Source organism: Furipterus horrens, unplaced genomic scaffold (genome assembly GCF_987537825.1).
Source record: "Furipterus horrens unplaced genomic scaffold, mFurHor1.1.pri manual_scaffold_10, whole genome shotgun sequence".
NCBI lineage: Eukaryota > Metazoa > Chordata > Mammalia > Chiroptera > Furipteridae > Furipterus > Furipterus horrens.
In genome coordinates this window covers 60,135,312-60,423,669 of record NW_028327180.1, presented here as the reverse complement: position 1 = coordinate 60,423,669, position 288,358 = coordinate 60,135,312, and the positions used below count along the sequence as shown (strand labels likewise).

Sequence of the window (288,358 nt, the reverse complement as noted above, 5' to 3'; positions counted from 1 at the left end):
AGAAAACACATGTTAATTTATGTAACATAACCAACAAAAAAGTCTCTAAATCTGTAAGACTGTCTTATTGGGAAGACATACAGTTGCAAGGCACTTGACATTCTACTTGCCTGCAACTTGAATCTCTTTGGTGATATCACAGATATGGTTTAATTTTCAAGTGAAACCATTTTTTAAATGAGAAGAAACTTTTAAGACGGTTAGCTGCCCTACTTTACAGTCTGCCACTGATCATTGTGATTTTCCTTGAATACTGATTTTTCTCCCTAAGATTACTCTCCTTGTCTTTAAAGGGACTACATTAAGTCCATTTTTAATTTATCCTGTTCATTTGCATAAGCATAACAAGAGCAGCAAATGATCACTTATGATCTTTAGTTCTGTTTTGCTGGAACTTACCCAAGGAACATTTAGGGTGGCCCTCAGTCTGCTCTTCAGTGCACAGAAGCTGGGCCACATACCTGGCATTCATCCTTGCCTGTACACACCTGTCCTTTCCAAGTCTTTCTGGTTTTCCATTGTGCCTTAAGGTCCCTTCTAGCCATCTTTCAGGAAAACAACCTTCGTTCCTTCCCTGGAGAGATTGCTGTGGACCGCACAACCAACCATGGCAGCAGGCCTTTTATTTCGCGGGCTTTTATTACCTTTGAAAGTCATTCCCAGTTCCTTAGGGCTTTTTGGTAACAACATGAGCCCAAGCATGTCTCCTTTAGGCTTGACATTCCAGTCAAAGGCTTGTTCAGAAAAAGGAACCTCTATTAACAACTGGTCTTATTAGGTCTATGCAAAGAAACTTAAGTCATTACTTACTTGTTTAGAATGCCAAACTCTGGAGAGATCAAATAGGGAGAAAAATATACAACGTGAAGGAAAATCTTTGTCCTAATATTCACTGAACTGGCATTTCCATTCTTCATATTTTCATTTTCCCCCACTAAAAAAAATTTTTTTGTTTGTTTTTCCATTACAGTTGTCTCTCTTTTTTTTCCCCTCTTGCTTCCCTGTATCCTGCCCCTCCCTTCCCCCACATTCAGTCCCCACTCAGTTGCCCATGTCTGTGGGTCATTTATACATGTTCTTTGATTTTACACTTCCCCTTCTTACCCTCTTTTCTCCCTCCCCCCTCCCCCCTTGTTACTGTTAGTCTACTCCTTGTTTACATACCTCTGGTTCAATTTTGCTCATTTGTTTGTGTTGTTCATTAGTTTCCTGTAATAGGTGACAGCATAACGTATTTTTCTTTCGTTGCCTGGCTTATTTCGCTAAGCATAATTCTCTCTAGTTCCATCCATGTTGTTGCAAATGGTAGAAGTTCCTTCTTTCTTTCTTTTAATTGGAGCGTTTAATCCATTTACATTTAAGGTTATTACCGATAAGTACTTATTCATTGTCATTTTTCCCCTTTGTACTCGTGTTCCTCTCTGTCTCTCTCTGTTTCTTTATCTTCTTAGAGCAGACCTTTTAGCATCTCTTGCATTGCTAGTTTGGTGGAGATGTATCCTTTTAGCTTTCTTTTGTCTTGGAAGCTCCTTATTTCACCCTCCATTTTGAATGAGAGCTTTGCTGGGTATAGTATTCTAGGTTGTAGGCCTTTGTTTTTCATTGCTTGGAATACTTTTTGCCATTCCCTTCTGGCTTGTAGTGTTTCTGCTGAGAAATCTGATGATAGCCTTATTGGAGTACCCTTGTATGTTATTAGTTGTTTTTCTCTTGCTGCTTTTAGGATCCTCTCTTTGTCTTTGAATGTTGCCATTTTAATTATGATGTGTCTTGAGGTGGGCCTGTTGGGGTTCATCTTCATTGGGACCCTCTGTGCTTCCTGGACTTGCGTGACTCTTTCTCTCGTCATGTTAGGAAAGTTTTCTGTCATTAGTTTTTCAAAGAGGTTTTCTATCCCTTGCTCTTCTTCTTCTCCTTCTGGAATTCCTATGATACGGATATTATTACGTTTCATGTTGTCCTGCAGCTGTCTTAGAGCCTCTTCAGTCTTGTTCAATCTTTTTTCATTTTGTTGCATTGTCTGGGAGTTTTTGTGTAGGTTGTCCTCCAGCTCGCTGATCCGATCTTCTGCTTCCTCTAGCCTGCTTTTAATTCCTTCTACTGTGTTCTTCAATTCAGAGATCGTATTTTTCATTTCCTCCTGGCTCTTATTGATAGCTTCTATGTCCTTTTTCATGCTCACGTAATTTTCTGTGAGTTCCTTGTAGTTTTTCTGGAGTTCTTTGAAGTTTCCGCTGAGCTCATTCAGCTTCTCCATAATCCATGTTTTGAATTCCATATCTGATAGTTCGCTCCCCTCTATTTCATTTAGCACTCTTTCTGGGGATTCTACCTTTCCTTTTGATGGGAGGTTGTTTCTCTGTCTCCCCATTTTTTTGACTCCTATTGTTTGTTGGTGCTTCTTGGAATGATCTGCACTTCCTGGATCTGCCTCTGGTGGCGTCAGATCATGTACCAGTCTGGCCCTAGGCAGCCTGTTGGAGACTTCCAGGGATCTACTGCTGTTGTCTGTCTTCTTTGATTGTTAATCTATTCAATCTGTGATTAGCTGTCAGGTTTAAGAACTGTGGGTGTGGCAGCTTAATTCCTGTAGGCAGGGCTTTTGCTTCCCCTCAGGCTGACGCCACTTGGAGGGGAATGGTCTACCCGCAGTACTGGGGATGAGTCAGCACTGGGACCCAGTCAGCTGCTCCTCCAGTTCTCCCCTCAAAGCCACCGTGCCAAATTCTCCCCAAGTGTCTCCAGTCCTCTCTGCCTTCCCTCTGCTTGAGCCCAGGGTAAGTGGTGGCCAAAATATTTTCGTATGTGATCCACTTAAGAGCTCTTTTTCTCCTGCTGTTTCTCTCCGGCTAGCAAGAAAGCCTGTGGCTTTTCGCTTTTCACAGCTGATACTATTTTACTTTCCACTCTGTCGCTGTAGGCTGGGAAGCCCAGCTGGGGGTTTAGACCCTGCCCTTCTCAGGGGGAATCCCCGGCTGCTGAGCTGTTTCTCAGTCCCTTCAGCAGCCACCCGTGTGAGCCCAGCCAGCCCTTCCGCGTCTCCGCACTCCCTACCGGTCACGTTGTGATGTAGCGGCCTTTTCTGTCTCTCCGTGGTTATAAGACTTCTTTCCAGCTAGTGTTCCGTTGGTTATTCCAGATGATTTCTCCAAAATTAAGTTGTAAATCCAGACTGGTCCTGGGAGGAGGTTAGTGTAGCTTCCACTTACTCCTCCGCCATCTTGGACCTCCCCAAGATATTTATTTTTTTAGGGAGAAGGGAGGGGAGGGAGAAAGAGAAGGAGAGAAACACTAGTGTGAGAGAGAAATATCAATCGGTTGCCTCTCATATGCACCCCAACCTGGAACTGAACCCGCAACCCTGACATGTACCCTGGCCAGGAATCAAACCAGCGACCCCTCTCTTTGCAGGACCACACCCAAGCAGCTGAGCCTCACTGGTCAGTGCTAGTTTGGGGCTATTATGAATAAAGCTGCTACAACATGCTTGTACAAGCCTGTGATAAAAACCCAAGAGTGTAATTGCTGGTTCATATGGTAACTTTACTTTAGTTTGAAAAGGAACTGCCAAACTTTTCCAGAGTGACTGTATGTTTTAACCACACATACCTTGGGTGAGGTCCAGAGAGAAAAACTAGAAAGAGTTCTGTAGATTTGTTACTCGACGTTCTGCAGGAAGAACACAGCACTCCCCACAGAAAGCACCAGGGCCAGTTGGGAGGCAGAGGGAGGGGGAGCTGTGGGCTGGCCTCTATTGAAGTTCCCTCAGGACACAGGACTGGACAGGCAAGGCAGGGGAAGCAGTTTAGGATTGGCTGATCTGAATCATTTCAGTGGACTCTGGGGTAGGGGCTGTGTTTGGTCATCTGGTCCTTGGTCTTGGGGTGATTAGGGCAGGTGAATAGTGGGCAGCAGTATGAGAGCCCGGTAAGAACAGTACTTGGAGTAGGGGCTTAATTGGCTGCTGAAGGAGAACTGGCCAGCCTCTAGCCAGGGCTTCAAAACTGGGTCAAGACAGCACTTAAAACTATTATACTATACTATATTAATTTTCATTCCCGCCAGCAATGTGTGAGTGATCAGTTTCTCCACATCCTTGTTAGCAGGTGTGTTATCTCTAGTTTTCATCTCGCCATTCTGATAGGTATGCAGTGATGTCTCACTGTGGCTTTAATGGGCATTTTTTTAAGGGCTAATGATATTCATCATCTTTGCATTTGCTTATCTGTGTATCTTCTTTGATGAAATGTCTATTCATGTATTTCACCTATTTTCTAATTGCATTGTTTTTCTTTTTATTGTTGAGTTTCCAGAGTTCTTTATATATTCCAGGTACAAGTCCTTTGTTAGATATGTGATTAACAAGTATTTCCTGCCCATCTGTAATTTGTGCTTTTATACTTTTAACAGTCTATTGTTTAGTAAAAGTTTTTAAATTTGATGAAGTCCAATTGATTTTTTTTCTTTTATGCATCATGCTTTTTGTTTTCTTTTAATTTAAGTTAATTTTTTAAAATATTTTATTTATTTATTTTTAGAGAGAGAAGAAGGGAGGGAGACAGAGAGGGAGAGAAACATCATTGTGTGAGAGAAACATCGATTGGTTGCCTCTTCCATGTGCCACCCCCCCTCCCCCAAATGGAGACCTGGCCCACAACCCAGGCAAGTGCCCTGACTGGGAATTGAACCAGCAATCTCTTGGTTCACAGGCCAGTGTTCAATCCACTGAGTCACACCAGCCAGGGCACACTTTTGCTTTTTTCTAAAAAGAACTCTCCACATAACCTTAGGTCCTGAAGAGTCTCTCCTATTTTTTTTTTCTAGAAGTTTCATAGCTTTACATTTTACAATTAAGTTCATCATCCATTTTGAGTTAAAATTTGTATAAAATGAGAGGATTAGTTCACAGATTTTTGGTTTTTATTTTGCTATGGGTATCTGCTCCAGAACCATTTAATGAAAAGGCTACCCCTCCCTCATCGAATTGCTCTGTTCCTTCATTAAAAATAAATTAAGCATATTTGCATAGCTCTATTTCTTGGTTCTTTGCCTGTCCACTGATCTGTGCAACTCTCTGCCTATCATAGCACACCCTTCTGATTCCTGTAGCTAATAGTAGACTTAACATCTGGGAGAGTGTTTCCTTTTGCTCCATTTTTCTTTTTAAAGATTGTTTTGGCTATTGCAGGGCCTTTCCTTTTCCATATAAAGTTTTGAATAAGCTTCTCTATATCTATGAAATTTTTATAGGAATTGTTGTAAACCTGTAGATCAATTTGGGGAGAATTAACATGTTTTCTTTCAAGTCTTGAACATGGTATGTCTCTCCAATTATTTAGTTCTTCACTGATTTCTGTCATCACTATTTTATAAAGTTCATCATATAAATCTTGTGCATGTTTTGTTAAATTTATATGTAAGTATTTAATTTCTTTGGAGCAATTTCAAATTTTTTTCTTTTTTTTAAATTTGGGTAGTGAGATATGAGATGTAGAATTTCAGATGTGTGAAGTGTGAGATGTGAAATGTGAGAAGAGTGATATGAGATGCGGGATGTGAAATATGGGATATAAGGTACTATAATTCAGAATGGGATATGTGACTTGAGATGTGATTTGTGGGATGCGAGATGTGGGGTTTGAGATGTGGAATGTGAAGTGTGGGATATGGGTGGGGTGTGAAATGTGAGGGGACAAGTTCATCTTCCCTGTGAGCTTGTCACTAAATTCTATGTTGGTCACTAAGGCCTTTTGCGTAATTGGATCAGCTGACTTTTGGGTTATCTGGTTTTATTGGATATCTCCTTTCCTTTAGACATGTGAGATGGCCATGCATTTTGTTTACCCAAGACCATCCAGTTTTAGCCGTTTCTCTGCGCTGGCTGTTAAAAGGCCCTAGTTTAGATGAAAAAATATATGGTCAGTTTACCAATATGCCATGTAGCTCCCTTGATGCCTCATCTCTTGGTGAGGATCTCCCACCTTATTCACCACTAACTCTTATTTGGGAAAGTTAATATGCCCAGTTCCCATGTCATCATATCAGTCAGTATTTTTTTTATAAACTAAAGTTGCCTTTATTTACAGATAGTATAATCATCTATAAATAAATACCTACAGAATCTGAAAAAAAAGTTACTAGAATTAATCAGTAAATTTGGCAAGATTCACAATATATAAAAGCCAACTAAATTTCTCTGTATTACAAACATCTTGAAATTAAAATTTTAAAACAATATGATTTCTAATAGCATCAAAAATATGCTATGAAATACTTAAGAAGATATCTGACAAGGTGTGCAAGTCTTTTATACTAACAATTATAAATGTTGCTGAAAAAATATTTTTTATTACTTTTTTGAAAGCATATTTTATTGACTATATTGTTACAATAGTTCCAATTTTTTCCCCTTTGCTCCCATCTGCCCAGCACCACCCCTCCCCCAGCAATCCCACCCCCCACCCCCCAGTTCATGCTCATGGGTCGTACATACAAGTTCTCTGGCTTCATCCTTTCCTATGTTATTCTTTAAGTAGTAATGATAATAATAATAATTAATTATTTTAACAATAAAAAATAACAATCCCTCCCTCTCAGACTTAACACGCTTTATAATCTTATAAAGGACAATGGGCAAAGGTCTCAAGCTCCTCTAGCTACTTCAAGCTGGACATGGTCGTCGTCCTACCTACCCTTGGGTCCAGAAATCCCTAATAAGAATGGGGGTGTGAAGGGGAGGGTGGCCTTCCCACATGGTGAAGGATCTTGCAGACTCCAGGTCACTTGGTTGTACCCGGACATCGGCATGCTTGGTTTAACAGGCTGGCATTCTTGTTGTAGTCTCTGGTTCAATTTTGCTCATTTGTTTGTGCTGTTCATTAGTCTCCTGTAATAGATGATAGCATAAGGTATTTTTCTTTTGTTGCCTGGCTTATTTCGCTCAGCACAAGTCTCTCTAGTTCCATCCATGTTGTTGCAAATGGTAGAAGTTCCTTCTTTCTTTCTGCTACATAGTACTCCATTGTATAAATGTACCACAGTTTTTTGATGTACAGATGGGCACTTATGTTGTTTCCAGCACTTGGCTATTGCTATGAACATAGGAGTGCATAGGTTCTTTTGAACTGGTGTTTCAGGATTTTTCAGATATAATCCTAGCAATGGAATTGCTGGTTCAAAAGGCAGTTCCATTTTTAGTTTTTTGAGGAAATTCCAAACTGTTTTCCATAGTGGCTGCACCAATCTGCATTCCCACCAGCAGTGCCCCAGGGTTCCCTTTTCTCTGCATCTGCGCCAGCACAAGCTGTTTGTTGATTTGTTGATGATGGCCATTCTGACTGGTGTGAGGTGGTATCTCATTGTGGTTTTTCTTTACGTCTTTCTGATGGCTAGTGATGTTGAGCATACTTTCATATGTCTAGGTACCCTCTGTATGTCCTCTTTGGAAAGTGTTTGTTCAGGTCCTTTGCCCATTTTTTAATTGGGTTGTCGGTCTTCTTTATATTTTGGAGATCAATCCCTTGTCTGAGGTATCATTGGCAAATATAGTTTCCCATATGGTTGATTCCCTTTTCATCTTGCTGATGTTTTCTTTTGCTTAGCAGAAACTCTTCAGTTTGATGTAGTCCCATTTGTTTATTCTTTCCTCTATTTCCCTTGACTTAGGAGATATATCAGTGAAAATGTTACTACGTGGGATATATGAAATTTTCCTGCCTATGTTTTCCTCTAGGACTTTTATGGTGCCACGGCTTACATTTAAGTCTTTGATCCATCTTGAGTTTATTCTGGTGTACAGTGTAAGTTGGTGGTCTAGTTTCATTTTTTTGCATGTCCTTGTCCAGTTCTCCCAACACCATTTGTTGAAGAGGTTCTCTTCACTCCATTTGATGTTCTTTCCCCCTTTGTCAAATATTAGTTGACCATATAGACCTGGGTTTATTTCTGGGCTCTCTATTCTGTTCCATTGATCTATATGTCTGTTTTTATGCCAGTACCAGGCTGTTTTGATTACTGTGACCTTGTAATATAGTTTGATATCAGGTATTGTGATTCCTCCTACTGTGTTCTTCTTCCTCAAGATTGCTGTGGCTATTCGGGTTCTTTTTTTGGTTCCATATAAATTTTTGAAGTATTTGTTCTAGGTCTGTGAAATATGTCATTGGTATTTTAATAGGGATTGCATTGAATCTATAAATTGCTTTGGGTAGTATGGACATTTTAATGATGTTGAATCTTCCCATCCATGAACATGGTATATGCTTCCATTTATTTGTATGTTCCTTAATTTCTTTCTTCAGTGCTACGTAGTTTTCTGAGTACAGGTCTTTTACCTCCTTGGTTAAGTTTATTCCTAGGTACTTTATTTTTCTTGTTGCTATGGTAAATGGAATTTTTCTTTTAGTTTCTCTCTGATATTTTATTACTGGTGTACAGAAATGCCTTCGATTTCTGAATATTGACTTTGTATCCTGCTATTTTGCTGAATTCACTTATTAGGTCAAGTAGTTTTTTAGTGGAGTCTATAGGGTTTTCTATGTACACTATCATGTCATCTGCAAATAATGACAGTTTTACTTCCTCTTTCCCAATTTGGTTGCCTCTTGTTTCTCTTCCTTGTCTGATTGCTGTGGCTAGAACTTCCATGACTATGTTGAATAGGAGTGGAGAGAGTGGACATCCTTGTCTTGTTCCTGACCTCAGGGGGAATGCTCTCAGTTTTTGCCCATTGAGTATGATGTTGGCTCAGGTTTCTCATATATGGCCTTTATTATGTTGAGGTATGCTCCCTCTACTCCCATTTTGCTGAGAGTTTTCATCATAAATGGGTGTTGTACTTTATCAAATGCTTTTTCTGCATCTATTGATATGATCATGTGGTTTTTGTCTTTCATTTTCTTTATGTGGTGTATTATGTTTATTGATTTGCGAATATTAAACCATCCTTGCATCCCTGGGATGAATCCCACTTGATCATGGTGTATAATCTTTCTAATGTGTTGCTGGATCCAGTTTGCCAATATTTTTTTGAGGATTTTAGCATCTATGTTCATCAGCGATATTGGCCTGTAGTTTTCTTTCTTTGTTGTGTCTTGACCTGGTTTTGGAATTAGGGTAATACTGGCTTCATAGAACGAGTTTGGGAGTCTTCCCTCTTCTTGGATTCTTTTGAATAGTCTGAGGAGAATAGGAGTTAGTTCTTTCCTAAATGTTTTGTAAAATTCACCTGTGAAGCCATCCAGTCTAGGGCTTTTGTGTGCCGGGAGTTTTTTGATTACTGCTTCAACTTCACTTGTTGTTATTGGCCTGTTCAGGCTTTATGCTTCTTCTTGATTCAGTTTTGGAAGATTATATGTTTCCAGAAATTTGTCCATTTCATCTAGGTTGTCAAATTTCTTGCCATACAGCTGTTCATAATAATTTCTTACAATCCTTTGTATTTCTGTGGTATCGGTTGTGATTTCTCCTCTTTCACTTCTGATTTTATTTATTTGGGTCCTCTCTCTTTTTTTCTTGATGAGCCTGGTTAAAAGTTTGTCAAATTTTGTTTATCTTTTCAAAGAACCAGCTCCTACTTTTGTTGATCTTTTGAATTGTTTGTTTAGTCTCTATGTCATTTAATTCTGCTCTGATCTTGATGATTTCCTTCCTTCTACTCGCTTTGGGCTCTGTTTGTTGTTCTTCCTCTAGTTCTCAAAGCTGTAGGGTTAAATTTTTTTTAATTAGAGATTCTTCTATCCTTTTTAGGTAGGCCTGTATTGCTATGAAGTTTCCTCTCAGGGATGCTTTCGCTGTATCCCATAGGTTTGGGGTTGTTGTGTGTTCATTATCATTCTTTTCCAGAAACTTTTTGATTTCTTCCTTGATGTCATTCTTAACCCATTCATTATTTAAGAGCACGTTATTCAGTCTCCATGAATTTGAATGTTTTTGAGTTTTTTCCTTGAGATTGATTTCCAATTTTAAGCCATTGTGATCTGAAAAGATGCTTGACATAATTTCAATTTTCTTGAATTTGTTGAGGCTTGTTTTGTGTCCTATCATGCAGTCTGTCTTTGAAAATGTTCCATGGCACTTGAAAAAAAATGTATATTTTGCTTCTTTGGGGTGAAAAGTTCTATATATATCGACTAAGTCCATTTGCTCTAGAGTGTTGTTCAATGCCTCAATATCTTTGGTGTTTCTTTGCTTCGAAGATCTAACCATTGTTGACAATGGAGTGTTAAAGTCCCCTACTATGGGTGTGTTGCTGTCTATATCTTTCCTGAAGTCTTTCAAAATCTTCCTTACATATTTGGGTGCTTCTAAATTGGGTGCATATATGTTTACAAGAGTTATACCTTCTTGAGGGATTTTTCCCTTAAGTATTCTGAATGACCTTCTTTGTCTCTTTTTATGGCCTTTGCTGTGAAATTTGTTTTGTCTGATATAAGTATTGCTACTCCAGTTTTTTTTTATGTCCATTTGCTTGAAATACTTTTTTCTATCCCTTCACTTTCAGTCTGTGTAGATTTTTTGTTCTAAGGTGTGTCTCTTGTAGACAGCATATATGTGGGTCATGCTTTCTAATCCATCAATTGGTATTTTTGATTGATTTTTATTTCCACTCATTCATTGTCAGTATATAGAAATACAATTGATTTTTGCATGGTAAGTTTATATCCTGCCACATTACTGAATTCACTTATTGGCTCTAGATAATTTTTTTTGGTACATTTCTTAGAATTTTCTATGTAGACAATTATGTTGTCTGCAAGTAGAGGCATTTTATTTTCTTCCTTTCCAATCTACATGACTTTTTTGTTTGTTTGTTTGTTTTTTGCTTTTTCTTGTCTTTTCACAGTGGTAAGAACTTCCATTTCTCAGTCTTAGAGGAAAAGCAGTCTTCACCATTAACTGTGCTGTTTGCTGTAGGCTTTGTATATGCTCTTTATGAGGTTAAGGAAATCCCTCTTTATTCCAGGAGCACTGATAATTGTTATCAGGAGTGGCTTGGTTGCTGAAATTAGTCAAATTCTTTTCCTGCATAAATGAGATAATCATATCATCTTCCTTCTTGATTTTCAAGTATTGAAACAACTTTACATACCTAGAATAAACCCTACTTCGTCATGGTTATTATTCATTCTATATAGTCTTGGATTTTTTTGGTTAACATTTTCTTAAGGATTTTTGCATCTAAATTCATGAGGGATATTGGTATGTAGTTTTCTTTATTGTGCTATCTTTGTCTGGTTTTGCTTCAAACTTAAAATATGATAAAGGAAACTCAAGAGGTGAAGGATAATCTGTTGTGTTTAATTCTGTTTATCCATTCATTGTTCTCCTTCATTTCTGAGGGCCTCAGCCTCCTTCTTGTTATCGTTTTGTTTCTGGAGAGCTTCCTTTAGCCATTATTGAGGAAGGGGTCTGCTAGCAACAACTTCTCCTAGTTGTCCCTCATTTGTAAATATCTTTATTTCTCCTTCATCAGAGTTAGGCTTCAGAGTTGATGGTTTTTCTTTTAGCAGCTGAAAAATGTGCCACTTCCCCCTGGCCTCCATGCTTTCAAATGAAAAATCCACTGTCATTTGAATTGCTGTTCCTTTGTAGAGGTTTTTAAAATTTTTTCCCCTTTGCCTTTAGTTTTCAGAAATTTAATTATATTATGTCTTGTTGTGGATTTAGGTTTTTCTCCAATTCTTGAATATGTTGTCGTTGTTGTCGGCAGCTGTCCATCTCGAGAGACGATGGTGTAGTTTCTTAAGAGTCTATCTGCACCGCCGAGAATGGCTGTGCAGTCCGACTTGGGAGTGACACGGTATCTGTCTCCTCCCGTGTTGAATCGACATCTTGCGATGACGCTGGAGTGTCCTCTCCAGTGAAGCTGAAGCTACAGAGTCTGGGCGGGGTGATATGGAGGGTCTGCTGTTGCCCATGCAGCAGACCCCCCCCCCTCTTCGCAGCTGAAGGGTCCAAGGGAAAGACGGAGTCAATACAGCTTGGCTTCAGGTGCGCCGCAGGAGTTGCCCGTGTTGACTACAACGTCAAACCGCCTTAGGGACTCCGGCTCCGGATTTTCTGTCGGGGTTTACTCCCCTAGCCTTTCCCCTGAAGAGGTATGCCGCAAGGCAGCGGAGGTTTTTTGGAGTCAGAGTTTTCCTTCTCTGATGTACCCTGACTGGAAGATCGAACCAGCGACATTTAGCTCGCAGGCCGACGCTCAATCCACTGAGCCAAACCAGCCAGGGACTTGAATATGTAGGTTTATTTTTCACCAAGTTGGGGAAATGTTCAGCCATTATTTCTTGGACTACCTTTCTGTCTCAGATGCTTTCTCCTCTCCTTCTGGGACTTCAGGGATATGAGTTCTTTATTATAGATCCCTATGTCCCTGAGTCTCTGGTCACTGTTTTTTTCAGTCTATTTTTTAATCTAATGTTCAGATTTAGTAAAGTCTATCAATCTGCCTTCAAATTCACTCATGCTATATCATCTGGCATTTACACTCTACTGTTGAGTCTATCCAGTGGATTCTTCAGTTCTATAATTTTCATTTGGTTCTTTTGTTTATAACTTCTTTGCTGAGATTTCTATTTTTTTCCTTGTTTCAAGAAAATTTGTAATTGATTGTTCAAGCATTTTTTATGCACTGCATTAAAATCCTTGTCAGATAATTCCACCAATCGCAACATCTTATTCATGTCACTTGATGGCCTTCTCTCATTTAGATTGTGGTTTGCTTGGTTCTTGGTACTACAAGTAACTACTATTGCACCCTTCCATTCTGGTTGTTATGTGAAAGGACTCTTAATGCCACCTAAATCATCTATGTCACCAGGCTGTCACCCGGTTCAGCTTGCAGGTTCTGTCTGCTTTTGTGAACTTCAATTTTTTTATATTATATTTTATTGATTATATAATTACAGTTGTCCCAATTTTTCCCCTTTGCCCCCTCCACCCAGTACTCCCCACACCCTTAGGCAATGCCCTCACCATTGTTCATGTCCATGGGTCATGTGTATGAGTTATTTGGCTACTCCATTTCTTATACTGTACTTTACATTCCCATGGCTATTCCATAACTATCTATTTGTTCTTTTTAATCCCCTCACCTCTTCACCCATTCCCCCACACCCCCCTCCCATCTGGCAGCCATCAAAATGCTCTCTGTATTTAAGCTTCTGTTTCTGTTCTGCTTGTTTGCCTAGCATGCTTTTTAGATTCAATTGTTGATAGATATGTATTTTCTTTGCCATTTTATTGTTCATGTGTTTTGATATTTTTCTTTTTCTTATATAAGCCACTTTCACATTTCATATAATAATGGTTTGTTGATGATGAGCTCCTTTAGCTTTACTTGTCTGGGAAGCTCTTTATCTGTCCTTCCATTCTAAATGATAGCTTTGCTGGGTAATCTTGGTTGTAGGTCCTTGCTTTTTATCACTTTGAATACTTCTTGCCAGTCCCTTATGGCCTGCAAAGTTTCTTTTGAGAAATCAGCTGACAATCTTATGGGAACTCCCTTGTAGGTAACTAACTGCTTTTCTGTTGATGCTTTTAAGATTCTCTCTTTATCTTTAACTTTGGCGTTTTAATTATGATGTGCCTTGGAGTGGGCCTCTTTGCAACCATCTTGTTTGGGACTCTCCATGCTTCCTGGACTTGCATGTCTTTTTCCTTCACCAAATTAGGGAAGTTTTGTTTCATTATTTTTTCAACTAGATTTCCAATATCTTGCTCTTTCTCTTCTCCTTCTGGCACCCCCATGATATTAATGTTGGAATGCTTGAAGTTGTCCCAGAGGCTCCTTACATTATCCTTGTTTTTCTCTTTTGGATTCTTTTTTCTTCTTGTTCTGATTGGTTGATTTTTGCTTCCTTATGTTCCAAATCATTGATTTGATTCTTGGCTTCATCCACTCCACTGTTGTTTTCCTGTAAATTGTTCTTTATTTCAATGAGTGTATCCTTTGTTTCTGACTGGATCGTTTTTATACTGTTGAGGTCCTAAGTTCCTTGAGCATCCTTATAACCAGTGTTTTGCACTCTGCATCTGATAGATTGCTAATCTCCATTTCATTTAGCTCTTTTTCTGGAGTTTTGTTCTTTTCTTTCATTTGGGCCATGTTTCTTTGTCTTCTCATTTTGGCAGCCTCCTTGTCTTCATTTTTATGTAGGAAGAGCTGCTATGACTCTCTGTCTTGGTAGCATGGCCTAATGTAATAGGTGGCCTGTAGGATCCAGTGGCACAGCCTCCCCTATCACTCACAGTGCACCCTCCATGTGGGCTGAGTACATCCTGCTCTAGTAGTTGAGCTTTTATTGCTGTTGGCAGGTCAATGGGAGTGATTTACTCAGGTAAGTCAACTGCAATAACTGGTTGTGACCATTGACCACCAACCTCTGTCCTCTGTGGAGGAGCAGCTATGCCGGAGCCCACTTCACAGAGCAGGACTCACTTCAGCAGAGTTCTAGTGCTCACTGAATCTGCCTTTGAGTGTGTCGCTTGTGGAGGTGGTCAAGTGGTGGTGCTCCAACGTGGTCTATAGCTGTTCACTGGGTGCATAGGCTCTGGGGTTTCCTGTGAAGTGTAGGCCAAGGTCAGCCACTGCCTGTGTCACTTGGCATCAGCTATAAAGCGCTCTGCAAATGGCTGCTACTTGTGCTGGGCTTGGAGGCACCCAAGCTTGGCCAAGCTGTGAAACAAGGCCAGCTATTGCTAGTGCCAGGTCTGGGGCTACTTAGCCAGAGATATGGGACACACTGAGGCCAGCTGCTGATTGTTTGAGAGAATTTAGAAAGATCTGAAGCATGAGCCAAGACAAGCCATTCCTGTGAAGAAGTCACTATTAACAACTTGGGTTGGCCTTAAGATGGGTGGGGCAGAGTCTCAAGGAATCATCAGGGAGGGGCAAACAGTGCAAGGCAGACTGGAGTCTCAAGGGGGGTGGGGGTACTCAGAAAAAAAGTAATGGTCTCTGCCAGCAGTTTTGTCTGGGAGAAAGTTGTCCTACAGCTCTTGCCCTGATGCCAGACACTTCAGTTTCTCCCCGTATACCACTGGTGCCTTTCAAGCTGTTTCCACGGTGCTGGATCTCAGGGGGAGTGAGTCTGAGTAAGTCTGTATGCAGGCCCTTTAAGAGGAACTGCTTGAGAATCCAGCAGTTTCTTTCACCGACTCAATCCCCACTGATTTCGACAGCCAGAAGCTATGGGGACTTATCTTCCTGGCACTGGAACCCTGGGCTGGGGACTCTGGTGTGGGGTTGGGACCCCTTGTTCCTGAGCTATCCTTCCTTATTTTTACTTGACACACATGGCTGTGGGACCATCCCATTCTGTGTCTGTACATCTCCACCCCTCCAACCAGTCTAGATGGATGTGGTTTCTTTAATTTTTTGGTTGTAGGACTTCCATTCAGCTTGATTTCTCATGGTTCTGAGTGATAGCTGTTCTACAGTTTAGTTGTAATTTGGATGTGGTTGCATGAGGAGGCAATGAGAGTTTACCTATGCTGCCATCTTGGAGAACTAGGTGTGTGGACTTTAGTTCTGACCACGGTTTAGTTTTCTGAGCCCTTGCTCTGCTATTCTGGTCAGTCTGTTCTTCTGGTGTCCGTGGTGCCATCTGTGGTGGCAGGAGGTTCTCTCAAGGCTTTCCTTCTCTTTCTGGGTGAACTGTTAGCAGGGGATGAGGATGAGCAGCAGTCACTGGGCCTGGGTATCCTCGTGCCACTGGGCCAAGGGCACAGAAACATTGCTGCTTTGCTGGTGGGGCCATTGTCTGGTTGTAGAGCAGGATCTAGGGTCCAAGACACCCCAGGACTTGACTGTGCTGCTGCTATAGGCAGATGGCATCACAGGCAGATGGCATCATCACAGGTGTCCTGGTTTTAGAGTGGGAGTGGAGTGGCCAGACTTCAGGGATCTGCTGCTGCTGCTGCTGCTGAAGCATGTGGCCCATGTTGTGGTGCAGGGGGTAGATTTTGAAGCCTTAATATGCTTTCTCAGCTAACCCTACTCCTGACTTAGTTTCTATTGTCTGGAGTCTAAGTCAGTTATGACTCAAATATCTGCTTTCCAGCTTCCAAATTTTATTGCTTTTCCCCCATTCTGTTCTCCCCATTTGTGTTTCTTGAGCTCATTTACCTCTCCTCATCCCTTTATTGTGGTTTCCATGGCACTTCATGGGAGTGAAATCAGACAGTTCAAGTCTATCTTAAACAGAATTTTTACAACTTTAATCTCTTGTATATATCTATGATCATATCTTTTCCTCATTCCTAATATTGCTTATTTCTGTTTCTAGCTTTTTCCTCTTAAAGATATCCTTGTCTGAGTTCTGTCCATTTTATTGGCATTTTAAAAAATAGTTATATTGCAGTTACTTCTTTTCTTATTTAGTTGACCTAATTTTTTTATTTTTATTAATTTCCTCCTCCTACTCTCTTGGCATTTATTTTATTATGTTCTTTCTAGAAGTAAATACATAGCTCATTTTTTAAAAATTTCTTTAGTTTCTAAACTTTCACAAGAATATGGTTCTTTTTAGTTTTCCTTTGCCTATTTTCAATAGCTTTTAATATGTAACATTATCACTGATATTACTTTATAAATAATATTTCACTTTATGTGTCTTTTAAAAAATAAAATAATTAGTTGTGCCCTGACCAGTGTAGCTCATTTGGTTGGGGCATCATCCTGTGACTGAAAGGTTGCAGGTTTGATTCCAGGTCAGGGCCATGCCTGGGTTGCGAGTTCAATCTACATTCTGGGTACATATGATCCCAGGTCTGGGCACATACTGGAGGTAACCAATCAGTTTCTCTCTCTCCCTTCCTCTTTCTCTAAAAACAATGAGAAAGTGTCCTTGTGTGAAAAAAAGTTTTTAAGTGACTTGTGAAATTTAAAAATTCTGGGTGGCTCTGAAATTCTGGTACGTGTGGGAAGGTATGGGTAGGGCAAGAAGAAGTTCTCCTTTGGTAATTTCCTAATTATTGCTTCACAGTAAGAATACTCTCTGTACAACTTCTACATTTGTAATTCACTGAGGTGGTCTTTATGAGTGAGTAAAACAACTTTGGTGAATGCTACATGAGTATTTGAAGGCAGTGATAGTTTCCTTAAGAGTCTCATGGCTATATATAAAAGATAAGAATTTTTATTGCAGCTCTTTCAAAATAACTAACATTTACTGCATTATTATTTTGGACCATGCTCTGTTCTCTACTCTGGCACCCCTGACATTTTGGGCTGGGTAATTCTTGTGAGTAGGGCTGTCCCGAGCATGGCAAGATATTTAGCAGCATCCCTGGCCCCTACCCACCAGATGCCAATAACAGCTGCCACCTCCTCCCCTACGTTGTGACAACCCAAAATGTCTCCAGACATTGCCAGATGTCCTCTGGATACAAAATTGCCCTTGATTAAGACCCACTGCTGCTGTACACTCAGTAATTCATTTAATCCTCATCACAGCCCTGTGTGCTAGGGTCTCCTGTTACCCCATTTTACAGATAAGTATCTGTAAACCGAGTAAGTGTCTGTAAACAAGCCCAGAGAAGTTCAAAGTAACTTTCCAAAGTCACAGGGCATTATTTGTAATTGCAAAAACAAAAAAAAGCAGAACAGAATCAACCTCAATTTAATTCAATAATTGTGGAACATGGACACAAAGGAATTTTGAAAAAATCAACTAACTACTTGATTTATTTATGACAAATAAGTCTCAATAGCAACACTGAAAGACAAGAGGAAGTTGCAGACAACTTTTAAGTGGGGATAAAATATGCAATATTGTCTGTAACTACTTTGAGGACTCTAATTAGAGTTTTTCTTTGGGGTTTCTTTCCCATTCCTAGCATTGTCCTGTGTCTACAGGAGTCCTGGTTCGGGTTCCTCATGAAGCTGGCTTTCCTGGACGGCGACGCTTGTCTTCCATTCATGTGCAGGGAAAAAACAACTGGGATATTGGGGACAGGGCCTGCTGGCTGGCAGCTATCCTCACAGGCCTGGCTTTGTCCCAGCCTGGCAACGTGAGCCCCACCGTGCAGCTGGGAAGGCCACCAGAACACCCCTGGGTTGGGTGGCCTTGAACACTCCAGGAGGCACTGCCAGTCACAGACCGATTCACCCCCTCCCCATTCCTCTGTGGAAGCCTTTAACTATCAACACCCCCTTTCTACAAAAGAATTGAGATATAATTGCTCTGGTCGGTGTGGCTCAGTTGGTTGGCATGGCGTCCTGTAGACCCAAAGGTCATGAGTTTGGTTCCTGGTCAGGGCACCTGCCTAGGTTGTGGGTGGCAGTGATTGATGTTTCTTTCCCTCTCACGCCTTCTATTCCCCTCTCTCTAAAATCAATAAGCATGTTTTCGGGTGAGGATTAAAAAAGTAAAAATAAAATAAAATAGTGGCATAATTGACATATAACGTATTAGTTTCAGGTGCACAACATATAATTTGCTATTTGTATATATTGCAAAATGTTCACCACAATATAGCTAGCTAATGTCTGTCACTGCACATGGTCAGAACATGTTTTTCTTTTGATGAGAACTTTTGAGATCTACTCTTTTAGCAACTTTCAATATACACTATAGTATTATTAACTATAGTTACTATGCTACACATTACACCCCCAGGACTTATATATTTTATAACTAGAAGTTTGTACTTTTGGGCCACCTTCACCCATTTTGCTCACCCCCTCCTGTCCTCTGGCAACCGTTCTGTGAGTTCGGGTGTTTTGTTTATTTGTTTGTTTATTTTATTTATAAGATTCCGCATATAAGTGAGATAATATAGCATTTGTCTTTCTCTGTCTGACTTACTTCACTTACCATAATGTCCTCAAGGTCTATCCATGTTGTCACATATGGCAAGATTTCCTTCTTTTTACAGCTGAATAATATTCCTTTGTATATATACCTCATTTTTTAAATCCATTCATCCATTGATGAACACCCCCTTTTCTTTGTGTTAAGGTCTCATAGGGCTTTTACTCTCATGTTAATATCATCTTGGGAAAACACCCACTCAATGCACACTGCTGGGTCAGTTGCCACTCAAGTAACTACTTTCCAGCTTCCAAAATTGTGTTGCTGTTGGTTTCCTCTTTTGTTATCCCCATGCTTTAGGTTTGTCTTTAAATATATGGTACGTCTGTGTCTGTGTGTGTATAGATATATACACATATATTTAAATATATATGTCAGTTTAAACCCATCCATGCTAGTTGTGAAAACGTTGAAATATTTCCTCTCTGGTTGATAAAAAGATGTTCCTCTGAGTTCTCAGGTGTCCCTCATAACTCCCTCCCTGAGACTCCCAGGTTCCTCCAATTCAGCAACTCATGGGGTAAGGTCAGCCTTAGCAGGGAGGGGCCCCCAGAGTCCCCCAGTTCCAGGCCAGCCTCTGCCCTGGGTGATCACAGTCTTCCTGTCATTGACTATATGGAGTGTCACCCTTGTTTGGGAGGGCGAAGAGCTACATGCATGAGGCTGCAGGATCAGCCTCATTATAGTGCAAGCTATTAGCACGGCAGCAGGGCTAGGGTTCAGAGAGACTCGGAGCCTAACCCTGATTCCTCCACTTTCCACGTGTGATTCTGGAGATACAGTTCCACTTTCTGAGTCTCAGTGTACCCATCAGTAAAATGGGGATGAGGATCTCTCATGCAGGGGGTGCTGGGAAAATTAGAAAGGATGCTGTGTGTAGGGAGCTTATCCCATGTCCAGGAAGGTGATACACTAGTAACCTCCCTTTAGGAATACATGTGATGCACCCAAAGGCCGCCAGGTGGGGCCATTGGCATGGTGATTAAGCGCGACGCACTCAGACTTGGGTGGCCACCTGCATCTCCGGAGGAGGTTTTTGTTTGTTTGTTTTAAGTATATTTTATTGATTATGTTGTTACAATAGTTCCAATTTTTTTCCCTGTTGCTCCCCTCTGCCCAGTACCCCTCTTCCCCCAGCAATCCCACCCCCCCCCCTTAGTTCATGTCCATGGGTCATGCATACTAAGTTCTTTGGCTTCACCCTTTCCTATATTATTCTTTTCTAAAAAAATTAATTTTTTATAACAATAAAAAATAACAATTCCCCCCTCTCAGACTTAAGACGCTTTATTATCTTATAAAGGACAATGGGCGAAGGTCTCGTGCTCCTCTAGCTGCTTCGAGCTGGACATGGTCATCATGCTACCTACCCTTGGGTCCAGAAATCCCTAATAAGAGTGGGGGTGTGGAGGGGAGGGTGGCTTTCCCACATGGTGAAGAATCTTGCAGACTCCAGGTCAGTTGGCTGTCCCCGGACAATGGTGTGCTTGGTTTAACAGGCTGGCATCCTTGTTATAGTCCGGGGGCAACAGATTTGGCAACAGGGTTAAAAGGCATCATTCAATCCATAACCACTAGATGACAAAAGGCAGGGATTAATTTTTTAATGTCCCACATTAGGGAAAAAAAAGGCTTATTTGGAAGAAGGTGTATAAGTCACATCATACCTGTCCAAAATCCTTTTGCCCACTATACTTAGTTTGGGCTGAGGGAAATAGTTTAGGTTTTCCCCCTCTCAGACCTCTGGGCCCTTTCTGTCCAAGCCATTAGGATAGAAAAGAGAAACCAGTTTTAGAGTGAAGCCCACAGACCACCGCATGCTTCACCAACCCAGCCACTTATTTCAGCCAAATCATTGAGTCTCAGAAAGCAGCAATGCAGACAGGATTAACTGAGGCCTATATGTACAGATAATCACTCAGGTAGTGAGATCACAGGCTTATGCCCTATGAAAACAGAACACACATGTTAATTTATGCAATATAACCCACAAACCAGTTTCTAAATCTGCAAGACTGTCTTATTGGAAAGACATCCAGTTGCAAGGCATTTGACATTCTTCTTGCCTGTAAATTAAGTATCTTTGATGATGTCACAGACCTAGTTTAACTTTCAAATAAAAACAAACTTTAAATGAAAATAAACTTTAAAGACAGTTAGCTGCACTACTTTATAGTCTACCACTGAGCATTGTGATTTTCCTTGAATCCTGATTTTTCTCCTTAAGATTACCTTCTTTGTGATTAAAGGGACTGCATTAAGTCCAGTTTTAATTTATCCTGTTCATTTGCATAAACACAACAAGAGCAGCAAAAGATCACATATGATTTTTATGTCTGCTTTGCTGGAACTTACACAAGGAACCTTTAGGGTAACTTTCAGTCTGCCCTTCAGGGCACAGAAGCTGAGCCACACACCTGCCATCTGGCCTTGCCTTTAAAACCCATACTTTTTCCAAATCTTTCAGGTTTTCTTTTGTGCCTTAAGGTTCTTTCTAGTCATCTTTCATGAAAGCAATCTTCATTCCTTCCCTGGAAAAGAACCACACAACCAACCAAGGTACCAGGCCTTTTTTTCTCGTGGGCTTTTATTACCTTTTTTTTTTTAAAAAAACAAACAAACAAAAGCGATGCTCCCCAGGGAGACAGCATCAGAGTCTCTGAAGCTGGGGCTAGAGCGTCTGTATTTTAACAAGTGATTTTAGTCCACACTGTGACAATCTGAGACCCACTGATTTAGAGCTCTGGGTGTGGGGTCCAGCCCTTCTCTTGGAATTGGGCCTCACCCTTGGCTCTCCATTGCATTGATCCAGGACCTTTAAGCCACTATGGAATGAGCCTCCATCGTTGACTAGATGACCTCATTAGAGCTCACTGCCTGGCTTTGATCTTGGCATTCCCTCCAGGACGCTGCTGTGTGCCTGTCCACCAGCCCCATGGACAGGGTCTGTGCTGAGTCTTGGACTCATCAACCTGCCTGATGCCTGGACACTCCCCTCCCCCTGCTGGAAGCTGACTGCATAAGTAAAACCTACCACAGAACATGCGACCTCTCCCAGAAATACCACTGAACAACACAAACCAAGGAGTGATGGGTCAAGAGGTGGCTGCAATGATCCAGGTTAGGGACGATAGGACCTGGCAGAGGAGGGCAACAGGGCAATTCAGGAAACATTTGGCATGTGGAGAGAAGGCGAGAGAGGGAAGGCTGGAAACAGCCACAAGCTTCCAGCTGTACTCCACTAACCATCAGCAGCTGCGGCACCTGGGGGCTTGTCTGAAATGCAGGATCACAGGTCTCCCAGACCTGCTGGATCAGAACCTGCATTTTAACAAGACCTCAGGTGGTTTATGTGTACCTTCAAGTCTGAACGACCTGGTCTACACCTGTGCTTCTGCCTGTTGTGACATCACTCCCATTAGAGGACACAGGAGGAGGAGCAGGGGCGGCAGAGGGTGCGGAAGACTATGCAAGTTCATTTGGGCTGACAGGATTTGTGGGTGCTTGAAGACACCAGGTGCAGTGTCTGAGAGGAGCTGGGCATGTGCTGGGGATGAGCGGGGTTTGGCAGGAGGTGCAGGTTTGGGAGCTGGGAGCACAGCTGTGGTGGCTAAAGTCCCCAGTGGAGACCAAATCCCTCTCTGTGGGTGGTGGCAGTGAATGTGTCCCAGTGGCCCAGCTGATGAGGAGTGTAGTAGACAGGCACTTAGCTCTTCTGAATCTGTGGTGAAAGCCAGGATGTGCCTGTGCTTCAGACAAATGTCCTCTGAAGTTCGTGTCATCTTCCCAGAACCCCTTCTTAGAGTTGCAGATCCTTGTGACAATTACGCACCTGCCACCTCCACCTATTCCTTGCCAGTCATACCACACCTGTGGTCCCCACAGAGCTGACAGCCTGTTCAGCACAGACCCGGGCCTACTGTTGTCTGAGTTTCCCTCTGTGGACACAGCAGAACCTGGCGTTCCTCTCCCTTACCCCAGGTATTGTTGATTCTTCCCCACAGGTCCACCCTCACTTCTCATCCCCACCCCATCACCTGGTCCAAGAACACCACCTTAACTGGATGACTGCCAAGGAGTGAGAGTGGTATCCTGGAACCAGTCCTGGCCTCTCCCACACACTCTGCCCACAGCAGCCAGAGGGAGCTCCTCAAACACAAATTGTCGCTACTCACTTCCACGTAGGCAGTAATGGTGGCTTCTCAGATCCCCTTACTGCTTAGAACAAAACCCAAGCCTGCTACTGGGTCCTCAGTGCAGGAGCACCAACCACCCATCTGGGCGCCAGTCTCCCCTCCCCTCGGCATCCTGGGCCTGCTCCTGAGTGGAGCCGCACCTGAGCATTCCCTTTCTCATGGCACCTAGGGGGCCATGGTGTGTTTGTTCCTGCCCCTGGTGGTCTCCCTGTGACTGTCATCTCCGAGAGGCAAGGACTGTGGGTGCCCACCACTCCCTTGTATTTCTGCTGGTGTTGAGTGACTGGCTGGCTTGTTCCAGGAACCAGATAAACTCCTGGTCCCTGCGGCTGGCTTTCCTGAGGCTGAGCTGAATGGAAGGGTAAAAGCTCAGGGTTTCGTAAGCTGTGGTTTGCCAGTATAGACTCTTTCAGGTGGGCCAGCTGTGAAATGAGACTGAAATGTGCTTAGAGAGGGACAAGACTGGCCGTAAAGGGAGGGCAATGGCAAGGGGATCGGAATTGTGAACATACAGGGACTCAAATACCAGGCAACCGGCCAGGCCCCTGTGGGGGTTCAGGAAGCACTCCTTGGTCACCCCGCTCTGGCCCTGATGCCTGGCCTCCAGCTGACCTTGCCCTCTAAGCTGGTCCATAGCCTACTCTGCCTGTCCAGCCTGTGCTCCGCCTGCACCTGGCCTCACGTTGGCTTCTCTGCCCAGACTCCTGCTTGGCCTTCCTGACTCTCATGTCTCCCATGCTCCAGGTCACAATCAACACCTGCACCCAGGTTAGCCCTTTCCCACCATAGGCCCATGGGTCCATCCTCTGCCCAGCCGCAGTCAGCAGTTGGGCAACCCTGGACCACACCCACGCAGCCCTGTGGGTACTCTGTCCTCTCTCTGGGCCCCAGTTTTCTTATCTGCAAACTGGGGTGAGGACATCTCCTCTCGGGCAATGAGTGTGAAATGCCTCCTCCACCTTTCCTACTTCAGATCTTCTAGGCCAGTGGGTTGGGGACCTATCCCCAATGGCCCTGAAATCTGACCGAAGATCTGCCTATCATGCCATACAACAGGTGGAGGAAGAGAGTGGGGGCTTCATCACCTCTCATGTCAGCTTTCCCTATTCTTATCTCGTCTGCAGGGCTGATCCTTGCCACGGAGCCCAGGTACCTCCCTTCCCTCCCTTTAGTCCTCCCAGCCTACCCCCGATCTCTGCTAAAAGCATAGTATGCCAGCTGCCCATGGGCACCGCCTCAGGCTTCCCAGCCACGTCCAGTGTAGGAAGAACGAGACAGGAGGGACAACCCACTCCACCCTGGCTCTCTGGCTTCTGGGAAGCCCTGAGCTGCCACACCCTGCCCCAACACCATCACAGCCTCCCCCACAGCATGTCTGCTGCTCCCCAGCCCCTCAGCCCCAGGCCCAGCTTCCTCCTGGGGGGCGGGTGGACCCCCGGCCACCAGGCTCTCTCCTCCTATAAGGACTGGGCTCCAGGTGTCTGTGTCCCTGAGACGGCACTTAGAAGGGATAACATTGAACCTTTCAAAGAATTTCATTTACCAATTCAGGGCTTTGTGGGGTGTAGGGTCTCATTTTGGTGCCTGGCCAAGTGTGTGGGAGCTCATGTAATCCCCTCTCCAGCCCCTGCACTGGGACAAGGCCTTTTACTCTGAATTGCCCCCAGGCCCTCCTGCTGACAGAATGGGATCAGGGACTCACAGGAGCAGTCATGTTGCCTTGGGCACAGCTGAGGGAGCAGACTGGTAACTCTTGTCCCTCCAGTCCTGTTCTCCTTCGAGGGTATCAGGCCTGAAATTTAGAACATTGAAAGTTGAGTGGGTGCTGATCAGCTGGGGAGCCCAAAGCAAGCAGTGCTGTCACAGCTCTGCCAGGCACGAGAGGCAAGGCTCCAGCGACCCCTCTGATAGCAACCTTCAGTGGACCGGCATGTGTCTTGCTGAAAGTGAACAGGTGAGCTCCTGTTTCTCATGGAGCTGCTGATCTGGGGCCACACCCTGGTCCCAGGCACATTCTCTGAGCTCAGTGCCAGTTTAGGGGAACTTCCCAGGAGGCCCGCTGACCAGCTCACACTGGACAGTGACTTTAACCTATAAAACCTCCTCCTACAGCTCTCCTTGCTGTGCTCAGGCAGGTACACAGGAATTATTACCCCCTACTTTGAAATCTGAGAATTTGCACCTGAGTTCTCCAGGGTGTTAAGTGGCAGACATATATCCCTATCTTGCTGCCCCTCACTGCCTCTTCCAGCTGGGGCAGGTGAGGAGGGTGCTGTGGTTTCTGTGAAGGGCTGAGGCTGTTGAGCAGAGGCCGGGGCAGGTACTGGCAAGTGCAATAAGGCCCTACAGCCCACGTGGCCTGCCCAGTGGCCCAGTGCAGCCCCTTCGCCGGGTCTGGGCAGCCTGTTCACAGTGGGGACATGGAGAGTGCTAGGGATGCCACAGGGGCATGCGGCAGAGGCGGCATCTTTTGGAGAAGCATCTGCCCTTTCTGCCTACCCAGCACCCTCTTTGTCTGAGTGGGTTTCCTTTGAGGATTGTCCCTGGCCACTTTCAGCAGAAGAGGCTCCTCCCCTTTCGTAGCATCCCTGCTTCGGGCACTGGACTGAGTGAGACCTACAGGCTGACTCAGAGAATTCCACCGCCTGCCAAAGTTAGTGCTCCTGAGTGAGCAGGAGCTCAGCCTAGGATGAGAAGACACCATTCAGGGACTTTTGTAGGGACTGTTGCCTATGGGTTTGTAAAGCTTGGCACATGAAGTCTGAAGTGCCACCAGCACAGAGCCAGCAGAGGGCACAGTGACAGGGAGATGCGCAGGCCTGGGCTGGAGGCCAGCCCTTGACCACTGACCCCTGCAGTCTGCCCACGGGGTTTCAGCTAACTCAGGCCACACATGTCCATGGATCCCATCTGCATTGGGTTTCTACCCCTGCCCAGAGGAGCCCAGTGAGGCTCTGAGCCCAGTGGGCTGAGGCCACAGCTTGGACGTCGTCATGGGAACGTGGAGCAGGGCTGTGGGAGCACACAGGACAGAGTTCCAAGTGAGGTTGAGGGGCGGGTGGAGAAGGGTGGCCTCTGAGTGTGTGTGTGGGGGGGGGGGGCATAGGGAGAGACAGGGCCCCAGACAAGAAATAAAGAGAGCTGCTGATGGGACAAGAAACCTTTGAGAGTGTGAGAAACAAGAAAAATAGTGACTCCCAAACCAGTAGAAAATCATTAGCAACAAAGGGCAAATGTAATTAGAGGGTCTCTGAGCCAAAGTTAATAGTATTAGCATATTTACAAATCAGAAAAGGGGCATCCTGAGATCAAAAGGGGAGAGATAGTCATCACCAGACTCAGAGAAAATGGGAAAATGTAGCCAGACAGCCGAGCAAAGAAGTGAGGGAAATTTCAAAGAGCCTGGAGACAGACCAAAACCAGATCACCCTGAGTTAATTTTCACCTTCAGTTAATTTAGATAATCGCATTAGATTTTAACTCTGGAGTATCCAGCATGGAGAAATGGGGAAGGAGAAGGAGAGGGAGAGGGGAAGGGGGGCTGCTTTTCTCCCGTTAGGATAAAAACAGCCAGCTCCATCTTTTCAGCGCGCACCTTGATTTGGCTTTTAGGCTGCGCCCAGAGCTGATCTGTGAATAAACAACTGCCTCAGTTACTGCTCAAGTCTTGTGTCCTGGTTTTTATTGTGAGCGTTTCTCACAAGAGGGTGCTGGGGAGGTCCAGGGAGTCCACCCAGAGTCAGGGTGCCAGGGTCCCTACACTTCCACTTCCAGGAATCAACCCTGTGGAAGTAATCCTTAAATTAAAATTAAAAAAAAATTTCTGCCTGGAAGGGCTCATCACAGAGTTAGCTGTTTTAAATTTACTATTATTGGTCATCAAAGTTAAACACGCATGCAGTGTAAAGACATCAGAAATAGGTGAGAATGATACCAAGAACAGCAGTCCCTCCACTTCCTGTTCAATGTGTCCAGGTGCTTCTTTAAGTTTTAACTTCCATATCTCTAAATGGCATGTCTATATTGCTGCTTCTTGATTGTTTCATTTTACTCCCCCCTTATTGTGCTTCCACAATGCAAGATGAAAACTTAGCTCTTCCCTTCCCTCTCTGAACCCAACCCCAACACCCACTTTTAATCCCTCATCACCCCACTCTGTGCAATTTATTGTCACTTTTGTTAGATTGCTATCCAGGACACATCATTATATCTGTGTTATTCACAGCTGAACCATGTAGTGCTGAAATTACTTTACCTTTTCTAGAATAGCTTTTTGTTTGCACTAGAGGTAATGACTGTCATCTCTTTCTCTATGTACCTATCACTAATGTCATCCCAAACTTTCCTCCAGTTCGGTGAATCTCTTTTTGATTGCGTAAAAATATATCAGGTGTCTTTGCAGCTTAGAAATCTTATGGAACTCCCTCCCAGAGCCTTGTGGCCCTCCCCGCCAGCCCAGGCAGATGGCTCTGAGCCTGGCACACAGCTCGCACCCAGGGACCTCTCTAACCCATCATCTGGGGCTCTCTCCTTCACCTCATTCCAGGGTCGGAGTCTCTCTTTTACGAATCCTATGTTTTCCTCTTTTCTGATTTTCTTCCTTGTAGTATAAGCACATTCTATAACAGCATCTAGAAATCGGAAACATGGGAGGTAATTACTTTGAGACCTTGCATGCCTGCAAATGTCTTTGATCTACTCTGCACATGACTGGGGGCTTCATTGATACAGATAACTAGTTTGAAGGTGTATCCCTCCACCCCCTCCTTTTCTGAAGGTATCTGCTTCCTTACAGAGCTGCTTTCAAGACATCTAAAACATTCTAATTATCATCTTCATTTTTAAATTTAAAAAAGTTTTTAAAATATTTTTTAAATTTATTTTTAGAGAGGGGAAGGGAGGCAGAAAGAAAGGGAGAGAAACATTGAACAGTTAGTTGCCTGGTGACCTTTTGGTTATCAGGCCAGCACTCAATCCACTGAGCCATGCCAGCCCAGGCTCATCTTTTTTTCTTTTAATGGAATCATTTTTTTTGTTTGTTTGTCTGGGAGCTTATAAAATATGTGTTTTTTATTGTGTGCTAAAATATCATTGTGATGTACTTTGGTGTTGGTATGTTTTCATCAATTGTGTAGAGCATTTGTTGAGGGGAATGTTCTTTCTTTGGACACTTGTGTTCCTGGGAAATTTCTTTCTTTTCTTAATTTCTTTCTTCTTTTCTTTTCTTTTTTTAAATTCTCACTTAAGGATATGTTTCTTGATTTTTAGAGAGCGATGAAGGCAAAGGGAGAGAAAGAGAGAAAAATCAATCAGTTGCCTCTCACACACATCCCAAGTGGGAATAGAACCTGTAACCTAGGTATGTGCCCTGACCAGGGAGTAATCCATCAACCTTTTGGTGTACAAGACAATGCTCCAACCAACTGAGTCACCCGTGTAGGGCTCTGAAAACTTCTCAAATTACTTCTTTGGTTTCTCTATCTCCTCTGTTTCTTCTTTCTGAAATTCTTGTTATTCAGATATTAGACTTCTTGAGCTGGATTATAAATTAAATTTTTTTCCTTGTTTTTCTTTGCGGAATTTTATATTTCTAAAAATATTTTTATTTTCTAAAAGTAGTTTTGTTCTCTGAATGGTTTCCCACCCTCTTAAAATATGAAATTTTGTTCTTGGATTTAGGATTTTTCTTAAAAATTGGTTTCTTTATTTTACTTTTCAGTTATAGTTGACATACATATTTAAATTAGTTTCAAGTGTATACCCCAGTGATTAGACATTACATACCTTATTAAGTGATCATCCAAACAATTCTTGCAACCATGTGACACCATACATTAGGATATTATTGACTAATTCCCTGTGCTGTACTTTACATGCCCCTGGCTATTCTGTAACAATCAATTTGTACTGCTTAATCCCTTTACCTTTTTCACCCAATCCCACTCCCATTTGACGATTGTCAAAATGTTCTCTGTATCTATGATTCTGTTTCTGTTCTGCTTGTTTATTTTATTTTGGGGGTTCAATTGTTGATAGATATGTATTTATTGCCATGTTATTGTTCATATTTTTTTATCTTTTTCTTCTCCTTCTTCTTAAAGAAGACTCCTTAACATTCCATATACTACTTGTTTGGTGGTGATAAACTCCTTTACCTTTTTCTTGCCTGGGGAGCTCTTTATCTATCCTTTAATTTTAGTTTTTTAAAGATTTTATTTATTATTATTTTTAGAGAGAGAGGAAGGGAGGAGAAAGAGAGGGAGAGAAACATCAATTAGTGCCTCTTGCACATGCCCCTACCGAGGATGAGGCCTGCAATCCAGACATGTGCTCTGACTGGGAATTGAACTAGTGAACTTTCATTTGCTTTGACTGCTGTTGGTATGTCAATGGGAGGGATTTAACCCCAGGCTGATGAACCACAAGGATTTTCTGCAACCACTGACCACCAACCTCTGACCACCATGGAGGATCAGCTGTGCAGGGACCCACCCAACAGAGCAGGACTTACTCCAGTGGGGCTCTGGTGTTTGCTGAATCCTCCCCTAGAGTGTGTTGTTTGTAGAGGTGGTTGGAAGGTGATGCTTCAACGTGGTCTGAAACTGTCCACTGGGTGTGCTGGCTCTGGAGCCTGCCGGAAGATGCAAGTCAAGGTCAGCTGACACCTGTGTTCTGCCTGAGGCTACGTGGCCTAAGCTACAAAGCAATCTGCAGATGGTTGTTACTTGTGCAGGACTTGGAGGTGCCAAGCTGTGAAACAAGGCCAGCTGCTGCCAGTGCCAGGCCTGGGGTCATTTAGTAAGAGGTACAGGGCACTCTGAGGTCAGATTTTAGGAAAGTATGAAGAATGAGCCAAGACAGGCCATTCATATGGAAAGCCACTGGAAACAACTTGGAAGGGCCCAAAAGTTGGATGGAGAGGTGTCTTGAGAGTCACTAGGGTGGAACAAATGGTGTGAGCCAGACTGATGGAGTCTCGGATATGGCACCTGTCTGCCTGCTTGGTGGGTAGAGGGCTCAGGAAAGGAATAATGGCCTCTGCCAACACTTCTGTCTGGGAGAAAGCTGGCCCCCAGCTCTCACCCTGATGCAGGACAGTTCAGTTCCTCCTGTATGTCCCTAATGCCTTTTGAACTGCTGCCCCAGTGTTGGAGCTCAGAGTGAGTGAATCCAAGTAAGACACTGCATGGGCCCAGTAAGAGGAATACCTGAGAATCCAGCAGCCCTCAGTCTTACTCAGCCTCAATCCCTGCTGGTTTTTACAGGTAGAAGCAATGGGAACCTCCTTTCTGGCACTGAAACCCTGGGCTGGGGGGCTGGTTTATGGCTTGGATTCCTTGCTCTTCAGGGATGATCTCCACAGCCAAAATATCCCTCCTGATTTTTATCTGCCATGCAAGGGTCTGGGATCAGCCCGTTCCATGTCTTTGCCCCTCCTACCAGTCTCAATGTGGTTTCTTCTTTATATCCTTAATTGTAGAACTTCCATTCAGCTCAATTTCAGGTCGTTCTGAATGATGGTTGTTCTGTAGTATAGTTGTAATTTTGATGTGGTTTGGGAGGAGGCAAGTACCACGTTGATCTACACCACCATCTTGACCAGAAGTCTTATAGGTTTATTTTTTTATTTCTTCCTTCCAAGCATGTTTTCTGCCTCTTTCAATTTGTTTGTTTGTTTGCTTATTAGTTTTGGTCTTTTGACTTGCTATAAGAAGCTTTCCTCTTATGTATGGCAATCCTTGACTATCCATTCATATGTAAAGTGGGGAAAGCAGAATGGAGAATTTTCCATTTCAGCCATCACAGAGAAAAAGGTGTTAGATTTACCTTTTTTCCTTAAACAGTCATTAAACTGTGAAAATATATGAAGCACACTCCAGGGACTTTTGGGGAAAGGAAAGCACATGTAGCAAGTTTTACCCCAGCTCTCTGTCTGGGACACTTTCCAAACCACAAGGTGTCATTGAAGTTGGGGTTAGTGGTTTCATTAGGTGGAGGAAATGGGGGTTGGATCTAAAGCAGCAGCAGCAGCTGTGATCTGTGGGGCTGAATAACAGAGAGGACAGAGCTGTGTGGAGAAGGAAACTTGGAGAACTGCACAGTGGTTCCCCTGAGCCATTGGCCAAATACAGGGGTGGGCAGAAGTGGGCTTATAATTGTGAGTAGGCAAAATAGAGTTTATTCTCCTATTATTATTTTTATTAATTATATTATTATTATTATTAACCTACTTTTTCCCACCCCTGTACTAAGCTGGAATGCTCAGAGTGTGACTCTGGCAGGCCAATCAGAGAATGACTGGGAAACTAAGTTGAACAGAGATTTCTAACCAAATGGAAAGATATGCTTTTTCATGGGTAGGAAGATTCTATACTGTTAAGATGTTCATTTTCCCCAAGTTCATCTATTCAATCAATCATTACACCAGAGAAAATATATAGATGTCAAATAAGCACATGAGCCAAAATTCACCATCATTAGTTACCCGGGAAATGCAAATCACAATCGTCTGTAATGAGGATGTTGAGATGCCGCCCCTCACCTGTTAGAATGGTGCATTGCAAGACCTGTAGTCCCACCTGCTGCCTTGACATCTTTGAGACTCTCAAGACCCCAAAGGCCTAACAATGCTCTTGCCAGATATGCCCCAACCCAGCATGCTGCCCTATCAACTGGACCAGCTGCTCTGCACTCCATCCATCATCCATGGGGTCTCATCTCCTTGCTAGCCCATGGAATTATTCAGACAAGCTAATCACAGCATCCCACAGGAGCCACATGGCCTTCCTCCCACAGCCCCTGCTGGTCACTCTGCTCTTTAGCACAGCCCCACACAGCCCTGCCTGACATGTGTGTCCTCTTCCATAGATTGGAAGTAAGGGTGACTGATACATTGCTGTCTCCCCTGTCCAGTGTCAGGTGTCATGTGTTTGGCCATCTCATATTATTGAGGATGGGGAACCCTCCTTGCCAACAGGATGAACAGGAGGCTATATGAACAAATGGCTAAAATTTAAAAGATTGACCATACCAAGTGTTGACAAAGATAGGGAGACACTGGGACTCTTAGTGCTGTTGGTAGGAATGTAAATGATACAATGACTTTGGAAAACAGTTTGGTGGTTTTTGTAAAAAGTAAGATATGGGTGGTATCACTTAAAATGATGGAGTAGGGAACTCTGGGGCCCATCCATGCCCTGAAACACTGAAAACAATTTAGCAGAAATTAGTGTTGGCTGGAGCTGAGGAGTTGGGGGAAATGGGAGAGACTGCTCACGGGTGTGGGGTTTTCATTAAGATGATGAAAAAGTTCAGGACTACATAGTGGTGATGGGTGAACAACACTGTAAGTATACTTACTGTCATGAATTGTATGCTTTAAAGCTGTTTAAATAGTAAATTTTATGTGTATTTTATTTACCACACATAAACATAAAATGCATATTCACCAGTGGTGCAGGCATTCCACGCTCAGAAGTCTGGCCTCAAATCCGGGCAGGACACCAGCTCCTTCCCTTCTCTGAGTCTCATCTCTGAGACCCCCAGAGGGGCCTGGAGGAATTGGCAGGCTCCATTAGCCTGAAGGCCACACTTGAGTGAGACAGGAGGGCATGCAACACCCTGAGGGCAGCCTTGGAGTCCGATGGGGAGACAGGGTGTGGCCTCCTGGACCTCCTGTCTGAGAAGTCACTCGGGCACCACAGAAAGAGAAGCAGACACACTGGTCAGTGCTGGTTCTTCATCGCTGGTTATCATCAGTTCCTGCTCCTGAGAGCCTGACCCCAGAGACGCAGATTCAGGTCAGTATCTCAGCTTTATGCCTGAAGCCACTAACCCTGCTGAAGTGACCAGTCCCAGGGAGCCTCAGATTGCTCATCTATGCATTTGGGGTAAACTAGCCAGAAGGCCTGTGGTGAGGCAACAGTGAAGGGAGACATACTGTGCTTCACCTAACCAGGTCTTGAGGCAGTGAGACCGGTCATTCTCCTTCGCTTGCTCTGTCCCTGTTCCTGCCACAGGCCTTCCCTCCTCTGCCTTCAGGATGTCACCCCTTCTCCATCTGGGATTTTGGGAAAGGGTCTGATAATCCTGCTGTGAGGGAGAAGCTGGTCTGCATGGGAACAGGGTCCCAAGGCTGGCAGACAGGTGCTCCTGGGCATTGATGAAGGAGGTCCAAATGCATAGACCATTTTCACACGTGCTTATTCAAGCCAATCTGAGGACATTCTTGAAAGCAAACTCTCAACAGACTAAGGAAATGCTCCAGAAAATGGCAGTTTTGCAGTTCTTTTTAAGCATTTAGAATCAAAGGACAGAATGTAAGGAAGGTTATGTGAAATCCATTGGTGGTAGAGTAAGGGGGCAGAAGAAAGCAAAGGGGGGAACTCTCAGGAACTGGGTCAAAAGTAAAATGGAGAACACCTACTGCTTTCACACTGGCGGGTGCAGGATAGTATATAATTAACATGTGCAGCCCAGGGAGATGGTGTGCAGGGAGCAGGTGACCAGGAGGCTCTGTGGTCTTTGCTCTGGTGCAAGCGGCTGTGCGTCCGAAGGGTCTGGGGAAGCAAATCACTCTGGTGTTTCAAAGGTGTGTCATCCTAGATGCATAAGAATGATGGGTGGGGCTCATTCACCGTAAGGAGAAACCTTCACTAAGGAAGCCACAGGCCTGGGACATGACTAACCTCTAGGACCTGCTCTGTTAAGAATCTGTGATCATATACCAGACCAAGACTTCCAGTCAAGATGGAGGCCTTGACAACCACATTGCATCTCCCTCGACAACTAAGAAGGAAAACAACTACCTCAAAACTAGAGACAACCAGAAGTTCAAAAAAACCGAGCTGCATGGAAGATATAAAAAAGAAATACTCATCCAGAAAGGAAGGAGAGGTGGAAAGGACGCGGTGTGGTGGTGGCAGCAGCAGTGGCAGGCCGGCAGAAAGCACAGTAAAATATTTTAGAAAGTTGAGAGGGATTGTTCCCAGCACCATACCAGACTACACAGCTCACGGTTCCAGCACCAGGGATAATAAAACCTCATTGCTTCTGACTGTGCAAACCAGTGGGGGTTGGGGTAGCAGCAGAAACTGCCAGTCTCTCAGCAGTGTCTGCTTGTTTAAGGAGCCCCCACGGTCCTAGAACAGCTGCAGACCCACCTACTCTGGGAACAATGGCCAGGGCAACAGGTAGAGAGGTGACAGGCCCATATGAAAGTGTGAGAAGTGCCTGAAAAGGGGAAAATGCTGAGCAAGCGGCATTGTTTCCTCTGAGACCATTCTCCCCCACACAGTGCCACAACGTGGTAAAATGGGTCACCTGTACTGACGAATACCTAAGGCTCCGCCCCTTACAATGTCACAGGTGCAATAGCTCTACCTAAGACACAGAGGCAAACAAACACAGGAGCCTGTCAAGATGCAGAGACAGAGAAGTATGGCCCCAAAAAGGGAAGGAATCAACTTTCCAGTGGGAGGACTAAGCGATGAGGAGATAGCTAACCTAACAAACAAGGAGATAGCCTAACAGATGCAGAGTTAAAAACACTGGTGATAATGTTACAGAAACAGGAGAGTCCAAAAATCCCCGGAGTTTGTGGCTGGGGGATGGGGAGAAGGAAGCAGCTTTCAGAATGCCTCCACATGCCTGAGGCTTATGGCCGGTGTCTTTCATTATGTAAATTGCTTTAATGCATCCAAAGCCTCAGGTGGATGGGAGGAGTCTTGAACCAGGTGATGGTATGGAAAGCACACAGAGTCTACGTGGGGTTCTGCCAATGGTCAAAACTATTGGCAACACCCACTGCGTCAGAGGACACAGTCAGGGATATATAGGCAACTGCGAACACTTTAGGGGGGGGCACGCTCTGGGGCTGTCTCCCTCGATGGTGAGTGTTCGCAGAGGTGCTCTGGAGAAGGAGAGGAGATCCATGTGGTTTACAGAAAGAAGACAGTTCGCAAGGAGGCTGAGAATCCAGGTGGTCCTGCACTGAGAGCTGGAGGGCACCACAGCACAGAAAGGACCTCCCCAATCAGGATTGAATGATTGGCAGCTGCTGGTAAAGCTGAACTGTGCCTAGGAAGTAGGGAAATGGTGTTTCTGACCCCCCTAAAACTGGTTAGGTTTGGTAGAGGGGAGGCAAGGATATGTGTAACTGTTAAATAAACAATTTTTCTTTTCACTCAAATATAATGTTCAGAGTTGTAATTTTGGCAGCGGGCAATCAGACCCCTAACTAAAGAGCCCGTGGGTTTGTTTTCAATTGGAGCAGCCCAGGGGCTCTGTAACAATAAGGATGCTCACAGACATGACAGATATGCTTAAGTATGGCAAACACATAAAGGGAAGAAGTGAAGGCTATGCTAAATGAAATTAAGGAAAATCCGCAGAAAACCAATGGCGAAGGGAAGGAAACTGGGGTTCAAATCAATGATTTGAAATATGAGGAAGAAAAAACAGTCAAACAGTACAAAATGAGGAAACAAGAATTTTAAAAACTGAGGAGAGGCTTAGGAACCTCTGAGACCATTTTAAACGTGCCAACATCCAAATCATAAGGGTGCCAGAGAAGAGGAAGAGCAAGAAATCAAAAGCTTATGCGAAAAAATAATGAAGGAAAACTTCCGAAATTTGGTGAAGGAAATAGACACTCAAGTCCAGGAAGCACAGAGAGTTCTGGACGATCTGGACCCAAAAAGGACCACACTATCCAGCAAAGCTATAATTTAGAATGAAAGGCCAGATGAAGTGCTTCCCAGACATGGTAAAGATAAAGGAGTTAGTCATCACCAAGCCGTTATTATATGAAATGTTAAAGGGACTTATTTAAGAAAAAGAAGATCAACACTGAACATTAAAATGACAACAAACTCACAACTATCAACAATTGCATCTAAAACATAAAAACAAAAACAAACTAAGCAAACAACTAGAACATTTGCAGGGTTATCAGCTGGGAGGGGGAAGGGGGAGAACAGGGGAAATGGTCCAGGGACTAAGACACGTATTTGGTTGGTACAAAATAGACAGGAGGAAGTTAAGAATAATATAGGAAAGGGTGAAGTCAAAGAACTTATATGCATGACCCATGGCTATGAACTAAGGGGGGTGGGATTGCTGGAGGGAAGGGGGGTACTGGGAAGAGGGGAGCTAAGGGAAAAGAAATTGGGACTACTGTAACAACATAATAAAATATACTTAAAAAAAAAAAAAAAGAATCTGGGAATCCGACCATCCTGGGTGGTTGGTTTTGGTCACTGAGCTAGTCAGGCTTGCCATGTGGCCCCTTGTTCATTCACATGGGAGGAAGGAGGTGAGGTCAGGGTCTTCTCAGGACTTGCCCCCAGCTCCTGCAAACGCCCAGCCACTGCGGACTCACAGCCCATTTCCAAGGAAGTTGTAATTGTGTAACAGAACCCCTGGGCTGCTCCAATTGAAACAGAACCCACGGGCTGTTTAGTTAGGGATCCGATTGCCCGCTGCCAGAATTATAACTCTCAATACCAGAGTTTAGTGAAAAGATAAAGAATTGTTTATTTGCACACAGTTCTTCCTCCCCACCCCAGACCTGGCCAGTCTTAGGAAAGTCAGAAACACCATTTCCCTACTTCCTAGGCACAGTTCAGCTTTACCAGTAGCTGCCAACCACTCAATTCTGATTGGGGAGGTCCTTTCTGTGCTGTGGTGCCTTCCAGATCTTAATGCAAAACTGCCTGGATTCTCAGCCTCCTTGTAAACTGCCTTCTTCTTGCAAACCACGTGGTGAGAGCCTCTTCTTAAAGCAGCCTGGAGATCCACTCCTCCAAGCCACATGGAGGGAGCCCGCCTGCTAAAATGTCCGCAGCTGCTTATATATCCCTCTGACGCAGTGGGTGTTTAAAACAATTCTGATCATTCACAGAACCCTACGCAGGCTCTGTAGGCTCCTTCCGTACCATCCCATAGTCCAAGACCGCTCCCATCTTCCTGAGCCTTGGAAGTGGACCTTCCTTAAATATATGGATCCTCTAGGGCCAAGAGATGGTTTTTCTCTTGCTGTTGTAAAGCAGTGCTTCTGGATCCAAGCAGGAGGGCTCAGTGGGAGGTGGAGTGAAGGCCGCAGTGCCCATTCCCAGGTGCCACAGGAGGCTGCCTGACGCCTGTAGGACTCTGCCCGGGCTTATTCTGTGCGCGTCAAGGAGTCTGCGTAGACGGGCACTCCCAGATGTGCGTGGGTGGTGGGGCACATTGGCTGATCTTTGTCCTAGAAAACGTTGCTGCGGTGAGAGCCTCATCCCCTGCAAGCATGTCCGTGGACATCTAGAAACACGTCTCCTCTGTGGAGAAATTAAAGAAGACCTAAGTAAAGTGGAGAGCTATACTTCGTTCATCGTTTGGAAGACTCTATATTGTTACTATGGCGGTTCTGATGTTGGTCTAAAGATTCAGTGCAATTTCAGTTGTATTTCTAAGAGACTTTTTGTGGACATTAACAAGCAGATTGTAAAATTTATATGGAAATGTAAAAGACCTAGGATAGTCAGAACAACTTTGGGAAAGAATAAAGTTGAAGGGCTAAATTCTTATTTCAGAATTTATTCTAAAGCTATAGTGATCAAAACAGTATGGTGTTGGCCCAAAGACACTATCTTTTGGATTATTTGAAAAATTTTTTACTGTCCCATTTCAATTTATTTACTTTATATATGCCTTTGTATAGATTTTTTTTTTGGCGATTACTGTAGGAATTATGATGTGCATACTTAGCTTTCAGTTTACTCAGAATCAGTATTTTAACTTCAAGTAAAAAATAGAAACCTTTACCACACCCTTTTTACATTGTTGTTCTCTTATGTATTACATCTTCATATGTCAGAAACCCGATAGACAATGCTACAGTTTTTGCTTTAACATCAAACATATTTTAAACAACCCAGGAGGAGACTAGCCTTTTATATTTACCCAGATATTTATGATTTCTGTTGCTCTTTTTTTATTCCTGATATTCCAACTTTTCTTTTCATATCATTTCCTACTATCTGAAAAAGTTCCTCTAGCAGTTACTTTCGTGCTGCCAACAAATTATCTTAGTTTTTCTTCTAAAAAATATTTTTGCTGGATCTGAAATTTGGTGTTGATAGTTCTTTCAACAGTTTAAAAATATTCCTCCATGATCTTCTAGGTTTCATGGTTTCTAATGTAAAATTTGAAGTCATTTGAATTGCTATTTTCCTGCATTTAATGAGTAATTTTTTTTCTGGCTGCTTTTAAGATATATTTCTTTATCTAGTTTTCACCATTTGATTATGATATGCCAGCATGGATTTCTTGAGTTTATTGCATTGGGAATTCCTTTAGCTTCTTGAATCTGTACATTTGTGAGAGGGTTTTTCTTTTTTTGTTTTTGTTTTTGCCAAATTGAGGAGTTTTCAGCCATCATTTCTCAAATATTTTTTTTTCTACATTATTTCTCCCCTCCTTTTGGAACTCCAATAACATGAATGTTAGATCTTTTTGTATTGCCCCATGTGATCCAGAGGCTCTGTCCATTTTTTAGTACAATTTTTCTCTCTGTTGTTCATTTTGGATAAATTCTGTTGATCAATATTCAGGTTCAGAGATTCCTTTTCCAGTCAGAAGTTTTCTTTATTTTGGTACTGTATTTTCCAAACCTAAAATTTCCACTTAGTTATTTTTTTTTTTAATCCTCACCTGAGGATGTATTTTATTGACTTATTGATGAGAGAGAGAGAGAGAGAGAGAGAGAGGAAGAGATCAATGCTAGAGAAACATTGATGTGAAAGAAACATTAATCGGTTGCCTCCTGTACTCACCCAGCCAGGGACTGAACCTGCAACCAAGGTACATGCCCTGACCAGAAATCAAACTTGCAACCTTTTGGTGTATGGGACGATGCTCCAACCAACTGAGCTACACCAGCCAGGGATCCACTTAGCGTTTTTTAGTAGCTTCTCTTTATCCACTGAGACTTTCTATCTTTTCATTAATTTCAAAAGTTCTTTGCCTCTATTTCCTGGAGGATGAATGTAATAGTTCCTTTGAAGTCTCAGAGTAGTATCTGTGTCACCTGTGGGTTGGCATCTGGGGATTGTCTTTCCCCTTGTGAGTTGATGTCAAATTTTTCCTAGCATTTCTTATGTCAGGCAATTTTGTTTTGTCCCCTGGACATTGTGATATTACATTATGGGACTCCAAGTCTTGTTTAAATTCTATAGAGAAGGTTGATTTTTTTGCCCATAAGTTTTATTAGGTAACCTGCTTTCTGAGTATTGTGGTTCCAATTGCTGTTCAGCTTTATCTGCCCTGTGTATGCACCTCTCAGTGGTTCATCTGGTACCTGAGTAGTGGTCTACTCTGTAGTTCAGACCTCAAAGCCATAGATGTGATGCTCAGTGTCAGATCCATGCATACACATGCACAGCTCAGAGGTGAATCCAGGGGTTCATACACAATTGTATGGAGTCAGATGGATTTTTTTTGAGCTCCTATTTCTAAATAATCTCCCCAACGCTTTCCTGCTTCCAGTCCCTCCCTCACCCGTCCCCCCCCCCCCCCATTCCCCTACATACTGCCTGGGTTTCTAACTAGAATACTGGAACTTACATTTTCCTGCTCTGTCACATGCAGGATGCAACTGTGTCTGCCTCTGGGATCAAACAGTGAGAGGACAGAGAGAACAAAAGCCAGGGGTATTCCCCCTACACTCTTGGGACCACAGTTCCTTTGGTCAGAAAGGGTTTTCTTATCTCAGAGTTTTAGGTATTTTCCCAGCTGCCATTGCTGCTCTGCCTCTGTGGGAATTGCCTTGGGGGCTGGGTGAGAGAAACAGAAGAATAGATTTCCTCCACTTTTTATCCCAAGTAGGAATCCTCTTCCCACTCTTTGAAACAAGGGTTTCTCTTAGAGCTCTTTCTATTTACACCCAGTGCATACAGCTGGGTTTCAGGCTGAGTTTGAGTCTAAGCTAGGTAATATCAAAGGAAAAAAGAATGGGAAACTCATGGTGATTCAGTGGTATTTAGAGATTTGTTTTTCTTCCCAATCTATGTGCTATTATCAGAGAAGGAAAACTCTGACTCCAAAAAACCTCCGCTGCCTTGCGGCATACCTCTTCAGGGGAAAGGCTAGAGGAGTAAACCCCGACAGAAAATCCGGAGCCGGAGTCCCTAAGGCGGTTTGACATTGTAGTCAACACCGGCAACTCCTGCGGCGCACCTGAAGCCAAGCTGTATTGACTCCGTCTTTCCCTTGGATCCTTCAGCTGCGAAGAGAGGGGGAGTCTGCTGCATGGGCAACAGCAGACCCTCCATATCACCCTGCCCAGGCTCTGTAGCTTCAGCTTCACTGGAGAGGACACTCCAACGTCATCGTAAGATGTCGATTCAACACGGGAGGAGACAGATACCGTGTCACTCCCGAGTCGGACTGCACAACCATTCTCGGCGGTGCAGACTCTTAAGAAGCTATACCATCGTCTCTCGAGACGGACGGCTGCCGCCGATATGCTATTACATTTTTTAAAAATGGACTTTCTTTTTTAGAACAATTTTGGGATCACAGCAAAATTGAGGGGACAGTACAGATAGTTTCCATACTACCCCCCCCCACAACTGCATGGCCTCCTCTCTATTAACAGCTTACACCAGAGGGTGCATGTGTTACAATCAATGAACCTACATTCACATGTCATTATCATGCAAAGTCCATAGTTTACATTGAGGTTTGCTTTTGGTGTTGTACATTCTATGGGTTTAGACAAATCTGTAATGACATGTATTCATCATTATAGTATCATTCAGAATTTCTTTTTAAATAATTTTTAAAAATATATTTTTAGAGAGAGAGGAAAGGAGGGAGAAAGAGAGGGAGAGAAAAATTGATGTTCAAGAGCTACATAAATCGGTTGCCTCCTACATGCCCCCAGCTGGGGATCTGGCCCAAAACCCAGGCAGGTGTCCTGACTGGGAATCAAATCAGCGACCCCTCAGTTTGCAGTCTGGCACTAAATCCACTGAGCCATACTAGCTAGGGCCAGAATAACTTCACAGCCCTAAAAATCTGCTGTGATCTGCCTGTTTATCCCTCCTCATCTCCACCCACCAAACTCCAGCAACCATAGATCTTACTACTGTCTCAATAGTTTTTTTTTGTTTTTTTCAGAATGTCACATTGTTGGAATCATATGGTATTTAGTCTTTTCAGACTGGTATTTTTCATTAATGAAATGCATTTAAGGTTTTTCCATGTCTTTTCATGGTTTGATAGCTCATTTCTTTTTAGCACTGAATATTTCATTGTCTGGATTACCAGTTTATTATCCATTCACTTACTGAAAGACATCTTGGTTGCTTCCAGATTTTTAAATTATAAATAAAGCTGCTATAAACATCCATGTCAGATTTTTGTGTTAACATAAGTTTTCAACTCCTTTGGATAAATACCAAGGAGCATGATTACTGGATTGTATGGTAAGACTGTTTAGTTTTATAAGAAATTGCCAGACTGACAGCAACCAAAGGGAAGAAGGGAGGGGGATAATGGTGGAAAAAAGGGGAAGGGACTAGATAAAGAAAATGTGTGAATGACCCATGGACATGGACAACAGGGTGGGAATTGACTGTGGGAGGGGGGTTGGGATGGGTGGAGGAGGGCAAAGGAGAAAAAATTGGGACAACTGTAATAGAATAACAATAAAAATGATTTAAAAAAAGAAACTGTCAAACTCTCCTACAAAGTAGCTATATCATTTCTCATGCCCACAAGCAACGAGTGAGCTTCTGTTGCTCCTCATCCCGGGCAGCACTTGGTGTTGTCAGTGTTTTGGATTTTGGCCATTCTAACAGGTGTGTAGTGAGTGGTATCTCAATGTTGTTTTAATTTGCCTTTCCCTGATGACATGTGATGTGGAGCATCTTTTCATATGCTTATTTGCCGTCTCTGTATCTTCTTTAGTGAGGCATCTGTTAAGATCCTTTGACCACTTTGTATTTATTCATTTTATCTTTTAAGATTTTTAGAGAGAGGGGAAGGGAGGGGGAAAGAGAGGGAGAGAAACACAAATTGGTTGCCTCTCGTATGCATCCCGACCAGTTACCAAACCTGCAACCCAGGCATGTGCTCTGACTGGGAATTGAACCTGCGACCTTTCACTTTGCAGAATGACGTCCAGCTAACTGAGCCACATAGGTCAGGGCTTGACCACTTTTTAAATTGGGTTGTTCATTTTCTTACTCTTGAGTTTTAAAGGGTTTAATTTTTTTTTCTTGTGCTATATATTGGATAATAGTTCTTTATCAGATATATCTTTTGCAAATATTTTCTCCCGGTCTGTCTTGTTTCCTCACTCTCTTGACAGTGTCTTTCACATAGCAAAAGTTTTTTTATTTTGATAAAGTCCAGTTTATTAATTCTTTCATGTATTAGTCTCTGGTGTTATATTTAAAAAGTTATCACTATACCCAAAGTCATCTATATGTTCTCATATGTTATCTTTCAAGAGTGTTTTGGGAAGTTTTATGCTTTGCATTAGGTCTGTGATTTATTTTGAGGTAATTGTTGTGAAGGGTGTAAGAATTTTTTTTTTTTTTTTTTTTTTTTTTTTGCATGTGGATGTCCATTTGTTGAAAGACTATGTTGCTTTGGCCAGGTGGCTCAGTTGGTTGGAGCACTGTCCTGCACACCAAAAAGTTTTCGGTTCAATCCTCAATCAGGGCACATGCCAAGGTTGCAGGTTTGATCCCCAGTCAGGGCACGAATAGGGGGCAACCAACCGATATTTCTCTCTCTCTTTTTCCCTCCCACCCTCCCTCTAAAAAATCAATAAATATATCCTTGGGTGAGGATTTTTTTTTTTTAAATAAAGACTGCTTTCTCCATTGTAGTGCCTTTTCTCATTTGTCAAGGATCAGTTGACTATATTTGCATTGGTTTATTTCAGTGCTCTCTCCTGTTCCAGTAATCTATTTGTCTTCTATTTGTCTATTCACTCATCAATACCAGATTGTATTGATTGATGTAGCTTTACGTAAGTCTTGAAATTGTATACTGTCTGGGTCTTTTTGCTTCTTCATATGAATTATAGAAACAGTTTGTTGATATCCATAAAATAAGTTTCTGAGATTTTGATTGGGATTTTATTAAATTTATAGTTCAAGTTGGGAAGAATCATTCTTATAAAAATATTGTTTTTATATCCACGAACATAGACTATCTCTCCATTTATTGTTATTTTATTTCTTTCACCAGAGTTTTGTAGTTTTCCTCATATATATCTTGCACATATTTTGTTAAATTATACCAAATTGGGGAGGTGTTAGTGTAAATGGTATTAACACCATTTTGTGGTTGTTTTAAATTAAAACAATTTCAAATTTTATTTGTTTATTTCTGGTTTTTAATTTCAAATTCTACTTACTTATTCATTGGTGGTATATAGAAAAGTGATTGAACTCTGTGTATTAAAATTTTATCCTGCAACCTTGCTATAATTGCTTATTAGTTCCAGGAGTGTTTTTGGTTAATTCTTTTTGACTTTTTACATAGAAATCATGTCACTTATAAACACAATTTTATTTCTTCTTTCCCAATCTCTGTACATTTTCATTTCCATTTCTTATCATATTGCATTAACTAGGACTTCCAGCATGATGTTGAAAAGCAGTGGTGAAATAGCACATCCTTGCCTTACTCCTAATCTTAATGGGAAAGCTTTGAGTTTATTATTATTATTATTATTATTATTATTATTATTATTATCATCCTCACCTGAGGATATGTCTATTGTTTCTTTTTCTTTTCTTTTCTTTTTCTTTTTTTTTTTTTTTTGAGAGAAAGAGACATCGATGTGAGAGAAAAACATTGGTTGGCTGCCTCCCATATATCTACCAACTGGGGGTCAAACCCACAACCTAGGTATGTACCCTGACCAGGGACCGAACCCAGGGATTGAGCCCATAACCTTTGTTGTAGGGGATGATGCTCTAACCAACTGAGCCACGAACCAGGACTTGAGTTTCTCCTTATTAAGTATGATGTTAACTGTAGGGTTTTTGTATATGTTCTTTAGCAAGTTGAGAAAGTTCCCCCCAGTCCTAATTTTTTGAGAGGTTTTATCATGAATAGGTGTTTGATTTTGCCATGTCTTCTTTCTGCATTGATATGATCATGTGATTTTTCTCCTTTACCCTATTGATCTGATGAATTACACTAATTGGTTTGTTGAACTAGTTTTTCATACCTAAGATAAATTCCACTTGATCATGGTATAATTCTTTTCACACATTGTTGGATTCTATTTGCTAATACTTTTGAAGGTTTTTGCATCTATTTTATGAGAGATACTGGTGTATAGTTTTTATTTGATGTAATGTCTTTGGTTTTGTTGTTAGCATAATGCTGCCTTCAGAAAAAGTTTGAAACTATTCCTTCTGCTTCTATCTTCTGGAAAAGGTTGAAGAGAATTGGTATGATTTCTTCCTTAAAAGTTTGGTAGAATTCATCAGTGAACTTATCTGGGCCTGGTCCTTTCTGTTTTGGAAGGTTATTAATTATTAATTAAATTTCTTCAATAAATATAGCCCTATTTTGATTGCTTATTTCTTTCTGTGTGATTTTTGGCAGATTGTGTCTTCCCATATATTGGTCCCCTTCATCTAGGTTATCAAATTTGTGGGCATAGAGTTGTGCATTATGTTCTTTTATTATCCTTTTCATGGTCTGTGACCTGTAATGATGTGATGACCCCTCTTTTGTTTCTGATATTAGTAATTGGTTTATTCCCTTTCTTTTATTTTTTCTTAGCCTGTCTGGGGGCTTATCAATTATACTAATCTTTACAAAGAACCACCTTTTGATTTTGTTGATTTTCTTTAATGGTATCTCCTTTTCAATTTCAGTATTTTTTTTTTTTGCTCTAATTTTTATTATTTCTCTTCTTCTGCTTACTTTGGATGTGTTTGCTATTCGTTTTCTAGTTTTCTAAGATTGAAACTTACATTACTAATTTTATATCTTTCTTGTTTCCTAATGTATGCATTCAATGCTATAAATTTCCCTCTAAGCACAACTTTTGCTTCATCCCACAAAGTTTGATAAGTTTTCGTTTTCATTTAGTTCAATATAGATTTAAATTTTCTTCAGATTTCTTTTTTGATCAGTGTGTTATTGCCAATATTTTGGGATTTTTCCTACAAATATTTTGGGATTATCCACCTATCTTTCTGATATTAATTTCCAGTTTAATTCTATTGTGATCTGAGAGCAAACATTGTACAACTGTTATTCTTTTAAATTTGTTAAGGTGTGTTTTATGGCCCCAAATATGGTCTTTCTTGGTAAATGTTCCATGTAAACTTGAGAAGAATGTTTATTCTGCTGTTGTTTAATTAAGTAGTCTGTAGATGTCAATTATATCCAGTCATTTGATCGTTCTACTCAGTTGAAAGAAGTCCTTAATGACTTTCTGTCTGCTGGATATGTTCCCTTCTTAGGTGGCAATGAAGTCTCCAAATATAAAAGTGGACTCATCTATTTCTCCTTGCAGTCGGTCAATTTTCCCCCCTCTCATATTTTGATGTGCTGCTGTTAGGCACATACATATTGAGGACTGCTCTATCTTCTTGGAGAATGGGCTCCTTTATCATTATGTAATGCCTCTTCTTAGCCATGATAATTTTCCTTGCTCTGCATCCTTCTCTGTCTGAAATTAATAAGCTACTCTGGCTTTCTTTTGATTAGATTAGCATGATATACATTTCTCCACCCCTTTACATTTAAAGTGGGTTTCTTATAAACAACATATTTTTATACACTCTGACTATCTTGGACCTTTATTTGGTGTATTTATACCACTGACACTTTAAGCGATTATGTAGTTGGATTAACATTTTTCATATTTATTAGTGTTTTCTATTCATTATCCTTGTTTTTTGTGTTTTCTAGTTTGGTACTCCATTCTTTTCTTGCCATTTGTGATTTTAATGGTGTGTTTTATATAATTCCATTTTTCTCCATTCTTAGCATTATCAATTATACTTCTTTTTAAAACATTTTAGTGGTTGTCCTAGAGTTTGCATTATACATTTACAACTAATCCAGTTTCCTTTCAAATAACACTGTACTTCTTCATGAGTACACAGTACAATATAAAAATAAAACATTCTAATTCCACCCTCTCATCCTTTGTATCTTTGCTGTCATTCATTTCACTTATACATAAGCTATAATCATCAAATATATTGTTGTTATTATTATTAATAATAATGTTAGATCAATTAAGAGTAAGGAAAATAAAAGCTTTGATTTTACTTTCATTTATTTCTCCTCTAATGCTCTTCTTTTCTTTATGTTGATCATAACTTCTGGCCTATATCATTTTTCTTCTCTTTGAAGAACTTCACTTAATATTTTTTACAAGGCAGTTATACTGGCAACAAATTCTCTCAATTTTTGTTTGTTTGAGAAAGTTGTTATATCTCCTACACTTTTTAAGGAAAATTTTGCAGAATATAGAATTCTAGGTTGGTGGGGGTTTTTCCCTCTCAATATTGTATATATTTTACTCCAATCTTCTTGCTTTCATCTCTTTTGAGATGTCAGATATAATTCTTATCTTTGCCCTTGTATAGGTGAGGTGTTTTTCTCCTCTGGTTTCTTTAAAAATTTTTCTTTACTTGTAATTTTCTTTTTCTTTTTAAATATATTTTATTGATTATGTCGTTACAGTTGTTCCAATTTCATATCCCTTTGCTCCCCTCTTCCCAGTACCTCCCTTCCCTCCAGCAATCCCACCCCCCTTAGTTCATGTCCATGGGTCATGCATATACATTCTTTGGCTTCACACTTTCCTATATTATTATTCTTTTTTAAAGTATATTTTATTGATTATATTGTTACAATAGTTCCAATTTTTCCCCTTTGCTCCCCTCCACCCAGCCCCCCTTCCCCCAACAATCCCCCTCCCAAGTCCATGCCCATGGGTCATACATACAAGCTCTCCTGCCTCACCCTTTCATATATTCTTCTTCTTCTTTTAAAATAAATAATTATTAATAATTAATTGTTTTAATTATCAATAATTAATTATTCTAACAATAAAAAATAACAATCCCTCCCTCTCAGACTTAAGATCCTTTATAATCTTATAAAGGACAATGGGCGAAGGTCTCGAGCTCCTCTAGCTGCTTCAAGCTGGACATGGTCGTCCTACCTACCCTTGGGTCCAGAAATCCCTAATAAGAGTGGGGGTGTGGAGGGGAGAGTGGCCTTCCCACATGGGGAAAGATATTGCAGACTCCAGGTTGGCTGGCTGTCCCCGGACAACGGCATGCTTGGTTTAACAGGCTGGCATCCTTGTTGTATTCTGGAGGCAACAGATTTGGCAACAGGGTTAAAGGACATCATTCAATCCATAACCACTAGATGACAAAAGACAGGTATTAATTTTTCAATGTCCCACATTAGGGAAAAGAAGGGCTTCTTTAGAGGAAGGTGTGCCAGGTACATCTCACCTGTCCAAAACCCTTTTGCCCATTATATTTAGTTTGGGCTGAGGGAAATATTTTAGGTTTCCCCTCTCTCAGGACTCTGGGCTCTTTCTGTCCAAGCCTTTAGGACAGAAAAGAGAAACCAGTTTTAAAGTGAAACCCACAGACCACCCCATTCTTCACCAACCCAGCCACTTAGTTCAGCCAAACCATTGAGTCTCAGGAGGCAGCAATGCAGACAGGATTAAGTGAGGCCTATACGTACAGACAATCACCCGGGCAATGAGACTGTAGGCTTATGCCCTTTGAAAACAGAAAACACATGTTAATTTATGTAACATAACCCACATGCAAGTCTCTAAATCTGTAGGACTGTCTTATCGGAAAGACATCCAGTTGAAAGGCACTTGAAATTCTTCTTGCCTGTAAGTTAAACATCCTTGATAATGCCACAGACATAGTTTAACTTTCAAATGAAAACAAATTTTAAATGAAAAGAAACCTTAAAGACGGATAGCTGCACTACTGTACAGTCTTCCACTGAGCATTGTGATTTCCCTTGAATCGCGATTTTTCTCCCTAAGATTACCCTCCTTGTCATTAAAGGGACTGCATTAAGTCCATTTTTAAGTTATCCTGTTCATTTGCATAAACACAACAAGAGCAGAAAATGATCACTTATGATCTTTAGTTCTGCTTTGCTGGAACTTACCCAAGGAACATTTAGGGTGAGCAGAACCACATACCTGGCATTCAGCCTTGCCTGAAACACCTGTCTTTTCCAAGTCCTTCTGGTTTTCCATTGTGCCTTAAGGTCCCATCTAGCCATCTTTCAGAAAAACAACCTTCATTCCTTCCCTGCAAAGATTGCCATGGACCGTGCATCCATCCAAGGTACCAGGCCTTTTATCTCGTGGACTTTTATTACCTTTGAAAGTCAATCCCAGTTCCTCAGGGCTTTTTGGTAACAACCAAAGCCCAAGCATGTCTCCTTCAGGCATGACATTCCAGCCAAAGTCTTAGTTAAAAAAAAACAAACCTCTATTAACAACTGGTCTTATTAGTTTTATGCAAAGAAACCTATGTCATTACTTACTTCTCTAGAATGCCAAACTCTGGAGGGATCAGATAGGGAGAAAAATATACAGTGTGAAGGAAAATCCTTGTCCTTCTAATATTCACTGAACTTGCATTTCCATTCTTTATATTTTCATTTTTTCCCCCACTAAAAATTTTTTTGTTTGTTTTTCCATTACAGTTGTCCCACTTTTTTTCCCTTCTTGCTTCCCTGCACCCTGTCCCCTCCTTCTCCAACATTTAGTCCCCACTCAGTTGTCCATGTCCTTGGGTCATTTATACATGTTCTTTGACTAGACCCTTCCCCTTCTTACCCCCCTCTCTCCCCCCCATCTCCCCCTTTGTTACTGTTAGTTTATTCCTTGTTTACATACCTCTGGTTCAGTTTTGCTCACTTGTTTGTGTTGTTCACTGGTTTCCTGTAATAGGTGATAGCATAAGGTATTTTTCTTTCGCTGCCTGGCTTATTTTGCTAAGCATAAGTCTCTCTAGTTCCAATCATGTTGTTGCAAATGGTAGAAGTTTCTTCTTTCTTTCAGTACTTATTCATGGTCATTTTCCCCCTTTGTACTCGTGTTCCTCCCTGTCTCTCTCTGTTTCTTCATCTTCTTAAAGCAGACCCTTTAGCATCTCTTGCAATGCTGGTTTGGTGGAGATGTATTCTTTTAGCCTTCTTTTGTCTTGGAAACTCCTTATTTCACCTTCCATTTTGATTGAGAGCCTTGCTGGGTAGAGTATTCTTGGTTGTAGGCCTTTGTTTTTCATTGCTTGGAATATTTTTTGTCATTCCCTTCTGGCTTGTAGTGTTTCTGTTGAGAAATATGATGATAGCCTTATTGGAGCTCCCTTGTATGTTATTAGTTGTTTCTCTCTTGCTGCTTTTAGGATTCTCTTTGTCTTTGAATGTTGCCATTTTAATTATGATGTGTCTTGAAGTGGGCCTGTTGGGGTTCATCTTCATTGGGACCCTCTGTGCTTCCTGGACTTGCGTGACTCTTTCTCTCCTCATGTTAGGGAAGTTTTCTGTCATTAGTTTTTCAAAGAGGTTTTCTATTCCTTGCTCTTCTTCTCCTTCTGGAATTCCTATGATATGGATATTATTACATTTCATGTTATCCTGCAGCTGTCTTAGAATCTCTTCAGTCTTGTTCAGTCTCTTTTTATTTTGTTGCACTGTCTGGGAGTTTTTGTCTAAGTTGTCCTCCAGCTCGCTGATCCGATCTTCTGCTTCCTCTAGCCTGCTTTTAATTCCTTCTACTGTGTTCTTCAATTCAGAGATCGTATTCTTCATTTCCTCCTGACTCTTATTGATAGCTTCCATGTCCTTTTTCATGCTGGTGTAATTCTCAGTAAGTTGCTTGTAGTTTTTCTGGAGTTCTTTGTAGTTTCCGCTGAGCTCATTCAGCTTCTCCATAATCCATGTTTTGAATTCCATATCTGATAGTTGGCTCCCCTCTATTTCATTTAGCACTCTTTCTGGGGAGTCTACCTTTCCTTTTGATGGGGTGTTGTTTCTCTTTCTCCCCATTTTTTTGACTCCTATTGTTTGTTGGTGCTTCTTAGAATGATCTGCACTTCCTGGATCTGCCCCTGGTGGCGCCAGATCATGTACCAGTCTGGGCCTAGGCAGCCTGTTGGAGACTTCCAGGGATCTACTGCCTTTGTCTGTCTTCTTTAGGTGTTAATCTATTCAATCTGTGATTAGCCATCAGGCTTAAGGACCATGGGTGTGGCAGCTTAATTCCTGTAGGCAGGTCTTTTGCTTCCCCTCAGGCTGACGCCACTTGGAGGAGAATGGTCTGCCTGCAGTATGGGGATGAGTCAGCACTGGGGCCTGGTTGGCTGCTCCCCTAGTTCTCCCTTCAAAGCCACCGCACCAAACCCTCCCCAAGCATCTCTAGTCCTCTCTGCCTTCCCTCTGCTTGAGCCCAGGGTAAGTGGGGGCCAAAATATTTTCGTATGTGGTCCACTTAAGAGCTCTTTTTCTCCAGCTGTTTCTCTCCGGCTAGCAAGAAACCCTGTGACTTTTCGCTTTTCTCAGCTGGATACTATTTTACTTTCCACTCTGTTGCTGTAGGCTGGGAAGCTAAGTTGGGGGTTTAGACCCTGCCCTTCTCAGGGGGAACCCCCAGTTGCTGAGCTGTTTCTCAGTCCCTTCAGCTGCCACCCGTGTGAGCCCAGCCAGCCCTTCCGCATCTCCGCATACCCTACCGGTCACGTTGTGATGTAGCGGCCTTTTCTGTCTCTCTGTGGTTATAAGTCTTCTCTCCAGCTAATGTTTGGTTGGTTATTCCAGATAATTTCTCCAAAATTAAGTTGTAAATTTAGACTAGTTCTGGGAGGAGGTTAGTGTAGATTCCACTTACTCCTTCGCCATCTTGTTTCTCCCTTCCTACATTATTCTTAACTTCCCCCTGTCTATTTTGTAGCAACCACTTATGCTTGTTAATCCCTGCACCATTTCCCCATTTCTTCCCCTCCCACCTGATAACCCTAAAAATGATCCCCACACCTATGATTCTCTTCCTATTCTAGTTGTTTGCTTAGTTTGTTTTTGTTTTTATTTTTTAGATTCACCTGTTGATAGTTGTGAGTTTTTTTTTCATTCTAATGTTCATAGTGTTAATCTTTTTCTTAAGTAAGTCCATTTAACATTTCATATAATAATGGCTTGGTGATGATGAACTCCTTTAGCTTTATGATGTCTGGGAAGCACTTTATTTGCCCTTCTATTCTAAGTGATAGCTTTGCTGGCTAGAGTAATCTTGATTGTAGGTCCTTGCTTTTCATCACATTGAATACTTCTTGCCAGTCCTTCTTGACTGCAAAGTTTCTTTTGAGAAATCAGCTGAGAGTCTTAAAGGCACCCCTTAATAGGTAACTCCTTTCTTTTCTCTTGCTGCTTTTAAGATTCTCTCTTTATCTTTAATCTTTGGCATTTTAACCATGATGTATCTTGGTGCGGTCTTTTTTGGGTCTGGCTTGTTTCGGACTCTCTATACTTCCTGGACTTGTATGTCTATTTCCTTCACCAAATTTCGGAAGTTTTTCTTCATTATTTTTTCACATAAGCTTTTAATTTCTTGCTCTTCTTCTCCTCTGGCTCCCCTTTGATTCAGATGTCGGCACGTTTAAAATTGCCTCAGAGAGTCCTAAGCCTCTCCTCATTTTTTAAAATTCTTGTTTCCTCCTCCTGCACTGGTTGACTGTTTATTTCTTCCTTATATTCCAAATCATTGATTTGAACCACGGTTTCCTTCCCTTCACCATTGGGTTTGTGTGGATTTTCCTTTGTTTCATTTAGCATAGTCTTCACTTCTTCCCTTTATGTGTCTGCCATACTCAAGCATATCTGTCAAGCCTGTGAACATCTTTATCACCAATGTTTTGAACTCTGCATCTGTTAGGTTGGCTATCTCCTCATCACTTAGTTCTCCCACTGGAACCTTAATCCGTTTCCCTTTTTGGGCCATACTTCTCTGTCTCTTCATCTTGACAGACTCCTGTGTTTGTTTGCCTCTGTGCCTTAGGTAAAGCTTTCACACCGATTACGTTTAAGGGGCAGAGCCTTAGGTATTCGTCAATACAGGTCGACCTGTTTCACCACGTTGTGACACTGTGGGGGAAAGGTCTGAAAGGGAACAATACTGCTTGCTCAGCACTCATCCCTTTTCCAGGCACTTCTCCCACTTCCGTATGTGACTGGTGCCTCTCTAGCTGTTGCCCTGGCCATTGTTCCCAGAGTGGGTGGACCTGTGAACTTTTTAGGACCGTGGGGGCCCTTTAAACAAGTTAACTCTGCTGAGAGACTGGCATTTTCTGCCTCCGCCCCAACTCCCACTGGTTTTTCCAGTCAGAAGCAATGAGGCTTTATTGTCCCCAGTGCTGAAACCGTGAGCTGTGCAGTCGGGTCTGGTGCTGGGAGTGCTCCCCAAGTGTCCCTCTCGACTTTTTAAAATATTTGACTGCGCTTTCTGCCGGCCTGCTGCTGTTGCCACTGCCACTGCTGCTGCCACCACCATACTACATCCTTTCCACCCTGGCTCTGCCCCTCCTACCTGTCGGATGGATATTTCTTCTTTATATCTTTGTTTGTTGGACTTTCATGCAGCTCCATTTTCTGGAATTTCTGATTGTCTCTAGTTTTGAGGTAGTTGTATTCCTTCTTAGTTGTGGAAGGAGACGCAGCATGTCTGTTTAGGCCTCCATCTTGGCCAGAAGTCCCTCTAATTTTTTGCAGTGTGAATAGCATATGCCTAGGTGTAGTTTTTTGTTTGGCATTTTTCCTGCTTGGTGTATCTGAACTTCTTGGGTCTGTGGTTGGTTCTGACATTAATTTGGGGAAATTCTCAGTCATTATTGCTTCAAATATTTGTTCTGTTCTTCTCTTGTCTTCCTGTTATTCTCATTACATGTATGCTTCAACTTTTATAGTTGTCTTGGGTTTTCTGTTGCTTTGTTTTGGTCTTTTTTTTTTTTTTCTCATAGTTTCTCTGTTTTGGAAGCCTGCTCCTGCCATAATGCATCAGCACTAAACGCCAGCATACAAAGTGATTCCAGCATCCCTGCCATATCTGAAACTGGGTTTCATGCCTGCTCTGCCTCTTTACTGTGGTAGGCTCTTTCTGCCTTTTAGTATGCCGTGTAAGTTTTTGTTGAAAGCTGATGTGGGGTGTTGTGGAAAAGAACTCCAGTAAATAGGTCTTTATTGATATGGTGGTGAGGTATGGGGGAGGGGCAACTTTCTATAATACGATTATGTCCCCTCTGTTAGTGAGCCTGTGTCCTTCAACTGTGAATTTCACAAGTGCTTCTCATTTTTCACCTCCTTAGGTGGGATAGGATGAATAGAGGGAAATGTGCTTGGGTGTTTCCCTTCCCCCATGTACAAGGATAGTGCAGGGTGGCAATAGGTATTTTCCTTCTCCCAGGTCAGTCAAACTCAGCTAAATGCCACTAAGTTAGGCTCTGGAAAAAGTTTCTCTTAGGAACAGGACTTTTTAAAGAAGAACAGGGAGCTCTGGCATATTTCCAAATGGTTAGTTTTCCCTGTTCCTGCAGGAAGTGTTACCGAACAAGAAAACAGAGGTTCGTCTGCCTGCTGCCTCAAAAGCCACACTCGTGAGGCAGATGCTGGTGAAAAGGAAAGATCTTATTCAGGTGGTGCATAACCTAGAAGAATGGCAGGCTCCTGTCTCAGAGCTCATCTTCTCAGCAAGACCAAGACAAGAGCCAGAGTTCCTGCTGCATTTTAAAGTACAGTCTTTTGGAGTCGCTGGCAGCTGTTAAGCAGCAATTAGTCCCCATCCAGGTAGCTAAGGTTGTTCCTGGATGCATGTGGGCCATACAGCCATGGGACCTGTGGCTGCTAGGGCCGCAAGGTTGCATATTCCCAGATGAGAGAGAGAATGACTGACTGCACAGGCCAGTGCATCACCAGGGGAGTAAGGGAGAGAAAGAGACTTCCTCCGGAAGGCCGTGGGCCACATGGTTTCTACAGCTATGTGGCCCATGGAGAAAACAGGTGAATGTACCAAGCCAGAGAGAGCCAGAGACCTTTCTTTGTTCCCCTGTGATTATATTTTTTGGTGGGGTGGATCAGGTGCTTTCTCAACTTCCCAAATTTTTGTGTGCTTTTGGTGGGCCCACCTCCCAACCAATCCCTTCTTTCCCCAGGCTATACTGACAGACATCTCAGGTCCGGCACCTCCCCCTGCACTATTCTGACTTCCGTGGTGCATGTGCCTGCCTTGCATGGTCCCACCCCAAATCTTGTATTGAAAGAGAGTGGGGCTCTTTCTTCTATCCAATTATTTTACTAGCCTTTTGGGTGCTGAGTGTAAGAACCTCCCCCCGCCTCCATTCCTGCTGATGGAGCAGACCCCTGGTTCTGACCAACCATCCACCAGTAGCAGACACATAAGGGGATTTCTCCCAGATAGCTGCTGGGACAACATGGTAGAGCTGCAGAGGTAAAACTTACAAAAGTGTTTGCACCCTCCTAAGACTGGGTCCTTCTGGAGTTTTTAAGTCTTGGACTTGTCCACACTGAGCTTCCATTTCATCAACCACAGTTCAGGTGTTTCTGTCCCAGCACTGGTTCCTGTGGAGGAGTCTGCTCCTGGGGTTCTGCTGTGATAAGTTGTGATTCTCTGGATCCAGCTGTCTGTCCAATTTTGGATACAGGAGATTGCCCTAAGACCTCAATTCTCTGACAGATCTAAGAAGAATTGTTGATTTTTCTGTCTGTTTAGAATTTAACTGATGGAGTGATGATTTCAAGCTCCTCACAGGCCAGATTGAAAACTGTGTGTCTCGTCTATTTTTTAGTCTTCACGCTATTTTTTAGTCTTCACACAGCTGCTCTACACATTCTGTCCAAGAGGTTTAATTGCACACGGTGGGAGAGATAGGGTAGGGTGTTCATTCCATTTTCAGCAGAGCCTCTGTCCCCAGTTGGTTTTCTGGAACAAAATGAAATTAATATGTATATGGCTGGAGGAAATACTGAGAAGGTATTTAAGAAAATCTTACTAGTTATTTCTGGGTGGTAGGATTTGGGGAAGTTTCTTATTCACTTTTCAGTCATTTCCAACTTTTCTCTAATGAGCATTATTATGTCTATAATGAGAAAAAATCAGTAAGCACTCTTAAAATAACTCAGTCATGGTGAACTCACTATCAGTGGTAAGAACCATTCCTAAGGCACAGTTGTGGACTATTTGGACAGATGGAAAGTTCATACAAAGCATCCAGTTGGTGTGCGCATTCTCAATTCTCATTCCAACCCAGAACACTACGTCTGCTTGGGTGGGAGGAAGCGCCCCAAAGCAGAAGGCAGCCCTAGCAACAGGACTCTGGAGCTTTGTTTCTTTTACTTTTTGTTGTCTATTTTATTTTGCCTAAAACTTCCATTAATATAAAAATGTAAAAACCAAACAAAAGAGTCATTGTCATATGTGCTCACAAGGGATCTCATCCTCTCACCCAACTCCTTGGGCTTGAGGACACACATAGCGCCTGATTGGTGCACCTAGGAAGGTATGTCTATGCCCTAATCCCCAGAACTCATGAATGTGAACTTATTTGGAAGAGGGGGTTTTGTAGACATAATTAAGTTAAGGATCATGAGATAAAGAGATCTTTATGGATATCTGGGTAAGCCCTAAGTCCAATGACAAGTGACCTAAGAGACACACAGAAAAGGACAGACACAAAAGAGAAGGTGACGTGAACATGGAGGCAGATATTGAAGTGACAACACCAGAAGCCAAGGAAGATGGCAACTACCTCAAGTTAGAAGAGGAAAGAATGGATTCTTCTCTAGAACTCAAGAGGGAGTGTGGCCTTGTTGATACTTTGATTTTGGACTTCTGGCCTCCAGAACTATGAGAGAATATATTTCTTCTGTTTTAAACTGCCCAGTTTGTGGCAATTTGTTACAGAAGGAAACTAATAGAGCTTCAGACAAGCCACACTATTGGCAGGCCATTCAGCCCAAGAGAGCTCAGTCCAGCAGTCAGACCCCAGGCAGACTGATGAAAAGTCAGTTGCCATCTGAAGAGGGAAGAGCAGGAGTGTGCAGGTAGGGCCTCGCCGGAGACAAGACTTACAACCAGGGAGGAGCCCAGTGTGCTCTGAGAAGTGTTTCTTGGGAGACATGTGAAACTACCCTATGGAAGTATCTCAGGGTGAATATTACTCAACTTTGGCAAAAGTGTGCATCAGTCAGGATAGGGCAGGATAGGCTGCAGTAACAAAGAACCCGAAACTCATAGTGAATTATAACAACAAAGGTTTGTTTCTTCCCATGTATGTGTGTGTAAAGGGTTATGTCTGGGTTCGATCCATATTTTCTGTCTCCATGACCCAGGCTGAAGCAGCTGTCAGCGTATGAAACATTAATAGTCACAATGGCGGAGGGAAAGAGAACGTGGGCAGACCCCACATAAGCAATTAAATGCTCCAACTCCTTGGTCTGACTCATTAGTCATTCAAATCCACCCAAACAAGGAGGCCAAAAAATGTGATTCTATTGTGCCCCAAAGATGGAGAGCTAAGAATGTCAAGTAAACAGCATTAACAACTAGCACACTTGCTGTGACTCCAGAGGCCCTATACCTCATTGATTTTTCAGTGATCACTACCCAGCACAGGGCCTGGTTCAGATTGTGTTGTTACTGTTGCATAGAAGGAAGGAAGGAAGGAAGGAAGGAAGGAAGGAAGGAAGGAAGGAAGGAAGGAAGGAAAGAAGGAAGGGAGGGAGGGAGGGTCACTAGAGGGGGACTGGGACCGAAACAGGTCTGCCTTGGAACGGTCTGGAATGTGTGGGTTCTTGACTTCATGCAGGAAAGATTTCATGACATGAGTCCATGTGATTTTGAGAGTATGTTTCTTAAAGCTGGGACAGTGAAACAAAGGAAGGGCTTAAGATAGAAGAGGCAAGATCCCATTAATAGGAGTGAGTCTAGGCATGGCTGCCTAGACACAGGAAAGGAAGTCCCAGGAACATAAGTGAGCCGTGCTTCTGCGTGGACTCAGGAACAAGTTACAGAGGCAAAAGGAGGGCATTAGGACAGGTTCTGGGGATTAGCCCAGGACAAGCTGCAGCTGCCTGCTGCTTCCCTGGTGGCAAGTCTCTTGGGAGAAAGAACGCAAAAGTAACCATCTGAGGAAAGAGTGGCACAGGTGTGCTCTGGGGAGAGTGCATACTGGCATCCTTTGTCCTAAGGATTTTTTATCTGTTTTCTTAAGGTGGGGAGTTTAGGGGAGGTCTCAGGGGAAGGTCTCAACAGACTATTCATCAGCTTTCCAGATGTGCCCTCGAATATGCTGATGCATCAAAATGAGTGCAGAGAGGAGTTTGGGATCATTCTCAGGTCAGCTTCTCTGCTTTGCTTTTATCTGCATCTGTCTGGCTCTGATTGGGTTTCTTGTTACTTATTTTTCTGACCTCATCCTTTCTGGGGTTTGGCAAGCACGAATGGCACTACCAGGTCACTGTTATCTATCTCCTTGACCTTTGACTAGGGAGGAGAGGTGTAAACCATCTGCTCCCAGGTGGGCTTGGTTAGGGAAAATCTTGTGATTTATTAGCAGGTCTTTTAATTGCTTGGCCTTGTTTACTTATTTTGTCTTAGTTTCCCTCATTCCATTCACTAAGGAATTCTCTAGCTTCTTGCTATCCTGCCTCAGAAGGAAGGATGGATCAAATTCCTGGCATGTAGAAAGTGTTCAAGACAGGTTTTCCAACCAGCACTGAAAATGGGACACGGTAGGAGCACTAGAAGCATGTACTTAGTTCAACTGAATTGGCTTTCATTTTTGTCTTCTAGTTTTGACTTGGAGCCTTTCGCCAAATCCAAGCCCACAGCCAGGCATAGCCCAGGACGCAGCCTGCAAGCCTGAGGTCAGGAGTCAGTTTGGTGCTGGAGGAGCTTGCTGGAGCAGTCAGAATGCAGCAGGCTGGGTGTTGGAGCATACCTCAGGGCTGGGTTCAGCGCCCAGTGCTGGTGGTCCCTCCCCTGTCTTTGGGGATGTGTTCAAATGATTGAGGGCATACCCAGTCCTGCATACCGTATGCTTTGGGCCTATTTGCTCCTCTCTGGTAAGCTCTAGCTGGGCCAGTGTCTGCACCCTGCCTCTAACAAGCCCACCTAGATGACAACACAGACCTGTGACCTTATTTTATCTCAGTCTGACCTTTGAATTAATTATGACTTCTATTGTTCAAGTGTCAGAAACCACTTGAAATGATCTACAAAAAATAGTGCAACAGTTTCAGGTATGGTTGGATCCATCAGTCTAAGCCAATGCTCTGCTTCTCAGCTTGACTTTCCTCTATATTAGCCTCATTCTCAGACTTTCCCATGGTGCAGCCCTGGCCCATGAGCCTAAGCCAGTGTCAAGAGTATAGCAGAGGTACAATCAATAATTGTGGAGTTAATAAATAAGTGATTGCCTTAGCATTTGAGGCTTACATTCTATCAACTTAGCAATTCCAGGGGAAAAAAACTGTAATGCTTTCCAAACCAAAGCCCTTAGGGCTGGGTCTAATTAGTTTGGCCTGGGTCTGGGTCATATATTTGTCAGAGCAGGCTAGACTTTGCCCTGGTAACATATAAATCTTAAAATCTCTTACTACTTACTCACATGTGCTTCAGGGACGAGGGCTTTGCCCCGCGTAGTCATTAAGGTGTGCAGGCTCCCCACATTTGAGTCCCTACCATCTTTGGTGCAAGGCCTCAAAACTATCACAGGAAGACAAGAGAGAATAGCCCGAGTGGGGAATGTGCTGAGCGGCAGGCCTGAAAGGGGCATCCTTCACTTCACTGGCCAGAGCTGCCACAGAGGAGAGGAAGGTCATTTGTAAACCTGCAGTATTTTAGATTACTGGGGAAGTCTGACTCCCTGAGCCAGCCCTGGGGGGCCAGGAGGTCTCATTGCTCTGATGGCCAGGCCTGGGTTACACGGTCACCCCTGTTGTCAGGACACTGGGTCCACCCATCAGCCCCCTGGACCAGCCGAGGAGGAGGGCCGCTCTCCTGTGAGTAACCAGGGTGCCGCTGCCAGAATCAGGGGCAGGTGCTGGGCCAGAGCATTAATGCTGGCACCCTGTCCCTGCTGTTTCTTCTTGACAGCGCTCAGCCCCACCCAGCCCCACCCAGCCCCACCCAGCCCCACCAGGGCCAGATGACTCTGACTGTACTTAGATTATATTCAATATAACTTTCAGACCCCTGAAAACCTAATTCAGTGAGAATATTCAAGGCTTATTTTTATAACACAGACTGGACAGATAAAAAGATTTGGAGCAACACATTAAATATTTATAGAGCAATATGTATTTTAATAACCTTTAGACACTAATTATAAAACTCTTGCATATTACTTATAGGAAACTTAGAAAATAAAGTGTTAGCTTTCCCTGAGCTGTGTTATGGTAACGGATGACCTCCCACATCTCTGTGGCTTACAGCAGCAAAGGCTCACTCCTCCCTGGTGTTTATGTTGGCAGTGGTCAGCCAGGCCCATTGACACATGTCTCCGCTCCGGGACACAGGCGGAAGGATTGGTTGCGCTGGCATAAATTGTTCTCATAGTGAGCAAAACAAACAACCCGCGGAGCCACCCAACATCTTTCCCAGCTTTTGCTCTAACATGGCACATGTCACCTCTGCCCACGTTCCTTTGGCTGAGCAAATCAATGTTCAGGTCTGAAGTCAGCAGGTGGGGTAGCATGCTCCTCCCAGAGGGCTCATGACAGTGTCACAGCAGTGAGTGAGGAGCTCTCACAGGGTAGGGGAAAGCAAAGTATAAAAAATATATATAATCATCATAATGCCACCACCCTGAGATAACCATCATTACCCTCTTGGTGGATCTCATTCAGTGTGTTTCCAGGCCTGTGCAAATTAACACTCTTGTCTAATCACAAAGGCAATTAAATCCAGGTAATCAAATCAGTTGAAATATTAAATGCCACTCAGATGACCCAATCAGCGTCCCCAAGACAAACCCAGTTGCTCAGACCCATTGTCTGATTTGGCTGGTGAAACATTAACTGGCCCAACACTGGTGGAGTGCCTACTGGTATTTGCTGACTTAATTGTGTTGGTTTGATTATGTAAATCGAGTCCAACATTTGACTTCATATGTAAATATATATTTTTTCTAAATATCTAATTTTTATTTTAAACTTATTTTATAAGGATTTTTCAGTGTTGCTAAAAACTTGCAAGCAGCCCAGCTGGTGTGGCTCAGTAGATTGAGTGCTGGCCTGTGAATTGAAGGGTCGTTGGTTCGATTCCCAGTCAGGGCACATGCCTGGGTTGTGGGCCAGGTCCCTAGTGGGGGGTGTGAGAGAGGCAATGGATTAATGTTTCTCTCCCTCTCTACCTTCCTTTCCCTCTCTCTAAAAATAAATAACTAAAATATTTTAAAAATATAAAAACTTGCAAGCATAATTTTAATGACTACATAAGGGTTTATTGTATGGTTCTATTGTAATTACTTAACCCAAATCTTGAGCATTTTAAATGCTTCTACTTTCTGTTTTTTAAATAATATCTGTTACAATCTACATATATATTTGTAAAATAATTTCTTAATACAAAGTAACTCCTTTTTATCATAGAATACGCAGTTGAGGATAAATAAAATTTGTCTAATTCTGCCTTCTAGAGACAACTGTCTGGATATATTAATACTTAAAAATACACTATTTATAAACAAAAATGAAATGATTTAAAATGTATATTGTGTGATTTTTTTTCTGCTGTGTTCTCATGCTTACAACTCATAGAATGAGAATTAACAGGACAAAGGGTAGGCCCATGTTTGAGTCTCTTGATACATTTTGTCGTCTCAAAATGTTAGTTTAATATGTACTTCTTCCAACAGTGTGCAAGTGTGCTTCCACCCCAGTATAGTCATTGTGATATGATTGCCACTTGATTCTGTCTTGTCAGAAGAGACCATGGCTTGAGCCCCAGGGACACCCCAAGCAGACCAGCCCCTGGGAGGTGGGGTGCTTTGGAACTGTGTCAGCTTCTATCCCACCCAGCCAGTCTCCCTTCTCTGGACATGAAGTGCCTTCTGGTTGCTGCCACCTTTGATTCTTGTCTCTGTCTGGTGAGTCTGGGTGTGAGCACAGTGCTGCAGCTCACCTCATGGGAGGGCTGGACATAGTGACTGGCTCCTAAAAAACAAAACCCAGCTTAAGTGATGGAGGTCACTTCTGGGACTGGGCTGTAGAAGATAGTGACTCCCTCTTGCTCACACACTGTCCCTGGCTGGCACATCTCGATTGTTCCCTTTGATGAAGACCTGTAGTGAGCTGCCCTGTGGAGAGGCCAATGTAATACAAATTCGCGGGTGGCCTCTGGCACCAGCCAGTGAGGAATTGAGGCCCTTAGTCCAACAGTCCACAGATCCTGCTAACAATTATTCTCATAAGCTTGGAAGGGGATCCTTCCCCAGTCAAACCTCCAGATACCCTGACTGGAGCTTTGTAAGTGACCCTGAGCCAGCAACACTCAGCTAAGCCGCACCTGATTCCTGAGCCACAATAAGCGAGATGATAATGCATATGATTTTAAGCCACTGGGCTTGGGCTCATTTGTTACACAGCAACTGGTAACTAAGAAGAGCTCCTACTACTCAGGGAGTCTGCAATACTTGATTTTTTAGAAAATGAAAATACTTTCTAATAGTTAAGTGTCACAAAGCGTTGCTCTAGAGGAGAGGTTACAAAGAGATAAACCACAAGTCAAAATCAGGCTGCAGAAGGATTAGCCTTTTGTTTTTCCTTTGGAGCAGGGTATTCTCAGTCTTTACAAAACATTTTGAGTCAGCATTTAAAACTTGGGAGATTTCACAGGCACATGGATCACTCACCTCTCTAAACTGATTGGAAGCCAGGCAGCAACAGCCTTCAATTCCCACCTGGCAACTGACAACGGAGCCACGCAGCACTGTGCTGGTCGGGGGTGGGATGGGGCTTGTGTTCTCCTGTGTGTCCTCTAATAGGCTGCTCCTTACTGTCCCCGTTTATGAAGCCAAGTGCTGGCTGCACTTTATCACTGCATTTTCACCTTTTCTTACGGTAGAGTAAGAGAAAGTTAAGAGAATGGTAAAACGCAGCAGAATATTGTTCTCACTTTTTCACCGAAGGAAAGCAAAGGCCAAGAGGGTCAGGAGTTCAGAGAGCACAGCCGATGGCTCGTGTCTGCTCCAAGTGACATCTGCTGAGGCTGGGCGTCCAGGGTGGAGTCTTCGTTCATCTGTTGGTGCTTTAGTTAGGACAGCTCCAACTGCCAGGTCAGGTGGGTCTGGTGTGCTTCCCATCCTTGTTGCTTCAGGGCCTCTCTCTTTTCTCATGGTCTTTCCAGGTAGTCTTTGCAGCAGGAAAGTTGGACTTCTCACACAACAGCTCTCAAGTGCAATGTGAAAACTTCCAGGCCTTCCTAAGGCTCAGGATGGTGGCTGGTGCAGGGGTGCTGCTGACTCATCCTGTTGCTTAAAACAAGTCACGGGCTCAGCTCAGATTCGGAGGAAGGGACCTCCCAGGGCATGTGTGCTGGGAGGTCTGGTTCACTGGGATCCACCAGCACTCCAAGTTGTGTCCCTACTTCCCCAGAATTCCCAGAAACATGGCAGTAGGGCCATCCTGGCTTATTTTACTGAGCAATTAAAGGAGACAGGGAAAGGTGGCCCCAGAGATCTGGAAAACAAGGAAGCACTTGGATTACACATCAAGAGCATGAAAGATGGCTTGGTAGCTGGAAGCTGCCACAGAGGCTGGAATGTGTCCAGATGAATGTCAGTAACTTTGGCTGAGTACAATACCATAATCACCAGGCAAGGCCACCCTTTTGAACAGGTGGAACCAAACAGAGGGAAGCCCACAACCACGCCAATACCAAACAGCCCCTTTCCTGCCCGTCCCTGGGTGACTACAGTTCCTTCACCAATGACCACTCTCACCCTCTGTTTCTCCTGTCTCCTAGGCAAATACTCTAAGAATCACCAAATTGCCCATGCTTCTCAACAGCACCCAATCCAGAACGGACCTGGGCTCCCCCAAATGCTCCTGGGAATCAACCAGCACAGGCACTGTTTTAGAAGCCCCTCAACTCCCAGTTCTGGAATGTGTGCCTGCACTTGCTGCTGCCCACTCTGATTATATGCTGATGGGCTTACACACCATTCATTAATTAATTCATTCATTCCACGATACTTACTGTCTTCCCTTCTTCCCAAGGTTTCAGACCTGCCTCACCCTCTGAGAGCTGCTCCCTTCCCTGCACTCTGACCCCAGAGGACTGGCCTAGTTACCACAACCCCTGCTGGGACAGGGAAGCGCCATCTTGGCATTGGCCAGAGAAGACCACGAGAAGACGTGGCCTTAGCATGTCCAAAGGGAGGAGGTTAATTCAAACCTGGCAGCCTTTGGGCCCTTTCCTGCCCTTGCAGGTCTGCTCTCCTGCCTGAGAAACACACATAATCACCTCTCATGGGCAGGCTGGACTGTGAAATTGACCACCCTCACCCCATCAGATCAAGTGTCCTCAAAAGTTTCTTCTTCCCAGAAGCTTTCTCTGACCCTCTGGCAGAAAAAATCTCTTATCCTGCTGGGTGTCCCCAGGGCCTTGAACATTGCCAGGTTATCCCACCTGGCAGCCATGGGACAGTTACACAGTTGTTTTCCCCACCAGACCCTGAGAGCTGGGGGCAAGGACCACCCTCTGTGTCCCTAGCCAAGGCCTGGTACAGAGAAGTGCCTGGTACTTCCACGATTCGTGGGACAGGACCACTTGTCTTCTCCAAGTGGCCACATGCCTGCTGTCCTTGCATAAGCCTCAGGCCCACCCCCAGAATCACATGGCCTCATGACATCAGGGCCTGTGTGTAGCAGGCCCAGGGGATGGGAGGGGTCTCCATGACCTCAGAGGGGTGGGGGGGGGGACAGTGTGAAGTCACACTGTTTATGAGGCTCTGACACAGTGCCCGTCATTTCCTCCCTGCCTGGCCACACAGCACTTTCCCTACTCAGCCAGCCTCTGACTTATCCTCTGGCATCACACACTGTCTCTCTGGATGCCTGTTTCAGCAGGGGTGATGGGGTCAGAGCTGTTTGTCTGCACTTTGGATCATGAACTCAGGGAAGCACTTTGGCCTGAGAAGAGAAACCCTCCCAGCAGCTGTCCACTCAGGCCTGGCATGGCATAGGCTGGGAGAAGTCCCTCAGCTACTCAACCTCTCTGCAAGGAGAACAGGGCAGGCTGAGCCACCAGCTGGGCATCTCTGACCACAGGGATGAAGAGGGGGGCAACCATGCCCATCCTTTCTTCTTGCTCATGGGCCTCTCAGAGAAGGGCCATGTGAGGACAACAGAGTCTTGTCAGGCTCCCTCACCCCAGATGCCCAGGCATGGGCTGCTTAAAGATAATAATTAGATTCTCATGCTCAGCACACTCTCAGTTGCGTAAGCATTATGTCGTATTTTGGCTAGTAGCCAGCATTGCCTATGCATAATATGTAAGCGTGGCGAGCGGAAGGGTTGTGCAGTGAGGGAGCAGCAAGCAGTGGGAACACGGTTGGCGGCTGGCTGGTGGCTTGGCGCACGCCCTTGACAGGGTGCAAGTATGAATGCTATAGTAATATCTACAATAAAGGCATGTCAGAGAAACCAACTCTACTTCGCATATTCTTCCAATTGCCAGACAAGAAGAATCTGCATTGGTTGTCCTGACAGGCTGGCAGGGCCCAGAGACAAGTTCCCAGGTAAGGGGTACTAGGGAGGGGAGAGAGAGGATGTGAGCCCACATGCTCAGGTAGGGGTGAGGGGCTGGCAGGGGTCATCTCCAGGGAACAAGCAGACCCTGGAGGTTCCCTGTTGAGAATAGGAGGGAGCCCCAATTCCACCCCCACCCCCTGCAGTGCTGACCCCTAAGGTAAAATGCCTTCAGAGACCAGATAATGGAGAGAGAGACAAGCTTCACAGACTCAATAGAGCACACCTGCTCTGTGTAAGGGCACTGACACTCATAAGGGTTATAAAACTTCATTAACTGCCCTGACTGGGTGGGCCAGTTGGTTGGAGCATCATCCTGTACACCAAAAAGGTTGCATTTTTGATCCCCAGTTGGGGCACAGCTGGGGCACATACCTAGGTCGTGGGTTTGATTCCCAGGTGGGGTGTGTATGTGAGGCAACTGATCAATGTTTCTCTCCCAAACATCGATGTTTCTCTCTCTTTCTCCCCACCCCTCATCACTTAAGTACATGGATGGTGAGGTTTAAGCTCTGCCCCACCCATGTGACCTCCCCCAGATCAAAATAAAGAACATTTCCGTCCCTCCAGAAAGTCCCCTCAAACCCAGGCCCAGTCAATCCATATCCATCCCATACCCCAGAAGCAACCACAGTTCATCATACATTTGTTTCTGCTCTTTTTGGACTTCATGTAAATTGAGTCATGCTGTGTAAACATTCTCTTACAAATCTGCATGAACTTAGGGTTTTGTTTCTCTCAGGGACATGGCTAGAGTGAGATTTCTGGGTTGTAGAGAAGCAGCAGGTTTAAGCATATCAGAAACTGCCAAGCACTTTTCCAAAGCAGTTGGACCACTGTCCACTCTCACCAGCAATGTATGCAAGGTCCACTGTTCCCTGTCTTCTCACCCCCAGGGATGCAGGAGCATGTTTCATTAAGATTTTAATTTGTATTTTCCTGATGACTAAGGAAGCTAAGCACCTGTTTCATATGCTTATTGGTCATTTGGGTAGCCTCTTCTGTGAAATAACTATTCAAACATTTCTTTTCATTTTTATTGGGTTTTATTTATTTATTTATTTTTGATGAGTAGGAGCTTTATTTATATTCAAGATATTCTAATATAGTCATGTCTTTTGTCAGCTATATTTAGTATAGCTATTTCCTCCCAGTCTGTGGTTTGCCTTTTCACTTTCTTAATGGTTTTTGTGAGTAACCAAAAGTTTTCCATTTTATTTAAATCAAATCTGTTATTTTTCTTCTGTGATTAGTACTTTTTACATCCAGTTTAAGAAATCTTTGTCTACTCTGAGATCTTGAAGATATTTTCTTTTTTTCTTCTAGAAACTTTATTGTTTTATCTTTCACATTTAGGTCTAATACTCATTTCAAAATAATTTTTCTTATGGTGTAAGATAAGATCAAGGTCCATTATTTTATATGGATTTCCAGTGGACCCAGCTCCATTTATTGAAAAGATCTTCCTTTCCCTGCTGAGTTGCACTAAGGCCTTTGTTGAAAATGATGTGACTCTATACAGTCATTCCTTGGTATCCACGGGCGATTAGTTCCAGGACCCCCCCCCCCCACAAAGGATATCAAAATCCACAGATGCTCAAGTTCCTTATATAAAATGGCATAGTATTAGCATATAACTTATGCACATCCTCTCATATATTTTAAATCATCTCTAGATTACTTGTAACACTTAATACAATATAAGTGCTATGTAAATTGTTATACTGTTTTGTTTAGGGAATAATGACAAGCAAAAATATATGTGTATGTTCAGTACAGATGCAACCATGTAGACCTAACTACCTGGTAAATGTCAGTAACAATGAAAAATCTGCAGTTGGTCGAATTCATGGATGTGGAAGCCATGGATATGAAGTAGCAACTGTATGTACAAATCTGTGTCTGGGCTCTGTATTTTTCCCATTGGTCTGCTTGTCTGCCCTTACACCATAACCACAGTGTCTCGATTACTGCAGCTTTAGGATAATCTTGATATCACATAGTCTTGGCTTGCTATGTTTCCATAAATATTTTAGAATATTTTATTGATTTCTACAAAATAAGCTTGCTGAAATCTTCATATAAATAGCATTGAACCTATAAATCAATTCAAGGACAATTGCCATCTTAACGATATTGAGTCTTACAACCCATGAACACGGTATACCTCTCCATTATTCAGATCTTTATTAATTTCCTTTCGCAAAGTTTCGCAGTTTTTTTTAAAAGATTTTATTTAGTTTTAGAGAGAGGGGGAGGGAGGGAGAAAGAGAGGGAGAGAAACATCGATATGTGGTTGCCTCTCATTCACCCCCGACTAGGAACCTGGCCTGCAACCCAGTCATGTGCCCTGAATGGGAATCAAACCAGCAACCTTTTGATTCACAGACCAGCACTCAATCCACTGAGCCACACCAGCCAGGGCAAATTTTGTAGTTTTTAGTGTAAATATCTTGTACTTCTCTTATTACATTTTTTGTTGCTATTATACATAGTATTTTTATTTCATTTTGATCTATCTCTAATGGCAACTCTCATTTATTCTTCTCTCCCTCCCCTCCCCCATTGTGTACATATTCTCAACTCAAATTTTAAAAGGAATCAGTCCATTGGCCTATTCAACACCACAGTCTTCCTAAGCAGAAGGCTGCCCTTGAGTCTAGGGCCAACTCGGTCCCATTACTAAGCTCAACACACTCCTATTCTGAGCAGGAGGCTTCAGGCACAATACTTTTTTCACAGGAAGGAGGACTTGTGTGTGGCAGCCAATGTGACTGACATGCTTGCTACAGTTCTATAGCAGGTTAAATGGTTCCCCCCCAAAATATATGTTCACCTGGAACCTTAGATTATGACCTTAATTGACATAAAAACTTTTGCATATGTAATTAAGGTAAAAGTTCTTGAGATGAGATCATCCTGAATTTGGGTGGGCCCTAAATACAATAATAGGTGTCTTTACTAAGACAGAGAGGAGAATAACACACAGAGAGACACAGAGGGTAGAAGGCCATGTGAAGACAGAGGCAGGACTGGAGTGATCTACAAGCCAAGGAACACCAAGGATTGCCACAGCCACCAGAAACTGGAAGAGGCACAGGTGAATTCGTCCTCACACTCGCCAGAAGGAATAAGCCCTGCCGACATCTTGACTCTAAATTTTGGCCTCCAGAGTTGTGAGAGAACAAATTCTGCTGTTTCCAGGCATTCAGATTGTGGTAATTTGTTAGGGAAACCCTAGGAAAAAACTGCATAGGCTAATAACTGACACGTAATGACACCCTGAACTGATGGGGATCAAAACCAGTGCACCTGACTGAGTGCAGAGCTGTGCTGCAGAGTATGGGCACAGGCTCCTCTGTCTTTCACACCACACCCTCCTCTCCATGGTGTAGGCTGTTCCTGAACTTCAGCGGGGCTGGTCTCATGCTGGGAGACCTGGCTAGTTCCCTCACTATTGTGTGCACCATGTTCTTCCCATTCCTCCAGGCTAGTAGGGGTGGCAGGATAGGCCCTGTTCTTATGAACATTTGGCATTGGTGCCCTCTGGCTGTGGCAAGTGTCTAAATACTATCTTTCCCTGGCTGAGTGCTTCTGGGGTTCTCTCAGGACTCCCAACAGGGAACACGTGGCTGCAGGGAGACACCTCCCTGGCTAGCTGTGGAAGACCCTCCTTGGCCAGGATCTGCAGTTATCTGTGCAGACACTCTCTTGGGTATCAGCAGCTCAAGGCTAGCCACCCTCCAGAGATCTACTGGCCATGGGAGGCTCACTCATCCAGCTGTGCCGCACTGTAAATACAGGCTGTTCCCAGCATGCTGTTTTAATAACAATGATTTTAAAATGAGATTTAACATCTGGTAGGTCAATTCCCCCAACCATTTTATATTAATAATTTTTTCTTTGTTACAAACTTTTATATCATTTTGACCAGCTCTTTATCTCCCTTCCCATCTCTTGTCCTTCAGCCCCCAAAAGCCAAACACATTAAATTAATATTCTAATATGGGAGAAATATCATTTTTATGATATTGTGTTTTCCCACCCAAAATTCTAAATTCTCTCCATTTCCTAAACTTTTATTTTGGCTCTTTCTAGTAAATTTTATGGTTTTTCTCATATGTTTTGTATCTTTCTTTTAAAAATTACCCCTAAGATTTTATATTATTGTGAATGTACTTTTTTTCTGTTTTCATTTTTAGCTATTTTATTTATTTTAATTTTTGTTTGTTTTTTAAAAATAACTTTTAAAGTATACTTTATTGATTATGCTGTTACAGTTGTCCCAATTTATGTTCCGTTTGCTCCCCTCCATCCAGTACCCCCCTTTCCTCTGGCAATCCCACCCCCATTAGTTCACGTCCATGGGTCATGCATATAAGTGTTTTGGCTTCACCCTTTCCTATATTATTCTTAACTTCCCCCTGTCAATTTTGTACCTACCAATTATCCTTCTTAATCCCTGCACCATTTCCCCTGTTCTCCCCCTTCCCCCTCCCAGCTGATAACCCTCCAAATAATCTCCATGCCAATTATTCTGTTCCTATTCTGGTTGTTTGCTTAGTTTTTTTTTTTTTAAGGGTTCTGTTGTTGAGAGTTGGGAGTTTGTTGTCATTTTAATGTTCATAGTTTTAATCCTCTTTTTCTTAAATAAGTTGCTTTAACATTTCATATAATAAGGGCTTCGTGATGATGAACTCCTTTAGCTTTACCTTGTCTGGGAAGCACTTTATCTGCCCTTCCATTCTAAATGAAAGCTTTGCTGGATAGAATAATCTTGGTTGTAGGTCCTTGCTTTTCATTACTTTGAATACCTCTTGCCAGTCCCTTCTTGCCTGTAAAGTTTTAAGAAATCAGCTGATAGTCTTATAGAAACCCCTTTGTAGGCAACTCTCTGTGTTTCTCTTGCTGCTTTTAAGATTCTCTTTTTATATTTACCCTTTGGCATTTTAATTATGATGTGTTACTGTGGTCCTCTTTGGCTCTAGCTTGTTTGGGACTCTGTGCTTTTTGGACTTGTATGTCTATTTCTTTCACCAAGTTTGGAAAGTTTTCCTTCATTACTTTTTCACATAAGTTTTTAATTTTTGCTCTTCCTCTTCTTCTTCTGGCACCTCTATGATTCATATTTTGGCATGTTTAAAGTTGTCCCAGAGGTTCCTAAGCCTCTCCTCATTTTTTTCAATTCTTGTTTCCTCATTCTGTACTGGTTGACTGTTTTTATCTTCCTTATATTCCAAATCATTTATTTGAACCCCAGTTCCCTTCCCTTCACCACTGGTTTCATGTGGCTTTTCCTTCGTTTCACTTAGCATAGCCTTCACTTCTTCCCTTCTGTGTTTGCCATACTCAAGCATATCTGTCAAGTCTGTGAGCATTTTTATCACCAGTGTATTGAACTCGGCGTTTGTTAGGTTGGCTACCTCCTCATCTGTTACGCTGGCTATCTCCTCATCACTTAGTTCTCCCACTGGAACCTTGACCTGTTCCCTATTTTGGGCCATATTTCTCTGTCTCCTCAACTTGACAGGCTCCTGTGTTTGCCTTCCTGTCTTAGGTAGAGCTGTCACACCTGTTACATTGTAAGGGGTGGGGCCTTAGGTATTGGTCAGAACAGGTCAACCTGTTTCACCATGTTGTGGCACTGTATGTGGGGGAAGGGTCTGAGAGGGAACAATGCCACTTGCTCAGCACTTGGCCCTTTTCCAGGCACTTCTCCCATTTCCCATATGGGACTGACAACTCTCTAGCTGTTGCCCTGGCTGTGGTTCCCAGAGTGGGTGGGTCTTTGGATATTCTAGGACCGTGAGGGCCCTCTAAACAAACAGACTCTGCTGAAAGACCAGCAGTTTCTTCCTCTACCCCAACCCCCACTTGTTTTCACAGTCAGAAGCAATGAGGCTTTATTTTCCCCAGTTCTGGAATCAAGAGTTGCACAGTCTGGTGTGGTCCTAGGAGTGCTCCCCCAGTGTTCCTCTCTACTTTTTTTTAATGTGTGACTGTGCTTTCTGCCGGCCAGCCATAGCTGCTGTCGCTGCCACCTTCCCCTCCACCTCCACACCGCATCCTCTTTGCCCCTCCTATCTGGATGAATATTTCTTCTTTACAGCTTTGTTTGTTTGACTTCCGTGCAGCTCGGTTTTCTGGAATTTCTGGTTTTCTCCAATTTTGAGGTAGTTGTATTCCTTCTTAGTTGTGGAGAAAGATTCAGTGTGTCTATCTACACCTCCATCTTGGCCAGAAGTCTTTTTAAAATTTTCTATTTTTAGCTATTTTAGAGTAAAACATTGATTTTTAAAAAACATATATTTTCTGCCACCTTAAGTTCTCATATTAATCCTAGACGTCTGTTTTCAAAAATATCTTGGCTTTCTGGGTGTACAATAATTCCTTTTGCAAATAAGATAATTTTGACTTTTTTCAAAATATTAAAAATATATAAAATTTATAAAATAAAATTATCTTGAATTTAATGGTAACAGGAGACACCCAATTTTTTTCTCTTTTTTTATTAATGATTATGCTGTTACAGTTGTCCCAATTTCTTTCCCCCTGCTCCCGTCTCCCGTTGTCCCCCCCCCTTAGTCTATGCCCATTGGTTGTGCATATAGTTCTTCTCAACATCTTCCTGTCTACTCCACTCCCTCCTTCTAAGCTTCTTAATTCCTGCATCATCTCCCTCCCTTTTCCCCCTTCCCCCTCCCCACTGACCTCCCCCCAATATGTTCCCCGTACCTATAATTCTTTTTCTCCTCTCGTTGCCTACTTAGTTTGTCTTTGTTTCAATTCCCTAGCTTCTGTTGTTGGTTGTTGTGATACAGTTTTCATTTTAATGTTCATAGTTTTGATCCTCCTTCTTCTAAACAAGTCCCTTTAACATCTCATATAACAGTGGTTTGGATCTAACAAAATCCTTCAGTTTTACTTTGTCCTGGAAACACTTTCTGTGCCCTTCTATCCTGAATGACAGCTTCGCTGGATAGAGTAATTGTGGTTGTAGGTTTTTGATTTTCATTACTTTGAGTATTTATTGCCAGTCCCTTCTTGCCCATAAAGTCTCCTTTGAGAAATCCGCTGATAGTCTAATTGGGACCCCTTTGTACATAATTCTCTTCTTCTCCTTTCTGGTTTTAAGATTCTCTCTTTATATTTAATTTTTGACATTTTGATGATAATGTGTCTTGGTGTAATCCTTCCTGGGTCCAGCCTATCCGAAACTCTCTGTGCTTCCTGGACCTGTAAGTTCATTTCCTTCCCCAAGTTAGGGAAGTTCTGCTTCATTATTTTTTCACATAATTTTTCCATTTCTAGCTCTTCTTCTTCACCGTCTGGCAATCCTATAATTCGAATGTTCATTCGCATATAGCTGTCCCAGAGGTTTGTGAGACTCTCCTCATATTTCTCACTTTTCATTTCCTCTTTCTGCACTGGTTGACTGTTTGTTCCCTTCCTATGTTCCGATTTCTTGATTTGATCCATGGATTTCCCTTCCTCACCACTTGTCTTGTATGTATTTTTGTTCATTTCAGCAGGACTAGCCTTTATTCCTTCCCTGTCTTGATTTAGCCCCGCTGTTAAGTCTATAAGCCACCTTATGACTATAGCTCTGAACTGAGCCTCAGAAAGATTCGCTATTTGTTCATCGATCAAGGCTTTTATTTGTTTTTTTGTTAGCTGTGTGATTGGTATTTCAATCATTAATTTTGCCATTCTGTTTTGTTTATCTTTCTTTCTTGGGCAGGACGCTGTCACACCTCCTACACTATATTGGGTGGAGCCCCATGTGCTTGTCACAACTTGGCGACTTTACTCACCACACTTTGCATGGGGGCAGGGGTCCAAGATGGATTCCTGCTGTTACTCTCCGCCGAGGAACAAGGAGCCGCCTTCCAATGGGGTCTGCCTTCCCCAGCGTTGGAATCGTGAGCCGACGGATCTGGTCTGCAGCTGGGGCCGGCTCCCAGGCGCTTCTCTCCTCCCTCCAAATACGGGTGTCTGCTTACCGGGTCCTGCTGTTCGCTGCTGCAGCTGCCGCCTCCAGCACAGTTCGATCTTTCTCAGCCGCAGATTCACACTTCCTACCCATCCGGAAGAGCACCACTTGTTTATGACTTCATACCTTGGACTTCCATGTAGCTTTATTTTCTGGAACTTCTTATTATTTTTGGTTTTGCTGTTGTTGTAATCCTTCTTAGTTGTAGAGGGAGACAGAGCGTGTCAGTCTATGCCTCCATCTTGACTGAAAGTCCCATCCAATTTTTTTATGTTATTGTACATAGTATTTTTTATATTATCTCTGTCTCTTTCTAATGGCAACTCTCATCTGTTGTGCCCCTCCTCTCTCTCTCTCTCCCATCATATACATATTCCCAACCCAAATTTTAATTAGTATGATATTTGCTGTTGGATTTGATAAATGTTTATTTTAGTTACCATTGTTTTCTTTTATTCTTATTTAATTTGGAATATTTATTAGGAATTATTGCTGAATTATATTAAAAGCCTTGGCGCATGTTTTGATATAGCCAAATGATTTTTTCTCCTTTGTGTAAATGTTCTCTAATCTTGAATAACTTCATTTTTTGCTCCTATTTGGTCTCTCGCTCTGTCTCTGTCATATTTTACATAAAATATATAATAAATACAAAATAAAATATAACATATAACATAAATAAACCACTTGCAAGATGCATTAGCACAGTGCTATTTTAGTGCCTGGGTGTGACATACATTCTGTAATGAATGTAGTCAAGTGCTTAAAACATTTCTGACACAGATGATTCTAATAAGCTACTATGTGATGCATTCAGCACAATGTTATTTCAGTAAACAGAAGTGATACATATTCTGTAATGCATGCGGTGAAGTGTTTAAGAACACTTTTTATGAAGATACGTCTAACAATAATAAAATAAAATAATAAATAAATATTTAAAAATTTAAAATTAAGTAAGGAATAAAATAAAAATAAGACTACAGACTTCTGGCTAAGATGGAGGCGTAGACAGAAACACTGCATCTCCCTCCACAGCTAGGAAGGAATACAACTACCTCAAAACTAGAAACAATCAGAAGTTCCAGAAAATCAAACTGCATGGAAGTCCAGCAAACAAAGATATAAAGAAGAAATACTCATCCAGACAGGTAGGAGGGGCGGAGCCAGGGAGGACAGGACTCGCGGTGTGGTGGTGGCAGTGGCAGCAGCAGCAGCAGCGGCGGCAGGCTGGAGGAAAGCTCAGTCACATGTTTTAAAAAGTTGGGAGGGACACCTGGGGAGCATTCCCAGCTCCTCACCGGGCCTCGTGGCTCACGGTCCCAGCATTGGGGAAGATCGGGCCTCATTGTTTCTGACTGTGCAGACCAGTGGGGGTTGGGGTGGAGGCAGAGACTGCCGGTCTCTCAGCACAGTCCGCTTGTTTGGAGGACCCCCACGGTCCTGGAGCATCTGCAGGCCCACCCACTCTGGGAGCCACTGTCAGGGCAGTGGCTGGAGGGGTGCCAGTTTGGTGTGGAGGTGGGAGAGGTGCCTGGAGGTGGGTCGAGTGCTGGGTGGGCGGAATTGTTCCCTCTCGGACACCTCCCCCCCTCCCCCACACAGTGCCACAACGTGGTGAAACAGGGTCCCCTGTACTGATGAATACCTAAGGCTCCGCCCCTTACAACATAACAGGAGTGACAGCTCTACCTGGGACGCAGAGTAAAACAAACACAGGAGTCTGTCAGAATGAGAAGACAGAGAAGTATGGCCCAAAAGTGGGAACAGATCAAGGTTCCAGTGGGAGAACTAAGCTATGAGGAGATAGGCAACCTAACAGACTCAGAATTCAAAACACTGGTGGTAAAGATGATCACAGGCTTGACAGATATGATTGAGTATGGCAAACACATAAGAGAAGAAGTGAAGACTAGTCTAAGTGAAATGAGGGAAAATCCACACAAAACCAATGGTGAAGGGAAGAAAACAGGGGTTCGAGTCAATGATTTGGAACATAAGGAAGAAAAAAACAGTCAACCAGTGCAGAACAAGGAAGCAAAAATTGAAAAAAATGAGGGAAATCTTCCCAAATTTTGTGAAGGAGATGGACATACAGGTTTAGAAGCACGGAGGGTCCTGGGTGAGCTGGACCCCAAGGGGACCACACCAGGATGCATCATGATTGAGTTGCCAAAGGTGAAAGATAAAGAGAGTCCTGGGGGCAGGAAGAGAGAAGTGGAAAGTTGCCTACAGGGGAGTGCCTATAGGACTATCAGCTGATTTCTCAGAGGACACTTTGCAGGCAGGAAGGGACTGGCAAGCAGTATTCATTGTGATGAAAGGCAACCTGCAACCAGGATTACTCTATCCAGCAAAGCTATCATGTGGAATGGGAGGGCAGATGAAGTGCTTCCCAGACAAGGTAAAGCTAAAGGAGTTCATCATCACCAGGCATTTATTATATGAAATGTCAAAGGGACTTACTTAAGAAAAAGAAGATCAAAACTATGAACACTAAAATGACAACAAACTCACAACTATCAACAACTGAATCTAAAAAATAAAAACAAAATCTAACTAAGCAAACCAGAATAGGAACAGAATCATAGGTATGGGGATCCTTTGGAGGGTTATCAGCTGGGATGGGAGAGTGGAAGAAATGGGGATATGCTGCAGGGATTAAGAAGCATAATCAGTTGGTACAAAAGAGACGGGGGAAGTTAAGAATAATACAGAAAAGAATTAAGCCAAAGAAATGAAATGCACAACACATGGACATGAACTAAGAGGGGTGGGATTGCTGGAGGGAAGAGGAGTACTGGGCAGAGGGGAGCAAAGGGGAAAGAAATTGGGACTACTGTAACAATATAATCAATAAAATATACTTAAAAAAAATAAGACTACATGCACACAAAGTGATCAAATAAGGGTCAAAATATAACATAATATGATATAAAGGTTGGTTTTAATTTTTATCAACTTTCTATAAACCAAATGTAATTATAAAAATAAAGTAAAAACAAAATTCTAATTATACACCATTGCTTTTGGAAGGCTGTACAGTGTAGTACAGTAATTAGAGAACAGACTCAGGAGCCAGGCTTGCTGAGTTTAAATAGCAGCTCTACCAGGTGAGAAGCTACATTTCCCAGCCTCACTTGGAGGTGGCCAATGAGGTGTAGTGGAAGTCTGTGTGGGCCTTTTGATAAACCCTGGCCTTTCATATTTCTCTTCCTTACCATCCTCTCACTTCTTTCTATCTAGATGCTGGGCATGATGGCTGGAGGCCAAGCAGCCATCTTGAGACCTTGAGTATGAGTGCTACATGCTGAGAATGGTGGAGCAGGAAGATGGGAGAAACCTGGCCCTTAGAGACACCATGGAGCCACCACCTCGAACATAGCCTACCTAGGTACAGACTGCATTTTTGTGAGACAGACATGCACATATGTCTTGTTTAAACCACTGTCATTTCCTGAATGTGATTTCCAGCTGAGAGAAGTAACAAAGAATCCAGCTTGCTTTACTCCAAGGATAGAAGTAGTTGTGGAGACTGGCACTCAACTGGCTCCTGAACACAGCCACTACAGCCTGCTGTAGGGCCACCCTGAGGAGAGGGGAAGAGGGGATGCAGGGGAGTCCCAGACCTGTGCTCTCCAGTCATGCAGCCCATGTGAAAATGCATCAGGCATTAGCCACATTGTCCTGGGAGCCCCCAAGCTACCCAAGACACCTGGTCATCTTCAGAGGGTTGCCTCAGACATCCAAAACCTAGCCTTCTTGGGACATAAATGTCATGAATCTCTTCAAATTTATTAAGACCCAGCTCCCTTGTGGCCAGCCCCCAGCCAAATCTATGCCTCCAGTGCTGAACTGGGCACCTGAGGACGTCCTCTCCCAAAGCTTGACCTCATTTCAAAGAGCCTGGTATGTCTACCAGGGGAACAGTAACCTGTGGTCGCAGGTCCTGACCTGAGTTCCAGGGACAACGTGTTAGCCATCTGCAGCCAGCGCTGCTGGCCCAGAAGGTCAGCACATGTCAGAACAAGGGCTACCTTATATGAGCCCTTCAAGCTTCCTTTGTCTTATGCTCAGTGTTCAAAAGCTCCAGGCAGCCCTTTTCCCCAAAGCCTGAGAGTGCAGGGGCTTCTATATTCTTTTCTAATCCCAGATACTCCACAGATACTGTTCGCTGGAGGTCCCAGTGTGCATTGTCACAGGGATGCTACCTGCTTCTTGTGGGAACATTGACCCTCCCCAGGAAGGTGTCTTCTCCCACGCCGGTGTTCCCTAGCAGTGCCAGCCCTGCCCTCCACAGCTCAGTAAGCTTCTGCTTCACCCAGCTCCCTGCACACCCCACTTCCCACCATGGCTCCTGTTTGTCTCCTTGTTTGGGAGGGCAAGATTCCCTGTTAGGAATCTTTGGGATAGGAACACATGGCAAAAAAAAAAAAAAAAAAAAAAAAAAGCATATCAAAGTGGCTTAAATAGCAAAGAAAATGTGTTGATCATGTAGTGAAAAGCCCAGTGGTGGACTTCAGGTGAGGTTTGCTCCAGCTAATCTGGCTGCCTCACTGACAAGACAACTCTTTGCTCTCTGCTCATGTTTCCATAGTGACAGAATCCTCCTGGTGATCTGTTCCTCCAGGCTCTTCTCTCATGTTAACAAAAGAGCTGCAACAGTTCTACACTCATGGCCTTTCCCCACAGAGCTCTCTTCTAGGGTCCCCACATCAAGAGAGAGAGGGTCACATACCAAGAAACTGCAGCAAACAGTTCCCATTGCATTGGCCCTGGAGACTCAACAAATAGCCTTAAAAACACTTTTCTTGGGGTGAAAGTCATCCTGGCTTTCCTCTAGGAAGCAACCCTCCTTCTTGTGGTTCAAAGAGGCCTGACCACACAGACAGAGATGGGCAAGCGATCAGGTGCATCAGGGTGCTCTGCCACTGCCCCTTTCTCACTCTAACCCCAAGTACTCACTCTGCTGCCTGGGGTCAGGAGTCTGAAGGAAGCTGGGATGGGAAGGCCTTGAGGATGCAGAGGCCCCCTGCACAGATGGGGAGATCTGATACTGGAGGAGTGAAAGGTCCCACTCACAAGTCCCCCTGAAGTCCACAGCCTGGGGCCAAAGTAGCCCACAGGTGCCCCGGGCCAGAGGAGGAGGCCCCAGAAGGCACGGTGAGGGCAGAGTCTGCGGGCCCAATGGCCTCAGACACAGAGGGCTTCCAGGGTAGGCCTTGAAGGATGGGTGAAGGAGAGTGCCCCTGTGAGGGCACTGTCTGAACAGCAGGGTAGCAGGGGTAAGCAATGGAGGCCCGACTGCTGGGCAGGGCAGAGCAGGGCCCATGAGAGGGTCCCTGGGACACTGGGCAGTGTCGGCAGGGAGAGGGCATGAGGGAGGGGCCCCGGGGCACAGCCCCAGCTCCAGTAGACACATGTGTCCTGACCATGTGGCCCTTTCTGTGGCACCTCCTCCCTTGAGAGTGACCTACTCTACCTGCCCCTCCCTCACCAGTCTGGCTGCTCAGCTGTACACCAGGCGGTGCCCGCAGTCATCAGTGGACAGAAGGGCTCACCTGCTGTCTGTGCCCAGCTGCAAAGGCAAGCAGAGCTGCAGGTGGGGGGCATGAAAGTGTCCCCAGTCCTGGGCTAGGAAGGAGTGGAAGGATATGCAGATTTGGGGGATGTGGGATGAACATCTTTGCAAAGGAGAAAAGGGTTTAATCCATCCAGCAAGGGTGGGCGGTGAGCCCAGCAATGGCGAGGGTGCCCACAAGCCAAGTGGCCACAGCTCTGTGAAGTAGACACAAGCACCCATCCCTCACTGAAGAGGACACAGGGTTCAGAAAGGTCAAGGGGCGTTTCCAGGGGCACCTGGCAGGAAGGAACAAAGCTTGCAGCTGCAGCCTTCCTGAGACCCCCTCTGGGCCCTTGGATACTGAGGCATTGCAGGAGGTGGTCCACCCAGAGATGGAGTGGAAAGGTGGCTGCAAGGGTGGGATCCAGGGAGCCAGGCTGAGAGGGCCTTAGGGAGGAATGCAGGGGTCTGGCCCATGAGGCTGCAGGCACAGGGCTCTGGGCAGGCCCTATGATGGCCTAGAGAAAAAGCACCGCCTGGGCATCCCCATTGTATGAGAAACCCAAAGGTTCTGGTGGCCAAACTGAGCTCGTGTGTAAGGAAGAAAGGGGGATAGAGTGCCAGCCTGGGGCAGCCACTGCTGTGCACACTGCGGAGCTGTCAGCTCGTTTCATAGATCGGAAGCTATGTCTCCGGACCGAGGTCGCGTATGGAAGTCACAAGCCAGGGACTCAGAGCCAGGGCTCTCTGCGCAGACTCGCCAGTTCTGGGAAGCGGGGGCAGGGGTCCAGGTGTGCTCCTGCAGAGGCTCCTCTGAGAACACTGGGGGGCAGGGGGCAACGTGACTTCATGGAGGTAGGCAGCCCCAGGCCCTCCGGCCTCTCTGCCCCCATGTGCTGGTCCATTGTTCCAGCACCACCTTGGCAGCATCCTTTCCTGTCCCCCAGAGGCAGGCCTTCCCCAGGGCCTTCCTGTTCAAGTTCATAGGCACTGGAAGCAGAAACACAGTGGAAAGACCCAAATGGCCCCGAACCTGGCTGAATGGAGTTTCTTTTCTTCCCCCTCAAGGAGAGCGAAGGCCAGATGTAGGTTCCCCACCAGTGAGGGGAGGGGTTTGGCCCACCGAGACACCTCCAGACAAAGGGGCACAGCACAGGGTGCTTTCTGCAGGAACTCACAGCCCCAGGTTTCAGACTGGCCTCTGTGTTCATCTTTGGATTTTTGGCAAGGGCTGGCATTGGTTTCTGGGACAAGGGCCTTGCACGTGACCCCAAGATGGCTTTAGGGTTCTCTGAGATGCTTCTCAGGCTCAGTGATGGCCTGAGGACAGAAACCCAGGAAGCAGAACCACTCACTGGCCTTCCCTCTGAAAAAGGCCTTTAAAAGTACTTGGTGAGTTTTCTTATTGATTGTTTCTGTATGGCTTTGATTGATTGCAGTGAATCATGATTTCACAAAAAATAAATGCATAACAAAGAGTTATTTTCAAAGGTAAGCCGCTGATTGTTTCTCGTGTGTGTGTGTGTGTGTGTGTGTGTGTGTGTGTGTGTGTGTGGTTTACCTAAAATGGAGCACAGGAAACCCTTAGGAAGTGTCTTAATGTATAAACAGATGGAATTTCTCCCTCTCTTCCATTCTAAGAAAAATAAAAGAAGCAAGACTTGAGTCCCAAGCAACAGGTGGATGAAGAGCCTGCTATAGAGCAACATGGGACAAGGACAGTTAGATGTAGTGGCCAGCCAGATGCTGCAGGTCCTGGGTTTGAGTCTCCACCCCTATTCTTCAGGCTGGGGTGGCCCCAGGGTCCCCCGACCTCACTCTACCTTTCATCCCTACAGCCCCCCGACCAGCAGTTCAGTGACATGTTTATAAAGTAACCTCTACAGGTCAGGCACTGTTCTAGAATCTGAGGCCGTGGACAAACAGACAAATGTTCCTCCCCTCATGGAGCTGGCAGGTCACGAGGGAGACAGAGTCTGCCTACTGACAAGTGGTCTGAAGAGACCGAGAGCTGGGAGGAAGGGGAGGATGGTGCATGTTGGGCAAGCCACTGTTTGAACATTGTGGCAGCTGGGCTGCCCGCCCCAACGTTTGATGTATGCAAATGAACCATATGCAAATTAACCTGGTCCCAGCCTCTCCCATAGGAAATAAAAATGGACTTTGCTCATTCCCAGAACAAATGTTGATGGACCTAGCTCAATATATTGACTGGCCTGGTAGGGGAAAAAGCAGGGAGATGTAAATACTGTAACTTGCTGAATGTGTTGATGAGTAAACTCACCCTAACCAAAGTGTATGTTCGGAAAGGTGTGGAGACAGCACCTGCAGGTACACAGGCAGGTGATTCCTATAGACCTGTGTCAGTCACGGGGAGTCTTCACTTCCCCCTTTCTTCCTCCTTTCTCCTCTTCTTATCCTTCTTTTTCTTTTTCTTTCCCTTTCTCCTTTCTCTTCCTCTTATAGGCCTTTGAGGTGGACTGGGAGTTTCATCTTTCCTCCTACCCCCTTCTCCATCTTCCTTCAATAAAACTGGTGTAAAATTGTAGACAGTTCTCCAGGTGATTTCCCAAAGCGAGACTACCTGACAGCCACTGTCATGTAATGCATGATATCAAGAAAGACCTGAAACAGGATCCCACAGATTGTGAGGGAGGGCTGTGCAGGTTGCAGGCAGAGGGAACAGTGTGAGCAGAAACAAGCCCATCATGTTCCAGAAACATCCAGGGACCAGCCACTCTGTGGCTGCAGCGAAGTGATTGAGAAAGGGGCAGGAAGGGCAGGGAAGGGGCTGAGCAGAGGAGGGACAGGACCCACTACAGTGGACTACCCCCAGAAAGATATGTCCATGTGTCAGAACCTGTGAATGTGACTTTATTTGGAAAAAGAGCCTTTGCAGATGTAATGAAGGCTCTCAGGGTGACATCACCCTGGCTTACCCAGGTGGGCCCTAAACCCAGTGACCAGTGTCCTGGTAAGAGCCACACAGAGGAGAGACACAGGGAGAGAAGAAGGCCACATGAAGACAGAGGCAGAGGTGAAAGGGACGTGGCCACCAGCTAAGGAAGGCCGGAGCCCAGGAGCGGGAAGAGGCAGGAAGGATCCACCCCTTGGGAGAGGGTGCGGCCCTGCTGCCAGTAAGTGGACGTCAGAACTGTGGCCTCCAGGCTGTGCAGGAATGAGTGTGTGTTGTTTTAAGTCACTTATTTTGTAGTGGTTTGTTAAGGCAGCCACGGAAAGCAAATACAACCCTGCACAAGGCTGGGGTGGAGCAGGGAGACCAACATGGGGGTCACTCCAAGACACAGCCTCCCGAGTGATTCCCCGGTCCATCAGGCCTGCCATATTCGGCTTGGCTGTGTTTTCTCACCTCCTGTTTTTTTTTTTAAAAAGAATGTCTCTCCTTGTTTTCATTTAAAGAAACATTTTAAAATGCAATATTAGGTCATTAAGTTAAATATAAAACTAGATTCATTTTTCCATAAATAGAAGGTAACCATGAAAATAAATTCAAGGAAACCATTCTTACATTCTGATGACGTGCCCTGCCACCTGTTGAGCTCTGAGCTGTGGCTCCTCTCCATGTACAATAGAGTGGGTGTCACAGAGAGCTCCTGCAGCGCTGCTCCTGTCTCCCTCTTGAGGTCAGCACAGGCCACACAGGGACAAGCAGGGCCCTCACCACTCGTGTCTGCGGACCCTGGTGGCCCAGCCACTGGGACGGTGTTGCTCTCCGCTTCAGATGTGGTGGATGGGGGAAGGGTTTCAGTGATGGGACAGTGGAAGGGCTTGCTGCCCTAGGAAGGTTGCCAGAGGAGGCATCTCAGAGGGGGACATGCGGAGGCCACCGGGCACCCCTGGGAATGAACAGTTTAAGTTGGTGTGAGCTTCTCCCTTGGACAGTACACAGTTCCGGGATGACCCTGGTATTACTAGTGCTTTTAAATGTTGTGGTATGGAGTGAAATGCACAGATATGTAGTTACAGATGGGGTGTGCTGGGCATGGTTTTAAACCATGTGTACACATGACTCTGACTTGAGTTTTTCAAGACATGAGGAACATGCAAAGGAATAACATCACAAGCACAATTTACAAACTTGCCAGGTTCAGGAAAAGTCATAGGAACCCCAAATCTCTAGCCAGAAACACAGGAGAGCGAGAAATGAGAGCTGGTGACTTGGGCTTGCCCAGGTGCTCCACGTCCAGGGTAACGCACACACCAACAGGCCTTCCCCCTTGGAGAGCAGACAGGGGTATTTCTTCCTGACCCTGGCTGGCAGTCTTCTGGGCTGGCTCTGTGCCTTCATCACAGGTCTGGCTCTGGCTGCCCTGCTCCGCTTAGCCCCTCCTCCCAGGATTCAGATCAGAACACAGCCCACGGCCCTGCGGGCAGAGGGCAGCAGCACCTCGCTGTCCCCACACCGTGACAGAGTCCTTTTATTAAACCATCCTCAACTTACCTTAGTTGAATATGCCTCATAAAACACGCCCTGAAAATGGCCACTGGGATTTGGTTGTTCACATATTTCAGGAGCACACAGATCACCTCTCCTTGTTGGGAAAGGGTGGCTGGCTGTGGCACAAGATGGGAGCAGGAGGAGGGCAAGACACTGGAGTATCAGGTGGCTATGACACTCGGTTGCTATAGCAACATGACCCAAGAATAGTAAGGACCCTACAGCAACACTTGTCAGAATATGGTGCTCTGATTTCAGACTCCCGCCATCCACTGCTTGCTGCTGGTCAGAGAGGACACGAGTTCAGAAACCGAGCGTGTCTGGGCACCTTTGTAGTGTTTTGGTCGAGCATAACCCGTGCTCTTACTGCACAGGGCAGAGACATGTTCAGGCACTGTCAGTGTCACATGGTGAGCCCTGCATGGTGCAGCTGTGTCCTTGATGTGCACACAGAACGGCACCTGTGGGGTGTTCAGGTTAACCTCTACTGCAACCACATGTATTATTTAAAATATGGAATCATTTCTTTCTTTGAAAGATAATTTAACTATAACTCAGAGAAAAAAGTATTGAGATGGCTACTAATGAAGGACTGGAGGTGGATTTTTAAAACAGGACATCTCTTGCTTTATTTGAGACAAAAGTTTAAAATTAATACCTTGAGCTTGCTGAAGTCACTTTAAAATCCCTATGTTCGTTTCTGTCAATATGCCTCTGTGTTGGACTGGTTTCTCTGGTGTTACAGCAGATACACAGGTACAGAGAACAGACTGATGGCTGGCAGAGGGGAGAGGGGTCAGGGACTGGGTAAAAGAGGTGAAGGGATTAAGAAGCACAGATTGGTAGCTACAGGACAGTCACAGTGATGCAAAGTGCAGCACAGGGAACATAGTCAATAATATTGTAGTAACTATGTATGGTGCCAGATGGGTACAGGACATACTAGGGGCAACACGTAGTGAAATGTATGATTGTATGACCACTGTGGCCTTATTAAGCCCTGGCTGGTTTGGCTCAGTGGATTGAGCGTCGGCCTGCGAGCTAAGTGTCGCTGGTTCGATCTTCCAGTCAGGGCACATCAGAGAAGGAAAACTCTGACTCCAAAAAACCTCCGCTGCCTTGCGGCATACCTCTTCAGGGGAAAGGCTAAGGGAGTAAACCCCGACAGAAAATCCGGAGCCGGAGTCCCTAAGGCGGTTTGACGTTGCAGTCAACACCGGCAACTCCTGCGGCGCACCTGAAGCCAAGCTGTATTGACTCTGTCTTTCCCTTGGACCCTTCAGCTGCGAAGAGAGGGGGGGTCTGCTGCATGGGCAACAGCAGACCCTCCATATCACCCTGCGCAGGCTCTGTAGCTTCAGCTTCACTGGAGAGGACACTCCAGCGTCATCGCAAGATGTCGATTCAACACGGGAGGAGACAGATACCGTGTCACTCCCGAGTCGGACTGCACAGCCATTCTCGGCGGTGCAGATAGACTCTTAAGAAACTACACCATCGTCTCTCGAGACGGACGGCTGCCGACGATGACCACTGTGCTGTACACCGGCAACCAATACTAAATAATATTGAGTGTAAACTGTAATTTTAAAAATTAAAAAGCTACAAAAAAAAAAAAAAAGAAAGAAAGAGAAAGAAAGAAAGAAAAAAAGACTGAGGGTTAAACCAGAAACTCAGAAAAATTATCACCTATAGAGGTTAGGACAGGTTAGAGGGAATAGAGAAAAAGAAAGATCTCCCTAATGCTTGTTTATGTAGTTTTGATTTCTGTACCCGACAGAAAATCCGGAGCCGGAGTCCCTAAGGCGGTTTGACGTTGTAGTCAACACCGGCAACTCCTGCGGCGCACCTGAAGCCAAGTTGTATTGACTCCGTCTTTCCCTTGGATCCTTCAGCTGCGAAGAGAGGGGGGGTCTGCTGCATGGGCAACAGCAGACCCTCCATATCACCCTGCGCAGGCTCTGTAGCTTCAGCTTCACTGGAGAGGACACTCCAGCGTCATCACAAGATGTCGATTCAACACGGGAGGAGACAGATACCGTGTCACTCCCGAGTCGGACTGCACAGCCATTCTCAGCGGTGCAGATAGACTCTTAAGAAGCTACACCATCGTCTCTCGAGACGGACGGCTGCCGACGACGACGACCCTATGTTTCACATACTCAGGAAATAAAGTTAAATAAATAAGGAAAAAGTTACTAAAGCAAAGGCTAGAAAACACTTAGTTGTATATCACTCTCTGCAAGGAGTGTTGTGCAGTTAAAACACAGCAAGCCAGAAGCAAATCCACTAAAACCTTCAAAGATGGAAAGATCATTAGACTCATTTTTGTTGCAGAATGTCAAAAGGTTATTGATTAATTACATTCCGTTATATAAATCACCTATATGTAAATGTTGGTGAAATGTACAGTTTTTGTGATTTTAATAATTTTTCCTATACTATGCTCATTCTAATTATATTTATTGAAAAGTAGTTTGATGTACGTCAAATCTCATGTTTTGTAGGTCTTGTTTTACAATGTTTCAAGTAAATCATTTTCATTGTGTTTTATATAACTGTCAGTGTGCAATGGATTGGAAATTTTTTTAAGGACCCTTCCCCACAGTTTGAGGAGCACCACGCCCAGAGGGTGCACAGAGACAGGAGTTTAGAGCCAAGATGTCCATCTGAGAAAGCAGGCGAAGGGCCAGGAGGCTCATGCAGCTGTGGCAGAAGACTGCGTAAGTGCTCTTACTGTGACAATTACACTCTCAGCTCTGCTGGACTCTGTTATACATGGTAAGGGTATGGGGGGCGGGGGGGACCCTGAGGCATGACACAGGCAGCTGGACAGACACAGATGAGACTAAATTGGGGATTCCTGGATGCCCCCAGCCTCCCCTGACAACAGAAGCACCCTCCCACTTAGGAGGGACCCTGTCCTGTGTGAGGCCTCTCAGAGACTGCCTGGGCATGCCTGTACCCTCAGGACTGCTGGCCACAGTGAGTCTAGGTCTGCACAGCCAGCCAGAGAGACCCAGGGCCTGACCTCCAAGCAGGGAGCCTGAACCTTCTAGAGTTACTTGACCTTGTTGACCAACTCACATGGCCAGGAGCCCAGGGCATACGGTGGGAGGGTGCCTGGGCCAGGGGGTGGGGGACAGGCTCTAACGCATTGAAGCAAGGGGATGAGTGCAAGACTCAGCCGGCCCTGATTCATTTGTGGCTGCATCTTATAGTCCTGCAGGATGGAGTGTGATGTTGTTGCTTGGCCAGTGGAAGCTTGAAAGACTGGAAGCTCCAGGCACACAGCCCCCGTTGTCTGGAGGCCTAGGGAGGTAGGCACCTGCAGTCACGTACTAGGTCCCACCTGCTTCACCGTCCCCAGTCACCACACCACCAAAGGCCTGCAGTTTTGCTTTCACTAAGGCACTAAAAGAGATTTTGGTGAGGGGCCACCCACGTCTTTGAAAAACTTGGTGGCTGTCTCTGGGGGACATTCAGTGGAGGATGCCACAGTGAAACTGGATTTCCAATCTCAGTGGAAGTAACAAGGCCCTGGAGAAGCAGAGGCCAGACAGCAGCACAGAATCTGCACTGACAACACCCAGGTGGCACAGTGACCCCAGGCACAGAGTGGCCGCCGAGTGGCCTGACCGTGGGACCTGCAGGTCTAAATAACTACAGCGCCCTTGAAGTGAAGTTCAACTCAAGATGGCCCAGCAGAGACTCATGGCTTCTTCCAACTTCCTGGTATAAGAGCACTTGTCAGAAGGGAGGCCATGCTCTTTGAGGAAGAACTTGAAATGCCAGCACTATACCACAACTCTCCCCCTCCGCTCTCCCCAGTGGAATGTGCCGCCATTTGCCAGAGTCACCATGCAGCACAGGGAAATACCTAGACCTCCCAGGAATTAGATACCAGCTCTGAAGTGATACTAATCCTTGGAGACCTGGCATGGTCCACGCCAGGGTGGCTCATGGAGCTGAAGGAAAAATGGTGTCTCGGCGAGGTCCAATCATCATTTCCCCGCTTCCGGCTCACATGATGAGAGGGGCATGCTGACAGCGCAGCGGCATCTCCACGAGGGTTACTGGCTCACGGCTTTCATGGCAGCAGTCCGGGGCCATAGCACACTGCTGCCAGGACAGCAAGCGCAGAGCCCGCTATGTCCCTGGGGGCATGCCTGGAGTGGCCTCCCGCAGAGCAATACAGGGTGCTGACTGCCACTAAGCCACACTTACCTCACTCGTGGGTTCTGTCTGTGCGAACGTTGAGAGGCAGAGAGTGACAAAAGTTATCCCGAATGCGACCAGGTGAGGATGCTGGTAAATCTGCAGTGTGCCATGTGGCATATTTACCAGGACAAATAAGTTCAGTTCCTGGCACCTATTATCCAGCTAGTGGCCATGATTGTGTTTGTCCTATTCCCATTGGTAAAGGAAGTTCCAAGCAGCTTGTCCTCACAGACTTTGGGGCCGGGTGACTTTCATTTTGAAATCCCACAAAACACACTGCTGGGCCATTGCACCGACCACATTGTATTTGGAAGGTATGAAGGGCAAGGAGCAGCAAACGTCCTAATGACAGATTCCTGCCAGAGGGTGGCAGGTAACCACAGGTCGCTTCAGCAGTCTCTGCATCTGGCAAAGTTTCAAAGGAGCCAGTGACCTTGGACTGCCTCTCTCAGGTGACAGATAATTGCTATACTTCACTCTACCTACCAGGAAGAAGAAAGGCAAAAATCTTTGGATTTTGGAGCAACGTACAAGATTTTGAATACCTGTTTCAACCCATTTCCTGGGTAACCTGTGGTTGTGAGTGAGGTCTAGAGTAGGGAAGAGACCCTACTCATGGGTGCCAAGGCCCTGGAGTAAATGCCTTCTTCTACCAACATGATTCTGCACTTTGAGACAAGTTTCTCAGCCCTGGGTGAGCATGCTTCCCTTACCTTGGGATAGCAAGTGTTCCAGATGACCCATCATGCCCACCAGGAGCCTGGTGTTATCTGAGCCAATGAATCACAAAATAGTATGCAGAACAGCCTTCCATTTTAAAACAGAAACAGTACGTGCAAGCAGGTCTGGAAGGCATAGTGGGCCATAGGAGCTGGAGGCTGGGGTCCCAGCTACACCTGTCCCACCTATGCCCGCCACTGCACCAACCCACCACGGGTGCTTCTTGGAGCTGCCCCCTGACTGTAACCAGGGCCTGGCTCGGGCACACATTCCTTAGCAAACCAGCAGCAGGGTGAAGTGATTGCCACTCCTGCAGTGCCCTGCTCTCAGCTGCCCCTGAAAGAACATGGCGAAGGGAAGCCTCCTCTCAGAGGCTATGCCCGGTGTGGCTGTGGGGAGGGGGGGGGCTGGGCATTGGCTCCATGGCACAAACTTTGTTGCACAAATGTGGATCTGGCTATGGCCGCTGCTGAAGGCCACCTGCCCACCTGCTCGGTGCCCAGCCCATACATGGCACCATTGCACCTGCCATTTCCTGTCATGTGGGAGTCTTCCTTGCCTTTCCAGAGTGATGCACATTCCAAATGCACATCCTGCCTCCCCTGCATTAGGACCTCTGTACAGACCACGGTTCACAGACCCAGAGGCCACCTTACCAACCTCCAGCATCCCACACCACATTGCTTCCAACCAAGGACCACATTTTATGACAAAGGAGTGGGCAGTGGGCTGTCACATCGCACCATGTGAAACTGACTTGTGGGGACAGTGGGAGGACACCATCTGAGGGATGACAGTTTTTATGGCTTGCCTGCTGGCCTGCAGCGTTTTGTGTGCCTCAGATGGTGACCAAAGACAGTGCCTGCAAACCAGCAGTGGAAGTAGGAGTGGCCCCTCTCACTAGGCCACTGACAGCCACTTAATGAAGTTTTGCTTTCTCCCCCAGTCCCTTTAGACTCTGTGGGCACCTATGGATCCTGGGCCCAGGGGAGAAATATTTCCCAGTTATCTGTCCTACAGCCGGAAGCCAGGAGTGTCCCTTTGCCACTTGGGCTCTCCGATTACTGCACCAAAGGGTAGATGGAAGGAGCCACTGCACTGGGCAGGGGACTGACCCTGTTGCCAGGAAGCTACACGATGGAAGGAAAGAGGACTCCAAGTGAACCCAAGGGTTCCCAGGTGTGTCCCTGGCTCGATTGTGCTGGTTAATGGGAGGGTACCCCCCCTCCCAGTGAAGACTGGCCTGATCTTGCTGGTTAATAGAAAGGCAGCCCCCCCCCCCCCACCACCACCACCCTGTGAAGACTGGCCTGTGGAGAAAGGTCATGGCCACAGTAGGAACAAAGATTCAGAAAAGACTCACCAGCTGCAGAAACTGCCCTGGTCCAGTCCAGCAGAGGGTAAGGGGAACACAGAATGGGCAGCATCAGAGGAAGCTCTGATTATTACTCAGGCCTCCTGGGAAGCTACAAAGCAAGCACTTTGGGCAGCTAGGCTTTAACTGGTGTTTCTCCACTGGCTTACCACCCATATTTCCTGCCATCACACCAGAAAACCACTGAGGGTGGTGAGCATTTTAGGTTTCCAGTAGGATCAAACAGAAGACCCAACCCACCTCACAATAACACTATAGCTGAGAGGCTGACCTACTATAGCCTATGACCCAAATCTGCTTTGTCACCTGTAAATTATTTCTGTAAATAATTTTTATTGGGACACAGCCACACACTTGTTTATGAATCACCTATCACTACTGCAGCAGAGTTGGAGGTGCAACAAAGATGGTATGGCTCACAGATCTGAAACATTTACTCTCTGGCCCACTGGCAGGGATGTGGAGAAAAGGACCCTGTGCACTGCTGGTATGAAGGGGCTTTAGGTCATTAAACAGAGAACTCCCATATGACCCAGCAACCCCACTTCTGGGTATTTATCCAAAGAAAATGAAAACACTAGTTTGAAAAGATAGGTGTACCGCCATGTTTATTGCAGCATTATTTACAATAGCCACGACAGGGAAGCAACCTAATTGTTCATCACTGGATGAATGGACAAAGAAAATGTGGTATATTTATATCCATATATGTTTATATACATTTATATACATATATACATAACGTAATGTTCTTCAGTCATAAGAAAGGAAGTAAATCTTGCCATATGTAACAACATGGATGGACCTGGAGGCATTATGTTGAGTGAAATAAGCCAGACAGAGAAAGACAAATACCCTATGATCTTATTTATATGTGGTATCTACACAAACAAACAAAACTGAATTTATAGGCACAAAAGAACAGATTGGTGATTGCCAGAAGCAGGGTTAGGAGGTAGGTAAAATGGGTGAAGGGGGTCAATAGGTACAAACTTCCCCTTATAAAACAAATAAGTCCTGGGGATATAACATACAGCATGGTGACTATAAGTAATAACACTATAGTGCATATTTCAAAATTGCTAAGAGAGTAGATCTTAAAAGTTCTCATCACAAGAAATATTGTAACTCTGTGTTCTGGTAATGGGTGTAACACTTACTGTGGTGATCATTTTGTAATTACACAAATATTGAATAATGTTGTACACCTGAAACTAATATAATGTTATATGTCAGTTATATCTCAATTTTTAAAAAAGAAGAAAAAGTTGGTCAATTCCTGCTATCACTACTGGGAATTATTGGGCCCCCTGTGGTGACACAAACTTTTTTCTAAGTGAACGAATGCTGAGGGATAGAGGGGAGGGCTGTTTGGGGGCCTTGAAGAGGAAGAAAGTGACTTCTTGTGCTGTCCATTCTTTGTCACTGGAGAATTGAGCTCACACTTCTGGACACAGCTCTTGAGGTCTTCCACACCATCTGCTGGCCTCCAACTTGTTCTTTGTTCACACACACACACACGTACACGCACATATGTACACAGAGACACACACATGTGCACATGACTGCCCAGAACATGCTGGACCCATCTGATCACATGCTGAGCCAATGTGGGCCATTGATAGGTTTGGAGGGTACTGCAACATGGGCCAAACCCAGGAGCATGTCCCACCTGAAGGGACCGCATCAGCACAAGGCCCCAGCCAGCCAGATGAGTGCATGAGGTACCCAGCAGCTCTGGCCCTTGCGCCCTCTGCCCCATGGGCAGATGGGCTGCCTAGGAGGCTCCAGAGTCCCCACTGCCCACGTAGTCTGACTTACTCGCACTCTACAAATAAGCAACACACAGCTCATTTTCTTGTCAGTTGGTGACAAGACGATCTCCAAAATCCACACTGAGTTGGAAGGGGTGACAGAAATGCCATCTGGACAACACCCATCTCTATGGACAGTGATCATTTACTTCCCATCTGTGTTTCCATAAGAAAATAATTAAGGCTCCAATGTTGCCAACAGGGTAGCCCTGTGACTGTCCTTATGAGTAACCCTGCAGCAGAGCCCTGTGCCCTGGCTGGGTCCCCACCCATTGGTCCTTGCTGGGGCCATTATAGGTCAGCTCAGGGGGCACCAGCAGCAGCTGTCCCCTCTCCATGGATGGCTCACCCCTCCTGGGCCTCAGCCCTGCCAGCCTGCTTCCCCACTGTCCTCTGAGCACCCACACTGTGCTTCCAGGCTGCAGAGCCCACCCCTGTCTCTCCTCAGAACAGCCTGGGAGCTAGGTTTTCTCAGCCCTATTTTACAGATGAGGAAATGGAGGTCACAGGCCAGCAAGAAGGGGGCCAGAACTCTGAGCATCATGTCCTCTCCCCCAAACCCTCCACAAATCCAGGTCCCAACTCCAAATCATGTCTCCAGCAGTCTTCCCTCTAAACTCCACAAACATACCCAACAGCCTTCAGACTTTCTATTGGGGGCAGGTGTCCTCAGGCACCCCAAGTACAACAAGGCACAAACAGTTGCCCCCACCCTCTTAGTCTGCTACCATCTTGTATTCCAAAGACCAGCAAATGACTCTCCTGTCACCCCCAGAGATGGATTAGGGGGCCAGACCTTGGCTCTCTCCCCACCACCAGCTACTGATAGCCATGCTACCTCCCAGAGATCCCCTGCTGCCTCCCTTTCCACCTCAGGCCTGCACCAGAGCCCATTCACTCTCCTCCCACTGCCCCAGAGACCTTTCTATAGTTTGAAGCCCACAGGTCACTTCTGCTAAGGACTGCCACTGAGCCTCCGACCACAGAAGGGTCAGGGAGACCCTGCCCCGGGCCCCTCTGCTCCACCCGCTTACCCAGCCTGAAGTCTGATCTTGGCTGGGCAGTCCCACTGCAGGCCTCCCTCTGCCTGACCCAACCTATCCCACCCATTTGTGACAGACTATGTCTTTACAACCATTAGCCATGTCCTTAACCTGGTAACAGCACCTCAGATTTTACTTGGGGATGCCCACCCCCACCTCACCCCCACAGCAGGTCTATGATGGCAGGTTCAGAGATTACATGACAGCCAAGACTTCTGTTGGCCTTCTTGGGGAAGGATGCTGCAGCCCACTAGGAACAGGCAGTCACCACGGCCTGTGTGTCTGGGGTGGGTGAGAGCTCAGAGTTTGGGTGTCCCTTCCTGGAAAGGCTTCTGTGGTCGCGGGGACCAGCAGCTCTACCCCAGTCCTGCCTGAGCTCATGGGCGAGCCCAGCTGGAGGCTCAGAGTCTGCCTGCAGGCCTCCGGTCAGTCACTCTGCTCCCCAGCATCTGCAGACCCATGGGAAGATCCAGTGAATTTCACCCACAGACTGAGATTGGCCAGCTTTGTAACCTGGGACAATCTGCAGTCCTCAGTCTAACTGCCCTGGCTTCTCTGTGCCAAGAGGCCCACGACCTCAGCTCAGCAGGTGGGGGTAGGTAGATGAGGCCCTAGGGGCCACAGAAGGAGCTGGCAGGGGAAGGGGAAGAGTGCCTCCGTGGGCACTCTCCCTCCAAAGGGCTTGTGAGTGTCCCAGAACTCAGGGACATGGTCACCAGGGGCTTGCACGTGCTCCATAGCCCAGGCTCTGAGTCACCGGCCTGTACCAGCCACTTCTCAGGCAGGATCGGAGGCCTACACAGCTCCTCCAGGAAGAGGGACTGGTGCTTTGCTTCGCAGGCCCCAGGCACTTTGGACTAGAAGCCTTTCCCATGAGGCTTGGAGGCTTTCGCTTTCCTTTTTGCAGGAGCTTATGAAAATGCTCTCCAATTGGTTGTGTTGATTCAACTCTAAATGTACAAAAACCATTAGACTGTAGGCTTTGAATGGATGAATTGTATAATCTGTGTATTACAACTCAGTAAAGCTATTACACATAAAACAACACAATAAGAATTACACACTCACAGCATCTGTGTAGCCTCTTTTCTTACTAAACAACACAGCTGTACACGCCTGTGCCACCATTTGATTCTCGGGGCTACACAGCATCTCAAGCAGGGTGTGCCCCACCCTTTTGTCCCCTAGAGAGCCAGATTTCTTTCCAGAAAGCTGTTCCCATGGACACTTCCTCGGGTAGTGTATGGGTGCCTGCTCTCTCCGCACCAAGAGGCCTCAGAGGGCCAGGGCTCAGGCCCAACCTGTCCACCTCCCAGGCCAGTGTACTCCCTGACCCCTTCCACGGCCTCTGCCTCGTGCTGGTATCTCCACCCCTCTCCGCTCCACACACTCCTGTTAGGCCCCTGGGGCTGCTGTTCTTCCAGTAGCACATGGTCCCTGAACAGCCTCAGCTTACCCTGAGCCAGGCAGGAGATAGCAGCAGTCTGAGGCAGCCTAGCTCTATAGGGCCATGCAGGGCAGGAAAACAGTTGCTAATATCAGACCATTCCGAGCGGGGAGGGCAATGGCAAGAGGGAGGTTGTGTCCATTTTATGGATTATAAATTTGAAAGTCTCAGAGATGGGCAAAAGCAATGGGTATCCCGATTTGAAACAACAAGCTATAAAAAGAGATTTTTGAGACAAATGAGCAATATTGAATATATTCTAATATATATTAATTTGTATTGACATGGAAGGAGTGTTAGATAATATTAAGGTATTGCTATTAGTTTTGTTTGGTGCGATAACTGTTATTGCAGTCCTAGAGCCTGTGTTTGTAAATACACATACTGAATTATTAATGAATCAAATTATATCAGGACTTGTTGCAGCAAAACCAAACCAAACAAAGGCTGAACAGGTAGGTGAGGCAAGGTGGATTAAATGTCAATTACTGTTGATGCTTGGCGATGAGAATTAGACCATTTCTGAAAATTTTCCTAAGAAAAAATTGTGTGCATGTGTGTGAGACATATCTGCTAAGATCAAAAAGGTTTTCTAACAATAACGCTGTTAAGGAAAAGAAGTTAAAACTGCACACTTTGTTTCCATTTACAAGAACAGGAAGGTGGAGCATGTGGTCTGGTTAAGGTTGGAACATGTGCAAGATGCCGTCGTGCCTGTAGAATGGGGCAGCACTCTTGTCCTGTCAGCTGGTCAGTTTCTGTCCCTAGCTGCAGAGAGAGCTCACTGGTGCCTGGGCAGTAAATAGACATGCAGAGAGCTCGCCTGCATCCTTGGTAGATCTGCCACTGCCCACACTCCACAGGCAGTTGATCTGAGTTACAACAGCAGCGGGCTCACAGGGGACAGGGACATGTGGTGGTGCCATCGCACCCTGTGAGAGACTCAGGTCTTTCATGAGGGTTGGCACTCAGAGGACCCACCACCACATGCCACTGCACAGGAAGGCGAGGCAGCCTGCTCAGCAACTGGGCAGGCTGCCTGGAGGCCCCCACAGATGGCCAAGTGTGAACAACAGGGCCAGGCAGCACCCTACAGCCCAACGGAGCCAGGGAAGCCAGGCCCCCCACCTGAGCAGGGCAAGGTGCCTGAGAAACCAGCATGCCTGCCTTCAGGCAGGGTGGGACCCTGGGGCACAGATCTGCTCTCCTGTTTTATCTGCACTCCTAGATCCTCCCCACCGTGGTCAAGCTGGCCACAGTGACACTCCAGTCTCACATCCTAACACTTTTGTGACTTCACTGCAGAAGAGCTCCTCTTTCCTGATGGGTAGCGCTCAGCTTCCTATGGGGCTGGGCAGGAAACCCACTCTGGTAGGATGGCCAGTATCAGCCCAGAGGCAGACAGAAGAATATGCAGCAAGCCCCTCTAAGGACACAGCTACACTAAGCTCTAAGCAGCTGCTTCCCCTCGGGTCGGGGCCAGCCCTTCTAATCAGTTCTGAGAACCTGGAAGTCCAGGACAGAGCCTGGAACCTTCCTAATCTAGGCTTAGTAGACACGAAGGCAGGAAACGAGAAGGTAGGATCAGAGCCTCCACAGGAATCCATCCCAGTTTCCCCAGCACTAAGAGGTTCATGGGAACTTCGGTGTCGAAATCAGGACAGGCCAGGACCAACTCAGCTGGTCACCCTGGGCTGTGCCCTTGGGCAGGGTGGCTGAGAGCATTTTCTGAAGGGAGTGTGCAGGGTTAAGAGAGACCAGTGGGTTGGCTCAGACTTGGGGTGTCCAGGCAGAGCATGACCACCCCAAGACCTGAAGGTGTGGGACCCAGACAGGCCAGCTGTTGGGGAGGCTCCAGAAAGGACCTAAGGCCCCAGGAAGACAACAGCCCTGCCCTCTCAGACCCCTGCTTGGTGTCTCCCACTGGGAGTTAGGGACCCTCATGAAGGCCAGCTTCCTGGGCCACAGAGGAGGGGATGAAAAGTGTGTTAATGGGTGAAACCTGGTTCTTCTTGCCGACGCCACAGAGAAGTACAGATCAGCAAGTCTATTAGCATGCAAGCAGGATATATCGATGACTTGTTCTCATGGACCTTGCTGAGGTGGGGAGCAGGGGCATAGGTTCAGGGCAAAGCAGGGTACCTGCATCCAAAGGCCAAGGGTGGCCAGCGTCTGAGCCATGGTGGTCTGAGGCCCGGCGGCCAGAGAGAGTCTTTGTTCTGAGGACTTACATAGTTGGTGGGATGGGGTGAAGTAGTTATGTATTGATTGACAGATAAAGGTGGTGCCAGCTTTCCCAGGGGGACATGACTACCCAAACTTAGGTATGTGTGGGGGTCTGTTAGCCGAATCCTTATCTTGCTCCAGACTCCGTTTGTTCATCTTGTTGTAAAACAGATGTGTTACAGGAGGCAGTTAATTAAAGTCGGGGCAGTTACCCAGAGTCATTTATGAGCTCTTTCTGTAAGCTCTGGAGACTTTCTCGTAAAACTGATAGTGACCAGAGTTAGGCAGGTAACCAAAGTTGTTTTATGGGCTCCTTCCTTTGGGCAATGTGGGACACTCTCCCTCCTTTCAGGCCTTGGGATGAAAGCACAGTTTCGAAGGCTTTCTTCCCCAGAGAGTGGAAATGTTACAGAGTGGGGGTCTCCAAAATTCCCCGAGCCTTGGGGTTGGAGAATGGGGAAAAGGGAACAGCTTACAAAATGCCTTTGCATGACTATGGCTAGTAGCTTAGTGACTAAGTTATGCAAATAACTTTGGTTCTTCCAAGGCCCCAAGAAGATGGGAGGGGTTTTGACCATGGAACGGTGCAGAAAGAGCATACAGAGCCTGCACAAGGTTCTGTAAATGGTCAGAACTGGGCACCACACCCACTGCATCAGAGGACACAGGCAGGGGTTTAAAAATAGACGGCAGACTATTTAGCTAGGTTCTCCATGTGATTTTGAGAAGAGGAGATCTCCATGCAGCTTTGTGAGGAAGAGAGGAGATCCATGAAGTTTGCAAGGAGGGCAGAGGAGAACTCCATGCTGCTTTGAAAGGGAGAACCATGCATGATCCAGTGCAACACGGCACATGTTTTCCTGGACTGTCATACAGAGGCTGATGAAATCGTACCCCAGATCCTGAAGGAGACAGCTGACAGATAAGGGATGGGGAAATTCTGGGCATGTTTTTGGCTTCTAGCCTTTTGGGGAGCAAGGGAAGTGCTGGGTCCGGTGGGAGAACAGGGCTCTGAGCAGAAGTGCTCACTGCCCCCGCCCCCAGGTTCGAATATTGTAGATAAAGACCTGTTTCCTCAACACTAGTTGGGTTTTACACCAAGGCGCCCAGTGAAAGAATCCCCTTTTACTCTGTAACAGAAAGGAAACATAGAATTTCAAGGACTGCCCTCCTCCTGTGTTAGCAGGGTATTTCCTGTGATGTTAGAACACCTGGCAATATTATTGGACCAGGCCCAGGACTGCTGAGTTAGTGGGCGAGACATGTCTCCCTCCTCCTCCGTGCTTTGGTTCACTATCCATCCTACCCAAGTGCCAAGAGGCATTCCCTGGCAACCAGGAGACATTAGGCACTGGCCAGCAACAGTGACTCAGTCTCAGAGTTCTTCCTACACCCTCTCCTGCCTCAGGAGAGGCAGGACAAAGGTTAAATACCTGGCCAGAGGCAAAGTCATGAAAGAGGACAAGGCTGGACACAGGCCCCTCAGAAGAATGCAAACTTGCCCAGGCAGGGCTCATCCTGACCCCTAACCTCTACCTCTCCCACTCACATGGTGGCTCAAGTGAGTGGCCCAGGCAATCCCATGCTCCCCTCGGCTGAGCACAGTGCTCCTCCCTGAGGATGTGCTCTGGGAAGCCTTGGGCTCCCCATACTTAGGGCTCCTTCTCCAGGGGCCCCTGGACAGAGCTGCTTTGACTCCCCTCCCAAATCACCTGCAGAATGGGCCCGGCAGCACATGTGCACCTTTCTCAGGAAAGCGCCCGCACCTGGTCCTCTGCGGACCACGGCAGCCCTTGCACAGCACAGGAGCCCCCTGGCATGCTCGGAGGATGGACATCCTGGCCCTGTGGCCCCCACTGGTGTCTGAGTCTGCCTCTCTGCACCTCCCATGGAGTGTGTGAGCTCCTCTCCGCCCCCGCTCCCCGCCCCCAACAGAAGTGCAGCTGAGAAGGGCAGGGCTGGGCAGTCACCCTTTGCCAAACACTGTCATCAGAGCCACAGGTAGCGCCCGTTACCAGCAAGCTTAGAGAGGCTTTCCTATTTATAAAGGGCTGTAGTGAGGAAAACAAAAAGAATATGCAACAAAGAGAGATCTTCTGTGGCCCATGAGCCTTAAATGATGAATTCTCTGCTGTGTCACTGCGCAATGGAAGCCAGGCCAGCCAGACCAGCCAAAGCGTTGCCTCTGGAAGTCCATAGGAAATGCCCCCAGCAAAGGAGAGGCTGGATGGGAGCGTGGGCCCACATCAAGCCCACCTTCCCACTCTCCAGTGTCAAACTACATGGCTCTCCTGTGGCTCCTCGCTCGCACTGGGCCCCACCACCCTGCTCAGGAGCACCTTGCTTTGGCCTTCCAGGGAACACCTGTCTATGAATAAAACTCGAAACACCTACCTTGAATTATTTTTTTAGAAGAGCATCTTATAAGCTTTGGGTTCTCCTGATGGGGGACTCAAATGCTGGAAAATTTTAGTTTCAGGTAACAGCTAATAAACTTAGTAATCAATGTATGTAAAAAGCTATTGTTTCAGGAACTGGAGGTATGAACCACCTTGACTCCAGGAAACCATAAGCAGGTCCCACTTTTGTGCCCCAGGAGGACTGCAGGCAATCAAGATGGTATCTGAGCCATTGTACTCCAGGGTGAGGTGACCACCACTCAGGATACAAAGACCACTGCCAAGGGCACAAAGACCACTGCCAAGGGCACAAGAACCACCTCCCCGGACACAGATGAAGAAATGCTGCAGCTTTTATCTGATTAACATTTTCCTGAATTCCAAACCCCTTACCTACACTTTTCTTCTCCTTATAAAAAGGGTTCGTTTGAAATGGAATTTAAGACAGTCTGTTAGGGTACAAACCCACTGTCTTCTCAGACCACCGACCATCTGAATAAAGCGCCCATAAAGATTAAATCCCTGTCTCTGGTTATTGGGTCTGGTAGATGACAAGCAGCATGAACACAGTCTTTTCTGGTTTCATATTTTGGCCACTTCTCTGGGACAGACTTTGGGACTCTCAAGTAAGTCCAGGTATTTGGCAGGGAGTCCCATTGGCTGCCTGGATTGGGGGGCCCCGGGGTGCAGATTTGGAGATTCCCTAGCAGCTGCCAAGTGATTTCACTTGAGGACTTTCTTCCTCTGACTTGTCTTCATCTTTGATTGACTTTGATTGAATCACTGCACTTTCTGGTTTAGGTTACAATCCTGGGTCACAACTAAGATCGTTAGCAAAAAGACGTCTTCTGGTTTTGTGATATTACAGAACTCTGTCTGGTAGAATGAGGCAGAAAGCCTCTGTTCCAGGCAGCAGCCCTTTGGGGCAAATTTTGGCTGATTGGTCAACCTATGCTTATAAACCTACGGCTAAGAAGAAAATGGTTTTTTATTATAACACTGTTTGGCTTACTATAATCTAGAGTCAGGAGAGTGCTGGCTGCTGAATTGGTCTTTAAACTACTGTGCTATACTGCAATTAGAGTTGTTCTGTCAAAGATCAGGGAAGTTGGATGAAATGCCTTACATAGAAGCTTTTATGAGTTTACATAATAAAGATACAGGATTAAAGGGAAATAAGTTAATAGTCCAGAGAAAAGGGAATTTGCCTGTGACAGATAGCTAACACTCAGAAGAAAGGGACCAGGAAGATTTAGATATTGTGGCTGCTGCGAGCGTGGTCAGAGTTCCCACTGCCCCTCCAGCCCTGGGGGGTCTTCCTCCTTACTCCACTGAGGGAATTGGGGAAAGTGAGCTTGAATTGGTCATGCTGTCTTGAACCCATTAGGGGACCAAATTTGGTGGAGGACAAGCCCCTGCCAGGGCAGGGCAATACCCTTTGAGAAAACTTCCACTGGGAGTAGGGCCAGAGGGCAGCCCACTGGATATTACTGGGCACATACTCCGTTTCTACATCAGATTTGTTAAAATAGAAAAGCTCAAACCTTTCTTATAGGGATGATCCTACTAAAATAACTGATTTGGTCATGTCAATTTCTGCCACCCACCATCCCAATTGGGCAGACATACAAGTCTCATTAAATGTTTTGCTTATGGGGGATGAGTAGAGGCTGGTGTTGGATACGGCAAATGAAGAAGCTCAGAGACTGCACCGAAAAAATCCAGATCGGGCTCTAGACCCTACTAAGGCAATACAGTTAGCAGAGCCAACTGGGACCTTAATGGGAATGACCGTCCTTTCTTAGAGCATTATAAGAGATGCATCCTTGAGGGAATCAGGAAAGGAATCCCTAAGCGGAGAAGTCTGAATATGCTATAAGTGGTACAACAAAAGCCCACAGAGGACCCCTCTGAGTTTCTTGAAAGAATTTACCAGACATATAGAAAATATACTGATTTGAATCCACAAGTCCCTGATAATATTAGAATGGATGAAGGAGTGCATCCAGGCTTTGGAGTCCCTAGAGAGCCACCTGGCTTCTGCACCAGCCTTGAGGCTTCCAAACCCACTAAAGCCCTCTCAGTTATACCTTCATGAAAGGCAGGGCACTGCCTTAGGAGTCCTCACCCAAATGCTTACTGACATTCCACAACCGGTTGCTTATTTGTCAAGGAATCTAGATCACACTGTCCAGGGGCAGCCAGCCTGCTTGAGAGCTGTGGCAGCCACCTGCAAGCTCTTACAGGAAGCTGAAAATCTTCCTTGGGACAGCCTATTATCATTTATGCACCCCACCAAGTGTTGAGCCTGCTGGAGCAGAAGGGAAATTTGTGGCTCCCTGCTGGAAGGATGGGCAGGTACCAAGCCATTCTTCTTGAACATCACAATATCTCCCTGAAAACAGTAAGTTAAATCCTGCTTCCCTTCTCCCAAAACCTGACATAGCTGCACTAATACATGACTGTGCTGAGATAATTGATGAAGCCTGTTCTAGCAGAATTGGTTTATAGGACCATCCTCTAAAAGTGACAGGGTGAACTCTATATGCAGACGGAAGCAGTTATATGGATGAAGGAAACTAAAAGGCTGGTTACGCAGTGGTGACTCTTGAAGGAGTAGTGGAGGCCAAGGCCTTGCCGCCGGGAGTCTCTGCCCAGAAAGCTGAATTGATTGCATTGATGATGGCACTGGGATTGTCACATGAAAGGAGAGTGAATGTGTATACCGACTCGAGGTACAGCTTCCTAATTTTGCATGCTTGTGGTTCCATCTGGAAGGAAAGAGGACTATTAACCTCCAACAAAAAGGAGATTAAGCATGTAGCAGAAATTTTAGAATTGTTAGAAGTTGTTTGGGTACCTTTACATGTGGCAGTTATCCACTGCCCTGGGCATCAGAAAGAAGACTCAGAAGTGGCTAGGGGCAACAATCTGGCTGATCAAGCAGTGAAAGAGGCTGCTAAAGGGACGTTTATAATGCCTTTGGTACCTGTTTTAGACTTGTCACAACTTGATCCTGAATATTCGACTGCAAACTTAGAAAAGGCTAAGAGTTGGAATTTTGATGGAGAAGGTGCTGAGTGGATGGAGAAAGAATAAGAAAGGAGTTATACTGCTTCCAGTCATGAAGCATTTGTGTGAAGCCACTCACTATTGAAGAGACTCATTATATCAAGCCATGGCTCACAGGACCTGGAATTTCTAAAGCCATATGAAAAATAATTGCTAGACGTATTGTGTGCCAGAAGAACACCAAGACAGACCCCCATCAAAACAAAGAAGGGAAATAATACCAAGAGCAGTGTCCACTTGAGGACTGGCAAATAGACTTTACCCAGATGCCAAGGGTCCAAGAACAGAAATATTTGTTAGCCTTTGTCGACACCTTTTCAGGATGGATAGAAGACTATCCTGCTAGAACTGAGAAATCTTCACAGGTAGTGAAAGCCTTACTGAAGGAAATAATCCATCACTTTGGCCTCTCTGGCAGCATACAGAGCAATAATGAACCTGCTTTTGTTTCAGAAATTAAATGGAAGGTTAGTAAATTTTTAGGAATCAGGTGGAGACTCCACATGTTACAGAGTGTGAGTCTCCAAAAGTCCCCAGAGCTTGCGGTTGGGGGATGGGGAAAAGGAAGCAGCTTTTAGGATGCCTTTACATGCCTGGGGCTAGTGGCTGGGAAATTTGTTGCGCAAATGGCTTTGAAACTTACAAGGCCCAGGAAGATGCGAGGGGTCTTGGACCATGGGATGGTACTGAAAGAGTGGACAGAGCCTGCGTAGGGTTCTGTGAATGGTCAGAACTGGTCGCCACACCTACTGTGTCAGAGGACGCAGTCAGGGATTTAAAAAGCTGCTGCAGATATTTTAGGGGGGCTCTCACCATGCAGTTTTGAGAAGGAGAGGAGATCCACGCAGTTTGCAGAAAGAATGCACTCTCTCTCCCCATGTGGATTAAAGAAGCAGAGTTCTCCATGTGGTTTTGAGAAGGTTCTCCATGAAGTTTTGAGAGGGAAACACCATGCAGCTTTGAGAAGGCAGTTTACAAGGAGACTGAGAATCCATGTGGTTCTGCATTGAAAGCTGGCGGACACCACAATGCAGAAAGACCTCCCCAATCAGAATTGAATGATTGGCAGCTACCAGTAAAGCTAAACTGTGTCTAGGAAGTAGGGAAGTGGTATTTCTAACTTTTCTAAAACTAGACTGGTTTGGTAGAGGGAGGCAGAACTGTGTGTTTGTGGGTGTTAAAGAACATAAGACTTAATGGCAGAAATCTGCAAATAATCTAAATCTATATAACTGTTAAATAAATAGTTTTTTTCTTTTCACTAAACTCTGGTATTGAGAGTTATAATTCTGATGGCAGGCAATTGGGCCACTAACTAAACAGCCCGTGGGTTCTGTTTCAATTGGAGCAGCCCAGGGGTTCTGTTACACACATGGCATGGAGACCTCAGGCTTCTGGGAAGGTAGAGAAGATGAACCACACCTTGAAAAAACATAGCCAAGCTGTGTCAAGAAGCTCATCTCCATTGCGATCAAGCTTTACCTATTGCCCTGCTCATGATAAGGGTGGCTCTTCAAAGTGGGATTCACTTGCGTCTTTATGAAATTGTGTATAGGTGACCATTTCAGGCTATGATTGCAGTGGGAGATATGTATGTAGATTAAGAAGTGAAGGTAATGAAAATGTACAACATTTAAGTCAGACCTTGGCTGTAACAAAAGACCTTGCTTGTATTAGAGGCCTCTCCCCTACTGGTTCACTACAGTTCTTTGAGCCTGGAGACAAGGCGCTACTCAAGACCTAGAAGACAGGTTCTCCAGAGAGCCAAGTAGAAGAAAAGTGGACTGAACTGTGGGACATATTCCTCATCATCCCCACTGTGGCGAAATTGTGTAAGGAACAAGGGAACTAGTGACTCCCAAACCAGTAGAAAAGAATTAGCACCAAAGGACAAATGTAATCAAAGGGTCTCTGAGCCAGAGTTAACAGTATCAGCACACTTCCAAGTCAGGAAGGGGGCATTCCACAGCTCAGCACAAATGCCTGCCTCTGAAATCAAAGGGCCGGTGGGTGGGGTGGGTGTTCATCACCAAACACAGGAAAATGGGAAAATGTAGCTAGACAGCCCAGCAAACAAGTTAGGAAAATTTCAGAGGCGATCTGGAGACAGACCTATAACCAGATCACCCTTAGTTAATTATCACCCTCAGTTAATGTAACTAATCGCTTTAGATTGTAACTCTGGAGTATCCAGCATGGAAAAACGGAGAAGGAGAAGGAGGGGGAGGGGGGAAAGGGTTTTTTTTACTCATATTAGGATAAAAACAGCCAGCTCCATCTTTTCGGCGCACACCTTTGATTTGACTTTTAGGCTTCCGCCAGAGCTGCAGATCTGTGAATAAACAACTGCCTCGGTTACTGCTAAAGTCCTGTGTCCTGGCATTTCTCACAATTGGCAGGAATAAAACCTTGGATTCATCACACCTGAGTAAAGAAAGCACCTGTGAAACAATGGACCACTGAGCCTCAAAAAGACCTGAAAGTCATCTTTTGAAAACAATGACTTATGTTCTTTTCATTACTTTTTGGGTATATTTAGCAAAAAATGTTCTAAACATTTCTGACTTGTCTTGCAGGAGGAACTTACGTTGAACAAGCTTTCATTTCATGTCTTGTGGGTGTTTGTGCTCCCTTGGAAAGCTTTCAAAATTATACTATGTTTGTCTATACCAATAAGAAAATGACATACTCTGATATTTATAATTGGGAATCTGGTAACGCTAAAGGACAGGGAAATGTTTTCCTTAAAGGTCGCTAATGTAGCCCCAGCTAGAGAGTGTACAACTTTTGTCAACTGCATCAAAAACTGTTTTGTGCTTTCAGCAGATGTGAAGATAAATTGCACCACCACTCTTAATGTACCTTATGCTTTTGCTCACTTTAAATTGCCAGCAGGAATGGTTCCATTATGTGGAAGGACTGCTTACTCCTATGTTCCAGTAAAAGTTCCGGGGACCATGCTCTAGGAAGACTGATGGTGTTCATGTATCAGAAGTCCCACCCTACCTGGGCCCAACGGGAACTCTTCCTTGCACCTGATTGTAACAGTGATTTACACCTTTTAAGCCCCACTGAATATATATCTTTGTCTATATTTGTAATGCCAGCCATGGTAACCTCTTTGAATGTAGAAATAAGTAGACTAGCCTGTGCTATGGCAAATGCTTTGAATGCCACCTCACAAGCCATCAGTGCCATTAGTCAAGAACTAGGTCAAGTTAGAGGAGCAGTATTAGAGAATCGTGCTGCTATAGACTACCTCCTTTTAAGGCATGATCACGGATGTGAAGAATTAAAAGGCCTCTGCTGTTTCAACCTGACTGATAGTTCGCAGCTCATAAAACATAAAATAAAGCAAGTAAATGAAGTAGTATTCAGAATAAAACAGTGAGAGGGATTGTTTGGTATTGATTTGTCCAAACTAACCTCCTGGTTGCCTAATATCACTGGTCTTAGAGAAGCATTTGTTGTTCTTCTTTTTTTTCTTTTCTGTTTTTTCAGCATTATAGTTTGTTGCTGCTTACAATGTGCCCCCTTATTTCAATCTGCAATTAAGTGTATTCCTAAGGCCCCTAACAGAAAGTCTAATGCTAAAATATGTGCTCAACAGGAAAACGAGTATTTCCATATGAAACTGATCTCATAGAAATAATGTAGTTTAAACTAACAGTGGGGGAATGATGGGGGACTCAAATGCTGGAAAATTTTTGTTTTAGGTAACAGCTAATAAGCTTACTAATCAATATATGTAAATAGCTACCATTTCAGGAACTGGAGGTATGACCCACCTTGACTCCAGGAGACCATAAGCAGTTCCACCTGTGTGCCTCAGAAGGCCTGCAAGTAATCAAGATGGTATCTGAGTCATTGTACTCCAGGTTGAGGTGACCACCGCCCAGGACACAAAGACCAATGCCCAGGACACAAAGACCACTGCCAAGGGCACAAGGACCACTGCCCAGGACACAGATGAAGGAATGCTGCAGCTTTTATCTGATTAACATTTTCCCTGAATTCCAAACCCCTTACCTACACTTTTCTTGTCCTTATAAAAAGGGCCAATTTAAAATGGAATTTAAGACAGTCTGTTAGGCTACAGACCTTCTCAGATCACTGACAATCTGAATAAAGCACCCATAAAGATTAAATCCCTATTTCTGCTTGTTGGGTCTGGTAGATGACAGGCAGCATGGACACAGGCTTTTCTGTTTTCACTTCCTCTAGTTGATCTCCACTCCTTGGCCACATACTAAACCTGACAAGCTCAGGGGAGCCCTTCATGCCAGCCTTAGAAACTCAGAGACCAAAGTAATCACATACAATTGTCTGAAATTATTAAAACTTTCTAACTAAAAGCCAGTCATAGCAGGTAGTTCTGTCGTAGGCTGGTATCTTCCTGACAAAGATCAAATCTTTACCTTAATTGAGCCTGTTTGCATCTAGGATGTCAAACCTTTGGAATGTCAGAGTCATTTCCTTTTTCCAGACCCCTCAGGGTACAACCATTGCACCAGAGAGAGACCACCAAGCAAGCATGTGTTTATCCACATCAAGTTTTACCCAGTCTCAGAGATTTCCCGCTTTGCTCTCTCCTGCCTCCCTAATCTATCACCAGTGGGTTTCATGGAACCCCTTATGTCCTCTCTGTTGATTCTAATGTATAAAATAAGGTGCAAAACTGACATTCTCTGGAGTATTTTCTCAATCCATTGAGGTTTTGCTTCCTGGCAACTGTCGTCAGTTTGGCTCAAATAAACTCATAAAAATTTTCTACTGGTTTAAAGGTTTCTTATGTCGTCACCAACCTTGTGTCTTTCTTTGGTATCAGGACACATGACTCCAGTGCCCACAGCCCCCAGTGCTATCTCCACTCATCTTCCTTATTGTGCTACCTGCTTGGACCCAAGGCACTAGTCCTAGGTAGGGTGTAGCAGATTCAAAATGATGCAATTCTTACTTCCTTTGCCAGACTTGCTTCTTCCTACCCCTGGGCCGTTGCCTACCCTGTCCTCTCTGCCTAGAATGTTCTCCAGTTCACTTGCCATTTGAATACCTTTTCAACTTACAAAATTCAGCTGGAATCTGAACCCACACTCTATTTTCTCTCCCTGTGTGTGCACACACGCATGTGTGTACAAGAAGAAACCCCCTAAAATGCAGAATTTATTGATAAAAAAATATATATTTATTTTTACATGTTTAAACTTCAGTCACCTTTAAAGTACTCTCCATTTGATGCAATACACCTATTGAGACATTTTTCCACTGCTCCAAACAGTTTTTGAACTCTCAATTTTGATGCCTCTTAGTGCTTCTGCCATTTTTTGTTTCACCTCTCCCACCTTGGCAAAACATTTTCCTTTGAGGAGTTTTTGTTTTTGTTTTTTGTTAAAGGAAAAACTCAGTTCTTCTTGCCAACACAGTAAAGAACTACAGGTCAGCAAGCTGATTAGTATGCAGGCGCAGTTTATTTGTGATACGTTCTCCTGGAAGAGGGCCTTGCCGAGGTGGGGAGAAAGGCATAAGCTATAGGTAAAGGCAAGGCAAGGGCAGGGGCAAAATGCTGCAGGTCCTTTGTTCTGAGGACTTAACATAGTTGGTGGGATAGGGTGAGGGAGTTAAGTATTGACTGGTAGATAAAGGTGATGCCAGCTTCCCCCAGGGGGACCAGAATGTGACTACCCAAAAGTAGGTATGTGTGGAGGGTTATTAATCCAGAATTCTTATCTTGCTCCAGACCACATTTGGTCATCTTGTTGTAAAACAAATACATGACAGGAGGCAGTTAATTAAAGTCGAACCAGTTACCCAAAGTTATTTACGGGCTCTTTCTGTAAGCACTAGGGAACCCCTGGTAGAACAGATAGTGACCAGAGGCAGGCAATTAACCAAAGCTGTTTCATGGGCTTTCTCTTCAAGTGCTGTGGACCCCCTCCCAACTTCTTCCTGTATCCTGCTAACTTTCATCTAACATTTTCATCAGGGTAAACAAAAAGAAGTCACTCAGGGCCAGGTTGGATGAATGGGGGGGGGACGTGGGGCTCATGCCATTTTTGGTCCAAAACTGCTGAACACTCAGTGTGGTGTGGGCAGGTGTGCTCACAAATCACCCATTGTGAAAGGGGCAAATACATTGAAAGTCTTCAAAAAAATTTTATTGAAGCTGAACACAGCCTCTCAGGACAGTGCTAGCTGGTACGTGGTACAGATGGGTTCCTAGACACTAATCCTGTGGGAGAAGCTGTGCTACAACAGACCCGCCCTCCAGAAGATATTCTGGGATTTTGGGGTCCCCTCTCGTATGTGTGTGTTGTTGTATGGGTTTGCCTGCGAAGACTATGAGCTTCTCCAGGATGGACATGAGGTTGGTCCCTCTCTGCATCCCCTGGCTAGCACAGGGCAAGCACGTGAAATGTCAAGAACGTTTGTGGAATAAACGCCCACCCATGCTTTATTTCACCTCATTGTCGTAAATGTGAGGTCTTCCGCAGCCCTGGCAGGAACTCCAATACATGCCTTTTTGTCTCCGAGGAGAGATATGCTTGAAAAAATTGAACCTGAAATATTACGCTGCTCCGAGTGGGGTGAGCTTCGGGGGGATGGGTGGTGCCGCAGAATCATGCACACCTACCCTAGCCCCCTTTGCACACGCCAGAGCCTCCAGGGCTGGTACTCGCTCTCCACTCACCGCTGTTCCAAAACTAGTGCTCAATGCCATCCAGAGTTCTGCTTGTCCTACACAGACCGCCCCTCCCGCACAGCCAAGCACAGCAGAGGCCCCGTTTTCCTGGTGCAATGGTGCCAGCGGTGTGCTGCACACAGCGCTGGTGTTCCTGCCAATCCAGGCTCTGCAGCCCGATTTGAAATTCTTTCTAATCAGAAATCAAACAAGCTACAAGACAGTATTTGCAATATGACCATGTTGTTATTTAAATAATGACTATATATGCAAAGAATAACGTTTACAGAGTGTAAAAGTCGACAATTTTTTATTGTTTTTCCTAAAATCAATATGTTTCTACTGTGATAAAAAGTTATCCAAGTTAATAATTAGCTTTATATTTTTAAATAGTTGACTTACAATCATGAAAGAAGACACTAGCCCACCCTTGGGCAGACCCCCTCCTCAGTCCCTGTGGAAGGGTCAAAGGTGAGCTCCTCAGGCAGGCCACCTTAGTGCAGCCCTGGCCTCTGCTGAGGGGACGGTCCTCTCTTGACTCCGCGCAGGCAGCCACAGCTTTCCCCCTTTACTGTGCACTAGCCAAGCTTCAGTGGCCTTCCTCACTCTGTGGAGAGACTCATTCCTGCCTCAGTTTCCCACCCAGCTCTCCATTTCTGGCTGTCCTTGAACCCTGGTCAATCTCTCAGACTCTCCTTGGCCATGAGCCTTTGCACCCCACCCACAGCCCATGCACTCCATCCCAGCCCCACAGGAGGAAGAGGGGAGAGGGCTGAGGAGGTGGCTTCCGACCTTGCCACTCCTTGTCCTCCCCACCTGAGGTCTGAGCTGAGGGTTAGCAGCTCTGAGGCAGGGCACTCATCGGGGTCAGGACGCTTGGGGTGTTTGAAGTGGGCTCCCTGAACCCCGTCCACTGTGGGCACCATTCAAGGGCTCCAATAGAATCTCCTGCCCAACCCAGATGAAGTGGTCCAATGAGGGGCTCCCAGCTACGGGCCTCAGCATGCTGAACCCCCATCCCCCATGACCCCTCCCTTCTACCAAAGCCTGGGAAGGCATGTGCTCCATGGCTCTGGGCTGGGTCTCTGGGCTCAAGGACCATTCATCGAGGCCTACTGGCATTTCTGCTTTCAGAACAGGTGGCCACCCCCGATTGCCCAGCAGCCATGCCCAGCTGGGGTGCTTGGAACAGGTGGTGAGGACCTTAACAAGGTCATGGGCACTGGTAAGAGCCCAGTCAGGACTCCTGCTGGAGCTAGAGGACAGCCCTGACCATAGCATTCTGGCCGGTGGAAACCGTGTTCTTTCACGGAGCCCCAAGGAACGAATTCAGAGAGACCCACGTGTGGGAAGTTGGGGCATGGGAAGATTAGAAGGCTGCCCCCAGGTTTCCAATATCTCATCTCTGTCCCTCCTGCTCTGGAAAAAGTCCAATTTTGTCTTCATCAGGGGCAGAAAAAGGGCCAACATACAGAGATTCTGTGTTCTGGGTTCCAGGCAGCTGTTAGATCTGCCTGTTTGCTATAGCGTGCACAGGGCAAGCATGTGCAAGTGTGTGTTACAGAGAGAGAGAGAGAGAGAGAGAGAGAGAGAGAGAGAGAGAGAGAGAGAGAGAGAGAGAGATTGATTATGTTGGGTTTAGGGAGGATCAGAAGCTTTTTCAAAATAACCAATCAACTTTCCAAGCTTTGGTGGGCTTCTGATGGGTCCGCCCCCTAACCGATCTTTTTCCTAGATCTTCCAGGGTTGTGTCTTTTATCTAATCTGATCCTTTTCCCAGGCTAAACTAACACGCCTCCATGGTCACCATCTTGGCTCCTACTACACATGTGCTTACCTCTTGCTTTATTTTCCTAGTCCTCACCCAGTGATCTGTCGTGGAGACCACTGGTGGTTTCCTGTGGAGTATGCGAAGCAGTAATTTCCCGGTGAAGCAAGCAGACTTCTGCTCCCTAGTTAATTTTGCTTAATAATATCTGATTCCCTTTGCTCTTTTCCTTTATTAATATCTATCTACCTACACTAACACCATGGACCCCATAACCCTCCCCAGGGCCCAGTGGAAATGTCACGAGGAAAAGTGGCTGAATAGGGCTTGTGGCAGGGTGATAGCAGGCATACTCCATGTCTACAGGACAGACATGGGGCTCAGCTAGACTGGGGATACAGGGTTGGGGAGAAGATCTCTGAGTTGTTTGGGAAAAGCCAGATTAGTAAGCAAATCTCCCAACTATATAAACTTTTACTTGAGGTTTGAAAAAAACTGCAGGTGAAAAAGACATGTCTGTGGCTGCTGTTTGCAATTCCCAGTGCATAGTCCCACCCTCCTAGCCAGAGAGGTCAGGTCATTTCTAGAAAGTGGGGCCTGAGCCAGTCATGCAGATCAGCGGTGATGCTGGACACCACAACCCGCTGGACACCAAGACCCACTGGCCATGCCCCACCAGGCCCTGTGGGCCTCTGCCACCAGCTGCTCAGGCTCACCTTCCTGGAAGTACGAGTGTGGGGCCAGGTTAGGGGAGCCATCTATGCCTGGTCCCATATCCTCCCTCCCTTGACAGGGCCAAACCAGGCTTCATGGCCAGACCAGCCTCCTACTTCCCAGCTATGTGACTTTCGGCAGATTGCTTAATCTCACTAAACCCCAAGGGCTGCTTGAGCTGTACCTGGCAAAGTCCCTGACAAGTTCAAGGGCAGGAGGAGGCTTCAGCCTGCAGGGCCTTATGGGCTGGGGCCACCAGCTGGCTAACCTCTTTCTTGGACCTCAGCTTGCAGTTCCAGGAGGTTGAAGGAATCAAGACTCTACTTGGTTACAAATGAAAGAAGTGAGGTCAGAGTGCCTCAAGCACAGACAGGGATTTACTGAGCAATTAGTTCATGGATAGATCCTGGCTTCAGACCTGCCTAAATTCAGGGCCACCGAACATGACGAGAGGGTCCCCAGCATCACCAGTCTGCCCTGCTGCCAGCAGTGCCACCACAAAGGAGACAAACTCATTTTCTCTGCTGGTGTCCCCCATCAGGATGCCAGGGTATCTAGTGGCTATGTGGCCCAGCCCAGGCCACTGTCCTCCCAAAGAACTCTTAGGCGCTGGTGCCCATAGCCGGGAGATGTTGAACCAGCAGCAGTTTCAGACACCTCCACAGGGGTCCTAGCATTCATGCCGCTCTCCACTGAGGAGCTGTGAATCCCAGAGAAGGATGGGAGACAGATCTGGACCCTGCCAGAAGCTCAAGGCTCCCGGTGTCTGGGTGCTAGCAGAGCGCTGCTGACATCCCCTGTCTTCTCCTCAGTCCCAGAGTGTGAAGAACAGCCTGTCCTGCAGACTAGCTCTAGCCAACATTATGGGACCTTTGCACATTCCTGTTCCTCCCTCCCTTCTGGAATCTGTTCTTCTGGTAACCGCCCTGGCTCTACACTGACCTGCACCAGCCCCAACTACAGCCCAGTCCTGGCAGAGCCTGGCACCCTCTCTATCAGCCCTGCCTCTCCCTCCCCATATGCAACCTGGAATTGCCTGGCTCTGTGACACTGGACTAGTGTCTGCCTCCCAGCACTTTGGAAGTGCTAGGAGGGCCAGGCTGGATGTATTTCCACTCTGCACTAAGTCCCTAGCACCAGGACAGGCACCAGGCAGCTGCCCTGGAACGAGGGTGACCCTGCAAGTGGAGGCTGAGGGGCGAATGCAGAGGCTCCTGAACTAGCTGCGCCACTCAGATCAGGATGATTCAAACCAAATTCCCTCCTTACTGTCACTGAGCTTCAGTTTCCCCGGTGGGCAAATGTGTGCCATAGACACCTCCTCCCCCGGGGCCTGCAGAGTCTGCATGAAGAGAGATTACGTCAGAAAATGCTCTAGACACGACGTAAAAAGTTTCGTTTTGTTCTCTAACATGACCGGGAGGATCTGTTTAGCGTTTCAGGATTTTTTTTTTAAAGTAAAGTAAAAAACACCAGATGGCTTCAAAGTACGCAAATGTTGGGCCAGCCCTCGTGACGTCCCACGGGGGACTGAGGCCCAGAGCGCAGTTGGAAGGGGAGGGAACGGCCGGGAACCAGGGCGGGGAGCGATGGCCTCTGAGTCACTCCGGGCGGGATTGGGGCTCTGGGCCCTGGGAGGGGGAGCGTACGCAGCGCGAGGGGCAGCTTCGCCATCAGCCAAGCCCGCGCAGGGCTGCTTCTTCCTGGGTAGTTCCAGCTGGGCTCTGGACCTGGGGAACTCGGGAATCCCCGCCTCCGATTCCAGCTCTGCAGCAGGGACCGGGTTCGAAATCTGCCACCGCCTCCGCTGCCCAGTTTTGTCAGTCCCTCTCCATCTCCGAGAAGCCTCCGTTTTCTCACCTGTTAACAAGGCGCTGGAGTGCTCTCCTTAGAGGGCAGGAACCAGTTCAAAGGCCACCCTGTGCCGCGTCTCAGGTGCCCTGAGAGTCTGGCCTGCAGAGGGGCGCACACCTGAACCCGTGTGTCCTGCCTGACAACGTGCTCTGTGCCTTCCACAGCCTATCGTAATCCTCACCGTGTCCCAGGGCTCGGGAACATTGTCACCCATTTTACAGACGGAGAAACAAGCACCTGCCCAAGGTCCTGTGCCGCTCAGCGTTTGAGGCCATCTGCAGTCTCCTCCCCCTTCCCCTCTTCAGGACTCAATGCCCAACGCCCGCTTTCCAGACGGGACCGGCGCCTGGAGATGCCTCTCGCCCCATTTCTTGACTCCAGGGGCCCAGCCTCCACCGTTGTCACGACAACCGGGGGCCAGTTAGGAGCAGGGAGGGGGGGAAGCCCCGCCCCTGCCCCGCCCCACCCCGCCCCTGGTTGGGGGCTCTGGGCTTTAAGCGCCTGCAGCCGGCGCCCCAGAGCGCCAGCTTGCGAGGAGTGCGGAGCGTTTGAGGAGCGTGGAGCGTTTGAGGAGCGGAGAATCCCGGAGCCGCAGAGAGCGTGAGCAGCGGCCACAATGTGCGGTGAGTGCGGTTCCTTCCTCCCCAGCTGCGCGGATTCCTGCGCTCCAGCCTCTCAGCGCCTGAGCCCCAGAGTGAGTTGCTGGGGACCCAGAAACATTGCGGGATGCAGGCGTTGATCGGACTGCTTCCCCGGTGTGGGCGACCCAGAGTGGCTGGGGGGAGGGGAGTGTCCAATCCCGGTCTTGTATTTAGTGAGGGCGATCTGCCGAGTCTACACAGAGGGGAGAGAACTGGTTCTGTTCCGCTCCGGGAAGTTTGCAGCAGTGATGTCCGCACCCCCGTGCAGTGAGGGCGCTTTTCTCTGCTTGCCCCAAGTCTCCCACAAAGGCGGACAGCTCACCCGGGGCACGGGGTGCCCCAGGCGGCTCTCAGTGCTCCGCGCCCACCGAGGAGAGGTGACCCCACCTGCGCCCTCCCGGCAGTGTCGGGAGCAGACCCTAGTGCTCTCCAGACGGGCCTGCGCCCCCGCCTCACGTCCCAACATGAACTCGTGTCTCTCTAGAAGTATTGATTCTGTGTTGTCGTCTCTTTACTGGAAGGAGCTCTGGGTGAGGTGCGAGAAAGATGCAGCAATGACCGCGAGCCTTAGGCTGAAGTTGGGAGGGGGTCCAGGACTGGAGCGGGCTCAGTTCCGGGGTTCCTGAATACCGCGGTGACCTGGAGCTGTCCCTAGAGGTAGCACGCCGTGGGGAGGGTAGTCGTGGCCCCGCTTGCACATCTGCAATTCCTTACTCCCCTGGCTGGGCCGCCTCCGCTGGCTGGGGAGAAAGCCGGGAACTTCTGCTGAGACAAAAGGTCACTGTGCCTTGTTTTTTTCCTTAAGTAGGATTCAGTTACCCGTTCCAGCCTCCTGTGGCTGGAGGACCTGGTGGAACTTTAGAAGCCATGAAAGGCCTCTGTCTAGCTTCGCGAGGGCTGCGCCGCGAGCCCTGAGCCGAAGTCTGTGCAGGCCTTGTGTCTGAGGCCAGGCTCTCCTGAAAAAAAGTGAAAAGGGAACAGCCAACTAAGGAGCAGACAGCCGGCTTTGAGGTGCAGCCTTCCCCCGCCCGAATGGCATCAATTTCAGTTCCTGAACCCTTTGTGAAAATCTCTGGACTCCCCAGCACGGTTTGTAATTTGTAGGGCTGCCTGTGGGCAATTCTGGGGAGAAAGATTATACAAAGGTGGCAGTTTTGCCAGAAACTCACTGGATTCTAAACCCGTCAGTGTGGCATTCAAGGCCCTTGGACAACTGGTGGCCTTAAGAGTTTTGTTCTGTTTTCTTAAAGGGCTACACGTGTCTTCTCCCCTGGGGAAAGGATGAGCATGCATTCCAGACTCCCTGAGTCCTGACATGGGTGTGCTGTGCAGCACACCCTGTCCAGAGGTGCGCAGGGAAGTCAGGGAGCTGGTGTGGAATTCCCACAGGGGACAGTTATTTCCTTTTCCAATACAGAAGAAAGTCTCAGCTGGATGTCTGTGTGTCTTTTATATCTTTCTGACACTTGCCAAGCACAGAGGAAGTGTCCACCTCAGAGCTCACAGCAGCAGCTGTCTAGAATTGAACATACTGGTCTGGTTTCTTTGGATTATGGTCTGTGTATGTTTGGCAAATGGTTGTATTGTAATGAAGTCATTTAAGTTTTCAAAAATACAGTCAAGTTTACAGAAACACATTATCCGTGTGCATTCCATACAAGGATATGGCAGAAATTGAGAAGATGCACCTGGAATGAACCACTTACCCCTTTCACTCTACATTTGGGGAAATTGAAGCCTAGAGAGGCCTGTGCAGACCCATGTCTGAGCAGGAGTAGTTTGAGGTCTTTTCTGTGGGCTGGCTGTGGACCCAGTGAGATCTGCCATGACTAGGATGTTTCCGCAGGGGTCAACAGGGGTCCCACCAATGGCCTCTCCTTGACCATGCTCAGACTGGCCCTGGCTCTCCTTGTCTTCACTGCTTCTCCCACAGGAAGCTGAACCCGATACTAGCCAGTCCCCCCCTCCCCCCACAAGGCAGATGATTCTCAAAGTTTCAGTGCACAGAGTGTTTAGCTAAATGGCACATTGGTACTCATGGGTATTTTTGTTGACATCTGAGTGTTGCTGGTATTTTGCTGCCTTTCTGCCAATAGATAGGTTACTGTAGTCCCTCCCTATCTCCCTCCTTTCCCTCCTTATCTTCCTCCTTTCCCTCCTTCCTTCGTGGCTGAGCCCCTGTGTTTTCCAGGCCCTGGGGCCACATGGGCATGATCTTACCTTTGGATAAGAGGTCGGTAGTTGGCAGGGCAGTCCAGAAGGGGAGTGCTGACCAGGGACCAGATACCTCCTGAGGTAAATGCCATTACAGAGGGCAAACTTCGAGCACAAGCTACAGCCTGGCCACCCCTCGCCAAACCAGCAGGCAGACATCTCTCTGTCTGGTGCACAGGATTTCAACTTTATTCTTTAAATTAGGTACCAAATTATAAAAGTGGGTGAATTTTTTACTTCTCTTGAAAAAAATTCAGAGATGAGAAAACCTGAGTCCATATTTCCAAGTAGTGCACAGTGACCCCAAGATGAGGGGTGAAAGCTCCCCGGCTCTCCCAGCCCCCAACCCAGCAGTTGGTGACCGTGCAGTCTGAGCTTGGGACCCCAGCACAATGGAGGCTGGGAGCATTGAGCAGCCTGGGCAGAGAGGGGTACTTGCGACAGTACTACAAGGGCTTGGGTCAAGTATGAGCTCCACAAAGGGTGGAGTGACAGGTGAACCAGGCTGTGGGCAAAGCATATGCCAGGGCATAGTGGCAGGGAGCATGCATGCATAGGATATGATAAAAGGATTTCACTTCCTACCCATGAAGTCTTAAGTCTTGCCTGTCCTTCACCGCCAAGGGAAAAAAAAAAAGACTTGGTTATGGAGAATTGGAGAATTCTTAGTTTTTGCTAAAAGGTACAGAGAGGCCTTGCCTTGAATTCTTCATCTTCTGTCTTGGTTAGTGTACTAGTTTCCTCTGGCTGCTGTGACAAATCACCAAAACTTGCTGGTTTAAAACCGCAGACTTCCGGCCAAGATGGAGGTGTAGGTAGACATGTTTTGCCTCCTTCCACAGCCATAAGAAGGATTACATCTACCTCAAAACAGAAAAAAAAAAAAAAAAAAAAAACCAGAACTACCAGAAAATCAAACTGCATGGAGGTCCAACAAACAAAGATGTAAAGAAGTAATACTCATCCAGACAGGTAGGAGGGGAGGAGATGAGGAGCCGGGGCAAAGAGAATGCAGAGTAGTGGCAGTGGCAAGGAAGCAGCTGCAGCCAACTTACAGGAAGCACAGTCACACATTATACAAGCCAGGAGGGACATCCAGGGAGTACTCCCAGCCCTAGGCCAGACTGCACAGCTCATGGTTCCAGTGCAGGGAAAATAAAGCTTCACTGCTTCTAGCTGTAAAAACCAATGCGGGTTGGGGTGGTGGAAGAAACTGCCGGTCTCTCAGCAGAGTCCATTTAAAGGACCCTACGGTCTTAGAAGGTATGAAAACCCACCCACTCTAGGAACCATCACCAAGACAACAGCTAGAGGGGTGCCAGTCGCATACAGAAAGGAGGTAAAGTGACTGGAAGAAACGCAAGTGCTGAGCAAGTGGCATGTTCCCTCTCCCCCTCCCCCACATACAGTGGTACAACCTGGTGAAAGGGGTTGCCCAGCACTGACAAATACCTAAGGCTCCACCTCTTACAACATACAGGCAAACATAGGAGTGTGTCAAGTTGAGGAGACAGAGAACTATGGCCCAAAAGAGGGAGCTGATCAAGGTTCCAGAGGGAGAACTAAGCGATAAGGAGATAACCAGCCTAACAGATGAGGAGACAGCCAACCTAACAGACACAGAGTTCAAAACACTGGTGATAATGATGCTCACAGAAATGATTGAGTGCAGCAAATGCATAAGAGAAGAAGTGAAGGTTACACTAAGTGAAATGAAGAAAAATCCACATGAAACCAATGGTGAAGGGAAAAAAGCTCGGGTTCAAATCAATGATTTGGAACATAAGGAAGAAATAAACAATCAACCAGTACAGACTGAAGAATTAAAAAAACAAAAACAAAAAAAACCCAAACAAACAAAAAAATGACAATGAATAAGGAGGCTTCTGGCCAAGATGGAGGCCTAGACTCACACGCTCCATCTTCCTCCACAACTAAGAAGGAATAAAACTACCGCAAAACCAGAAATAACCAGAAGTTCCAGAAAATAAATGGAAGTCCAATGCATGAAGTTACAAAGAAGTGGTGCTCGTCTGGACGGGTAGAAGGGGTGAAGCCAGGGTGGAGAGGTCAAGCTGTGCTGGCAGTGGCAGTAGCGGCAATGGCAGCAGGACAGCGGTAAGCACAGACACCTGTACTTAAGGGGAGGTGAGAAGTGCCTGGGGAGCACCCCTGGCTTCAGACAAAACCTGTCAGCTTGCAATTTCAACACTGGGGAAGGCAGACCTCCATTGCCTTGGACTGTGAGGCCTAGAGGGGGTGGGGTTGGAGGAGGAGGCTCCCGGTCTCTCAGCAGAGAGTGAGCAGCAGGAATCCATCTTGGACCCCACCCCCACAGAAAACGCCACAGTGTGGTGAAAAGGGTCGCCTGGTTGTGACGAGTGCATGGGGCTCTGCCCCCTACAGCATAGGAGGTGTGACAGCCCTGCCCAGGAAGCAAAGGTAAACACAAAACTGTCAGGATGGCACAGATCATGATAGAGATCCCAGTCATGCAGCTGACCAGACAGCAAATATCTAATCTAACAAAGCAGCAGATAGGAAATATTTCTGAGGCCCAGTTCAGAGCTTTGGTTATAAAAATGTTTACAGACCTAACAGCAGATCTTAAATGGACGGAGAAGGAATGAAGGCTAGTTCTGCTGAAATGAACAAAAACACATATGAAACTAGTGGTGAGGGAAAGAAAACCAGAGATCAAATCAACAAATTGGAACATAGGAAAGGAACAGTCAACCAGTGCAGAAAGAGGAAACAAAAAGTGAGGAGAGGCTCAGAAACCCATGGGACAGCTATAAGCGGGCCAACATCTGAATCATAGTGTTGCCAGAAAGTGAAGAAGAACTCGTTCGGCAGCCGTCCGTCTCGAGAGACGATGGTGTAGCTTCTTAAGAGTCTATCTGCACCGCCGAGAATGGCTGTGCAGTCTGACTCGGGAGTGACACGGTATCTGTCTCCTCCCGTGTTGAATCGACATCTGGAGTGTCCTCTCCAGTGAAGCTGAAGCTACAGAGCCTGGGCAGGGTGATATGGAGGGTCTGCTGTTGCCCATGCAGCAGACCCCCCCCTCTCTTCACAGCTGAAGGGTCCAAGGGAAAGACGGAGTCAATACAGCTTGGCTTCAGGTGCGCCGCAGGAGTTGCCGGTGTTGACTACAACGTCAAACCGCCTTAGGGACTCCGGCTCCGGATTTTCTGTCGGGGTTTACTCCCTTAGCCTTTCCCCTGAGGAGGTATGCCGCAAGGCAGCGGAGGTTTTTTGGAGTCAGAGTTTTCCTTCTCTGATGTGCCCTGACTGGAAAGATCGAACCAGCGACACTTAGCTCGCAGGCCGACGCTCAATCCACTGAGCCAAACCAGCCAGGAAGAAGAACTAGAAATTGAAAAATTATGTGAAAAAATAATGAAGCAGAACTTCCCTAACTTGGGGAAGGAAATAGACGTACAGGTCCAGGAAGCACAGAGAGTTCCAAAAAAATTGGACCCAGGGAGAACCACACCAAGATACATCATAATCAAAATGTCAAAAATTAAGGATAAAGAGAGAATCTTAAAAGCAGCAAGAGAGAAGAAGAGAATTATGTACAAAGCAGTCCCAATAAGACTATCAGCTGATTTCTCAAAAGAAACTCTGCAGGCAAGAAGAGACTGGCAAGAAACATTCAAAGTAATGAAAAGCAAAAACCTACAACCACGATTACTCTATCCAGCAAAGCTGTCATTCAGAATAGAAGGGCAGAGAAAGTGCTTCCAGGACAAAGTAAAACTGAAGGAGTTCATCAGATCCAAACCACTGTTATATGAAACGTTAAAGGGACTTGTTTAGGAGAAAGAGGATCAAAACTATGAACATTAAAATGAAAACTGTATCACAACAACCAACAACAGAAGCTAGGGAACTAAATCAAAGGCAAACTAAGTAGGCAACAAGAGTGGGAGAAGAATTATAGGTATGGGGAACATTATGGAGGGAGGTCAGCAGAGAGGGGGAAGGGGGGGAAAGGAAGGGAGATGGTACAAGAATTAAGAAGCATAGTAGGAGGGAGTGGAGTAGACAGAAGGATGTTGAGAAGAACTATATGCACAATCAATGGGCATGGGCTAAGAGGAGAGCAACTGGAGGGAGGGGGTCACTGGGTGGTGGGAACAAAGGGAAAAGAAGTTGGGACAACTGTAACTACATAATCAATAAAGCATATTAAAAAACAACAACAACAAAAAATGAGGAGAGGCTTCGGAACCTCTGGGACAACTTTAAGTGTACCAACATCCAAATCATAAGTGTGCCAGAAGTAGAAGAGGAAAAAAAATGAAGGAAAACTCCCTAAATTTGGTGAAGGAAATAGATATACAAGTCCAGGAAGCACAGAGAATCCCAAAAAGCTAGAACCAGGATTACTCTATCCAGCAAAACTACCATTTAGAATGGAAGGGCAGATAAACTGCTTCTAGGACAAGGAAAAGCTAAAGGAGTTTATCATCACCAAGCCATATATTATATGAAATGTTAAAGAGACACATTTAAGAAAAAGAAGATCAAAACTATGAATGGTAAAAGGACAACAGACTTATAACTATCAATAAAGGAATCTAAAAACAGAAACAAACTAAGCAAACAACCAGAATAGGACCAGAATCATAGGTATGGGGATCATTTGAAGGGTTATCAGCTGGGAGGGGGAAGGGGGAGAACAGGGGAAATGGTGCAGGGATTAAGAAGTGTAATTGGTAGGTACAAAATAGACAAGGGGAAGTTAAGAATAGTAGAGGAAAGGGTGAAGCCAAAGAATTTATATGCATGAACATGAATAAGGGAGGTGGGATTGCTAGAGGGAATGGGGTACCAGGCATAGGGGGGCAAAGGAAGAAAAATTGGGACAATTGTAACAGCATAATCAATAAAATATACTTTAAAAAAAACCCAGCATACATTTATTCTCATACAGATCTGGAGACTAGACATTCAGAAATCAGTGTCACTGGGCCAAAACCAAACTGTCAACAGGGCCCTCTTCCTTCTGAGTCCCCGGGGGAGAATCTGTTCCTCACCTCTTCCAGCTTCTGGTTACTGCCAGCTTTCCTTGGCTGGTGGTTCCTCACTGCTTCTTCCAGGTCCACTCTCCCCCTTATGAGGACACTCGGCAATGCACTTGGGGCCCTCCCAGATAATTCAGTATAATCGTCTATCTCCAGACCCTTACCTTAATCACATCTATAAAGACTTTATGTGTGTGTGTGTGTGTGTGTGTGTGTGTGTGTGTATCCCATATAAAGATTCTAGTGATTAGGACCTGATATCTTTGGAGGCCATTAATCACCCTGTGACAGTTGGGTTCTTGCTTTCAGGTGCCTTTCCCAAGAACAGCCTAGTGCTGCCAATCCCAGGTGCTCAAGCCATGGCCGCAGGACGTTGTCAGCATCCCCACCCCCCCGGACCCCTCCCCCATGGTCTCTGGGCCCAGCACTCAGACTGGACCCACCACAGTCATAAAGGGCACCTAGGCATCTGGTCAACACCCAGCCCTTCACTGGTGTGACGTATCCAGCTTGACCAAATAGTTTTCTGTTTCTGTGTCATCTCACTGTGGCTCCCACTGCATCTTGCTCTTTGCACATGCACATGCCCTTCCCACTCATCTCTTCCCTGCAGGGAGCAGGCATGGTGTTTGTGCCTGGAATCAGGAGGGGCCAGGGCACCACACACAGTCTGTTTGCTGGCACAGAGGTCTTCAGGACAGCTTGTCAGGGCCTCCCGGGGTCTTGCGGCAGGGCTCATCTGCAGAGACAGCAGCCGGGACACAACGTGACTCGGGGGAGCGCTCACCCTTTTGTCCCAGAGCCCTATCGCATTTGGCACTCCTGTCTTCCCTGTAGCGGCTGGGTTTGTGGAAGGATGGCTGGCACTGGTGGGCACAGACTGTGGGCTCAGGTCGCTGGGCTTGTTTCCTCTTCAAGCCACCGCAGGCTCAAGAAACAGAGCCCACTACTCAGTGATGGGCAGATAAATGCGTCACAACTGGCTCCCTGGTTTGCCGGTTTCTATGGTGGAAACACTGTTGCCACTGGTCATTCCAGGTTGTCACTGTGAGGTCCCCAAGCAGGGAGTTGGGAAGAGAGGTGCCTCTCGGAACAAGCTCTATCAGCTCCCTGCTGCTGCTACCCAAATGACAGGGCTCATGTGGGCACGCTTGGAGTGGGGCTCAGCCCAGCAGCCGCCCGGCACCCCATCATCAAGCCATTCCTCCCTCGGTCAGTTTTATTCCTCTGGGGTTTCCAAGCCCTGAGACAACCTCCCCATCCCGTGGCATCCTGAGCACTTCAGGGATGGAGAGGAGGTCCAGGAGTCCAGTGCTGCTGGTTCCGGCCAGGCGTTCTTCCAGTGTGCTCATTGTCATTACCCATCACTTAGAGATGGAGGTGCCCTGGGAGGGATGTAATGGGACCCAGCCTTGCTGTGGTTGCAGGCCCTGTGGGGAGTCCAAAGCAGGAGTGTCCTAGGGTGCGGTGGGGGCTCCCAAGGGCCAGGGGAGGGTCTGTCAACATGGCCTGAACCCGACCGGGAGAGTTCAGAGGTCTGTCCATAGGAGCCAGGTGGGCACCTTCCCATAGGCCATGTCTCCTCTGTGCCAGCTCTTCTCACCCCTCAGGGAAGGATTTTACGACAGGTTTTAAAAGGTGATTTGGGGGGCACCTGCAGTCAGACAGACCTAGCTGTGAATGACTCAAGTCTTTGGCCTTGGAAGCGCACATGCCCTGTCTGTCCCTGGGAGTCACAGACTCAGCATAGGGCATTGTGAGGATCAGATAAGGTACAGTTCTGGAAGTACGGGCATGTGGGGCCTTGTAAATGCTGGTGGTGGTGGAAGTACGGGCATGTGGGGCCCTGTCAATGCTGGCGGTGGTGGAAGTACGGGCATGTGGGGCCTGTAAATGCTGGTGGTGGTGGTTTACTCTGAGCCCTCCTCAAGCAGGGTTCTTCCAGGGACTGGGGTCATCACGGTGCATGAGAGCAGGCTGGTGGTAATTTGGGGACATAAACCTTGTGCTCGAGGGTCTTGGTGTGACCCCTGGACAATGGCAGTGCCACGCTGCCCTTGTGAGAGGGGCTGATCCTCAGGAGGCTCAGCACTAACTGCTTCCTGGCCTTTCTGCCTTGTACATACTGAGGTTCCAGGGAGCAGATCCCCTGTTTGTGGCTGAATGTGGCTGTCTCAGGCCCAGCTCAAAGGCCACCTTCTCTGACCACCCTCCACCCATTCATTCATTCCTTCAACACATAGTTATTGAGCACCTCAAATGCACCGGGCTCTGGGTTAGAGGTGGGGATACAGTGATGAAGAAGATAAATAAACAGATAGTGTTCCATCCTTACGAAGGTTTCATCCCAATGGGGACTCAGTGAAAAGACCAGGAAGCAAGTGCTATATAGGAAATAAAGAGGGTCGCCTTGGCTTTTTCAGATGGGCAGTGGGGAAGGCCCACATTAGACCCAGTGGGTGGTCAGCTGACACCTGTAGAATGAGTCGGAGATACGTGTGCACAGAACCAGCCCAGCAGCTCTGCCCCTTCCCACCTCTCAGTCCCCAGCCCCTCTGCCGCAAATGCCCTGAGGGGCTAAGTGGTTCCTGGGCACACTATCCTCTCTCTACCCACCCCGTGAGGTCCCCTGCACCTCAAAACACCGAGCACAGTGATGAGGCCATGCATCATGGGCTGAGAAATGTTTCGGGGATGAATTAAATCTTGATCAGCTCTGGCTCATGTGGCTCAGTTGCCTAGGCATCGTCTTGCACACCAGAAGGTTGTGGGTTCTATCTCCCGTTAGGGTACATGCCTGGGTTGTGGGTGCATTCCCCCGTCAAGGCACATATGAGAGGCAATTGATCGATGTTCTCTGTCTCTCTCTAAAAGCAATGAAAAAATGTCTTCAGGTGAGGATAATCAATCAGTCAATCAATCTTGAACAAGCTGCAGCGGAATCACCCATTTGGTTGAATCATCATTTCCCCAGTAGGAAGCCAAGCGAAAATACTGGTAAATGTTTCCATTTCGCCCTGGGCTTTAGTGTGTGACCCTCTCCAGGGTTCGCCAGTGTGCCCGGGACTGGCCTTGGTGCCTCACCCGCAGGCAGGGATGGGGCTGCCTGCTGTGCTTTGGAACACTCTCTGTGCAGCAGGCACTGACTGTGTCCTCCTTGGGGCTTTGAAAAGGCTCTGTGGGTTCAGTGACTTGTGTGTAGCGAAGGCTGCAGGCATAATTCAGGCACTCTGTTCTTTCAGCTGTCATGCCGGTGAGCCTGAGAGAGAAGGCTGCAGGCAGGTGACCCCGAACTCACTCTCTCATGCCCTAGAAGGTGCACTCAGACTGGGCTTTCTCCTTTTGGGGGGCTGCCCTGCAGGTGCATGGGGCTGGGGAGCCATGGTGAAGTCAGTGAAGTCAGACTAGGCTGGATGACCATCCCATACCCATCATGGATTCACAGAGTGGCACGAGCAGAAATGGCCTGGCCATGCCATGGGGAAGCATTTCTGCCCCCTCCCCAGTGCTCTCTTTGGAGGCAAACACCAGCCTTGGGTTTTGGGTTCCCTTCCATAAGTATTGTGTCTACTCCTACCCCATCCCTGAATAACTCACACAAGTTGTATAATCTGTGTTTTCCCTCTGACACATCCTGAAGAGGTGGCTTGTTTTCCAAGAGAACAGACAGCTTCCTCTCATTCCTGCGAGGGCTGCCTGCCCGTGGCTCCACACTGGCCCTGCATGTGGCTGCACCATCACTTACTGGGCTCGTGCCCGGCCTTAGGCTGTCCCCAGGCCTCAGGCACCACAAATAGCAGCGAGCAGCTCTCCTCATGGCAGCACGCTGGTGTCTCTGCAGAGGTATCTGCTGGAGACACTCCTGGAAGTACAGTACTCTGGTCCACAGATGTGCACCTTTTAATTTTGAGAGATAGCCAAATTGCCTTCCCAAGAGGGCGCACAAATTTAAACTTTCACTTAACTGTCAAACTGATCCATACTGATCTCATAGGTAAAAAATTGATTCTCATCCTAGCTTTCCTTTATCGTGGATGGGAGGGATTCCAGCAGGGAATACTGATGTGAATTGCACCGAGAAAGTTCTGGGGAGGCAGCTTTCTTTTATTTCATTATTTTTTTAAAACAGCAAGAGCCCAGTGTAAAGGCTCATTTATTCACTTCATCTCCATGGAGAGCAGGGACAGCCAGGAGGGCCAGCTGTGAGGGGAGAGATGCTGAGCTTAGGTAATGAAAGAACTTGCTGAGTAGATGTCAGCCTACAAGACCATCTATGCTGAAAATGAGATTTATGCCTCCTTGTGTAAAAGCCGTGAAAACCAGCCCCTGACCCCAGTAGCCTCCCAAACAGTGCCCTCATGGCTGCTGAGCCGGCTAGGTGTGGACACCACTGGGGATACTGAGGACAGGACATCCCAGCCCATGTGGGCTGTGGCGGCAGCCCCTACCCCCACCAAAGTGGCTGTTTTGGATCTGAGAGCCAGAGCCCCTTGAAGAACATACGTGCCTGACATGAGTTCAGAGGGAAGTTGGAGCCAGAAGGAGGGAATTGCGGGGGTTAGGGGAGGGGAAATTGGGGAGCTGCGCCACAGAGTGCTCTTGTGAAAGCCTCTCAGATTTACTCTTTCCAGACTTGGTGCCATCTGCAGGTCCTGTCAGCTTCTCTTTGCAAGGTGCAGGTATAATTCTAGAATTGTTTCCAGAAGGCTACCAATGACTCATCTCTTGAAAGACTTCGGAAATAACCTGAGTTGCTCCTTCCTTCATATAACTGTCTCCCAGAGCCAGGTGGTTTTCACAAGTGACTGGAATTTGATGCTGTCCCCCCAGGGAACTTTCTGAATTTTTGAAGAAAAATCAATGTTACTAAAACTTCCCCTAAACACAGATTGTGCTAATAGTTGTACAACTCTGTGAATATGCTAAAAATGGTACTTGCACTTTAAATGGGAAACCACTATGGTACGTGACTTATATCCCAGTAAAGCTGTTAACATTTTTACAAATGTTTACATTAAAAGGTAATTATCATTTTTTATAAGGGAGGTGACCATACATCCCATACCCAGCCGTGTTCAGATTTGAAGTGTGGTGCGGAGGGTGGGCCCCTGAGACGCTCAGGAGGGACCTATGCTGGGAAAGCGCCCAGACTGCACACAGCCTTACATTCAGCACCTGGCACCCAAACTCAGGCAGCCAGGAAGACAGAAAGAGCAGCTGCCAAAATTACCCTTGCCATTTTTAACAGAAACCATCTATAACTGCTTGGAAAGCAGTTAAATATAACTTTAAATATATTTAAGTATATTTTTGCCTGTTTTTAAATATAACTCTGTACCTTAAGATGTTTGTGAAAATATATCCTGTGTACAGTAATGTACAGTACATAAGGATGCAAAATATTTTAGTACCATTTAGTTTTGTAACCTATTTTTGACTGAGTATGTCTAGATGAATTTTAGCAAGTTAAATATTCATGTGACTTGACCCTACTTACTACTTAGGAATAAATTGAAACTTAATCGTTCATTCAGATGTACCATATTGACTTAAATCAATTAAACAATTGGAGATATTACAGGTAGTTTTTCGTATAATCATACTCAGTCTTCAGATATCCTCAGGCAAGTTATCCTTTCTGAGGTTGATTTCTGGAAAAATTTTATTTTTACTGAGATATACATGACATTGTATAAGTTTAAGCCGTACAGCATAATAATTTGATGATTTGATGATTACCAAAACAAGATTACTTAACATTCATTGCCTCACATAGTTAAGATTTTTTCCTCATTATGAGAACCTTTAAGAGCTACTCTTTTCCCAACTTGAAAATATATAATAAAGTATTAACTATAGTTACCATACTGTACATTACAGCCCCACAACTTATTTATCTTATAACTGGAAGTTTGTAATTTTTGACCACTTTACCTCACTTCTCCACCTCCTACACCCACCTCTGGCAATCAACAATCTGATCTCTGTATCTATGAGTTTGGTGTTTTTTTTAGATTCCACAATAAATGAAATCATAGAGTATCTTTCTCTGACTTATTTCACTTAGCTTAATATTCTCAAGGTCCATCCATGTTGTTTCAAATGACAGGATTTCCTTATTGTTATGGCTGAATAATATTCCATTGTATATAAACCACATTTTCTTTATCCATTCATTTGCCAGTACATTTACAGTGTCTTGACTATTGTGAGTAATACTGCAGTGAACATGCGGGTGCAAATATCTGGCAGGTTTTCAATCTTGGTCAAATTTTTTGTCACCCCAGAAAAATGTTAGGAAATAATAAAAAATTGTTAATCAACAGTCATTGGCATCAATTCAATGCCAACAGGAATCCCCAATTTGGAGTGCAGAGAAGAAGGAAATTAAATTCAGTGCAAACAATTTGATTGTGACACAGCACGGCCATGAAAACAGCACGGCTGTGAGACAGCTCAGTAGTGTTACAGCCTAATTATGACGCAGCTCCGCTGTGAGCTAGTCCTGGGTGAGGCCCCTCTCCAACTAGACAGCTCTGCTCGGCTTTGGTTTGCGCGTTCTGCTCCACACTAGACTGCACCAGTCCGTGCCAGTCTGCTCCGGTCTGTTCAGTGGGATGTTCTGGTGTTTCAGCTCCAGCTAGGAAGTCTTCAGTGGAAAGGGAAAGTGCGCTCCTGGAGCCAGAAGGGAGCTGACTGTATAAGGGCTGCTCAGATGGCAGGAACACAGCGCAGGCAGGCCGTCCAGTGCAGGCTTCTCTCTGAATTGCAGCTTGCATGAGAGCCACCAGAAGCCCTCCTCAGTAGGTATCTTCTTTCCCAAAATTAAAATTGGGAAAATAAACCCATTAACCCTACCCATCCCCTAGTCAGCTCTGTCCAGTGCTGGGAGTGTTTTAGTCAGGTTTCCTTGGTTCTGCTCCTGACTCTGGCCCAATCATAGCCTTCTCAGGTTGATGAGTGATAGCAGGTCTGACCTCTAAGGCTGCTGTGAGCTTTGATTGACACCTGTGTGGGAATGCTTGACCCAGTGCCTGACGTATGGCGGGTTCTCAATAAGGTGAGTTACTATGAATATGACAGAATCCCAGTAACTTTAATGATCTGTACTGTTGCTTCCCTGATTAATATAGATTCAGGGTTGCTCCATCCCACAAACATTCATTGAGATACAATAATAAATATGAAGATAGGAGTGCCAGCCCGTGTCACTGTTGGGGGATACAGATGTCCCAGGATGTAAGAGAACTGGGGTGGCCCTGGGGTGTAAGGGCCAGAGCCTGGATAAGCCTGTCCTAGGAGGTGGGGTTGGGGCTGAGCTTTTAGGAGGGCAGGGGGAATGCAAGGACAGAGGGATGACCGGATGGGGCACTCGCAGGGCAAGATAGAGACAGACGAAAAGTTGGTCTCAAGCAGAGGAGTGAGTGGAGGCCTTTGGAAAGAACCAGCATGACAACTGTTACTTCTTATTTTGGAAAATATGATTTTGCAATGTGAATACAGTAGTCCCTTTCTATATTGCGGTTCACTTATCGCGGCCTCACTGTATCGCGGGATTTTAAAAAATGTTTATCGCGGATTTTTCACTATATCGCGGGATTTTGCGGTACTGTATACGTATGTTGTTAAAGTTACGTAGGTTTAAGAGTGTAGAATATGTTTAAGAACATAAGTAGTGTTTATAAAAGTGTGGAAAAGGTTAATAAGGGAGTGGGAAAGGTCAATAACGGACTGGGAACGGTTTATAAGTGTGTGGGAAGGGTTTAAAAAGCCTTAAAATATATATAAATACTAAAATGTAAGGTTCCCACTTCGCGGATTTTCACCTATTGCGGGGTGTCTAGGACGTAATACCCACGATAAGTGAGGGAATACTGTACAGAAAATAAAGTCAGACAGAATCTTCTCCGTTTGTCGGCCTCCCTTTAAGATACAGATCCTCTGGGGCCAAGAGATGGTTTTTCTCTTGCTGTTGTAAAGCGGTGCTTCTGGATCCAAGCAGGAGGGCTCAGTGGGAGGTGGAGTGAAGGCCGTGGTGCCCATTCCCAGGTGCCACAGGAGGCTGCCTGACGCCCGTAGGACTCTGCCCGGGCTTATTCTGTGCGCGTCAAGGAGTCTGCGTAGACGGGCACTCCCAGATGTGCGTGGGTGGTGGGGCACATTGGCTGATCTTTGTCCTAGAAAACGTTGCTGCGGTGAGAGCCTCATCCCCTGCAAGCATGTCCGTGGACGTCTAGGAACACGTCTCCTCTGTGGAAGGGCAAGGCCAAGGGGCGTGCGAGGGCTGTTCCCCTGCTGCAGGAGTCTTTTGTCACCGGGCAAGAGTGCCTGTGACGCCCCTCCGGAAGCAGGATGCCCCCTGCAGAGTTGCCTCTGTGTGCATGCGCCACGTCGTCCTGACCACGAGACCTGTGCTCGCTAAACGCGCAGTGTCCCTCTGTCAACAGGAATCTTCGCCTACATGAACTACCGAGTCCCCCGGACCAGGAAGGAGATCTTTGAGACCCTTATCAAGGGGCTGCAGCGGCTGGAGTACAGAGGCTATGACTCGGCAGGTAGGCCCGCCGAGGAAACAACGCTTTCATCACACCTGAAAACTGTAGAACAGCCGGAGGAAGAAACAGGCAAAAGAACTGCAGCAAGTGCTCCCCTGGTGCCTTTGTGCTCCTCCGCTAGGCGTGGCGGGGTGGTCTGGGGGTGGGGGTGGATGGCGGAGCTGTCCTGCGGAGACGTTTTTGTTTCCACCTCGTCGTGATTCTGCATTTTGTACTTTTATGTATTTTTTCACTCATGTCACCATTTTCCATGATCCTAAACTCCTCCTAATGGTCTTCCCAAGTGGCTGCACTTCTCAGAGCAGCCATCTCAGAGTTCACCCTGCACGCCTGGCTGGTGTGCAGTTAGTCTGCTTCCTGTTTTTAATGCCACGACCTTAGAAGAAGGGGAGGGCCCGTCACTTTGCACCCCCTTCGGTGCTCGCCAGGAGGCTGGTAGGAAGGGCTGAGGCAACAGTGACAGCAGAGGCCCAGCTAAGGCCGCAGGACCACTGCACCCAGCAAGAGGAACGCCCTGTGAGCCCACCGCCCTCAGCGAGGGCTGTGGTTGTGCCTGTCCCCACGGCTGCCCTGGGGCTCCACAGGACGGCCCAGGGCCCAGTCACGCAGCCCTTGCCACAGTCACAGCCCTCTCTGTCCAAGTCGATTAGGAGACAAGCCTTAAATTCCAATTCAGAAACTCGTGTTCACCTGCAGGTGTGGCAATCGATGGAAATAATAGTGAAGTCAAAGAAAGACACATCCAGCTGGTCAAGAAAAGGGGAAACGTCAAGGCTCTTGACGAAGAGCTCTACAGTAAGTGGGAAGCACGTGACTCAGAGCAACCAGTGCCACCTGGGCCACTTGGGAATCTTTTATTCCAGTGGTGTCTGAAACTGAACATGCTGACTTATCCGAGCATGAATAATAGAAGGAGGGTTAAGCCCACAGTGCAAAACTGTGTTCCCAGAGTGTGGGATGCTTTATTTTATTAGCTAGTGGTGCATGAAGAAATTTTTTAGTTTTTCTGGCAAGTGATACTGCTTTTCCACTTGTAGTAGTGACATATATTTTTCTTTTTAAAGTAAGTTTATTTCAGTTACTTGAGTTGGGTCACTGTAAAGCACCATGTAAACAACAACAGGGGTCCTGCAGAAACCCCAGGAAGGGCGGGGGGCCGAGGGGGTCACTGGTGGGCTGTGCCCATGTGTCTCCATGAAGCGGTACCACCTCAACATATTGCTACCATGTCAATGCTTATTTTGAAAGTGTGGCAGATGGATTTTTTCTTCTTCTAGAGCAAGACAGCATGGACTTAGAAGTGGAGTTTGAGACCCACTTTGGCATTGCGCACACCCGATGGGCCACCCATGGGGTCCCCAGTGCCATCAACAGCCACCCACAGCGATCAGACAAAGGCAATGGTATGTATGGAGGCCTTGCTCCCTGTCTGACCCGAGTCCACCGCCACAGGGCTTCTCAGCCACCCTGTCATCCCCAAGGATCCAAACTGGTGGCAACAGTCACAGATAGGAGGCCAAGTCAGTCTTGCCCTGGGGCAGTGCTGACCCCGAGGTGTCCACAGGAAAACAAGGCACTTCTAGAGAGTCCTGCTTGCTCTTGGGAACCCAACCTGAGGGGACTTGGCAGCAGGAGAGGTGCAGGGCCTAGACGCTGTTCCAAAACAAGGAACTGATGTGTCTGGGCCCTTGAGGAGAAGACAGTGTTCCCTTGCTTAACTGAGTCTGAGGGGCCTGCACTGAGGCCTCAGTCACGGAGGGCATGAGATTTGGAGAAGCAGAGGCTGCAAGTGGCAGCCCCAAGGACTCCTCCAGCAGCAGGACCCTTCACTTGGCTTGCTTTGCACTTTTGTAAAAATTGAGAATAGTTGTGTGTACAAATCCAGACTTCTGGCATGCCTTGACAGACTGGAAGCTATGGTAACTGGGCTCAGAGAGCCTCATGCTTCACCAACAGCCAGCCAGGGTCTGTCCCAGAGAAGGGACACAGCCGCTGCTCACGGCTGTCCCTCTGCTGAACTGCAGGCTTCCCACTCCTCCCAACTGCTCCCACATGCCAGCTCCAGCTCATGGGTCCTCATCACTTGCCTGGAACCCAGGACAGTTCTTCATGCCCTGGCTGTCCTAAATCATGCCGCACCCCTTTCACGGAGGTGACCTCGTAGGTCTGGGGCTCCCAGAGGCAGCTCTTGGGGCTCTGTGGGCAGCCCCAGGGTCGTCAGTCCTCCTGCAGTAGGACACAGTAGGCATGGGAACTAGGAGAGGGCATAGCCCTGACTCCTCCCAGGGCTCCAGGCAGGGGTGTGAGACATCACCTGTGCCCTTGTGTGGGTCCCCATCTGGGTTGGGCCTGGTCAGGTAAGGAGCCCCAAAGACTCATACAGAGCTGGGCGTGATGGAGGAGGGTGTCCAGCAGGGAGAGCGATCTCTGGAGTCAGCTGGGAGCCCACACTGAGATGTGCTCTGGTGCAGTGCCGCTTCTTGCACCCCTCAGCAGAGCAGCTGGAGCTAGCCCAGAGACCAGGCTATGTACGCATCCACGTAGTCAGAGTCTCAGCTAGCGAGGCTTATGCTGGCTCTTTCCCTTGGATCTGGTCCGTGCCCTGGATCACAGGGTGTTCCACTACTGGGGCAGACACCCTACACCCAGGAGGGCGACAGCAGACCCCATGGTGCTGAGGACCTAGAATGTACATCCAGCTGAACCCCGAGCTAGACACAGGGGCTGGCCCCTTGAGCAGCAGCGTTGGCAGAGGAAACGCTGTATCAGGCCTGTGTGCCCTGAGATGTTACACCCAGCCCCCTGCCCACTCAGGTGACAGGCAAGCCCCACATCAGTGCAGACAATGATTCTGTGTCCCCAGAGCAGGGAGGCTTCCAGCAGATGCCCCCACACCCAGACTTGGAAATGCCTGCCCTGACTCAGGATGAGTAATTAAAAATAAAACAACACAGGAAGTAAGAAAAGATTAGTAAAATTTCTTTAGCAATTCATCAGTGGTAGCTGGAGAGCATAATTTTAAGGAAAGCTTATCCCCAGCAATGGCATTGTGCCAGAAAATTACACAAAGGGGTTTTCATAAAGAACACACAGGTTCTAGGAAACAAATTAATGCTAAGAAGACAACAGATTCAGGTGAGAGAAAAGTTAATAAAATAGTGTAAGAAATAATGTCACAGTAGATGTGAAAGCAACTCGAGAAGAGGGTGGCTCTGGAGGCAAATGCAGAGGAGGTCCAACAGTTGGATAACTGGTGTCCCCAAGGGGGACCAGACAAATGGAACAGTAAATACACCAAAGCTGTAGCATAGGTGAGCTGGGTTAGCACACCTGCTGAAAATGGCTTTTTTATTCAAGCTCTCTTATTTTTTGTGACAACACAAAAAATAAGCAATATGCTGTAAAAAAGAGAGGAAATTATGGTAAAAATAAAAAGAACAAAGGAAAAGGTTTTAAAAGATGAACAGGGAAAATCTGTCCTGTACTGAAGAAAAACTTGATTTGGAGACCCAAAGTTTCGCTGAACAATAAGAGTCAATAATTTTTGATGAATACCCAACATCTGGGCACATCCTGCTGGAATTATTGAATCTCAAGGATAAATAAGAGTCCTTCTGTTATCTAGGCTGAAGAGGCAAAAGGGTTACTGGCTCAGAAAAACATCCAGGCTGGCCTCAACTATCTATTGAAGTGTGCAGTGATGACTAAGGGGACCGCCCTGGCCCTCCCCACATCTCCACCTGTGCAGAGTGCAGCCCCAGGGAGCAGTTTGCTGCTAGAGTGCGTGAGGTGGAGGCGCAGCGGGCAGACCCTGCAGAGAGACATGTTCCAGGCCATGCCGACATGTGGGGGAGCATAGGGATGCCAGAACTGCGGGGGGGTGGGCGGTTTCCTCTAAGAAAACCAGGACTTTTAGGTGAAAACTCAAAACTTTTCACTCAAATCTTTAAAAAAAAAATTTATCCTCCCTTGAGGATATCCTTATTGATTTTAGAGAGAGTGGAAGGGAGGAAGAAAGAAAGAAAAACATCGATGTGATAGAGAGAGAGAGACATATCGATCAGTTGCCTCTCATACACACCCCAACGGGACTGAACCTGCAACCCAGGCATGTGCCCTGACTGGGAATTCGGTTTACGGAACGACGCTCCAACCGAGTCACACTAGCCAGGACTCAGCTCAAACCTTTTTACAATTTTGTATAGTCAAACGGAAGCATGTACATGGAACACTAGTGTGTGACTTCTTTGAGCCAGTGAGGATTCCTGGAATTGTTTCTGGGTAATGAAGGGTTAATTGTCTCCATCACCATAAGTAGCAAAGCTTATTTGGTGACAGTGTAGACCACAACTAGAGTTTCATCCATGGTCAGGTTGGTGGATGGTTTTTACTGAAAGAGGAATGTGTATTTTCTCAGGTTGAAATTGTAGTCAGCAGACGTCAGTACTAGTGACTATAAATGATGTTTGTTAACAGATATCCATACAGGAGCAATGTTTACAGTTTCAAGCTCCTGAATTATTTCCCTTCACATCTGACTTGAACTTCACTTCTTCACAGCCTTTCTCTCTTGACTAAACTTTTCTTCCAGAATTCGTGGTCATCCACAATGGGATCATCACAAATTATAAAGACCTAAGGAAATTTCTGGTAAGATACTCCTTCTGGGTAATGTCCCAGTTGAGTAGTATTGGTCTTCCCCAGTAACTTCCAGTCAGCTCATTTCCCTCTGGAAGCAAAGGCGGAGCTGAATGAGAGCCACTCTTGGCCACATCACCACGTTGGACAGAAACCTCAGCCCCAGCTTAGCCACTGTCTCAGATCGTGCAGGGCATTCATATGAGTCCAAAAGGGCCACTAGAGTCTTAGAATCAAAAGAACACGCATTTCCTTTTATTCAAGTGTCTGCTCTAAATTACCAACTCACACACCAAATGTAATGTGGGGCGGGAGGGCAGATGGCAAGTGTCTCAAGGATGAAAAGGTAGTGGTGCTGGCTGGGATGTAGGTGGATTTGACTCATTTGATCACTGACTGCTGTGATTTTGCAATGTCCAGAGACATGGCAGGGCCAGGCTGCTGAGGGGGGCCATCTCAGGGACACTGAATGACTCAGCTGGGTTACACTGTGTGATTCTGGCAGACATTTCTCATCATTTTCACATTTTTCTTGCTCTCTTCTTAAATCAGTCTGAGGGCAAGTCATAAGGGAGGAGAGGAAGCTGGCCAGGCCAGTGTTTCGCAATGACCATCGTCTGACACTGTTTAACCAAATATTCCAGGAAAGCAAAGGCTATGAGTTTGAGTCAGAAACAGACACGGAGACCATTGCCAAGCTGATCAAATATGTGTTCGACAACAGAGAGACTGAAGACATCACATTTTCAACACTGGTCGAGAGAGTCATTCAGCAGCTGGTGAGTTACAAGTACCCCTGTCTAAAGCATCCCTTCATTTTTCATAAGCATTTATTAGGCAGATTTGTGCAAAGTACCCGAGGGTTCAAGCTGGCTCATCTACATCGTCTGGCCTTAAGGTGTTACATCCTTGTAATATCTGAAGAACTTCTGAGGTGTGGATGGCAAACATCCAATGGAAGTGCCTTGCCTCGTTTTAATACCTCTGAAACTGTGACAGGCTTCCAAACTGGAGCTTCGTAGATCGCAGGTTGCACACAGGACTGTGTTTTCTTTTCAGTTGAGTTGCTTGTGCCATCAGTTACGTACCCCAGATGCGTTTCATTGATGTAAGCTTAGAATTGTAGTCTTTCTTACTGTTTCAGTAAAGCAGTTATTTGTCCCAGAGGATCAATGGCCCAGCGTCCTTCCTGAGTGCATGGATGGAGCATGGATGGATGGAAGCAAGAGGAAGTGAAGAGGATTGGTGCAGATTGTCCAGAAGTCTGATTAGAGAGGAAGGGTTGCAGTTTGGAAGGAGGATTGTGCTTTTGGGATAGACATCAGGTCGGGTCTATGTGTGCTGAAGGGAATGATCCAGGAGAGATTCATGACATCCCAGAGGGTTAGACCCATAGAACAAAGGTCCTGCTAAGGGGCATACACTGGGGAAATTATCCAGAAGAGGCCCCTGCTTATAGGAGGAGGCGGAGCAGACCCAGGCCCCTCTGGGATAGAGGGGGAGGAGGAGAGGTCTCCAGACCTCCCAGAACCCGCCTCTTGGACATCAGTGCCACCCAAAAGCTCCTCTCAGGTGGGGACTGCCTGGAGACAATGTTCGGGCCAAGAATCTGTCACACGTGCAGTCAGAGGCTGCTGCAGCCACAACACTTTGCTTTAAAATATATTACCCTTCACTGTTTTCAGAGTCTTTTTTTTTTTTTTTAAGGGAAGTCTACTGTGGAGCCCTTTGCTCTGTGACTCCCATTTGGGGGTTATAGTTTAGTGAACGTCTTTGTAAGACTCTGGCCCAGCTGTCAAGTATGATGAACGTGCTGTGTAACGTACAGGAAGACAACTTGGCTTTGCAGACAGTACTTCCTCTTTTCCATTTGTAATTTTAAATTTCAGAAAGCCCTTCCTGGGGATGGCACTTTTCAACTTCAGGGACCTCTCTTACCTGAAGCAACAAGCTCTTTTGGGCAGAGAACAAGAAGTGTGTTCTACTCAGTCCTACTTTGTTATAGACTAGCAATTTTCAAGCAGTGTGCAGCAAGGATTTTTTAACACATGCAATACCTGACTGTTTAGTCAGGGGTGCTGTCCTCTTTTCCCTTAGACTGTCAAATGAAAAATGATAACAGGTCAACTTTCTTTAAAGTTGGAGCAGTTGTCTGTGTTTGAACAGATGAAATAAAAATAATAATCGAGGAGAAAGCGCTGAGCGCCCAGAAGGGAAGGCTGGACCGGTCGCTGCTCTGCTTGTTTCAGGGGCCACAGTGTCCCCCCCCACCAAGTGTTAATAATGACGACACTCACGTCAGCATGTGGCCGTTTCGTTCAGCTTACGAAACTCCAGTTCTGAAGTTTTGGCTGCTGTAACAATGTTACTTTGAATATATTTTAAATCGTAAAAGTAAAATAATTGTTGTTTGTTTTTTTCGTTTAATTTGGAATGATTTTCAAGTTTCTGCAAATAGGGCAATTGTAAATTTAAAGCATTAAGCATTTATTGGTGGAAAATGTATATAATCCCATTCCAAGAAATAGTGAAGTTGAAATAAATGCTTTAAAGTTTACCATTTTATCAGTGGTTTCCTAACTATTCTCTTGTATTTATTTATCAATCAAGTCAAATAAAAATGATTAAGACTAAAAAAAAAAAAAAAAAAAAAAAAAGAAAAATGATAACAGGCAACACAACAATAGCCATCTGGTGTGAATGAGTCAAAATCATACCTATTTTTTGTCAGATCGGCAAAAAAATATATAATTTTTGTTTGTGTCACAGAATTTTAGTAGTTTATGCGTGCCATGAGATGAAAAAGGTAAAAAATTGCCGCAGTAGACAAGACCTGCAGGGTGAACGTCAGACTGCTCAGGATCTGCCTGATGCCCCTGTGTTCTGGGCAGTGTGAAGGGCGCTCAGAGTCCTGGGGATGCAGGCGCAGGGTCCCTCTGGCTATGTGACTCAGTTGGCAAACTGGCTGTAGTGCACTGGCTGTGCAGGGCCTTAGGGTTGCCCAGCGTTCCAAACCTTGGGGATTTCACATGGAAATCCAGATTTATAGCTGCTCACTTCTGACCAGAGTCTGCCAGGGGCATGGCAGATTAGTGTGGGATGGTCAGAATGGAGGAGAGAATTAGGCACCAAGGATTTACATGAAAAGAGCATCTGGAGTCTTGAGTTAGGAGAACTGGATTCTAGTTCTAGTTTGTACAAACCAACAAGCTGAGGCACAGAGAACAATTGACAGTCATCGCCATAGAAATAATAATTACAATAATACCAACTCTTGTTTCTATTAGGTTCTCTGTATGGCAGGCACTGTTCTAGTGCATTGGTTCACAGAAGCCATACAAGGTATACGACTAGTCTCCTTTTCACTCACCACAAGGAAAATGAGGCACAAGGAAAGCTGCAGTAGTGCCCAGCTGAAGGGTGGAGCCAGGATTTGAATCCAGGCTCTGATGTGAGTTGAGCTAAGCACAGGCCATGGAGTTTTAGCTACTTTAATTTTCACAGGTACACCCTGAGTAGGTACCGTCCTGGTTCCTGGTTTTCAGGCACCATCCACCCCACACATCGCAGAGCTGGCCCTCATTCCTCATGGGCCTCTACAGGTGCAGCTGCCATTGCTCACAAGGAAATCCACGAGGTCTGGTCTTTGTAATTCAGCGTGGCACCATCTCTGCTGCTGTCCTCCTAAAGTCACCCTGCCAGGCTCTACTCAGTGCCCCAAGTGAGCATGGCCAGCATGACACCAGGACCACCTGCAGTGACGAGGGGCCCGGGGAGCCCAGTCAGGCCCAGACTGGGCTTCCGTGGCCTGGCGCAGCCAGAGCCAGGTGTTCTCACTTCTCTTCCCTGTGTTTTCAGGAAGGAGCATTCGCGTTGGTTTTCAAGAGCATCCATTACCCAGGAGAAGCTGTTGCTACCAGGTAAGGCAAACACATTGATATTTCCCATAGCAAATAACTAAAATGTTTAACAGCCTGAGGCACAAGGGGCCACAGGGCCTCCAGGAACTGGAAGGCACTTGCTTCGTCTCAGGGACAACTGGGGCTTAGTCACAAAGACTGCAGCCCATCATCTCTCTGGCCAGATCTTCTGATTTTTTTAAAGAAAAAACAGTTGGATTTTTATTTGAAATCTCCATATTTTTAGAAGCTGACGACACATTCAAATTTAAAGTAACGTTATATAAAGGCAGAACCAGCTTTCATTGGGGCTTAAAGCCCATGTCATTTCAAAGACTCCCTTTAGAAAAGATGCAAAATTATGAGAACAAATATTTCAAAAATTTATACAGAACCAAAAACCACATAGCAACAGCAATCCTGAGAAAGAAGAACAAAGTTGGAATTGTGCTACCTAATATGAAACTATACTATAAGGCCATAGTAATAAAAAAACAACAAATCAACAAAACAACAAGTGCTGATGAGGATGTGGAGAAAGGGGAACCCTCGTGCACTGGTGGTGGGAATGCAGACTGGTGCAGTCACTGTGGAAAGCAGTATGGAGGTATCTCAAAAAACTAAAAATGGGTCTGACTTTTGACCCAGCGATCCCACTTCTGGGAATATATCTGAAGGAACCCAAAACACTAATTTGAAAGAACATAAACACCCCTATGTTCATTGCAGCATTATTTATGATCACCAAGATATGGAAGCAGCCCAAGTGTCCATCAGTAGATGAATGGATAAAACAATTATGGGGCATTTACACAATGGAATACTACTCAGCTATAAAAAAAGAAAAAATTACCCTTTGCAACAGCATAGATGGACCTGGAGAACATTATGCTGAGTGAAATAAGCCAGTCAGAGAAAGACAAATACCATATGATACCACTCATATGTGGAGTCTAATGAACAAACTGAACTAGCAAGGAAAATTGGGACAGATTCATATATAGAGAGCAGAGGACAGCTAGTGGGGGAGGTTAGGGGGTGGAGGGATTGAGCCAAAAGAAAAAGAACTCTAGACATGGACAACAGTGTAGTGATTGCTGGTGGGAGGGAAGATAAGGGGACTAAATGGTAATGGAAGAAATACAATAAAGATTAAATTAAAAATATATATGAACGTTGGTTTGAACTCAGTAAGGAAGAGGCCTCGCAAGCCTGGAGCTCCAGCTTCATCACATCCGTAGAAAGGGGTCCCAGTAATAAGTCTACATGCCCCTTTGTTAGAGCCCCCCAGGGTCCCCAACACTGTACATTTACATAAGCAGGTGTGTGAGTGACATCCTGTTGTTTTATATTCAGATGGGTTGGTTGGTCATCTGTCCATCCATACATCCACCTATTCATCTGCCCATCTGTCTACATCTGTTCATCCATCCATCATCCATTTGTCCATTTATCTATCCATCCAACTAGTATTTGTTGAGCACTTACTGTGTATTAGACCCTGAGTACTTGGTGGCACCAGATCTGTCCTGCCTTTAAGGACTGGACATTTGTGCAGCAGGACATAGCAGGGAAAAAATGGTGATGCTCTGGGGAGCAGGTATCAGCATGGGGAACAGGCAGAGGGACCAGCGTGAGTAAAGGCAAGGGGCGCAAGTTGGGAACCACACAGGAATTCCACAAAGCACTTTACTGAAGGTGGTCTTCTGGTGCTGGTGCCTTAGCTGGGGTGGAGGATACAGGGGACCTGAGATAGGGGCCTCCCTCAGGCTGACTTCAGGAATTGCCATCATGGTCCCTTTTGTGATGGACACCCCAAACTTCACTGAGGCACTCCTCAGGCAGAGACAAAACTGCCCTAGAACGCGCTTTTACTAGCCCACCAAGTCGAGCAGGACAAAAGCCTGTCAACTGAATGCCCCCTGAAGCTGGCAAACACCTGCACTGGGGGGTGGGAGTGGGCAAAGAGACACCAGCACCATGTGGGGACTCGCTGGGCAGGTGATGGCACCAGGAAATGACCTGGGGTTCACACCCTAACCTGTGGGTCCCTGCTCCAAGCCTTGGGAGCATCTTCCTGTGGGACCTCAGGGAGCTGGCCAGGTGCAGGGAGGACACCCAGCCCCGTCCCGGGTGTCGAGCGATAGCTAACTCAATCCCCTCTTATCCCTGCAGGAGAGGCAGCCCCCTGCTCATCGGAGTGCGGAGTAAATATAAGCTCTCCACAGAACAGATCCCCATCCTGTACAGGACACGTAAGTGCCTTTGGGAGGGCCGGACGGTGGCGCTCTGGCCCACATGTGGCCCCAGGTCCAGAAGCTTCTCAGACAACCATGACTTGGCTCTGTTTTTCCACAAGCCTTTTTATTATGGACATTTTTAAATATATACCCAAGTCAAGGGAACAGAGTGCAGCTCTGGTATATGCAGGCATGCAGGCCCCAATTCCACTGTTGAGTTGGTGCATTCTCTTGGCGGCTGTTTAAGTGCTCTTGCTATCTAGGGATCATTCACATGATTTGGCTGATGCAGCCAAAGCCAAAAATAGCAAATTTCTCCCGCACATATTCAAAGGGGAAACGGGCTCCTTTGCTTCATGTTAGTCAAACAAAAGAGTTTAACAAAATTTGCGATTGCTCCTTCATGCCAGGCAATAATGAAAACGTGAAGAACATCTGTAAATCAAGGGTGCAGAGGCTGGACAGCTCCACCTGCCTTCATGCCGTGGGAAATAAAGCCGTGGAATTCTTCTTTGCTTCCGATGCCAGGTAGCCAAGCCTCGCTTCCTTTCTTCCCTAGGACTGTGGAATCAGGAATGACTGGCTGCACCCGCCATGTCTTATCCCCACCGTGGGAGCTGTTTTCTCCAGGCTCAGCAGGGGTGGTGGCTGCTTGCAGTTCTCAGTGGGCCTCCTCCAGGAAATAAATCAGTGTGTGATGTCCCATCCCTCTGAAAAGGCTACCCAGTGCGCTGATGTGGGCTCACGCTGGGGAGGCAGTGGGTGACCACTGACTTGCAGCTGCTGAGCACCATCCCTACCTGTGATGCTGTGTTTTCCTTGCCCCAGTGCCATCATAGAACACACCAACCGGGTCATCTTCCTCGAGGACGACGACATCGCCGCAGTGGCTGATGGGAAGCTCTCCATTCACCGGGTCAAGCGTTCGGCTAGTGATGACCCATCTCGAGCCATCCAGACCTTGCAGATGGAGTTGCAGCAGATCATGAAAGGCAGGTGTCCTCTGAGGGCTGGGGGGCCGTAGCCTCAGGGGTGGGTGCTCCCTGGGGAAGCTCCTGAGACTCTCTGTCCTGCCCTGGGTAGGCACCACAGCCTCCTGCCTGCTGGGGCCTCCAGGAAGAGGTTGCAGGTGGTCTCAGGGGATGTGGGGAGCCTGTCCTGGTTCCTGGAAGGAAGCATTTGACTATAGCCCGGTGCCAGGGTTCCTGCTGGATCTGATCAGTCCATCAGCTGCCTCCCTTCACTCACTCGGAGGCCCCTTCCTACACCCCGGGCATCGCTTGTTCTCTGGGTGGGAGACCTGCAGTAATGGGACAGCTGCAGACCACTTCCTCCTTTCAAGGGGAGTCTCTCTCCCTGCACCCATGCTTGTCTCCCTGCCCCTCTTCCCCACAGGGCAGCCTGGGTAAACTTTTAAGGACATGAATCAGAACTTTTGTCCTGCTGCTTAAAGGTCCCCAGTGGCTCCCTACCATTCTGAAAATAAAAGTAACAACACCCCGCAGGTAGCCTGGCCCTACCTTGCTACCCCTTCCCACACCCCTAGCCTACTTGGTCACGCTGTTACTCAGGCCCCAGGCTTGCCATGGGGGGGTCATCGCATTTGCTGGTCTTCTCACAGGACGGGGTCCTTTCGATCATATCCTCTGAAATGTCACCCCTCAGAGAGCTCTTCCTGGATCCCGTGTCTGCAGTGGCTCCTCCCTCTTCACCTGTCTTGTTTGCTTCATGGCACCTTTTGTCCGAGTGCTCTGTGAAGGGAGCAGATGGATGCTGTGATGGCATGTGTGTCCCAGAGAACGTCCTCACCCTGTCTGCACCCCCCCAGGTCTCCAGCCAAAGCGCCCATCTGGGGCTTTCAGGTGCTGTGGTCACAGGGTCACTTTGACCTCATCCAGCCGCAATCAGATCAGAGCCCTGGCAATACACATGAGACTGGAAAGGTTTTCCTTTGAGACAGACACTAGCAGGATATTCCTTAGGAAGAAAGCGGTCTGTGTCTTTGGGCTTAATTTGTACTTCCTTAAGCAGGGAAGGTTTGGGAGTAAAGCATTTTACTTTCTTCTGGCCTTGCTAAGAGGAGTGTGGCCCAGGAAGACCAGCCCCCAACCTGTTACTCTCACTGCACCCCCCTGATGGGAGGGCCAGGTGTGTAAACTGAGACCTGACCTGCTTCCCTCCCACTTGTCACTGAGCATCTGGTGGGACAATATCTGGGGACTGGAGTCTGCAGTAGTCTTCACGTGTCACGCTGACTGACTGCATAACAACTTCTGCATTGATTAAAAGATGAGCCATGGAGCACACCTACGTGAACACTGACTGTCCTGTTGGCACTTGTTTGCGCAGGTAACTTCAGTGCATTTATGCAGAAGGAGATCTTTGAGCAGCCAGAATCCGTTTTCAATACGATGAGAGGTCGGGTCAACTTTGAGACTGGCGCAGGTAATCGCTGGACCTTGCCCCAGGCCACCTTGCAGTCCCTGTGGGGCCAGGCTCATGCTGACATCCTCCATGTGCCCACCCACAGTGCTCCTGGGCGGTCTGAAGGCCCACTTGAAAGAGATTCGCCGGTGCCGACGGCTCATTGTCATTGGCTGTGGAACCAGCTACCATGCTGCTGTGGCCGTAAGTGCGAGGCGCTGGGCTTGCTGGTGCCAGGAGGTCGTGTGGCTCAGGACCAGGTGCATCTTATGTGCTGTCCTGTGTTCAGCCTTCTGAACGGGGTTCCTGTGAACTGGCATGAGAGCCGGAGACAGTCCTGTCTCCCACGGTGCTGCCCTGAGTGCCTGTACACAAAGACTCCACGCCACAAACTTTCCCTGGGTCCCTGGGTCCCTGGAGTGTCTTGACTGACTTTAGTCCCCATTCTTGTTGGCTCTAGACACGGCAGGTTTTGGAGGAACTGACTGAGCTCCCCGTGATGGTGGAACTTGCCAGCGATTTTCTGGATAGAAACACACCCGTGTTCAGGGATGATGTTTGCTTCTTCATAAGCCAGTCAGGTAAGGAGAGAGAAGGGAGAGGAGGCCTGGGCTACACAGCAGCAGCAGTCTGCGTTGCAGGAGAGCCAGGGTGGGCATGGCCACAAGCATGCATCGAGTGGACATCAACTGCATTCAATTTTATGGTCTGCATCATATTGAATTTAGTTTGAGTTCTTTAGGATTTGTAGACATTGGGAGTTTGTGCCGGCGTATGCGTAAACATATTTAAATAATTTTATTATAAAAATAGATTTTGCCCACCGTGGGAGGTGGCAGGAAGTGTTTTCCTTTAAAACAAGATTTATTTGAGAAGTGCTACTTGGGGGCATTCTTGCTTTTTAAATGTTAAATCTTGGCCCATTCTGAATAAGGCATCGGGCCCAAGTCTGCCCAGGTTGGTGCTGACTCTGTCCCTGTAGCACGTGGCCTTGAGCAAGCAAGGCCTGGATTTCCTCTTCTGAGTCCCTTATCCTCAAAGGGAAAGTGAAGATGGTGCCCCCATAGGGTTGCCATGTGAGTCAATGAAACAGTGGGTGAGAAAGTGCTTGCCACCTAAATAGCAGTGAAATCTTGAATCTAAGAATCAGCCAGCAAAATGGTTACACATGCATTTTCCTTTCTGGGTGCAAACTGACTGTGTCTGGGCACCAATTTTTCTGTAAGAATTGGGGATAAATGAATGGGAGGCTGGGGATTTGAGTGGGCAGAGCCACACACCTGTGAACACACAGCTGAAGGAAATGTCTGTGTGGCAGGCGAGACTGCAGACACCCTCCTGGCACTGCGTTACTGCAAGGACCGTGGGGCCCTGACCGTGGGTGTCACCAACACTGTGGGCAGCTCCATCTCCCGAGAGACCAACTGCGGCGTCCACATCAATGCAGGTCCAGAGGTTGGCGTGGCCAGCACCAAGGTAAAGAACTGATGTGACCCTGTGGGAGGGCCTTGCTGGTGGGTGGGCAGTGGGCCAATGGGGAGCTCCGAGATCTGCCCCCACATGTGGTCGCCACACACACATTCACCCCCTCTATGCTTTTGTTTGTCCACAGGCTTACACCAGTCAGTTCATCTCCCTGGTGATGTTTGGCCTGATGATGTCTGAGGACCGCATTTCCCTGCAAGACAGACGGCGTGAGATCATCCATGGCCTGCAGTCATTGCCTGGTATACTCCAAATGACACTTTCCTTACCTTTCAAATCCAGTGGACTGTTCTTTTTGTTGTTGTTGTTCTTTTATTTTTTTTAAGTATATTTTATTATGTTGTTACAGTTGTCCCAATTTTTTTCCCTTTGCTCCCTCTGCCCAGTACCACCCTTCCCTCCAGCAATCCCACCCCCCTCTAGTTCATGTCCATGGGTCATGCATATAAGTTCTTTGGCTTCACCCTTTCCTATATTATTATTAACTTCTCCCTGTCTCTTTTGTACCAACCAATATGCTTCTTAACCCCTGCACCATTTCCCCATTTCTTCCCCTTCCCCCTCCCAAGTGATAACCCTCCAATGACCCCCACACCTATGATTCTGTTCCTATTCTGGTTTGCTTAGTTGGATTTTGTTTTTATTTTTTAGATTCAGTTGTTGATAGTTGTGTTTGTTGTCATTTTAATGTTTATAATTTTGATCTTTTTCTTACATAAGTCCCTTTGATATTTCATATAATAATAACTTGGTGATGATAAACTCCTTCAGCTTTACCTTGTCTAGGAAGCACTTTATCTGCCCTTCCATTCTAAATGATAGCTCTGCTGGATAGAGTAATCTTGGTTGTAAGTCCTTGCTTTTCATCACCTTGAATACTTCTTGCTAGCCCCTTCTTGCCTGCAAAGTTTCTTTTGAGAAATCAGCTGACAGTCTTATAGGGACCCCTTTGTAGGTAACTCTCTGCTTTTCTCTTGCTGCTTTTAAGATTCTCTCTTTATCTTTAACCTTTGGTGTTTTAATGATGATGTGTCTTGGTGTGGTCCTTTTTGGGCCTAGCTTGTTTGGGACTCTCTGTGCTTCCTGGACTTGTATGTCTATTTTCTTCGCCAAATTTGGGGAGTTTTCCTTCATTATTTTCTCACATAAGCTTTCAATTTCTTGCTCTTCCTCTTCTCCTTCTGGCACCCCTATGGTTCGGATGTTGGCACATTTAAAGTTTTCCCAGAGGTTCCTAAGCTTCTCCTCATTTTTTTCAAATCTTGTTTCCTCATTCTGTACTGGTTGACTGTTTTTTTCTTCCTTATGTTCCAAATCATTTTTTTGAACCCCAGTTTCCTTCCCTTCACCATTTGTTCTGTGTGGATTTTCCTTCATTTCATTTAGCGTAGCCTTCACTTCTTCCCTTACCCGTTTGCCATACTTAAGCATATCTGTCAAGCCTGTGAGCATCTTTAACACCAGTGTTTTGAACTCTACGTCTGTTAGGTTGGCTATTTCCTCATCGCTTAGTTCTCCCATTGGAACCTTGATCCGTTCCCCCTTTTGGGCCATACTTCTCTGTCTCCTCATCTTGACAGGCTCCTGTGTTTGTTTGCCTCTGTGTCTTAGGTAGAGCTGTCACACCTGTTACATTGTAAGGGGCAGAGCCTTAGGTATTCATCAGTACAGGGGACCCTGTTTCACCACGTTGTGGCGCTGTGTGGGGGGCAGGGGTCTGAGAGGGAATGATGCCATTTGCTCAGCACTTGCCTCTTTTCCAGGCACTTCTCCCACTTCCGTATGGGACTGGCACCTCTCTAGCTGTTGCCCTGGCCATCGTTCCCAGAGTGGGTGGGTCTGCGAATGTTCTAGGACCGTGGGGGCCTTTAAACAAGTGGACTCTGCTGAGAGACCAGCAGTTTCTTCCTCTGCCCCAACCCCCACTGGTTTGCACAGTCAGAAACAATGAGGCTTATTTTCCTCAGTGCTGGGACCATGAGCTATGTGGTCTGGTCTGGTGCTGGGAGCGCTCCCCGGGTGTCCCCTGACTTTTTAGAACATGTAACTGCGCTTTCCGCCGGCCTGCCGCTGCCGCTACTGCTGCTGCTGCTGCTGCCACTGCCGCTGCTGCCACCACCACCATACTGCGTCCTCTCCGCCCCGGCTCCGCCCCTCCTACCTGTCTGGATGAGTATTTCTTCTTTATATCTTTGTTTGTTGGATTTCCATGCAGCTTGATTTTCTGGAACTTCTGGTTGTCTCTAGTTTTGAGGTAGCTGTATTCCTTCTTAGTTGTGGAAGGAGATGCAAAATGTCTGTCTAGGGCTCCATCTTGGCCAGAAGTCGTCTTCTCAATGACTTAAAAATATATATAATGGGTTTTTGTTATTTGTATATAAATGAATAAATATCTTTAATTTGACCAGTTTCTAATCTGGTAAATATTGATAGATATAACCCACAAAAACAGAGACTCTTAGGGATTTGCAATAACTTTTTAAGAGTTTACCGGAGTCCCGAGACCGAAAAGTTTGAGAATCATTGGTCAGTTTACACTGCATTTGTCTGGAGACATGGCCTGGGGCCTGGACAGTGGTGTTGATTTGGAATGTCAACTGGCCAGCCTGGGACTCAGTTGCCTTCACTATAAAATGGAGCTATAAATAATGCTTCCCTGCTTATCCTATACGCCTGGAAAGTATGAGTACAAATATGAATCACTATTCCAACAAAATCCTGGCCAGTAACCCAAGCTATTTACCATATTCTAAGGTTAAAGCTCTTTTAAATTGATGTGAGGAAGCCAGGTGTACTAAGTGATGAGTTCCCAGACCTTGTCCCATACACTACAACTTTTGTTGGTGAATCTTGTTTTAAAATTCTTATGACTGGCTCTCCCCCTTTGCTGTGTGCATGACTCAGAGCTGATCAAGGAAGTGCTGTCACTGGACCAGAAGATCCATGACCTAGCCCTGGAGCTCTACATGCAGAGGTCGCTCCTGGTCATGGGGAGGGGCTATAACTATGCCACATGCCTGGAAGGAGCCCTGGTGAGCCCCCTCTGCCCGATCCCGTACCACCAGCCCTGCAGGAGAAACCAGCAAGAAGGAGGACAGGGCATTGGGCTAGGGTAGGGTAGCGCTTGAGGGCTGTCGTCCACCATGTGAGGCTGCATTGAGCACCAGCTCACTACCCGGTGTTCTAGCCCTGGGGACACAGAGATATGGGTTCCCGGTCTTTATTCTCCCAAGTTAAAGGGGTAGGACAACCTTGGGTGAACCCTAGAGGTGCCAACTTATGCCAGGCTCCACCTGGGTTAGCTGGTTTTTACCTCCTGAGCATCATCTGAGAGATTGACAGTTATGGTTCATATTTTACCCAGGAGGAAACTGAGTTTCCAAAATTTATCTTGCTCAAGATTACACAGCAGAAGTGATTGGCCAAAGATTTGAACTCAGGTCCATGTGGACTTTGCTTTATTTCTTCCCCACTATTACAAGCAGCCTGCCTGGGAGGATTTGGGCAGATCAGAACTGCAGTTTCCCTGTTACCCCTCAAACTTTCAAGAGGAGCTAGAGATCCTGCAGAATGAGGCCTCACAGGTCTTGCATTGCTTAAACCAGTGACTGGCTGCCGCCACCCCCTCCCCCCAACCCCACCCCCCACACCCCCACCAGCGAGGCGGTAAAGAGCCATGCTGCTCAGTGGTGTAAGAGAGCTGATGGGGCTGGGGTAGGGTGCAGGACAATGACTCAGGGCTACGGGGCTACTGAGAGGGTGGGCAGTGTTGTCTAGGGGGCGGGGTCTAGTACTTGCCCTTCACTCACTGTGTGCTTGCAGTTTATGCTCAACCAAGGTGACAGGCAGACCTTGTCACAGGTTTGGCAGCACCCAGGACCCAGCTTGGCTCCCCTCCTCTCCCTGTGGAAGCAAGTGGCTGCTCCTTTCCCCCCACCGCACCTCTGTTTGAAAGACAATGCCATTCACAGTAGGTTTACAAGAAGCCTTCAGAGAATAAAGGGAGCTGAGCAAGCCAGGAGGAGCCCACCTGCCCAGAGCACCGCAACTCCCACCCCTTCCGGGGCAGTTCTGACCCTTGCAGAAGGCAGGGAGAGCACGCAGCTCCTCAGGGGCAAAGCAAAGCAAGGCCTAGTGGGCTGTGTCCTCAGCCCCCCATGCCTCTGTCATCTGGGTGCTCAGCTAGTGCCTGCATGTGCTGCTAAAAGAGGTGTTTTCAATGGCATCTCCATCTTAACCTTTGGGGAAAGAAAGGAGCTTTTACACTGCTGCTGGCCCCAGACAGTGGCCCTCTGTAATCACTTGCTTGCCAGCACTGCAGCTGTCTTCAGCTTGCAGGGTGGAGCCACACTTGAACAGTGTTTCCCAACCCGAATGAACAGCTCCAGGGGCGGTGAGAAACGTATTGGTTGTCCCTCACCAGTCCAGTGACAGGAGTCAGTGGTAAGTGGATAGAATGGGTCTTCCTAAACACAAGGAAAATGCCAGTAACAGCCCTCTGTGGCGGATTTTGCTTGATACGTAAGTTGGAGCAACCCATTGCAATTTATTAATGATCTAGAATTGGGGAAATGATTAATCAGATAATTGAATGGAGGCCTATCTAGACAGAATACAATACCGCCATTACAAATCCTAACTGCGGGAGGCCGTGAGGCCTGGGAAAGGCCAGACCGATGCTGACTTATCCACCCAAGGGGGATGGCTACACCCCGGGGCTCGCCTGGGGAAACAGGCTTCATGCTGGGCTTTGTATACACCCTGAGCAGCAGCTGGCCCTCTCCCTTGGACCTGGGCTTGCCAGCTGCCCTCAGTGCTGTTAACTGCTCCGTGTGTCCATCTGCCTGTGGCCCTCAACTCCCTGCCTTCCAGCCTCCTTCTGCCCAAGGTGACACTCATCCCGCCTCATGTTTCTCCAGAAAATTAAAGAGATAACCTACATGCACTCGGAAGGCATCCTGGCTGGGGAGCTGAAGCATGGACCCCTGGCGCTGATTGACAAGCAGATGCCCATCATCATGGTCATCATGAAGGACCCATGCTTTGCCAAATGCCAGAACGCCCTGCAGCAGATCACGGCCCGCCAGGTGAGGGCTTTCTGCCAGGCTGGGGCCACACTGTCCTGGCTTCCGTGCATGCCCACCCCGCCCACAGTCTGCCAGTGAGCAGGTTCAACCATACTTGCTCCTCGTGCATGGTGTGCACGTTCCTAAAGGGACTGGCCAGCTTTCGACTATGTGTGTGACAGCTCCCTAGTGAGGCCCAGTGACCCAGAGTGCCCAGAGCCGCCCTGGGTCCTGGCAAGAAGGCCAAAGGTGGCATGCCTGGCAGGGAGCCCCAAAGGCAGTGCTGACACGACCCACCTGGAGTGGGGGTCACGTTCCACAGGTGAGGAGCACTGTCCTCCACCAGCCTGCCTTCACTTCAGTCAGCAGCGCAAGTTCAGGGGTACCCAGATTACCCACACTTCTGGATTTCCTGTTAGCCCCTCAGGTTCAGTAACTCCCTAGAACGACCCCTAAAACACAGGAAAACACTGTGTGGTTATGCAGTTTGCTTATGCAGGATACAGATGAGGGCCAGCCAAACGCACTCGCTCACAGGGCAAGGACCCCACAACACAAAGCTCCTGGTGCTTGCCCTCGCTGCACTGCTGCGCACATTGCCAGCAGGGAGCGCTCTTGAGTGAGCTTCTGGCCTAGGTCCCAGAGTTTTTATTTGGGGCTTCATTAGGTAGATTGTATCATAGGCCATGTGATTGAGCTCAATTTCCAGCACCTCTTCTGTTCCTGGAGGTCAGGCCTATATCACATGGCTCAAAGCCCCCAGCCCCCATCCTGAAAGTGTGTCACGTCATTAGCATAAATTCAGGTGTGGTCCAAGGGTCCTACCAAAAAAAACACAAAGACCCTTTTGTCACTTGGGAAAGCCCAAGAGTTTAGAGGCCCCTCCCAGGAACCAGGGACAAAGAGCAGCCAAACCCTTTAGTATACTACAGGTGGGAGGGCGGAGCCCCCACACATCCATCCTGGGAGGGCCCCTGGAGGAGAAACCCTACAATGTGCCTGAGCCAGCTGCTGCCACTCCTGGCTCAGCTTAGGGGTCAGAGACAAGTTACAGCACACAGTCACCACACTCTGTTCTTAAAACCTTCCTGCGGCTTCTGACAAACCACACTGGTCATGAACCTGTATTATCCAGCCCCTTCCTTCTGTTTCCCACCATGCCAGCTCCTTCCTGCTTCTGAGCGTCTGAAGGGTTTCCCAACCCTTCAGAGAGTGGGCTTCTCATTCATTATCCAGGTTTCAATCAAAATACTCCCTTTCTTGAGAGGCCATCCCAGGCTTTAGCAGTGTCCCCAATCACAATGCCCTATTTTATTGCCTGCCTGGCATTTTCCTGAAGGTCATCATTACTTGTTGGTTTTCTTGTCTGTGTTTTTGTTTCCCACCACTCACCAGGAGTCCCATCAGAGCAAAGAGTGGCTGTGCCCTGCCCTTTGCAAGGCACATGGAAGCCACTCAGAGATGGGCGCTGAATGATTGGCAGGGGGGCAGTCACTCTGCCATGGAAGGGGAAGAGACTCTCCAAAAAGCCTCAAGCACTGTACTTTGTGTGATCACACACGGCCCCTCACCCATAATTCCAGGAAAAAAACAAAGAGGGCTGTTTTCATCATGATAACGCTGACCTCAGAATCTGCTGTGCTGAGGATCACTGCTTTTAGGGACATCTGCACATTGTGACCCCCTTTCTCTGCCTTAGGGTCGCCCAATCATACTGTGCTCCAGGGACGACACCGAGAGTGCCAAGTTTGCGTACAGAACCATCGCGCTGCCCCCCACGGTAGACTGCCTGCAGGGCATCCTCAGTGTGATCCCCCTCCAGCTCCTGTCCTTCCACCTGGCTGTGCTCCGAGGCTATGACGTACGTGGGAAACTGGGCCTGCCCCAGTGGAGGGCAGAGCAGAACCTGCAGCCTCTTTTTGTTTTAAAATACTTATTTAAACCAAAAAACAAACAAACAAACAAAAAAAAAAACAGTATTGACTAGGTGTTTCATCACCAAAAAGAATTTATTTGGGGGAAAAATAAAGGGTTGCAACCCAGTGTGGGCAGATAGGGAAGTCACAGGCACTCTCCAGCCCGTGTGTCCAGACAGAGGGGTATTTCTAGGAAGGGAAGCAGAAGCTAAGGGAAAGAGAAATTAGAACCATGGGGCTTGATTATAAACACAGAGTTCTCCCCGTAGGGTTCTTGCCATTACATAAAGTGTGAAGGCTTCCCTGAGCCCTGCTCCTCCCCCATAGACCCTCAGAACTGGTATGTTTTCCTAAAGTTCCAGTTAGTCTTTATCAGGTGTAAATACTCATAGGATAAATATTGCCATTTAAAATTACTCTTTTTAAGGTGATTCACACCCCCTGAAAACAGCGTAGGAACTGCAAGGTATATAAAGACCATATCATTAAGCCATAAGCTCGCCACCAGAGGCAATACTAATAAGCACATTCAGTATCTTATTTCAGTCTTTTCCTTGTGCGTGTGGATTTCTTAACATTTTTCAAAATTACATAAGGGTGAAATTTTACCTCTTACTTTTTGATATATTGTGAATATTTTCTCACATCTTGAACTTGTTGCAAGTGATACTTAATCACTGTGCAGTATTTTGTCACAATCTTATACATGGATTTAACAATCTTCTATTATTTAAACTGTTTCTAATTTTTTGCAACATCTGCATAAATAACACCTGCAGTGAATATCTCTGTACACACAGCTTCATCTGACAGTTAAGTTTTGTCTGCAGTCTAGCACATGAGTCAACATTTTGAGACTCTTCACATATATTGTCAACTTACGTTGCAGAAAAGAACCAATTTATCCCCTGGCTGGTGTGGCTCAGTGGATTGAGCACCGGCCTGCAAACCAAAGGGTCTCAGGTTCAATTCCCAGTCAGGGCACATGCCTGGGTTGCAGGCCACATCCCCAGTTGGGGATGCACAAGATGCAACCACACATTCATGTTTTTCTCCCTCTCTCTCCCTCCTTTTCCCTCTTTTTAAAAGCAAAGAAATAAAACCTTTAAAAATAAAAAATAAAAACCAATTTATGATCTCACTAGGAAGTATATAAGAACACACACTTCATTGTGCAAAGAAATAGAAGTTTGATTATAATTTATCTTGAAAAACTTTTAAAAAATACATAACACAAAAAATATAATAGAAGTGACATATGCCAACACTCTGTCATATTTGTTTCTCTAAAAAAATTATAAATGAAATGAGACATTACAGATAGAGTCGAAGCCATTTATCAACTATTCCCAGTCACTCTTCCTTCCCAATCTCCACCCTACACTAGAAAGTCTCCTGGGTTTAGTGAGTATCCATTCAATAAAAGTGAATATTTAACAGTACGAATTGGGCTAGCTATCTTCAATAGCATGAATCATGTCCTTTTAATTGTGATACTGTTTGAAATGTATCAGGTGCACAGTAAACGTTTACTGAATGAACTAAATATTATACAACTAAATGAAGTTTCTGGAGTAAGGAACCACTTCCAAGATACAGGTCTCAATGGAGCCCATGGTTGGTGACCAGGAACTCCATCTCCTTTTCAAGTACTCTGATGATAAGTTTTACGATACAGCATGTTGCTGAGATCTGCCAAATCCTGAGCAGTTGCTTTCTATCATTTTAGGTTGACTTCCCCAGAAATCTGGCCAAGTCTGTAACTGTGGAATGAGAAGAACGTGAGACCATCCCATGTTTAATCGGGTTCAAGATCTATCCCAGTGATACCATTCCCATCTCCTAGATCCCAGGAGAGCTTGACAGCTTCTACGTGCCTTGTACCCCAGTGCTTTGCTTATGGCAGATACAGTTTCTCTGTATCCTAAAGTCGCCAGAGAAGGGACTCCTTGTTTGCACATGGGGATCAGAGCAGACTTTCTCACTACCGTGCAATATAGAGCTCTTCCGAGAAACTGTGAACCTTTTTATAACCAACACTAGTTAGTTTTAAAAGACAAAATATTTATAATGACAATTGTATAGCTTTTAAGTTATTTTTCTAGTATGTGGCTTTCTGTAGCTGGGGTCATGCCCAAATTGTGTCCCTGCTCCCCAGTGCACCCAGTCTCCTAGCAGGGGGCATTCATCTCAGATTTGAGTACAAGGTACTGCCTCTTGACTCCTTTCTCCTCCCTCTCCCTCTCTCAGCTGCTTCTGAATCCAGTCCCCCAGTGTCAGGGAAGCTCTTCCCCATCTTCCCTTGCCTCCTATTAAGTCCCTTTGCAATCTCAGCTTCCTTCCATGGTTACTTACCTCTTGTCTAAATTCCTCTACCTCTCCAACTTCTGTTTCACCTGATCATGGCTCTTTTTAAGCCCAGGCAGCATTTTGGTCCCTGCTCCTGCCCATAGCAAAAAAGCTTGAAATACCCCATGCAAGAGAGTAGTTTCAAGGGGGTTCCTTTGTCCTCTATTTAAAAGCGTCCACAATCAAAGAACTATGCAATTCTAAGATAATACAGTATAATATTTTTGTCTTATGCATTTGGATTTCTGTTCATCTCGTTCTTTTTGTGTGTTTGGAGTTAGCAGTGTCTTGTGGGAGCAGCCCCATTGGCTGGTACCCACACCCATGGCCTCTGTGCTTCTAGTATGAAGATGGAGACTATTTTACAGGATGGAACAAAATGCAGAAGACCTGGTACTCTGCTGAAAGTCCACTGAGGAACTGCAGGAGGGTGTTTGGCCATGTGCTCCTCCTTGAGGTGGTTGCTCAGAGCCTGAAGGCAGCAGATGGGGGGTGAAACTCAAATGTGTGCTTTTCCCCCAGTGACCCTCTTCTGCTCAACATTTCTATTAATACAACCAGGCAGGAAGTAGAAAGCCAGAGGCAGAGTCCTGAAGGCTATGGGTTCAAAATCTAGACTCTGCCTGACAGTGCTGTCCAGAGGTTGGGGAGAGGGGGGAAATGCTGGTGTGGTGTCTTCGGGACAGCTAGCTAGTGTGCACTCCATCCCAGAGTGGCTGGGAGCTCCTGAGCAGCCTTCTCATCCCTTCTGCACACTCCTCTGTGTCATGGGGACTGGCCACCAGGGAACTATGTCTCCAGGTTACGTTCCACCAGTGAGAGGCAAGACAGTTTAGAAATCATGTTATTCATTGAGAAATCCTATTATTTGTTTCTCTTCTGGCAGAGGCAGACAGAAGCATGGCCTCAGCAGATAGGAAGTCCCACTATGGTGCTGCTCCCCTAAACCCACCTGCCACTCAGTGCGCCGGCCTGTGGAGGCCACCTGCAGCTGTTCCAGAACCCCAATTCTGGAGCACTGGCAGGAGCCCAGGGGTTGTGGTGGCGCAATCTACCCTCCACCCCATGCTCTCCTCACACATTAACTAACCAGGGTGCAAGTCCTGCTGGAAATGCCTGTCCTGCATCCTATCTTCCTGACCAAACCACTGCCAATCTGAAACCTGAGGTTAGGAAACTCTTTACAAACTAGCCAGGATATTTTTACCTGGATGAGAACCAAAAAAATGAACTTCATCCTTAGGCCTGAGAGGTGATGACCATCCTTACTTTTGTATTAGTTGTTTTTGTTTATTATTCTACCACCTTCATGCAATCTATCTCCAGACAATAATCCACCTAGTTTGAAGGGGGGAAGGGGGGCGGAGCACTGCGCCTTTGCAGGTGATCTTTTTTCTTCTTTTGATTCCTGTGTTATGAAATATCCCAATGATGTGTCCTGTCTCTTTTGAGTATTGGTTTCAGTTTAGTGACACATGCCCTTTAGATCTGGGAAATTGTCTTGCTTTTAATTTTTAAAAAATTTTTAAAATTACAGTTTACATTCAACATTATTTTTTATTAATTCACGTGTACAGCACAGTGGTTAGACAATGGGAAGTTTTCTTGAATTATTTTTTTTAATATTTTTTTATTTTTCAATTAAAGTTGACATACAATATTATATTAGTTTCTGATATTAAACATACACCAATTATACCACCCAGCTATCCTATTCCTGGGTGTGTATCTGAGAGAAAAATATTCATGCAGAGTTGTACATGAATGTTTATATCAGAAATTGCCACACTGTTTTCCAAAACGGATATACCATTCTGCTCTCCCACCAATAGTGTATGAGACTTCCAGTGGTTCTACATCATCACCACTTGATATTGTCTGTCTTTTTTATTACAGCCATCCTAGCAGGTATGCAGTGGTCGCTCACTGTGATTTTAATTTGCATTTCCCTAAAGTCTTGAAATCATTTTAAAATCAGTTCTGCCCTCTTGACACCTGCTTCCATGGCCTCAGGCCAAGCCTCACCTTTTCTTACAAGGGCCTTTGCAATACCTCTAACTGGTCTTGTGGCCTTAAGCCCCTTATCCCTGAAATTTCATGTGCCATAATAGTCTTTCCAAAATAACCCACATCACTCACTTCCTTTCTTAATACCCCTCAAGAGCTGTCCTTTACCTCCACAGCCAGGGTCCCCAAGAGCCAGTAGGTAAGGAATGAGTCACGTTGCAGCCAGGGTATGTAATAAGGAATGGTGGGGACTGTGGTTAACTAGGAGCTTCTCCTGAACAGCGGCTGCCACTCAGTTCCAGCTGACCACTGCCCTCTGGGAATATAGACCCCATGTTGCATTCTAACTATGTAAGTAAAAACAACAATTGAGATTTTTCAGGGGAAGGCTCCCAATTTTTAAAAGTTGGCAATTAAAAACCTCACTGGGCTAAACAAGGCATATCAGGGAGCTGAAGCCAGCTCAGTGCTGTCTACCCCACTCAAGGTCCTCATAACTCTGCTGCCTCCAGCAAGACCAGGTGTGTCCCTGAACACAGCATGCAGATCCTCACTTCTGAACCTTGGGTCTGAGTGCCCCTTCCACCTAAACTACTGGCCCAGCATTCTCCTGGTGGCTTTCCACCTTCCTTGGGGGCTTCCTCCTGGCTGAGGCCTCCTCAGCTGCTTCTCCCCTCTTGCAGGCTAGGTCAGCTATCAGTCATGCTCATGTGTCCTCCCTGAATTCACAGAACACTTGTTGGTCTCACAAAATTCTGTGCACTCCTCCAACCATGGACCAGTATCTCTCTTTTCACCTCAGTTCTGTTCACTATATTTCATAAGCCAAAAACAACAAAAAAACATAATCCTTTCAGAAAACTCAACATGAAATGTGTATGTCTGTGTGTGTACAGTGATTTTTGGTACTCACTTTGCATGGGATGAGTGCTGTACACTCAGGGCTGGAGGGCTCCTGTTTGAGGGCAAGCACCCACAAGTGCCCCCTGGTAAAACCACAGCTCGGACAGCCGGACTCCATTAGTTTTCCATTAGCCTTGACGGTGAAAATGTTGCCTCCTTGCTTTCTGTTATGTACCTAGAGCAGGTGGCAGGAGAGGCTGGGAGGAGAACTGTTGTGGGCAGGAGGCCACCAGGTGGCCACACTCAGGAGCTACAATTTCAAGCAAGAACGAGGCCATACTCAATTTCAGGAAACTCCTTCTGGCGGCCAAGGCGAGGGTGGTCTAAGAGGGACACCACGGCTGGATCCCTTCCTCTACCCCATCCCTCCTCTGAAGCTCTGGAGCCCACCAGCCTGGCTCCGGGTCACAGGCTTGCCGCCCTCCCCAAATCCTGCCACCACCTTCCATACTCTCTGACCCCTGACCTCCCCGTATGCAGGGTCCTGCTCTTTTCCCCCATTTTGCGCCCCCACCCCCACCCCGCCAGGCCGTAGGCCTGGGCATCCTGGGACAGCTGCTCCCTCCGCACAGTCCACCCACCCTATTCATGGCCCTCCTCCCTCCCCCCGCCAATGTCCAGCCTCCTAGCCCCTCTTCCATCAGAGCTTATCCAAACGATCTGGCAACAACACCCAGCACTTGGCCTCTCCCCCATTTCATACGACCCCAGGCCAGCTGGAAACTGGCCGAAGGGCCGCAGGGCCGCAGGGCCGCAGGAGATGCCTCAAAGGATCAGCGTCAACAGACCCCAGGCCTTCGGGGGCCCTGGCACTGCACTCCCTTCCCCCCAGTTACGACGCTGCCCTTGTCTGGGACTCGTTTGACTATCCAAGAGCACCAGCCTGTCGTCTCCTCCCCTCTGCCACTGACCGACAGGGGACATTCTTCTACATAAGGCCATCTCCTTGGCAATCCCTCCTCTTCCCCGACTTCTGGCCTCACCCCTACAAGCCCGTTCTCAGCGAGCAGCGGAGTCCAAGGCCTCACCTCTGCTCTCCGCTCCTTCGCTGCCCTGCCTCTGCTTCCCGAGGCGGTCCTGGGCGTCGAGAACCCCCACTCTCCCGTCCAGGCCGCCTCGCCGCTGCCAGTTTGCCCCTGCAGCCTCGAAGATCCGCTCTCCGTCCCACTGGTCTGCCTCTCCGTGGGAGTCCAGCCACCACTCCGCAGGAACCACGCCGGACAGCTGATTCAACAGACGCTCCAAGCAATGACCGCGGACTTCCAACCCGCAGCGATTCCCCCGCTCCGCCCGCCCCCCTACCCCCCACCCCCGTTCTATTGGCCTCGCCTGCCCGGATTCATGCACGCTGATTGGTCAGCGTTCGGATCGCTCAAGCTGGTAGCCTGTTGGGGGCGGTGCGGCAGCGGCAAAGGCAGGCGCACCGGAAGGGTCGAAGCTCCCTGGCGCCCCTCATACCCGCGGAGGCGGAGGCGGCGGCAGCAGCGGCGGCAGCGGTGGCAGCGGCGGCAGCAGCAGCTGAGTGGGGCAGAGCGGGCGGGGCGGCTGGCTGAGCCCGGGGCAGGAGCCGCCAGCGCCAGCACTGCCAGTCTGTCCGCCCTCCCTTTCCCCAGTGCAGTGGCAGGAGGCGAGGTGAGCTCGGCGGCCAACTAGGCCCGGCGGGGGCTGCTCGGGCAACGCTCCGCCCCGTTCCTCAAGGGAGGGCCGCCCGATCTGGGGCTGGTAAGGGTGACATGCCGGAGGACCGGGCTCTGCGGGCGCAGGTGGCGCGGCCGACGCCCCTGCTTTCAGGGCTGCCGCAGGCGCCCCCGCCCGCTGGCTCTCAGCAGCCCGGGGCTACTGGCCCGCTCCCTGGCCTGGCCTGATGGCGCGGACCTACTGTGGTTCTGGGGGTGCCACCCCTCGGGATTGTGTGGGACGCAGCGGCCCCCGGCGTTGGGATGCTCAGGAGTCAGGGTCTGGTTCCCGCGGCCATGGCCGTAGCAATGACCCTTGCAGTTCCTCGGTTTCCTCCTCGGGAAGGTGGGGGAAATGCCTACCCTTTTGGACATGGCTGTGGTCAGGCTGTACGAACGTGTGGGAGAGCGCTTGTGCTGGAGCCTGCGCATAAACGCGGAAAACTGGGTGGGATACTACTGCCTCTGGCTGGCGTGAGTGTGGCAGGAAGCCCCTCCTCAGGCGCCAGGGTCCCCCAAACTCACGCCCCTCCTGCCTCGTCATTGCTCACCCAGTGCCCAGAGCGGGCCCTGCCACCGACCCTCCCTTCCCGCGCCTTGACGCTGCTCTTGGGTCCCAGCATCTTCTCACCTGCCTGGAAGGTGCAGCCCCGTGTTTTTATCTGCGGGCCTGTGCACTGGCCGTTCCCGGGCTTGGCGCTGTCTACGGTTCTTTGCACAGCTGTCTGCTTCTGGGTCTTTCTCTGGCCGCATGTCTCAGTGAACACGAGGCCTTCCCAGACCACCTCTTTCATCCCTTAGTCATTCAATCCTTATTTTGTTTATTTTTTTTCCTAGCGTTCACTCTGATTCTATTTATTTGCCTATTTATTTTCTGTCTCACATACTAGGAAGTAGCTTTAGGAAACCAGGTAGCTGTCTGGTTTGTCCACACGCTTTATGCCGGTTCTTGGAAGCACTCAGGAGAGTCAGCTCAGAGGAGAAACGAATGACCTGCCTGCCTGCTGTCTCTGCTGTGTTTGTGCATTGGGTGACTTCTGACTCACTTGTGAAACATGGGAGCAGATGGATGGATGTTCTCATTGGTGAAACATTTTCATGCCCTTGACCGCTTTATTTGGTAACACTCAGAACATGCTGTGATATAAAAAAATCTTACATGTTTATAATGTTTTAGCTCTTATTTCTTTCCACACATTCAGGAGACATCTACTGAATTCTACGTTATTTGGGTCAGTTTTTCTGCTCGGCCTTGGGGACAGAAATACAATAGCAACAGGGTGCTTTCCTCCAGAGAGCCTAAGAATCCAGCCTTGAAGGTAGACACATTCCACACACACACACACACACACACACACACACACACACAAGTTAGTCCCAGGACAGTGTGGTGCCCACTGTAATGGGGGTGGAGAAGGTGACAGTTGGTGCTGGCATTGGGCCTTGAAGGGGGACAAGAAATGAGCCAGGAGGCAGAGGCACAGAAATGGGAAGGGGCAGGGTACAGGAAAGAGCTTAGCCAGTGTAGGGTGGGGAAGCAACCTGCAGAGCCAGGTGTAAGAGACAGGGGTAAGAACTCTGCTGAACGAGACTTCACCCAGCAATTTTTAAAAAGAAGTCTGGCTCAGGCTGGGTGGCTCTGTTGGTTAGGGCATCGCCCTATACACCAAGGTTTAGGGTTTGATCCTCGCTCAGGGCACTCACAGGAAGCAACCAATGGATGCAAAAATAAATGGAACAGCATATCAAAGTTTCTCTCTTTCTCCCTTCCTCTAAAAACCAATAAATAAAAAAACAAATTTCTAAAAATAAAAAATGAAAAGAAATCTGAACTCCAAATTTGTTAACTCCACTGCGGATTTTTAAATGTTGGTAGTAGCTAATTAAAAAAATATTTTTTAATACTGTGAGCCAAGCACATTACAGACCTGATTCAGCTTGGTTGCAGAATTGTGGATCTCCAGGGCAGACAACCCAGGAGGGAAGAGGTGCAAGGAGCTGGAAAGGTAGCCTGAGGCCAGAGGAGCGAGTTTGTCCAGGTTCTCTAGTTGACTCATTGAATCCTTCCTGGAAGCTACGAAACCCATTTCCACAGAGCAGGGAATGAGGCCTCCTGGAGTCTCAGCAGTCTGCTTCAGAGCACGCAGTTGGGAGGTGAATTTAAACCCAGGTCCGCCCAGAGCAGCAAGCCATCCTGGGTCCCTCAGCTCCCAGTATTTTTTTTTCCTTTTTGTTCTGGAAGAACAATATCTGATCTAGATCATGTTTTCCTTCGTTTAACTTTCTTTTTTTTTCTTGCTTGTTTTTAATATTTGTTTGTTCCCTTCACAGGAATCCATCAGGGTTAAAAACATTCTATTTTGGCATAGTATTTCCTGGAGAGTTTAGTTTTTTGTTTGTTTGTTTGTTTGTTTGAGGATTTAATTTTCAGGATGTCAGGGCTTTAAACAATTTCTTGACAGATTAAGATATATTTGTCATCCCTCCTAATAATGTTAGAGGGTACACTTCAATTTGTATATTTAAAATAAACTTAATTTTCTAGATAAAGGAAAGTGTCAGATGAAGCAAATAACAGTGAAGCAGTTATTTTCATAATGCTTAAGGCAAAGCATTTTTTTCTTAACAATTGTTTCAGCAGTAGGACAGCTATTTTTGGTCTAAATATGTAGTCATACTTTACTCCTGGTTAAGAAGGTTACATTTTTACTTTTCTTTTTTTTTTTTTTTTGAGAATAATTAAATTTGTGCTTGGCCTTTCATGATTGTGAGAACTAATTTCAATATCAGTCTTCATTTCAACTGTTTATTATGAGGACTTTGAAATATATATAAAAACAAAACATAGTAGTATCCACCATTAACAATTATCAACTCCTAGCCAATCTTGTATCACCCCTGACCTCAGCTATTTACACCTTCCCTCACCTCCTCATATTATTTTCAAGCAAATTCTAATAGGTCATTTTAAACTTGGAAAAGCAATAATTTCTTAATAAAGCCAGTCAATATTCAAATTTCCCATTCCATATATTTTATAGTTTCTTTAATAGTTTGTTTATTGGAAATAGGATCCAGATAAGGTCCATACATTAAGATTGGTTGATAAGTTTTTTAACCTGTAGATTCCCCCTCTAGTTCTTTTTTTGTTTTCCTTGATTGGGTTATTCTATAGCATTTCCATAGTTGGGTTTTATGATTGCATCTCTGCAATGCAATTTAGTGTGTTTCTCTGTTTCCTGAAAATTAATAGTTGGATCTAGATGAGTCTTGGTCAGGCTCAGGGTGCCTTCCCAGGTGGGTGCGTGCTCCTATCTGAGGCAGGGAACACTGCTTGGCCCCCTGGGTGTGAGCAGCGGCTGATGCTCAGTCCTAGGCCCACGGAGTCGTGAGGAGGATGGATTATTTGGGAGGCAAGTTTGTATATCTTTTGCCCAACAAGAACTCATTTTTGTAAAAAAGAACTCTGGATCTCTGATTTTATATTGGCCTTTGAATTGCCACTTAAAATGTTTTTCACTGATGCTTAACATCCTTTTTGGAAAACGTTTTGGTATAAACTAGTAGTCGTCGTCGGCAGCCGTCCGTCTCGAGAGACGATGGTGTAGCTTCTTAAGAGTCTATCTGCACCGCCGAGAATGGCTGTGCAGTCCAACTCGGGAGTGACACGGTATCTGTCTCCTCCCGTGTTGAATCGACATCTTGCGATGACGCTGGAGTGTCCTCTCCAGTGAAGCTGAAGCTACAGAGCCTGGGCAGGGTGATATGGAGGGTCTGCTGTTGCCCATGCAGCAGACCCCCCCCTCTCTTCGCAGCTGAAGGGTCCAAGGGAAAGACGGAGTCAATACAGCTTGGCTTCAGGTGCGCCGCAGGAGTTGCCGGTGTTGACTACAACGTCAAACGGCCTTAGGGACTCCGGCTCCGGATTTTCTGTCGGGGTTTACTCCCTTAGCCTTTCCCCTGAAGAGGTATGCCGCAAGGCAGCGGAGGTTTTTTGGAGTCAGAGTTTTCCTTCTCTGATGTGCCCTGACTGGAAGATCGAACCAGCGACACTTAGCTCGCAGGCCGACGCTCAATCCACTGAGCCAAACCAGCCAGGACGATCAACTGACATTAATAGTTTGATTTTTGTATCTAGGCATGCGAGTGCAGCCCAGTAATAAATCCACCAGCTCTGATTCTGGAATTAAAATCTGTTTCACCAACTTTAAACTGTACTCTCAGGAACATAACTACTATTATTATATGTTGCAAAGCATATGTCTTCAGAAAAGTTCCTGAAACATCATCCACCTGCCACACCCTGGAATGGAGAGTAAATTCTGTGCATTGCCGCCCATCTGTTGTGTCTTTCTCTGAGCTGCTTACCCAGTATTAGTCATGTGACCAGCTATTGCACTGCCCAGATTGTAGTTCACCTTTCAGAATTCAAACGTGTTTGGGGAGCAGTAATGGGTGTAGTAATATCTGTTCTAATGTCAGCTGACACTGAGACAGTGACCAGTGCCAGGCCTGTGCCAGCTGTCCTCTAAGGTTGATTCTGCAGGTATCCCCGTTTTCAGATGAGTGTAATCGCTTGCTCAAGGACACCCAGGTAAGTGGCAGACGCACTGCCCTCCAACTCCAGAGTCCTAATCTTTTTTTTAATGTGATATCTTTCATTGTATTATGTACCACAATTAAAAATTTGAATAGAATATATGTAAACTCTAATCTAGATAGCTCTTTTGACAATTATTGTAAGAAATATACACTCTAAATCTTACATCTGTATACTATAGTTTAGAAGAGAGTAGTTTTCTTTTACCTTTGACCCCTTTCACCTGTTTCTCTTTTTTTTAATTAAAATTAAAAAAAATTTTTAAATTACATTTTATTGATTATGCTATTATAGTTGTCCCAATTTTTCCTCCCTTTGCCCCCCTCCACCCAGCAACCCCCTACTTCCTCAGGCAATCCCCACACCATTGTTCATGCCCATGGGTCATGCTTATAAGTTCTTTGGGTTCTCCATTTCCTATACTGTACTTTACATCCCCATGGCTATTCTGTGACCATCTATTTGTATTTCTTAATCCCCTCACCTCTTCACTCATTCCCCTATGCCCCTCTCCCATCTGGTAACCATCAAAATGCTCTCTGTATCCATGATTCTGTCTCCGTTTTTCTTGTCTTTAACCTTTGACATTTTCCTTATGATGTGTCTTGGAGTGGGCCTCTTTTCATCCATCTTCTTGGGACTCTGTGATTCCTGGGCTTGCATGTCTGTTTCCTTTACCAGATCAGGGAAGTTTTCTTTCATTATTTTTTCAAATAGATTTCCAATTTCTTGCTCTTTCTCTATTCCTTTTGGCACCCCTATGATGTGAATGTTGGACCTCTTGAAGTTGTTCCAGAAGCTGCTTATACTATCCTCATTTTTTTGGATTCTTTTTTCTTCTTCTTGTTCTGATTGGTTGGTTTTTGCTTCCTTATGTTCCAGATCATTGATTTGATTCTCGACTTTATTCACTCTACTATTATTTCCCTGTAAATTGTTCTTTATTTCAATTAGTGAATCCTTCATTTCTGACTGGATCTTTTTTATGCTGTTGAGGTCCTAACTAAATCCCTTGAGCATCCTTATAACCAGTGTTTTGAACTCCGTATCTGATAGTTTACTTATCTCCATTTTGTGTAGTTCTTTTTCTGGAGTAGTGATCTGTTCTTTTATTTGGGCCATGTTTCTTTGTCTCCTCATTTTGGCAGCCTCCTTGTGTTTGTTTCTGTGTATTAGGTAGAGCTGCTGTGACTCCCCATCTTGGTAGCGTGGCTTAATGTAGTAGGTGTCTTGTAGGATCCAGAGACCCAGCCTCCCCTAACAACCAAGCTGGGTATTTGAGGTGTGCTATTGTGTGGGCTGAGTGCACCCTCCTCTTGTAGTTGAGCCTCAGTTGCTGTTGGCAGATCAATGGGAGAGATTTACCCAGGCCTGTCAGCTGCAGTGACTGGCTGTGACCACTGACCACCAACTCTGCCCTCCATGGAGGGCCAGCTGTGCAGGGTGGTGGTACTTTGATGTGGTCTGTAGTTTCTCACTGGGTGCACAGTCTCTGGGGTTTCCCAGAGGGTGCAGGCCAAGGTCAGACCCCGCCTGTGTTCTGCTGGGACTACCCTACCTGAGCTATAAAGCAATCTGTAGATGGCTGCTACTTGTGCTGGGCTTGGAGATTCCCACGTGAAGCCCAGCTTTGAATCTCAGCTGCCTGCAGCTAGTGCTGGGCCTGGGGCCACTTTGCAGGAGGTACAGGGGCTGGGGGCTCACTGAAGCTGGCTGCTGCTTGTTTGAGAGAATTTAGGAAGTTGCAAAACATGAACCAGGACCAGCTATTCATATGGAAAAGTAACTGTTAACAGCTTGGGTGGGCTGTAAGTTGGATGGGGTGGAGCCTCAGGGGATCTCCTGGGCAAGGCAAGCATGTTAGGTTCATGGAGTCTCAGATATGGCACCTGCCTGTGGGCTCTGTGGCTTTGTTGGGGGAGGGTTCAGAAAAGGGACAATGGCCTCTGCCCGCCTCTCTATCTGGGAGAAGGCTATCCCCCAGTTCTTGCCTTGATGCCAGACACTTCAGTTTTTCCATGAATACCACTGGTGCCTTTCAAGCTGCTACCCTGGTGCTGGAGCTCAGAGGGAGTGAGTTCGAGTAAGTGAGTCCATGTGTGGGTTCTTCAAGAGGAAATGCTTGGAACTCCAGAAATTTCTTCCACCAAGTCATTTCCCACTGGTTTTTATAGCCAAAAGTTTTGGGGACTTATCTTCCTGGCACTGGAACCCTGAGCTGGGGGACCCAGTGTGTGGCTGAGACTCCTCACTCCCAAGATATCCCCCTTGAATTTTTATCTACCACATGTGGATATGGGACCAACCCATTCCAGGTTTCCACACCTCCTACCAGTATGAAAAGATGTGGTTTCTTTAATTCCATAGTTGTTGGACTTCCATTCAACTTGTTTTCTGACAGTTCTAGTCATGGTGGTGCTATAGTTGTCATTTTCATGTGGTTATGTGAGGAGGCGAGCTGTGTTTATCTATATCTCCATCTTGTTCAGAAGTCCCACCTGTTTCTCCTACCTCGTATAGCCCTCATTTCTGGCATCTACCAATGTTCTCTGTATCTTTAAGCTTGGATTTTTTATTTGTTAATTTGTTTTGTTTTTATATTTTGCATATAAGATTATATGGTATTTGTCTTGCTTGTCTGACTCAATTAACTTAGCCATAATGCCCTTGAGGTCCATCCACGTTGTCACAAATGGCAAGACTTCCTTTTTTTATGCCTGAGTAATATTCCATTATGTATGTATCCCACCATTTCATTGTCCATTCATCCATTGATGACTACTTAGGTTGTTGCCATGTCTTGGCTGTTATAAATAATGCTGCAGTGAATATGGGGATATATATATCTTTTTAAATTAGTTTTTCATTTTTTTAGATAGATACCCAGAAGTGGAATTACTAGATCATATGGTAGTTCTATTTTTAATTTTTTGAGGAATCTCCATATTCTTTTCCTTAGTGGTTGTACCAGTTTTCATTTCTACCAGTAATGCACAAGGATTCCCTTTTCTCCACATCCTCACCAACATTTGTTATTTCTTGTCTTTTTGATACTAGCTATTCTAACAGGTGTGATCTAATGTTTCATTGTGGTTTTGATTTGCATTTTTTGATAATTAATGATGTTGAGTTTCTTTTCATGTACCTGTTGATCATCTTTACATCTTTGGAAAACTGTCTACGTATTCAGATCTTCTGCCCATTTTTCATCGGACTGATGACTTTTCACTGTTGAATTTCATGAGTTCTTTATATATTTTGGCTATTAGCCACTTATCTGATGCATGACTTGCAAATATTTCTCCCATTCAGTGGGTTGCGTTTTCAATTTGTTGATGGTTTCTTTTGCTGTGTAGAAACTTTTTAATTTGATATAGTGTCACTTGTTCATTTTTTCTTCTGCTTTTGCTGTCAGGTTCAAAAATCATCTCCAAGACCTGTGTCAGGAAGCTTACCACCTGTGTTTTCTTACAGCAGTTTTATGGTTTCAGGTCTTACATTCAAGTCTTTGATCTATTTTGAGTTAATTTTTGTGTATGGTATAAGATAGTGATTGAGTTTCATTCTTTTGCCCAGGGCTACCCAGTTTTCTCAACGCCATTTGTTGAAGAAACTGTCCTTTCCCTATTGTATATTCTTGGCTCCTTTGTTATAAATTAATTGACCATATATGCATAGATTTATTTCTGGGCTCTATTCTGTTCCATTGATTTTTATGTCTGTTTTTATGCCAACAGCATACTACTCTTTATTTATTTGATTGATTGATTTTCCTCACCTGAGGACATTTTTTTATTGCTTTTAGAGAGAGGGGAAAAGAGGGATGGAGAGAAACATCTATTGGTTGCCTCCTGTACACAGCCCTACTGGGAATTGAACTTGCAAGGGTTGTATGTGCCCTGACCTGGGATTGAACCTGTAACCTTTTGGTTTATGGGACAATGCTCCAACCAGCTAAGCCACATCAGGCAGGTCACCATACTGTTTTAAATACTATAGCTTCGTATGTATTTTGAAATCAGGAAGCATTATACCTCCAGCTTTGTTCTTCAAGACTGCTTTGGCTATTTTGGGACCTTTAGTGGTTCCATACAAATTTTAGGATTATTTGTTATATTTCTATGAAAAATGCCATTGATGGGGGAGGGAGATACTGGGTGGAGGGGAGTAAAGGGGAAAAAATTGGAACTACTGTAACAACATAATCAATAAAATATACTTTAAAAAAAAATGCCATTGCCATTTTTATAGGGATTGCATTGAAGCTATAGATTGCTTTGGGTAGTATGGGCATTACTTAACAATAATGATTCTTCCAATTCATGAGTATGGAATATCTTTTCATTTATTTGTGTCTTCCTCAATTTCTTTCATTGATGTAATATATACTACACGTATTTAACCGTCTTGGTCAAATTTAATCCTAGGTATTATATTCTTTTTTATGCAATTGTAAATGGGATTGTTTTCTTAATTTCTCTTTCTGATAGTTCATTATTACTGCATATGAAAACAGCAGATTTTTATGTATTGATTTTATATCCTGCAACTGTACTGAATTTGGGTTTTGGTTCTAACAGTTTTTTTAGAGGAGTCTGCCTCTGACTTCGGAATCCTGCTCTAAGCACTGCATCATGCTGCTCAACCCATTTATTCTCCCGCTCTGTTTTGTCTTTAATAAATGCTCACTGGGCACCCACTGCATAGTCAGTAGGGGACTGAAAAGTGAATCGGACACATCTTCCTCCAAGGAGCTCACAGAGCAGAAGTATAGATAGACTTGTAAAGCTATGTAAAAGGAACATTGGTGGTAGTGGCAAAGCAGGGGGTAAGCCTGGCACAGTTCAAAGGGAAAAGCTGGAGGGGAAAAGTTGTAGGAGAAGTAGGTGCTCGCACAAGAGTTTGAAGGAAGATCAGGCAATTGGTCACTATTGAATGAATTTAAATGGAGAGTAGTATGATCACTGCATATTTTTAACAAATCTTTTTTCTTTTTTAATTCCTTATCTTGAAATATAGAGTCACCAGAAATTACAAAAATATATAGTACAGTTTCCCCCAATGGTTGTATGTTCATAACAATACAACACCAAACCAGGAAAGTGGCATTGGTACAATGAGAGCTTGCAGTTCCATCATGTGTCACTTGTGGAGATTTGTATAACTACACCACAGTTAACATACAAAGCTATTTCATCACCCCAAAGGTCCCCTTGCACTGCCCCTTTATAACCACACTACCCCTTCCCCCTCCTCCCCCATCATAACCCCTGGCAACTGCTAATCTGTTCTACAGCTCTACTTTGGTCAATTCAAGAATGTTGTATAAATGGAATTATACAGTATAGATCTTTTGGGATTGGCTTTTTCACTAAGTATAGCCCTTAAGATCCACCCAAGTTGTTGCGTCTTTCAGAAGTTCACTCATTTTTATTGATGAATGGTGTTCCATGGTATGGATGCACTGTACTCTGGTTAACCATTCATCCATTGATAGACACCTGGACAATGTCCCGTCTGAGCTATTACACTGGGGAACACAATTTTCACTGAGTTAGATCTGACACTTGTTTTTGACTAACTTTTGGCATTTGAATCCAAAAATGACACCAGTTTTTCTCTATCACATCAACTTTTTAAGGTACAGGATACCCTCCCTTTGTCCCAAAAATCATACAAAATGTACATACAAAGGAAAATAAAGAAAAAATTACCTGAATATACTGTTTATTCAGAGCTGTTTTATTCATATAAAGGCTATATATTGTTACTGTAAGTCAAATTGTGTACAAGTAGTAAAGTTCTACCAAACGTACATACTAAGGTATTTTATCTTTCCAAACAACAGGCTAGGAAATGCCAAAATGAGATACTTGAAACAGTTTCCTTCAGTTGGCAAAGCTTTAACAAATTGCTTTATGAGATCCAGTTTTATGTGCAGAGGTTGGAATATAATGTTCTTTCTGTCAACAAGTGGCTCATGTAGAATGTTTGGATCACCAGGTTTGAGGTCAGTTCTTGGAGGCCAATTTGACTCCACCCAATGCTTCTCAGGAGCTTTGCTGTCCCACATACACAGAAAACAGGGATAGTTGGTGTATCCGCGTTGCTGACCAAGAAGGAAGCTGACCATTTTTTATTTACGTTTTCTTTTTTTAACGTATATTTTATTGATTATCCTATTACGATTGTACCAATTTCTTTTCCCCTTGCTCCCTTCCACCCAGTACCTCCCTTCCCTCCAGCAACCCCAGCCCCCTTAGTTCATGTCCATGGGCCATGCATATCAGTTCTTTGACTTCACCTTTTCTACATTATTATTTTTTTTTAATTGTTTATTTATTTATTTATTTATTTTGAGGGAGGACCACTGCTTGGAAGCAGACCATTTTAAAGTCAACACAGATGATCCAGTTGTGCTTGTGATATTGCAATAGATCAGCAACTCTCTGTCTTCATATCCTTCATGGAAACAAACTGAATGGCCAATTGGGACCACACCAAATAAATTGCCATTGTGGAGGAGGACACACTTCAAGCTCTGCTTTGAGCTATTGATGAATAGTTGCCATTCAGCTCCATTATAGATTGGAATTCCCAATTCCTCCATCAAACCATGTATTTTAGGGCAATACACAAAGCCACTGTCACTTCGAAAGTACTGCAGAAATGCACTTTCTCTTGATCAAAAGTAAGATACCTTCGCTCCTTTTTCAAGCAAGTTTTTCTTGTGCAGTCTTGATGCTAGGAGCTCTGAAGCCTTTTTGGATAGTCCCAAATCTCATGCCAAGTCATTCAACTCAGGCTGTTCAAACCCCTTACAAACTGAGTCATCTTCAATTTCAAAACCTTCATTGTTGCTGTCACTTAGTACTTCACCATACTCCTGTTTTTCGAAAGAAGGCAGTTCAATGAAAACTGGCATTGGGATTTCAGCTGAATGAGGCACTGGGCATATAGCTGATGGTAGACTAGGATACTCTATTTTACATTTATTTTTCTTGTTATATCCTGATGTTTTCACTATACAAAAGTAACAGTCACTTGAATGATCTCTGGGCTCTCGCCAAACCATAGGTACACCAAATGGCAATTTATCACATGTTCCCTTTGTCCACATCTGTAAACTCTTGACACACTGCTTGCACACCTTGTGAGGGGCCCAAGACTTATCTTGATCACCAAGTTTTACCTTAAAATATGCAAAATAGGCTTGCCTGACAAATGCTCTGTTTGTCCTTTGACTGGGAATGGTGAAACTGCCACAGATATAACAAAATGAATCAGGGTTTAGGCACTTATGACAAGAAATAGCAGAGGCAGACATGATCTGAAGGAAAGGAAATAAGTACATATGTAAATTTAAAAATTCTGCTGCTTGTATACAGACAAGAACTCAGACTACACTTCGGAATACAATTCACTATATAGAGCGGCACACAACCTCTCACCACACTGTCTCATGTGTAACTGAATAGCCTAGACAAGTTTGAACCTGTTGCTGGTGTCCAAGGTCATCCCCCACCCCTCCCCACTCGAAGGAGGTTTGCTCTCAGCCAATAGGAGAGCACTAATGCTTCCCTCTATCCAGGCTCAATCCAGCCTAGGGTGGTCACATTAAGATAAGCTGTACAGAAAAAAACAACATAATAGAAGAAAACTAATTTCAGTTTTGAAATCAGCATGCCTATTTAAGGCTAAAACAGCTGAAAAATCAAACTCAACAGGAATTATGTTAAAAATTGTTCCTCCGTGTTATAGATATAGCTGCTAAGAGCATTTGTGCACAGGTTTTCGTGTAGACAGATCTGTCTTTCTAAATGGTGTGTGTACAGTGGTTTGGAGGTAGGGGGCCTGGAGGCTGGGAGAGCTCTTGGCTGTTGCCGTGTCCAGGGGATAATGAGAAGGCCTTACTGAGAACACTGGGAGTTGGGCTGGAGACTGGGAGAATGGACAGGCCCAAGGTCCTGCGAGGGGCCAGCAGGGAAGAACCCTCACTGGATCCTTAGGATGCAGCCATGGGTGATATGAGAACCAAATAGTAGTTCTTCATCGTAGTATGTACTGTGGCTTATGACCTGGTGTTCAGAAGGATGGCCTGAAGCTGCTCTAGGTTCTTGATTACCAAAGAAAGATTAAGTTGTGCAATGATATTTTTAATAAGAATTAAAGTAGGAAAAAAATAATTTGATTAAAATTTAGCAGCAAGTACTGAAACAGAGGGTAATTGAGGAAATTTGCTTTTGATAGCAGTCTTTTAATTTAAATATTGCATGTCCTGGGTGTTCTGAAGCCTTAGTGTGATCAAGATTAAATTGAGCCTTTGAGTGACTGAGTCATCTTCAGCAGAAGAAAAAGTATCTAGGTGGAGTGAAGCCAACAGTATGACAGGTGAAGACCTGTGTTTTTGTGGCCCAGTTCTGACCAGTCCTTGGACACATCACTTTACTTTCTAAGTAAAATTAGTGATATTAGACTTATGGCCAAGATGGAGGCATAGACAGACATGCTGTGCATGTCTTCCTCCACAACTGAGAAGGAATACAATTACCTCAAAACTAGAGACAACCAGAAGTTCCAGAAAACAGAGCTGCATAGAAGTCCAACAAATGAAAATATAAAGAAGAAATACTCATCCAGACAGGTAGGAGGGGCAGAACCGGTAGGAGGGGAGGAGCTGGGGTGGAGAGGACGTGCTGTGGTGGTGGCAGCAGTGGTGGCGGCAGTGGCAGCATCAGGCCTGTGAAAAGCCCAGTCACACATTTTAAAAACTAGGGAGGGACACCTGGGGACCGCTCCCAGCACCGGACAAGACTGCACGGCTCACGGTTCCAGCGCCAGGGAAAATCAAGCCTCATTGCTTCTGACTGTGCAAACCAGGGGGCGTTGGGGCGGAGGAAGAAACTGCCAGTCTTTCAGCAGACTCCACTTGTTTAAAGGGACCCCACAGTCTAGAACATCCACAGACCCATCCACTCTGGGAATAATGGCCAGGGCAATAGCTAGAGAGGCGCCAGTCCCATACAGAAGTGGGAGAAGTGCCTGGAAAAGGAGCGAGTGCTGAGCAAGTGGCATTGTTCCCTTTGAGACCCCTCCCCCACACACAGCGCCACCACAACCTGGTGAAACAGGTCACCCTGTACTGACAAATACCTAAGGCTCCGCCCCTTACAACATAACAGGTGTAACAGCTCTACCTAAGATACAGAGACAAACACAGGAGCCTGTCAAATAAGGAGATAGAGAAAACAACAAAGTTATGACGGGAAGAGTGAAAGTGTCACTTCCCACTGTGTCTGTGCACTTGATAGCATGTGTGTGTGCACACACGTGTATTTCTCCGTAGATATTTACTTGGTGCACTCTTCTTTAATTTGCCTTATTTCTTTTATGTATTTTAGACATCATTTTATATCAACACATGAATTTACTCCATTGTTTATAATGGCTTTATTGCAGTTTTATACCATAAATTTTTTAGTCTTTCCAAGTGTACATATTAGATTATTTCTAATTTTTGCCTATTACAAGAAGTGCTACAAATATCTTTGAATATTTGTACACATATTTGTTGAATACATGTGTAGAATTGTAGTTGCCATGTTAAAAATCATGTGCATTTGAAATTTTCATTAGGTATTATGTATTTTCCTTCCAAAAAGTGTTTTACCAATTTATACTTTTCACTGGCATGTATGAAAGTATCAGTATCTTCATGCCTGGATTGATACCGTGAACAAACTTGCTTTCAGGCCTTGCCTCCTCCCAGAAGCCTTCCTGTATATCCACCTCTCAGTCATACACTTCATCAACTTGTTCACACCACTCTGCTGGGCTCTGCTCCTGCTATGCAGCCTGTGAATATCCTAAGGACACTTTAGATGTGGTATGAAAATTATGCTGCTGGTGGTTTCAGGGAGGGGACTGTCTGGTTAGAGCTCACTCTCAACAGCCTCTACCTTGGGCCTAGCATACAAGAGGCCCTTGGGGAACGTTTTTGGGAGAACTCAGTGAATGGTAGCTGTTGTCCCCATGAGACTGGGACTGTATGTTCTGCACTGTTCTTCCCCACTTTAAGATTTGAGAACTAGGTAAAGTTATAGTTAGAACAATTTTTTTTAATAAAAAGTAACCAGAGATTTAATATTGCGTTTATAATACCTCAATTTCTTATACTTAAAAGAATATTAGATTTTTTTTTTTAAAGAGTATTTATGTTCTAAGCAGGTAGGAACATTCTTCTCCACCAGTATTTATTTATAGACTGGGTAGAGTTTACTCCAGTATTTGGAGGGGATTCTACAAGAGTCCCTAGTCTTAGAGAAATAGAGGTTTTGGCTGAGAGCATTTCATTCAACAAGCATTCAGGAAGCAGCATGGAAGGTGGGAAGGCCAGGCGGGAGCCAGATGCCCTCAGCAAAGGCCAGGCTGACTCCTTCCCTCTCGGTGTTCACTCCCCACACTTGGGTCTGGAGAGTCCCGGGAGCAGGGTATGCCCCAGGAGCTTTGTCAGTGGATCATTGGCGGGCATTGGACACTTCCTTAAGTTTATCAGGCGATGCTGTAGGAGAGGGAAGACAAGGCCTCCCGGCTTCTGAGGGGCTACTGGCCTGGTGAGCCCCAGGTCCCACTGCTGGGAGTAGGGTGAAGAACCAGTACCGCCGGGGAGGGACATGAAGGCAGCAAGTGTAGCTGTGGTGTGTTGTAACATGGTTGCATGAGGAATTCTTACGAGTCTTCGCAATCTGTAAGCTGTTTTCTGAAATCCAGTTGATGTCCAGTTTGTTGAAATATAATCGCAGCAGAGTTGATTTCATTAATAACTAAATTACATGTTTTCTTGGGTTGCCTGGAGATTCTTTTTCTTGTGCTCATGAGGTCGAAGCTTGACAGAGAAGGTAGCTTTGACAGGTGTCTTTCTTCCTGCCTAATAAGGACACCTTATTTTAATTTTAAAATTATTTTAAATCTCGAGATGAAATTATATTAATAATTCTTGAACCTAATGATGTAATATACTCCCAAAATTCACAAAATCTAACCTAATATTGTACCAGTCAGACTATAGGTTACAACCACTATAGCAGAGAGAGTCCCTCTCTTACTCAACAAGGTTGAGATTAATCTGTGCCAGTCTCAGTGTGGGGTGGTGGACCAGAATGAGGGACACCTATATGTCCCCAGATCTTCAGAACACTGCCTGGTGGGGGGCTCTAGCACGAGATTTCCACCGCTGAGCTTACGACAACTTATCTCCCAGCCAGTAGCAAGGGAGACAGCTAGATTGGACAGCAAGCATCTTTCTGTTAAAAAAAGATCTGGAGGTAGCACACATTACTTCTGCTCATATATCAGTAGCTCAAGTTAGTCACTGGCCACACCTGGCTACCAGGAAAGTGGCCAGATGTCATCTCTCGTTGGGCAGCCATTGGTCCAGCTGAAGCAGGAAGGCTTCTGTTACTGAAACAAAGAAGGGAGGAAAAGGTCCTGAAGTGCATCAGGAGCCCATGCCTCTCGTGCTGCTTGTCCCTTAAGACACTTCAGGCTTCAAAGCTGAACTTAAGGACTCAGCGTGGGTCTCTTGCCTACCTCCAGAGGCTTCACCTCATTTCCTCTGTCTCCTCTTAGGGCAGCGAGTTGTGTACCCTATTCCTCCAAACCATGTGTCTCTCTTCCCACTCCTGTCATGACGCAGTTGTTTTTGCCAGGTCTCTGTCTTCTGTCCTGCCCACTCAACTCCATGCCTTTCTCAGCTTCCCAAAGGAAATCCCTGAAGAGCAGGTCAGAGCATCCACCTCATGTGCTTTAATGGCTCCACAGCCCTCAGCCATCAGGTTCAGACCAAGGCCCAAATGGCTCCCAGCAGGGTCTGGGACCCTGGTGACCGGGCCTCATTTTCTCTCTCCAGCTTCTTTCCCCTACTACCCAGGAAAACTAAATCTCAAATGGCTTGTCATGCTCAGAGGCATCTCCAACTCTCTGCACACACTCTTTTCCTTCCCTGTGCCCCAAACCCTGTCCACCACCCTGGGGTTAGGGCTTCCCTGGCCTCAGGTCTCTTCCTGAGTGTGCCCACAGTGTACACTCTCTGTAAGCTCACTGAGGACAGGCACATCAGCTGCACCGGCACAGGCCCTTACCCTCGGTGGTGCTCAGGCCACGCTTTATGAGCAACCAGCGCTGCTGCTATATGACTGGCAGAGAAGCAGCAGTTGAAGTGGCTGCCTGCCTTTTTGCCAAATGTATCTTGGATCCTTTGCATTTGTATGCCACTAGCTCAGCTTGGCAATTCACCATGTCTAAGCAGTCAGCTTGAGCCCTGTGCCTCTACTGTCTGTCTCTGGAAAAACAGTCCAGTTCAGATGTCACCTCCTTCAGGAAGCTTTGCTGTGGGTAGGGCCTCTTGATTTGGTTTCATTTTGCTTATGGCCCTTACCTCAATGTAACTTGTATTACAACATGAGTACCAGATGCACTCCTCACACTTCTCCCTCTGTGGTGAGCTTTGTGTTCCCTCAAGATGAGCTCCTAGCTGCTGCTGTATATCTTCTACATGACTTGTTGGCATTTTCTTGCACAAAGGCATTTCATGAATGTTGAGTAGAATTATATATAAATAAACTAATCTTTAGAAAAGGATATTCTTTCAGATGTTAGTAAAATGGAGCAGCATTCTGAGGAAATCATCAGATGCTATATTATGGGTTAAATCAAAAAAGGTCTGTCGAATGCCCTATTGTCCCAGGGGACAGGCTCTCCTTGCCCTGCTGTCCTGTGAATGTGGGATGCCTGGGTGAGCAAGACAGACCTATCCCCGTCCTCCTGGAGTGCTGGGTCCCTCCCTGCAGCAGCGTGACTTGGTCAGCTGTGGTGTCGTGAGCAGTGTGATAGTTCATTAGGTGCAGTGTTGGCCTCCTCGAGGTATGTCTGGCAGGGTACATCACTCCCTGCTGCAGTGGCTGGGGTTCCAACAGCTGTGCCTTAGCCACACCTGAGAACAGGAACAACATGAAGCAATGGTCAGTGGAGAAACTATTCATTTGATTTAAATGCTTTGTTTAGACTTGTCATTAATCAACTTATTTCCTATACATCATTGTGTTGAAATACAAATAATTACTCCATTGAATTAAATTTTAGATGATAGAGTAGACAGGCAGGAATTTACTGGTGGTGTAGAATAAAATTTAAATTCTGTGTTTTTAAACAGTATAGAATGTTCACTTATACAGTTTAATTGTTGGCCTTTTTTTAAAAAAAGACAAATAACTTATTTTCAGTTAACATTGTCAAACAAGAGCCAGGGGACCATGAAAATAGAGTAGCTGCCTGGCGAGTTTCTGTACACTTGTTTTCTGTATAAAGCCATGTGGGCTCCTGCAGAGTGGGCACTTCAGCCTCCACCCAAAGTCTGGGAGGGCTGCTCCAAGGCTGCCAGTTGTACTCATACCTCATGAGTGAACACGTGGTGTCCATGTTATTGGTAGCCCACCAGTGATGTGGTTGTGGGGACATGGGTGCCTCTGGGACCACTCTCACCAGTCAGGAGCATGCCCGTGGGCAGATGCGGCATACCCACATCACCTGCTGACAGGCGGCTGTTCTCCAGCTTACCCCTTTTCCATCACTTAGACATAGGACTTGCTTTCTCATTCATCACTTTAACCATCATTTATGGACTTAAAAGAAGACTGGTCCATTTGTCTTACTGCAGGAATTGTGGATGTGATTATTTGAAACAGTGCCTCCTCTCTGGTTAAGACAGCTTCTTGTAAGCTGGTCTCGCAGGAAGCAATCATGTAGGGACATATGAGGTCTGTCCAGGAAGTATCTAGCCAGGTAATATGTAAAATAGAGTCACTTATTGAAGAAGATACAAGAAACATTGTACATAGGACAATGATGCCTCCGTCCCCTTCAAAGCAGGCACCTTGGGGCCTCACACAGTTCTCCCAATTGCCATCACCTCCCCTATCATATTTTCCTGAATCTCATCGACAGTCTGAAATCTCTTCCCTTTCAAAGGTTATTTTAGTTTTGGGAAAAGCCAGAAGTCACAGGGCACCAAATCTGGGCTGTAGGGGGGCTAAGTCACCTGGATGATTTGATGTTTTGCCAAAAAACTGCAAGAGACGTGATGCATGAGCGGGCGTGTTGTCCTGATGAAGCTGCCAATCACCAGTTGCCCATGGCTGCAGCCTTCTGGATTATCCAAGTAGTTTCTGAGGTGGAATGTTCAAGCTTAATGCAAAATTTGATGCAGATTCGTTGCTACATCACTCAGTCATTTTGAGTGCGAGGCCGCACAGTGCTCATGCTCACTCAACGGCCCCCACCACCCCCACTGACTAGTACAGTGAAGTCATCATTGTTCACACATGCTCATTCCAGTGCACTCCCCTTGGCTGCCAGGTTACATTGATGTTGCACAAACTGTTCTTGTTATATTAACAATGGCTGGACTTTTTCCAGACAGACCTCATAGTCTATTTGTGGCCAGAAGAAATGTGCAATTTCTTTTCTCCAAAGGGGTTTATTTTCTAATCCAGTTCCATAAAATGCAGTCATGCAGGGCCTCAAATTTTCTTCCTTTTATAATGACCTTGTACCAGTGAAATGTCTGCATTTTTCTCATGGTGCCTATGTTCAGAACTTAGTCTGACTGAGTTTATGAACTTAGAGCCACATTGTCTTATATACCAATAAATTTGAAACACTGTATAATTTCAATAAGAATGCATATTCATTCTGTTTTTCTTTTAAGGAATCTGACAACTATACAGCCTTTGGAATATTACATGACACTACATCATGAGTGACAGTAAATGTGATAGTCAGTTTTACAGTGTGCAAGTGGCAGACTCAACTTTCACTGTGTTAAAGCGTTACCAGCAGTTGAAACCAATTGGCTCTGGAGCCCAAGGAATTGTTTGGTAAGTACTGTCTGTTTCAGTAGTGTGCATTGAGTTGTTTCTGTAATGAAAATGAAGTAGAACTAAGTCATCAGAATTTAGAAATGCTGATGATGAAAGTACTCTTTTCCTTGCTATAGATATGAGCTTAGTTGAATCAACCTCTTGTTCCTGTTATGTGTAGTCAGATTGTAGGATACAAACCCTAATTCTTAGAATGCTGCATAGATTAAATAGGTGGCAGTTTTTCTTTTTTTCTTTGTTTCTTTTCTTTTTTTCTTTTTCATTTCCCCTGCCATTATGAGATTAGAGTAATAGATATGACAGGGAGTTGCAGCAGTTATTTGGAGTTTTATTCATTTCTTCATCCTGGCCACCTTTACCCTCCCTCCCCCTTTTACTCCCAATCACTCCTGTTCATTTCTAGGCGCCATCCTTGCAGTGCCTTGCCCTTCATTGGCAGGATGAGGCCAGTCAGTGTCATTATCACCCCATGGATTAACCAGGAAGGGCTGCCGTGTGAGGGGTTGGGCTGGCCATCTCTTCCTTGGTGTCTCACTTCAACTATGTGTCCAGCCCAGGACGTCAGAACTGTTGGTCTGACCCTGAACCTTAGTCTCTTGCATGGTAAGACAGTCAGCTGCTGCGACATCACTGGCCAGCCAAAGGTAAAGTTTTTCACATGTTTTCTAGATTACCATTATCAGCACTTCCCAAACTTCTTATCCCTTAGTTTTCTCGGCACCTTATTTTTCTTTTCTTTTTTTTTGGTCAATAAAAACAAAATTGTCTTTGCATCTAAAAGAAACTGTCATGAAGCTAAACACCCAGTTTACAGCTGGTAGCTAGGGGTTCAAGATGAAAGAGAATTCTTGAATATTGTGGTAGGGGAGTTTGTTTTCCTTAGGGACATTGGGTTTAGAGAATCTTCACCAGCATTTGTAACTGATCCTCTACTGTAGTGACATGTGGTCAGGGAAATGGGTTGTTTTCTTTGGCGTAGGAGGCTGGAGGCCTGCGAGCTAAGAGGAGATGGCAGTTCAGAGCTTCCCAGGCGAAACTAATGTGGGGGAAAGGCTGTTTGGAGGGAATTCCCAGCTTGCGTCTAAAATAGTGACGATCTTAACTTTTGAGTGATGACATGTTACTCTCATGTGCAGAACTTGTAAAGTCAAGGGGTAGCTCCTGTTAGTACATTTTGATATTAATAAAAAGTTCTAGATGATAAAACATTCTTTTGATTTAAAATCCATCTCTTATTTGGAATTACATGGTAATTTGACACAGGTAATTCTGCAAGACCGATATCAAGGACATTTAATGTAATACCTACATTAAGAGTCTGACTACTGGACAACAGGGTAGGGATTGACTGTGGGAAAAGGGGTGGGTGGGGTGGGGGGAAGCAATGGGGGGAAAAGTGGGACAACTATAATAGAAAAACAATTTTAAAAAATAAATTAAAATTTTTTTAAAAGAGGCTGACTACAAGTTCATAATTATAAAACAAGGCTATATGAAGGGTGGGCAGTTAAAGTTAATGACTTCATTGCACATGTTTTCAGTAACAATAAAATCACATGCTACTTTATAAAATACTGTTTTGTAAAGATTGGTTTTGATTTTCAGTTTGCATATGCTATTTCTTCATTTTTTAAAGAATGTTTAATAATGAAATTATGGATGTTCATTATAGATATGTATTCCTCACTTAAAAATTCTAGTTTTGAAACAAAAGTTCCTAATATGTTATTATAAGGTAAATCTCCTCTGGTAAAAGCAGTGGTAGAATTACTGGATGGAAAGTTATGAATTTATTTAAAAATTTAAAAGCTGGGAGTACAGAAATAAGCCCATACGCCCATGGCCCAATTTTCAGTAAGGATCCTGAGATGATTCAGTGGGAAAAGAACAGTCCCATCCAGCAGCAGTGCTGGGACAACTTTACATCTACCTGCAAGAGAGTGAAGCTACACTCCTGTCTCACATCGTCGAAAAAGTTAACTCAAATAGGCCAGTGACCTAAATATAGGAGCTAAAACCATGAAACTCTTAGAAGAAAACAAAGGGGGGAAAACTTTATGACTTTGTTTCCTTAGAAATGACACCAAAAGCATGAGCAATAAAAGAAAAAAACTGGACTTTATCCAATTGTACATCAAGGGACACTATCAAGAGGTTAAGAAAACAACCTACAAAACGGGGGAATATTTGCAAATAGTATATCTCATAAGAGTCTAGTATCCAGAATACATAAATAACTTTTACAACTCAACAACAAAAAGAAAACTACAATTTTAAAAAATCAGGGAAAGGATATGAGTGGACATTTTCCCAAAGAAGATACACAAATGGCCAATAAACACATGAAAAGATGTTAGTCATTAGTCATTTTGGAAATGTAAATCAAAACCACAATGAGATACCACTTCACACCCATGGAGATGACCATAATCAAAACTAAAAATAACAACTGTTGATAAAGATGTGAAGAAATTAGAACCCTGTATATTGCTGGTGAGAATGTAAAATGGAGCAGCCACTTGTGGAAAACATTTTGAGGTTCCTCAACAGGTTATACATAGAATTACCATATGACCCATTAAATACTCCTAGATAAATACCCAAAGAATTAAAAACAGATGTTCAAGTGAAGACTTGTACACATATGTTTATAGCAGCACTATTTGCAATAGCCAAAAGGTGGAACTAGCCCACATGTCCATCAGTGGATGAATGGATACACGAAGTGTGTAATATACATACATGGAAGATTATTCATAGAAAACAATGAAGCATTGATCCAGGCTACCATGTGGATGATCCTCCAAAACATGCTAAGTGAAAGAAGCCAGACATGAAAGGTCATATATAAGTCCATTTATGTGAAATATCCAGAATAGGTAAATCCATAGAGATAGACATAGGTTGGTAGTCCACAGGGGCAAGGGGGAAGGCGTAACAGGGAGCAACTGCTTAATGGGTATGGGGTTTCCAGTTGGGGTGATGAAAATCTTTTGAAATTACATTGACACGGTGATTGTATGAGATTATGAATGTACTGAATGGCACTGAATTGTTCACTTTAAAATGGTTAATTTTATGTCTTATGTGAATCTCACCTCCACAAAAATTATTTTAAAAAATAAACTGGAAGATACCTTAAGCAAAGGATATTTGCTATTTTTAATGGATATTTAACTCAATAGTATACTATTGTATGTAATGATATTTTCACATTATATTATGCATAAAATCTGTTGTGATTTTCTTGTAGCTTGTTATATATTGAAAGAATATTTACATTAATTTTACTTAACTCTTAATATTTCTATTTTCATTTAAATTATTTTATGACAATTTTATTAGTATTGTAGGAGCAGTTTTCATCCCACATACAGAAAGGTAAGAAGAAGGAAGTATGTAGAGAGTAAAATTTTAACACCATCCTAAATCTCTTCTTTTGGAAATCCCCATTTCTATAGCCTGAGTTTTGACTCTTAAGGAAAGAAGTCATTACTTCGACTTGATCATGGCAGCTCTTCATGAGCCCATGCATGCTAACAGTCATGATCTTTGCTGTCATGAATTCGCCTAATTTTGTAACCCAAGCCAGTTATTGCTTACCAAATGAAAATGGTTTTGTTTGGTTTACTTTACTGAATCCATGGAAAGGGGCTGGTTAGTTAACTTGATTTATATTATTGATATTTCCTTTTAGAAATGTTTATACAATCATGAAACTTACTCTTAGACTCCTGGGATCTTTTGGCCCTTAGATGAAGCGCTGTCACAGAAGGTGGCCATAGATGTTTGGAGACCTGGTCTCCATGACTGCTTTTTGGCCACTTTCTCCCAGAGCCGTGCTGGCTATGGGAACTGGGTGACCGTGTCCTGCCTTCCTCTGGTGCTGCAGCTCCGTGAACCTGCTGAGCTGCAGCAGGGCTGGTGCTGGGAGTGGCAGTCCTTGGGTGGGCAGGAGAGAAACCCTTCCCATGATATGCCCCCCATCTGTCTTCTGAGGACTTTTTCCTGGCTCTGTTTTGCCTCATATCTTGGATTTAACATTATGCTTAAGTTCCTCATAAGAAAAGTATTCTGTGCATGGTGCAAGAAGAGGGTCTGCTACCTTGTCCTGCTGCTTGGATAGAGCAAGGAACTGACTGGTCCCAGTCAAACCCCTTTCTTCCCCATCAGTGACAGAAGGACCTGAGTGTCCCCGTGTCCCTCTCATCAAGCCCCGACTTCCAGATAACCTTTTCTCTTCAGTGATCCCTTCCCTGCAGATAGAGCAGGTTCTCCCCAACGTCAGTCATCTGTGTCCCACTGTGTCTCCTGGTTGGATTCTTCTTTGAATACCCAACCCCATGTTTGTTGACATACTATTCCTGGTCTTTCAAGACTTTTCTCATCTATGAAATGTCCCCCAGATGATCTCAGCTCACTATTGGGTTAGAGTCTCCTCTTGGATTGAGCCAAATCCTTAATTGGTATGTGCTCGCACACACACTTAGACTCCAGAGCTATAAGCTAATGTGTTTTAAATCAGTAAATTTGTGGTGACCTGTTATAGCAGCAATAGGAAAGTAATATAGGGCACATGTATGATTTAACATTTTGAGAAATATAGCAGCAATAGTACTTGTTTACGAAACTTGTTAATCATCTATTTAAACTAGAGCTTTATAAAGATATAGGAACAGGTGTTCAGGTAAGTCAAAGTGCAGGCACTGGTACAGGATTGAATGGAGGAGTTGGAATTAGACTAAAATATTTGATTCCTAATTTTGAATTGTTATAACTACTCTCTGATTTATTGTTTCTGTGTTTTTGTTGTTCATTAAAAATGTTACTAAATTATATCCGTAGTATGAATGCCTCAACCTTAAAATTTCCACATCAAGAGATTTATTTATGGTTCTTTTCATAAATATCTACATTGCTTTTCTCAGAGTTTTTATTTTATAATAGATAAGGAATTTTCCTTATTATCCAAATTTATTATTATATTGTTTATCAACTTTCTGTAATAGTAAATGAGAATATTTTTCCTAAAAATATTAGTAAAATTAATTAGAAAATAAGTTTTAAAATGTTATCATTTTTAAATATTCATAAATATCAGCAAGTCATATAGTAAAATTAAGTAATTCCAAGATTTTGCAGCTCTAATGGGGAAAATGTGTGTATATTTCTTTCATATATATTCAGTTTTTCTTTTGCCTCCTAAAATCTCAAGTTGTTCAACCAAAATAATAAAGATTATCTATTTTAGGAAACAGTTCTATGAAGTGTTGAACTTCTAAAAAAAGAGTTTAATCTTATATCTGGCAGCACTTAGAAGTGACAGTTAAACCCTTAATACGAAATGGTTGTCTTTGCTCTTGTTACTTTTTGCTTCTTCTAGTTCTGTGCAAGCAGGAATATTGTCCTGTTCTTACACTTTTTTATTTTCTGCGTATTAATATAAATAAAAACCATGTCTACCATAAAATTTCTGTGAGAAAGAAGATGTATGGTATAAGGCATAGAAAGGCTGGGAGTTGGGAGGCTTGAGCCTCACAGCGGCAGTTTTTGGTGAACTTAAATCATGTGTAAAAAAATACATTAATTAATGATATGTTTCACAAGTAGATTTTTCTTGAACATGTTATAATTTATGTGAATGGTGCATTTATATATGGGCATGTGAATTTACATATGTGTAAGCATGTACACATAATGTGAACTGAATTAGAGGAAAAATCATTCCAAAGTGACATGAAGTTTCTAACCATTCTAAACCGATGCTGCAGTCGTCAATTTAAAAGCAGGTTGAATTAAGTTAAGGTTGTTTAGCAAAAGATTATTCATAGAATTGAATAAGTGTAAGTCATGTTATAAACTGAATAGGATAAAGAAATAGAAACAGCACGTTATATGTTGCCTGGGTTTTCAGGCGGAATTCAGCAGCTTTTATCCCCTGATGAGAAGCCAAAAGATAATAACACGCATGGTGCTATTAGTAATCGTTTGAAATTAGTACAAAATGTGCAGTCAGGCTACTCAGTTTTTCTGTCTATTTTCTGGAGGAAAATGAACCATCAGTTTCAACGGGGAACTGAAGATTTTGGAAACACAGATTCTAGAAGATTCTGTTCTTAACTATACTAGTATGAGGCAGTTTCTTGTAGAATCTTATATGTAGCAGTTGCTTATATTAGGGATTTTATATCTTGGGGATTTACCATGAGCTGAGATTTTGGCTTCTATTTTCTTTTTAGATTATTTCATATGGGGAACAACACGCTCAATCAAAACTTAGATTTGTTGTATTCTTCCATGAGCTCAACCATTCCCTCCACTGTGATACTCTGAAATGTAGTTTATTCTGTGATAACCAGGGGCTTTGTTTGAACTTACTGGCATATTTAAACTGAAGATGTCATTTCTTGATCGGTGTTACATGCTCTGTATTAAATTACTTGGCTCTGAATATAATAATCTAAACTAATATAAGGAGAAGCCAATGTGCCCAGGATTGCTGAACCCTGTTCTTAGTGCAGCTGCCGTGTCTCGTCTTTGCAGAGCGTAAGTCTGTCCTACACCCTGAGCCAGCTCACCAGCTCTCCATGTGTCAATGTCCCTGGGTGGAAACAGCCGAAATATTTTTCCTTGTTTGTTATTTATTTTAAAAGATCATACTTTGTACATTTTGCATTGCTGTATATTCAAAATCATTCTAATGGATTGCTTTTTATATTTCCTAATTATAGTGCTGCTTTTGATACAGTTCTTGGGTTAAATGTTGCAGTCAAGAAACTAAGCCGGCCTTTTCAAAATCAAACTCATGCGAAGAGAGCTTATCGTGAGCTTGTACTCTTAAAATGTGTCAATCATAAAAACGTAAGTTATGTCTGTGCTTCTTCAGTGTCTTTGAATGTTGTTAGTGGTGTGATGAATCTTGTGGGTCACATTGAGTCCAGACCTCGGGTAACCTTTCACATGTATCTTTGCACACTCATCCAGCTGAATTTCTTGAACAAGAGTGTTGCATCCAAGAGCATGCACACTTGTGATTTTAATACATGCTGACAAATTGACCTCAAGGAAGACTGTCTGTTTTACACTTCCATTACGAGTATCTGAGAATATCTCTATTTCAAAATTCCCTGCACTACATACTGTTGATCTTTTGTTTTAACAGTCTGGCAGATGACAAAAGAAATTCTTCTACTTTTGAGGTTGAATTTCTTTCCATTTATTTTTATTTCTTGAGAATTTCTTGTCCATGGCCTTTGTCCATTTTCTCTGGGATTGTTGGCCTCTTCTTTATGCATTTATAGAAGATCTTTGTGTGGTCAAGCCACCAACCCTCACCTCTTCTTTTCCATGTGACCTTAGTTAGATTGTTTTTGCCCTACTGATTTTATTTTTGTTGGGTTGATTTTGGTTTTGGTTTCATGGATTCAAATCTAGGTTTCCTGTCATGCTTACAAAAGGTTTTCCAATACCGGGATTATGTAAATGTTTATCCATATTTTAATATTTTATGGTTTCCTGTTCAAGGTTTAAATCTTTGTTCCATTTCCAGTTTTTCTCTGTATAAATAAAGACTGAAATGCAGATCCAGTTTTATTTATTCCTTGGCTAGCAAGCCACCCCAATTCTATATATTGAATAATTTCTCTTTCTCTCAGTCATTTGAAATGATTGAGGGTGTATGTTTGATGCCCAAGCAGCATAGCACTGCCAGGACCAAACTCTACAGTGGGGTCCCTTCTAGAACCCTCTTGAAGTCAATATATAATTCTCTGAGGTGTTCATCTGTAAACTTTTTAGAAATTTTCACATAGTATTTAAGTTTTCAGAGCTTATATGTTGCTTTATTTAGTGTTTTTCTACCCATAATTTCTACTTTTTCATGTTCAGAGTTAGAAAGACACTAAGTGTTAGAATTCTTTAATAATAAATTAGGAACACACAGAAAGGATTTGATTAAAAGTACCTTATTTCTAAGGTGAGAATCCTAATCATTTAACTTTTTTCAAATGCTATATAATATATTATTTTTGGTAAAACAATAACAATAATAATAAATATTGAGCTCTGCTGTAATTTTTTCCACTTTTGATATGTGTTAAACTTAATCTTTAGAGTCATCTGACATTCTGAGGTTTAACTAATTTTCTCTTTTTAGATAATTAGTTTGTTAAATGTGTTTACACCACAAAAAACTCTAGAAGAATTTCAAGATGTGTAAGTATCATTTTATTTAGTAATACACTATGCATCAAAAACAATATTTAGAAAACAAAGTAGCTGCTTTTTTTTACTTATAAAGTACTTTTTTTTTTAACTTTGGATAACAGTACATTTTCAATGCTATCTTAGCTCCTTTTCTCTGTGAAAGAGAACTATTAAAGAAATGGGTAATACTGTAATCTTCAACTGTTTGTGCGTAGATGGTTATCATATCCTTAACAGATGAGGGAGACAGGAAATAATTCTTCAGAGCACACAGTGACTGTTAATGCCACTAATATGCTTTACTGAAATATAAAACATTTTTCTGCAGTTCCCCCAAAGCCAGGATTATAGGGTTCAGGTGTTTACAATTATTATTTTAAATGGTTAAGTCATTAAATATTGTGTGTTTACAAAATCTGAAATAGAATTATCTTGCTAACAATGAAATGAAATATAAATTTATTCTAAATTTATTGGTGTATTCATCTACATTGATGGCCAGCCCTGTGCTCACAGTGTCTTAGACTTGGCATACTTTAGTAACCAAAACAAGAAAAAAAAATCCCTTTTATTACTTAAGAATTGCTAGTGGTCAGCCTCCTTCCTAAAGCATGCAGGAAAGCCAGGGAAGAGAGGAATCAACAGAAATACAGAAACAACGTCAGGCACTGGGACGTGGCCAGGCTGTGGAAGGAGCTGGATGCAGGGACCTGGAGTGCTGGGGATTGGGAGTCAGGCTGGAGTTGTAAGTAGGGTGGTCAGGGTTGGGGAAAGACCTCACTGGATTGGTGACCTTTGAAGAAAGCCTTGGAGGAGGTAAGGAGATTAGTCCTGCAGATATTTGTCGGGAGATGGACTTGAGATGGAAAGAAAAGGCAGTGAAAAGGAGCAGAAGTGGGAGCATGTCAATGTGTTCTAAGAACAGCAAGAAACCAGTGTGGCTGGAGTGCAGGGAGCAGAGGGGAGAGGAGGAGAGGGCATGAAGCCAGGCGGTGTTGGTCCTCTAGGCCCTTATAAGGATTTCCCTTTATTCTAAGCCAAGTCAGTAAGACTTTCAGCAGAGCAATGAGCTCACCTGACTTTCATTTTTAAAGAATAATGGATTCCTGGGTTGAGAATCCACCATGAGGTGCGGGAACCCAAAAGACCAGTTGGGCAGTCATTGTAGCAATTCAGGTGAGAACTCATGGGGCTTCATTTAGACCAGAGGGGTAATAATGTGTAAGAAATGAGACTGGGAGTGGAAACTGTTCTGACAGTGGAACCACAATGTTTGCTCTTAGATGACATGTGGCATGAGAACCAGAGGGGTGGGGATGATGCCTGGAGTTTTTGCCTGAATTCCCGAAAGAGGAAAATGCTCTCAGCCACAGGGAGAGAGGGCTGAGGGGGAATCAGGAGCTCAGCTTTGGACGTGACTCTGTGATGTCTGTTAGACACCCACGTGGAACTGTAAAGTGGGCAGTTAGATCAGTGAGCCTGGGGAGAGGTCTGGGTTGACGGTATGAATTGTAGTTGATGGTCTATAGATGGTGTTTAAAGCCTTGAGATCAGAAAGCTGAGGAGAAGGCCAAAGACTGAGCATCAGCACTGCACAAGTAAGAAGTGGGGGAGGGGAGAAGGGCACTGTCAACCAGGATTTAGCAACTGGAAATCACTGGGGGTCTTGAGGACAGATTTTGCAGAGTGATGGGGGCAAAAGCCTGATCAAAGCAGGATTAAGGAAAAGTGGGAAAAGAATTGGAAATGGTGAGTATAGACACCTCTTTGGTAAGTTTTGTTCACAAAGGGAATAAAAAGGGGCAGTAGCTGCTGGGAGAAGTGAGTTCAAAATTAATTTATTTCCCAATTACTGATGGCATACAACATATTAGTTTCAGGTGTACAACACAGTGATTAGACATTATATAACGTAGGAAGTGATCCCCTGGTAAGTCCAGGACCCACCTGGCACTGTATTTGTTACAATGTTATTGGCTATATTCCGTTTACATCCCTGGGGATCAAGTTTTCTTAAGATGAGAGAAAACAGCAAGTTTCTATATAGTAAGAATGATTTTATACCAAAAAAATAATAATAATAATAAGATACAGGAGAATTTGGATGTTTGAGATCTATTTACTATGATATAAAAATTGTTTTATTTTTAATTTAAAAGACATTGCATTGTTAGTCGTGTTTTTTTTAATAACTTAAAAAGTTCCGTTATATATTTGCTTCTTTTCAAGATATCTTAAAAAATATTTAGAGAAAAGTTATTTTACTTTAGCCAGTGGATTGACTAAGAAGTAAGTTATTACTGTTTCATCAAAATTCTGGTTTAATAGCTATAAAGGAATTTTAGGTGATTTTTATGTGTACATGGCTGTTCTTTTTCCCTCAGGTATTTGGTTATGGAATTAATGGATGCTAACTTATGTCAGGTTATTCATATGGAGTTGGACCATGAGAGAATGTCCTACCTTCTCTACCAGATGCTCTGTGGTATTAAACACCTCCATTCAGCCGGCATCATTCATCGAGTAAGTAGTGATGCCATATAATTTTATTTTTAAAATCACGATCATTTTGTTATATCAGAATCTTCCAGATACAAAAGAAACTAATCTTTTAAAAAAAAATTTCAGAGTTAAAAATCCACATAAACTGTGGAATTGTATTGAGTTTCCAAACACTGTTGCTATCAGAAGACATCTGTGTTCGCCTGGGAAGCCTGGGCCCGTGTGGGCCACCCTCAGTGCAGGCCAGCGCCAGGTGCTCCACTTGACATTGCCGAAAAATAGGACAGACTACTCCCAAATACTACTTACCCATATTCACCTATTGTTACTACTTTTGCTGCATTTGAAATCCCATTTTTAATGAATCAAGGGATTGGATTTGGGGTGTGGTAAATTTAGAGGCTAAGTAGTACATGATATATAGGTGCTTGAGAAATCTTGCATAAATTATGGCCCAAATACCTGTTTCTTCTGTTGTAACATTCTGCCACTCCAGCATCCACCTGGGCCTCTTTTTTTTTTTTTTTCTTTAAGTATATTTTATTGATTATACTGTTACAGTTGTCCCAGTTTTTCCCCCTTTTACTTACTCCACTCAGACCTCCCTTCCTTGCAGTCCTCCCACTTAGTTCATGTCCATGGCTCATACATGTAAGTTCTTTGGCTTCACCCTTTCCTATACTATTCTTAACATCCCCCTGTCTTATTTTGTACCTACCAGTTAATGCTTCTTAATTCCTGCACCATTTCTCCCATTCTCCCTCTTCCCCCTCCCAGCTCATAACCCTTCAAATGATCCCCATACCTATGATTCTGGTCCTATTCCAGTTGTTTGCTTAATTTGTTTTTGTTTTTGTTTTTTAGATTCAGTTGTTGATAGTTGTGAATTTGTTGTCATTTTAATGTTCATGGTTTTGATCTTCTTTTTCTTCAATAAGTTCCTTTAACATTTCATATAATAATGGTCTGGTGATGAACTCCTTTAGCTTTACCATGTCTGGGAAGCACTTTTATATGTTCTTCCATTCTAAATGATAGTTTTGCTGGATAGAGTAATCTTGGTTCTAGGTCCTTGCTTTTCATTATTTTGAATATTTTTTGCCAGTCTGTTCTTGCCTGCAGAGTTTCTTTTGAGAAATCGGTTGATATCTTATGGAAACTCCTTTGTAGGTAACTGTCTTCTTTTCTTGTGCTGCTTTTAAGATTCTCTCTTTTATCTTTAATTATGATATGTTTTGGTGTGGTCCTCTTTGGGTCCAAATTGTTTGGGACTCTCTATGCTTGCTGGACTTGTATGTCTATTTCCTTTGCTAAATTAGGGAACTTTTCTTTCGTTGTTTTTTCAGATAAGTTTTCAATTTCTTGCTCTTCCTCGTCTCTTTCTGGCACCCCTATGATTCAGGTATTGGCACACTTAAAGTTTTCCCAGAGGTTCCTAAGCCTCTCCTCATTTTTTTCAATTCTTGTTTCCTCATTCTGTACTAGTTGACTGTTTTTTTCTTCCTTATGTTCCAAATCATTGATTTGAACCCCGGTTTCCTTCCCTTCACCATTGGTTTTGTGTGGATTTTCCTTCATTTCACTTAGCATAGCCTTCACTTCTTTCCTTATGTGTTTGCCATACTTAAGCGTATCTGTCAAGCCTGTGAGCATCTTTATCATCAGTGTTTTGAATTATGCGTTTGTTAGGTTGTGTATCTCCTCATCTGTGAGGTTCGCTATCTCCTCGTCTCCCACTGGAACCTTGTTCTGTTCCCTTTTGGGCCATACTTCTAAGTTTCCTCATCTTGACAGGCTCCCGTGTGTGTTTGCCTCTGTGTCTTAGGTAGTGCTATTTCCCCTGGCATGTTGTAAGGAGCCTTAGGTATTTGTCAGTACAGAGCGACTCGTTTCAACACATTGTGGCGCTGTATGTGGGGGAAGGGTCTGAGGGAACAATGCCGCTTGCTCAGCACTCGCCCCTTTTCCAGGCATTTCTCCCACTTCTGTATATGACTGGCACCTCTCTAGCTGTTGCCCTGGTTGTTGTTCCAAGAGTGAGTGGGTCTAAGGACGTTCTAGGACCATGGGGTGCTTTAAACAAGTGGACTCTGCTGAGAGACCAGCAGTTTCTGCCTCTTACCCAACCCCCACTGGTCTGCACAGGCAGAAGCAATGAAACTTGGTTTCCCCTAGCGCTGGGACCGTGAGCTGTGCTGTCTGGTGAGTAGCTGGGAATGCTCCCCAGGTGTCCCTCCCAACTTTTTAAAACATGTAACTATGCTTTCCACCAGCCTGCCGCTACCACCGCTGCTGCCACCACTACACTGTGTCCTCTCTGCCCCGGCTCCACCCCTCCTACCTGTCTGGATGAGTAGTTCTTCTTTATATCTTTGTTTGTTGGACTTCCATGCAACTTGATTTTCTGAAACTTCTGGTTATCTCTTGTTTTGAGGTAGTTGTATTCCTTCTTAGTTGTGGAGGGAGACACAGTGTGTCTGTCTACACTTCCATCTTGGCCGGAAGTTCAGTGTTAGTAATAATGTAATTTTATTGGGATCATTTGTAGCATTCTCTAAATTATTACCATACTAATTTTGTTCACAAACTGTCTTTAGATACTATGTTTCAACACCAAGAAGTTGTCATTTCTTGGAACGAAATCTGGATGGGAAGGAAGTTAGTGAGACAAGAACAATGAAGCCTATTCATACAGAGAAAAATAGAGAGATTTTCAATAGGTTATCTAGCTACATCTTCCCATTTCTCTAGCTACATCTTCCCATTTCTCTGTTTTCAGTGATGACAATCTTCCTCCTTTTGATCCCAGAGATATGTATGAGGAACTGCAGAATGCCATTTCCTCACCCCTTTTCCATGATTCATCTTTTTAATTATCTCCTACTGGCTGGTTTGGCTCAGTGGATTGAGCGTCGGCCTGCGAGCTAAGTGTCGCTGGTCCGATCTTCCAGTCAGGGCACATCAGAGAAGGAAAACTCTGACTCCAAAAAACCTCCGCTGCCTTGCGGCATACCTCTTCAGGGGAAAGGCTAAGGGAGTAAACCCCGACAGAAAATCCGGAGCCGGAGTACCTAAGGCGGTTTGACGTTGTAGTCAACACCGGCAACTCCTGCGGCGCACCTGAAGCCAAGCTGTATTGACTCCGTCTTTCCCTTGGATCCTTCAGCTGCGAAGGGAGGGGGGGTCTGCTGTGTGGGCAACAGCAGACCCTCCATATCACCCTGCCCAGGCTCTGTAGCTTCAGCTTCACTGGAGAGGACACTCCAGCGTCATCGCAAGATGTCGATTCAACACGGGAGGAGACAGATACCGTGTCACTCCCGAGTTGGACTGCACAGCCATTCTCGGCGGTGCAGATAGACTCTTAAGAAGCTACACCATCGTCCCTCGAGACGGACGGCTGCCGAGACTGGAGTAGATCCATTAGGTGCCAGGAAAGGTTGATCCCATCACAGCTCATGAATGCTGGTCTCCGTGGTGACAGAGCCCACCAAACCAGAAAGGGCTCAGCCCTTGCCCTTGTCATGAGCCTCAGGTCTGCAGCGCAAGGCCAGGGTGCATGAGGCCAGCGTGTGAGAGGCGTCCCTGGTCCTCTCAGATCCTGTCCCAGCCTGGGAGGCTGGCTGATATATGCTTGGCTCCTGACCAGTGAGCCATTATGTAAAATACAGCCTCTGCTGCCACCAAGTGTTCAGTTAAATTAATACAAATTTTGTTGAATCTGCTTTCAAAATAATATTTTTTTAATTAGAAATGAAGATTTCCCAAAATACCATGCATTCCTCTTCTTAAGAGTTTCATAGACCTTTATATAAATTAATGTATTCTTAATATCTCTTAAATACATTTTATATTAAATTCATGCTTTGAAATTAGTGCCCAGATTATTATGTTAAGCCTTACTAACTTGGTAAAGGGAAAAGGTTTGCTGTGTTTGTTTGTTTCCTCTTGAGCCCGGAGATTGGGGGGAAAGCACCATGACCCAGTTCCGGGACCTGGTAAGAGCTACTGCCAACACAGGCCGGTGTTAGGGAATATGCAGACTGTATAGCTAAGGCCCACAGCTGCTGACCAGAGGTCAGCTATGGTCCAAAGAAGGGTTTGGTTTGCCCAGCAGAATGTACAGAAACCTGAGAAAACCCGAGCAAACGATTCCATGGGCCAATTCTCCATCCTGTTCACACCTTCTAGAACTGCTGGGCTCTCTACCTGGAAAAGTGCCATGTGCTTATTGTGAAAAGGCAGATAAAGCGAAAGTGAAAGGCCTTGTGTGTCCCCTCACAGTCCTCCAGGTCCTGAGAGATGAGTCTGTGAACCCTCCCCATCCTTTGTTTGGGTGCAGTACCATGCATGCAACTTCCCGTTAGCGCCATGCGCACCGAGACACACTTCCAGTTAGTGCCCTGAGCACAGGGACATGCTTCCAGTTTTGCTCAGTGAGATGGCTTTATACTCTGCATAAAGTTTGTTATTTAAAAAAAACACCATAATCCCACCACTTACATTTCAAAAATGGGATCATCTTGTACATAATTGTTCTGCAACTTGCTGAATGAGCTGGTTGATTGGTTTTTCATTTCAATCAAGGATCAAATAGTTCTACAAATGTTTATGAAAAATAAAAAATAAAAAAAGAAGAGCCCCCAACTCCTCCCTCTTATTCCTCTCCCCAAAACCAAACTGACATTTTTTTTTAATGTATTTTATTGATTATGTTATTACACTACTTGCATTTTTTCCCCTTTGCTCCCCTCTGTCCAGTACCCCCATTCCCTCCAGCAATCCCACCCCCCTTAGTTCATGTTCATGGGTCATGCATACAAGTTCTTTGGCTTCACCCTTTCCTATATTATTCTTAACTTCCCCTGTCTGTTTTGTACCAACTGATTATGCTTCTCAGTCCCTGCACCATTTCCCCATTTCTCCCCCTCCCCACTCCCAGCTGATAACCCTCCAAATGATCCCCATACCTATGATTCAGTTCCTATTCTGGTTTGCTTAGTTGGATTTTGTTTTTATTTTTTAGATTCAGTTGTTGTTAGTTGTGAGTTTGTTGTCATTTTAGTGTTCATAGTTTTGATCTTCTTTTTCTTAAGTAAGTCCCTTTGGCATTTCATATAATACTGGTTTGGTGATGATGAACTCCTTTAGCTTTACCTTGTCTGGGAGCACTTCACCTGCCTTTCCATTCCAAATGATAGCCTTGCTGGATAGAGTAGTCCTGGTTGCAGATTGCCTTTCATCACATTGAATACTTCTTGCCAGTATCTTCTTGCCTGCAAAGTGTCCTCTGAAAAATCAGCTGATAGTCGTATAGACACTCCCCTGTATGCAACTCTCCACCTCTCTCTTGCTGCCCCCAGGACTCTGTCTTTATCTTTCACCTTTGGCATCTCAATCATCATGTGTCCTGGTGTAGTCCCCTCTGGGTCCAGCTCTCCTGGGACCCTCTGTGCTTCCTGGACCTGTATGTCCATCTCCTTCGCAAAATTTGGGAAGTTTTCCTCATTTTTTTCAATTCTTGCTTCCTTATTCTGCCCTGTTTGACTGCTTTTTCTTCCTTATGTTCCAAATGATTGATTCCAACCCTGGTTTCCTTCCCTTCTCCATTGGTTTTGTGTGGATTTTCCTTCATTTCACTTAGCATAGCCTTCACTTCTTCTGTTATGTGTTTGCCGTACTCAAGCATATCTGTCAAGCCTGTGAGCATCTTTATCACCAGTGTTTTGAATTCTGCATCTGTTAGGTTGTCTCTCCTCATTTATGACGTTGGCTATCTCCTCGTCACTTAGTTCTTGCACTGGAACCTTGATTCGTTTCCCCTTTTGGACCATACTTCTTTGTCTCCTCATTCTGACAGCTCCTGTGTTTGTTTGTCTCTGCGTCCCAGGTAGAGCTATTGCACCTGTTAAGTTGTAAGGGGCGGAGCCTTAGGGATTCGTTAATGCAGGGCGACCTGTTTCACCACATGGTGGTGCTGTATGTGGGGGAGGGGTCTGAGAGGGAACAATGCCGCTTGCTTGGCACTTGCCCCTTTTCCAGGCACCTCTCCCACGTCTGCATTGGACTGGCGCCTTTCTAGCTGCTGCCCTGGCCATCGTTCCTAGAGTGGGTGGGTCTGCAGATGTTCTAGGACTGTGGGGGCCCTTTAAACAGTGGACTCTGCTGAGAGAGCAGCAGTTTCTGCCTCCTCCCCAACCCCCACTGGTCTGCACAGTCATAAGCAATGAGGCTTAATTTTCCCCGTTGCTGGACCATAAGCTTCGAGGGCCAGTGAGGAGCAGGGAATGCTCCCCAGGTGTCCCTCCCAACTTTTTAAAACGTGTGACTGAGCTTTCTGCTGGCATGCCACTGCTGCTCCCGCCACCACACCGCATTCTCTCCACCCTGGCTTCACCCCTCCTACCTGTCTGAATGAGTATTTCTTCTTTATATCTTTGTTTGCTGGACTTCTATGTAGTTGGTTTTCTGGAACTTCTGGTTGTTTCTAGTTTTGAGGTAGTTGTATTCCTTCTTAGTTGTGGAGGGAGAGGCAGCGTGTCTGTCTATGCCTTCATCTTGGCCGGAAGTCGCAAACTGACTTCTTTTAGCTGTTTTTTTAGTGTTCATGTCCATATCTTGAAATAATAGGATTAGATATCTGTTCATTGACTTTTATTTAAATTTGGGGTATAAGGTACTGATGTAGTTTTCTTTTACCAACCGCAGCCCTCACCTGTCTGGTGCCCCCACCTCCCAGTAATTACCATGGATCTGGATTTGGATCAGAATTCACATTGTGTTTTACATCACGGTAACCAAGTCAGTGCTTTTCACAGGCTGGGCCCCTCGCCCGCACCCTCCCTGGGCCTCACACCAGTACGTCTGTTGGTCTTGAGTCTGAGGCCCTCGTCTGGAAAGTTGGTTTCAGTTTTTCTAGGTGACAAGCCAGTGGGAGTGAGGAAAGAGCCTCTCTTTTCTTAGAAGTCTACCTTTCCTTTCCAGAAAGTTCCCTGAGTGTCTCGTTTCCTACATCACCCCGCCCTCTTGCTTCCTGAGCCTGGGTGTTGGTCCAGATTGTCTCCCTGTGGGCCACACATACTCCCCCAAATTCAGGGTATCATTTGTATTTTGACATGTGGTCCTGGTTTTCTTGTTTTGAGTGGTTTTTAAGATTGAAAGAGGCAGAGCTGCTACCTTGAAATTGCAAGTCCAGTTCATCTTGGAAAGCCACCCCTAGTTGTGTGTGGAGCTGATGGGACAGCAGCCAGCATGGATGTGGGCAGCCCTCCAGGGCCCGGGACCACTGTAAACCCTTCCAGCTGTCCACATTGTTGTATTTTACCACCATTTTCCAGTGGATGGCAGTCGAGTATACTTTGCCAACAAGATCAGTGTGAGGTGACTGTGTTCCATCAGGTGGGAGTGGCTGATGGTGGTCAATGCTTTCCAGTTCACTGGGTCTCCTGCAGCTGGCTGGCAGTGCTGCCCTGGTCACCCTCATGCGCGTGGCTCTGCTGTCGTTCAAGGTCAGGCTGAGTTGCAGGAGCTGCTGGGTGGTAAAGTATAGATAAGTCAGCCTCCTCAGAAGAAGGCACCAGCCCATGCCAGAAAAGCCTGTTTGGGCCTCTCCCACCAGCGCAGGTCATCGCCAGGCCTCACCTCATTATTGAGGTTTTAAAAGAAATTTTCTCGTGAAGTTGAGCATTATTTTATCTTTTAGTTATTTGTATTCTAAAGTGCCTACTCTTGTCATATACTTCGATTTTTGAAAAAGGGAACTAGGAACAAATTGGGTTGTTTTGTCTTAGCTGCCTTACAATGTGAGTCTCCTCACAGGGACAGTTGCCAGGTGGGTGTGGGCTGACTCTTCCCTGGCAGTACTGCATATGGAACAGCAGCTGTGGTGGGGGTGGCCACTTCCCTGGGACACGCTTCGGGGTACACACAGGGCTCCAGGACCACTTGCGGCTGGGGCGTCTGTACAGTTCTTGGTGCAAATCTTCACTGTGTTTCTAAAAAACTATATATTTATAATTTGTTTTCCTGAATTGGAAAGTTCAGAAAGAGTGTTTAACAGTAATGAAACAGAACTTTAGCTGTTGTAATTTTTAAGTGGTTCTCTGCTCAATACAGCAACACTTTACAGCATCACATGCCATTTGCAGCACATCAGTTGGAAGGTTTTAAGTCAGGTATTAGGCCTGACACTTCACACTTCAAGAACTCCTGGGCCCTCCTGTGAGGTGTGTCTTGGTGTTTGACATGCAGCTATGCAATGGAAAATGCTTGTGAATAGAGGAGATGTGGGTTGTCAGAAATCATAGTTTCTAGGGTGAGTTTGCAAGTTGGCATTCCCAGGCAAAAGTAAAATTCCTGTGGCCTGAGGAAGGGGCTGGACTGTTGGAGATCAGCTTGAAGAAAAGCCTCCAAGTTCAAGGGGAAAGTGACAGAAGTTGTGTTGAAGCAGTGAGAGTGGCAGGGTGTAGCCCTGTGCGCACACAGCAGGCATTTCCCGACTGACCGTCAGGCTCAGTCCTGAGGGTGCAAGGCACAGAAGGGCCCCTCCCAGAGCCTACACTTGGGGGTGGGGGAGCTGCAAGGGGAGGGTGTGTGTGCATGCTGGGGGATGTGGATCAGGGTGGGGTGTGCAGTTGGTGATCATGGTCTTGTCCTACCAAATGAAGAAAGAGCTGTGGGAAGATTCCAGGGTGTGGCAGTTCAAGCCAGGTGCTGACCAGTGTGGTAGCATAGTCATCCCAGGCTGCTGAGCACATAGAATGTGGCTGTAACTGAAGTGATAACTAATACTGTCTGAAAAACTCAAAAAGAGCCTGGAGACTTTGACTAGAAATAAATGACAGATTTATTCAAGAGTCTTATAGTTTGCACACTGGGAACACACTAGGCAAAAACCCAGAAGTGTTCTGAAGAAGAAAGAAAAGGTAAGAGCTTCTATAGTAAAAAGTATATTCTTGAGAATATTCAGCCCTGTGTCCTCAGACCTAGGATCAGCCCACGATAGTTGTCAGTCAGGTGTCGGGTGGTCTGGGTGATGGGTGCCAAGTGGTCTAGAGGCTGGGCACCAGGAGGCCTGGTTACATCGTATGGTCTGGATAATGGGTGTCAGGAGAATGTCAGGTGGCTTGCATGCATGAGTCCCTCGGGATCATCAGAGCATTAGCCAGAGCTCTGGTATGTGTCAAGATGTGTGTCCAAGCATTGACACAGGAGGAAGTTAAAAAAGCTTAAGTTCCCAGGCTACTTACTTAGAAGAATAGTTTTTCCTCATAATGTTAACAATTTTGGCAGCTTGGTTAAAGTGACTCCCTTTTTTATATTCCCTCCCCACACTCCTTCCTCAATACCATGGATATATTGGATTAAATAAAATGTATCATTAAAATTAGTTTTACCTGTTTCTATTCACTCTTTTTAAGGTGGCTACTAGAAAATGTAAATTATATCTGTTGGACAGCAGGGAAGAGCCATATGTTGTGAACTGAAAGTTGACCAGGCAAGGAGACAAGGACGTGTGTTGTGGAAGCCCTCAGAAGGCTTTCATTTCTTTACTGAGTTGCTGAAAAGAATGAGATGGTAACACATCTGAACATGCACACTTTTCTCACATGCAAAGTTTGATCAAGCAACAGGGAATCCACAGGGAATTCAAAAAGTCTACTGCAGACTAAATCCATTTCTTGGGATATAACATTTAAAAACAATTGTCAGACACAGTTTACCTTCTAAAGAAACTTATTTATGGGAACAAACTACTTTGGAAGATTAATGTAAGAAGTAATGGGAGGAAGTTAAGGGAAATGACTACTCCATACTGCAGAAACATACAGGACAGCAAACATGGCCCAAAGAAAAAGCTCCTCTGGGGAAAAAGCAGTGAAAGCAGAATGTAAGACTAGTGCCCTGCTCCAAGGTCAGCAACTTGAACAACCAAAAAGAGAAAAGAAAGAAAAAGACCTTGTCCAGCACTGGGTCAGTGAGGGACCCAGGAAGGAGCTGTGTGTTTTGGAGCCCCTGAGAGCAGAGTGGTGCCCTTCAAGGGGCATGTCTTGATCTGAGGACCGAATACTCTTGCCTGGACCCACAGAGACACACTGTTGTGCTAGAAACAGAGAGCATGCCTGGGGCGTGTGGGCCAGCAGCCTGCCTGCCTGTGCGCGTGCACTCACTCTGCTGCGGGCAGAGGTTAAGTCTCTTACAGCTGTCGGCTAGAAACTGGGGTTTCCTTCTTCCTCTTTGCAAATCATAGGGAAACTGAACATCTATGCCTGTTATATCTCCTGAGCTGGGAGCAGTAAAGGACGACCACTTAGCCAGTTGCTAGATGTATCTCCATTGAGGAATCGTCTTCCCATGGTTTCCATGACCAGGAAGGAGAGGAGGCTGTGGTGACTTTCCAGAGGCTGCCAGGGGACCACGGCTGAGCAGACGAGTCACTTCATAGCAAACAAGAACTAACTCCTCCAGGGCAAATGAGTCAGAATTTCTGTTTAAAATGGTGCTTGCATATAGGTTTACAAGTGTCCTAAGTACCCCTAGGGAAAAGTGTTGATAGCACATGGTGCCTGCTGCTAGAAACTTGGCACTGGGTTAGAATGGAACAGTATCTCTGAGGTTTTAGACCATTTTAGATATCAGCATGTGGTGTTCAGGGCCCACTCCTGAAGACTGTTAAAATAAAACCCAAGCACATACGTGAATGACCCATGGACATGAACAACATGGTGGGAATCGACTGTGGGAGCCGGGGTGGGATGGGCGGAGGACAGCAAAGGGGGAAAAATTGAGACAACTTTAAGTAGAATAAAACAATTAAAAAAATGATGCAGAAAGAAAAACTGCCTTGAGAGAACATGCACATTCTAAGAGGCCAAACGTTCCCTTAGGGTGAAGGGATGACAGCTCATGAAATGGAAAACAGTGATTTCCTTGAATATGTGCAACTATCACGGCAAGGCATTTTCCTTTATAAAACATAAATTTCCCACTACACAAAGGAACCCAATGAATGACTTTACAGGGCAGGTCCCATAGGCACTGGGAGTGACCACAGGTCCTCGAGCAGCTGCAGCATGGGGGAGGCACTCAGAGTGCTTTACAGATCAGTCCCAACTGGTAATGCCTGATGGGGAGTGAAGGTGAAGCTTACACCCCAAGAAGTGGTCAAAGTCAAAGTTTCCACGCGACGCCCCTGAACCCCTGCACGCAGAGGCCTGGCTTCTGGCGCAGGGCTGCAGTCACGTGCGCGGCAGAGCTGGGGTGGGGGAGTAGGTATGGTCTCTCTCTGTACAGTACTTTGCTGTGCGGTCCCTACAGAGGTGCTTGTGCCACCGCTCTGAGACATGTTCCTGCGTTTAGCCAAGCAATTCAGAGTAGTCTTCCGACTACGAAGAGGAGGCTCTGGAGCGCCCCTGCTGCCGGGTGGAAGTGACGTCCCTGGAGCCGCTGCATGGTGGGCTGCAGCAGCTATGGACGCAGCTGTCGGACACACAGCCGGCACAGCCGAGCTGCTCGGTGCCAGGAGCGGTGGGTCCAGCAGCCGCCTCCAGCAGGTCCCAGCTCAGCTGTGCGTGCTGAGGGTTCCCCTGAACGCAGTTCCAGCACTGCTTGCTGGGCCTACTGTCAAACTGCACTTTCTGCGGAATGGGCTGATCCCGGTCTTGAACCTGGAGGAGACCCCCATCTCTCACCGCCCTCTCCTTCTGCTCAGGAGGCAGCGCTGCACAGTGCACCATGCCTGCCACCTAGGGCCTGGGCACGGGCTGGGACTGCGTGGGCCTGGCCTGGCAGTGTGGTCTCCTACCCTAAGCCGCAGCTCCAGCCCTTATGCCGGGCGCTGGTCCAGCCCTCAGCCCAGCCAGCTCCCCCTTACAAGGTTTTAAGCAAAACAAAGCTCATTAAGGTTTCCACATGGTTGGGAGGGCTACTGTCTGACCTCTTTAAGCTTATTTGTATTCTTTTACGTTTGAGAGCAGGATTTTCTAAAATTGTTCCAAAATGCCAGGATTCCATTCTCACTTCCCCTCCTGCCAGCACTGTTGGTGCTTCGGTCGTCTGGGGCCCCTCCAGTCCTGGCCCTGTGAGCTTGTTAATTTATCATGCTTTGATTCATTTCATTCATTTAAACCGTTTCTGTCCTAGGATTTGAAACCTAGCAACATCGTGGTAAAGTCAGACTGCACCCTTAAGATCCTGGACTTTGGCCTGGCCCGGACAGCGTGCACCAACTTCATGATGACCCCCTACGTGGTGACGCGGTACTACCGGGCGCCTGAAGTCATCCTGGGCATGGGCTACAAAGAGAACGGTGAGTGCGCCCGGAGCCGGAAGGGGCTGTGAGCCTCAGACTGTGCCATGGGCGTCCTCGTTTAGTCTCTTTACTGTGAACTAAATTAAATATAACGTGGGGTCTGTGTTACATATTATCATAGTCCACATAAAAGAAATCATTAATTTTATTTTTCCACTAGTCAAAATCATTCACTTTTGAATGTTTGTCAAAGTCTAACATACTTACAGGAAAGTATGCGGATCTCGAAGTCTGCAGCAGCACAGCCGCATGCCAGCACCTCCCCGGGGGCCCCCCAGTCTCAGCCCCAAGGGAAGCCTTTACCCTAATTTCTAGCACCATTCATTAGTTTTGCTTATCTTTGAACTTGATATAAACGAAATAATACATGTTCTTTTTGCATAAAATCAGTGTTTTTTAACATCAAAACTTATTTAAGCAATATCAGAGTTCTTTTGAACTTAACTTTTCAGAAATTTGTCAAAAAGAAAGAAATCTGAAAGTTTGCCTGAGTCATCTGCAGTGAGTCTTTCTTCAGGCTTATTTAGCTGTTCTGTAACATGCACACCCACTCCAAGAGAGACAGCTCCGTGGGCTTCTTTTGTTCCCTGTGGCAGAGAGAGGAAGTTAGATTTCTGTTTACCTTCCCGGCACACATACAGAAAAGGTGAACACCTAGCAGGACCTCACCTGGAGCCCAGGAAAGCGAACCTGCCTCTGGCTGACAGGAGATAGGGGGTATTTTACAGAAGCTCTCTGTTGACCAGCTGGGTTTGTCTTTGTGTGGGAGGGGCTTTGAGGAACGAGATGTGGGTCTCCTTTTGGTTTTAATCACCTGGTGTTTGGTAGTGGACATCTGGTCTGTCGGGTGCATCATGGCAGAAATGGTCCTCCATAAAGTCCTGTTCCCAGGAAGAGACTGTATCCTTCTCAGGGAGACTCCGCCTTGGCCACAGGGCTGGACAGTGGGGGTGTGGCCTGAAACAACTTTGGGTGTACAGGCACTGTTTGTTTCTGGGGCCTAGTTCATGTTTTAAGCTATCAAGCTTTGGCATCTTCAGCACTGTAACCCTGGCTCGCTGCACACTGATGACTCCAATGGAGGCCTACAGTATTCACAGTGTGAGGTTCACCCATAGCAGTGTGTTCTGCATTTGTGTGTTTAGGACACTGTTAGAATTCCTTTTCTTCACCTTTGTTTTGTTCATGGCACATTATAATTTTATCATTTCATTTTATTTTCAGTTGACATCTGGTCAGTGGGTTGCATCATGGGCGAGCTGGTGAAAGGTTGTGTGATATTCCAAGGCACTGACCGTATCCTTCCTGGGCCTCCCGCCGTGCTTCCCTTAACCCTCGGGCAGCCAGCACTCAAAGGAGAGTCCACGTCCAGCCTGGGTTCATGGTGGCTTCATTGTGTTTGTTAAGTTAGTGTTACAAATCAAATGGTTCACTTTGACAGTTCCTCTTTTACTTGACTACCTCTAATGATTTTACTGAGGCTTGGAGTTAAGTTGGCTCTTAATTTTATCAAAAATAGCTTATTAGGAACTTATTTACTATTTGATGAATATTCTGTTGTAAATGAAAATACTGTTTGTTTAGTTCATTCAATTAATTTAACTAGGCAAGTTGCTATCTAAATAGGTCAGTATTCTTACATAACTCAATTAATATACCATTTTGTTACTTATCCGTATACATTAAAATATTTTCCCCAAAGAACAAAGCATGCTACATACAACCTAAATGAAAAAGATTAAAGTGAAAGTTTGTGAGGAAAAATATATGGTAAATTTTCTTCTTTGTTACTCTGCTGACATTTTGTAGAATTTTTTTTTGATTTATTTATTGTTCTCCTATTACAGTTGTCCCACTTTTTCCCCCATTGCTCGCTCCCACCCAGCCCACCCCTTCCCCACAGTCAATCCCCCCCTCATTGTACTTGTCCATGGGTCATTTATGCTAGTTCCTTTACTAAGTCCTTCCCCTCTCTTACCCCTCTTCTTGTAGAAATTTTTAAAAGATCCTTTTAGAAGGTTATTTTGTGAGACACTGGGAAGTCTAAACAAATATAAAATGCAAAAGAGTAACTTACCCTGTGGTCAGGAAGTCGTATTAATGACATAGCATAAAGTAGAGTAGAGGATAGAATAGCTCTTTCCTGATATTCCTCATATTCGTCCATCTTTAATATTTTTTACTCTAACATGGTTCTTCACATACATCCTTTTTTATTTGTGTTCTAACCACTTAATATTTTCATTAGCCTTTGATTTTGTTTTTTTGTTATGAAATCTTTAAGTGCCTCAGTTCATTGCCAATTTATGGTTATTTTTAAAGGAAATCAAGCTGTGTAGTCATTGTTTGTATTTTGTTAAAGTAATTTAAGGTCTGTATAATTTTACAAAGGTGGTTTTCTTATATTCCTCACAACACAAATTTGGAATGAAAAGATTTTGTTCCTGTAATTTTATTTACCTTCCTTTACATTTTCCACATCACAGATTCTATGTGAAGTTAAGTGCAGCATTTTATTCTGTTCTAATAAATTTTCTAGCAGTTTCCCATAGCCTACCTTAGATTCACTTGTTTCAAACTGTAAAGAGGCCTTTATTTCACAAATAAAGTCAATTAAAAAGGAAAAGGTTGACATATTCTAAAGATAAATAATTTGGAAGTATCTACTTAACATTCAGTTTGTCTCAATTCATATTCATTTTGTGCCTTTTCTTTTTGTATTAAGAAATATTTTCTTCAGAAAGTATAAAAATGAAAAATGTGGGTACTTTTTGGTGCACTAATTTTAAATTCCTGCTTTATATATTAGCATCTTGCAGTGTCAGTAATTAATAGTTCTATATATAAGGTCACCTAATGTCATTCTCAGAACATACATGAAGATTAACATCATTTTTTGAAGATAATTTTCCTTTTTTTTTTCAAATGCACTTTGGTTTATATTACACAGCCTTTGACAAAATGCTGAATTTTTGAAAGCTTTAGTTTTCTTTTTTTTTTTTTGGTTTTTTTTTTAATGTTTTTTATTGATTATATTGTTACAACAGCTCCAATTTTCTCCCCTTTGCTCCCCTCCACCCAGCATCTCCCTCCCCCAGCAATCCCCCCCCAAGTCCATACCCCTGGTTCGTAAAAAATAACTATCCCCCCCTCTCTCAAATATTAAGACCCTTTGTAATCTTGTAAAGGACAATGGGCGAAGGTCTCAAGCTCCTCTAGCTGCTTCAAGCTGGACATGGTCGTTGTCCTACCTACCCTTGGGTCCAGAAAACCCTAATAAGAGTGGGGGTGTAGAGGGGAGGGTGGCCTTCCCACATGGGGAAGGATCGTGCAGACTCCAGGTCAGTTGTCTGTCTCCGGTCAACAGTGTGCTTGGTTTAACAGGCTGGCATCCTTGTTGTGTTCTGGGGGCAACAGATTTGGCGAAAAGTGTTAAAAGACATCATTCAATCCATAACTACTAGATGACAAAAGGCAGGGATTAATTTTTCAATGTTCCATGTTAGGAGAAAGAAAAAAAAAAAAAAAAAAGGGCTTCTTTGTAGGAAGGTGTGCTAGGCACATCTCACCTGTCCAGAACCCTTTTGCCCATTACACTTAGTTTGGGCTGAGGGAAATAGTTTAGGTTTTCCCCCTCTCAGACCTCTGGGCCTTTTCTGTCCAAGCCATTAGGATAGAAAAGAGAAACCAGTTTTAAAGTGAAGCCCACAGACCACCCCATTCTTCACCAACCCAGCCATTTAGTTCAGCCAAACCGTTGAGTCTCAGGAGGCAGCACTGCAGAGAGGATTAAGTGAGGCTTATGCATACAGACAATCACTCAGGTAATGCGATCATAGGCTTATATCGTTTGAAAACAGAAAACATGTGTTAATTTATGTAAAATAACCCACAAACAAGTCTCTAAATCTGTAAGACTGTCTTATTGGGAAAACATCCAGTTGCAAGGCACTTGAAATTCTATTTGCCTGCAACTTGAATATCTTTGATGATATCACAGACATGGTTTAATTTTCAAGTGAAACCATATTTTAAATGAGAAGAAACTTTTAAGATGGTTAGTTGCCCTATTTTATACTCTACTACTGATCATTGTGATTTTCCTTGAATAATGATTTTTCTCCCTAAGGTTACCCTCCTTGTCTTTAAAGGGACTACATTAAGTCCATTTTTAATTTACCCTGTTCATTTGCATAAACATAACAAGAGCAGCAAATGATCACTTATGATCTTTAGTTCTGCTTTGCTGGAACTTACCCAAGGAATATTTGGGGTGACCCTCAGTCTGTTCTTCAGGGCACAGAAGCTGAGCCACATATCTGGCATTGATCCTTGCCTGTACACACCTGTTTTTTCCAAGTCTTTCTGGTTTTTCATTGTCCCTTAAGGTCCCTTCTAGCCATCTTTCAGGAAAACAACCTTCGTTCCTTCCCTGGAAAGATTGCTGTGGACCGCACAACCAACCACAGTACCAGGCCTTTTATCTCACGGGCTTTTATTACCTTTGAAAGTCATTCCCAGTTCCTCAGGGCTTTTTGGTAACAATCTGAGCCCAAGCATGTCTCCTTTAGGCTTGACATTCCAGTCAAAGACTTGGTAAAAAAAAAAAAAGGAACCTCTATTAACAACTGGTCTTATTAGTTCTATGCAAAGAAACTTATGTCATTACTTACTTGTTTAGAATGCCAAACTCTGGAGGGATCAAATAGGGAGAAAAATATACAACGTGAAGGAAAATCTTTGTCCTAATATTCACTGAACTGGCATTTCCATTCTTCATATTTTCATTTTTCCCCCACTAAAAAAAATTTTTTTGTTTGTTTTTCCATTACAGTTGTCTCACTTTTTTCCCCCTCTTGCTTCCCTGCACCCTGCCCCTCCCTTCCCCCACATTCAGTCTCCACTCAGTTGCCCATGTCCGTGGGTCATTCATACATTTTTTTTTTTACTTGACCCTTCCCCTTCTTACCCCCTTCTCTTTCTTCCCCCTCCCCCCTTGTTACTGTTAGTCTACTTCTTGTTTACATACCTCTGGTTCAATTTTGCTCATTTGTTTGTGTTGTTCATTAGTTTCCTGTAATAGGTGACAGCATAAGGTATTTTTCTTTTGTTGCCTGGCTTATTTCACTAAGCATAATTGTCTCTAGTTCCATCCATGTTGTTGCAAATGGTAGAAGTTCCTTCTTTCTTTCTGCTACATAGAACTCCATTGTGTAAATGTACCACAGTTTTTTGATCCACTCATCTACAGATGGGCACTCAGGTTGTTTCCAGCACTTGGCTATTGTAAATAGTGCTGCTATGAACATTGGAGTGCATAGGTTCTTTTGAATTGGTGTTTCAGGATTTTTCGGATATAATCCTAGCAATGGAATTGCTGGTTCAAAAGGCAGTTCCATTTTTAGTTTTTTGAGGAAATTCCAAACTGTTTTCCACAGTGGCTGCACCAGTCTGCATTCCCACCAGCAATGCACCAGGGTTCCCATTTCTCCGCATCCTCTCCAGCACAAGTTGTTTGTTGATTTGTTGATGATGGCCATTCTGACTGGTATGAGGTGGTATCTCATTGTGGTTTTTATTTGCATCTCTGATGGCTAGTGATGTTGAGCATACTTTCATATGTCTGTGGGCCCTCTGTATGTCTTCTTTGGAGAAGTGTTTGTTCAGGTCCTTTGCCCATTTTTTAATTGGGTTGTCTGTCTTCTTGGTGTTGAGTCGTATGAGTTCTTCATATATTTTGGAAATCAATCCCTTGTCTGAGATGTCATTGGCGAATATATTTTCCCATATGGTTGGTTTCCTTTGCATCTTGCTGATGTTTTCTTGAGCTGAGCAGAAACTTTTCAGTTTGATGTAGTCCCATTTGTTTATTCTTTCCTTTATTTCCCTTGCCTTAGGAGATATATCAGTGAAAATGTTGCTACGTGGGATATCTGAAATTTTCCTGCCCATTTTTTCCCCTAGGACTTTTATGGTATCACGGCTTACATTTAAGTCTTTGATCCATTTTGAGTTTATTCTGGTGTATGGTGTAAGTTGGTGGTCTAGTTTCATTTTTTTGCATGTCCCTGTCCAGTTCTCTCAACACCATTTGTTGAAGAGGCTCTTTTCACTCCATTTGATGTTCTTTCCCCCTTTGTCAAATATTAGTTGACCATATGAACCTGGGTTTATTTCTGGGCTCTCTATTCTGTTCCATTGATCTATATGTCTGTTTTTATGCCAGTACCAGACTGTTTTGATTAGCATGGCCTTGTAGTATAGTTTGATATCATGTATTGTGATTCCTCCTACTGTGTTCTTCCTCAAAATTGCTGTGGCTATTCGAGCTCTTTTTTGGTTCCATATAAATTTTTGAAGTATTTGTTCTAGGTCTGTGAAATATGTTGCTGGTATTTTAATAGGGATTGCATTGAATCTATAAATTGCTTTGGGTAGTATGGACATTTTAATGATGTTGATTCTTCCCATCCATGAACATGGTATATGCTTCCATTTATTTGTATCTTCCTTAATTTCTTTCTTCAGTGTTATGTAGTTTTCTGAGTACAGGTCTTTTACCTCCTTGGTTAAGTTTATTCCTAGGTATTTTATTTTTCTTGTTGCTATGGTAAATGGAATTTTTCTTTTAGTTTCTCTCTGATATTTTATTACTGGTGTACAGAAATGCCTTCGATTTCTGAATATTGACTTTGTATCCTGCTATTTTGCCGAATTCACTTATTAGGTCAAGTAGTTTTTTAGTGGAGTCTAAAGGATTTTCTATGTACACTATCATGTCATCTGCAAATAATGACAGTTTTACTTCCTCTTTTCCAATTTGGATGCCTTTTATTTCTCTTTCTTGTCTGATTGCTGTGGCTAGAACTTCCATGACTATGTTGAATAGGAGTGGAGAGAGCGGACATCCTTGTCTTGTTCCTGATCTCAGGGGGAATGCTCTCAGTTTTTGCCCATTGAGTATGATGTTGACTTCAGGTTTCTCATATATGGCCTTTATTATGTTGAGGTATGCTCCCTCTATTCCCATTTTGCTGAGAGTTTTTATCATAAATGGGTGTTGTACTTTATCAAATGCTTTTTCCACATCTATTGATATGATCATGTGGTTTTTGTCTTTCATTTTGTTTATGTGGTGTATTATGTTTATTGATTTGCGAATATTATACCATCCTTGCATCCCTGGGATGAATCCCACTTGATCGTAGTGTATGATCTTTTTGATGTGTTGCTGGATCCGGTTTGCCAATATTTTGTTGAGGATTTCAGCATCTATGTTCATCAGCGATATTGGCCTGTAGTTTTCTTTCTTTGTTGTGTCTTGACCTGGTTTTGGAATTAGGGTTATACTGGCTTCATAGAACGAGTTTGGGAGTCTTCCCTCTTCTTGTATCTTTTGGAATAGTCTGAGGAGGATAGGAGTTAGTTCTTTCCTAAATGTTTTGTAGAATTCACTTGTGAAGCCATCCGGTCCAGGGCTTTTGTGTGCTGGGAGTTTTTTGATTACTGCTTCAATTTCACTAGCTGTTATTGGTCTATTCAGACTTTCTGCTTCTTCTTGATTCAGTTTGGGAAGACTACAGTTTTCCAGGAATTTGTCCATTTCCTCTAGGTTGTCAAATTTGTTGCCATACAGTTGTTCGTAATAATTTCTTATAATCCTTTGTATTTCTGTTGTATCAGTTGTGATTTCTCCTCTTTCGTTTCTGATTTTATTTATTTGGGTCCTTTCTCTTTTTTTCTTGATGAGCCTGGTTAAAGGCTTGTCAATTTTGTTTATCTTTTCAAAGAACCAGCTCCTACATTTCTTGATCTTTTGAATTGTTACTTTAGACTCTATGTCATTTAATTCTGCTCTGATCTTGATGATATCCTTCCTTCTACTTGATCCGGGTTTTGCTTGTTGTTCTTCCTCTAGTTCTTGTAGCTGTAGGGTTACATTTTTTATTAGAGATTCTTCTAGCTTTTTAAGGTAGGCTTGTATTGCTATGAACTTTCCTCTTAGGACTGCTTTCGCTGTATCCCATAGGTTTTGGGTTGTTGTGTGTTCATTATCATTGGTTTCCAGAAACTCTTTGATTTCTTCCTTGATGTCATTGTTAACCCATTCATTATTTAATAGCATGTTATTCATTCTCCATGAGTTTGAATGTTTTTGAGTTTTTTCCTTGAGGTTGATTTCCAATTTTAAGCCATTGTGATCTGAGAAGATGCTTGATATAATTTCAATTTTCTTGAATTTATTGAGGCTTGTTTTGTGTCCTACCATGTGGTCTATCTTTGAAAATGTTCCATGTGCACTTGAGAAGTATGTATATTTTGCTTCTTTGGGGTGAAAACTTCTATATATATCGACTAAGTCCATTTGATCTAGAGTGTTGTTCAGTGCCTCAATATCTTTGGTGTTTCTTTGCTTTGAAGATCTGTCCATTGTTGACAATGGGGTGTTAAAGTCCCCTCCGATGAGTGTGTTGCTGTCTATATCTTTCTTGGAGTCTTTCAAAATTTTCCTTACATATTTGGGTGCTCCTAAGTTGGGTGCATATATATTTATAAGGGTTATATCTTCTTGATGGATTTTTCCCTTAGGTATTATGAAATGCCCTTCTTTGTCTCTTTTTATGGACTTTGCTGTGAAATCTGTTTTGTCTGATATAAGTATTGCTACCCCGGCTTTTTTTTCATGTCCATTTGCTTGAAATACTTTTTTCCATCCCTTTACTTTCAGTCTGTGTAGATCTTTTGTTCTAAGGTGTGTCTCTTGTAGACAGCATATATGTGGGTCATTCTTTCTAATCCATTCAGCTACCCTATGTCTTTTAATTGGAGCGTTTAATCCATTTACGTTTAAGGTTATTACTGATAAGTACTTATTCATTGTCATTTTTCCCCTTTGTACTCGTGTTCTTCTCTGTCTCTCTCTGTTTCTTTATCTTCTTAGAGCAGACCCTTTAGCATCTCTTGCAATGCTGGTTTGGTGGAGATGTATTCTTTTAGCCTTCTTTTGTCTTGGAAGCTCCTTATTTCACCCTCCATTTTGAATGAGAGCTTTGCTGGGTATAGTATTCTAGGTTGTAGGCCTTTGTTTTTCATTGCTTGGAATATTTTTTGCCATTCCCTTCTGGCTTGTAGTGTTTCTGCTGAGAAATATGATGATAGCCTTATTGGAGCTGCCTTGTATGTTATTAGTTGTTTCTCTCTTGCTGCTTTTAGGATTCTCTCTTTGTCTTTGTTGCCATTTTAATTATGATGTGTCTTGAGGTGGGCCTGTTGGGGTTCATCTTCATTAGGACTCTCTGTGCTTCCTGGATTTGCATGATTCTTTCTCTCCTCATGTTAGGGAAGTTTTCTGTCATTAGTTTTTCAAAGAGTTTTTCTATTCCTTGCTCTTCTTCTTCTCCTTCTGGAATTCCTATGATACGGATATTATTACGTTTCATGTTGTCCTGCAGCTGTCTTAGAACCTCTTCAGTCTTGTTCAGTCTTTTTTCATTTTGTTGCATTGTCTGGGAGTTTTTGTGTACGTTGTCCTCCAGCTCGCTGATCCGATCTTCTGCTTCCTCTAGCCTGCTTTTAATTCCTTCTACTGTGTTCTTCAATTCAGAGATCGTATTCTTCATTTCTTCTTGGCTCTTATTGATAGTTTCTATGTCCTTTTTCATGCTCGTGTAATTCTCTGTGAGTTCCTTGTAGTTTTTCTGGAGTTCCTTGTAGTTTCCCTGGAGTTCTTTGTAGTTTCTGCTGAGCTCATTCAGCTTCTCCATAATCCATGTTTTAAATTCCGTATCTGATATTTTGCTCCCCTCTATTTCATTTAGCACTCTCTCTGTGGATTCTACCTTTCCTTTTGATGGGGGGTTGTTTCTCTGTCTCCCCATTTTTGTGATTCCTATTGTTTGTTGGTGTTTCTTAGAATGATCTGCTCTTCCTGGATCTGCCTCTGGTAGCGTCAGATCATGTACCAGACTGGCCCTAGGCAGCCTATTGGAGACTTCCAGTGATCTACTGCCTTTGTCTCTCTTCTTTAGTTGTTAATATACTCAATCTGTGATTGGCCGTCAGGTTTAAGGACCGTGGGTGTGGCTGCTTAGTTCCTGTAGGCAGGGCTTTTATTTCCCCTTAGTATAACGCCACTTGGAGGGGAATGGTCTGTCTGCTGTACTGGGGCTGAGTCAGCACTGGCTGGTCCTGGGAGGAGGTTAGTGTAGCTTCCACTTACTCCTCCGCCCTCCTGGATCTCCGTCTGTGTTGTCCTTGATGATATTTCTTTAATCTGTCTGGTTGTATTTCATCTACTTTTTGGTGGATCTTTTTCTCTGGTTAGTTGATTGAGAGTCACTCTGCCCACCTTGTCTTGAGATCTTTTGTGGAGGTGCTGCTAAAACATAATCACACAACCCAGGCAAGAAACCCACACCCTCCAATATCTCCCCCAACTACAATCTCACTATAGGCTGCAAATGAGCCCATGTTAATATACTTGTGGAGATACTGGGACTCTTATTTCGTAGGAGAAACAGAAAGGAGTTGCTTTAAATGAAGGAAAGGTAATTTTTGAGCTGGAAGTTGATAGAGTAATAATATTAGCAATTGGGATCAAGGTTATGTAAGAGAGCAATTAACACTTACACTGTATGTTTGAAAAGGAGGGGAGGGTTACAGTGTGGAGTGAGAAAGTGGAAGTGTATAGTATTAGGATTATATAATCAGTATATACTATGTGATTAGCGTGGGAGGTAGGGTAGACACAACAGACATCCAGGTAGACAGACAGCCAGAAATTGAAAGAGAGGGCTGGGGAGGTTAGAAGGTAGGAAACAGATTGAGAAAGAATTTTTCAAGAATAAAAATACAGAGTAGAAAATAGCAAGACAGGAAGGGAGAGAGGAAAGAGAGAAAGTAGAGAAGAGAAGGGTAGGAGAGAGAACGAAAGAAGAAGGGGAGGTAGAAGAGTGGGGACTGGATTAAAATTCTTTTTAAATTATATATTATAAAAAAGATTAGGAGATTTAAACATGATATAAAGTTGCAAGATAAAGAGAAAGGGTGAATATAGAGAGAGAAGAATAGGAGATGGGAAAGCAAGAGGATGTGGGAGGGAAAGAGCACAGAGGAGGGAAGGAAATCAGGAGGAAGAGGAGATATTAGGGAGGGGAGGATTGAAATTGAAGAGTTGACAAAAGATAGGATGAAGGAGAGAAATACAAGAGGGAGAGAAAGAAGTGAGGCGACGGGGTAGAAAGAGAGGGGGTAAGAATGGGAGAGTGAAGGGAGAGGGAGATAGATTAGAATTATAATTTGAATATTAAAAGATTAGAATATAAAGTGGAATAGGGAGAGAGAGAAAGAGAGAGAATATGTATAGGGAGAGAAGGAAAATAAGGGCAAGGGATGAAAGAAAAACGAATGTAGACTGAAGGGGGACAAAATAAAGAAAGAAATTTAATAAAATTGAAGGTGCGTAGCGCAGAGAAAGGAGAGGGTGAGATAGGGAGAAAACTTAAAATTAAAAAATTAACTGAGAATAGGATGCAGGGGAGACATGCTAAGGGGAGAGAAGGGAGGGAAGAAGAGGGGAGAAAAGGAGAGAGAATAAGAAAGGACGGTAGGGGCAGTTAGAGAGAAAGTGAGAGATAAAAGAATGAGGATTTTAACTCAATTCAACTTTTAGGCACAGTCTCTGGGTATTTTTGGTTTGTTTGTTTTTTTGTTTTTCCTTGCTTCCTTCCTGAGTCCGCTCCTATTCAAAATTCCATGAGTTTCAAATCTTTTCTGGTTGGTGGGCTGGCTGTGGGAGGGTTCTGCTTGATTCTGGGATTGCTAGTCTCTTCTTTGTGGGCCTACCACCGCTCTGCTGTGGGCTGCATTTAGTTTTCCCCTCCTGAGGCACCCTCAGCCCTCCTCAGGCTTGTCCAGCTACTCCTTCCCCCTGTTGGTCCAGCCTGTGCCTGCCAGCAATCCCCGCCCTGCCTCCAGTCCTGTCTCTATTCCCGGGCTACTGCTTCTGCTCGCTTCCCGGTCTATATGCTTGCGCACCCTACCTCTCTCCCTGTCTCAAGATCGTCCCTTTGTTCTGCAGGACTCTGGCACAGTCGGTCAAAGTGCCAGGCCCAGTGGCACTCTCCTGCCCAGGGCCTCTCCCCTAGTCTGGAGCTCTGCAGCGGCTTTCCTGCGTGTGCTCTTCTCCTTGCCCCAAAACTGTCTCTATTCTGAGCTACAGCTTCCGCTGGCTTCCCTGTCTATAGGCCTACGCACTCTATCTTTCTTCCTGCCACAGCACCGTCCCTTTGTTCTGTAGGATTCTAGAGTGGTTGGTCAACACAGCGCTCTCCTACCCTGGAGCTCTCTGCCAGTCTGGAGCTCCGCAGCAGCCTTTCCCTGCGGCCCCTTCTCCCTGCCCTAAAACCGTCTCCACTCCAGAACCTCCGCCTCCGCTCTCTTCCCTACTTACACACCCTGCGCGTCCTATTTCTCTCCTAGCCCCAAACCGGCCTTTTGTTCTGTGGGATTCTAGCGCGATTGCTCAGCAGTTCTCCCCTGGTCCGGAGTTCCGCAGCAGCTTTTCTGTGCTGCCGGTCTCCTTGCCCCAAAACTGCTCCTTTGTTCTGTAGGGCCCTAGCGCTACTGCTGGGCTCGCCCGGAGTGCCGAGCTTTCGGTCGGAGGTTGCAGTTGAGATTTCCCTCTAGACTCAGATCACACAGTTTCTCCCAGTCCTGGTTGTTCACTGTTCTCTCCCTCCTCTGGCTTTTTCGGCCAAATCCTCTCCCTAACTCCCTACAAGAATTCACTCCCGGCTAGTGAGCTCTCCTGTTTGATACTGCAAATGCACGGAGTCTCGGAATGACTCAGCCTGCAGTGTGTGGTAAACCCCTCCACCCCCCTCCACGCTGCTCCCACAATCTCCTCCCTGTTCACGCTATCAGAGATCCACACTCACTCAGTCACTCCTCTCTGCATTCGTTCCTGGAGTCTCTCCTTAACAGGAGCGAGCTGAGAACACTGTCCCTACTTCGCGGCCATCTTCCCCCTCCTCGAAGATAATTTTTCAAATGTCAGGTTAAGAATTACTAAAATAGAAAGAGATTCTGGAAACCGTATTGCAGTTCTTATAGATTATTTTAGATTTGTGACCTCGTGTAGAAAAGGAATTTCTGTCCCAAATTGACCTATAAGAAAGAGAAAGCTTCAGTCAGGCTTCCATGGGCCCAAGTTCTGACTCCCACATGGTGTCTGCATCCTTGAGAAGTCCAGGCTTCTCTGAGCCTTGGTTTCGCTTTGGTGTAATGAGAGCATAGTGGTGCCTTTACACACCAGGATGTCAGCCAGGCTTGTTGGGACTGTCCTCCTGTTGCCTGCACCCCTGTACTCTATAGACATGACTTTATCATAAATCTGTTGGCAGCGAAAATGACACCAGGCGTTAGGCCAGTGGAGTCAGACCAGACCTTGGTTCAACAACCTCAGTACTTGAGTTCAGAGCCAAGACTCCAACTATGAGAGAAAGTTTATTTAGAAAGTCACAGAGGTAGAAGAGGTAAAAGAAATGGGCTCAGAACACAAGTTGCAGAGGCAAAAGAAGGGCTCTTGGAGCTTAGGAGAGAGAAAGGTAATGTTAACACACCTAAAGGTAAGAGGTGGGGAGGGGAAAGGTGCTGGGTGTTCCTGGGAGAGAGAGCAAGCTTAGTCCTCCATCCTAAGGGCTTTTAAAAGGGGATATTAGGGAAGGTCCTAGGGGAGGATGTCCACAGAACAGTCCTCAGCTATCCAGGTGTTTCCTTTCAGTGCCGGGGATCATTGGTCAGTGCAGCTGGTCCCGAGGCAACCATGGTATATGCTTGTCTGGTTTTGCTGCTTTCCTGGGCCTGGAACTGAAACACAACTGCTGTCTGGATGTATTTGATGAAGGTCAGAACCTCACTGTCCTGGGGGCTCAATGCTTAGGGCTGTTCTCTGAACCCCTTGCTCTTTCCTTCTCTTAATGGGATCTAACCCACATTTCTAGCAACATGCCAGAAGAGGGTCTAAACCCTATGACCAGTGAGTTGCCAGGGGAGGAAAGGCCACCCTGGGGGCCAAGTCCTGGTTTTCCCAGTTTTGCCCATTGTTAGGCACCCGGGGCTTTCCGCCCTGGTGACCTGCACCTGGTCCATCCTCCTTGCCCTGCTCATGTCTGTCTTAACTGCCAACCACAGATCCAGTAGCTATTTATTGAGCACCTGCCTTTCGTAGGCTCTCATCTGACTGACAGCAGGAAAGGATGGCCTTGCTGCTAAGATGAGGGTTAGACCTGCAAGGTCAAGGGCTGACATACTGCATCTGTTTAGAAGATCAGCCCTTCAGGAGAGCCTTGTTGGGGTCTGAGATGTCTTTCAGGCACTGGAGACAGCAAGAGCTGAACTTGGGAAGGAGGTGTGGGTGGAGGAATAAATGTGGGTGGTCAGTCCACTATTCTGTGTAAAGCCAGGATACTGATGTGGGAGGCTGAGAGGCTGCGAGAGTGAAGAAGGGGCCAAGCCCTGGGGTGGCAGAGAGAAGAGGGGCAGGAAAGGGAGCAGAGGCCAGGAGGGAGGGTGCAGAGGAAAGCTGGATGGTGCTGTAGGAGGCGAGGAGCGAGGCATGGTTGCTGGCAGTCTTGATGGCCAGTCTTCATGGAGGGATGGGGAAAGCCTGACAGGATGTTTACAAGAGAACAAGAGGCTGGGAATTAGAGATGCAGGTATAGACAACTTTTTTTTTCTTTCTTTTTTTGGCTGCATGTGGGAACGGTAGCTAAGCGGCAGGTGTAGGCCCTGCCTCAGAGGGCTCTACTTCCCCAGCTGGGAGCCGAGGGGTCCCCTAGGTCTCCCCATTTCAGGGGGCTTTAGATCTGACATAGCATTAGTATGAAACTGATTTCAACTTGCTGTGTGATTACAATGTCTAAGCATTTCTGTCATAGGTGTTCTTCAGTTGCAGGATAACTTTCATTTGATCTAGAATGGGAAGGCATTATAGACCCCATTGTGCTGATTTAATAAGAATGCAGAGTGTAAGAGTTTTTTTTGTTTGTTTTGTTTTTTTTAATGATCAAAACTTGGACACTCAAACCTTATTTGAATATTATTTCAGAATGACCTGGTGGGTGGCCTAGTTACTTGTTTGCAGGTATAATAAATATAATTGATTTTTCTTTGAATGATGCTACTTTGTGTAATGGGAATATAAGGTATTTCAGTTGTATTTTCCTCAAGAGACTCCTCAGATATTGATCAGTGGAATAAAGTGATTGAGCAGTTAGGAACACCATCTGCAGATTTCATGAAGAAACTTCAGCCAACAGTGAGGAATTATGTAGAAAACAGACCAAAGTATCCAGGAATCAAATTTGAAGAACTCTTCCCAGACTGGATATTCCCATCAGAATTGGAACGAGACAAAATTAAAAGTAAGATATCCTCTTTTCTTGTACTAATTTTCATCATCTGGGTGAAGCTTTCATTTTTTATGTTTGCATTCTGAAACGTGTGAACATTGGGAGACAAAACAGTTGAAACCCTCAAATAGAGCCATTTACAGGCAGAATGAAGGCATTGCAGACAGAAAGCTTCACGACTTGGAAGTTTTGTCCTTAATAAAATGGCTTAACTAAAGCCTTTCACCAAAATTCAAATATTCCCCCCTCGTATGTTAATTACAACAATTGGAATTTTAAAAGTTTTTAGGTTTACAGAATGCTTGACTAAAGATCTAGCCCAGTTGAAAAGTCAGAAACCATAAGATAGTAGTTACAATAAAAAAAGCTTCTTCTCCCCTTCTCCTGTGTTCACCACTAAAATGTGATTTAATGGAGAACAGTTAGTTTCTCCCCCCATCAAGAACACTGCCCCTGAATCAGGATTCCCATCTCTCCTTTCCCTATATACATGTTCACTTTAATTGCCAAAGCCTAAATGATCCTTGTATTTAACTAAGTTATTGAACTTGTTGGTTTTTTCTAACTATTGTACTAATCTCTAGATTTTTTTAAAAGTGAATATTGACAAAGCAGAGGATCTGTGAAGTGTTCTGTACTGAGTGAACAGGAGGTTATTGTGTGGCTTGTAAGGTCTGTTCTACATGAGAAGAAAAGGTTCACCCGTGCTTCTGCGCCATGCCACCCTGGCCAGGGCTGCCCAGCCTGGGCTTCTGTCCTTCTCACCCAGATCCAGTGGCTGAAACCACATTGGAAAGCCAGATTTCTAGTGAAAGAAGCTGCTTCACTTATTCTTAAATAAAAAGGATCTATTGATCTTGAACTAGTCAGATAATTATCAGGGTTAATGTATCTTTGTTCTATCTGTGCTGTCACATTCAGTTCTTTGTTGTGTAGTTTCCAGGTAAACAGCATTAGTTACTAATCTAATATTTGTTTTCACTCTAGCAAGTCAAGCCAGAGATCTCTTATCAAAAATGCTAGTGATAGACCCTGACAAGCGGATCTCCGTGGATGAGGCCCTGCGCCACTCTTACATCACTGTGTGGTATGATCCTGCCGAAGCAGAGGCGGTAAGCAAACAGCTCTGTAGAAAGACCGGCTTGGGCTGTGAGGCTGCATAAGGGTCACAAGTCCTGGACTTAAGAGGATCACACAGAGGCTATGGGACAGGGGCCACAGCCCCTTTGGGACACTTGGTACTGGGGCTCTAGCTCAGAGGACCTCGGGGGTGCAGGAGCTGGTGCCCTGGCAACATAATCATCTTCTTGGATGTAGTGTTGGCAAGTGCTCATCACGGCACCATTTCTAAGCCTCCCTTGAGCACCTGGCACAGTGCCCTGGGCTTTGGTCACATCGTATTCTTCAGGCCCCAGTCAGCCTAAGAAACCTGCTGGAAACCCCTGTGTTTGTCCTTCCTTGGGTGCCTGCAGGGGGCAGGGAGGGGACTGCACTCTGCACGGGTGCATCTGTGCTGTGCCCCACAGTGCCCTGGTGCAGGTGCCCCTGGGCACTCCCCGCAGCAGTCCACTGTGGGTGGTCTGTTGCTGTGAGTGAGTCGCATAGCGCACATCCATATGTCTTGGCCTATGGATTAAACAGTGTTTTGTTTGAAAAGAATCTGATACACAAACATGTGATTTTTAAGCTTCTTTGGAGCAGTGCATGGATGAGTCGGGGGCTGGGCTTGGGAGTTCTGCTGGGAGGACTGTGTGTCTGGCCTGGCATTCCACCTGCCCTATCTCCCAGCACAGGCTCCCCAGGTGGGTCTGCAGGCAGCAGCTGTGAGGGCTTATTTTATAGCTGCATTGGAGCAGTTGTCTTTAGAGTATTTTGAGGTCATGTGATTATAAGGAGGCCCATAATAGCTCCTTTTTTTTTGGTTAATTTTTTCTTAATTATTTTGATTGTAAAACTGGTATATCACACTTATGAAGAAATCTTTCATGAGCCATGTTTGAAAGAAATTACATCCATATCATAAATATATTAGAAGTCTTCCAAGTGATTCTGCCTTTTCTTTATGCCTCATTATTTTATAAACTGCTAACTTTACATGTAATTTAATTTTTAGCCACCACCTCAAATTTACGATGCCCAATTGGAAGAAAGAGAACATGCAATTGAAGAATGGAAAGGTAAAGGCAAGCTTATTTTGATCCTTACTTAGGATGTTTCTTGAAGTCCCTAAAGGGGCAGCTTTTCACTTTTCAACAGCAGTCTTTGGGGCAGGAGCGGAAACCCTGCCAGCCATCATCCTCTGTCTTCCCACTTCCCAGGAGAAAAAGAGCTTGAAAGTAACAGAAGTAAAGAGGAACTAAAAGAGAAAAATAAGGGTTTTTTCACACAACTTTACATTATCAAATTCTGGTTTGCAAACTAAACTCAGTAATTGTATCACACTTACCTTGATAATAAATTTAGAGATCCCTATAAAGCAAACATGGGAGACTTCACTGGGGTCATGTGAACTTCTCTTCTGCTGTATTTATAAGTCATATAGTTGGATATGTGTTTTAATAGAATTTGAGCAAAATTGCAGATCACAAGTATGCAAATAGTTTTTATTACCAGTATGTGATAAACCAAGAATCCACTGCAAACTAAACTAGCAATAAAGAGAATGAACTAACGATTTTTCATTGACGATGAGAGTCAGTGGTAACAGCTGTGGTCACACAGTCAGAAGTAGTGGTAGCCCAGCCCAGGGCCCTCCTAGAGGGCAAGAGGACTGTGACCCACCAACCTCCCTCAGCAGGGCCTGCACAGCCATGCAGTGTGCAGAAACCTGGCACCTTTCAGCTCCCGGATACTCAACTTTCAAGCACTCCTAATAGCTTACTTAATGAGGAATTGTTTTTTTAATACAGTACATGAAAACTAAGGGAAACTGAAGTTGAAGCCAAGAAAAAAAGTAGCTATTTGGATTAATTTCTGACCAGTCTGGAGGAGCTTCTAAGCCCCTGCGGATGCTGGTCACCTTTGAAGAACAAACCACAATAACAGCAGAGAGAAACATGCAAGTGGGGGTGAGAGCATCCAACACTCTATGATGCTTTGTGAGAGCCACGTTGCTTGTTCTCTCCCCTCCACCCGCCTCGTGTAAAACCGCTGCGTGGGCTCAGGACCACCTACATTTTTGGTGACCTTAATATTGTTGGGTTGAAAAGATGTTGTCGCGGACCTCCGACCAGCAAGGTCCATGGCGTTGTAGATGAAATGAATAAATGCACACGGACAGCAAGAATCCCGTGGAGAAGAGGGGACAAAACTGGCCACTTTCTAGAGGAAAAAGTGCAGTTGTTTGCCCCTGCCTTACCAGGCTTTTATTAATTCTTTAGGTGGATTACATCCAAGAAAGTTATGAATCATTGTGCCAGTTATTGCCTTATATGATTATTACTCTTATATAACAGAGAAAAGAATGTTACACATGCATGGATGGTAAGGATAACTGATTTAGCCACATCCTGTCCTTGAAAATCAGCTCAGAACAGACCCTAAGAAACTGCTTCAAGGTTACATGCTGAACATCTTTTGTTCTCTGCCCAGGATGAGGGAGTCCTTTAGCAGAAAGCAAGGTTTCAAGTTATTATAGAAATGCAGGTCTGGTTCCCTGTGGGAAAACTGGTGTGTGGAGTGGGTCCTGTGTACCACCACGCTCCCAGTACTTTTCCAAATCTGAGGCTGAGCTACATTTGCCACCATCAAGCACCGCGGCTCCCCATAAGATGTAATTGATCAAAACATGGATGGTTTGGTCCAGGTGGACCATGTTTCTGAGCTGACTGTATCACAATTAAAAGTGGCACATGGCAGGCCCAGGAGCACCTCCAGTAGACCTGCAGGCAGGGCCCAGCGATGCCAGGAGGCTGATGAAACCTTTAACTTGCACTTGTGTTTGCAGAGCTGATTTACAAAGAAGTGATGGACTGGGAAGAAAGAAGCAAGAACGGTGTTGTCAAAGATCAGCCTTCAGGTTAGTCCTTGCTTGCAGAGCATGAGCACCTTTTCCTTCCCCCAGTCAGCTTCTGTAGAGGGCAGCAGTGTGTGAAGGCCCCCTTGAGCAGCGTTGGACTTGAAAATTCCCTCTGCGAGTTATTCTCCACCATTTGCGTTTGTCCTGGGGGCGGCAGCTGACATTCTTCTGAGCTGCCAGGCAGGGAACGAGCCTCCTTACAAACATTCTCATTTCATCTTGGCAGCAGCTGTCCACTCCCTTTATAGATGAGGAAATTGAATTTAAAGCCTTTAAATGTGCATAACCCGCTTTGTACTGGCCCCATCCAGTTAAACAAGAAAATTAATGTGAATGTAGGTAAAATGGAATTGATTTTCTTTTGAGAAAATGGTTCATATCCTATTTCCCCTTACCTGTCCTAGTGGGAGCAGCTGACTGGCAACGAGGTGACTGTGTGGTCCTGGGAACCCAGGGACAGTGTGCAGTGCTCACGTCTGTGTGGGGGTGCTGCTTGGTAACCGGGGTTCCTAGGCCAGAGCTGCTCCCTCACCCCTGCTCCTGGGATGCGTGTGCTGCGTGCTCGTTATACTGACATCTGGTTCAGCCTGACATGGGCCCAGTTTCCAGCAGTCATGCCATTTAAGTATGCACCTCGGTGCTGCCTGTGAGCCACATCCAGGTTACAAAGTGCAGACATGGACCTCTGACAGCTGGATGTTTCCCTTTTGCCCAGACCAGACCACAATGTGTAGAGTGGGAAGCAGGATCATTGCATTGGCCTTGCAATGTCAGTTTTGGAGATTTCTGAAACAAAAACAAAATGAACAAGAGGCCACTGCATTTTTCCCTTTTCTGTTTGTAAACAGCCCTTCTTTTAGAAGGTGTTGTTATTGCAGAATTCTTCAAAGGTTGATGCTGTTCTCCTTGGACTAAGTGTTTGCAATTATAATTGAAATGTCTGATGACATTTGAATCCTATTTGAGCTTAAGCCTTTTGAGATACTGATAATCTTAGGATAAATTCAGCAATTTTCTTTAATATCCTTTTTAATACAGCAGGTATTTTTAAGTAGTTAGCATGATTATGCATGAATACATATATGATGCTTAACCACTGGGAAGAAAAGGAGAATGGTGCAGGGAAAGACAGGAATATGTGGGACTCTGAGCCTGCAGAAAGACTCCAGGGAAAGTTCAAAATGTGTAGTTGACTGACTCCCATTGACCTGACAGCTGGGGCCAAGCGGGGAGCACTGGGGCCGCACTGCCCAGCCCTACCGCAGTGTCTGCCTTGGTGTCTGCCTCGGTTTCATTGCATTTGCTTTCCTTAGCACAGATGCGGCCGTAAGCAGCACCGCCATACCGTCCCAGTCGTCGTCCATCAATGACATTTCATCCATGTCCACCGAGCAGACACTGGCCTCGGACACGGACAGCAGCCTTGATGCCTCCACGGGACCCCTTGAAAGCTGTCGATGATGAGCTGGAGACAGCACACTTGTCGTCAGCAAGGAGCTCTGGCCTCCAGGGCCTGAGAGGCCAGGAGTTGATGGAACCAAATAGAACAAGTCCATGTTCTGCACATGAGAAGCATGGTGCCATGCCCTGCTTAGTCCCAATAGCATCACCTGCCTACATGATAAAGTGAAGCAGGTCATGCCTGAAGAGACTTTGTTCAAGGTCATTTCAGGTGAGCAATTAGAATGGATGAATTTTTTTTAAGTTGTATGGTAATAGTCATGACAATTTCTCATCCTCAGTAACTGTTGGGACTTATATGCATGTGACCACAAACGCTTGCTCCAACTTGCCATCTATCACTTTGGAAATCAATATTTAAATGTCCAATAGTCTTACAGGTAGTGCTGCTTCTAGAATTATCTCTTAATCCTCTTAAGTACTTTGCTGTCTGTCCAGAAAAAAATAGATTTATGTGTATTAATTGGCCACCATCATATTATGTCTCACCTTCTTTTATGGTATGATTTATTCTATCTTTTGTATTTCAGAAGGAATATAATTAAATCTATTTAATAAATAAAAAATAGAACTTTAAAAATATGTGTCATGTTTAGGGTTGAGAATTATCCCTTCTGAAACCAAGACATTTATATGCACACTTTGTTCTAAGTCGTCTTAGTCTGGGATGGTAGTACATTCAGCTTTACTGTGTGATAAAATTTCAAGTTTAGTTTTGTGCTGCGTGAGACTTCTGGACTTGCTATTAATTTAAAATGCTACCATTTAAGTAATATGATGTCAGATACCTCCGTGAACCCATTACTTGCCTTTAGAGTAAAATTTTAATAAATGATCCCTAAAGGGGACCCCAGGCACCTCCGAGTGCTCTCTCTGCCCACAGTGCAAAAGGTCCCTGCGGACATCATTACTCACAGCGTGCGTAATGTCACAAACTGCATTTTCCTTTCCCTGTGTAGCCAGGCTGAGGCGACACCTGCTGGTGGCTCCCAGCCTGGTGCTGGTGCCTTGTCCTCGAGAAGTCCTGAGTGGTCTGGGAAAGCTCTCCAGAAGGATGGGGGGGGGGGGGGTGCCCGGAAGAGTAGTGATGAACTGTTGAATAGCTCCTGATTTAAAACTGCTCACCTGAAGTGGATCCTTTCAGACCTTGAGTGTGGAAATTACTCACAGTTCATCACGGTACTGAGGATCCAAGTGTCGCTGCAGAGACGGAGCAGCCAGAGTCGAGTTTGGCTGCCTGTGCACACGATGCTTTTCCCTCGAGCTTATTCTGTTTCAGACTCGTATCTTATGTTCAATTATTTTGGAAGCTGTTGGGTCAGCATTCTGTAGGATTGTTCTGAGTGGAGACTTTAACAAGAAAGTTTATTATAAATATAATCTCATACGCTTCTCTCTGCACCAGTCGTATCTTATTGGTTGGCCTTATTGCTGAAAAGGGGAACCTTTGATGAGCAAATTTAATATTGAAATAATAGTTTTATATTTTGAGATTTAGACACATTCAAGTACGAGATGTAAACACTAACTTGGACCAAGCGAGGTAGGAATACCTTTTATGGAGCTTGGGATGATTTTGTTTTTGGAAGCCTGATAGTAAAGTGAAGAAAGTTATTACTATACATATAAAAGCATCTTAAAATGGCCTTCTCTGTAATCTGCATTCTTTTTAAAAAAGCTTTAGTAAATCTATCTTTAAAAAGAAAAACAAAGTGCTTTGGCTGGTGTGACTCAGTGGATTGAGTGCCAACCTGTGAACCAAACAGTCACTGGTTTGATTCCTAGTCAGGGCACATGCCTGGGTTTGTGGGCCAGGTCCCCAGTGGGGGGTGTGAGAGAGGCACATTGATGCTTCTCTTCCTCTCTTTCTCCTTCCCTTCCCCTTTCAACAAAGCAAGGGGATAGTTTTAAAAATGCATTATGTGCCCAAGGATTATGCAAACGCAACATCTGATGCTGAGGGCGCCCACAGTCGGCCTTCCTGCTCCCGCATTCCTGTGTGCTCCGGGTGTAGCCTGCGTCATGCGGGCAGGTTTCCTGCCAAAACACCTTCCCCTGGGGTTAGTGACCTGTGCACCAAGGACAGGCCACAGGCTTCAGATAGCAGGGTCGTGGAGGAGCACCTCCCTGCCTCCCGAGCCAGCGAAGTTGGCCAGGTCAGTACAACATGCAGGGTTGCACAGTGGTCGCTGCAGGTGAGTGCTGATGTGAGTGAGAACTGACAATATGCTCGTTTTCATCTTCTCTACTTTACTTTTATAATTTATATTTTAAATTTATGTGGACCCATATTTCTATTATATAAACCAGGTAATTTGTTATTATCCTGGAATTGGGACTAGGTTTGTTTTCGGTCAAAACAGAAACACCTGCCTTGCCTTTGTTGGGTCTTGATTTCCAGTGCAGGTTCCAGAGAGCCGAGTCTGTCAGTGTAGGAGAGAGTTCTAGAAACACATGCCGCTCAGTGCTGATGGGTTGTGGTCTGCAGATGCTAGTCCAGCTCTGTGCTCCTCTGGGATGCAAGCTGAGGGCCACAGTGCTGAAGGGAGTTGCCCTCAGCTGGACCTGAGTCCTGAGCCCCTAACCCCAAGTCCCAAGCCCCAAGCTGGTGGAGAGGCTGAATTCACTCAGACTGGTGTTGGTTGCGGTGGTGGCCGGGGGTCTTCTGCCTCGGTGCCAACATAGAAGTAGCGCCCCCAATGTGCCACACTGGCAGGAAATACAAGTGTGACCTTTCAGATTGCATATCTCAAAAGTAACCTTGCCAATGTTTTATAATGAAATATGTGTGTTTTCATTGGTGGAAATAATACCAGTACATTTTAAAAGGGAAGTGCATAGCATGTCTAATTTGTCTGCTTCTCAGTGACAATTGACTGTGTTTCTACATCACCATCTCTGACTACATATTTAACATAAACCCGGATGGATGTTGGAGTGTCATCATTTCAGCCAATGCTAGCAAGTGTTTTTAAACTGAAAGATAAAACATGCCTGTTAGATCTCTTACTGACAATACCCTGCAGATTCCTGAATGTAAGTTTTCAAAATCATGTGGTACAGAATCAAATATTCAGAGCCTTGTTGTGCTAGTTCACTCACTAGCCAGGAGTGTGGCTGGGAGACTCCACCCACTGGTCCCAGTACCCACTCATGCTGCAGCCAGTGCATGGAGTGAACAGTGGATTTCACCTTGGCCTTGAGGTACTTTAGGATGTTCACTACTTAAAACAACAGGAGCAGAAGAGTCCTCCATGGCTCCTTTTCTTTTCTCTGCTTAAAAGGGCTATAGTTCTTCCAGAGAGGTGAGGATCAATCTTATTTTTATAGGCCTCTGGAGAAGGAAAACATTTCTCCTGATACTGGTCTGCATTCTAGTTCTCTATCTTACTCCCTTCCCATTTTCAATGCAGACAGGACTGAAATACTTTTTCTTAATTGACTGAAATGCTACATGTTAGTAGGAGATGAGGGTGATAAGGGAAGAGGTAATATTTTCAGATAACTGGATGCCATCCTGAAAGTTTATTCTGTGCTTACTTGTGTGAATTTGAGCATGAGGTTACATTTGACATTAAGGCAGTTTCTGATATTTTTTGGTTTTGATCAGAAAAATTGGTAAATTAGTAACAACAGTGACAGAGTGGCCACTCAGGGCTCCTGGAGGCATTACATAACCATGATTAAGAAGGATGGGCCTGCCAAGCTACTGGGAACTTGTCATTCACTCTGTCCTCAAGGCCCAGGGCCACATACCCCTCCATAGTTTGAAAGCTCGAGGCTTTGGGGCCCGGGGTCCTTGTGAGCAAGGGTATATGCAACCCCGCTTTCTCTGCCTTGGTGCTTTAGAGTCAGGGGAAATTCAGGTTCAGTTCTCTAACTGCCCAGCCCACACCGACCCCACCCTGCACACATTGAGGAAGCTGCAGGCCCTGGGAAGGAGCTGCAGGTTTGCCCTGAGTGTCCCTCTCACTCTCCTTTAGTCATAAATACCTTGGAGACACTGATGAAAATGCTGACCCTTTCTCCAGACAAATGCCATGAGCTCAGAATTTGGGCAAATTTTCCAGAGACTCCTGGTACCTGGTGAGTGCCCTGGCAAGAACTTCCCAGAAGCAGCAGCCTGCTACCTGTGTCCTTGGCGGGAAGCAGAGCCTGCCCGAGGGCTCGGGTCCTCTGCACATACTAGCTCCCACACTGCACACAGGGCTCGGGTGAATAGGGACATCCTCACTCTGAGCCCAGCACCAGGTGGTGTCCTTACTAAGTGCCAGAAAGAGGACATAGGGACTTAGCTGTCCTGAGATGGGTCATTGCCATCATTCCTTCCTCATGGAATACAATACACGGTTGACACTTGTAATTCACACTCCTGGAAACATGGAAGGAAGTGCATCTCTTCCTTTTAAACAAGTCTTGATGGCCCTGGCCAGATGGCTCAGCTGGTTAGAGCATCGTTCCACACACCAAAAGGCTGTGGGTTCGATTCCCAGTCAGGACACACACCTAGGTTGCAGGTTCGATCCCTAGTAGGGGAGTGTGTAGGAGGCAACCGATCAATGTTTCTCACATCTCTCTCTTTCTCTCCCTCTCCCCTACCCCTTCCTCTCTTTCTAAAATCAATAAGCATATCCTGAGATGAAGATTAAAAAAATTTTTTTAAATGAAGTTGTTACATATGAAGTTTTGAAATAAATTCTTGACTTAAATCCCTACTTTAAAGTGTTAACTCACCAAATTTTCTTCCCTTCTCCTACACACTTCCCTGTGACTGTCTTAGAACTTTTATAAGTGTGCTTTAAACTTAATTTTATTTACACATTTATTTTTTTAATATGTTTTATTGATTATGCTGTTACAGTTGTCCCAATTTCTTTTCCCTCTTCTCCCCTCCACCCAGTGATCCCCCTCCCTCCAGTTGTCCCTCCACCCTTAGTCCATGCCCATTGGTTGTGCATACAGTTCTTTTCAACATCTTCCTGTCTACTCCACTCCCTCCTACTATGCTTCTGAACTCCTGTACCATCCCCCTCCCTTTCCCCCATTCCCCCTCCCCGCTGACCTCCCCGCAATATGTAATTCTTTTTCCACTCTCGTTGCCTACTTAGTTTGGCTTTGTTTCGATTTCCTAGCTTCTGTTGTTGGTTGTTGTGATACAGTTTTCATTTTAATGTTCATAGTTTTGATCCTCTTTCTCCTAAGCAAGTCCCTTTAACATTTCATATAACAGTGGTTTGGATCTAATGAACTCCTTCAGTTTTACTTTGTCCTGGAAGCACTTTCTCTGCCCTTCTATTCTGAATGACAGCTTCGCTGGATAGAGTAATCATGGCTGTAGGTTTTTGCTTTTCATTACTTTGAATATTTCTTGCCAGTCCCTTCTTACCTGCAGAGATTCTTTTGAGAAACCAGCTGATAGTCTTATAGGGACCCCTTTGTATGTAATTCTCTGCTTCTCTCTTGCTGCTTTTAAGATTCTCTCTTTATCCTTAATTTTTGACATTTTGATTATAATGTGTCTTGGTGTGGTTCTCCCTTGGTCCAGTTTATTTGGAACACTCTGTGCTTCCTGGACCTGTAAGTCTATTTCCTTCCCCAAGTTAGGGAAGTTCTGCTTCATTATTTTTTCACATAATTTTTCAATTTCTAGTTCTTCTTTACCTTCTGGCAACCCTATGATTTGGATGTTGGCCTGCTTATAGCTGCCCAATAAGTTTCTGAGCTTCTCCTCATTTTCCTCACTTCTCGTTTCCTCTTCCTGCACTGGTTGACTGTTTGTTCCTTCCCTATGCTCCGATTTGTTGATTTGATCCCTGGTTTTCTTTCCCTCACCACTTGTTTCATATGTGTTTTTGTTCATTTCAGCAGGACTAGCCTTCATTCCTTCCCCATCTTGATTAAGTCCCACTCTTATTTCTGTAAGCTGTCTTATAACTATAGTTCTGAACTGAGCCTCAGAAAGATTATCTGTTCGTCCGTTAATTCGTGTATTTGCTTTCTGGTCAGCTGTGTGATTGGTATCTTCTCTATCATTATCCCTGCCATCCTGACAGGTTTCTTTACCTTTCCTTCTTGGGAGGGGCTGTCACACCTCCTATGCCTTATGGGGCGGAGCCCCATGCACTCCTCACTAACGGGCGACCCTTCTCACCACACTGTGACCTTTGTGTGGGGGCAGGGATCCAAGATGGATTCCTGCCGTTCACTCTCCACTGAGAGTCCAGGAGCCTCCTCCTCTGTCCCCAGGCCCTCTGGGCCTCACAGTCCAAGGCAATGGGGGTCTGCCTTCCCCGACCTTGGAATCGCAAGCTGACAGGTCTGGACTGCAGCCGGGGGTGCTCCCCTGGTGCTTCTCGCCTCCCCTTAAATACTGTCCTGCCGCCATCGCCACAGCTGCCGCTACCAGCACACCTTGACCTCTCTGCCCCAGCCCGTCCGGACGAGCACCACTTCTTTATAACTTCATATGTTGGACTTCCATGTAGCTTCATTTTCTGGAACTTCTGGTTATTTCTGGTTTTGCGGTAGTTGTAGTCCTTCTTAGCTGTGGAGAGAGATGGAGTGTGTCAGTCTAGGCCTCCATCTTGGCCGGAAGTCTATTTACACATTTAGATGTCATGGAGAGTGAGAATAGATGGAGAAGTCCTCTGGTTCACACCTGCATTCAGGTAGTAACCTACTTGAAGAGGTCACCTAGCCTCTGCTCAGATGGTTTTAATCAGGGAATGCCCTTCCTACTGAATTTTTTGCAGTTTTGACTGTTAGAAAGTTCTTTCTTGAACTGAACTGAAATATGGCTCCCACAACTTCCACCCATGAGTCCCAAGTGCTTTCTCTGGGTGAAATAGAGGAGTCGTACCCATCTGATGAGACAGGCTTTAAGTTTGTTGGAGAGGTAAGCTCCATGTCTTCCCGTCTCTAGATTAAACTCGAAGTTCTTCCAATCCTCTCATATGAGAAAGTCCCCAGAGCCTCTCCACTTCTGTGTACTCCAGAAAACTTGCCAAGTTCCCAGGCAAGAAAAAGCTAAAGGAGTTCATCACCACCATCGAGGAGTGCAAGAAATGTTAAAGGGACTTCTTGAGAAAGAAGAGGAAGAGGGTGAGGAAGAACAGAAAAAAATATGAATAATAAAATGGTAATAACTACATAGGTATCAATAGTCACTTTAAATGTAAATGGATTAAATGTTCCAATCAAAAGACAAGATAGCTGAATGGAGCAAGTCCCAAGTGCTGGCCCGTTGGTAGCCCAGTGGATAAAGAAGGCATGGTACAGAGAAGGAGAAACACCATACTTCACACATGTGGAATCTAAAAGACAAAAGAAATGAACAAATTCATAGATACAGAGAACAAACTGATGGTTGCCAGATTTGGGATGAGGCGTTAGGGGACTGGGTGAAAAGATGAAGGGATTAAGAAGTACACATTGGCAGTTATAAAACAGTCACAGGGATGTAAAGTACAGCACAGGGAACATAGTTGATAATATTGTAATAACCATGTATGGTGCCAGGTGGGGACTAGACTTATCAGGGGGATCACTTTATACATATAAATGTCTAATGTATACCTCAAAGTATTATAATAATGTCAACTGTAATTGAAAAAAATTCCTAAATTTTAATTTAAAAAGAGGCAACAAAAAAATCAAAATCAAAATATGAGTCTAGAAATGAACACAGCATTCCAGATACAACCTGAGCAGCATGTTCTTCAAACAAGGTCCCCCAACTAACTAATGCAGGTTCAGCTGGTCTTTGCTTTCACAGCCACGTCATACTTGGAATTACTGGATTGGGCAATGTTGTAGTTAATCTGATTTGTCATCCTTCACACGCATTCTCTTGGCTAGCTTGTGACCTCCACCAGCCCTTCTGAAGATTCTTCCAAGTGATGATGAACAGCCTCGAGTGGCAGGACAAAGCCTTGAGGCAGGCCACAGCCATCACCATGACAGGACCCCTGCAGCCGGTGTCCTCAGCCCTCTGTGGGGCCCCCAGCTCCACAGCACCCCGATCAGCCCATGTGCAGCGTGGTCTTGCCAGAGGTTAGGGAACCAGATCTGGGTGGACACTCACAGACATCGTGACGGTGCTCCAGCCCTATTCTCTGGTCTCCTTGCCAGTCATGGTTCAGGGCAGGAGTGTGGCACCATGCCCAGCTTCCCATAGCTCCTCCCTGACTTCCTTTTGGGAGGAGCAGGTGTGAGCTGCAGGTGCTCCCTATTTTTAAAATATATACACATAATCAAGAATATATAATGTTTTATATTATAATGTATACAAGGTTTCTCTGGAAAAAGTCCAGCCATTGTTAATATAACAAGAACATTTGCACAACATTGAGGTAACCTGGCAGCCAAGGAGAGTGGACTGGAATGCACATCCGTGGACAATGACAACTTTACTGTACTAGTCAATGGGGGTAGTAGACTCTGTTGAGTGAGCATGTGTACTGTGTGGCCGTCACACTCAAAATGACTGAGCAGAGCAATGAATCTGCATCAGATTTTGCGTTAAGCTTGAAATTCCTCTGCAGAAACTATTCGGGTGATTCAGAAGGCTGCAGCAATGGGCAGCCGGTGACTGGCAGCTTCATCAAGACAACACACCTGCTCACACATCACATTTTGTGCAGAGTTTTTTGGCAAAATATCACCCAGGTGTCTCAGCGCCCCCTACAGCCCAGATTTGTTACCCTGGAACTTCTGGTTTTTCCCAAAACTAAAATCACCTTTGAAAGGGAAGAGATTTCAGACTGTCGATAAGATTCAGGAAAATACAGCGGGGCAGCTGATGGCAATTGGGAGAACTATGTAAGGTCCCAAGGTGCCTATTTTGAAGGGGACTGAAGCATCATTGTCCTTTGTACAGGGTTTTTTGTAACTTGTATCTTCTTCAATAAATGTCTCTATTTTTCAAATTACCTGGTTGGATACCTTCTGGACATACCTTGTATATAAAAACTAAACACAACGTATTCCCCCTTCCAGAGATGAGCACTGTTAACCTTAGTGCCTACCTTTCAGGTCATTTTCTGTGGACGTATACACACCTACATGATGTTCTGCCCAAATGAAGTCACACTATACATGCTTCTTATAATCTACATTTTTCTGTTGATGATTCCCAACCATCCATGTCTGTAAGTGCACATCTGGTGTGATGCCCAGGCCCTGGGGCTTCCCCAAGCCCTTCCCTGGTCTGTCCAGCCAGGATCCAGCTGAAGCCCTTCCATCCTAGTAGTGGTTTCTGGACTCAGCAGGGGGTACCAGGCAGGTGGCCCTGCAAGACAGTGCTCTCCAGCTCTGTGTAGCACACACACAGGAGTACACACATGCATGTGTCTGTGCATGCATACATTTATGATACAGAGTCAAGAATTTCCCCTCATGGATATTTTTACAAGCGACCAGATTTTTAATGTCTATAAACTCATATGTGAGGTATATACATATACTTTATAGACAAACACACAGTGTATATAGACATTTACACAAATACTTTTTCGGCTGTGGCATGTCAGTATTTATAAGTAGCACTCGAGTGGGTAAATGTATCCACATGACCTCAGAGAAACTGACTAAAGAATCAGGGTGTGTACATGCTTGCCTGTGTGTGTATACAATGACTGACGGTACCATGGGGGGAAAGACAGAGTGTAGTGGAAATCTGAGTGTGCTCCCAGAAACTGGCAAGTCAAGCAGTAGAAAAGAGCGAAGATCTAGAAGACTGGCTGGAATGCCACTGTGCTGAATGTGCGCTCACAGACAGCATCACTACCCGATAAGGAAATTCCTTCTGACCACACACAGAATTTGAAGGAAAGTCGACTGTGTGCCTGGCCATGAAGGATCCTGTGTAAATGCCAAAATCAGCAATGCAAACTCTTTCTTTGATAATGCAATAAAGTCCAAAATAAACCAGAAATGACCTCACACATCAGGACTAAACAAAACACTGAGAGGAATCTGGGTGAAAGAGGAAATCATAAGGAAAATTATAAAATTCCTAAACGTGCATGACATCAAAAAACACTACATGCTAAATTCAGTTAGACCCAGTTAAGGCTTAAATACGTTTATCAAAAGATGAGACAGATTTTTAAAAGTGAATTCAGTGTTCAACTCAGGAAATTGACACACGAGCAACAGAGCCAGCCCAAGACACAACAAAGGAGGAACAATGAAGAAAAAGGCAAGGACTAGGAAGTAGAAAATAAAAAAGAGAAAAAATAAGCACAACCAAAATGTTAACAAGATTAACAAACCTCTGACAAGCAATACTGATCAGTAAAAAAAAAGAATATACACAGAACTGTGAACAGAAAATTCACAGTATTCTAACTAATGTGATAATCTGCAAGCAGCAGATAAATGTCTGTACAAAGCACTAAAATTCTCTCAAAAAGTTGGTAGCAAGCACATCATGCATCATCGTCATCATCATCATCGGCAGCCGTCCGTCTCGAGAGACGATGGCGTAGCTTCTTGAGAGTCTATCTGCACCGCCGAGAATGGCTGTGCAGTCCGACTCGAGAGTGACAATCCCTGCCGCACTTGTTACAGGTGAAGGCAGATGGCTGTTGTTGCTGCTGTTGACGCTGCTTCCGCCTCGATCTTTTCTGGACCGCCTCCTCGTTGCGCGCAGCCTCTGCGCATGACGTACCTTGTCTGATCGCGAGCCTCCAGGCTAGGCGGTCGTCTGCTTGAACTTCCCATGTGTTGAGATTGATGGAGCATTGTGTCATGTCCTTTTTGCAGATGTCTTTGAACCACAGTTTTGGGCGCCCTGTCATCCTCTGGCCTTCTGCTAGCTCGCCGTAGAGGAGGTCTTTGGGAATACGACCTGCATCCATTCTTTTGACATGGCCGAGCCACCTGAGGCGTCTCTCACTAAGAACTGCATGCAAACTGCTCATGTTGGCTCGCTTCAGCACCTCGGTGTTGGGAACCTTATCCTGCCAGGCGACATGCAGGACGTGTCGCAGGCACCTCATGTGGAAGCTGTTGAGTTTCCTTTCGTGCCTTGCGTAGGTGGTCCACGTCTCGCTGCCATAGAGGAGAGTGCTGAGTACACAGGCTTGGTAGATGCGCAGTCTGGTTTTCTCAGTGAGGCTGGAATTGTTCCACACTCGCCGGTTCAGTTTGGCCATAACTGTGGCTGCCCTGGCGATTCTCCGGTTGACCTCCAAGTCAACTGACAGAGAGCTCGAGATGGTGGACCCGAGGTAAGTGAAGTCGTTGACAACCTCCAGGGTGTATCCGTCGATGGTGATGCATGGGGGAGTCCCCGTGCCTTGAGCCATAACGTTCGTCTTCGTCAGGCTGATGGCTAGTCCGAACTCCTTGAATGCTTGGGAAAGGCAAGTGACTAGCTGCTGGAGTCCCTCTTCGGAGTGTGATGTCAAGGCTGCGTCGTCGGCGAAGAGCATCTCACGGATGAGCACCTCTTTGACTTTGGTCTTGGCTCATAGACGGGCCAGGTTGTAGAGCTTGCCATCGGATCTGGTGTGAATGAAGACACCCTCGCTGCAGTCCTTAAAGGCGTATTGGAGGAGCATGGAGAAGAAGATTCCGAACAGCGTAGGCGCGAGGACGCAGCCCTGCTTTACTCCGCTGCTGACTGGGAAGGCCTCAGAGGTTGCGCCGTTGTAGGACACCGTGCTGTGCATGTTGTCGTGAAAGGACATGACCACAGCAAGCAGATGTGGTGGACAGCCAATCTTCCGTAGCAAGCTGAAGAGTCCGCTTCGACTGACCAGATCAAACGCCTTCGTGAGGTCGATAAAGGCGAGGTAGAGTGGTTTATGCTGCTCGTGACACTTCTCCTGCAGCTGACGTAGGGAGAAGATCATGTCCACTGTTGATCGGCCAGCTCTGAAGCCACACTGGGACTCTGGGTAGACGCGGGAAGCAAGGGTCTGCAGGCGGGCAAGAGCGACCCGGGCGAATACTTTGCCGACGACGCTGAGGAGAGAGATGCCCCGGTAGTTGTTGCAGTCGCTGCGGTCTCCTTTGTTCTTGTACATGGTGATAATGTTGGCGTCTCTCATATCCTGGGGGATGTAACCCTCCTTCCAGCAGAGACAGAGTAGATGGTGGAGCGGCTGTAGCAGGACTGGTTTCCCGCTCTTTAGGATTTCTGGAGGGATTCCATCGCTTCCTGGTGCTTTCCCGCAAGCGAGGCGGTCGATGGCTTTGCCGAGCTCTGCCGCAGTAGGTGGGGTGTCTAGCTCCTCCATGACTGGTAGGTCTGGGATGGCTTTAAGAGCAGTGTCTGTTACGGTGTTCCTCGTCGCGTACAGCTCGAGGTAGTGCTCGGTCCACCGCCGCATTTGCTGTTCCTGGTCAGTGATGACCTCACCTGTCTTGGACTTAAGGGGGGCGATCTTGGAGGGGATTGGGCCTGTTGCCTTCTTGATACCCTCATACATTCCTCGTGCGTTGCCTATATCGGCGGCTTCCTGGATGCTTCTGCACAGGTTTAGCCAATAGGTGTTGGCACAGTGGCGGGCGGTCTTCTGGACTTTGTTCCTGGCAGCCCGTAGAGCTTGAAGTGTACTGGGAGTGGGCGTGGCCTTGTAAGCCAGTAGGGCCTTCCTCTTAGCCTCGATCACGGGTTCCATTTCTTCCCAGTGAGCCTCGTACCAGTCAGCGTTCTTCCGCTCTTTCTTCCCGTAAGCAATAATGGCGGAGTTGTATATGGCGTCGCGGAGACGTGGCCAATTGGATTCGATAATGTCATCTGCCGCTATTCCCTCGCCGAGTGCATCTTCCATCCTGTTGATGAATTGCTGAGTCTTAACTGGGTTGCTGGCACAACTGGTGTTGATGCGTGGGCGACCCTTCATCTTGGAGTGGTGCAACCTCTTCGGCATTATGCGCACCTTGCTTACCACGAGGGCATGGTCCGTGTCGCAGTCTGCACTGTGGTAGCTGCGGGTAAGGAGGGTGCTGCCAATATCCGTTCTTCTGGTGATGACGAGGTCAAGCTGGTGCCAGTGGCGGGAGCGGGGGTGCCTCCATGACACCTGGTGGATCTCTTTGCACTTGAAGAATGTGTTTGTCACGCACAGGCCGTGGTGACACAAAAGCTCAAGCAGTCGCTGACCATTCTCATTGATCTTTCCTCTCCCAAAGTTTCCAAGGCAGGTGGGCCAGGCCATGTGGTCGGCTCCTACTCTTGCGTTGAAGTCTCCAAGGAGATAAAGAGCGTTACTTCTGGGGATCTTGGATAACGCTTCGTCCAGTGCATGGTAGAACTGTTCTTTCTCTTCAGTGGTGGCGCAGAGGGTTGGGGCATACGCGCTAAGAATGCTGACTGGGCCGAAAGTTGTTGACAATCGGAGGGTAAGTAATCTCTCTGTGCCTCCTGTGGGTGGCTCTATGGAGTTAACAAGCGTGTTCTTCACAGCGAACCCAACACCATGCTGTCTTGGTTGGTCCGGAGACTTCCCTTGCCAGTAGAAGGTGTAGTTGGTTTCTCTGATAGTTCCGTTGTCGGCCAACCGGGTCTCTTGTAGAGCCGCAATGTCAATGTTTAGTCGTGCCAGTTCCCTGTCGATGACGGCGGTTTTCCTGGCACCATTGATCCACGGAAGGTCTGCAGTAAGTCCGGGACACATGGTCCTGATGTTCCAGCTAGCGAGGCGAAGAGCTGGAGGCTTCTTTCTTGTTGTTTGCTTGGAATTGCCTGGTGCAAGTGTTTTGTGGCCCACTTTTCAAGAGACGCCTCTCTGATCCCCACGCACCCAGTGGGGCAGGTGAGCCATGGCGAGACGGCACCTAATTGGCTGGGGGCTGCCCAGCTTGAGGCGGGCGGTAGCTGTCCAGTGAGGTGCGATGACCTCTCCCACCGTCAGAGGAGACCCCTGGCGCTCGTTTCCTTCGCCAATCGGATGAGCTTATAACCGGTAACTGTCTCCTCCCGTGTTAAGTCGACATCTTGCGATGACGCTGGAGTGTCCTCTCCAGTGAAGCTACAAAGCCTGGGCAGGGTGATATGGAGGGCCAGCTGTTGCCCATGCAGCAGACCCCCCCTCTCTTCGCAGCTGAAGGATCCAAGGGGAAAGACAGAGTCAATACAGCTTGGCTTCAGGTGCGCCGCAGGAGTTGCCGGTGTTGACTACAACGTCAAACCGCCTTAGGGACTCCGGCTCCGGATTTTCTGTCAGGGTTTACTCCCTTAGCCTTTCCCCTGAGGAGGTATGCCGCAAGGCAGCGGAGGTTTGGAGTCAGAGTTTCCCTTCTCCTTAGCCTTTCCCCTGAAGAGGTATGCCACAAGGCAGCGGAGGTTTTTTGGAATCAGAGTTTTCCTTCTCTGATGTGCCCTGACTGGAAGATCGAACCAGCGACACTTAGCTCGCAGGCCGACGCTCAATCCACTGAGCCAAACCAGCCAGGGGGACATCATGCATAGGAACTTATTTATTCCTCTCCACAGTTCCCCTGAGGTCTGTATTCTCACATCTATAGGAGGCTGGGGAGCTGAGGCAGGAAGAGAAGACAAGTGCCCACAGCTGCCTAGGCAGAGGCAAGGCCTGAGGCTGGCCGGCCAGTGCCCAGCCCCATGCTCTGGGCCACTAAGTGCTCTGGGTGGCCTCCAGAAAATCAATATGGACCAGTGACCATCAGAGAAAAGGTGGTGTTCGTCAGAAGCCACCTGACCTCCAGATGCTCTCTAGGGCACATCAATCTTATGGGTCAGTTTGTACTAAACTTTCAAGAAACAGGCCACCCCTATCTTATCCAAGATTGTCATATCACCCAACCTAGTTTAAGAGGTTGCTATAAAACTTTTTTTCTTTTCAATTCTCATTTGAGGACATGTTCATTAATTTATAGATAGATAGCAAGAGAAGGGGAGAGAGAGAGAGAAACATCGACGTGAGAGAGAAACATTGACCAGCTGCTTCCTGTACGCACCCGAACCAGGGTTTGAACCTGCAGTCCAGGTATGTAGGTATGTGCCCTGACCAGGTGTCAAGTCAACAACCTTTGGGTGTATGAGATGACACTCCAGGCAACTGAGTCACACGGCCAGATTGAGGCTGCTATAATCTTTATTCTAAAATTGGATAAAGACAGATCAAGATTGATGCTAACTGAATCCAATATTGTATGATTTATTCCACAGTGCAAGGGTAACTCAACACAACTGTTTCAATAAATAACCTTTTGGGTTTTTTTTTTTAATGTTCAGAAAACTCAGAATAGAAAAATCTCCCTTTGGGGAGTGGCAAGGCTTACTTGGGGAAGAGCAGGAGGAGAGAGCAAATGTCAGATGTCTCCAGGCCATCCCCCAGTGGAGATCAGCCAGAGCAGGCGAGGGTAAGGATGCTTCCTGTATGTGCACATGCATGTGTGTGTGCATGTGTCCACCTGGTACACAGCCGACCGGAGTAACTAGGGCTGTGACTTCATGCAATGAGAGGACCTGGGCTCACAAGCTGCAGGCCATGGACAGAGGCTGAGTGCCACTGAATGGAGCCAGGCAACAAGGATGAGACTCGGTGCATGTGTCCCTTTGGCCTGCCAAGCCCTGGCCTAGGAACAGCAGCAGCCTGGGGCAATCCTGCCAACTCTGCACAAATCAAAATGCATCCTTCCCTAGGAGGGCCAGGTTGAGACCTTCTGCTGGGGTGTGATGCTCCCTCACCACTTGCAGGGCCACTCCTGTCCTCTTTCCCTCACCCAACTGCAAGCCATTCCTTCCTTCATTTTCAACTGCTCCTGAACACTCCTGTGCCATAAATAAGACTCACATGCTACCTCTGGAGACCTCCTTCTATGGCTGTAACCAACTACTTAATAATCCAGCTGAGGTGACAACTAAGGCTGAGAAGTTGCCTGGATGAAGGTGGATCTAACGCTGTGGACTTCATTCCCAGAAGGTATGTCAGCTCTCTCCCTTCTCCCCCTGTCCATCATCACCTGCCTGCACATCAGTCCTTTGGCATGGGACAGTGGCTAGCATGATCTGAAAGGCCTCCTGGCTCCCACACTGGTCCAGCTACCATGGGTCCTCCTCCCACCCTGGAATGAGCCTCCTAGGATTCAGCTGTGACCACCGTGCCACTGCCTCCACGAGTCCCCCTCCACATTGCCGCCACAAACCTTTACTTCTACATTATCAAGGGGGCGAGCCTCACATTTAAGACGTGTGGATGTCGCCCTCGGTGCTTTTTCTGCTGGTCGATTCTAAACAATTGAAGGTTGTTTATGGTAATGATGGTACCGGTACTGCAAGATGCAGATTCCTGGGCCCCGCCCAGACCCCTGAGTCCAGGTCTCAGCAGGCCTTGGCATCTGTGTTGTAAGTGAGCTCCCAGGCAAGCCCAGTTCTGGGCCTGCCCGCCCCCTACCCCCACGCAGTGCGCTGGGGTTGGGTCGGGGTTATGGTGGTCGCTGCAAATCACAGTTGAATGACCACGTCAGGAAGAGATCCCGGAGGAGCAGCCAGGGCCTAGCCCTGAGAAAGGGGCTGAACCGGGTGTTAGGGTGGCAGGGGTTTGCCAGGGAAGTCAGTGGGGGATTAGTTTGGGTGCAAAGTCAGGAAGGAACCATGCTCCAGGCACGGGGGTGGCAGGCGAGCCACAGCCAAGGGCCCTAAACACAGGACGTTTGACCTTGACCCTGAGGTCAAGAGCAGAGGAGAGGCGGGTAGATAGGGCCTCTGGGGTTCCCCAAGCTGCAGGAGGGGCGTTGGACGCGCGCCGCCGCACCACCCAACCCGCGCGTCCCACGATCCCCCGTGCGGCCGCTAGGGGGAGCCGCGCCGCGCAGCTCGGCCCTCAGAGCAGGGCAGGCTGCGCCCGGGAGCTGCGGGCGGCAGGCAGCCCCAGGTTCACAGGCAGCCGGCGCAGCAGACGCTGCCCAAGGGCCGGGCCCCGGGTTTGGGCGCTTCGGGAGCTGGTGAGTGGGGAGTGGCTGGGCTGGACGCTGGCGCAGCGGACCCAGGAGGCGCGGCGGAGGGCACAGCCGGGAAGGCCGGGACGCAGAGGTGCGGGGCGGCGATCGGTAGGGACGCGCGGCCTGACTCGGGACGCAGGTGTGCACGTGGCTGACAGTGCGCGTGGTCGCTGGCCGCTGACCCGGGGGCAGCAAGCGAGAGGGACTGCGTGGGCCGGGACAGCGGAGGGCGCCGGGAGCCAGCTTCTTCAGGCATGCAGGTGTCAGGAGAAGCCAGCCTGGACCCAAGGCCTCCTGCCCGCTCTGGGTCTCAGTCTCCCGGTCTCTGAAATGAGACCGGCAAGGCTAACCTGCCGGGCGCTTGTGAAGAAAGGGAACGTCCTTGTCTGGAGCGGGGGAACAGGGTGCTGTCTCTGCAGTAGGGGTCGATTGAGGAAAGGACTGATCCTGCTATCAGAGAGTCCGGGGACAGCGGTCAGCTGGGTTCTGGGTGTGTGCTCCACGCAGGGAGAGCAGCGGTCCGGCAACCCTAGGCCACTCCTCCCTGGGTACAGGTAGGGAAAAGGAAGCCCCGCCCCGGCACTGTGCTCAGTGCGGGGGCAGTGTGGAAAGAAGGGACAGGGCAGTGTCGGGTGGAGGGGCTCATCCCAGGCCCCTTCCTTCTCGCCACGGTGAGACAGATGTTCTGCTGAGCTTCAGGAGCTGAAGAGGTGCCCCGGGAGGGTTTACCTGCCTGGGAGGTGCTGTGTTCCCATCTTACAGGGAAGTAACTGAGGCTTAGAGAGGTGACAGGACCAGGAGGTGACAAAGCTGGCTTTCGACTGTGGCCAGGCTAGCTCCAAAAGCCGTATTCCAGCCACTGTGCCAGGCGACCAGGAGAGGCCTGCGGGGGCCCAGCACCCGCCCACGGGGAACGCTGGCTGAGCTACTGTTCGCTCTGCTCCTGGCTCCCAGCAATGTTGCCTGGCGGGTGCGGGAGAGGGAACAGGCCAGCCGTCAGGGGAAACCTGAAGTCATGCAGAGGGTAAGCGCCAGGAAGAAAATAAAACAGGGTAATCGGCGTGGGGAGAGACTGGGATGGGGGTAGGACTTTTGCCTAATCAGGGAGGGTGGCCCTGAGCAATAAGTGACCCCTGGCTACAACATGACTGAAGGGCAGGGCGCAGTGGAAAGATCTGAGGGAACATCAGCGGAGTGGCCCCTGAGGCAGGCACAGGTCCTGGGTGGGAAGAGCTGCAAGAGAGCCAGTGAGGAGAGTGGGGTTAGATTTTCCTCAGGTGCAGTGTGACGTCTTTGGAGGGTTTTGAATTTGAGAATTGAAAGGAAGCCCCTGAGGTGGGTGCAGAGGAGGGAGGAGAGGGAGCAGGGAAGAGGCTGCTGGAGTTTTCCACGGATTTTCAAGGAGGAATCCACAGGCTGCCCCTATTTGGGGTCCACACCATGGGGCCTGCAGTCACACGGGGGCCTCCTCTGTCCTGGCAGGGCCTGGCAGGCAAGGAGGACAGGGTCTTCTGCAAGTGTGCAGTGGTCAGCTGTGGTGGGCAGGGGAGCCATATGCAGGCTCCAGCCCTGCCCCTCTCCCTGCGCCCTCCCCATGCACTCCAGGGGAGGGGCTATCTTTGTAGAGTTTGCAAAGATGGGATGCTGGGTATTTGGGCTGGCTGTTTCAATCGGGCTCTGTTTGGTAAGTTTCCACATTATTCCAGCCCTCCCATGTGCTTTGACCCAGACCTAGAAGCAGCCATTCCTCCGGGAAGCTTTGGCACCTGTTAGTGCGGGTGGGATTTAGAAGCCAGGATCTGGTCATTAGACGTACTTCTTGCTACCTTGGCGTCACTGCCTTGGTACCTTCTCAGTGGATTGAGGTCAGAAATAATTTTTTGTTTTTTAGCAAAAATTTAATATGCCCGTTTCCTTTCTTCTATAGTAAGAACCTGGTTCCCCAAAACATCAATATATTTAATCATTTGCTTAGTCCCAGAATGCACCCAAAATAATGTCTGAATCACTGCATCCAAATCACTACCAAAGAAACCCTTCTAGGTCAAGTTCAGGATTTCTTGGGGTAGTCAGCACAATGTGAATATGTTACCAATTTGATCTGCCATTAGCTTCATCTCTTTTTCATTGCAATTTGTTTTTTTCCCTTTTAGTTTTTATGATAATTTCATTTGTTGAATAAAAGTCCCTGTCTCTTCTTACTTGTTCTCACACTGTGAGTAACCATTTGAAATATGGTTTTTCCTTCCTGGGTTTCTTTGCAAAACAAGCCGTTTATGCACTATCACAAAAGTTAGCATATACATCTCTTTTGCATCTTGCTTTTTTCAATTAAAACTATCTGCTTAGCAGCTCACAGAGTCTTTTCCCACTTTTGTGCAGCCACATAAGTGCCCAGTGATGGCTGCATCGTGCATATTTGACTGTGTCCCAGGGATGGATGTTTGACTTCTTCCGGGCATCCATTATTAAAAATCATAAAGTAACAGATAACCCCACACATAGGTTGTTTGTATTTGTGGAAGTGTCTCTTCAATTCCTAGAAGTAGGAGTAAATATGTACTCATTTTGTTGGCTATTCCCAATTTCCCTCACCCCAGATTCCACACTGTCAACCAGGGCGGCTTCCCTCCTGACCTCACCACTGAGAGCCAAGAAAGCATGTTCCCATTCCCATGCATCTTCATTTATATTTCTATTATTATGAATAAAACTGGACATCTCTTCCTGTGTTTATGAGTTATTTCATTATCTTTTTCTGTGAGTTTTGCATCCATGTATTATACCCATTTCCTATGGGAGTTTTGGTTTTTTGTTTCCCCTTCAGTTTAAGTTTGTTTAAAATACATATTATATTATTAGTGTTTTATCTTTGTTACATTGCAAATATTTCTCCCAGGTTTTTTCTTTTTCTTTTTTTTTACAGTATGTATAGTGGGTTTTGCCATTAAAAGCTTTCCATTTGTATGCAGTAGATTTAATCATGCTTCTCTTTTATCACATCTAGATTTTTTAATCTTTTTATTGAATTTATTGGGGTGACACTGGTTAACAAAATTACATAGGTGTCAGGTGCCCAATCCCACAACACATCATCTCTGCACTGTAGCGTGTGTTCACTACCCCAAGTCAAGTCTCCTTCTGCCACCTTTTATCCACCTCTACCCTCTTCTGTCTCCCTGACACCTGGCAATCACCACACTGCTGTCCATGTCTGTGCGTTTTTTATTTCTGGCTCAGTCTCTTTACACACACCCCGCACCAGCCCTCAACCCCTCACCACCACTGCCCACCACTCCCCCACCCCACCCCTGCAACAGCTCTTAGCCTGCTCTCTATGAGTCTGTCTCTATTTTCCTTGTTAGTTCAGTTTGTTCATTAAATTCCTCATATGAGTGAAGTCATATGGTACTTGTCTTTCTCTGACTGGCTTATTTCACAGCATAATGTTCTCCAGATTCATCCATGCTGTCGCAAATGGTAAGATTTCCTTCTTTTTGTTGAATTATGTTTTATGGATTATGCTATTACAGTTGTTCTGGTTTTTCCCCTTTTGTCCCCCTCCACCCAGCACCCCCACTCCCTCAGGTAATCCCCCCACCATAGTTCATGTCCATGAGTCATGCATGTAAGTTCTTTGGCTACTCCATTTCCTATACTGTATTTTACACCCCCATTGCTATTCTGTGACCACCTATTTGTACTTCTTAATCCCCTCACCTCTTCACTCATTCCCCCACACCCTCCTCTCATCTGGTAACCATCAAAAAAGATTTCCTTCTTTTTACAGCAGAGTAGTATTCCATTGTTTAAATGTCCCATAGTTGCTTTATCCACTCATCTGCTGATGAACACTTGGATATAACACTGTTATGAACATAAAGATTAATATATTCTTTCAAATTGGTGTTTTGGGTTTCTTCAGATATATTCCCATAAGTAGAATCACAGTTCCATTTTTAATTTTTGAGGTATCTCCCTATGGCTTTCCTCCGTGGCTACATTCCCACCAACAGTGCACAAGCCTTCCCTTTTCTCCACATCCTCACCAGCACTTGTTGTTTGTTGATTTATGGATGGTAACCATTCTGACAGGTGTGAGATGATATCTCATTGTGTTTTTAATTTGCATTTCTCTGATGTTTATTGATGTTAAATATCTTTTCATATGTCTATGGGCCATCTGTATGTCCTTTTTGGAGAAGTGTCTATTCAGATCCTTTGCCCATTTTTTAAATTGAATTGTTTGTTTGTTTATTTGTTTTAAATGTGTTTTATTGATTACAGTGTTACATTTGTTCCAATTTCCCTTCCCTCTGCTCCCCTCCACCCGGTGGCCCCCCTCCCTCCCCTTGTCCCCCCCTTTTAGTCCATGTCCATTGGTTGTACATATAGTTCTTCTCAACCTCTCTCTGTCTATTCCATTCCCTCCTACTATGCTTCTTAATTCCTATACCATCTCCCTCCCTGTCCCCCTTCCCCTTCCCTGCTGACCTCCCCCCAATATGCTCCCCATACCTATAGTTCTTTTTCCACTCTCATTGCCTATTTAGTTTGCCTTTGTTTCAATCCCCTAGCTTCTGTTGTTGTTTCTTGTGATGCAGTTTTCATTTTAGTGTTTATAGTTTTGATCCTCCTTTTTCTAAACCAGTCCTTTTAACATCTCATATAACAGTGGTTTGGATCTAATGAACTCTTTCAGTTTTATTTTGTCCTGGAAACACTTTCTCTGCCCTTCTGTTCTGAATGACAGCTTCGCTGGATAAAGTATTCGTGGTTGTAGGTTTTGAATTTTCATTGAATTGTTTGTTTTTTTGGTGTTGAGTTTTATAATAAATTTTGGAATATTAACCCTTTATCAGATGTATCATTGGCAGATACGTTCTCTCATTCAATGAGTTGTTTTTCATTTTGTTGATGTTTTCCTTTGCTGTGCAAAAACTTTTTAGTTTGATGTAGTCCCATTTGTTTATTGTTTCTTTTGTTACCCTTGCTCAAGGAGATTCATTAGAAAAAAATATTGCTACAAGCAATGTCCAAGATTTTACTGCCTATGTTTTTTTGAGGGGATTTTTATGGTTTTGAGTCTAACATTTAAGTCTTTAATCCATTTTGAGTTTATTCTTGTGCATGGTGTGAGAAGGTGGCGTGGTTTTATTTTTTTCTATGTATCTGTCCAATTTTCCCAACACCATTTATAGAATAGACTATTTTTAGCCCAGTGTATATTTTTGTTTCCTTTATCATGTATTAATTGACCATAAAGACTCTCTTCTGTTCCATTGATCTATGTGTCTGCTTTTATGTCAGTACCATATTGTTTTGATGATTATAGATAGCATGATGTCTTCTTCTTTCTGAAGATTGCTGTGGCAATTCAGGGTCTTTTGTGGTTCCATATAAAATTTTGGAATGTTTGTTCTTGATCTGCGAAATACACCATTGGTATCTTGATAGGAATTGTGTTGAATCTATAGATTGCTTTGGGTAGTATAGACATTTTAATGATGTTAATTGTTCCTATCTGTGAATACGATATATTCTTCCACTTGTTTGTATCTTCTTCAGTTCTTTTCTTCAGTGTCTTATAATTTTCCAAGTGCAAATCTTTTACACCCTTGGTTAAATTTATTACTAGGTACCTTATTTTTTTGTTGTTGCAAAAGTAAATGGGATCATTTTCTTAATTGCTCTTTCTGCTAGTTCATTATTGGTATATAAAAATGCCATCGATTTATGAATATTAATTTTGTATCCTGCTACTTTGCTGAATTCATTTATTAGGTCTAGCAGTATTATGGTAGACTCTTTTGAGTTTTCTATGTACAATAGCACATCATCTGTGAATAATAACAGTTTAATCTCTCCCAATTTGGATGCCTTTTATTTCTTCTTATTGTCTGATTGCTGTGGCTAGGACTTCCAATACTATGTTGAATAAAAAAGGTGGAAGTGGGCATCCTGTCTTGTTCCCCATCTTAAGGGAAACACTTGTAGTTTTTGCCCACTGAGTATGGTGCTGGCAGTGAGTTTGTTACATGTGGTCTTTATTATATTGAGGTGTGTTCCCTCTAGTCCCACTTTGCTGAGAGTTTTTATCACAAATGGTGCTGGATTTTATTAAATGCTTTTTCTGAATATATTGATATGACCATGTGGTTTTTATCCTTTATTTTGATTATATGGTGCATCATGTTTATTGATTTGTGACTATTGTACCAACCTTGAATCTCTGGAATAAATGATCCTTTTGATACATTGCTCTATTTGGTTTGCTAATATTTTGTTGAGGATTTTAGCATCTGTGTTCATTGGGGATATTGACCTATAATTTTCTTTTTTTGTAGTGTCTGGATCTAGTTTTGGAATTAGGATAATGCTGTCCTCATAAAATTAGCTCGGGAGTTTTCCCTCCTCTTGAATTTTCTGTAATAGTTTGAAAAGGAGAGGTATTAGTTCTTCTCCGAATGTTTGGTAAAATTTGCCTGTGAAGCCATATCTGTTCCAGGACTTTTGCTTGCTGGGAGTTTTTTTATTACAGCTTCAGTTTTGCTTGGTGTAATCTGTCTTTCAGATTCTCTGATTCTTCCTGATTCAGTTTTAGAAGATGATACGTTTTTAGGAATTTTTCCATTTCTTCCAGATTGTCTAATTTGTTGGCATACAGTTGTTTGTAATATTTTCTCAGCATCCTTTGTATTTCTTTGTTGTCAGTTGTTACTCTCCTCTTTAATTTCTGATTTTTTTTAAATTTGATGCTCTCTCTTTTTTTCTTAATGAGTCTGGTTAAAGATTTGTCAGTCTTGTTTCTTTTCAAAGAACTGGTTCTTGGTTTCATTGATTTTTTTTGTATTTTTTTAGACTTTTATTTCTGTTCTGATCTTTATTATTTCCTTTCTTCTACTCACCTTGGGCTTTGTTTATTGTTCTTTTTCAAGTTCCTTTAAGTGTGAAGTTAGATTGTTTATCTGAGATTTTTTTGTTTGTTTGTTTCTTGAGATAGACCTGTAATGCTATGAATTTCCCTCTTAGGATTGCTTTCCTAGTGTCTCACAGATTTTGGATTGTTGTGTTCTCATTTTCATTTTTTTCAAGGTGTCTTGATTTCTTCTTTGATCACATTGTTGACCCATTCATTGTTTAATAACATGTTATTTTGCTTCCATGTCTTCATGTGTTTTACAGTGTTTTTCTTGTGATTGAATTCTGGTTTCATAGCATTGTGGTCAGAGAAGATGCTTGATATGATTTCAATCTTCTTAAGTTTGCTGAGACTTGTTTTGTGTCCTAACATGTGGCCTATCCTGGGAAACGTTCCATGTGCTCTTGAAAAAAAGTGTATCTTCTACTGCTTTGGGTGAAATTCTCTGAAGATTCTAATTAAATCCATCACTGTCCCTTGTTGATTTTTTGCCTGGAAGATCTATCCATTGATGACAATGGGTCATTAAAATCCCCAACTATGACTGTATTTCTTTCAATCTCTCCTTTTATGTGCATCAGATGTTTTTACATATTTAGGTGCTCCTATGTTGGGTGCATATATGTTTAAAAGGGTTATATCCTCTTGTTGGATTGATCCCTTTATCGTTACTTAGTGTCTTTTTTGTCTCTTACTATACAGCCTTTGTTTTAGAGTCTATTTTGTCAGATATAAGTATTGCTATTCCAGCTTTTTTCCCCCTTTCCATCTGCATTAAATATCTTTATCCATCCCTTTACTTTTAGTCTGTGTGTAGCTCATCCTGAGGTGGATCTCTTGTAGAAGCATATATATAGGTCTTGTTTTCTTCTGCATTCAGCTACCCTATGTCTTTTGATTGAAGCATTTAAGCCACTTACATTTAAAGTGACTATTGATAGGTATGTATTTATTGCAATTTTATCCTTTTTAACTATATTCCTCCTCCTAGTTTTCCTCCTCCTCCTTTTCATTGCCGTCCTCCTCCTCCTCCTTCTTGAAGGCCCAGTAACATTTCTTGTAGTACTTAGTTTGGTGGTAACAAATTCCTTTAGCTGTTTCTTGTCTGGGAACTCCTTATTTCTTCTTCAATTCTAAATGGCAGCCTTGCTGGGTAAAGTAGTCTTGGTTGTAAATCCTTGTTTTTCATCACTTTGAATATTTCCTGCCAATCCCTTCTGGCCCGAAATGTTTCTTTTGAGAGATCAGCTGACAGTCTTATAGGAGCTTCTTTGTAGGCAACTGTCTTCTTTTTTCTTTTTTTCCACCCTGCTCCCCTCCACCCAGTGACATCCCTCCCTCTAGTTGTCTGCCCCCACTTAGTCCATGCTCATTGGTTGTGCATATAGTTCTTTTCAATATCTTCCTGTCTACTCCACTCCCTCTTACTATGCTTCTTAATTCCTGTATCATCTCCCTCCCTTTCCCCTTCCTCCTCGCTGCTGACCTCCCCCCCTAATGTTCCCCATACCTATAATTCTTTTCCCACTCTCGTTGCCTACTTAGTTTGCCTTTGTTTCGATTCCCTAGCTTCTGTTGTTGGTTGTTGTGATACAGTTTTCATTTTAATGTTCATAGTTTTGATCCCCTTTCTCCTAAACAAGTCCCTTTAACATTTCATATAATAGTGGTTTGGATCTGATGAACTCCTTCAGTTTTACTTTGTCCTGGAAGCACTTTGTCTGCCCTTCTATTCTGAATGACAGCTTCGCTGGATAGAGTAATCATGGCTGTAGGTTTTTGCTTTTCATTACTTTGAATATTTCTTGCCAGTCCCTTCTTGCCTGCAGAGATTCTTTTGAGAAACCAGCTGATAGTCTTATAGGGACTATAAGAGATGTAATTCTCTGCTTCTCTCTTGCTGCTTTTAAGATTCTCTCTTTATCCTTAATTTTTGACATTTTGATTATAATGTGTCTTGGTGTGGTTCTCCCTTGGTCCAGTTTATTTGGAACACTCTGTGCTTCCTGAACCTGTAAGTCTATTTCCTTCCCCAAGTTAGGGAAGTTCTGCTTCAATATGTTTTCACATAATTTTTCAATTTCTAGTTCTTCTTCTTCACCTTCTTGCAACCCTATGATTCGGATGTTGGCCCGCTTATAGCTGCCCGATAAGTTTCTGAGCTTCTCATTTTCCTCACTTCTCATTTCCTCTTCCTGCACTGGTTGACTGTTTGTTCCTTCCCTATGTTCCAATTTGTTGATTTGATCCCTGGTTTTCTTTCCCTCAGCACCAGTTTCATATGTAATTTTGTCCATTTCAGCAGGACTAGCCTTCATTCCTTCCCCGTCTTGTTTAAGATCTGCTGTTAGGTCTGTATTTTTATAACCAAAGCTCTGAACTGTGCCTCAGAAATATTTCCTATCTGCTGCTTTGTTAGATTAGATATTTGCTGTCTGGTCAGCTGCGTCACTGGGATCTCTATCATGATCTGTACCATCCTGACAGTTTTGTGTTTACCTTTGCTTCTTGGGCAGGGCTGTCACACCTCCTACACTATAGGAGGTGGAGCCCTGTGCACTCATCACAACCAGGCGACCCATCTCACCACACTATGGCATTTTCTGCGGGAGTGGGGGTCCAAGATGGATTCCTGCCATTCACTCTCTGCTGAGAGACCGGGGGCCTCCTCCTCCATCCCATCCCCTCCAGGCCTCACAGTCCTGGGCAATGGAGGTCTGCCTTCCCTGGCTCTGGAATCACAAGCTGGCAGGTCTGGTCTGCAGCCGGGGGTGCTCCCCAGGCGTTTCTTGCCTCCCCTTAAATACGGGTGTCTGTACTTACCACTGTCCTGCCACCGTCACTGCTGCTGCCATGGATAACACAGCTTGACCCCTCCTCCCCAGCTTCACCCCTCCTACCGACCTGGATGAGCACCACTTCTTTATAACTTCATACGTTGGACTTCCATTTATTTTCTGGAACTTCTGGTTATTTCTGGTTTTGCAGTAGTTGTATTCCTTCTTAGTTGTGGAGAGAGATGGAGCGTGTCAGTCTAGGCCTCCATCTTGGCTGGAAGTCTCTTGTGGCAACTGTCTTCTTCTTGTGACTTTTAAGATTCTCTCTTTGTCTTTAATCTTTGCTGTTTTAATTATGATGTGTCTTGGTGTGGGCCTCTTTGGGTCCATCTTGTTTTGGACTCTCTGTGTTTCCTGGACTTGTGTGTCTTTTTCCTTCACCGGGTTAGGGAAGTTTTTGGTCGTTATTCTTCAAGTAGGTTCTTGATCCTTTGCTTTCTCATTTCTCCTTCTGGTACCCCTATAATGTGGATGTTGTTATGCTTCATGCTATCCCAAAGGTACCTTAAACTATCCTCATTTTTTTAAATTCTTTTTTCTTTTTACTACTCTGATTGTGTGTTTTTTTCTACCTTGTCTTCCAAATCACCAATTCAATCCTCTGCTTCATCCAACTTACTGTTTATTCCTTCCAGTGTATTATTTATTTCAGATGATTGTAGTTTTCATTTCTGACTGGTCCTTTTTTATGATTTCTGTATCCTTTTTCATGCTATTGAGCATCTTTATAACCATTCCTTTGAACTCTATATCTTAGAAATTTCTTGCCTCCATTTCATTTAGCTCTTTTTTCTGGATATTTCTTCAGTTCCTTCATTTGGGGCCTGTTTCTTTGTCTTCTCATTTTGGTTGTCCCCTTGTATTTGTATATATTAGTTATAACTCCCAGTCTTTGTGGGATAGCCTTATGTAATAAGTGTCCTGTTGGACCCAGTGGTGCAGTCTCCTTTTTAAAGAACATATAACTCTTCACTTATTTGTAACTTGCTTTATTTTGTGTAGTGCATGCATATATTTTCAATTACAGTTTACATTCATTATTTAGTATTAGTTTTAGGTTTATACCATACTGGTTAGACCATCACATACTTTACAAAATGTTTTCCTCAATATTGCCAGTACCCAGTGGCAGCATACATAGTCATTACAATACTATTAACTGTATTCTTTTTTAAAAAATAATTTATTTATTTGTTTGTTTGTTTTTAGAGAGAGGGGAAAGGAGAAAGAGAGGGAGAGAACCATCACCGTGTGGTTGCCTCTTACTCATGCCCCCAACTGGGGACCTGACGTGCAACCTAGTCATGTGCCCTGACTGGGAATCGAACCAGTATTAACTGTATTCTTTATGCTGTACTTTACATCTCCAAGACTATTTGTAACTACCAAATTTTACTTGATCCCTTCACTTTTTTTCACCCAAACCCCCAATCCCAGTCCACTCTGGCTACCATTAGTCCTCAGTATCTATGAATCTGTTTCAATTTGTTCTTTTTTTTGTTTTGCTCTTTAAATTCCATATGTAAGTGAAGTCCTATGGTATTTGTTTTTCTCTGTCTGACTTATTTCACTTAGCACAATACCCTCTTATGTATGCCATGTTTTTGCAAATGGTAAAATTTCATTCTTTTTTATGACTGAATAATAGTCCATTATATAGCTGTACCACAGCTTTTTAATCTGTCTATTGATGCACACTTGGGCTGCTTCCATACTTTGGTGATTGTAAATAATGCTACAGTGAACATAGGGGTGCATATATTCTTTTGAATTAGTGTTTTGAGTTTCTTTGGATATATACCCAGTAGTGGAATTGCTGGGTCATAAGGCAGTTCAATTTTTAATATTTTGCAGAACCTCCATACTGTTTTTCACAATGGCTGCATCAATCTGCATTCCCACCAACAGTGCATAATGGTTCTCTTTCCTCCACATCCTCATCAACACTTGTTGCTTGTTGATTTATTGATGATAGCCATTCTGGCAGGTGTGAGACAATATCTCATTGTGGTTTTTTTGCATCTCTCTGATGATTGGTGATGTTAAGCATCTTTTCATATGTCTACTGGCCATGTGTATGTCCTCTTAGGAGAAAAGTGTAGTCAGGCCCTTTGCCCATTTTTAATTGGATTATTTGGTTTTGATGTTGAGTTTTATGAGTTATTTATAAATTTTGTATATAAGCCCCTCATCAGATGTATAACTGGCACATATGATCTGCCATTCAGTAGGTTGTCTTTTCATTTTGTTGATGCAAAACTTTTTAATTTGATGTAATCCCATTTACTTTTAATTTTGATTCCCTTGACTGAGGAGATATATCAGAAAAAATATATATTGCTAAGAGAAATGTCAGAGATTTTACTGCCTATGTTTTCTATTAAGAGTTTTATGGTTTCAAGTCTTAAATTTAAGTCCTTAATCCACTTTAAGTTTATTCTTGTTTATGGTGTAAGATGGTGGTTTAGATTCATTTTTTACATTGTAGCTGTCCAAGTTTCTCAAGACCACTTATTGAACAGACTGTCTTTACTCCATTGTATGTTCTTGCATCCCTTGTCAAATATTAAATAATTATACAGGAATAGGTTTATTTCTGGGCTCTCTATTCTCTTCCATTGGTCTTTGTGTCTGCTTTTTGCCAGTACCATGCTGTTTTGATTACTATGGCCTTGTAGTATTGTTTGATATCCAGTATTGTGATACCTCCCACTTTGTTCTTCTAAGAGATAAACTATTTTTAAAATTCCAGATGGTGGGAATGATGGAAGTGTGGTGGGTAGGGAAGATGGCATGGGCAGATGAAGTAGAGGAGTTGGTGATGTTCCACTGTCTGGGTGGGGGCCTCCAGGTGTCTAGTTTGTTATTCTGCATTATGACTTACATACATGTGGCAGGTAATCTTTTTATGTTGCAAATATTATGTAACCAAATAACTTTTGATGAATGCTGAAAGGAGTGCCCATACTTGTCACATTGGTCTGTACTCTGGGGACACACTTCCCACTTTGGAGACCACTAAGTGAATCAAACCACATGGTCACCAGGGCACCCCTCACCGCAGGCCCTGGTGAGAGGCCCAGGGTGTCCTGAGCTCATGCCTTGGTGAGGAGGGCTGAATCTGAGCAGTCAAGGGAAACTCCGAGAAGAAAGCCACACCCTAGCTGCTCTGGAAGTTCACACAGGAGTCAGGTAAAATGTGGGTGATCGGGAAGGAGGGGCAGGAGGAGCAAGTGCCCAGGTCCCCAACCTGAAGACCCTGGCAGCTGAGTTCCAGCTCTCTATGTCTTGGCTGTGAGAACCTCAAGGACAGGCACTGGGCCACGCTGTTGCCCCCAGCTTGCATGCAGGCTGGGTTTCCAGTGTGTGATGCACAGGAGAGCCACAGTCCTTCTTAACTAGCTGTTTTCTGGTTTCCCTGGCAACCGTCTGCAGGTCTGAAGCACAAAAGAGGCAGCCAGAGGGGACATGGGTGGGGGCTGAAGCTCTGGGCACAGGAGCAGGTCACCCACACACTGGACACCCAGACCCTGCCTGAGCAGGAGGATCGGGATGTGGCTAGCTCAGATCCTCTGAGAAGGTTAACTGCTTCAGAATTCAGAACCCTGTCGGGAGCTGCAATCTGCTTGTCACGTGTCTTATGAAAATGGTAGCACTGTCCATCATGTGTTGTTTAAGGGTGCTTCTCATCAATCTCTGGAAGACGCTTGGTCCTGAGTGCACCAGGGACTTTCCCCAGCTCAACTGGCCTGTTCTGACAAGCTCCTTAAGAATAAAACTTGGCACATGCAAAGGCTTGGGCGAGTGCATCCCGGGGCCCATGGGAGGGGCAGGGAGGCTGAGGTGGCAGAGTGCGTGACAACTGCTGTGGGCCGTGAGCTACATGGCCTGCGGTTTGAAACAGATGTTTCTTCATGAACAGAGCCAAACTGTATTAGCACTTTGAATGATGAAAAGGATTTTAAGTGTCTGCATGTTGCAGTTCTGAAATGTTTTCCAGAGAAAATGCCTTTCTCTTTTGCAAACAGCAAGTGTAAGGAGGAACAAATGAAGTTATTGAGCCATAACCAGTTTCATTTGCAGAGGCATTGACAGATGCACACGCATATCATAATCATGATCAGTGTTGCCACTCACCCTAATGTGGAGCCCTGGCCCTTCCCACTGCTCGGAGGGCAGCTCAAGGTAACATGGCGTCAGGCGGGACTTTGAAGGAGGAAGTCACAGACTTTCCCTTTATTTACTTAAACCATTTTTTAGGAAATTTTCAAAGCCATAAACCTATAAAGAATCAATAGAATGTACATGAACCACCAGGGACTCATCTCCCAACTCGAAGGCTATCAGCTCAACCCGTCTTCCATTCTCTGTGCTCCCACTCTGATAGGTTCTCAAAGCCAATCTAAGACACCATACATCCCCCGTCATGACCCTGATATGCAGCTCTGAACTCAAGAATTTGATTGGCCACTGACACACCTGGTGAAATTAATAATAATTTCTCAGTATAATCTAATAGCTAGTCCATAATCAGTCAGATGCCATGATTCTTCAAAAATATCCTTTGATAGTTCATTTATTAATATTCAAGTGAGGATTGAAGCAAGTTGCACACACTTTTATTCTATAGTAGTCCTTCCCATTATTTTATTTTATATATGTAAGTCTTCATTCCATTTATCTGTTGGAGAAACTGGGACATCTGTCCTATAGAGTGTCCCATGTTCTGGATTTGGCTGTTTGTCTCCTTCTGGCGTCGTTGGACTTATCTTCACCCCATGTGTCCCCTGACCAGCTAGCTTGAGCTATAGCAGCACCGGCCAGTAGAAATAGCATGGAGTCCTGTGAGTAATTTGAAATTTTCTTGTAGCCACTTTTAAAAAGATGGAATTAAGAAAATAATCTATTTTATTTAATTTGTTTAATACATTATCATTCCAACCTATAATTAACATAAAAGTTACTAATGACATATTTTATATTCTTTTCTCATACTGTTTTCAAAATGAGATATGCATTTTGGGCTTACATCACATCTCAATTTGAATGTTAAGTTTTCATTATATTTAAATTTCATAAAAATTACAGTTGAAAAACATACTTGTTTTTCAAAAACTATTGAATATTAGGTTTTATACACTTCTTTTAAAAAATATCTATATAATTCACATGCAATAAACACTTAGGGCATATGTAAACACTTGTAAAACTATCACTGCAATCAAGATAATGAACACACCCAACCGGCTGCTTGCACTCAGCATGGCTGTTTCAGAGCACACCCACATTGCAGCGGGCGCCAGGAACTTCTTCCTCTCATTGTCTGTGTGATCGGTAGCATCCTAAGGTAGTCCCTGAGGCCTTCCCCTGCCCACCCCAGGTACACCTGCTGCGTGATCCCCTCCCCTTGAGTGTGAGAGGGACCTCTGACGATGACACTTTATTAGGTTCCATTATATAACAGAAGGGATTTTTCAGATATATTGAGGGATACTGGTCAGTGACTTGAGTTCATGAAAAGAGTGATTATTCTGGGTGGGCAAAGCCTGAAGGAGTGATGAGGTCATTCCTGAAATCAGACAGATTCAAAGCCTGAGAGGGGTTCTCCTCTTGGCTTGCAGAAGTGAACTGCCATCCTGTGGACAGGTGGGTGGCCTCCCAGAGATGAAGACCTCAGTCCTACACTGCAAGGGACTACATTCTGTCAACAACCAGCAAAGTTGGGCCAGGGTCCAGAGGTTCAGATGATATAGCAGCCCCTACTGATTTCAGCCTGGTCTCCCCTAAGCAGGACTCCACCAAAATGGTCTAGAATCTAGCCCGTAGAAACTGAAGGATGATCAATGTATGTTTGCTTTTCAGTTGTGTGTGAAGTTTGTGGTATTTGTTACACAGCAATAAACAACTAATATGCAAGGTTGCAGGTTTGATTGCCAGTTAGGACACATACCCAGGTTGTGGGTTTGATCCCTGATCAGGACACATACAGGAGGCAATTAATTAATATTTCTCTCTCACATCCTCTCCCTCTGAAATCAGTAGACATATCCTGGGGTCAAGGATTTTTAAAAAATCTCATGTGTCCAGTGCACCCGCTGATGGATTTGAAGATTCTTTATGCTCTGGGGTTATTATAACTTAAACTGCTGTGAACATTTACATGCACATCTCTGGGTGGATATACATTTTCATTTTTCTTGGACAAATACACAGGAGTGAAATGGCTAGGTAATATGGTAAGTTCCTGATTAACTTTGTAAGAAACTTCCAGATTCTTTTCCAAAGCGGTTGACCACATAACAGGGCATGTGCGTTCCACTTGCTCTGCACCCTTGCTGTCAGTCTTTTTGTTCCAGCCACCCTGATACCTGTGTAGTGGCATCTCATTGTATTATAGTTCCCATTGGCGTTTTTCTAATGACTAATGATTTGGACATCGTTTCTTAGGCCTATTTGCCATCTGCATATCTTCTCTGATGAAATACCTGTTCAAATACTCTGCGCATTTTTATCAGGTTTGTTTTCTTACTGTTTGCTGAGAATTCCTTGTATATTGGATACAAGTTCTTTATCAGACAAATGATTTATAAATCTCACTCTCACTGTGTCACTTTATTCTTTTCATGGTGTCTTTTAAAAAGCAGAAGTTCTTAATTTTGATGAAGGCCACATTATAATATTTTTCATCATGTTTTGGTGTTTAAGGAACTTTTACCTAAGCCAAGATTATAAAAAGTTTCTCCTATGTTTTCTTCTAAAATTTTTATAGTTATAGGTTTTACTATTAACCTGTGATTCATTTTGAATTAATTTTTGCCTCTGATGGGAAGATTGGATCAATATCAATTTTTCTGTGTCAGATAACCAATTGTTACAACACCATTTGTTGAAACGACTGTCTTTGTCAACTGAATTGCTTTTGTATCTTTTAAAATTTCAATTGACCACACACTCTTGGCTCTGTTCCTCGACTCTGTCACACTCACTGATCTCTACCTGTTGTCAGCACCTCACTCGTTCGATTGCTGTGGCTTTAAATAAAATAAAGCTAGAAATGGTAATATAAGTACTCCAACTTTGCTCTACTTTTTTCAAAGTACTTTTTGCTGTTTTTGTTCCTTAATATTTCAAAATAAATTTTGAAATCAGCTTATCAGTTTCTAATCTATAGATCAATTTGGGAGAATTTCTGTCCTTACAATATTGAGTTTTCTGATCCGTTAACAGACATTTATGTGGCTCTTTAATTCCTCTTAGCAATGTTTTATAGTTTTTCATGTAGAGCTCTTGCACATCTTCCCTCAAATTTAGCCTTAAATATTTTTTTTATTGTAAGTAGTATTTTTAAATTTCATTTCTCAATATTTTGTTTCTGGCATATAGAAATACAATAGATATCTGTATATGGATCTTATATCCTATAATCTTGCTGAACCCACTTACTAGTTACAGTGCTCTTATTTTAGACTTCATAGAATTTTCAACATAGATGATCACATCATTTGCAAATAAAGGCAGTTTTATTTCTTCCTTTTCAATCTGGCTTACTTGTCTTCTTCATCTTGCCTTCCTGCAGTAGCTAGATGTTCCAGTATAGCGTTGAATAGAAGTCATGAGACCAGACAGCCTTGTCTTCTCCTGATTTTAGGGAAAAAGCATTCAATTTTCCACCATTAAGGATGCTGTAAACTGTGGATATCTCAGAGCTGCCCTTGATCAGATTGGGGAACTTCTCTTCTGTTCCTAGCTGGCTGAGAGTTTTTATCAGTAATGAATTTTGGATTTTGTCAAATGCTTTTATACATCTGTCAGATGACCATGTGGTTTTTCTTTTTTAGTCTGTCAATATGACACATTACCAAGGTTGTGTAACTACCACCTCTATCTAATCCCAAAGCATTTTGTCACCTCAGTATAAAACTCCATACCCATTAAGGAGCTGTTCCCATTCGTCCCTCCCCCCAGCCCCTGGCAACCGCAATCTGTATTCTAGCTCTATGGACATACTTGTTCCAGATATTTCATAAATGGAATCGTACAGTATATGACCCTTCACTTTATGTTTTTTGAGATCCATTTATGTTGTGGCACATGCCAGTACTTCATGCTTTTTATAGCTGAATAATACTTCATTGTATGTATAGACCAGTTATTTGGCTATTCAGCTGTTGATAGACTCTTAGGTTGTTTCTATCTTTTGGTTATTATGAATCATTCTGCAATGAGTATTTGTTAGAATCTCTGTTTTCAGTTCTCGGGGTACACAAGTAGGAGCAGAATTGCTAGGTCATATGGTAATTCTATGACTCACTTATTGAGGAACTGTCAAAGTGTTTTCCATAGCAGCTGACCAAGTTTCTCCACATCCTCACCAAAACTTACTACTTTCCATCCTATTTTTTTAATATGCTTTATTGATTATGTTGTTACAGTTGTCCCAATTTCTTTTCCCTCTGCTTCCCTCCACCTAGTGACCCCTCTCCCTCCAGTTGTCCTTCCCCCCTTAGTCCATGCCCATTGGTTGTGCATATAGTTCTTCTCAACACCTTCCTGTCTACTCCACTCCCTCCTACTATGCTTAATTCCTGTACCATCTCCCTTCCTTTCCCCCCATCCCCCTCCCAGCTGATCTTCCCCTATGATGTTCCCCATACCTATAATTCTTTTCCCACTCTTGTGGCCAACTTAGTTTGCCTTTGTTTCGATTCCTTAGCTTCTGTTTTTGGTTGTTGTGATACAGTTTTCATTTTAATGTTCATAGTTTTGATCTTCTTTATCCTAAACAAGTCCCTTTAACACAGCAGTTCTCAACCTGTGGGTCGCGACCCCTTTGGGGGGTCGAACGACCCTTTCACAGGGGTCGCCTAAGACCATCAGAAAACACATATATAATTACATATTGTTTTTGTGATTAATCATTATGCTTTAATTATGTTCAATTTGTAACAATGAAAATACATCCTGCATATCAGATATTTTTACATTACGATTCATAACTAGCAAAATTACAGTTACAAAGTAGCAACGAAAATAATTTTATGGTTGGGGTCACCACAACATGAGGAACTGTATTAAAGGGTTGAAGCATTAGGAAGGTTGAAAACCACTGCTTTCACATTTCATATAACAGTGGTTTGGATCTGATGAACTCCTTCAGTTTTATTTTGTCTTGGAAGCACTTTCTTTGCCCTTCTATTCTGAATGACAGCTTCGCTGTATAGAGTAATCATGGTTGTAGGTTTTGCTTTTCATTACTTTGAATATTTCTTGCCAGTCCCTTCTTTTTTTAAAAAAAAATAATTTGTTTGTTTGCTTATTTTTAGAGACAGAGGGGAAAGGAAAGAGGGAGAGAAACATCACTGTGTGGTTGCCTCTCACTCGCGCCCCCAACTGGGGACCTGACGTGCAACCTAGTTATGTGCCCTGACTGGGAATTGAACCAGCAACACTTGGTTCACAGGTCGATGCTCAAGCCAGTCCCTTCTTGCCTGCAGAGTTTCTTTTGAGAAATCAGCTGATAGTCTTATTGGGGCCCCTTTGTACGTAATTCTCTTCTTCTCTCTTGCTGCTTTTAAGATTCTCTCTTTATCCTTAATTTTTGACATTTTGATTATAATGTGTCTCGGTGTGGTTCTCCCTGGGTTCAGTTGTTTTGGAACTCTCTGTGCTTCCTGAACCTGTAAGTCTATTTCCTTCCCCAAGTTAGGGAAGTTCTGCTTCATTATTTTTTCACATAATTTTTCAATTTCTAGTTCTTCTTCTTCACCTTCTTGCAACCCTATGATTCGGATGTTGGCCCGCTTATAGCTCCCAATAAGTTTCTGAGCTTCTCCTCATTTTCCTCACTTCTCATTTCCTCTTTCTGCATTGGTTGACTGTTTGTTCCTTCCCTATGTTTCAATTTGTTGATTTGATCCCTGGTTTTCTTTCCCTCAGCACTAGTTTCGTATGTATTTTTGTCCATTTTAGCAGGACTAGCCTTCATTCCTTCTCCGTCTTGTTTAAGATCTGCTGTCAGGTGTGTAAGCATTCTTATAACCAAAGCTCTGAACTATGCCTCAGAAATATTTCCTATCTGCTGATCTGTTAGATAAGATATTTGTTGGCTGGTCAGCTGTGTCACTGTGATCTCTATCATGATCTGTGCCATCCTGACAGTTTTGTATTTACCTTTGCTTCCTGGGCGGGACTGTCACACCTCCTATGCTATAGGGGATGGAGCCCGTGCACTCGTCACTACCGGGCAACTTTTTTCACCACGCTGTGGTGTTTTTTTGTGGGGGCGGGCGTCCAAGATGGATGCTTGCCATTTACTCTCTGCTGAGAGACCAGGAGCTTCTTCCTCCATCCCCACCCCTCCCAGCCTTCACAGTCTGCCTTCCCTGGCATTGTGATCGTGAGCTGATGGGTCTGGTCTGCAGCCAGAGGGTGCTCCCCAGGTGTTTCTCGCCTCCCCTTAAATACGGGTGTCTGTGCTTACCACTGTCCTGCTGCCATCGCCACAGCTTCCACTGCCAGCACAGCTTGACCTCTCTGCCCCGGCTTCGCCCCTCCTACCCATCCAGACGAGCACCACTTCTTTATAACTTCATACGTTGGACTTTCATGTAGCTTTATTTTCTGGAACTTCTGGTTATTTCTGGTTTTGCTGTAGATATAATCGTTTTTAGTTGTGGAGGGAGACAGAGCATGTCAGTCTAAGCCTCCGTCTTGGGCAGAAGTCTTTTTCCATCTTATTGATTATAGCTAGCCATCCTAGTGGGAGTGAAGTAGTATCTCAGTGTGGTTTGATTTACATTGTCCAACTAACTTAAGATATTGAGCATCTTTTCAAGCAGTTGTTAGCCATTTGTATATTTTCTTCAGGGAAATGTATATTCAAGTCCTTGGCTTGTTTTTAAAAATTGGATTGTTTGTCTTTTTTTGTTGTTGGGTTATAGAAGTTCTTTATATATTCAAGATACTAGACCTATATCAGATATATTATTTGAAAATATTTTCTCCTGTTCTGTAGTTTGTCTTTGACATTCTTTATACTGTCCTTTGATACAAATAAGTTTTGGTGAAGTTTAACTTATCTATTTTATTCTTATGTTGCTTACACTCATATCTAAGAATCATTTAAAACCCAGTGTCATGAAACTTATTCCTCTCTGTTTTATTCTAAGAATTTTATAGCTTAACTCTTATATATAGGTTGCAGATCGATTTTGAGTTAATTTTTGTATATGGTGTGAGGTAAGAGGCCAATTTTAAGTAAACTTTTATATATGATGTGAGGTAAGAGTCCAACTTTATTCCTTTGTGGATATCTGGTCATCCCAATATCATTTGTTGAAGAGATGCTTTTCTCCACCGAATGATCTTGGCACCCTTTTCAAAAATCAACTCGCCATAAATGTATGGGTTTATTTCTAGACTCTTGATTCTAGTCCATTGGTATGTATGCTGTGCCAGTACCACACTGTTTTGATTATTGTAGCTTTGTAATAAGTTTTGAAATCAGGACATGTGAGTCAGTCAACTTTGTTCTTTTTCAAGATTATTTTCGTTACTTGGGGCCTTTGCACTTCCATATGAATTTTAGCATTTTGGGGAAAAAAAAAGGCCATTAGAATTTGGGTAAGGATTGCATTAAATCTGTAGATCGGACTTCCGACCAAGATGGAAACCTAGACAGATACTCTGTGTCTCCCTCCACAACTAAGAAGGAATACAACTATCTCAAAACTAGAGACAACCAGAAGTTACAGAAAATCGAGCTGCGTGGAAGTCCAACAAACAAAAATATAAAGAAGAAATACTCATCCAAACAGGTAGGACGGGCAGAGCTGGGATGGAGAGGATGTGATGTGGTGGTGGCAGCAGCGGCGGCAGCAGTGGCAGGCCGGTGGAAAGCACAAACATATAGAAAAGGTGAGAGGGACACCTGGGGAGTGCTCCCAGCACCCAGACCACAGAGCTCATAGGCCCAGTGCCGGGCGGGTGGGGGGGAAGCCTCATTGATTCTGACTGTGCAAACCACTGGGGGTTGGGGCAGAGGAAGAAACTGCTGGTCTCTCAGTAGAGTCCACTTGTTTAAAGAGCCCTATGGTCCTAGAACATCCACAGACACGCCCACTCTGGGAATGATGACCAGGGCAACAGCTAGAGAGGCACCAGTCCCATACAGAAGTGAGAGAAGTGCCTGGAAAGGGGGAAAGTGCTGAGCAAGCCGCCTTGTTTCCTCTCAGAGCCCTCCCCCCCACACAGTGAAACAATGTGGTGAAACCTGTCACCTTGTACTGACAAATCTCTAAGGCTCTGCCCCTTACAACATCACAGGTAAGACACAGAGGTAAACAAACATAGGAGGAGGAGACAGAGAAGTATGGCCCAAAAGAGGGAACGGATCAAGGTTCCAGTAGGAGAACTAAGTCACAACAAGATAGCCAACCTAACAGACATAGAGTTCAAAATGCTGGTGATAAAGATGCTCACATACTTGACAGATATGCTTAAGTATGGCAAACGCATAAGGGAAAAAGTGAAGGCATTGCTAAACAAAACAAAGGAAAATACACACAACACCAATGGTGAGGGGAAGGAAACCGGGGTTCGGATAAATAATTCTGAATATAAGGAAGGAAAAAACAGTCAACCAGTACAGAATGAGGAAATAAGAATTGAAAAAAATGAGGAGAGGCTTAGGAACCTCTGGGACAACTTTAAATGTGCTAACATCCAAATCATAGGGGTGCCAGAAGGAGAAGAGGAAAAGCAAGAAACTGAAAGCTTATGTGAAAAAATAATGAAGTAAAACTTCCCTAATTTGGTGAAGAAAATAGACATACAAGTCCAGGAAGCACAGAGAGTCTCAAACAAGCTAGACCCAAGGAGGACCACACCAACACACATCATTATTAAAATGCCAAAGGTTCAAGATAAAGAGAGAATCTTAAAAGCAGCAAGAGAAAAGCAGAGAGTTACCTGAAAAGGGGTGCCTATAAGACTCTCAACTGATTTCTGAAAAGAAACTTTGCAGGCAAGAAGGGACTGGCAAGAAGTATTTAAAGTGATGAAAAGCAAGGACCTACAACTAAGATTACTCTATTCTGCAAAGCTATCATTTAGAATGGAAGGGCAGAGAAAGTTCTTCCCAGACAAGGTAAAGCTAAAGTGATCTGTAGATCACTTTGGGTAGCATTGCCATCTTTAGTCTTCCAGTCCATGAACATCGAATGTCTTCTAAAATATTTAATTTTCTTTCATTTCTGTTTAACAGCATTTTGTAGTTTTTAGCTTACAAGTCTTTCACCTTCTTGGTTAAATTTATTCCTAGATATTATCTGCTTTTGGATGCTATTGTAAATTTTTTTTTTCTCTCTCTCTCTCTATTTTATTTTTTGGTTTTTCAATTACAGTTGTCACATTTTTTCCCCATTGTTCCCCCCCACCCAGTATTGTTTTCTTAATTTCTTTTTCAAAGTGTTTATAACTGGTGTATAGAAACACAACTGATTTTTTGTGTGTTGATCATTCTCTTTATTTTTCTTTTTAGCTCAATGATTTCTTTCTTTCTTTTTTTTCTTTTTTGTGTGTTGATCTTGTACCCTGATTTTTGTTATCCTTTTGATAGCTTTAAAACTTTTAGTAACACCACCTCTCTTATTTGTGTTATTGACAATTTGTATATTCTCTCTTTTTCCTGATTAGTCTGATTAGGAGGTTATAACATTTTTTTATCTTCTCAGAGAACCAGCTTTTTGTTTCATTGTTTTTCTGCTTATACCTCATTGATTTCTGCTCTGAATATTCTCATTTGCTTCATGTTATCACTTTATACTTTATTTGTCCTTCTTCTAGTTTCTTAAGGTAGAATCAGAAGTCATTGATGTGAGTAATTGACTTGACATCTATCTTTATTCTTCTCAAACAGGCATTAACTGCTATGAAATTTCCTCTAAGTACCTCTTTAACTGCATCCTCCATATTTGACATGTTGTGGTTTTTAATTCAGAAAATTTTTAATTTATTATTTTTATTTCATCCATAAGTTATTTAGAAGTGTACCATTAGTTTCCAAATATTTGGGGATTTTCCATATATCTGTTAATGATTCTAAATCTTTCATAGTCAGAGAACATACTTTCTATGACTTGAATCCTTTTAAATTTACTGAGACTTGTTTTATGGCTCAGAATATGATCTATCGTGTTAAATATGCATTTGAAATGAATGTGTGTTTCGCTGTTGTTGTGTGAAGGGTTCTAATAACATCAATCAAGTTAAGTTGCTTGGTAATGTTTTTCAAGCATTTAGTATCCTTCCTGATTATCTGTCTAACATCTTCTGTTCACTATAGGACAGAAGGGGATGGTAAAATCTCAGCTGTCACTTATGGACTTCCTTCTTGCAGTTCTTGCTTTACATATTTTGAAGCTCTGTTACTGGGTGAGTACATGTTTAGAACTGTTATGTCCTCATGATAAATTGGCCCCTTTGTTATGATGAAATGACCCTCTTGTCTATTAAAATATTCTTTGCTCTGAAATCTATTGTCTAATAATAATATAGATGTACCAGCTTTGTTTCCTTTTCTCATCCTTTTTTCTGTTAACCTATTTGTGTCTTTGTATGTAAAGAGGGGTAAGGGTTCTTGTAGACAGCCCTGTGTAGTTCCTGCTTTCTTATCCAGTCTGAATATCTCAGCCTTTTAATCAGGCTGTTTAGACCACTTACATTTAAGTGACTACATATTTTTTTTTGGATATAAATTGACCATCTGCTATTTATTTTTGTTTGTTTTATATGTTCTTCGGTCCTTTTATCTTCTTTTTCTGATTTCTTTTTGATTGTGTATTTTTTATGATCCAAATTTGTCCCCTTTGTTGACTTATTAGCTGCATTCCTTTGTTATATGACTTTAGTGCTTGATTTAGGTGTTTATGACATACATTGCATTACTTTTCTGTGCTTTGTAAAGCATTAAGACAATCTTGGCAGCATAGAACAATACACACTTATGATTTTAGACTTCCTGTGAGTCAAGTTCCAGGGGCAGCTTCACTGGGTCCTCTCCTCAGAGTCTCACAAGTCTGAGGCTGACATTTCATCTGAGTCCCAGGGTCCCCTTCCAAGCCCCTGCAGCTGGTAGAGGAGCTCATGGTGGCCTGTTTCTTCAAGGACTAGGACCCAGAGATCCTCCTATGGGGATCTCACATGAGATGAAATCAGGCTTATCCAGGATCACCTCCTTCTTGATCAAAGTCACCTGATTAAGGTCCTTAATTAAATTGGCAAAACTCGCCTTTGCCATGTTCCATGAGTGACATCCATCATACCCATGGGTCAAGGAAGGGGGTTGCACAGTTATGTGGGAATCTTGGGACTATCTTAGAACTCCTCCTACCACATCATCCCTAACTGAGCACAGTCTGCCTCTAAGTGGTATTCTACTACTTTGCATGCAGCTTGAGGACCCTATGCCCGGTTGGTCCTAGCTCTCCCTGTCAGCATTTGTGCTTGTGCTCATTTCCTAGGGCTGCATAACCAAGTACCGCGAACTGGGATGACTTACAACAACAGAAATGTATTCTCTCACAGAGTAGAAGTCCAAAATTGAAGTGTTGACAGGTCATCTTCCTCTGAAACCACCAGGGAAATCCTTCCTTGCCTCTTCCCAGCCTCTGGGGGTTTGCTAGAAATCTTGGATGTCCCTTGGCGGCAGCTCCAACCTCTAGCTTCATTGTCACATGATGTTCCCCATGTGTCTGCCTTCCAATGGCCCCCTTCTTATAAAGACACCAGTCATGTTGGATGAGGGGCCCGTCCTACTCTAGCATGACATCACCTTAACTAACTGCATCTGCAGTGACCCTACTTCCAAATAACATCATATGCCCAGATACCGGTGGCTAGGGATTCAACATATCTTTTCGGGGAACACACTCCAACCCATAACAGTACTATTGTTATCATATTTTTCCACGTTTACAAACCCCACACTGAATTATTTTTGCTTTGAACAGTTGATTACCTTTTAAAGATAGTTAAATAGAAAAAGGTCTTTCTTTTCACCCATGTAGTTACCACGCTTTTGATCCCCTTGTATAGGTCATGGATAGGGCTGAGGCTGAGCAGACCTGGTTCATCCCTGGGCAGCTGCCCCTGACTACCAGTGAGGGGCGGGCCAGAGCAGCCAGCTGGGTGTGCAACCCTGCTGCCACACAGGGTGGGGCACACAGGGCCCCTCATCGTCCCCCCCTGCATTCCATGCATGTACCCCTCAGGGTGCTGCAGGCTCAGGCTTGGTTTGAACAGCTAGGGTTTCCTACGTGGTGATCTTTCTCTATGTTCCTTTCCTGTTGAAGTTCAGTTAGCGAGTGGTAAGGGACCCAGGCTGGACTTTTGGGGAGCTAGCTGTACACTTCAAATGTGTGAGCATTTCAGGGTGGATGTTACACTTAAGTAAAATGTTAAACAAGTGAAGGAAACAAGCAGCACTATCTAAGGCTAAATGAGAACCTAGGGCCGGGGCCCTGCTCATGGGAGGGAGCGTGGCTGTCCTTGTGCAGGACCTGCCCCTGGGCAGCCCCACCAGTGGCCAGCCTGGAGCTGTGAGCAGGGACCTGGAACTCGGGAGCAGTGTGTCCGGGAAAGGACTCTGTGCACTGTAAAGAGCTGTGCACATGCCAGTCTGACCTCAGAATCACAGCATGTCTTCTGACTGCTCTGGGTCATGAAGCTCCCCTCAGAGAGCAGTGATGGGACAGTGGTGCTGGCTTTAGAACAGGGGCATCTGCCGCTGCCGCCTTTCTTAGGGCAGGGCCAGGCCACCCATGCACGAGCCTCTACTTTGACAAATGACGTGGAAGTAGTCATCCCTGCTTTTTCTCAAGCGCAATGCTTGCACATGTTATTACCTCCACGAACTGATCAGTGGCTGGAGACTGTGTCCATTGCCCTTTAGTGGAATTGTCTGGTTCCCCAGCACAGCAGGCGGGTGCCTCCTCTGGGCAGCCGCCTGATGACTAGGAGGCGTTTCTGGCTGGCGGTGCCAGGCTCCACCCAGTCTCCTGTTTGTGTGCTCCTAGTCTTTTCTTTTTTTCTTTTTCTCCAAATGAAACCCCCTTGATGCTTCTCTGTAAAAGTAATACGAGTTTACTGCAGAAAAAACAGTCAGAAATGCAGAAAGGGGTAAAGGAGAAACAAAACCACTTACTGGTTCATTAAAGATGAGATCACCCCTGTTCTCACTGAAGGTACCTGGACTGATTCTCTGGTGCATGGAGATGGCTTTGTTGTTCCCCGCCCCAAAGGTCCATGGGTACTAAGCACAGCCTGAGCAATAAGGGCTCCTCTCACTCTCCGGCAGGTGGGCATTGTGATAGAATCTCATGGGCTCCTCTGAGGGCCACACTTTGCTTAGCCAACGCCTGTGGCGGTGGGGGCGGAGGATGGTGGGCATTCCCTGGGCAGCTGCTATGGATCGCTGCACTCTCCCTGGAGAGGGTCCCCAACTGATGGCTAAAGTCAAAGGTGTCTGTGTGTGTCCCCTGGGAGGGTACTCAGAGCCTGGAGTGCCCCTGCTGGGCCCCGCACCTCCCCTCTTTGGCAGGGGCCCACTGATCAACCTTCCCTCCTACTGCTTCCACTGCTCCCCCCATACCCCCACTGCTCCATGTCTTCTCCCTCTAATCTTCCTTGTCTTGGCCGAGTCATCCAAGCAGTCAAATGTAGACCCAAGGGGCTGAGGGCTTTCCCATCAGTGATCTCCCTGCCATTCAAACTTTCCACTGGCCTGGGACTCACCCTCCCAGTCTGTCCATAGCACAGCCTCTTCTCTCTAGCCCTGACTACAGCTCACGCTGCTGCACCAGTGACTCTCCCAGCAGTCAGAGCCCTTCCAGGGCCACCCACATCCTCCTCAGACCAGGCCCTGCATCCTTCCGCTCCTGCACCCTGACCTGAGCAAGTGAGTGTCCTCGTCCCGAGCTCCAGCCACAGCAACTTTGCCTCTCTGGGCTTGTTCCTGGCTCCTGGCCTTGTCCCATCCTGTCCGCAGCACCCACCCTCCATGTTCTTCCTGCTGTGAAGTTTCAGACCACATATCACATCTGCAGGCCAGCCTGCTCTGACTGTGAGTTTCAGGGGTGCCCAGCAGCTGTCCACACCTGCCCCTCCTGCTCCCCTCCCATGTGAGGCAGTGCACTCTGTCCACTCTATTAGCAAGCTCTTCCAGGGAAGAGACTTGTCTCAGGGCTCCTGAGTGGCTGGTGGAACAGGTCTGTGGGTTGCCAAGTCTGGATCCTTCTCTGGGTGAAGGTCTAGCAAGCTCAGGCATCTGCATTTTCTAGGAGCACCTCTGGCTCTTGCCAGCCTCCTGATCCTAAGGGTGGGGACAGATGTCCCATGCCTGCAGTTGACCAGGACAGCCCTTTTCCTGGTGGTGGGAGGCCCCAGCCTCAGAGATGGGGGCTGTCTGGCATGTGCAAATCTGGCTATGACCAAGTAACCTCTTGTGTAGGACTCGGGTTCTAGCGCAGTCACCTTCTTGACTGTCCTCTGGGGTGTCTGACCCTGTGTGGCAGGGCAGCCTCTCAGGCCTATGGCATGTGTAGCCTGGGCCTCGCCCCCCCACACACACACCTCCTGGGGTCTCTGCATGGAGACCCTCTGAAGCCAGACCTGTCCCTGCCTAACAGTAGTTTGAGTCTCTGAAAGGGGTTGCTGGGGGCAGTCCTGTCCCCCTGCAGTCCAGCTGGGTGATCCAGGTCAGGCCTGCTCTCTGAGCCTCAGTTTTCCCCTCTGTGAAATGCAAATAATGACAAACTGCTTTCCAACAAGTCTGAAGGAAACTTGATTTGCAGTAACCTATTTGTGCACACAGCACCAGCTGTTGGCGGTGGATGACAGCTCCACTGTCCCCAAGGCTGCAGCCCAGGACAGGGGCTGAACCCAGAACTCCAGGCAGGGCCGCAGGCCAGGGGTGCAGACGCGTGCACATCTCCCCGGCCATTCTGACAAGGGCCTTTTCTCTGTCTGCTGGATGTTTCTGAGAGAAGCCAGGGGAAAACTATATGTTTCTTTGTTTTATTTTAACACTGGTGACTTCATCGTCCCTTGTTTTTCCCATAAAGGACAATGATGAATTTGTTGAAGTTCAGCTGGGAGAGTCTGCTCTTATAGCAAGAATGAGAAACATTTAAAAGTAGTTCCACTCTGGGAGTTATTTTGAGAGAAGTGGGCCTGTTGGGTGTCACACAGGCCCTACACACTCATAGCCTCTCTCTAGTCCCTGACCCACGACAGGGGAAGCCTGGGAAGCCTAGCCAGCAGCCCTCTGCCCAGGCACCCAGCTCTTGACTTTCTGGGAACTCTGGGAACCCCTGCCCCCATGTGTCTGGGCCCCACACCTGTGAATCCCAGTCACAGGTCACCAGTAACAAAAACTGCTCAGGTTTTAACTTAGTCCCCCAAATTTAGGGAGATATAAAATTATTCCTGTCCTTTGAGATTTTCCAGACCCTTGACAGACATCTCCAGCCAGAAGGAAATGGCCCTGACTGCTGGGGACCGTGCATCTGTGTGCCCTCTACTTCCTTGGCCACCCGGATCCCTAGGCCCTGACCAGGACAGCCCCAGGCACATGTGGCCAGGCCCTGGGCCTGGTAGTGGTGAGATGCCAGGGCAACACAGGCTGGGCTACCCACCTGGCTGTGCGGGCATGGCAAGCCTGCATGTGTCTTGTCACAGAGAAGGTGGCTCCACTTGTCCCCTCAGTCCACCCTCAGGGGCCATGCACAGGGTGGGATGGGGTGGGCACTGACCCTCTCCTAACTCCCATAGACGTACTTACAGGCGGGCTGTTATGAGTCCACGTTACTGTGGAAACAGAGGCTCAAGCAGCTGAAGGGGCTGTCCCACAGCCAGTGGGGGGAGGACCCCCAGTGAGCTCTCCACTGCCCCACCCACGAAGCAGGTCCCTGGACCTCACAGGCTTACTCCCCACCCCGGTACCCCCCACAGACCACTCTTTGAAATAATTCCCAGAAGCTCAGGGAGAAAGCAAAGCATTTATTTTTACTAACTGTTCCCTGTAGTTGAAGGATGGAGAGGTGTTTGTCAGGAGGTGAGAATGACTCATGTGGACACCTGGGGAAGGAACCAACTCTTTCCGCCCAGATGCAGATTCAGGGGTGTGGGCGACCTCCCTGTGGGTGCTCAGGCAGCCCAGGCTGACCCTCAGCAGGGGACAGCAGCGGGCAGGCATGGCACAGTGGCCAGATGCACCCAACGTTCTCAACATTGCCGAGAGCAACCCTTGGCCCAACGGTCAGGCGCCGAGTGTGCTGGTGCAGGCCAGCTCCCGGCTGCCTGCCAGCTCCGGGGCAATACTGGGCGCCAGGGCCATAGGCAGCAGCAGAGGCATCCTTGCTGATGCCCCTGCCGCCTGCAGTGTCCAGACAGGAGGTGCATACAAGGCCCAGCAATGGCGCCACCTCTGGCCAGCCCCGTCTCACTGCAAGGCTCCACTGTAGGAGATGAAAGCCCCAGGCTCCCACAGCTCAGAAGCTGCAAGTGGTTTTTCTCCCCTGTGCTGTGTTGGGTGCCCCCTCCCTGAAGAGGTTAAGGGGTCAGGGTTCTCACTCTTGGGCTGGGGGAGGGTCACAGGGTGCCTAGAATTGGGGACATGGCCTGTGTCTCCCTGTGTGGTCCCTGCACCCTGGAACTAGGGCTGCAGCCTTCTGACCCAGGCTATTCCCTGCTCTCTGCAACTCAGGGGCCCCTATTTGCAGTAGCTCTGTGTTGCTTCCAAGAGCCCCCTCGCTCTGGCCCTCACTGGGAAGTGCCACCATTGGTTCATCCTAACTCCACCAGAAGGAGGGAGATGCACCCCCCAAGCAAAGGTGAGGTAGGAGGCCAAGAGCAGGGACCCCTGCCCTGGGGGAAGGGCCCACAGCTGCCACCACACTGGGGACTGGGCCCTGAGGATGGGAGCAGGAGTGGGACGGGGCCAGGTGGCAGAGAGAGCTCCCTTGTCCGCAGCACATGGGGGGCGCGGAGGCAGCAGGAGCAGGGCAGGGGAGGTCCAGGTGCTCAGTGAGGGTCGAGTGTGGTGGGAGAAGAACCTGGGGGCAGCCCCAGGAGGGCACAGCCTGGCTTGCCCGGGGGTGGCCTGAGAGGGGATGAGGCTGCTGGGCAGGGCAGGCTGGGGTCACGGGAGTTAAAAGACTTTGGCTGAGGAACAGTCAGCACTTTCATCGCTGGTCCTCTCTTCACATGACTCAGTGGTAAATGTGGCTTTCACATGGTCTGATATTTATTCTCTCTGGTAAATAACTGGCTTGTTCCCCCTCACAAAACCAGCCACGCTTCTCCCAAGCAGCTGCCGCCTGGCTGGCCACTGGAGGGACAGCCCAGTCACCACTGTCAGCAGCAGCGCTGGCCAAGCGGCACACAGCACTTTCTCCGGGCTCCTCTGTCTGCTGCTGCACCCAGGCACCTCCCAGTGACTCACTCATCCATCCATCCCTCTGTTCACTGATGCAGCAAGTGTGGACTGAGCACTGGCCTAGGCGCTGGGGTCAGCCTTGAGCAGGGCTGACAGAGTGAGTCCCAGGTGTGCTCACACCCATGAGGGGGACAGGAGACTAACAGGTAAACAAAACACATGACAACTATAGACTCAGACTGATGCCGCAGGGACACGCAGCATGGTCTGGGTGGATGGCGGCTGGGCAGCGAGTGCCCTGCACCAGCAGTCGGGGAAGGCCTGGGATGGAGGCTGAGAGGGAGGCAGCCAGGAGAAGGCCTGGTGGGAGGGCACTCCCTGTGGGGAAAGCAGGCAGGGATCCCAGGGGTGTGCATGGGAAAATTCAGTCCCATCCATCCAAGAGCTGGGGGTGGAGCTCAGTGGGCCACAAGAAGGACTTTGGGGAAGGGCTGGGCATGAGAAGTAGCCAATGGTGCTGACCAAGCCCCAGTGCTGTGCTGGTGTGTCCCCTCACAGCCTCTCCATGCTCCCAAGGGCTATTAGCCCTGCTGTGCATGGGGGGAAACTAGAGGCTCAGGGGGAACGCACAACACCCTGGCCACTCACATCTGCCGCCACCCGCCCCAGCCTCTCGTGGTCTCTCTCTCTCTAACCCCAGTGACCCTTTCCTCACACGCTTCTTCTGGTGGCCACCTGCAGTTTTGAAGGCTTCTCCCAGGAGGGGACACTGCAGCTGGACCTCCAAGGGCAGGCAAAGAAGGCTGTCCTAATAGGAGGGAACAGTGAGGCCTGCCCCCCACGAGATGTGGACTGTGTGAGTCTGGGGCACAGCAAGCACGCAGGTAGATCTGGTGTGGTTTTACTAACTGTTTTCTGAAAAATAAAGATTATTTATTAAAGTAATATTTTGTTAAGATTTTATTTATTTTTAGATAGAGGGGAAAGGAGGGAGAAAGAGAGGGAGAGAAACATCAATGTGTGGTTGCCTCTTGCACACCCCTAACTGGGGACCTAGCCTGCAACCCAGGTATGTGCCCTGACTGGTTCGCAGACTGGCACTCAATCCACTGAGGCACACTGGCCAGGGCTAAAATAATATTTTTTTAAGTATATTTTATTGATTATATTGTTACAATAGTTCCTGTTTTTCCCCTTTACTCCCCTATACCAAGCACGCCCCTCCCCCAGCAATACCCCCCAAGTCCGTGCCCATGGTTCGTACATACAAGCTCTCCCGCTTCACCGTTTCATGTATTCTTCTTCTTCTTTTTTTAATAAATGATTAATTAATTATTTTAACAATAAAAAATAACAATCCCTCCCTCTCAGACTTAAGACCCTTTATAACCTTATAAAGGACAATGGGCAAAGGTCTCAAGCTCCTCTAACTGCTTCAAGCTGGACATGGTCGTCGTCCTACCTACCCTTGGGTCCAGAAATCCCTAATAAGAGTGGGGGTGTGGAGGGGAGGGTTGCCTTCCCACATGGGGAAGGTTCTTGCAGACTCCATGTCAGTGCCTGTCCCCAGACCACAGCGTACTTGGTTTAATAGGCTGGCATCCTTGTTGTATTCCAGCCACTTAGTTCAGCCAAACCGTTGAGTCTCAGGAGGCAGCGCTGCAGACAGGATTAAGTGAGGCCTATATGTACAGACAATCACTCAGGTAATGAAATCATAGGCTTATGTCCTTTGAAAACAGAAAACACATGTTAATTTATGTAGCATAACCCACACACAAGTCTCTAATTCTGTAAGACTGTCTTATTGGAAAGACATCCAGTTGCAAGGCATTTGACATTCTTCTTGCCTGTAACTTAAATATCTTTGATGATACCACATAGTTTAACTTTCAAGTGAAAACATATTTTAAATGAAAAGAGACTTTAAAGACGGTTAGCTGCACTGCTTTATAGTCTACCACTGATCATTGTGATTTTCCTTGAATAATGATTTTTCTCCCTAAGATTACCCTCCTTGTCATTAAAGGGACTGCATTAAGTCCATTTTTAATTTATCCTGTTCATTTGCATAAACACAACAAGAGCAGCAAATGATCACTTATGATCTTTAGTTCTGCTTTGCTGGAACTTACCCAAGGAACATTTAGGGTGACCTTTAGTCTGCCCTTCAGGGCACAGAAGCTGAGCCACATACCTGGCATTCAGCCTTGCCTGTACACACCTGTCTTTTCCAAGTCCTTCTGGTTTTCCATTGTGCCTTAATGTCCCTTCTAGCCATCTTTCAGGAAAACAACCTTCATTCCTTCCCTGCAAAGATTGCTGTGGACCGAACAACCAACCACAGTACCAGGCCTTTTATCTCATGGGCTTTTATTACCTTTGAAAGTCAATCCCAGTTCCTCAGGGCTTTTTGGTAACAACCAGAGCCCAAGCATGTCTCCTTTAGGCATGACATTCCGGTCAACATCTTGGTAAAAAAAACAAACAAACAAACAAAAAAACCTCTATTAACAACTGGTCTTATTAATTTTATGCAAGTAAACTTGCCATTACTTACTTCTTTAGAATGCCAAACTCTGGAGGGATCAGATAGGGAGAAAAATATACAGTGTGAAGGAAAATCCTTGTCCTTCTAATATTCACTGAACTGGCATTTCCATTCTTCATATTTTCATTTTTCCCCCACTAAGAATTTTTTTGTTTGTTTTTCCATTACAGTTGTCTCACTTTTTTTTCCCCCTCTTGCTTCCCTGCACCCTGTCCCTTCACTCTCCAACATTCAGTCCCCACTCAGTTGTCCATGTCCTTGGGTCATTTATACATGTTCTTTGACTAGACCCTTCCCCTTCTTACCCCCTTCTCTCCCTCCCGCCTCCCCCCTTGTTACTGTTAGTCTACTCCTTGTTTACATACCTCTGTTCAATTTTGCTCATTTGTTTGTGTTGTTCATTAGTTTCCTGTAATAGGTGACAGCATAAGGTATTTTTCTTTCATTGCCTGGCTTATTTCACTAAGCATAATTCTCTCGAGTTCCATCCATGTTGTTGCAAATGGTAGAAGTTCCTTCTTTCTTTCTGCTACATAGTACTCCATTGTGTAAATGTACCACAGTTTTTTGATCCACTCATCTACAGATGGGCACTTAGGTTGTTTCCAGCACTTGGCTATTGTAAATAGTGCTGCTATAAACATAGGGGTGCATAGATTCTTTTGAATTGGTGTTTCAGGATTTTTCAGATATAATCCTAGCAATGGAATTGCTGGTTCAAAAGGCAGTTCCATTTTTAGTTTTTTGAGGAAATTCCAAACTGTTTTCCATAGTGGCTACACCAGTCTGCATTCCCACCAGCAATGCACCAGGGTTCCCATTTCTCTGTATCCTCTCCAGCACAAGTTGTTTGTTGATTTGTTGATGATGGCCATTCTGACTGGTGTGAGGTGGTATCTCATTGTCATTTTTATTTGCATCTCTCTGATGGCTAGTGATGTTGAGCATTCTTTCATATGTCTATGGACCCTCTGTATGTCCTCTTTGGAGAAGTGTTTGGTCAGGTCGTTTGACCATTTTCTAATTGGGTTGTCTGTCTTCTTGGTGTTGAGTCATATGAGTTCTTTATATATTTTGGAGATCAATCCCTTGTCTGAAATTTCATTGGCAAATATATTTTCCCATATGGTTGGTTCCCTTTTCATCTTGCTGATGTTTTCTCTAGCTGAGCAGAAACTTTTTAGTTTGATATAGTCCCATTTGTTTATTCTTTCCTTTATTTCCCTTGCCTTAGGAGATATATCAGTGAAAATGTTGCTACATGGAATATCTGAAATTTTCCTGCCTATTTTTTCCTCTAGGACTGTTATGGTATCATGGCTTACATTTAAGTCTTTGATCCGTTTTGAGTTTATTCTGGTGTATGGTGTAAGTTGGTGGTCTAGTTTCATTTTTTTGCATGTCCCTGTCCAGTTCTCCCAACACCATTTGTTGAAGAGGCTCTTTTCACTCCATTTGATGTTCCTTCCCACTTTGTCAAATATTAGTTGACCATATAGACCTGGGTTTATTTCTGGGCTCTCTATTCTGTTCCATTGATCTATATGTCTATTCTTATGCCAGCACCAGACTGTTTTGATTACCATGGCCTTGTAGTATAGTTTGATATCATGTATTGTGATTCCTCCTACTGTGTTCTTCTTCCTCAAAATTGCTGTGGCTATTCAGGCTCTTTTTTTGGTTCCATATAAATTTTTGAAGTATTTGTTCTAGGTCTGTGAAAAATGTCATTGGTATTTTAATAGGGATTGCACTGAATCTATAAATTGCTTTGGGTAGTATGGACATTTTAATGATGTTGATTCTTCCTATCCATGAACATGGTATATGCTTCCATTTATTTGTATCTTCCTTAATTTCTTTCTTCAGTGTTATGTAGTTTTCTGAGTACAGGTCTTTTACCTCCTTGGTTAAGTTTATTCCTAGGTATCTTATTTTTCTTGTTGCTATGGTAAATGGAATTTTTCTTTCAGTTTCTATCTCTGAGATTTTATTGTTGGTGTACAAAAATGCCTTCGATTTCTGAATATTGACTCTGTACCCTGCTATTTTGCTGAATTCCCTTATTAGGTTGAGTAGTTTTTTTGTGGAGTCTATAGGGTTTTCTATGTACACTATCATGTCATCTGCAAATAATGACAGTTTTACTTCCTCTTTTCCAATTTGGATGCCTTTTATTTCTCTTTCTTGTCTGATTGCTGTGGCTAGAACTTCCATGACTATGTTGAATAGGAGTGGAGAGAGTGGACATCCTTGTCTTGTTCCTGACCTCAGGGGGAATGCTCTCAGTTTTTGCCCATTGAGTATGATGTTGGCTTCAGGTTTCTCATATATGGCCTTTATTATGTTGAGGCATGCTCCCTCTATTCCCATTTTGCTGAGAGTTTTCATCATAAATGGGTGTTGTACTTTATCAAATGTTTTTTCTGCATCTATTGATATGATCATGTGATTTTTGTCTTTTGTTTATGTGGTGTATTACATTTATTGATTTGCGAATATTATACCATCCTTGCATCCCTGGGATGAATCCCACTTGATCGTAGTGTATGATCTGTTTGATGTGTTGCTGGATCCAGTTTGCCAATATTTTGTTGAGGATTTTAGCATCTATGTTCATCAGCGATATTGGCCTGTAGTTTTCTTTCTTTGTTGTGTCTTGACCTGGTTTTGGAATTAGGGTTATACTGGCTTCATAGAACGAATTTGGGAGTCTTCCCTCTTCTTGTATCTTTTGGAATAGTCTGAGGAGGATAGGAGTTAGTTCTTTCCTAAATGTTTTGTAGAATTCACCTGTGAAGCCATCCGGTCCAGGGCTTTTGTGTGCTGGGAGGTTTTTGATTACTGCTTCAATTTCACTAGTTGTTATTGGTCTATTTAGGCTTTCTGCTTCTTCTTGGTTCAGTTTGGGAAGACTATAAGTTTCCAGGAATTTGTCCATTTCCTCTAGGTTGTCAAATTTATTGCCATACAGTTGTTCGTAATAATTTTTTACAATTCTTTGTATTTCTGTGGTATCAGTTGTGATTTCTCCTCTTTTGTTTCTGATTTTATTTATTTGGGTCCTCTCTCTTTTTTTCTTGATGAGCCTGGTTAAAGGCTTGTCAATTTTGTTTATCTTTTCAAAGAACCAGCTCCTACATTTCTTGATCTTTTGAATTGTTACTTTAGACTCTATGTCATTTAATTCTGCTCTGATCTTGATGATTTCCTTCCTTCTACTTGATCTGGACTTTGCTTGTTGTTCTTCCTCTAGTTCTTGTAGCTGTAGGGTTACATTTTTTATTAGAGATTCTTCTAGCTTTTTTAGGTAGGCCTGTATTGCTATGAACTTTCCTCTCAGAACTGCTTTCGCTGTATCCCATAGGTTTTGGGTCATTATGTGTTCATTATCATTAGTTTCCAGAAACTTTTTGATTTCTTCTTTGATGTCATTGTTAACCCATTCATTATTTAATAGCATGTTATTCATTCTCCATGAGTTTGAATGTTTTCGAGTTTTTTCCTTGAGGTTGATTTCCAATTTTAAGCCATTGTGATCTGAGAAAATGCTTGATATAATTTCAATTTTCTTGAATTTGTTGAGGCTTGTTTTGTGTCCTACCATCTGGTCTATCTTTGAAAATGTTCCATGTGAACTTGAGAAGAATGTATATTTTGCTTCTTTGGGGTGAAAACTTCTATATATATCGACTAAGTCCATTTCATATAGAGTGTTGTTCAATGCCTCAATATCTTTGGTGTTTCTTTGCTTTGAAGATCTGTTCATGTTGACAATGGTGTGTTAAAGTCCCCTCCGATGAGTGTGTTGCTGTCTATATCTTTCTTGGAGTCTTTCAAAATTTTCCTTACATATTTGGGTGCTCCTAAGTTTGGTGCATGTATATTTATAAGGGTTATATCTTCTTGATGGACTTTTCCCTTAAGTATTATGAAATGTCCTTCTTTGTCTCTTTTTATGGCCTTTGCTGTGAAATCTGTTTTGTCTGATATAAGTATTGCTACCCCAGCTTTTTTTTTCATGTCCATTTGCTTGAAATACTTTTTTCCATCTCTTCACTTTCAGTCTGTGTAGATCTTTTGTTCTAAGGTAGGTCTCTTGTAGACAGCATATATGTGGGTCATTCTTTCTAATCCATTCAGCTACCCTATGTCTTTTGATTGGAGCATTTAGTCCATTTACATTTAAGGTTATTACCGATAAGTACTTATTCATTGTCATTTTCCCCCTTTGTACTCCTGTTCCTCTCTGTCTCTCTCTCTGTTTCTTTATCTTCTTAAAGCAGACCCTTTAGCATCTCTTGCAATGCTGGTTTGGTGGAGATGTATTCTTTTAGCCTTCTTTTGTCTTGGAAACTCCTTATTTCACCTTCTATTTTGAATGAGAGCTTTGCTGGGTAGAGTATTCTTAGTTGTAGGCCTTTGTTTTTCATTGCTTGGAATATTTTTTTGTTGTTCCCTTCTGACTTGTAGTGTTTCTGCTGAGAAATCTGATGATAGCCTTATTGGAGCTCCCTTGTATGTTATTAGTTGTTTCTCTCTTGCTGCTTTTAGGATTCTCTCTTTGTCTTTGAGTGTTGCCATTTTAATTATGATGTGTCTTGAAGTGGGCCTGTTGGGGTTCATCTTCATTGGGACCCTCTGTGCTTCCTGGACTTGCATGACTCTTTCTCTCCTCATGTCAGGGAAGTTTTCTGTCATTAGTTTTTCAAAGAGGTTTTCTATCCCTTGCTCTTCTTATTCTCCTTCTGGAATTCCTATGATATGGATATTATTACGTTTCATGTTGTCCTGCAGTTGTCTTAGAACATCTTCAGTCTTATTCAGTCTTTTTTCATTTTGTTGCACTGTCTGTGAGTTTTTGTCTACATTGTCTTCCAGCTCGCTGATCTGATCTGCATCCTCTATCTAGCCTGCTTTTAATTCCTTCTACTGTGTTCTTCAATTCAGAGGTCGTATTCTTCATTTCCTCCTGGCTCTTATTGATAGCTTCTATGTCCTTTTTCATGCTGATGTAATCCTCAGTAAATTCCTTGTAGTTTTTCTGGAGTTCCTTTTAGTTTCCCTGGAGTTCTTTGTAGTTTCCGCTGAGCTCATTGAGCTTCTCCATAATCCATGTTTTGAAATCCATATCTGATAGTTTGTTCCCCTCTATTTCATTTAGCACTCTTTCTGGGGATTCTACCTTTCCTTTTGATGGGGGGTTGTTTCTCTGTCTCCCCATTTTTGTGATTCCTATTGTTTGTTGGTGCTTCTTAGAATGATCTGCACTTCCTAGATCTGCCTCTGGTGGCGTCAGATCATCTACCAGTCTGGCCCTAGGCAGCCTGTTGGAGACTTCCAGGGATCTACTGCCTTTGTCTGTCTTCTTTAGTTGTTAATCTACTCAATCTGTGATTAGCCATCAGGCTTAAGGACCATGGGTGTGGCAGCTTAATTCCTGTAGGCAGGTCTTTTGCTTCCCCTCAGGCTGACGCCACTTGGAGGAGAATGGTCTGCCTGCAGTATGGGGATGAGTCAGCACTGGGACCTGGTCGGCTGCTCCCCTAGTTCTCCCTTCAAAGCCACCGCGCCAAACTCTCCCCAAGTGTCTCCAGTCCTCTCTGCCTTCCCTCTGCTTGAGCCCAGGGTAAGTGGGGGCCAAAATATTTTTGTATGTGATTCACTTAAGAGCTCTTTTTCTCCTGCTGTTTCTCTCCAGCTAGCAAGAAACCCTGTGGCTTTTTACTTTTCACCGCTGGATACTATTTTACTTTCCACTCTGTTGCTGTAGGCTGGGAAGCCCAGATGGGGGTTTAGACCCTGCCCTTCTCAGGGGGAACCCCCGGCTGCTGAGCTGTTTCTCAGCCCCTTCAGCTGCCACCCGTGGGAGCCCAGCCAGCCCTTCCGCATCTCTGCACTCCCTACCGGTCACGTTGTGATGTAGAGGCTTTCCTGTCTCTCCGTGGTTATAAGACTTCTCTCCAGCTAGTGTTTGGTTGGTTATTCCGGATGATTTCTCCAAAATTAAGTTGTAAGTCCAGACTGGTCCTAGGAGGAGATTAGTGTAGCTTCCACTTACTCCTCCGCCATCTTGGATCTTCATCTGTGTTGCCCTTTATGTTGTTTAATCTGTCTGGTTGTATTTCAGCTACTCTTTGGTGGGTCTTTTCCTCTGGTTAGTTGATTGAGAGTCACTCTGCCCACCTTGTCTTGAGATCTTTTGTGGCGGTGCTGTTAAAACGTAATCACACAACCCAGGCAAGAAACCCACACCCTCCAATATCTCCCCCAACTACAATCTCATTATATGTTGCAAATGATCCTGTATTAATATACTTGTGGAGATATTGAGAGTCTTATTTCATAGGAGGAACAGATAGGAGTTGTTTTAAATGAAGGAAGGGTAATTTTTGAGAGGTAAGGTGATAGAGTAATAATATTAGCAATTGGAATCAAGGCTATGCAAGACAGCAATTAACATTTACACTGTATGTTTGAAAAGGAGGAGAGGGTTGCAGTATGAAGTGAGAAAGTGGAAGTGTATAGTATTAGGATTATATAATAGGTATATGCTATATGTTTAGTGTGGAAGGGAGGATAGACACAACAGACATCCAAGCAGACAGACAGCCAATAATTGAAGCAGAGGGCTGAGGGGGTTAGAAGGTAGGAAACAGATTAGAGAAAGAATATTTCAAGAATAAAAATACAGAGTAGAAAATAGCAAGACAGGAAGGGAGAGAGGAAAGAGAGAGAGAAAGTAGAGAAGAGGAAAGTAGGAAAGAGAAAGAAAGAAGGGGGGAGGGAGAAGAGGGGGAAATGAATTAAAAATTTTTTTAAATTAAAAGATTAAAATATGATATAAAATAGTGAGATAGAAAGAAAGAGAAAATATAGAGAGAGGGGAATAAGAGATGGGAAAGGGAAAAAAAATAATTGAATGGAGAGGGAGAGGGGGCAAAATAAAGAAAAATATTAATAAAATTAAAAGTAGAAAGAAAAGAGAAGAAAGAAGAAGGTGAGGGAGGGAAAGAATAAGGGGAGGGAAGGAAATAGAAAGAGGAGAGATTAGGGAGGGAAAAAATTGAAATTGAAGAGTTGACAAAGGATAGGATGAAGGAGAGAAGTACAAGAGAGAGAGAAAGGAGAGAAGGGATGGGGAGGAAAGAGAAAAAGGGTAAGAAGGGGAGGGAGGTGAGGGAGGGGAATAGATTAAAATTAAAATTTAAAAATTAAAAGAATGGAAAATAAAGTGGAATAGGGAGAAAGAAAGAATGAGAGAATATATATAGGGAGAGAAGGAAAATAAGGATAAGGGAAGAAAAAATGAATGGAGAGGGAAGGGGGATGAAATAAAGAAAGAAATTTAATAAAATTGAAAGTACTTAGCATGGAAGAAGGAGAGAGAAAAGAAACAGAGGGAGGATGAGGATAAGAGGGAGGGAGGGAAATAAGAAGAAGGGAATATGAAGGAAAGGGAAAGAAGTTAAAATTAAAAAATTAACAGAATAGGATGAAGGAGAGACAAGCTAAAGAGAGAGAAAGGAGGGAGGAGGAGGGGAGAAAAGAAGAGGGAATAAGAAAGGACGGGAGGAGCAGTAAGAGAGAGAGTAAGAAATAAAAGAATGAGAGGATTTTAACTCAATTCAACTTTTAGGCAGTCTTTGGGGTTTTGTTTGTTTGTTTATTTTTTGTTTTTCCTTCCTTCCATCCTGAGTCCACCCCTATTCAAAATTCCATGGGTTTCAAATCTTTTCTGGTTGGTTGGCTGGCTGTGGGAAGATCCTGCTTGATTCTGGGGTTACTAGTCTTTTATTCGTGGGCCTACCACCGCTCTGCTGTGAGCTGCGTTTAGTTGTCCCCTCCTGTGGCACCCTCGGCCCTCCTCAGGCTTGTCCAGCTACGCCTTTCCACTGTTGGACCAGCCTGCGCCTGCCAGCAATGCCCGCCCTGCCTCCAGTCGTGTCTCTATTCCCGGGCTACAGCTTCTGCTCGCTTCCCTGTCTATATGCCTGCGTGGGCTACCTCTCTCCCTGTCCCAAGACCGCCCCTTTGTTCTGCAGGACTCTGGCACAGTCGGTCAAAGCGCTGGGCCCAATGGCGCTCTCCTGTCCAGGACCTCTCCCCTAGTCTGGAGCTCTGCAGTGGCTTTCCCATGCGGGTTCTTCTCCTTGCCCCAAAACTGTCTCTATTCCGAGCTACAGCTTCCGCTGGCTTCCCTGTCTATAGGCCTGCGCTCTCTATCTCTCTCCCCGCCCCAGCACCGTCCCTTTGTTCTGCAGGACTCTAGTGTGGTCGGTCAATGCGCCGCTCTCCTACCCAGGAGCTCTCCACCAGTCTAGAGCTCCGAAGTGGCCTTTCCCCGCGGGCCCTTCTCCCTGCCCGAAAACCGTCTCCACTCCCCAGCCACAGCCTCCGATCGCTTCCCTGCTTACACGCCCTGCGCGCCCTACCTCTCTTCTTGCCCTAAACCTGACCCTTTGTTCTGTGGGATTCTAGCACAATTGCTCAAAGCACCGGGGGCATGCAGTGCTCTCCTGCTCAGGAACTCTCCCCCAGTCCGGAGTTCTGCAGCAGCTTTTCTGCGCTGGCCCGTCTCCTTGTCCCAAAACTGTCCCTTTGTTCTGTAGGGCCCTAGCGCGAGTGCTGTGCGCACCCCGAATACCGAGCTTTCGGTAGGAGGTTGCAGCTGAGGAGGTTTCCCTCTAGACTCAGATCACACAGTTTCTCCCAGTCCTGGTTGTTCACTGTTCTCCCACGCCTCTGGCTTTTCCAGCCGAATCCTCTCCCTAACTCCCTACGAGAGTTCACTTGGCGTGCCCCTAGCAGGGGGAGCCTCCAAGCAGCTCTCGGCTAATGAGCCCTCGGGAGTGGTACTGCAGATGCACCAGGTCCTGGAATGTCTCAGCCTGCGTGGCAAACCCCTCCACCCCCCTCCATACTGCTCCTACACTCCCCTCTCTGTTCACGCGATCAGAGATTCACACTCACTCAGTCACTCCTCTCCGCATTCGTTCCTGAAGTCTCTCCATAACAGGAGTGAGCAGAGAATACTGCCCCTACTCGGCCACCATCTTCCCTCCCAGCACTCTAAAATAATATTTTTAAGGAAATTTTACATTTCCACCTAAATCAGCAGCTTCACTTCCCATAAATAGAAAGTGACTGCAAAAATGTAATGAAAACAAACATTATTGATTTTAACAAGAATAAAATTGCAAAATAAAATATAAATGTCTGTGTTGTGGTTCTAGGATGATATAAATATGCTCCATTCTGCCTTGCCCCCTGAACGCAGCCTATAGCCCAATGGTGTGCATGATGGAGCAGTGAGTTCTCACTTTTCTCCCGCTGGTGTTTCTCAGCCTGAGCCCAGAGCAGCCTGAAACTCAGGAGGGACATCAGCATCCACAGAGAAAGTTCCAGGAGGAACCCCCTGGCTCCAGCTCAAGGAGCAGCAATGGGATCTCATTGCACAGAGAAAGTAAGAAAATCCATTTAAAAAATATCTTTCATCTGCTCTCTCACACCCCAGCCCCCAAGCAGGTCCACGGGAGCATCGCGTGGGCCCTGAGGCCAAGAACCTTCCTCTCTGAGCAGGGAGCTGTGCCTGCCAGGGGCAGGGGAGCCCTGTTGCAGACTCTGACCAGCAGTGTCCACGACGTTGTGGATGCAATGAACAAAATCACACAGACTGCACTAATCCAGTGGAGAAAAGGGGCAGAATGGCCATTCTCTAAATCAGTGAGAGCACCATGACCTTTGCCTGGACAGGCTTTTATTCATTTCTGGGCAGATCACATCAAACAAAGTTACAAATCTCTTTGCTCAGGTTGCTTTAGATGGTTGTTGTTTACAGATAATAAAGAAAAGGATGTTGCGCATGCAAGGAAACAATAAGGATGGGAGACCTGGCTACATGCTGTCCTTAAAACAGTTCAGAATAGACCTTGAGAAGTTACTTTAAAGTTATACATTAAACATCTGTTGTTTTTCAGCTCAGGGTGAGGAAGTTTTTTAGCAAAAGCAAGACTTTAAGCAGTATAAATACAATGCCAGCCTGAATCCCATGGGAAAGCCGATCTGCAGGCCTGGCTCCTGTGTGCTACCTCATGCCTGTTGGTTTTCCGAACCAGGGCTGAGCTACATTCACCATTGCCATGCGGACTGGTTCCCTATAGAGCCCACCACCCTTCATTCTCTCTATCTGGCCACCATTGGCCCTGGCACATTTGTGGGAGGCGCACAGCAGAATGGCATAATGAAAGCACTAGTTTTCTGGCTGGAAGACCAAAATAGGGAGCCCTCAGAAACTGGAGAAAGAAAAAAAAAGCCATAGAAATTGTAGAAACAGAGAATCTCAAGAAAGCAACCCAATAAGGTTGTGCATGGCTCCAGGGCCCATTCTCAGACTGTGCAAGGCTGAGTCTGACCCTAGCAGCATCACAGGCTTTGATAACTGAAGTGCTGAGTGGCCTCTGCCCAGACTCAAGCTACCAAGGAGCTGCTACACATATCTGAACATCAGCTCAGTGGCTTTGAAGAGAGAACTACCATCAAAGGCACAACCCACAGAAGCCTCATCAGAGCAACTGGCCCAAGCCTAATTGGGTCAGTTGCCTGCAAAAATAAAACAGAAATCCTTTCCTTCAGATTTAAACAAGAGCCATAATTTCAAAAGATAGTTTTCAAAATGCACAGATCACCACCCAAAATTACTTGACATGTGAAGAGCTAGGGAAATCTCAGCTCTTGTGGGAAAAGGTAACAAGCAGATGATAGCACCGACGTGAAGTGGGTGTTCAAATGATCTGACATGGACTGGAAAGCAGCTATTATAAAAGTGCACCAGCAAGTTAAGGCAAATGTTCTTAAAGCAAGTGGGCAGATAGAAAGTCTCAGCAAAGAAGTAAGAGACACAAAGAAGAGAAAATGGAAATCTTAGACCTGAAAATCTAGAAACAGACTGTATGGGCCCAGCAGCAGAACGGCGATGACAGGAATGTGAGCAGTTGCGTTAGAGACAGTTCAGTAGAAATTCTTCAGGCTGAGCAACAGCATCTGTGGGGTGCAAGCAAAAGATCTGACATTTACGCTGCTGGAGTCCCGGAAGGAGAGGAAAGCGTGCGGGGCAGAACAGGTATTCAAAGAAATAATGACTGAAAACATCCCAGTATAGTCAAAGATTTAAACTTACATATTCAAGGACCTCTGAACAGAATGACTCTCAAACAAAATAAAACAAGAAGAAATTCATGCTCAGGCACACCACAATCGAACTGCCGAAAACTAAAGACAAAGAAAAGAAGCCAAGAAAAATAATGCTTTACTTATAAGGAAAGAATGGTTCGAATATCTGTGGATTCCTTCACAGAAGCCATAGAGGTCAGAAGAAAGTGGAAGAATATTTTTAAGGGGCAGAAAGAAAAGACTGTCAATCCACAATTCTATGTGTATAGAGCATGTCCTTCAGTAAGGAAAGTGTTATGAGTGATGCTCAGGGTCTTTTGCATTGTTGAAGAAAATTCTCCTGGCAGAAGGAAATGACACCAGAGGGACATTTGTCAAGAAGAAATGAAGAGAAACAGAAATAATAAAAATCTGTATAAGTACAACGGACTATTACCCTCTTGAATTTAAAAAATAACATGTGATGGTGGAAACCAAAGATGGTACCATCATCAGATGGTCTTTTCACTGTATAGATGTAAGACACAGGTGGTTAGGCTTTCTAAATAGACTCTGGAAAGTTCATTGTGTAGATTGTAATTCCTGCTGCAACCTTGAAAAGAGCTACATAAAGAGATAGAGTCAAAAACCAAATAGACAGATTTTAAAAGAATGCTAAGAAATGTTCAGATGATTCAAAAGAAGGCAGAAAAGGCAGAACAGACTAATTTAAAACAAGCAACAAAAATAAAAAAATTAAACAGTTGCTCTGAATCTAAAACTACTGTAAAAGATAGTCTATTTTGAGCCCTGGCTGGTGTGGCTCAGTAGATTGAGCTTTGGCCTGTGAACCAAAAGGCTGCCGGTTTGATTCCCAGTCAGGGCACATGCCTGGGTTGCAGGCCAGGTCCCCAGCTGGGGGTACATGAGAGGCAACCACACACTGATATTTCTCTCCCTCTCTTTCTCCTTCCCTTCCCCTCTCTCTAAAAATAAATAAATAAGACCTTAAAAAAAAAAACCAAAAAAAAAAAAACAGAAAAAGGATATACAGTATTCCCTCACTTATCACGGGTATTACATTTTAGACAGACACACACACACACACCCCACCCCCGCAATAGGTGAAAATCCGTGAAGTAGGAACCTTACATTTATTTTAGTATTTATATATATTTTAAGGCTTCATAAACCCTTCCCACACACTTATAAACCATTCCCAGTCACTTATTAACCTTTCCCACTCCCTTATTAACCTTTTCCACACTTTTATAAATACTATTTATGTCCTTAAACATATTCTACACTCTTAAGCCTATGTAACTTTAACAACATACATATACAGTACCGCAAAATCCCGCGATATAGGGAAAAATCTGCGATAAATAATTAAATATATCCTAAAAAATCCCGCAATACAGTGAGGCCGTGATAACTGAATCGCTATATTGAGAGGGACTACTGTAACATGAAAATAACTACTAATCCAAAGAAGCCTGAAGTGTTAATATTAATAACAGAGTAAATTTCAGAAATTAGCAGTTAAAAGGGAAACATTACATCATGATAAGAGGGTCAGTCACAAATGTATATGTACCTAACAAGAGAACTTCAAAACCCATGAAGCAAAACTGACAGAACTGAAAGGCAAAGTAGACAAATCCAGTAATACAGGCAGACACTTACACACACTTCTCATTAACTATTAGAACTAGCAAAGAAGCCAGCAAGAATACGGAAGAACTGAACACCCCCACCAACCAGCTGGATCTAACTGACCTTTGTACAACACTCCACTCAACAGCAGAATCAGCATCCTTTTTTTTTAAGTGTATTTTATTGATTATGTTGTTACAGTAGTCCCAACTTCTTTTCCCTTTGGTCCCCTCTGCCCAGTGCCCCACTTCCCTCCAGCAATCCCACCCCCCCTTAGTTCATGTCCATGGGTCGTGCATATAAGTTCTTTGGCTTCACCTTTTCCGATATTATTCTTACCTTCCCCTTGTCTATATTGTACCAACTGATTGTGCTTCTTAATCTCTGCACCATTTCCTCACTTCTCCTCCTTTTTCCCCTCCCAGCTAATAACCCTCCAAATGGTCCCCATACCTATGATTCTGTTCCTATTCTGGTTTGCTTAGTTGGATTTTATTTTTATAAAAATATCAGTTGCTGATAGTTGTGTTTGTTGTCATTTTAGTGTTCATATTTTTGATCTACTTTTTCTTAAATAAGTCCCTTTAACATTTTATATAATAATGGCTTGGTGATACTGAACTCTTTTAGCTTTACCTTGTCTGGGAAGCACTTTATCTGCCCTTCCATTCTAAATGATAGCTTTGCTGGATACAGTAATCTTGGTTGTAGGTCCTTGCTTTTCATCACCTTGAATACTTCTTGCCAGTCCCTTCTTGCCTGCAAAGTTTCTTTTGAGAAATAAGCTGAGAGTCTTATAGGCAACCCCTTTTCAGGTAACTCTCTGCTTTTCTCTTGCTGCTTTTAAGATACTCTCTTTATCTTGAACCTTTGGCATTTAATTATGATTCATCTTGGTGTGGTCTTCTTTGGGTCTACCTTGTTTGGAACACTCTGTGCTTCCTAGACTTGTATGTCTATTTCCTCCACCAAATTTAGGAAGTTTTACTTCATTATTTTTTCACATAAGTTTTCAATATCTTGCTCTTCCTCGTCTCTTTCTGGCACCCCTATGATTTGGATATTAGCACATTTAAAGTTGTTCCAGAGATTCCTAAGCCTCTCCTCATATTTTTCAATTCTTGTTTCCTCATTCTGTACTGGTTGACTGTTTTTTTCCTTCCTTATGTTCCAAATCATTGATTTGAACCCCAGTTTCCTTCTCCTCACCATTGGTTTTGTGTGGATTTTCCTTTGTTTCATTTAGCATAGCTTTCACTTCTTCTCTTATGCATTTGCCATACTTAAGCATATCTTTCAAGCCTGTGAGCATCTTTATCACCACGTTTTGAACTCTATGTCTGTTAGGTTGGCTATCTCCTCATCTGTTAGGTTGGCTATCTCCTTGTGACTTAGTTCTCCCACTGGAACCTTGATTCGTTTGTTCCCTCTTTTGGGCCATACTTCTCTATCTCCTCATCTTGACAGGCACCTGTTTGTTTGCCTCTGTGTCTTAGGTAGAACTGTCACACCTGTGATGTTGTAAGGGGTGGAGCCTTAGGTATTTGGGCGACCCATTTCACCACATTGTGGCGCTTTATGTGGGGGAGGAATCTGAGAGGAAACAATGCTGCTTGCTTAGCACTCACCGCTCTTTCAGGCACTTCTCCCGCTTCCCATATGGGACTGGCACCCCTCTAGCTGTTGCCCTGGTCATCATTCCCAGAGTGGGTGGGTTTTTAGACTTTCTAGGACTGTGGGGGCCCTTTAAAGAAGTGGACTCTGCTGAGAGACCAGCAGTTTCTTCCTCTGCCCCAACCCCCACTGGTTTTCACAGTCAAAAGTAATGAGGCTTTATTTTCCCTGGGAACTGGAACTGTGAGCTACGGGGTCTGGTCTGGTGCTAGGAGTGCTCCTCAGGTGTCCATCCTGACTTTTTAAAATGTATGACTGCGCTTTCCACCACCCTGCAGCTGCCACTGCTGCTGCTGCCACCACCACCGCCACCGCACTGCTTCCTCTCCACTCTGGCTCTGCCCCTCAGACCTGTCTGGATGAATATTTCTTTTTTATATCTTTGTTGGACTTCCATGCAGCTCGATTTCTGCAACTTCTGATTGTCTCTAGTTTTGAGATAATTGTATTCCTTCTTAGTTGTGAAGGGAGATGCAGCATGTCTAGCAAGCATCCTTTTCACATGCACATGGAATATTCTCCAAGATAGACCATACCTGGGGTCATAAAACCGACTTTAACAATTATAAAAGCATTGCACTAACACGAAATGTGTTTCTGGCCATAAGGCTAAGGACTCAGTCCCACAGGACAGTCCTCTATCCCTTGGGACTCCAACCAACAGCCCATGTGGTCTCCTGTGCTTTTGACTAACTGGCTATAAATCAGAGGTTCCCACACCCGCCTCAGGTTCAATTAATTTGCTAGAGCTCACAAAACTCAGGGAAACATTTACTTGTGTTACTAGTTTATTATAAAGAATACAGATGAACAACCAGGTGAAGAGGGATGTTGGACAAGGCCTGGCTGGAGTCCGGAGCTTCCGTGTCCACTCCCAGCATCCCCAGCTGTCCACCAACCCAGAGGATCTCTGAACCCATCCTTTGGGGTGTTTACAGAGGCTACTTTACAAAGGCATGATTAGCCATTGATGATTGGTTCAACATCCAGCCCCTCTGCGCTCAAGATCAGGGCGCTGGGACTGAAAGTTTCTACCTTCCATCACTTAGCTAATTTCCCTGGCAACCAGCCCCCACCCTTAGGTGTGCCCAAAATTCACCTTCTTAATATAAATCAGGAGTGGTTGGAAGCTGTTTGTTACAAGTATCAAGACAGCTTTATTACTGTTACCACTTAGGAAGTGTCAAAGGTTTTAGGAGCCCTGTCCGGGAGAGAGCATGAGTGTGCTCGTTATAAATCATGGTATCGCAGAAGTCCTCTCTGTGCACCCAGTGAAAGCTGTGTGAGGGGGCTCCACAGGTGCAGTGAGGGAAGGGTGTCCCTGGCAGGAAGACCTGCAAATGCAGCCCAAGATCTTGTGTCCCAGGAGCCGGGTTATGCGGAGGAGATGGAACTGGACCCCGTTCTCCTCTCCTGCCCTCCAGCTGTTCTTCGGAGCCCTGGCCATCGCCACCCTCTCTGATTCCAGATCCAGGTCAGTATGTTCATCTACCTCCCCCCACATCCAGGGTGGTACCCTGGACACTAGGTGTGGGGATCTAGGATCAGGCACCCCAGGCTCCCATGGTGCATCTGATCCAGACAAGTGACCCAGTTCTGGGCCCCATGGGTTTCTGGGACAGTTCCTGCCTGGCCACTCCTGCTCCTCATGACACCAGGAGCTCTGCAGGGTCACCTGGGGGCTGCTGGAGGCAGACTCCCACCCCCAACCAGGCCATTTCTCCCCACCTCTCTGGGCATCTCCTGTGCAGACTGTCTCAGGCTCTTCTGCCTTCAGAGACCCCTTACCTCCCTGGCTGTTTTCGCTTCCCCAAAAGATGGTCTTCCCACCCAGCCCCCCCTGCAGCCCCTTCCCCTCCCCCAGCCTGAGACATCTTCCCAGTCAGGCTGTGGAGGAGCCCTGCCTCTGCCCATGCTGCCTCCTAGTCCCATAAACCCTGAGGCCTGGGACAGGCCTGTCTGCTCCTCTCTCCTCCCTGGGGCTCTGAGCCCCGGCCTGTGCATGTGGGGACTGTGGGGACCAGGGCGCACTGGTGGGGACACAGGTGACTCAAGTGATTGCGCTCTCCTGTCAGCAGCCACCTTCCAGGGAAGGACCAGTGGTGGGCTGGTCCCATGATACTGTAGGGGCACCAAATATTCCCTGTAAAAAGCTTCAAAGGCCTGCTAAATATGTAAATACGTAGGGGCTTCAGATGTTCTTTGTAAAAAGTAGCAAGGACTTGCTAAAAAGCCTTGGAAAGAGAAATGTAGAAAAAGTTTTGTAACAATTGGTAATTTACAAGCTAAAAGGAACTCAGCCTCTCTCACCTTCCATTTACTTGTGTCTGGTTTATAACATTTGTGAAAGTTATACTTTACAGAATATCTAGCCCTTTGAAGATAAATTGTTTCACAGAGACTTCCTCCCTGGCTGGAGAGCTGTGCTGCCACAGGAGATAACCTTATAGCCTTGCAAATTTCTGTTCCTGTCCTGCCCAGCTCCCTCTTCCTAAGGCTG

The 288,358-nt window shown here is 45.1% G+C and overlaps 2 protein-coding genes, 1 long non-coding RNA gene, 1 other non-coding gene and 1 pseudogene across 10 annotated transcripts; 3 read left to right on the top strand and 2 right to left on the bottom strand.

Moving 5' to 3' along the window:
• The first annotated feature begins 103,704 nt into the window (after positions 1-103,704).
• On the top strand, positions 103,705-104,851 carry LOC150000401 (uncharacterized; annotated as a pseudogene).
• Positions 104,852-112,736: 7,885 nt separating this feature from the next.
• Positions 112,737-152,917, top strand: GFPT2 (glutamine--fructose-6-phosphate transaminase 2). Its single transcript, XM_090290454.1, has 19 exons — positions 112,737-112,843; positions 128,559-128,666; positions 129,363-129,461; positions 129,944-130,069; positions 133,258-133,316; positions 133,949-134,083; positions 137,163-137,224; positions 139,379-139,458; positions 139,854-139,971; positions 140,272-140,435; positions 141,793-141,888; positions 141,974-142,071; positions 142,328-142,448; positions 143,186-143,343; positions 143,480-143,594; positions 146,257-146,384; positions 148,272-148,439; positions 150,118-150,279; positions 152,064-152,917. Exons 1-19 carry the CDS (start codon positions 112,837-112,839, stop codon positions 152,106-152,108), a joined length of 2,049 nt encoding a protein of 682 aa, XP_090146580.1. The 5' UTR covers positions 112,737-112,836; the 3' UTR covers positions 152,109-152,917.
• Positions 139,549-156,665, bottom strand: LOC150000399 (uncharacterized). 2 transcript variants are annotated; one of them, XR_016513764.1, is made up of 5 exons: positions 156,622-156,665; positions 155,604-155,843; positions 148,716-148,870; positions 145,514-145,692; positions 139,549-141,194 (listed from the first exon to the last, which is right to left on the bottom strand). It is a non-coding gene; the product is annotated as an uncharacterized LOC150000399 (long non-coding RNA). The 2 variants fall into 2 exon arrangements; XR_016513763.1 differs by lacking the exon at positions 148,716-148,870.
• A 327-nt stretch (positions 156,666-156,992) lies between these two features.
• Positions 156,993-221,259, top strand: MAPK9 (mitogen-activated protein kinase 9). Of its 6 annotated transcripts, none has more exons than XM_090290452.1 (12): positions 156,993-157,225; positions 176,634-176,802; positions 183,537-183,666; positions 184,961-185,019; positions 187,395-187,533; positions 199,654-199,819; positions 201,047-201,118; positions 215,065-215,247; positions 216,223-216,347; positions 217,349-217,412; positions 219,182-219,253; positions 220,567-220,650. In XM_090290452.1, exons 2-12 carry the CDS (start codon positions 176,681-176,683, stop codon positions 220,581-220,583), a joined length of 1,149 nt encoding a protein of 382 aa, XP_090146578.1. In that variant the 5' UTR covers positions 156,993-157,225; positions 176,634-176,680; the 3' UTR covers positions 220,584-220,650. The 6 variants fall into 6 exon arrangements, with proteins under 6 accessions (XP_090146578.1, XP_090146575.1, XP_090146574.1 ...); XM_090290449.1 differs by lacking the exon at positions 201,047-201,118 and adding an exon at positions 200,651-200,722 and having other exon boundaries at positions 156,994-157,225; positions 220,572-221,259; XM_090290448.1 differs by having other exon boundaries at positions 156,995-157,225; positions 220,572-221,256.
• Positions 221,260-254,828: 33,569 nt separating this feature from the next.
• On the bottom strand, positions 254,829-254,898 carry LOC150000397 (small nucleolar RNA SNORD36). Its single transcript, XR_016513765.1, has one exon. It is a non-coding gene; the product is annotated as a small nucleolar RNA SNORD36 (small nucleolar RNA).
• Positions 254,899-288,358: the final 33,460 nt, after the last annotated feature.

Coding starts and splice junctions, on each gene's coding strand:
- GFPT2 (XM_090290454.1), top strand. Junction 139,459..139,853: donor CCCCATCCTGTACAGGACAC/GTAAGTGCCTTT, acceptor CCTTCATGCCAG/GCAATAATGAAAACGTGAAG. Junction 142,072..142,327: donor GCTACCATGCTGCTGTGGCC/GTAAGTGCGAGG, acceptor TGTTGGCTCTAG/ACACGGCAGGTTTTGGAGGA.
- MAPK9 (XM_090290449.1), top strand. CDS start 176,681: ATGAGTGACAGTAAATGTGATAGTCAGTTTTACAGTGTGCAAGTGGCA. Junction 185,020..187,394: donor CTAGAAGAATTTCAAGATGT/GTAAGTATCATT, acceptor TTTTTCCCTCAG/GTATTTGGTTATGGAATTAA. Junction 187,534..199,653: donor CAGCCGGCATCATTCATCGA/GTAAGTAGTGAT, acceptor TTTCTGTCCTAG/GATTTGAAACCTAGCAACAT.